The sequence below is a fragment of the Spermophilus citellus genome (genome assembly GCF_964194105.1).
Source record: "Spermophilus citellus genome assembly, chromosome: 12".
NCBI lineage: Eukaryota > Metazoa > Chordata > Mammalia > Rodentia > Sciuridae > Spermophilus > Spermophilus citellus.
The window spans coordinates 75,433,845-75,722,202 of NC_138198.1; the positions used below are offsets into that span (position 1 = coordinate 75,433,845).

Genomic DNA, 288,358 nt, shown 5'->3' on the forward strand with positions numbered 1-288,358 from the left:
CCATATGCTAGCCCAATCTCTCTGGCTCCTAAATCCACCAGCTTTCCTGTGAATTTTGCTATAGTTGTTACTGTTAGTCCTTTCTGTTTCCCTGTGGCTTCTCTGTGAAATCTCCAGCAGCAAGCATCTCTTATGTCATTTTCCTGAAATGCCATCAATGTCCCCTCTCCCCATGTCCCCTGCAGAATTAATGTCCATGGGAGAAATGCCTTCCTCCTTATTTAGATTGCATGTCAAATATTGGACTCAAATATCCACAAAGTCCATTAACTAAACTTCAACACAATGACAGAAAAAAAGAAATTGAGCTTTACCTACACTTTCATCTGCTATTTCTATACCAGAGTTCTTTAACTGCAACTGAAGACTCCAGTTTTGACAAAGTACTAACTTTGTGAGATGTGGGAGGTGGGAAAAAATAGACAACTGTAAGTCTGAGAAAAGTATCTTAAGGAGGGGAAAAAACTTCCTTTTCTAAGCACCTTTCCCACCTACACTTCAAGTCAAGTAGAATGTTACCAAATATCTTTTCCTAAAAATGTGTCCTTTGAATTCTGTGAAATAGTAATGTTTTAAGAATAATTAAGAACTAAAAATAAATGAGGATTTATTCTGGGAGAGTGGTTCTCAAAACACGGTCCTAGGAATGCTTATCGGTAGCTGAGACCCTTTCAGATTGCCAGCAAAGTGAAAACTATTTCCCAGTAGAATTAGGACATGATTATCTTTATTATTCTTATTCTTTTATGAGCACACAGTGAAATTTCCAGAGGTTATATGGCATGTAAAGATGTCATTGCTCTGACACCTTACATTCTGATATTTTAAAATTTCTTACTTTTACTCTCAAAGATAATAAATTTTGATATAATCCACATATTCAGAAGCTCTTTAGGGTCCCCAATAATATTTAAGAGTTTGTCTTTATAACAAAACACAACAAACTGGGCAGTTTATAAGGAAAGAAAAAGAACTGTTTTTTATAGTTTGGGAGGCTGGGAAGTCCAAGATCAAAACCCCAGCAAACTTGGTGTCTGTTGAGGACATTTTTCATCGATGGCATCCTCTGTGTGTCCTTGCACGGCAGATGGGGTGAAGAAGCTCCCCTAGGTCTTTTTTCTAAGGACACTAAGCCCAGTCAAGAGGGTTCAGTTTTCATGACCTAATCATTTCCCAAGGGCCCCACCTCCTAGTACTTCTACCTTGATCTCAGCATGTGAGTGAGGGGGGATAGATGTTCAGATCATAGCAGAGGAGACAAAGATCATAAGAACAAAAAGAGGGAGCTGGTGTTCCAAGACACATTTGCTCATTTGGAATTGCTACTTCTATCCAGAAAGAAGGCACCTCATTAGCAGGGTAGGGATGGTACAAAATGTAATGGGAAGATACCTGTTCTGAGCTCCAGTGTTCGCGTAGACTACTCTGAGCACATCAGTGGGGGATGCACATCTGGGAAACTCTCTGCACACACACATAAGCAAGAAGAAGAGATAGAAGCAAAAGAGCAATGGTCTATTCATGATATGAACACTCATTCAGAGCTAACAGTCAGCAAAAATGACTAGATCTACATGAGGAATTCAAATGCAAAATCCAAAAGAAAATCGGTCTCCGTATTGCTGAGTTTCCCACCTGGTTCTTTTGGTCATGCACAAGTACCTAGAGAGACACCTGAGGCATGCTGGGCAAATCCAAAGTGCCTGCTTATGTTCTTTGAAGAGTACAGAAAAGAAATCAGAAATAAAAGACATGCCTGCCTGGCACTGGTTCTTCTTTGCATCAAAGTGACAGATGTGGAGGCATGATAGCTTTAAGAGAGCCCACCTGTTCAATCTTGTCAGGGATGGCTCTCCTACAAGTGATTGAGTTCAAACTAAGTTACCTCATTGTATGTCTTGCGAAAGCAGTCTGCTTTGTTATTCTGAGTATAAACATAAAAATACTGCATTTGGTGGCTATATTTGTCCCCACAGTTTCAATTATCTCATAAAATAAGAAGTAGCACAAATGTCCACTGCTTTGGGACTTTGGGACATTAAAAGAGGAATGAAGTGTCCATTTCTAAAGGTCAAGTTCTGCAAAATGTATTGCCTGGTATTGATCTATGTACGTAATACTAGCAGCTTTCTACAAAGTCCTATACTTCTAAGGAAACTCTGACAAACTCACAATTGCTCCAAACAATCATCAGACAATATTAGGAAACGTTTTATATGGAATTAAATTTCAAGTACCAAAACTTCCAAGTGTTTCTGGTTTAGCTGTGTGTTCTCATCAAATCACTGATGGAGAAAGAAGGGCACCCAAAGAAGGCCTATATCTTTCTGTGGGTTTACTGATGGCTCAAAATGTCTCAAGCAATCATTATGCAACTATGTGAATGTACAGCAACTGAGCTACATGTATACGTATAATGGTTAAGAAGGTAAATTTTATGTTATGTGTGTTACACTACAATAAAAGTGTGTATATTATGCCATATAGGAAAATATGTATTATACCATAATTAAAAGGCTTAAGCTGCAGCAAATGAAAGCACTCTAAACCTGAACTGAGCTGCCTAAATCACAATTCCTAGGATTAAGCAGGGAGCATGTGCCCAAATACATTTGATATGACGTCATCTCAGCAAGCAGGAATCCGTACTTGGGCAATAAAATGGATAGACATCTGTACTTTGAACATGAAGATTAGATTAATTGCTGTATCTGTAATTGTTGTAAAAATGATCAAATAATGAATGGTAGACTTTTGCACCCTGGACTACCCTTCATTTATAGAGGAGCTATTTGCAAAACCTCACATTTTGTAAGACTAGTACTTAGCTTTGATATTTGATAGCAACACTAGAGTAGTGGCTGTTTAAATCGCTTCGACTCATATCTAAATATTAGCTTGCAGAGAACATATTTCAGCACTTGAGGCTGAAAAATGAACCTTACCTATGAAACATAGAATGTAACCTCCATTTTTTGTAAGTAAAAATTTTACATTTTGAATAGTAAGATTTCTACAATACTTATTAGTGAAAATAATAAGGTTACCAAGCAATATATACAATGAAATGCTTTTTTGTACCTTAAAAAATATACATAAGATTGTCAAAATTTTTAAATAGCAGATTTTTAAAGTGGGATAATCTGGAGATTGGGAAGTCGGAAGCCATGGAAAGATACAGGCCTTGTTTTAAACGAGAAATGAAACTTAGCAAATAAAATGGCCTTTAATATAAAATGGTTCTATACATCTAAATTTAGTCTGCCAAGGATAAACCAGCCAACTGCTTAGTACATTAATTATGTTCCAATTTTCTTACTAAAATAGGTATGGGTTTGATTCACTAAATTAAGGTGTAATTTTATGTACAAAAGCCTTTTCAAAACCCAGTAAAGCAGGCAACTAACTCATGCCCCAAGAAAAATTGGAAAGTTGGCATTATAAAGCATAGATTTTTTTTAATGATCAGAGTGAAGTCTAAACCTGCATATGTATACTTTAATAAAAAACAAACAAAGCAGACATCCCTCCAGAATATGGTACAATGCTATCACAAAAATTCTCAGTTACTTTGCCCAATTCTAAGGTAAATAATTAGGCCAGGACTATGATAGAAAAACAAAGAAGAGAGTTGGTGCAATTGCAGATCTGGTATGTTTTGAGGTTGTCTTATCTTTCTTGATGAAAGAAAAATTTTAATTCTTGGTTGATGGTTTCAAGCAGAATTTTATTTTCTCTATATCCTATCATGTAAATTAAGAAAGAATTACCCAAAATGAGGAGGAAATCTGTGAACAAAGTAATAAGATTTCACACTTATTTTAAAAATTCTTATTGATTGAAAGATTGCCTACAAAAATAGTAGCTAGCATTTGTGTATCACATGCCTAGAACTTTCCTGAGCACCTGACATATTAACTCAGGGAAGCCTCACAATTTCCCAGTGTGGAGACCTGCCATTTTCCCCATTTGACAGAAAAGGAAATCCAATGGCTTAGGGACTTGAGTGGTGCTCTTTGCTGATAAGGCAGAGTTGTTAAATTACTTATCCCTGCTCAGAAAGATCTAGAATTTAACCCAGGTGGTCCACTTCTAGAGCTGTGGTGATCAACAATGACAGGATACGTTGTCTCTAGGTACAGGATGGTCTACCTGTTGTAGATGAAGAGGAGAACAAACTCTCACAGTCCCTGTCTTCAAGGAACTTGCTGTGTTGGCAGGAAATATCCTAAATCAGCCAATACTGAACAATCCCAGCTGGGTGGGGGGAATATAGAGAATGTCATGTGGCATCTAATTTACATTGAGAAGTGAAAGGAGAAAGCAAGCAAGATCTCTTTGAGAAAGGGAATCTTCATTTGAGCCTTCAGGGATGAAACAAGCCCTAGCAGAATGGAGACATGGGAAAAGGGTCCCAGGCAGGTTTAAAAAAAAAAAAAAAAAAAAAGCCTGAGAGAATCCCTTGGGGGTAGGAAAGAGCTCTTTGTAATCATTGAACACAAAATGAGGCCTTTCTGGGGGTCATGCCAGGTGGGAGAAAATAGAGCTGCCTGGTTGCTAGGAGGCTATTCAGCATTTAAAAATTTTTATCTCTGACAGAATGGACAGTCATTGAAAAGTATTAAGCAAAGGAGGGACCTGTATGGCTGGAATGTGGAGAATGAGCCAGAGGGCAACCAGGCTGGGAGAAAAGTTGGGAGGCTACTGATAGCTCAGGCCAGATACACAGAGATTTGGAAATTACAGTGCAGGAAGAAGTGGCCCCGTTCAAGGTATAATCTGAAGGAAGATCTGATAAAATCTGACAAGCCTCCGGGGACTCGAAATCCTGCAGGAATCTTTGCTATCTGCACAGAAACACAGGTTTAAAAGTTGAAACTCTGGCAGAAGCATCCTTTTCTTAGCAATTTTAAAGACTGCCTTCTCTTTGGAAAACAAGCATCATCCAATTTATTGATCAATGATATGGGAAATAGGAGAACGTTAACAAATTTGCTTAAAATCTGATGATTGAACTGTTAGTTCTCTAGGCAAATCTTGCCCCATAGAACATCACTTTTACAGTATCTACTTAGGAAGCTATTCATAACGTGGTTTCTCTGAATTCTAAAGAAATCCTTCATACATAGTTAGACATCTGTGTACAGGCCTCTGACAATCCATCCTCATAATGCCCTGAGTCTGGCAAAAAAATTGCACATCAACCTCTGACTCTTAGGGACAGGACAATCTCATCACCTAAAACAACTGACTGCATCAAGCCGAGTAAGATTGTAAACATGAGGTTTAGGTAGGCCAAACCTAACTAAACAGACTGACTAGGTGCCCTGTAGTCACAATTATAGAATTCTGTCACTGATGACATTGGCTAGTCATTTGCTTTGGCCTGAAGTACCTCCCCCTAACAATTTCATGAGAGCCTTATAAAGATGCATCCACTAGAATGTCCATTTTATGTATTGTTTTATCTTTTAGTATCAGGGATTGAACCCAGGGGTGATTAGCCATTGAGCCACAACCCTCTACCACGCGGCCTGCACAGTGGTTTCATTAATGAGGTTCTAGGCATAAAGTTAGTTAGAAGCGATCGAAATAAAACACACAGACCAGTTACCTTATTTATATTGCTAGGTCCGAGATGGCTCCCCTCTCTGGTTCCCACCTCTAGCCGCCCAGCAGGGCAGCGAGGATTACTCAGGGCTAGCAGGAGAGAGAGAGAGAGCGAACATGCCTGGGAGTAGCCCTTTATTGGGGAACAAGAGATTCAGGGGAGAACTCCATCCAATGAAGGCTGAGGGGGGGCTGCACTCCAAGGTCAGGGTCAGTGATTGGGTCCCCGGGGTCAGTGGTCAGGCACACCCCCACACGGATGGGCTCTCTCATCAGGAAAGGGTCAGGGAAAGCTTCGACAGAGCCAAAGCGCCTCAGGCCCTTAACGGGAGTCACCCAATCACATGTTAGAATGGCTTCCCACACAACCCCATCCCTTTTTAAAAATATTTTTTTTTTGTTTTGAGACAGGGTCTCACTAAATCACTTAGGGCCTTGCTAAGTTGCTCAGGCTGGCCTTGAATTTGAAATCCTCTTGCCTCAGCTTCCCAAATTGACGGGTTTACAGGTATGCACCACCGTGCCTGGCTAGAAAATCTATTTTAGATCTTCAAAATGTCAATTCAACAACAACAACAACAAAAAATCTCCTTTTCTAGCTCTGTTTTGATGAATTTTTCCTCTTCTCCTCTTTTCTAAACATAATAGCAGTTAAAGGAAATTTAAGACCCTGCCACCATATATAAACTCAGGGGTCACCAAATAGAAAGAGATTTCTGGAAACACTCAAGGTTGAGATCTGACCACATATAAGCAGGTACCGTTGGATTTTGGTGGGTCCCTATTAATACAAGACATTAAAGCCTGAAGCAATACTAAGACCAGTGAATACTGGGAACCAAACAGTTATTTGCTCTAGTATAGAATAGTTGTGTGCCTGCAGGGACATCATTTACTGGAAGAGAAACCTCTTGCTATTTTTCAGCAAAGACAGTTCTTTGAGTTACTGGTGACCCTGAACTTAAACCCTGAGTACAATAAAGACCACGACAATTATCCGTTGTTTTTAGAAAAAACAGAGGAGGTTTATGCCCAAATAGCCCAAATTCATTGAAGAAAGTGTTTGGCTCCTTTACAAACTGGGCTTCTGGACCTAGTTTTCAGCTGACAGAAAGATAATTTGTGATCTCATAGAATAAAAATTAACTAAATCTTAGTTAAAGAAAATAAATATCACTAATCGGTCACAATACTTGGATTTGGAAGGCCAAAGAGTGTGGCTGTGATTTTTTTTTAAAGGAAGTAAAATTCAGATTAAACCTCAGCACTGCTTAAGATGATACAGATGTCGACAGTTGCCATCTTTAAACCAGTCTTATCTTGTATCTTGAAAACTATTTGCTTTGCAAAAGTTGGCAAAGAATTCACTTTTCAGATAATTAACTTCAACTTATTGCTGAGTTTGCATGTGTTGCTTGGGATCAGAAAAGAACCTCACAGGTTTCCATCTCCTGGAGTGCCCTTTCTTTCACAGGCTGGGATGCAAAGAAGGAGAAACGTCAAGCACTGAATCTTTACAGCAACTTTACGATCTGCAATTATGTGAAAGGCTTATTGATCAGTCACTGCTGTTTGATATTTTGCTGCAAAGGGCAGGGCTTACTCTGGAACTTTCTGTCATTGGCAACTTGGTTAAATTTTTAAATTTTAATTTACATATTTTTTTTTTAAAAATTACTCGAATGCTAGTTTATGCATACCAGGCTGAAACTAATGAATTCTGGAGGTCAGAGGAATCACTGAGCATTCATTAGTCTTAAGAATGAAAGTAAGACTTCACCTTGCAGGAAGTGGTATAGAATCATCTGAGAGAGAGAGAGAGAGAGAGAGAGAGAGAGAGAGAGAGAGAGAGAGAAGCAGAGGTGGGCTATTAGAGACAGAGGTGAGAAAGAATGATAAAGTTTCACACACAACCATTAGAGACAGGTTTACCATTTATGGTATTTCAAAACTTCTGCCATTATTCAATATAATTAGCTTGAGAAGGAGGAAGACGATGAAATGAATAGTTTTCAAAGTCCTTTCACCTAATTATTTGATTTACTCCTATCTATTCTATGAGGTACAAAATGCCATTCTCAAATTATTTAAGAGCACTGGGATTCAGAGAGGGTAAGCTGAGACCACACAGTTAACAAAGGAGCAGCAAAGAGAAGAACTTTGGGGATATTTTGCAAGTCATAACTTTATGCGACTTTTGCTTAACATTTTGAAGTTTTCAGCAGCAGAACCACGGCATCAGAGGGAAGAGATTTATGCTGTGAAGGCAAGTCTCCAGGTTGCGCATGGGTAGGCACAGGATGCCAGCGATGAGTTTTGCCAGCCATTGAGTTAGCAATGATGGCTCCTTTGAGGAAACATGGAAAGGTCTTCCTTTCAAAAGATGCTTAATGCATAAACCAGATAGCTATTTTTGCAGAGTCCAAAATTCATTTTGAAGGCTGCATGCTAATTTAAGAGAAATAATCCTCTTTCCAACCATCTGATCATCCCATTAAGGATGTGCTGGAAACCTTTATGTTAGAATACCTAAAATTTCTATCAGAGTTATATCTTTTGTTTGACTCACCATGCTTGGTTGAAATATATATATATATATATCTGTATACTTGGGGTGAGGGAACTTCGGGAAAGTGAAAATAATGAACTTTGCAATTTTAATTGTAAATTGCTCTACCTCGTGTGCTGTCACCAAGCACAGTCATTAAATAATTGTAGTACTGGCCTCAGTGAAACTTGCTTCCTAAACAGTTCTCAGATGTGCACTCAGAGTCTTCTAAAGTATGCAGAATAACGTACATTAAGAATCTGATGACTAATCAATCCTAAAATTCGTGTACAAGTTTCCAATTCATTTTGTGGAAATGTTTTCTCAGGGATTTTGGCTGATAAAAGACTAAACTGGACATTAATAATACAAAAAGGGACTTTATTTCCCTCGTGGACTGAGTGGTTACATAAAAAAGGCAGGGTAGGGGTACTAGATTTGGCCTCTCCTAAGATCTCTTATTAAGTAACTTCTGCTCTAAGAGGCTTCTGTTTTCACATGACAAAAATATATCTAAAGCCTTTTAACAGAAGACATAATCCCAGAGACTCTCTTTGAAAATATTTTAAGGACTTTTAATTTTAATGCCTGGTAGTATATAATTTAATCCTTTGATCTGATACATAGTTAGTTAATATCATCTACTGCCAGGTTACCTACTTTGGTTCATATTCATCAACATGTAATCTTTTTCTTTTCTTTTTTCTGTCTTTACATTTTTACAGCCTTTTACTACACTGGCTTAGTGTATATAGGCTTCCTCCCTGTGAAACCTCTTACATGAACACCATTTGGTTTCAATTCCTCAAGTCACATTGGCAGCCACTTAGCATATGGGTATATCTATAGACACTCTTAAATATATTGATGTGTTTCTGTAATTTCAGCCATTCATTTAACAGTATTTATTGAGGATCCCTTGTCTATCAGGGACTGCTATAAACACTGGGGGTTAGCAATAAACAACACAGGTAAGATCTGCCTTTTCATGGAGTTTAAATATACAGGCAGGGGAGGAGAAGCTGCAAGTGTAACTAGGTAAACACAATGTGTAATATGTTAGATTGTAATAAAACCTATAGAGAAGAGTCAAGCAGGTGAAGGAGAGAAGGTGGGTTCAAAAGAGGGAGTGCAACTTTAAATATGGTGTCCAGAGATTTTCACTGAGGCAGGCACATGTGAGAACAGACCTGGAAATGGTATGGAAGGGAGCTATGTGATGACCTGGGGAAGTGGTCCAGGGAGAAGTCAGGGCTTGGAAACCAATGTGCCTGGAGAGGCACAAGGAGGAGGGAAGGAAGGGACAAAGGAAGCACTGGGGAAAATGGAGCAGATCTGATGGGATTGAGTCTTTTTATGTGAAGAAGGTAGAAGCCATGGAGCGAGGAAGTAGAATGATAATTTATATTTTAGAAGTGTTATTTGAGCTTATGGGTCTGACAACAGTTTCCTGAAGAGGAAGGGCTGATGCAGGGGAATAGTAGTCAAGACAAGAGGTATTGTTGATCAGGGTGGGGGAGGGGGGTAGTAAAATGGAGGTGAATTTTGGACCTATCTGAAGGTAGAGAAACAGAATCTGCTACAGATTTGGTCTGGGATGTGATCAAAGACGACTTGAGGATTTTGATCTGAACAACTACAAGAACAGGAGAGTCATTTTACTGACGAGGTATGGTCGGGAGCTGAGGAGGTAGCAGCAAGACCAGGAACCAAGGGTACTGGTTGAAGAGACTGTGGGGGAGCCAGGGGCCCAGGAAATGAGAGCCCTAAGGAGGTAGCAGCTTGTAAAAGAGCAAGGAGGGGGCTGACATGGTTGGAAGAGCCATAAGGCCAGATGGAACAAATAAGTGGATATACTGAGAACAATGGGAGTCAGGTTTCTCTCTGTAGAGAAGAGATTTACAAATACAGGAAGGAGGGATGCTAGAAAGAAGCCCAGTTTGTCAGCTTAGAATTTGCAGAATTGGTGTAAATTCACGATAGAAAGACACATATTTACAAATGAATATGTAGAGATAAAGATACCTAGGTATAGGTACACATTCAGAAATAAATATACATGTGTATGTGTGGTTGTGTGTGAAACTCTATCATTCTTTCTCACCTCTGTCTACTGAGAAGCCCTACAGTTCATCACATGCCAGAGCTCATTTATAAATGCCGTCATCCACTAGAAGAACCACGTCTCCTTGGAGAGTGGGCTGATTCCAGGTTTGGGGCAGGGAAAGGACAAGATGAGCCTAGAGTATCTTGGGTGCAAGAAAGTAAAAGGGTATTCAAAGAACAATGGGGACATGTCAGAGATCCAGCTTAACGAGACACCCATTGGCAAAATCTGGAGGGCAATTGGGATATCAAAATAAATAATAAAATTAGTGGAATACAACCCATGGAATGGATTGGGATTCATGAGCCTATATTGGAATAAGTAAATAAATGTGGGGAAGGGAAAAATCTTTATAGAACCCTCCCAACTAATACACACAAAACTTTTAAAAGGGGTGCAAATGAAAGATTGCCATTTGGTAGCCATCGCAGTGGTGGTTGATTAAAGTGGAGTCATTAATACCCACTAAGGCTGGCTGAGGGAAGAGAATATGTGTGTACTCTCAGAGTATATCCTTCAAAATACTTACTGGTTCCAAAATGGTGGAACCAAAATGGTGGGATGGAAAATGGTGACATTATAATGGAGAATCCCCAGATCCAGCAATCCAGATAATGAAGGTTAGCATCCTAATGGTGGGACAGTTAAATACCTCTTAATATACCATCAAAAGCATAGTATCATTTCTTTCATATTTCTAAGCATATATGTGTATATATAGAATATATATGTATGCATATATATGTATGTATATATAGTTATAAAAAGCACATATCCTCAACTTAGATCCACTTGATTTTTTAAAAATTTCTTTATGTTTGAGCCAGGGTATTAAAGAACTATCAAGTGGATCTAAGTTGAGGACATGTGCTTTTTCAAATCATGTGAGATAGAGAAAGACTGAACAACAGAAGAAAATTAGAGGAGAATAAGGAGGCATGCCAAGTAAATACAATACGTGATCCTGTGTTAGATTTTGGACCATAAAGGAATAAAAATACATTTGGGGGAAAGCTAGAAATTTTTCAATCAATTTAAAGGATTATTTAATGGTGTGGTCTCAATGTCATATTGGACTTATGTAGGAGGGCACTCTGGTTTGGGGAAAATGTATATATTGGAACACTTCAGGGTAATGGAACATCATGTTTGCATTTGCCCTTAAATGGTTTAGGAAAATAATATCAATCATGAGTATCTATAAATTAATGTTTCTATCCAGAGATATAGCAAATGAAAAATAATAACAATTGATAAAACCAGGGGAGTAGGACATAATAGCATTTATTTGTACTATTTCCCCTCCACTTTGGTAAATTTGAAGTTATTTGAAAATAAATTATTAAAAAGGGGCTTCATTGGTCATTTAGTCTAATTCTGTCTTTTTACAGGAAAAAAAGCATGGAAAGACAAAACAAGGACCCCCAAAGTTATGAGCAAATAGTATAACTATGTGACTATAATACTAAATAATATGATAGATAGTATACATAATGTCAAATGTGCAAAAGATCTGTGAGTTGTAGTCAGCAGGCAATCCAAGGTGTATCCAGATGTAGGGCCCATGAAAAATGTGTACAAAAGTGCAGGCTGTACGAACAACAGTACGTTGAACAAAGGTGTTTTGCTAAGAGGTCAGAGGCAGTCTCAAGAGTAAGAGATGGTGAAAGATTGTGAAAGTCCATTATCTGAGGCCAAAGGGACAGGTGCTGTTTAGCTCCAACAAAAGAATTCACCCACGGCATATATTATTTGTCTTAAACAATTTGGAACGCTTTCCCATGAAGTGTTGTTTCATATTTGGATGACCACTTTGGATAGAAACCATTAAAAAAAAAACAGAAAAAAAAGAAGGAAGGAAAATGGGAAAAATAGGGAGTTTTGCTTTTAGCTTGGGAAGATGAAATGGACCATTTAAGATAGTGAGGTTTTCATCATAGGGAATGCACAGGCAGGATGGGTGCTGGGTAAAAGTTGTTGATTGGTAACAAATAGCAGAAGCTATGAGTGACCTTTGGCCCCCTTTAAAAACACTGTTCATAAGAAAGCTACTATTTATTGAATGCTTACTAAGAGTATCACAGATGTATTATCTCAGTTGATCCTTACCACAGCTTTATACTGTAGGCATCCTTATCCCCTTTTCATAAATAAAAAAATGAAGCTTAATAATGTGTATTAGGTGCAAATCTAGCAGAATACATACAGAGGTGTGGGAGACCAGAGTCAGTACCATGTCTGCTGGCTCCAGAAGTGCTACTTCAAGTCCCATCTTCTATACGTAGTCCATCTAAATTCCAGCAATTTCCTATGGTCTCCCTCAGTATCTGGAGCCACACAGGGTTCAACATCTGCTAATTGCTCCCACCATCAATAGACTCGCTGATTTTCTATTCTAATTTCTTCTTCTTCTCCTCCTCTTGCCTACATCACGCTTTCTCATTCACATGTGTCTTGAAGCTCTTTCTCTAAGGTCAAGGAAAGATATTTTCCTGTTGAAGGGCTTCCCATCACTTCTATAGTGGAATTAGTACTCCCAGAAAGAAACACATTATGTGCACTTATGCCTCACCTGCCTGTCAACACATGAGATGCATCTCTGATTTCACAATCACTACTCTTTTAGCGCCCTCCTTCCACCATCATTTTATCAACTATTCCTCCGGGGATTACATCAACCTGAACTCGGACTCCAGCAAGCCACACCTTCATTCTACTCATGATTTCACCCAATTCAGGTCAAAGTGCAATTCACTAAGGAAACACTCAATCTCTCCTTGTGACTGTTTTGCCACTGGACTGTGCTACCCAAGTTTTCAGGATCTAGAAGAAGGGTGAGGACTGGCTTGCCTCTGCCGAGAGGCGACACTAAGCACTTGGCTATGGAAGGAGAAGGGTGTTTGCTTACAATTCCCAAAGTGGACCCAAGATAATAGGATCTTATTGGACAAAACTTTACCTTAAAATGCAGGTAACTGGTGCTATAAGGCTACACTCCAAGTTACTTAGCAATAGTTGACAGGGAGTGGCTTTTTGACTGGTAACAGCTTTGTAAAAAGCCACCTTTGATTTCCTTTAGCAAGGAACTTTCCCTCACCTCTCACCTCACACCTCACTGAGTATTCTACAAAACACAGCTAGCCATCAGTTTGCACCATGTACATTCTGGTTACATTTAACAGTACCACACCTCTATCTCAAAACAGACATTTCCCTAATGGGCTATAAAAGGTGCTATTTGGGCAGTTAATTTTGAAATGTTACTAAACTAATAGGTAGTTAGCAATGTACCACTTTCACATAGATACTCCCCAGAGTCAGATGTTTCTGGTTGGTTGGATGGCTCTTCACACAGGTGCTTGTCATAGCTTTCTTTTCTTTTTCTTTCTTTTTTATTTATTTTTTTGTTGTTGTTGTTTTGTTTTGTTTTTTAAAATAGTTTTTCTCCTCCAGAAGGCTTTACAGAATCTGTTTTCCAGAAAGCACAGCTTCAGGATCCAGGAAGAGCAGAGGGCCTAAAGAATGCACCTGAATGCCCTAGGCAGATTAAGCAGTGAACTCCTCCTGCTGGGGTCTTTGGGGTAGAGGTGGAAGGGAAAAGGTTTACTTAAAAGGTCCAAGAGTAGCACTTAAAAGCCCAGGTCTTTTACATGCATGGGCAGGAGTTTTCTTGGCCTGGACTCTGGAGGCCACAGAATCAAGCAAGCACTTGGAGGATGAGCTTTTGGTCTTCAGGCCTAGAAATCCGGAAAGCAAAAGTGGGGATGGCTTTGTGAGTGCTAGAACCTAAGGATACCCCACTACTGTGGTGTAGGTGGAAGAGTGTAGGTAGGAGAGGGAAGAGTGGTGACTCCATGCTGCTTATCATATTTAGCGTTTCTTGTGGAGTGGGTGAAACTTAAAGGAACCAAACCACTTTCTAGCCCATATCCCCAATACCAGCAAAAGAAACCAAGTTGCCCAGTCCCCTTAGAGTACACGAAGAGGCATTTGTTAAAACTTACTCTTTTTCCTCCAGCCCCTAGCTACACAAAAGTGTGTGTGTGTGTGTGTGTGTGTGTGTGTGTGTGTGTGTGTGCGTGTCCCTGTCTGATTCTCCCCAGATGGCATTGCCTGCTGGCTGTAAAGCCCAGGGAGGCCAGGAAGGAGACTCACTCTAGGGAACACTCCACTCCGGGGCGGGCGCGGGGCGGGGCCGAGTGCAGGGACCGCCCGATCTCCCGGCGCAGCCAACAAGCGGACCCGGAGGGCGGGCCCGCGCGGGCTGAACGGCGCGGGCTGTCACAGGCGCCCGACGCGCGCTGCAGGTGGCAACTTGGAGGTGCCGCGGCCACCGCTGCGGGAGGAGCCAGGATCTGGCGGCCCCTTCTAGCCTCCGGGAGCCCTTTCCCGCCGCCAAGACCAAGACTGGGCCCAGGAGAATCCGAAGGAAAAAGCCGCTGCGCAGGGACTTGTAAGCAGCGCTACCTCTCTCTGCCCGTGCGCTACTTTTTTTTCCCCCTCCAAGGAAGGTTGTGTCTGGGGGCTGGGAATAGGCTCCAAGAAGAGAGGGAGAGGAAGGCTTCTGAGACCCAGGTGAGCGCCTTTCCTTTACAATGTCCCATCTTTCTTGGTAGCAGGGCGCAGGCCGGGAGCGCCGGCTCACCTCGTGGGTAGGGGCTGGGGAGCGGGCGCCTGCCCTTGGCTTGAGGTCGACGGGGAAGACAGCGAGGAAGGGGCGAGGCCAGACCGGCTGGGGGCTGCCTGCCTAGGCCTGCCCGGGATAGGCAAGGTCTTGTGGGTGGGCACCCCGTGGCGAGGGGCTGACGGAGCGGTGGTTTCGGGGGGACAGGAGGGCTTGCGCCCTGGCTTGAGCTAGCCGGGATCGTACCCGTGTGCGCCGTGCTGGAGCCGCAGCCGCAGCCGGGCGCCGCGCCTGGGAGAACCCCCGAGCCAGCGCGCGGGGCCAGGCTAGCACACGAATCTTCTGTCCCTTCGAGCCTGAGGCTCTGGAGGACGTCATCCCTCTCAGCTCTGGCAACTCCTCCTCCGCCCCTCTTGCCTCCACCCCTCCGCGCCCGCGGTTTAGCCTATTCGGAGATTCCGTGCCTTTGCCAACGCGCGCAGTGGTTGCTGCTGTCACTCCCCTCTCCGCCCTTACCAGAGTTGGAATGTCCTGAGGGTCCCGTTCCCCGGCCCTGGCAGCCTAGTAGGACGCTGGAGGAGAGTGGGGCTGGCCAGTTCTCTGCGCGTAGGGCGGGAGGTGAGCAAGGACTTGCTGTTTAGAGCTCTCTCCGTATCCATCCCCGCCCCCTTGCAGCTCGAACTGCCTGCCCAAAAAGCGGAATCTTGGAAGCCAGAGCTAGCTTGCTCTGGGGGATCAGGGGGTCTCCTGGGAAGGTGCTAGCCTTGGAGGTGAGGACAGAACATCCGCCACCATCTCGGCATTTCAGCTACTGCCTTCAAGAGGAGTGACTCTGACCTCCGCGTTCCGGCTTGCAGCGTGGGGGAGCTGAAGACTGCTTGTCTCTCTCTCTCTCTCTCTCTCTCTCTCTCTCTCTCTCTCTCTGTGTGTGTGTGTGTGTGTGTGTGTGTGTGTGTGTGTGTGTATCTTTCTCCGGGAGGCAGAGGCGCAGGAGCCGGTTCCCCCTGCCCCACCGAGCCGCAGAGACTCACCGCCCCTTGCCTCCAGCGGCGCGCAGCTGCACCCCAGCAACTCAGCGCTGTTGGCTTCTCAGGATCCAGCGCCCGGTCTCCTCCTCCAAGGCGCGTCCCAGGCTGAAAATCATTTGGCCAGAGGGTGCGGGTTGGAGGATTCAGGCGCTCCCGAGGCAACTGAGGGTATTTTTTCCAAATCCAGGGCAGCACCTCTCGCTAGGCATTTCATCTTCCTGCTGCTTGCCTGTAAGGACCGCCGCTGGAGGCCGGCCGAGGTGGGCCTGTGTTCCAGGGTGGGCGTCGTGTCAACCCGGAAGCCCAAGTTGGGGGCTCTGAACTCCCTTTCGCGCGCGCGTCCTGATCGGAAGCCAGGGAGCTAAAGGACCGCGGGCCAACCCGTGGCGGCGCGCTGAGCTGCAGGTGGGGTGGTCTGGCAGAGCTGAGGGTGGGCATCCCGGGTGCTAGAGCCCAGGACTGGGGACCTGCGCCGAAGAGCGTGTCGCGGCTGTGTCTGGGTGGGGGCAGCGGAGTTGCTCTGGAAGTTGAGATCCGGATCTGCACCGCTCGGTGACAGGCGCTGCGGCTGGTGAAGCAGCAGCCCTGTGGCGAGTTCTGCCGCCCTCTCTCCCAGCCGGCAGCCGCTTTCACTTTTCCTTCCATACAAGAGAAGCCGCCGCCACCGCACCGGCTCTCGCAGGCCGGAGGAAGCCTCGGAGCCCAGAAAGCCTGGGGTGCTGGCGGCAAAGTCCTCCTGGGAGCAAGGTCCAGTGTGGAAAGATAGGAGAAAAGAAAACGCCAGGATCCGCTTCGCAGTCGCGAGAGGGCTGCGGTGAGCGCCAAGGATCCCTGAAGCGAGGAGAGGCGAGGCAAGGGAGGCAGGCGAGGCTAACACAACCCAGCCTGGATGTCCTGCTCCTGCCCTGGGCGCTCTCCCAGGGGGGCCTGATGTTGGAACACACTCAGCCTCCCCCATCTCAGGCTGGCTGACTCCTGTAATTCCCTCTGAAGTGCATTGGATTGAGCTGGGAGAGGGCTGTCATCCACGAAATGAATGAAAGTAGAAGGACTGTAAATCCCAAATCTAATTGCAGTTTAAATCTAAATTCCATTTGAATAGAAACAGACTCTAATCTAGCAAAGCGGGGTCTGCGTAGGGACCCCCGTATGCATTTCTTGTGACAGTTACTGAAGGACTAAACAAGATTGGCTCACCCCAAACCTGAATTATACTTCCAAAACGGGTGGGGTCGGAGTGGGAGGAGGTGAGTGTGCATATCTTTACATATACTTCAGAACATGGAAAGTTCAGATTGATTCTGAAATGACCTTGTGGGCCTCTGTCTTCTTCCTCTTTTATTAAACCATAGACATTTATTTCCCAGTGGGATCAATCACAGTTTGCATTTAAGTGATACCAAAGGGTTAAAGAGCCTTTCTTGTAATATTAGTTTATGAAGAGGGCTTTTTCAATTAGGTTCTTAGAACAGGTTGCAACCTTAAGAAATCCTCTGTGCAGGAGCAGAGATGTGAAACTGAAACTGTGTACCCATACCTGGAGCTCTGAACCCCAATGATGGGGATAACCTCCTCACTGAAATGGAGGCTACTGAAGGCAGGGCTCTCTCTTTCATCCTTTGGTTCCCAGAGTAGGTGTTTCACAAACATTAGTAGACTGCTGCTTGTCATTATGTAACGTTTGTCCTGGAAAGACATTTAATCATTTATAGGATTAATCATTATTCAAATTATTATATAAATGGTTCTAGTCATTTTGAAGTCACTGTTTAGTTGTAAACATTTTTAAACTCTTTGGGACTGGTAAACCACATTGAACAGAGCATGTAAACTATTAGGCAAGTTTGAAATAACAGGATGACAGAGTCACATGGGTAAAGAACCCCAATAACAGGTTCTGGTTAAATGCCTATAGAAATGGAGGCCTCACTACCTTCAGAAATATTCTGTTCAATTTTAGATAAACTCTTTTAAATGCTTGGAACATTAGGATGAACACAGCACAGTGTCTGCCCATGTGAAGCTTATATTCTAGTTGGTGGGCCCAAACGGAAGGAACATTATGATTTTGGTGCTATTGTATAAATAGGTGAGACAGTTAAATGGTAGAGACAATGTGATCCCACCCTTTGAGTGACAACAGCAAGGGAAACTTCAAGAAGGATGGGTCTTACCTTATGGTTTGGACCTGAGGAGGAGGAGAAGTCCTTACAGAGGATCATATAAAAGCAACAAGAAGGTCCCCAAAGTTGGCCTGCATGCCAACACCTTCCCTGAAAGTCCATCTCCTGAGCTTGAATGTTCTCCTACTCACCCACCAACAATTTCCACAGCTCTCTGTTTCTTCTGTTCTCCAAAAACTAAGAGCCATAGGTTTTTCATCATAAACCACAACCCCAAATTGCTCACTTTCCTCACAACATGCTGAATGTTGGCATGCTTCCTCGGGGGTGGAAGGTTGGGGAACAAAAACTAAACCAGGTCATGATTTTTGTAGGATTTGAAGCGAGGGCAGGTTGACTGTGAATGATTCATTAAAAAGATCCAAGGAGTAGGGTGAGTCACAGTCTACTCTGGGCAGCTTCTTCCTTGTGTGTAAGGGGAATAATAATTCTCACCTACCTCATCCTGATAATTAATTTATGACTTTGGAGTTATCTGAGATACCTGGAAGGGAAGTGTGAGCGCTTGGGGACATGCAATTTACCTATTCAGAGCCGATTAACCAAGGAAAGCAAGAAACACAATTGGAAAGAAGACAGGACTTCCACAAATACCATGTGTCTTCACTCATATATGGAATCTGAAAAAGTTGATCCTATAGAAGTAGAGAGTAAAAGAGTGGATACCAGAGCCTGGGGAGGGTGGGGGGAAGGAAGATGCAGAAAGGTTAGTTAGTGGGAATCAAAATTCAGTTAGAGGGGCTGGGGTTGTGGCACTGTGGTAGAGTGCTTGCCTACCACTTGTGAAGCACTGAGTTTGATCCTCAGCTCTGCATGAAAATAAATAAATAAAATAAAGGTATTGTGTCCATCTACAACTAAAAAATACAGTTAGGGGCTGGATCTGGAGCTCAGTGGTAGAGCACTCGCCTCGCACGTGTGGGGCACTGGGTTCAATTCTTAGCACCACATAAAAATAAATAAAGATATTGTGTCCATCTACCACTAAAAAATTATTTTGAAAAACACAGTTAGATAAGAGGATTAAGCTCTAGTAGTCTAGTGCCACAAAAATAAAACAAAATAAAGTCCTCGTATTCTATAGCACAGTAGGATGAATATAGTCAACAATAACCTAGTTGTATATTTAAAGTAGCTAGAGGAGAGGATTTTGAATGTTTCCAGCACAGAGAAATGATTGTTTGAGGTGATGGATATGCAATAACCCTGATTTGAGCATTGCCTATTGTAAGCATGTGTCAAAATATCACACTAAGGCCTATGAATATGTATAATTATCATGTGCCAATTTAAAAATACATAAGTAAACAAAGATACCAATGAAAATATGACTTTCAGTGGAAAGCTGCTGGAGCAACTAGAGATTTTAAAAGGTATTGAACCTGATCTTCACAATTAAGATGGAGAAATATAGGTAGCAATTAGAAATAGTTCATAATTTGTTGTTGTGATAGGGGAGTAGAGAAAACGAATACAGAAATCAAAGTAGTCACCTCACTCCTGGCAGAGATGAAAATAATGGGTTTTGTTTTAATGCTAGTTGAGTAGCATCTGAGAGTTTCATTCAGGTAGATGTAATGTTACGATGGTGTTATGTGGAAAAGCAGGGCTGATGCATGTCCACTGTGCGTTTTGACAAGCTAAGGGTCTCTTAACCCAATATTAATGAAAGGGACCATATTCAGTGGGAGGAATTCAAGACCTAGGAGGTAAGGGGACATTATTTTGGAATCCCATGTAATGAGGAAAGTGAGCAGTTAAGTAGGTTAAGATCAGTGATTAGACCCGGAAAGGCCCTGAATATAATTGGGGACTATTAGGAGAGATCTCCATTAAGGAGAATGAATGAAGATCAGAACAGGAGAAAATAAACTAATGGGCAAAGGAATGCATGACAATGCTCACACTGGGAACTTGGCTGGGAGGGGGTGGGGGGACTTTGCTCAGTGTGGCAGGAAAACAAGGGTGAACCAGAACTTGCACACCTCCTGACATTAGCTCACTAGATAATATCAAAGTCCTCAGGAAGATTCTTCATCAGGAAAGTAGGCATAAGATGGTTTTATGGTGAGAAGTCAACAGCACATGTAAAACACAGGCCCTGGCACCTGGCCTGGCTCTGAGGTTAGTTGCCCCAACAACAAGCCACTGGTTTCTGGAACCAGGAGTGTAGGTTAGCTGGATGAATGATTACCAGATTCAGATCTTTACTCTTCAGCTTCTATTAGAAATCTAGTCTCACATTTCCAATGCCAAGAGGATATTTCACCCAGCCCTCACACAGCAACCTCAAACGAGACATGGACAGAAACTTCACTCAATTTCAGACTTTCTCCTTCACCCAGAACCACCATGTCCTGAGTCACCCAGGTGAGAGACCTGATCTTCATTTCTCACACCTTCCTCTCCTCCCCATGGCTCCTCCACAGACACATTCCCCAGAAAAGTCAGTGGCCATCTTGTGGGCCTCCCATGGACACTTTCTTTTTTATCATATTGTCACCAGTCCCACCCCAAGCCTTTGACACTTCCTGCTGGGACCTTCACAATAATATCCTAGTTCACACTCTCTGCTAACTCTCTTCTCCCTAATATCTGCTTCCAGTGTAATCCTTTTACAGTGCTGCTTTGAAAATATCAGCTCCCCGTTCCAAGCCTCATGCCAACCCAAATTCCTAAGGAGTGAGATCTACCTCCTTTCAATTTGTATGCAAAGCCCCATGTTTGTTCCTCTGTACATTAGTGTTATCTTCCATGGCCACTGCAGGAGACCTATTGCAATTCCAGCCAATGCCTAGGACACCTTTAGGTTTTGTTTCTTCATCCTTTTCTCATCCCAGTCCTTCCACTGAGATGTGCCCCTCACCCTGTCTCTGTTTTGAACCAGTTGTTTAAGGCCCAACTCAAATACTCCACCCCTCATGAAGTTTTCCAAGATCATATTCAGAAGGTTTCTCTCCCATCCTTCCTTCTGCAACTTTTTCCTCTGTCAGGGAACATGCCATGTTTTTATTCTTTCAAATGTTTTGTTGATTGAGAGCTAGGATTCCATCTTATTCATCTTTGACTGCAAAGTGGTGTCCAGAGTGGGGATTCCATAACTTTTCACTGAGTGAATGATCATCCAGAGATTTCTGAGAAGAGGGAGAAGGATGTTCTAAACCTGTGTCAAGATGATAATGAGGAAGAAGTGCCCAGCCCTTGAACAGATCCTTCTAGGCAAAGTGGAAATACAGGCAATTTATCTGGAAACTTCAAAAATCAACCTCTACCACCTTTATCTAATTGCATGGGTAATTTAAGCTTTGGAAACTAAAGGATCTGTAAAGTTATTGACATTCTTCATTGTAAAGATGAGGATATGGTTACAATGAGCTCAGTCAGAGCTTTCAAAAGCAGAGTCAAATGTGGAAAGCCAAGCTGATAGTGATTAGGTTGAAAGGAAAATGAGACATGCTGGGCAAGATGCCCATCAAGAACTGAATGCACCCAGAAATATGTGAGAGAATTCTTAGTCTGGGGCTTATGGATTTGACTGATCTAAAATCCCTTTTAGGAAGTTTTGCATCTGATTTCTATTACATATCTTTGACATATAAAGTAGAATCATGCATGTGTTCTTTGGCATATGCAGTTATTAAAATGTTTCTGATCTAGATAAAAATTTTTAAATATGTATACTTTTTAGTTGTAGTTGGATCCAATACCTTTATTTTGTTCATTTATTTTTATGTGGTGCTGAGGATCGAACCCAGTGTCTTGCACATGCTAGGCGAGCGCTCCACCACTGAGCCACAACTCCAGCCTTCAATAAATTTTTTATTCATATTCTTATAAAGTGAGTATTCGTGTGATTCTGTATTTTTTTTAAAGAATGAAAGTATGAAGCCATATCTTACCTGCATACTAAATGTCTGAGATCAGGTGAAGAAAAATTTATTATAAAAATATCACCAGCTTCCACATTTCAGGAACAAAATATTTCCCAAACAGTCTTAAGTACACAGGCCTTCAAACTTGAGAGGATAAATTCACCCTCATCAAATAGTAATAAATAATCCATTGCTCACAAGGAGTGAGCAAATAGAAACAAGACAAAACAAGCATGATCAAATACTGAGGTTTTGAATAGTAGGGGAGCAGGCCTTACTATAATATTGGCATTATATACTCAAACCCCTTCAGGAACATGAGAGATCACCTATAAGAAATCAAAGCTGGTGTATCTATGTGCATTAAATTTGACTCTTAGTTATTTATGAAGTTTACATAATTGTAGCAAAATGGGAAAGGTGTTGGCTGTTCACAGTGTAAATATGTAGCCACAGGTACTCAGCAGATCTGCAGACTTATTCAACCTCTCCTAGGTTCAGCTTTCTCATTGTTAACTGGAAGTAACAGGAGTCACTACTCCACCCAGAGGATGACAAGAAAGGTATGGCATCACGTTTGAGATTGCACTTTACAAATGACAAACTATGATTTACTAGTCTAACAGTTTTTAACCATGCCATACAAATCTCTCTGTCCCTGCAACAATTTTGTGAAAGTACATTATGGAACATTCACAAAAATAATTTAAACAAGAAAATGTTTAATCAGTGACTTGCATTTACCTTTCAATGTTTTTAAAAGAACTTATTTTTACCCTCTGATAGTCATAAAATTTCACAGAGCTAAATAATGAGATCAGAAGTCTGTAGGCAGAGATCATTTGGATAAGCTAGAAGTCTGATTTTAAAACAATTGCTAACACAGATTAAGATGCATTTGAATTCCACCTAAAATAGTTGTTTCCTTGAATTGTGGGTGCCCTTTTTTTTCAGGTCGATTTTGGGTAAGATGATGTTTGAAAATGCAGGTGTTCCTTGACTTACCATGTGGTTACATTCTGGTAAACCCATTGCAAATTGAAAATCCAAGTTGCCATTGAATATACCTAACCTCTGGAGCATCAGAATTTATCAACACAGTACACTGGGTGGTTGACTGGGAGGTGGTCGCTATCCCTGCCCAGCATCTTGAGAGAAGATCATACTTCTTATCACTGACCTGGAAAACCATCCAAATCCAAATCCAAAGTATGGTTCCTGATGAATGCTTATCATTCTTGCACCATTATAAAGTTAAAAAAAAATCCTAAGTCAGTACCACCTGTATCCAGCCTGCAAATCTTAAAGAGCAGAATAAATATGGTGATGCAGCAAAAAATGAAAAAGCTGATTTTACTATCATGTAAAGTACTTTGGGATGCATACTGACTATTAGACTCACCCCAGTGCATTTACAGTATTAGTAGATACTAGCTAGATATCTAGCTAAATCACCTAAGTTTTTTTAGCCTTAGTTTTTCTGCAAAACTAGTTTAGTAACATTGACTTTGCAGAGTTGTTGTAAGAAATATAAATAATACCATAAAATGACTAGCATATTAAGTGCTCAAACAATATATCCATTCCTTGGTATCATGTGATATATTTTATTCAGCATGAAAATCTACATTTACCAAATCAACTTTTACTTTCAATATTTGTGTTTTGAGCTTTTAGTCCTGATTATATTTATTTACTTTTTAATCTTTTTTTAAAATAAACTTTAACCCTGAGTGTATTTACTATAATTTTCCCTTTGCCCCTTTCCAGTTATTTTTAAGGATATAATAATAGCCAAAGCAAAATGCAATTAGGAGGATAAACCTGATAATCTTACTGCAAAACATTTGTGATTTCAAAAACCAAATATTATTTTGTTGATCCACCCGCGCTGTATCTGCATTATTCAAATGGGAGAAGTAATGGGCCTCGTAGGTATTTAGCTCTGTTGGTGCTAAAGTAACCTGTGACAAATTAATTTATACTCCTTGATCTTAAAATGAGCTACACCAATCATTTAATTATGAAAATAATTAGGTAAAACTGCTGCCCTTTCATGTTTTCAAATGGACGGAGCGGGCCTGTTTTTTTAAAGAGCACTTTTATTTTATAGTGGATACAAATGGAGCCCATGTTTCCCAAGCCATAACGGTTTAATAACTGTAATGCAACTGTATTTCTTTGACTCGGTCACTGCTTACAATGATGGTAATTTTAACCATAGTCAGATTACCCCAGCTGTGTTTAGGAATCCCTGAGGCTCTCTCCCCTGGTTGTGAAACTGAACCCTCTCTGTGACAGAGAGATCCTGCCATTTTTTGCTCTAGGTCCTATTCTGGCCAATGAAGTGACAACCGACATCAAAGAGTCCAAAGGAATCAATGGATGCCACTAAATTCATTGTGGCTGCACCCAGCAGTCACCAGACTTGGCATGAGATGGTGTGTTCCCTGCTTCTCTGAGGTCCAGATGTCGTAGAGTTTCTGGATCACTGGTCCCTGGGACCTCATGAGTTCCAGCTGGCACATGTAAATGCTTAAACTAATGTACCCCACTTGTAAGTGTGAGGAATTTTGGAATTAACCAAACCAGCCATGGAGTATCATGCAAGGATTCTATGTGGAAGAGTAATCTGGGGAAGTCAGGCATTGACAGGTTACTCTGATTGTGGGTGGGGAACGTGTGAAAGGTTAGAGGACAGTAACAGAGAGCCTCCAGGGCACTGAGCATTGCATCCCACACCCACCGGCAGCCCAAGTTTGTGCCTGGACTCTTCTCTTGACCTGGGTTCTTTTCAGGGAGATTCCTAACCTTTTCTCTAGTGGTTAGACATTGGAATAACCAGATCTAAAAATAGATTTTTTTTTTCATACCAGGGATTGAACCCAGGACACTTAACCACTGAGTCACATCCCCAGCCCTTTTCATTTTTTATTTTGAGACAGAGTTTCGCTGAGTTGCTTAAGGCCTTGCTAAGATGCTGAGTCTGGCTTTGAACTTTAGATCCTCCTGCCTCAGCCTCCAGAGTCACTAGGATTATAGGTGTGCACTACAATGCCTGGATCATATCATAATAATCTCTTAACCTTTAAGAGGTTATTATCTCAGATGGCTAAGATAATTTTCTCTCACAAAATGTCTGAATCCTGGGGAATACTATCATGTTACAACATCATCTGCATTGTATTTATAAAGGATGAATAATTTGTGCTATTCTTAGCTATTTGCTTCCTTTGAAAAACAGTGTAGATTAAGAGGAAGCTGGTAATTCAACAGTGAGTTTGCTTAAGTGTGTGCGTGTGTGACCTGGTTGCCAACCTTTGCACTTCATGAAACTGGATCATGATGCTTTGTTTTATGCTTTTAATATGTGAGTGTATGTTTTCCTTTCAGCTTGTTCTACCTTGAATTTGAGGCGTAGGTTTGGTCTCTGTAGGATCCAGTTAGAAGATAACCAAGCGTGTTTCAGGAAAAATAAGCGGTGATGTTGTTTTCCAGATTGTGAGTTCATTATCACTTAATTTCCCTGGATGATAGTTTATTCATCTTTATGATGGCGTTACAGCTGCTTCAGCTTCCAAATCTATAATCCTGAAACATCATCACAGATTCAAAACCTTTTGTTTCTTAAACCTGATAACAGCTTCAACTTCCCCAATGCTTTTATTGCACAGTGTTGTTGAAACATAGTTTTGACATGGGGAAATGAAAGTATCACTTGGCATAGGTGCCGCTATATAAAAAATTCTAAGTCCTTCTTAATAATAGCAACCATAATATTATTTTTCTAATAATCACAAGAAATATCATTTTTGTTCTCTGGATATTGATCCCATTGACCTGACTGTTGATCATTAATCTATTGTTTTTCTAAACTGACTCAGAGTCTGCACTGTTTGACATATGATCTGGGACCTCCTTTTGTGACTTTTCCACTCCTTTTTTTCTCATCCTATGGATTTGGAGGAATTCAAAGAGATTCAGTGTAATTTTTTCAAAGCATGGCAAGAGGATTTATCTAGGTGACTCCCATTAAAATAAATTAGAATGATGAATACGTGGCTGATATATAGCGTGGGACCCTCAACATACTCTCTCCTGGCCCCCATTTGGCATAAGGAAAGGGAGTGCTTGTTACATCTGACTAGCTGTTAGTCTAGAGAAAGATAAAAGTCCTGGAAGCCCCTCTGGAAGGTAGCAAGTGGCGCATTCCTGCCTGGCTCTCACTGTGAGCTGCTTATGTAATGCTTCAAGGAGCAGCTAGGCTAACCCTTCAGTGGCTTTGCATTGAACTCACTGCCTGGAAATGAGTTGATATAGGAAAAAGTATCTGACCCCAAAACTTATGACTCTGACTGGAAGTATAATTTTAGCAAGACAAAGGAGAAGACTTGAGGATTAAAACAACAACATAAAAAGAAGAAGTAGTTCCTTAACATCAGACTTCACAGGTCAGTGGTTGACTGAATGAGAGTGTACAATAAATCTGGGATCCATAGAGAAACTTGCATGGTGTTCACAGAAAATTAATGAGTCAAATAAATATGTCTTTCTCTTTTTTCTGCCCATGGCTTCTCAACATCAACCTAGCCTCTACCCCCTCTTCCAAAACCCTTAATAACCGATAGCTTGGCTTTTCATGGAGCTGTCCTTTTACATTTAGCACATCATAAATGCTCACTAAATGCAAATCATACCAACTTAATTTAGCATGGTGTTGCAGGATGAAAGTCAGAGCACACAATAATTCTTACATTTTCAAAAGAGTTTTAATGGCTGAGTAGTACTTTAAACTTCTCTGTCTTTATTGAACTCTCTCTGTAGTAAGCAAGCAGTTTGATTACACTTTCAACACCAAACAGGCTGTCTGTAAGCATGAATGTTCTAGTAGTGCTAAAAACACTGAGCTCTGTTTTAAACATGTTATTTTCTCCATAGTTGAATGGGCTTTTGTTGTTGTTGTTGTTGTTTTTACAGAGACAACTAAGTTTATCTGTGTGGGATTACTTGCTTGAGATTTATGGTATAGCTCTTCACCACATTTTGTTAGTGTTCTCTGTTCACAGAGATACACACTAAATTTAGGAATTTGGTTTATTGGCATTGACCTACTAAAGTATCCATTTGCACATGATATGAGAGAGCCGGCATCAAAGACTTGTGGGGAATACAAGGTCAATGACCTTCAAATGTTTAGAAGCCTTTTATTTTCCCACTTCATTCACACGGGGGAGAAATGGATTCTGTTGTGCATACCTTTTAGTCATAGGTTGGGTGTTGCTGCTGACACAGTCTCCCCATTCTTTAGCCCGTGGTCTTTTTGAAACTTTTTGCATTTTCTCCATAAGGAGTACATGCATTTCCTCCATATTTTGGGAGGTCTTGGCACTCCTTTTCTGAGTATTTTTCAAAGCAGAAGACAAGCCATGATCAAAGAGTAGTTTAATGGATGGTGTGCATTTTGTTTTTTAAGAGCTTAGAAATGCTTCTTTTCTTCAGCCTCTGGCTTTTTTAGCCTTTGGGGTGAAAAGCCTAGAGTGATAAAAGGCAGAGACCTACTTTCTGAATATAGGCATTCCCTATTTTATAGATGAGTCATTTTTCCAAAAGTGCATTTATAAGTAGTTGTTCAGCATTTTGAATTCTTTGCCCTAAGAGAAGATGTTAAAAATTATAGTTGGATTTCCAGGCTAGCCCAGACAATGATTCAATCTGTTATGAGCAAGTTTTGTAACTATGAGTATCAGTTGTGGGACCTTAGGACAGGAAGTTAGATGGTGCTTTCCCAAATGGATTGCCTACGGTGGGAGTCTGTGGATGAGTATACCTTGCTTTGTAGCTTCCTTTCTGAATCCCTCATCTGTCCTCAGTGCTGATTTCTGCAGGCTGTCATTTCTACATACTACCCCAAGTCACACTTTTGTGCTCACAGTGAGGTTTTTTTTTTACTTCCCCCCAAATATTCCTTGCTTTACATTTATTACTGTCTCTCTTTCTCAAATAAAACTATTCTTTTTCTTAGTTCTGATTGCTCTAAGCAATAGGTCAAAAGCAATCTGATGGAATCAATTTTATTTGCAGAAAGGATTGCTAACCCCTAATCCTTCTGTGCTATTTGCATGAAAACACCAGAATGCCTTATAACCCCAATTAAGTACAGGTTGTAGTCTTCCTTTCAATTTGATATTCATTTACCATCTTTCACAAGCAAGGTGCCAATGTAGGCCTTGGGAATGAACATGTGAAGAAAATGTGGTGCTTCTCATTGTACAGGGAGACCCAGTACATAAACACCAATTACCACAACATAAACTGTGATAATGAGGGGTTTCAAAAGAGAATTTTAGGAAAAGTATCAAATCTTACGCAGCTCTAAATGGTTAGCAAGTAAATTGATAGTATAATATTGAAAACCAACTGGGCATTATCTCGTAAAGATATGTCTATTGCCCAACATAGGAATTCTGCACAGATCCATCAAGAAATGTCTTTTAAACAGCCATAAGTCAGCTTTCCAATATTATAACAAAATATCTGAGACACTTAATTTTTAAGGGAAAAAGGTTTATTCTGGCTGATAGTTTTGTGGGTTTCAGTCCATGATCAGTTGACCCCATTGCTTTTAGGACCCTGGTGAAGCAGCACACCATGACAGGGGTGTGCGCCTCCAGGCCAAGAAGCAAGAGAGAAAGGAGAGAGTGGGGGCGGGGAAGGTGGGGTACCATAATGCTCTTCAAGGGTCAGCACCCAGTGACTAAATGAATGTTCCATCAGCTCTCAATAGCGCCACCCTGTGGTCAAAGCCTTTACTAGATGAACCCGTGGGAGACATTCAACATTTAAAGGATAATACCATTTCAGTCTGCTTATGACACCTTCTCAATTGTTTTAAGGTATAACTGTTCCTTCAGTTAGTTATGTGCTGATGGGAATGTCTGAAGAATGTACTTTGATAAAAAGTTTTTAGCCTGATCCCTGGCTACACATATCCTGGTCCTGACATGGCTATGGATTTCTCTCTCTTCACTGGCTTTACTAATATGCAACTCTTGTTATTTAAATCAGAATCACACTTTCAGGTGTTATATATTCCTGGAAACTGCCTATTAAGATAATTTATTCTGGGCTGGGGTTGTAGCTCAGTGTAGAGCGCTTGCCCGGCACATGGAAGGCACTGGGTTCGAACCTCAACACTGCCTAAAAAAATAAAGCAGGGCGTGGTGGCACACGCCTGTAATTCCAGCGGCTTGGGAGGCTGAGGCAGGAGGATCAAGAGTTCAAAGCCAACCTCAGTGAAAGCAAGGTGCTAAGCAACTCAGTGAGACCCTGTCTCTAAATAAAATACAAAATAGGGCTGGGGATGTGGCTCAGTGGTCAAGTGCCCCTGAGTTCAATCCCCAATACCAAAAATAAATAAATTCATTCATTAATTAAAATAAAATAAAGGTATTCTGTCCATCTACAATCAAAAAATATTTTTTTAAAAAAAAGATAATCTATTTTTATCTTGCCAACACTAAAGTTACAAGTCAGATATTTTGTAATCATTGTGCATTAATATTAACTCCAGAATTTCTTGCTGTTGGCTTCCTAATGAAGCCAGAAGTGAGAGTTTTTTTTTTTTTCTTTTTTCTTCCTCAGAATGAGGGGAGTAGACAAAGGACTTGAGAATGGATAGAGCCTGCAACAACTTCTGAGGGGACAGGTACAAGAGAGCCCAAGAGGGAAACAGTGGGCACCCTTACGCAGCAGAGAGGGGCTTTCTGAGGGAGAAAAAGCCACCTTTTGTAAAGTACCCATTAGCCTGGCTGCACTTCCTCCTGTTCCATGGAGAATCCCCAGGACAGGCGCCATGACCTTAGTCCTGGCCCCATTTGAATGTGGAGATATCAAGAAACAGAAGTGAACTCCTCTATAGACTTTCCACAAGTTAATTGAAAAGTTGAGTTCTAAAGGTCAGCACAATTCAAATATGCATGTGACCATGAAGGGGAAGTTATTCTTTTTGAAAGCCACCTTCATTACAGGGTGATGGAGATTTATGAATCAAAATGGTGGAACAGTGAGTTGAAGGAGGGATGATCATATACAACTCTTACACACAGAGAAAAGGACTGTAACTAGAGCCTAACTGTTCTGACTTGCTCTTCACATGGCCATTGAGGTCTTCATGATCTGAGCCTCTGCTCCCGACTACCTCTGCAGCCTCTTGTGTTTATTTTATTTTGTTTATTTGTAGTACTGGGGATAGAACTCAGGGGCGCCCACCACTGAGCTACCTCTCCAGCCCTTTTTATTTTTTGAGCCAACTCCCACTAAATTGCTCAGGCCGGCCTCTGTCTTGAAATCCTCCTGCCTCAGCCTCTGGAATAGCTGGGATCAGTGGTGTGTGCCACCGTGACTGACCCTCTGCAGCTTCTTCTTGTGTCATTTGCCCTTCTGTTATTCATTCCAGACCAGCAGTACTCAACCTTCCCCCCCCCCCTCAGGAACTCTTTATATTCTGAAAGATTATTGAAGACTGAAAACAACTCTTCTTTGTGCAGATTATATCTACTGATGTTAACTGAATTAGGAATCACAATGGAGAACTTTTAAAAATATTCATTTTTCATTTACTTAAGACTAGCAATAACAAATCCATTCCATGTTAACACAAATATTTCAATGAAAGTTAACTATGTTTTCCAAAGCAGAAATAACTTAGGGTAAAGAATGGCTCTGCAAATCTGGTTCGTAGGCAGCTTAACAGAAGAGAGTCTCTAATGGCTGTTTCAGCCTTAGAAATGGAAAGTGAAATGTCGCACGCTATTGTAGCTTCTAGAACTTTCCACAGTACACTCATGAGAGAATGAAAGTGAAAAGCAATTAATGTCTAAGAATGACCAAGGAAAGAGTTTTGATTTAATGCGCTCCCTAAAAGCATCTTAGGGACTTCCCGGGCCCTGCACCCTGCTTGAAGAAATACTACCATAGACACATGGGCCTTTATTTGGATGGAAACTGGTCAATAGGGTGACAGGAAAAATAGGAAATAAGGTCTTTCATTAGTTGGCTTTTCATTACTATAATAAAATGCCAGAAGCTGGGTAACTTTGTTTTAAAAAGAGAAGTTTTAGCTCACAGTTCAGTTTCTAAGTAATAGCTTCTTGCTGAGGAATGTCCATATCAGACAGAGTTCCCAGGCAAAGTCCCAAGGTGAAGGGCATCACATGACAAGAGATAGAGAGCACATGTATGTGTCTTCTGGTCTTTCTCTCTCTTCTTACAGAGCCACCAGCATTCAATCGTGGGGACTGCAAACCAATGACCTTATCTAATTCTAATTACTTCCCAAAAAACCCGCCTCTAAAAACCAGAGTCAGATTGTTTCTACCTTAAGACCATGTAATAGGGATTGAACCCACGAAACTCTTGGGGACACATTTAAACCACAAAACCAGAGCAAGGATGCCAAGTTGAAGCTACAGCACTTGCTGGCTGAATTGGATGTTCCTCATTTCCTGGGAAAGAACTGAACGTTTCTGCTAAGTGGCAGACCACAAGGAGGACATTTCGCTGTCCCCCGGCATTGATGGTGCACTGTTTCTCAGAGGATTTCTACAGGCGCCATTTCATCTGCCCTCTACCATGAGTCTGTGCCAAATCCATCTGACCTATCATTCTCCTTTCTCATCCAAGGAAAAAGAGATGTGTAGTGGCCTCCTCAAAGTCACCCCAGTTCCTTAAAGGACACCTGAGCCCACACTTCATGCTCCCTCAGCAGTTCCTAGGCAAGCTGACTCCTCTCTCCGAGAGATCAGCTCACTGTGAAAGGAGCCCAGAAAGTGTTTGAAGCAGATAATGAAGCTTATTTGATGATAGTTTCTCATGCATGCACCAGTATATTCCCTTTTCTGATTTTTTTTCTTTTTTTAGCAAATAAAGTTAATGCATAAGAGACGATCAACTGTTTTCTGTGTGAAGTTTACTTAGGTACAGGTAGAGGAAATCCCACCATTTATTTCCAGGATGGAGGAGGGTGGATTAAGAAAGAAACTGCAATGAAAACCCAAAGTATTAAACTTTAAAAATATCTAAAGGTCATTAGGAAGCCCTTGCATCAGTACTTTTGAAGGTGCCCCTGGATAGGACATGGATGCCCGAGCAGAGGTTGGCTCCTGTGTTCTGTAAGGGCCAAGGAAGGGGTGCTGACAGCCTGCTCGGGCTCTGGTCTTTGTGGGCAGGTTTGTCATGATTTCTCCTAGTGCATGTTAAGTGACTGTTCTCATTCCACCATCTGCTGAGAGTAAAGCCACATTTTTTGAATTAGTGCTAGGCTCCTTTTTGGTTCTATTACAAATTGCCGTCTTTTAACACTTTACAATAAGTGTTGACATAGACTCTTATTAATTCTTTCCTTTGAAGATCAAGTCTACACAGGGTAGCCAAAGAATTCCAAGAACCATTTTGACAGTAGCTGTTTTTCATTTTAATTGGGGTAAAATACACATGACACAAAACCATCTTCACCATCTCTGTGCGTACAGTTCAGTAGTGTTCACTAGTGTTCTATGCATTTTCATTGTTGTGTAGCTGACCTCTAGAACTCTTTTTATCCTGCAAAAATGAAACTCTGTACCCATTAAACAACTCCCAGTCCCTCCCCCACCCACATCTTCTGGCAACCACCAATCTACTTTCTCTGTGAATCTGACTACTTTACAAATCTCATAGAAGTGGTGTTGTATAGTAGTTATCAGTTTGTATCTGGTGTATTTCACTCAGCATAATGTCTTCAAGGTCCATCCATGTTTTGGAATGTGTCATCTTTTCCTTTTTAAGGCTGCATAGTATTCCATTGTGTGTACACTTCCTATTTTGTTTCTGCCTTTTGACAGTTGTGAATGATGCTTCTATGAACATGCTTATACCCATGTCTCTTTGAGACTCTGCTTTTGTTTCCTTTCAGTTGACAGCAGCTTTGGATAGAACTGATTAATAGTTTATGTCTGTAAGACCAAGGTCCAGGAGGCTGAGGATCACAGAATTCCTCTACTATGAACTTAGCAAAGTCTGGCTTTCCAAGGTGATGTCTCATGTGGAAAGCTTGTGACAGATGAGCTGTTTTACATGAAGCCTCAGTTTGGGGAGTTCCATCTACTTGAAAATATGTTTTTAGGCTGTGAAATTTCTTCCCTAGTAGAGCAATTATCGTGGCTTGTGGGATTGAAAAACAATGTATCTTAGAAAATTGAATGTCATGTTAATTTATTTCCTTTGTCTCCTTAAAAAAAAGAGTGGTAATAACTTGTTTCTTTGAAAAATTCAGATTCTATTCTGTGGCTCGGACTTGTAGCACATATGAACTGGGCTATAATTTATATTCTTTGAGAGTCTGTAATTGGAATCATTTTAGTCCAATGCTTGTTGAAAGGTGTAAGTCATTGTACTGAGTTTTCTAATTATGATATGAGCTCAGTCTAACTCTTTACCTTGCAGCAGATTCCCCCCAATCTAGTCTAGACTTGCTTTAATTATTTTTATGTCCCTATATGTTCATACATCTCTTCCCTCTTATCTTTCTGGAAACATCTATTGCACGTTCAGTCATTTGGGCATGTATTGTATTTGCAGCTGTTGAATGAAAAATGCTAATGAGTGATCCCTTTGGACCTTGTTTTTTGACAGTAACTTTCTCCTTAACCCACAATGTCTTGGCAGTAGGATGATTTCCAGAAACGAGGGAACTGTAATGATTGTGCTCACTGTGATGTGCATTGCTACCACTTGTTGAACTATTACTAAACCATTTTTTTCTTCTCTCTTTTTTTTTTGCACACACTCCTGTCTCACTGCTTCTTGCAACATGGACCATGGATCTGCCCATCTTCTGGGAAAATTGTTATCTTTGGGCGTTGGGACGTGGATAATGTGGGTGAGTCCTGAAATGAATGTTTAAGTTTTGATTTCTCTCTTTGTGAAAGAAGAAAATTGCTAAGTGAAATTATTTGGTTGGAAAATATCTTTAGTATCTGTTGCCTGTTTGTATGGGCCCTGTGCACGTTTGCTTTGAGTTAAACCTGCTCAGTGTGTGTGTGTGTGTGGGGGGGGTAGTTCTGGTTCTAGATGCAAATGAGTGATCCCTTTGGTCACTGATCAAGGTGTCATTTAGACCTTTCCCGTGGAATTTCTTCAGGTATATACCATTTTTCAGTGTCTCATGCTTTCCCAACTGAGCTAGCCCAGCAGTCTGTTTATATCATTTTTAATAATAGTTCTTTATGACAAAGCAGTTTGAAAATAGCCCATGAGCTTGACACTGAATTTTCTAAGGCTCTTGTTCTGTCGTTTGTATAAGCCACACGTTTCAACTTTTTATGTATTTACCATTTATGGCTAAATGTGTTAATTTTGTGGTGATTTTGCAATACATCGCTTCCAATATAACCCCACTGCCAAGGGTATATTGCTGATGTGTTTATATTAAATAAATGCGTACCTGTCAGACTTCCCACTCAATTAGTTCTTGGTAGATGGTGTCAAAACTCATGATAGCAAAACTGTTAAAATCCATCACTAACTTTGTTCTTTTTAAACTAAGCAATGATGATGGACCAAACCTCTGCTGATCTGCAAGTAGGACGAGCATTGGAAAAGAGGTTGTGGTCTGCTGGTGGATTTCTTGCTCTAGAATGCAGACTAGACTACAGGCAGGTTTTGGATATAAAGAGATATATTTTTAAATACATTTTTCCCTTCTTCTCAAATATGAGAGAAGCAAGGATCCGAGGAAAACCTTTGACTGGTATGATATTATGGAAGAAGCTGACCCCATATCTTCTCTATTTTTCTTAAAGGATTTAGCATGGCTGATTAAAAAAAAAAAAAGAAATTGGGGCTGGAGCTGGGGCTCAGCAGTAGAGCACTTGCCTGGCATGTGTGAGGCACTGGGTTCCATTCTCAGCACCACATATAAATAAATAAAATAAAGGCCTATCCACAACTGAAAAATATTTTAAAAAAGAGAAAGAAATTGGCAGAGACATACCTCAGCAGGAAAGTCATTGTCTTGATTATCAATTTCCCTCTCATCCTGAGTGTACCTCTCAAGAAATTTCAAAGTGCCGTGTCACTGTCTCAGCCAGCTGAGGTAGCAGGACTTCACTTGCCAGGAGCAGACACTTTTGTTGCGATCCGCTATTTCTGAAATTTCTAAAATTATGTTGAAGGTTGGCATGAAATTTGGCCTTGATGTTTGTAAGAGTTTCTATTCTGGTGTAAGTAATTTGGGAATCTTTATCTTAGATGATTTAAGTTACCCATAAATATCCTTAGGAATATGTGTCGTTAAGAGTTTAATCTGCTGAGCTTGAGAAGTTGATTTGACACAATTACCACCTAATCAGCTGTTTTGCCTATTGGTTTATGTGATGAACCTTCAGTTCCACATCTAAAAATCTTTTTTGGGGGGAATCCACAGTATGTGTCCCTTCAGGATTGTTCATCTCCCTTTTCCTTATAGGAAATAATAACCAACTGGACAGTCATCCTCCAACTCTCATTTTCTCTTTGAGAAACCTACTTCCTTTGAATGGATCATGAGTCAGGTCTATTTGAATTCCCTATCTGTTTTGGACCTGGAGAGCTTTCTGAAGATATCCCTTGATTGGTGAGATATTCAGGAAACACTCAGAAATCTCTGATTCTAAAAATAGCAAAGGTAACTCAGGAGGCTGAGGCAGGAGGATCACCAGTTGGAGGCCAGTCTCAGCAAGCTGGTGAGACCTTGATCAATGTAGCAAGATCCTGTCTTAAAAACAAAACAAACAAACAAACAAAGGACTGGGGATATAGCTCAGTGGTAATGTGCCCCTGGATTCAACCCCCAGTACTAATAAAATCCATCAAGAATAGCCCAGCACAAAGCAATGGTGCTTTCCTATATGTTCCCTGCCAGACTCTGTTGCAGTGTGTCTGGGTCCTCATCAGCCTCCTGAGTCTCTCTACAGCCTCCCCCTATTGTGGAGTCTTTGGATTTGAAGGTTATTTGGGTTTCTTATTTTTGTTCCAGGAGGAGAGAAGGGAAAGACTGGCTGTGCAGCCTAAAGAGTTACTGATTAGGCAAGAAGGGATCCTTTTCTTAAAAAAAAAAAAAAAAAAAATGCAGTTGATAAATTCATCACACTGCCATGGCTCAGTTTCTGTCAAGGTCATCATCACCTTCCCTTTCAGTGACATTGCTCTCTAATGGGCACTGGGATGTGGACTGCATGTGAGTCTCATTGAAGCTGGTGATGGGGGTCCTTTTCACAGTCTTATTTTATGGATGAACAGACAAGCACAAGTACTGTTTAACGTGCCAAAGGCACCCAGGAGAGAGTGGAGAGGTCTGGTGTTAATAGAGCAGTCAAATTCGTATTCATAAAATTCACACTTCCTTCTAACCATGGAATGCATGTTTGGACCCACCCATGCCTCCAAAGATAGGCTTTGGGTGCGTCCTGATGACACCTTGTCAGGCATCTGCCGTTGTCTTTGTGTGGCAGTTATGTAGTAAGACTCACAAAGCAAAAGTGGCAGTCCTATGGTGGCAGGTGGCACTGGGGAGCAATGATAGTAAAAGACCTATCAGGAGAGTGATCTGCCCTAAAAGCTGCTTTCTGCTTCTAGATAAATGGACCTCTTTTCATCTGACAGTGCAACCGTCGTATTCTAATTTTCTAATAGTAGTTTAGGAGGAAAAATCAAACAGAATCTAACTTCTTTCTAAATCAGAGAAACCCCTTGTACCTATGAATTCCATTTGGCGTTTTGACTCTTGTTATTGAGTATCCGGACTCCTACATCTAATCAGGAGTCTTTCTCTAATAACTAATTTTCTGCTTTATTAGTCAGGGCAATGAGGCCCTTCTCAAAATCAGGGTGACATTAAAAGGCAGAAAGTTGTCTTGGTCAACCGCCTGGCTTGCTTCTTTTAAAGAACTCCATCCACAAACATAGAAATAAACAAAGCTAAGCGTTGGAAGTGCCCGGCCACACTGTTTTTCAGTTACCAACTCTGGGCACCTTGCTAAAGTCTTCTTCCCATCTTTATTCCATCTTCTCCCTGGCTTCAGAGGGACATGACTAAACTATAAATCTCACCATGCCCACCTCTTGCTTCCGATACCTAAGTGGCTGCATCTAGCTTCTGATAGGATTTTTTCTCCCTACCACACTATTGCAACAGCCTGCTGAGGATTGATCATGCATGTAGGTGTCACAGGTAATGTGTTACTAATAATAACCTGAGTACTAAAAAATTTTTTTTTCTTAAAAAATAAAACAGACTGGATTCAAGCTGACCACCATAGCAACCTTGTCCGCATTCATTTTTTATCGCTGCATTATTTCTTGCATGGAAGAGAGAAAGAGAGAGAGAACATGTCACTAGAGCCAGCAAGGTGGTACCAGGGGTTATGTGATATTATCACCTTTGTTTTCTGTCCCATCACCTAATGGTTCCTGGTATGCCGATTATAATGCAGATCACCAAGAGTTTCTATAATGTTTGTGTGTGGGGACTTTATAGCTATTCACTTTGCCTAGGAAATTCTTACCATGGACAATTTCTAGGTAAAAATCAAATCCAAGATAGGTGGAGGAAGGTCAAGCATTATGTTGTAGGAGTGATGCTACCAGCATTCTTACCGACCGTCATAAACAGCAAAGTGATGACTAAAGCAAGACATAGACAAAGATTCCTCATATAAATAAAAGGTCAAAATCTGTATAAATCTTTTATTTGCATAGCAATAAATTCCAAATTTGTTCAAGTTTGTTCAGTAGTACAAGTTCATTTAGTTTTTACATGACATAGAATGGAGGTCTAGAAAAGAAGATAGGATCCTTTTCTTTTCCCAAAATTATACAAGACGATTTTGGAAATCGTAGTCACTGAGAACTTTTCTTCCAAAATGAATAAATTCGTGCCTCACAGAAGATGCCGCTACTTACATGTTCACATGAAGGTGTTGACAATACCCCACCCAGCTTTCAGAAAAACATCTGGACGGCTGCTCTTCGCTCCGTTTCCTCAAAAAAGTTTTGATGGAAGTGAGGAGATGGAAAGGTCTAGAAATATACACCACATGGAAAAGTTATCTACATGTCAGTCTAAAAGCAAACACAGCATCAAGAGCCAAGCCCCTTGGGAGGATCCTCACGTTTTCCTCTGATCCTGTCACTGCCTGCTACATCCATGTGCCGTTTTCACCTTTGGTCCTTCTTCTCTGTCACTTGTCACTCCTGCACGTCCACTGGTGTGTCCTGCCTGGAGCACCCCAGGAAGCCTCCAGTATCTGTGATTGTTCTCATCTTCTGCCTTTGGCCTCCAGCCCTTACCTTGTCTCTACCTGGTAACCTGTCTTTGGCATGTAGCTCCTGCTTGAGGTCTGTCCCGACAACTCTCCTCGCCCGCCTCACCTGGGTTTATACTCTTACAACACCTGATGTGTCCTCACACAACTTTGCATATTGTGCCAGGGTGATGGATTTGCTGGTATATCCCCTTATTGTTTTCAAAGATCAGAAAGAACAAGACTACCTCTTTCAGTGACTTCTGTATGTCTAACACCTGAAATTGGCCATGTGGTCACAGGTTGTGTTTCTTGAGAGGAACACTATGAAATGGACATTGGCAGCTAAATAAGTTGTCTATAGCAGTGTATCTGGCCAACAGCAAGGAAGAAAGAAAGCAGAACTGGGCACTGGGAGAGGCTGGGCCTGGTATCTGGATGAGATCCCAGGTTATTTCTAATGGACTGAGGGGCCCTGAGTATTTCTACTCCCACATGGACTGGTCATTTTGAATAACAGCTGCCCACAGAAGGAGGTGTTATCTAGAGTTGTCATCAGTGGAGGCAGATCTCCAAAGAGGGCTGACAACTGAGGGTTGCCTCCTGGCAGCACTTCTAGCAGCTAGAGAATTATAAGTCCTCTTCATTCCTGTCAGGAGATCTGGGCTGGTTATATTATAGTATCCATCATCAAGGCAAAACTTTTTGTGAAATTAACTAAAGAAAGACAAAATGCCTGTGGATTGGGGACATTGGAGGATCAGAAGAAATGAAACATTTTGGCAATTTCATTTTTAATTCAAGTGGTTTTGTTAAAATGGATTTATCTCAGAATAAGAAGATATGAAGAAATGATTCTTGGCGTGGGGTGGGGGGGGGCACTGAGATTTAACCCAGGAGTGTTTTACCACTAAATTCCTTCCAGGGCCTCACTAAGTTGGTGAGGCTGCCCTTGAACTTGTGATCCTCTTGCCTCAGACTCCTGAGTTGCTGGGATTACATGCATGTGCCACCATGCATGGCTAAATAAAAATTTTAGAGACCCCTTAAGATTTAAATCTTCTAACATGAAAAGCAGTAAATTCATAGTTTTCAACTATTCCAAATACAAAAACTTCTGCTGCTCATTCTGTAAATATTTATTGACTATTCACAATGTCATGGTCCATTATAAAAAAAAAAAAAAGAGTAAATTAGATACAAAGAAATTAGGAGAGTTAAACCACTGGTACATAAGGACATGATCTAACAAATGATCATAGTACAAAACAAAATGAAACAATGATGCTAACACTAGTGCAAGCAGAGCACACTAGAAAAAGCATGAGTTAAATCAGATGGCAGAGGGGAGGGTATGTGTGCATGTGTGGGTATGTGCCCATACATGTGTGTTTCATGTACTCATAGGTGTTTCTGTGTGTGTGTGTGTGTGTGTGTGTGTGTGTGTGTGTGTGTAAATCTCTCTGGAATAAGATGTCATAAGAGCTAGGCTCCAAACCTCCGGAGACTTGAGTTTTACCCTTCCAAGAATTGTCAGCTTTTACCTTTTTCTGCCTGCAATAATATCTCATTCAACTTTTATAACTTCTGCAGTGGCTAAGCTCTGTATATTGGAAGGAAGGACACAGGATCCTGGCAAATCCTATTCGCTAATGAAATCAGAATCATCACTCTTCCTCTTTATTCCACCCCCAGATTCAAATTTACAGTGACTGACATGACTCCTTAAGATTTGATCCCTATAGGGGAACAAGGGCCTCAAACATGGGAATACATTTCAGTCCCAGGCCTGGGCCTGTGGTCTCTCCTGTGTGAGTCTTGCCTCTTGGCATTGTTCTCTAGTCACCTCTCCGGGCCATGGTGGCCCTGGGCCCATCTATGACTCCAGGCTGCTGTGAGGGTGGAGGTGTCTCAGCTCATTTCTGCCCTGCTGGGAAGAAGGTGTCTTTGTTCACTTTCTTTGCAGTCAGAGACCTTTTTCCCCTTAGTGATTACTGTGTACATGTAGTTCCTTTGTTTTTCCTACCTTATCTTTAATTAGTGCTCAGATAATGACAGTGCTGACCAATAAGACATTCTTGCCTCTCTCTCTCTCTCTCTCTCTCTCAAAGGTTTGGTGAAAAGGGGGGAAAAAGGTGAAGCATCCTGAATTCCAAAAGCAAAGTTCTAAATTATGCTTATGAGGCAGAGTTGATGATAAAGAAGTAGTTAAACATTTCTTTGCTTAGAAGGAAATTGTTCTCAGAACCAATACTGAGAGTCAGCAAAATGAAAAAAAAAAACAATTGATTCATCAAGTTCTTTCTTCCCTGGCATATAGAGAAGGAGCTTATTAGATGGAGAAATGTATTCTAAAGTCTATTTTAGTCTGTAGTTTGATCAGCTATTTTCTTGTCGGTCCTAAAGTCCCCTATATTTTAAAATTGTAAAACATCAGCTACCTAGTCTCCTTTTCGGAAGGGATAAAGGAAGGAGGACAGAAGCACAAAGGACTATAAGTATGTTGAGTCTGTATTGATCTGAGTGGCTTTAGCTTCACCTACCTTGTACCATGCTGCAGACACCAGGTACCCGATTCACCTTTGTCTTTTGGAGAAACAATTTGACTATAACTTTCCTTGTAATATTTTTATTAATACAAGAGGAGATGGTGCAATGTTTAGGGGAGAATGTGAGTGCGAATTTTCTACTCTATAGCACATGTTGCAGTCTCCCGCTCCCTCCTCTGAAGAGCTAATGGGAAGACTCCATTATATTGTAGGTCAAATTTCTTTCCCATCCCTATGAGAACTTGGAATGAAAATATGCATATCCTAATGACCAGTTTTGCATAAAAGCTTTCTGTCAGTTTTAAAGATATTGAAAAACAAAGCTCTCAATTTTAATAATTTGTCCAATTCATTCCAAGACAATAAATGGCTTGAGAGCTCGATGCTACAGATCCTATATAGGAATTTCTTTTCTTTTTAAAAACTCACTTCTGTCATTAAAGAAAATTAACCACTCCAAAATTCTGTTCTTTTAAAAAATTATTTTTTGTAGTTGTAGATGGACAGCATGCATTTATTTTATTTTCTTATTTTTTTACATGGTGCTAAGGATCAGACCCAGTGCCTCACACATGCTAGGCAAGTGCTCTGCCACTGAGCCCCAGCCCCAACCCCCTGTTCTTTATTCCTGCTAGTTTGGCTTCCATAAATGACTTATGGTATGAGAGTTATAATTTGATTTAGTAATTAGTTTGCAGAGGAAACACCTCCCACTTTCCCTGGCAAAGTATGAGGCAGACATCTCAGAGAAATGGTTTTTTTGTAATTGTTTTGGGTTAAGAGTTACAAATACCTACTTACACACAGAACTGGATTTGGGGCACAGTTCTCACTGCCTTCATGCCTATATGACCCCTGATCCAACTGATTAGTTTGGACTTTCTGGAGGAATTTATGTGAGGTCAATGATTTATACTTGTTCAAAGGTCACTCTGCCACATATTTCAGCTGTCAGCAGAACCACGTCTTGCCTGGCCCAAGATTTTGTAGAAATCAGAAGGGGGGGAAAAATGACTCTACAACATTTTATTGCCTAGTAAACTGACAGACCCATGTCAGCTATGTCAGCAGAAGCAGGAGGGATTGGGCAACAGTTCTTGCTGCTGGTCTGAACTTTGCATTTAGACCACGAAGGTTGGGTTGGAAGGCAGCCCTGAGATAGCATAAGGGAGCCAATCTTAGCAACATCTGAGGGAGGCACAGTGGTTTTATCCTGGAGCAAATGAGCAGCTATCTGGGTCCTGAGGTGTTATCTCAGAAGTCTTATCTCCTGCTCTAGCCAGAGCCTATGGTGAGGCTTAACAGTGCAGTTAAAGCCTATTTTTAACTGCAAGTCCTAGTTAGGCATAAATGAACCTGTGCTGTGCTCAGATCAGGAGCCCCTCCCTCCTCAGACACCCTGAAATGTCCAATGAAGGGCTTCCTGTATTTCCACGTCTCAGAAAGCATAGAAATTTGAGTGCATTTTGGATGTTTTGCCTTTTGTTAGTGCTCTAGTGTTTTGAAGTCTTTTGTTTCAACAACAATGTATCCTTAACTAGGACGTCAGCAATTATCGGAGTACTCCATCTCCTTTAAATATAAGACAGCATTACACTGTTCAAATATTTTACAAGTGTCCAGAAGGATTGTATCCCCACTGCCCTCTAAAACCTCTTCCCCAACTGAAACTTAACATTTGCATCAGAATCCAGAGTCCAGACTCTGTAGGAGCAACTTCTCTGAGTGTTTCTCTGTTGTAAATGTTAATGGTACTATTCATTTTAATGGGTTCAATGATAAGAAAGAAAAAAAATTCTGCTGGTACTATAGATTTTATGGATGCATTTTAAAAATGAAGAATGAGTTCACTGTTGCTTTTTTTCTTAATCGTTCATTATTATCTCCTCTCAGCTTTTTTTTTTTTTTTTTAATCACTCCAAATCTTGGACAAGGGGCTCCACCTAGTGTAAGTTTTAGGTTAAAAAAATAATATGGATTTTTTTTAAAGGGCAAAAAATTAGCACTTCTTTATAAGATTGCAAAACAAATGGCATTGACATTCCATAAAGTGTTTTTATGGTTCAGCTCATCAATATAATTGGTGACATTGAAATATTAATCATTCCCTCATTTTTCCACAAGTGTGTGTGTGTGTGTGTGTGAGAGAGAGAGAGAGAGAGAGAGAAATCACACCACTTATGTGTCTAGATTCAATTTTAGGTTGGAATTGTTACCTTTGCCTGTGGTAAATGGATTTAGATACAATTTTCTGATGGTATAACATGAGTCTTAAATGAAACAGTTTGAATTGCTTCAACAGTTGATAAACTTAGAGTTACTGCCTTAAATTGTATTTCTTATTTTTTTTAAACATGAAATTGAATTTTAGCTTGGCAATTTCACATTCTTAATAACAACATCTAATTACATTTTGAAAACTTTTACATTGTATTTGGCTTCAAGAGTCAGACTTGTTTACTTAGCACCCACTAAGTGGAGTTGTACAACTGTTGAGAATATAACTTTTTCCAACTTTGAAAATATCACTGTGGTGTGGTATTCAATTTCTTCATATTTTTTTTCTCATAGAGGGAAATTTCTAGTGCTCATAGCTGCTGTCAGTGAGTTCTGAGAAGAGAATGTAAATACGGTTGTGTGTTGCTTAAGAGCAGAGACACATTCTGAAAACTGCATCGTGAGATGATTTCACCCTTGTGTGAACATGACAGAGTATACTTACACAAACTAGGGTGGCTATGATGTCACTAGGTGGTATAATCTTTTGGGACCACCATCGTACATGTGTCCCATTGTTGACTTAAACGTTATGGTGCACAGCTGTATGTCTATAAATGACAAAATGCTACACTGTGGTGACAAAATGCCCTTTCTTGATGATGACATCAGTAGTCAGTGGATATAGAGTTGAGAAGTTCCCTTGAGAAATGGATCCCTTCAAGGATTTACATTTCCTAATGTTTAGAGGTTGCCTTTAACCTGGTCAATTGTTTTGTCTAAAGAGAGTGATATTTCTTGTAAACGGACTGCCAGACAGGTGCTGAACATATATGATACACTTAATTCTCCTAGCACTGTGAAATAGGGAATCATGGGATCCATTTTACAGACTGGGAAACTGAGGCTCATAGAAATCAATTTTCCTACATTATGTCAGGAAATTAAACCCAAATCTGTGTTTTTCCATAGTACATGCTTGTTCTCCACTTCATTTTCCTAACCTGTGTATAACCTGTGAAGTCCTTCATTGTTACATCTCTTCTTTCCTTCTCCAGGTAATCACCGTTTTTGTTATTGTTGTTTCGTTTGGTACCATGGATTGATCCCAGGGGCGCTTTACCAACTGAGCCACATCCCCAGCCCTTTTTAGTATTTTACTTAGAGCCAGGGTCTCACTGAATTGCTTAGGGCCTTACTAAATTGCTGAGATTGGCTTTGAATTTATAATCCTCCTGCCTCAGCCTCCCAAGCCACTGGATTACATGTGTATGCCACCCCACCTGGCTGATCACTGTTTTTATTCAGGACTTAGCATGTGCTACATTCCAAGGGAGTTGATGCTGAGTCCTCAAAAAGCTTTCAGTGTCACTGAAGAGACTGAGCACAGTATATTCTTTTTTTTTTTAATGCAAAAAGTAAACTTTAATTTCGCTCAAAAGTAAATTTCTTTTTTTTTTTTATTGGTTGTTCACAACATTAAGATTTTAAATTCCCTTGTGCATTTACATCATTGACAAGCGTAGGGTTTAGAAAATAGGTGCAATAGTATTTCAAGGTTTTTTCGGTCTTGTGTGTGTGTGTGTGTGTGTGTGTGTGTTGTTGTTGTTGTTGTTTGTTTGTTTTTAGTATTTCAGGTTTCTAAAGGCAAGGAGTCTTCTTTTTTTACCTTTTTCTGCAGCAATGAGAACCATCCTTTTGGAATGGAGGAGATATGATAAATCAAAACAATATTACCTAGTACTAAATAGAAATACTGTATTATTTAACATAGCAGTTCTCAAACTTTCAGAGGATGATACCCCTTTTCACTCCTACAGATTATTGAGAATCTACAAAAAGCTTTTGTTTAGATAGATTATACCCACTGCCAACCTAAGGAATGAAAACTTGTGATATTTTAAAATGATTATTAAGTCATTTAAAAATCACAATAGTAAACCCATTACCTTAACACACATAAAAAATATGTCTATTTTTCAAAACAATTTTACAAGACCATTTAATAGTAAAGTAGCATTATTTTATATATTCTGAATTTACATTTATTTCAAGTCCCTTTACTATCTGACTTAATAGAAGACAATTGGATTCTTATCTGCTTCTGATTTCAATCTGTTATTACACGTCGTTTTTAAGTGTAGTAAGAAAATCCACCTGCACGTAGAAATGTAGTCGGATGAGGGATGAGCATCTTAATTAGTCTTTCTAGATAATTCCTTGACCTTACAGATTCATCAAAGGGTTTTGTAGTATTCCCAAGAGTTCTTGCGCCTCATTTTGAGAACTGCTGGTCTAAGTAAGATGAGGCCTAGTCCCAAATCTCAGGGACTACGCATTTCTTCACAGCTTACTAGCTGTGAAGCCAGAGGAAGTTGCTTTACTTTTGGTTGAGCTGTGACAAGGACTTTGAAGCAACGTATGTGCAGGTCCTGGTACATAAAAGACACTTGAATAAGTGATCATGATGCCAAGGTGATGTTTGATGACAGTGCTGCTTCAGCTTCCTGAGCTGGGGTGGTGTGAACCCCCACTTCCAGACTCAGAGAATGAAATCATGTACAGCCTGGTGCCTGGGAGACAAGGATAGCACTGCCAAGCAGAGTTCACTGTGTCCCTCGGGGTCTTGGCTCATTCCATCACTCTTCTGTCTTTCCCTCCAAAATGAGCTTGATCTGTAGGGTTGGCACAACTTTCCTGAATTCTGAATGCTCTACACTTAGGGAACAGGTTTTGGTGGCTATTGATAGAACACAATATAGCCGCGATGGATTTGAAATGATATATTCACATTTAACATGAATTCACTGTTGAACAAGTAATAAATAATTGTATTTTTTTTCCTAAAAATTATAGAAAACAGATATGATGGGAATGGGAAAAAACATTTAAAAAGTCAAAATTCTGGGAAATCTTTGCAAATACTTTTGAATGGCTTAATACATGGGCTCATTGAGTAAAGTACTCTTCATCTGCACATGCTCTGCTCTTCTTCTACAACACTTGGGAAACAACACTGTGAACATGACATGTGACATTGAAGGGTTGTCATGGAGATAAAGCAGGGCACTGGAAGGCACCCTAAAGGAGGTCACTGAAGCCACATCCAGTTACAGGAATGATTATGTGTTCTGAGTTGGAGAGTTTTGAGACTATGGGACAGGTGGGGGTAGAAAAAGAAATCAAGAACTCTAGCAAACCCTTTGTTGGGGGTGAGCAGGGGCGTGAGGTTTCTCTCTCCATATGCCCTCACTGGTGTCAGGGGAAACCAGTATTGATCCAGTCTGTGATCTGAGAAGTAGAAAGAACACGGTGCAAAACCCAAAGGGGACATGGGAGGCTCTGAGGGCATCGGGGAGGAAGTCAGGAACAACCTAACTAGCCCCTGAGTAGCCTGGGATAAGTCAGGCAAGAGTGTGAAGGAATTCAGTCTAAGTCAGTTCTTGTTATTTGTGTCTCTCTTTATGTTCTTGCTCAGAGGTGGAATTGTCTGGAAGAGGAGACTTCAGAATGCTGGGAAACAGACTCCTTAAAGATAATTTAAAAAAAAATGTATTCCAGAGGTTGATGGAAACATACCTTATTATTAAAACACTGTAATCCCATTAAAACAATTTTCTTATTGCATTGTCAGAAGGATGACATCATGTTTTTATTTTAAAAGAACATTTTGGCCACAGTCATAAAACTGCCACAAAAGATTCATCATTGAGTGAGGGTTGAAAAAGAAATCAAGAACTTGATAAACTTCATTTGGGATGAGCAGGGATATGAGATTCCTTTCTCCATATGCCCTCAGTGGTATTTGGGGGGAAACTGGTATTGATGACAAGTTTGAATGAGACATATTTGTGTGTTGGTATTCATCATTTACAAAATTACAAATCTGGCATTTACAAATACATAGGTCACCTACTAATCAAGTATGGTTAGACTCCTATTTAGCTGTGTTTTGGGGTTAGGTCACACCCAACTACTGAAAGTCTGTCTACTTGTTTATAATATTGAAATAAGATTAGATCAGTGTGTTCTTACAGTGTGGTCCATGAGCCAGCCCATCAGTTTCACCTGGAACCTGTTAGAAACACATTCCTGGGACCATCCCAGACCAACTGAACCATCAACTATAGGGACAGGACCTAGTGTTCTGCCATGCCCTCCAGGTGATTGTGTGCATGCTACAGTTTGAGGGCTACTAGATTTCAGTGATGTCTATGGTTCCTCCTAGCTTCAGTGATCTAAGATTCTAAGATGTCACATGGTTCATTCTGGCCTTCAGGTTCTCTGGACCAATCAGAGCAGATAATTGTTCTTTCAAAATATCCTGAGGATGGAGACTGCCTTGTTCATCTCATTCCATTGCTTAACCACCTCATGAAGCTTTTATACTTTATTGTTTATACAAATGTATATTTATAGCAGTGATTTAGTTTATTCTGGATTATAGTCAGTTATCTTAAAGATTTCAAAAGAGATGTCAAGATTCTCTAGGAGGCTGGGGATGTAGCACAGTGGTAGAGTGCTTGACTAGTGAGTGTGAGGCCTTGGGTTAGATCCCCAGTACAGAAAGAAAGAAAGAAAGAAAGAAAGAAAGAAAGAAAGAAAGAAAGAAAGAAAGAAAGAAAGGAAAAAAACTCAGGAGCAGAAGAAAGGGTGGGGAGGGGAGCTACATTCTAGAGCATACATTAAATTTATAGAGTTGACCCTCTGTATCCAATGTTGGTTCCAGGACCCTCTCAGATACCAAAATCCATGGATGTTCAAGCTTTTATTATAACAAGGCATAGTACTTGCATGTAACCTACTCACATCCTCCCACACACTTTAAGTCATTTCTGCACTACTTATACTACATAACATAATGTAAATTCTATGTAAATAGTTGTTACACTATGTTGTTTAGGGAATAACAAGAAAAAATTACATGTTCAGTAATGGTTTTCTTTTTCTGAATATTTGCAATTCATGGTTGGTTGAGTTCAGATGTGGAATTCAAGGATACAGAAGGCTGATTATATACAATTCTGGAGGTTTACAGACTTCCATTCATAGTCCCCATGGACCTGGGTAAGGAGCACAAAGAAAAATTTTTGGTGAAAGATTAAGCAAATTAAGCACATATTCAGGGATTCTGAAGCAAAAATCTCATTTTATAAATTTCCCCTAGTTTCCTTTTTCTAAAAAAATCAAATATGTACCAAATGCTGATAAGGAAGGTACGTTTTTTAGGTCTTGGGATGGGATATATCCTGCTCTTCGTGAGCTTTCACACAATTATTGCAAAAGTGGACAGAACAGACACCAAATGGGCAACAGATTCCTTCTACTAGGAGATATTGGGGTGAAATTCTCAAAATGTATGGCACATGAATTGGCCTTCAGAATCGCTCAGAAGGAGGAGAGGAGATGGAGGAATCTCTGCATGCTGAAAGGATGGCACGAGCAAGGGATGGCAAAAGATGGTTTCTGAAGAGAGCGTGTTTGGCCCAGCCCGATGGCAGACTTTTCAGTGGTGGTCTGGGAGCCACCACTGAAGAGCTATGCATAAATCTCTAGGAGGAGATGACTGGAACCTTCCTTCTCATACTTATGTTACCACACAGAGTTGTCCAATTCCCTGCTTATTATTCTCCAAGGATTCTCTTGGAAAAAAAAAAGAATTTCTTCCAACTGCAGGTATTGGATCTTAACCAATTTGGCTGGCTCTCTTTACAGAGCAAGTTAAAACCATTTGCTCCGAAGACATCACCCAGAATTTGGAGCTATCTTCCTACTTCAATTTTAAAGCCAAAAAAAAGGGGGGTCATTTTAGAGAGCTTAGTAACTAGTAAGCTGCCTAATGTGAATTCATTAATTCTACGTCCTTAATAGGTGCTTGAACGGCCTTGCTTTATGGTCTTTTAACAAGATTTTAATTAATTCTTGCAAGAAAGATAATTTTCTCCTTATTTCCTAGACTTTTCCAATTATAATTAGGATAGTTTTGTCTTGATGACCTCGTGTAACCCAACATCATTTCTTGGTTGTTTAATTTCAGCAGAAACAGGGCTGTGGGAAAGTGCTTTACCCGATTTGATTGAATCTCCATCCTTGGTATTCATGGCTAGACTATATTAGGGCTTCAGTTCTGACAGAGCTTGCTTAAATGCACAGGGAGGGGAACAAAGAATTTAAAGATCTGGTTCCTGAGGCTTCCTTCTGAAACTCTTGGGGAAGGAAAATGAGGACCTAGTCTGAAGATGGAAGATGTATAATCTATTGTCGGAATTCAGGATGATGTAATTGAAAGTTAAATTACCTGGGTTAAAATGACCACAGAAATGGATTTTATGAAAAAATACAAGTTATAGCTTTTTGTATATTTTGTCACAGTGCAAGACCTTAGAAGAAAAAGTGTTTTCCCCAATCTATCTGTTAATACTGAATCACAGAGAATAAAAGTCTTAACAACCTAAATTTGTCCATGAAGTATAATTGAGAAGTCTTATGTAATAAATCACTGCCAGTGTAGATAGAAGACATATAGAATTAGTGGGATAGATTCTATATTGGAACCATGTGTACAAAACGCTAAAAACAAATAGTCAGAACAGTAGGTTTTGTCAGTGGTTCTGATCATTTCAGTCAACTGGGCCATATTGATTAAATTGGAATCTCTGGAGATTGGAGATTGGGCCCTGGCATTAGTTTCTAAAGGCCCTAAGGTGATTCCCCAGTGCAGCAGCATGCTCTGTGTGATACATGCATGGCTGTTATGTTTGGTAGTGATGTAGTTGATGGAAAGGTGCCAATAGATACAGCCAAGAGATGAATCAGTTTAATGGCAACTAATTTGAAAATGTCCAAAGACTATTACATAAAGCAGGTGATAACACAGCATGTCCCAGAGGTCTGGCTTTTCAGGCATCCACAGTTTCTCTATAGTGATGCACAACCATGCTTGCTAATGCACACTTGGACTGAGGACCTCCCAGGAGTAGGTAGATTTGCTGGCCCCTCTGACCTGAGCTGTCTATGCTCCTGTCTCACCACTCTGTACCCTACCTGCTCTCCCTCTAATTCTGGAAAGGCAGGCTGCAGGATGGCTGCCCATGTGGTGCAAGTAGCTGATGCAAACCTTCTCTCCTCCAGTGCATCTAGTGTGTGCTGCCAGACAAGGGGAGGGACTCCTGGGAGCATCCCTCAGCCAGCCCAGCCGGATTGGATTCCCAGCTGTCTAAGGTCCATTCCTGCCATGGTCAATTAGCAGTTCCCCTAACTTCTATTTTAAAGACTTGGATGATTTTTCTTTCTCTTTTTCTTAGGCTACAATTGCATTTATTTCCCAGTCCTGTGATATTAACAACTGTACACCAGAGTTTGTACACTTTACATAATTGGTATCTCACTGCTTTTTGTACTTCAAATACACTGTGCACAAATTTTTCATGTCATTGTTGTAACAAAATCTAATTGTTTGTTAAATACAATGTGACTTTTCTTTTTGGCAATACGGAAGACTGGTCTCTAGATTGATATTTCCACCAAATTAATGAAAATTGAATCATTTTTCAGGTAAGAGTCTGTTTGTAGGGGCTGGGGTTGTGGCTCAGAGGTAGAGCACTCTCCTACCATGCATGAGGCACTAAGTTTGATCCTCAGCACCACATAAAAATAAAATAAAGATATCGTGTCCACCTATAACTAAAATATATATAAAAGAGTCTATTTGTAGCTTAACTTTTTAGACAAATTATGGACCATGATAGTTGATTAGCTCATTGTTTCCTCTGTTTTAAAAAGGTAAAACATTGAGGGAATTTATTGTTGTCTGAAGCATTTTCGGATGAGCCCAAGCCATGCTTAGCTTAGTATTCATGGGAAATAAATCTAGACTATTCCTCAGACAATAGCTCCCCTGGCAGTTGTTTGACAATTACTCTATTTTTCTGGGAAGAGGAGTGGCCAAAACAGATTACATCACACATCAATTTTGGAGGTGTTCTCCCTTTTCTAACAAGGATAGATAAAAATATTTTGAGTGTGTTTGGTTTGATTTCAGTTTTCCCTTTTCTCTTGACATTTCTTTTTTACCCTTTACTTAGGAGTCAAAACAAAGTGAGCTTCTTATACAAATTTAACAAAAGAAAAATGACACATCCAAAACTTCAGCAATGATTGCTGTGCCATTTGAAACATAGTTTCTCTAACATTTCCATCATGTCCCCCCCCCCCCCGCCCAAGTAAATATCATCCCTTGTTATGATCTGAATGTTTCTGTCCACTCCCTCCTGCCTCCAGTTCATCTTTTTAAATCCTAACATCCAAGGAGATGGTATCAGGGGACATTTTAGAGATGACTAAGAAATGAGGGTAGAGACCTCATGAGTGAGATTAAGTGCCCCCGAAAAAATACCCATAGGAGATCCCTGGCCCCTTCTACCCTGTGTGGATACTCCAACATCTGTCAACAGTCCCCATCCGGCACCAAATCTGCCAGCATTCTTACCTTGGTCCTTCTTAGTTTGCAGAACCATGAGAAACAAATTTCTATTGTTTATAAGTTATCCAGTGTTTGGCATTTTGTTTTAGTCGTCAAAACAAACTGAGACATTCATTCTGAGCATGAAAGTAAGGCTTTAGATTGTGCAAATTCCATGAATATTTATGAATGAAAAAGAATAGAGAGAATGTGATGTATGGATAGGTTCCAAGCTAGTACCCCGAACCAACAACCTTTATATATTATATTGTTGTAGATGAACACAATACCTTTATTTTATTTATTTTTATGTAGTGCTGAGAATCAAACCCTGTGTCTCACACATACGAAGCAAGCACTCTGCCACTGAGCTATAGCACCAGCCTCCAATATCCTTTCTTATATAATTTTTTAAATGATCATTATATATATATAAATATATATTTATATATATAAAACATATAGATTCATGTAACTACCACTACACTCAAGATTCAAAACAAGTCCATCACCACCAAATAATTCCCTTGTGCTTCCTCTTTATAGTCACACCCAGCTCCCACCCCTAGCAACCACTGATCTCTTCTCTGTTACTATGATTCTTTGTTTTCTAGAGTATCATAGGAATGAAATCATTTATATGGCATTGTATGGAACTTTATGATGCCTTTGGATTCATCCAAGTTGTTAAGCGTATCAACTACTTGTTCCCTTTAATTGCTGAGTTTTTACTTCATTGTTTGCATAGACCACAGTGTATTACCTGCTCCCCTGCTGAGGGACATTTTAATTGTTTCCAGTTTTTGGTGATTATCTGCCATAAAAATTCAGGTAGTTTTGGGCATGTGTGAACATGTGTCCACTTCTTCAGTGTCAATGACAGGAGTATAGGATTTCTGGGTCATACTGTGAGGACATTATAAGAATCTGTCAAACTCACAGAGGGGATCTACCATTTGCATTTCACCAGCAATTCTTGAGAGTTCCAGTTGCTCCTCATCCTTGTCAGTACTAGGTATTATCAGCACTTTTTACTGTAGCCATTTCTGATACAAGAATTGTGGTCCAGGTTTGGTTCCAAGGAGGGAAGAAAAAGGTCCTTGGTACTATCTTAGCTCATTACTCTGCGAGTCAGTGGTGCATGGGAACCTCAAAGAGCTATCCTTGGGTATCCTTGGGAACCACTCTTCCACCACACTCCCATCTGGGAAGCCGAGGGGTCCCTGTGGCCATGGTCCACTCCTAGCCAAGCTTTGTAAGTCTAAGGGGAAGGCAATTTGGAAGGAAATAGAATCAGAAGCAGCTGCAGAAAGAACGAAGCCCTTGGCATTCTCCCTCTTATTCTCCCATTTTCTCCTTCTTCTTTTCTCTTCAGTGAAAAACCAAATGGGATGTTGCTCTTTTAAATTCAAATTCACATTTAAAAGTTGTTCCTTTTAATTCAAAATACTTTCTACCCCGAGGAGGACAACGAAACTCATTTTACTCCACTGAACAGTGAGGGAAGAAAAAAGTTCCAGCAAAAAGAAGTTGGAAAAAAAAAATCAGTGTTTTTGTCTAGATCACTGTGCCACCAGCTGAGCATCTGATTAATGTCCTTGAAACATCACAGTTACTCTCCTGGCAGGAGTTCTCATTAGCACAGCAGCAGCCCACCCCCGACCCCCCAGGGGAAAAAAAAGTGTGCGAAATTCTGAAGAGTGATATACCTTTTTATTTTAAAAATTGTGGGATAAAGTATTGGTGAGATTTAGAGTTTGGGAAATTGATCAGTAAAGCACAGGTATGAGAAGACAGGGCCATATTCAAACTGTAGAAAAGTTTCTGTTGTTTTCATATTTTGGATTTTTTTTAAAAATCATTTTAGATGTTTTGGATGAGACTTCACAGAGCTAAAGAATCATCTAAACATAATTAAATGTGCCTAATGGAGCTTGATATCTTTGCATGTTTTATAGCCACGTGAAGAAAAAAAAGATTTATTAAACTTTGTTTCTATATTTTTGTATTGTTAAGTCATGACCACCTGGAATTCAGAGATAAATAACTATGTATTATTATAAAAACACCATACTTGCTAGCCTTTTACAAGATACTCAAGTAAATGTAATAATTTTAGTAATTTTTTTTTTTTTTTTTTTTTTTGGCTGGAGGTGGTTGCCTGGATGAGGGCCCAGGGATGACAGGGAAAGAAATCTGATATGGTTTGCTGAATATTTTTATGGTTTCCTATAATCATTAGAATTTATAAGAATATATGGGTTTTTTTTTTTTTTTAGTTAACACCATAAAATTAACTTTGAATTCTCCTGAATAGAAAGAGGAAATCATGATCAACTTTTAAAATATAGTTAGCTATAATAAATCCTTGGTAAATTATTTGCCTACTTATTTAATGATTTATGGGAACACAGTGTGCCTACATCCTGCTAAGTACAGTGTAGCACAGATATGGAAATATCTCCAGTGAAACACATTATCCCATGTGTGAAGTAATCATTTTTTTTTAATGAAGAAGTCATAAATACTTAGCTACCTGGAAATACATGTTACAATAATTGGCCCTATACTTTGTTTTCTTCCAAAAATAAAATCATCTTATAGATTAATGAATTCCACTTTGCAAGTCTCAAGATTTTACGTAGATATATTGTTTTTATCAGGTTGTCATGAAACCCTAGAGAGACAGGAACCTATTACTTAATTATAGTGGAACGACAATCTTTAGCTCTGGGAATCACAGACTCCCTGATGTTTACTCAGCACTAAAATATTGTGTCTTTGGTCCAAGTAATTAATCTCTCTATGTCTTATTTTTCCTATTTGAATTATGAACACAGGACTAATACTCAAACCTCAGGGATGCAAGAAAGTCAAAGTATTCAACCTGTTATTTATTGAATAAAGGAATGGATCTATTATTTTATTTCTATTTTTTGTCTCATGGATACTTTTCTAAGATGTAATATAGTTTATATATTTCACATCTAGTCTTTTAAAAATGCCATCAAAATAAACTATCTTTAGCTCACTCATTGGTAACTGGGGAAAAGCCATTTGCACATTATCCAAAGCATATTCAAGAAACGTATTCATTCATAAAACTTCATTTCCTGTGGAGTTGTATCTTGAGGATACTGATTCTGAAATTGGAATTACAAGGTCCTGGGCTGTGGTTGACCTTCCGACTCTATGGACGAGTGCATGGTTGTTCTTTAAATTTATTGCATTCATTTACAAGAATTTATATGACTTCTTGTAACACCTGCCAGCATCAGATTTAGTATTTTAATTTGTGTTTCCTCATTCAGGAGGTGTGAGATGGCACCTTCTATTTGTTTCAATTTGTGTTGCCTTCATTGTCTATATGATGCTGAATATTGTTTTAAAGGGTGCTATTTTAGTATTCTTTTGTGTGAACTAAATTTCACTCTTGTCAAGTTGAGTTTAGATTTTATCTGAAGGGATTTAAGCAGTTATTTCTATTAGGCGCACATTCATAATATGAGAAATATCACATTGAGAGGTGTATATCCTTTTATTTTCATCTCAGTTCTTATTTTCATGTCATCATAATCATTTTATTTCATTAAAGACATGGAATAACTTGAGTTAAATAAAGAGTAGTTTTTCTCAAGAATTCTGTCTCTATCTATCTCTTTTAAGCCTTTGTTGTTTGCTTTTATATCATTTAGAAACTATTGTGAATGCTACCTGGGTTGCAGCAGGGAAGACAAGAAGGGATCTCATGACTACTGGTGGTCCATGCTACCAGTATTCCTTCCCTGGGAATGATCTTTTTCCAGGTGTAAGTCATCTGATGATTCCTATTTCCATAAAGCCATATAAGATTATTTTCCTTACTAATTGATATTTCACGAAGATAATGACTCATATGAGTTAATTTTCATGTCCAAGATACTTCTTAAAATTGATTTTTTGTGAATTTTATAAGTATTATAAACCAAAATACCTAATTTATTTGTAAGTACTCAGGGTATTTTAATCCATTAAGGTCTTGCTGCTTAGTCTTGCATAGGTAGAGGAGGGCTTGTGAACTGTGGGGCTTCTGAGCAGATTGACAACTGATAACTCTAATTACCTAGGACACTAAGCATTCAACTACTGAGACTGTTTTCCAACACCTGTCTGTAAATGTGTCATGTTGTCAGGCTTCTTGGAACAGACAGAATAACCAATCTGCTGAATAATTATCTTTAGAAATAACTTAAATTACCATACATGAACCTCTATTTTTTTAGGATAATGCCACACACAATCATATTATAATAAAATCCATTCATTTATTTTTTAAAAATTATTTAGGCTATTTATTCCTATGATCCATGAATCTTTCAACCTCTCTGTCTAGCTTGGTCAAATAAATGCCTTTTTAAAAGAAATCTGACATATTTGAAAATGTAGAATTTTTCTCTAACTTAATTATTGAAGTAAGGAACTATTTTTTCTACTAATTATCTTGATTTCTGGGTGTATCATTGAGGGACATCATCAGAAGTAGGGGGTTCATTCAGCTGTGCATTGTGGAGAATACAAAGCAAGGAATTGAATTGAAGGGTATATAAAAAAGGAAACCAAACCAAAAGGGGGGTTGAAGCCCTCAAGTAATAGTAATAGGGGAAGCTGTTAACACCCTCCACGACCAAAATGGTAAGCAGAGAAAATATATGGTGCTCACAGGGCCCTTAAGAGTTGGAGAAGTAGATGAGACCATTGAACAAGGGCTGTCCTTGTAGAGGGGTATGGCACCAGAGCATGAATACTCCAGTTTTTCTCTCCTTATTCTCCCTAGAGGACAGAGAAAGGGGTTCTTTGCCCTCTCTTCCTTCTTATGTGGGTTCTCTGGCTGGATCTAGGAATCAAGTTAATTCAAGTGCTGATGAACTAAAGAAAAACATAGAAGTTTTATGAATTTTACACATACCTAGGGATCTTCATAAGAGTAAAGTCTGAAGAAATGACCAAAGCTTGGTACTTTAAGTCAGCCTAGGTCAGAGTGTCAGCAAGACTGAGTGTTCAGTTCAGGGGCTTGACTCTCCCCCAAAGTCCCCAAAACAGAGCAGAGCAGAGAAGGGTGGAAAATGGAACTGAGAACCTACTAGAAAAAGAAGCATGACAGAATTGCAGATTTCCCTTGAGGAAATATGTGGTCGAACACTTCCAGAAAAGCAGCATATGAGAGAATCACATATCTTTTGGATAGTTCAGCCCTTGCATGACTTGTTTCAAAGATAAATATTTAAGGTCTTTATTATGTGATTTATAGATGTCGTATCAAATAGAGAGACAAACATATTAATTAGCAAGAGTTTTATCACAGTTAAAACTTAATACCCACTTCTTAGAACTTACAACCACAGACTCCAGTCTGGCAAAATTGGAAAAACCCCAAAAGAACAAAAACTAAAATGTATCCTGCAGCTAGGCATGTTTGTTTATTTTTCTTTTAAATTTCAGTTTCTGAGTCTTCTTTCTTGAAAAGTGTCAGATCATTCCTGAAGGGATAAAAATCTCATTATGTTAATTGGGGAGAAATTGCACCCTCCTCTAAACAAGGCAACCATTGACTGATCCAGTAAGAGTTCCACAGCCCTGCAATCCAACTTTCTGAGTCATCCTTTCATGCTGTACTTATTACTGTATTCATTTTTTCATAGTCAGTCTTCTTTTTGAAGTTTTGTGCCTTTGGTTTTAATTTGCTACAGATTCTCACTTTGAGGCAGATAAAATAATTTGATATGTTGAGATGTCTCACCATGGATATTTTCATGTATTCATTGATTAAAGCGACCAGACTCTTCCATTTGCAATAGGAAGATGCATAAAATATTGATTATACCAGGCAACTAACATTTACTAAACACCTACCATATGCCATAATATTTTTATCTCTCTGTTCTTTTCCTCTTCCTTATTTTATTCCAGAAAGAATTCTGTAATGACTTTTGTTGTGTTCCTTACAACACTGTGAGAGTTATTAATTTCTTTTTGCAGATAAGGGAGAGAAGGCTCCGAGAATTAAATAACTTGGTAAAATGCTAAAATGACCCGAGTATTTAAGTTAAATCTTGTTGTCTCCCCAGTAAAAATTAGATGATCTGCTAACCATAAACTCAATGTCATGAAAACAACGAAATATGCTTTGTATCACAAATTGAATACTATACCTTTATACTTGTTTCATAAAAATACATCCCATGGCTGGGTGCACTGGCACACAGCTGTAATCCCAGCAGCTTCGGAGGCTGAGGCAGGAAGATTGAGAGTTCAAAGCCAGCCTCAGCAAACGTGAGGCATTAAGCAACTCAGGGAGACCCTGTCTCTAAATAAAATGCAAAATAGGGCTGAGGATATGGCTCAGTGATCCAGTGCCGCTGAGTTCAATCCCCAGTACCCAACCCCCGCCCAAAAGAAACACATTCTATGGCAGCAAATCCTTGCAAGGAATTTTGGATCTGCAGCAAACAGGCCCTTAAAAGTGATCCATAGAGATTGAATCTAGGAAATAAAGGTCTGTTTTTTGGCCAGTTTCTTCTGTGCCCTCATTTTTAAGCGCATTTTGGTAGAAACCAGCACATAATGGCATGGTCCAGGTCAGAAGCATGCTGGGTGAGCATGTGTGGATTATTTTTTAGCACAGTGTATCTGAAAGTGGTTCATATGAAAGTTTCAAAGGCATTTTATCATCTGGAAAAAAAATGACACAGCTCCTCAATTCTAAGATCCTGAGTGAAGCTGTATCAAATTTAATAATTCATTTTTAGGGGGAAATCATTATCACATTAAATCCGGGAATCAGTTCCACATCCTAATTTCAGACATGTTGACGTATTTGGAGAAGAGTACATGTTGGAAGTGAGGAAATAGAGAGTTGTTCCTGGCATGTTTTCTGCAAGAAAACTTTTCCCCTTGTGGCCAACAGACTCTAAAAACAGGAATGTGAAGCAAACAATCAAAGACTATTCATTTTGAAATGTGTTATTCTCATGGGATTTACCCATGGCTTGGGTAAATGGGCCATGGCTGGGGCAGTGGGCCCCTGAATTAAGTAGACAGGTATAAAAATGATACTTCTACCACTAAGTCACTCAATTTTTCCAGGATTCCTTTTCCTGTGGATAGATGATCGCATATTTCATAAGTTTCTCCCCATCCCCCTAAAAAAGTTATTCAATGATGGGGTTATTAATTAATAGAGTAAACACACAGCATCTTGGAATCGAGGAGCTATGATATTTTTTTGGTTTAGGAGAGCTGACATGTTAAGAATCTAGCTTAGGGGGCTGGGGATGTGGCTCAAGCGGTAGTGCACTCGCCTGGCATGCGTGCGGCCCGGGTTCGATCCTCAGCACCACATACCAACAAAGATGTTGTGTCCGCCGAGAACTAAAAAATAAATATTAAAAATTCTCTCTCTCTCTCTCTCTCTCTCTCTCTCTCTCTCTCTCTCTCTCTCTCCTCCTCTCTCACTCTCTCTTTAAAAAAAAAAAAAAAAAAAAAAAAAAAGAATCTAGCTTAGTATCTGGCTCTGCCATAGGGACTGTCATTGTGTTCTGCAATGTGTATATTACCCGTCGGTTTCAGCCACCTTGGCCAGGAGTTAAACTAGTATGTTAAAAAGTAGGCATTTCACTGTCTTGTCTCTGTACCTGCATCTCAGACATTCCAAGTCTCTTCAAGTTTCTCCCCTCGCTATCTGCCAGCCTTTTCCCATATAGCACATAAGGGCTGTCACATTCCCTACCAAGTGTCTGCAGTGACTCCTGGGAGTGATTAGAGACTTCTCCCGAGGACCCTTACTGTCCCTGAACAAATCTAGCATCATGCTGCCGTGCTGCCTACTCTGTGTCCCTTAGGAATCTCTGGGAAATGTTCTTATTTTGATTTGTCCTTTAAAATTCATGGGACATTTAAAATTTTATAAGAAGTAAAATATTTAAAGTGAAAACCACCACTTGGGTTGACTTCGGGACTTGGTCACAGACTATTTGTGGAGAATCAATAAACACACTTAGCCCCATAGGGCTCAGTTTCTTCCTTTCTAAAAGGGGGCTAGAATACCTCATTTCTTTTTTTTTTTCCTTTCTGGGACTGATATTCTCTGTGTTAAAATCATTTGGACTCTTGTAAAGAATACCAAGTTTCATTTGTAGTATTTAGAAAACATGAGTTTTAGAATATCCTTAAACATATACTGTTTAGCATTTTAAAAGTAGACATCTGTTTAATGTTGGCAGAAATGAAATTGTAGGCTCCAGATGTGGTTCAATTCTCTGTAGAAATATGCATTTAAGTCACAGATCTCTAACCAGCCTTGAGCCAGCTGCCAAGTTTTGGGTCCAGCCCTGTGATCCACGGGATCCATTCCTTTACCTTCATCTCCATTTGAGATGAAGATTTTGTGAAGTGGTTCTGGATCTGTTCCCTTCTGCCTCTCTCCTGTGTTTGGCAGATGTTCTAGCCCAAAATCCCTCCGTATCCTATTACTGCCTCTCTATGCATTTCCTTTATGAGTCAGGAACAGAACTCAGTGATCCTGAGGCCCCATGGCCTTGAGATTCAATTTGAAGGAAAACTCTGCTCTTTGAATTTGAAATCTCTAGGGGCTTTCTACAGCGACACCCAGGGAACACATTTTTCTAGTTTGATATAAAACTCAATGTTTTCACTGCTGTGACTAAAGGACCAAACCAGAACAGCTATAGAGAAGAGGTTTATTTGAGGGGTCACAGTTTCAGAGGTCTTAGTCCACAGAAGGCCAGTTCCATTCCTCGGGGCTCAAGGTGAGGCTGAACATCATGGCTGGCGGGACAGGGTGGCAGAGAGGAGTAGCTCACATGGTGATCAGGAAACAGAGAAAGAAACTCCACTTGCCATATACAAATATATACCCCAAAGCCATGCCCCCAATTCCCACCTCCTCCAGACACACCCCACCAATTCAGTTACCACTCAGTTAAATCCCTATCGGGAGATTAATTCACTGATTGGGTTAAGATTCTCACAACCCAATCATTTCTCCTCTGAACCTTCTTGTATTGTCTCACATGGGAGCTTTCGGGGGACACCTCACACCTAAACCGTAACACTCAACATTCTAAATTTTTGTCTTTTCCTTTTCTGAAAGGTATGGGAGGAAACCACATAATCCTAATCCTTGGAAATTTTAATTTCTATGTTTTGAAGACCTGAATGGATGAGGGATGCAGCAGAAATTCACCATGGAATATGGGTGGGGGGTCAGGGAGGGGACCATTCACTTTTTTCCCTAGTGCTAACAATATTTGGTTCTTCCAAGTTTACATATTCAGGGTTTGCAGAGGATTGGGGTTCTTCATTTGTTTCTTTGTATTTTTATATCCCATTTCCAACTCTTAACCATCTCACTTATTTAAGTCAGCAGAAATGGTAACCTATTTACCTTTCTTTATTCTCTAGAGTCCTTAGCCTCTTAAACCTCAATTTGAGAAAATGTTACTATAACTTATTTTGTGTGTGTGTGTGTGTGGTGCTGGGGATTGAACCCAGGGCCTTGTGCATGTGAGGTAAGCACTCTACCAACTGAGCTATATCCCCAGCCCCTACTATAACTGATTTTAAACCTGCTGGGAGTTTGTGTTGTTTTATCAATGGTTCATGTTAATTGTACAGAATGGCAGGGTTCATTGTGTCATATTCAGATACACATAAAAACAGAATTATTGGATCAGTTTCACTCCCCAACCCCCCTCACCCTTTCCATCTCCCTCTCCTAATGGTCTTGTTTAGAGTTTCATTGGGTCCCCCCCTTATTTCCCTCTAGCTTCCACATATGAGAGAAAACATATTTTCTAGCTTCCACATATGAGAGAAAACATATTTCTATGTATGACTTGTTGTGTAAAACCTTATGATCTGTAGTTCCATCCATTTTCCTATAAATGACATAATTTTTGTTCTTCTTTACGGCTGAATAAAACTCCATTGTGTGTTTAGACCACATTTTATTTTATCCCTTCATCTGTTGATGGGTACCTAGACTGGTTCCATAACTTGGCTATTGTGAATTGGGCTGTAATAAAGATGAATGTTCATGGATCTCTGAAGTATGCTGATTGTAATTATTTTGGATGAGTACCAAGGAGGGGAAGGGCTGGATCATATGGTAGTCCTATTTTTAGTTTTTTGAGGAACAATTTACATTCACACCAACAGTGTCTAGGAGTTTCTTTCCCCCACATGCTCACCAGTTTTGTTGTGTATTCTTGATGACTGTCGTTCTAACTCCAGGGATGGAAGCTCAATATAGTTTTGATTTGCATTTCCCTGATAACAAAAGATATGGAACAATTTTTATATAATTGTTGATTATATTTTCTCTTTTAAGAAGTGGCTGTTTAGTTTATTTGCCCATTTATTTGGGGAGTTATTTGGGTTTTTTTTTAGTACTGAGATTTTAGTTCTTTATATATTCTGGATATAAGTCCTCTGTTGGAATAGTAGCTTGCAAAGATTTTTTTTCCCTCCCATTCTGTAGACTCTCTTCATTCTATTGTTTTCTTTGCTGTGCAGAAGTGTTGTGTATGTGGGTATGTGTATGTGTGTGTGTGTATGTGTGTGTGTGTTTAATTTGATGTCATCCTACTTATTTCCTGAGCTATATGGTTCCTGTATAGGAAGGCTTTTCTTTTCTTTTTTTTTTTTTTAGTTGTTTCAGATTTACACTTTTTTTTTACATTTTTATTGTTGGTTGTTCAAAACATTACATAGTTCTTGACATATCATTTTTCACACATTTGATTCAAGTGGGTTATGAACTCCCATTTTTACCCCGTATACAGATTGCAGAATCACATCGGTTACACATCCACTGTTTTACATATTGCCACACTAGTGTCTGTTGTATTCTGCTGCCTTTCCTATCCTCTACTATCCCCCTCCCCTCCCCTCTCCTCCCCTCCCCTCTTCTCTCTCTACCCCCTCTACTGTAATTCATTTCTCCCCCTTGTATTATTTTTCCCTTTCCCCTCACTTCCTCTTGTATGTAATTTTGTATAACTCTGAGGGTCTCCTTCCATTTCCATTCAATTTCCCTTCTCTCTCCCTTTCCCTCCCACCTCTCGTCCCTGTTTAATGTTAATCTTCTTCTCATGCTCTTCCTCCCTACTCTGTTCTTAGTTGCTCTCCTTATATCGAAGAAGACATTTGGCATTTGTTTTTTAGGGATTGGCTAGCTTCACTTAGCATAATCTGCTCTAATGCCATCCATTTCCCTGCAAATTCCATGATTTTGTCATTTTTTAATGCAGAGTAATACTCCATTGTGTATAAATGCCACATTTTTTTATCCATTCATCTATTGAAGGGCATCTAGGTTGATTCCACAGTCTAGCTATTGTGAATTGTGCTGCTATGAACATCGATGTAGCAGTGACCTTGTAGTATGCTCTTTTTAGGTCTTTAGGGAATAGACCGAGAAGGGGAATAGCTGGGTCAAATGGTGGTTCCATTCCCAGCTTTCCAAGAAATCTCCATACTGCTTTCCAAATTGGCCGCACCAATTTGCAGTCCCACCAGCAATGTACAAGTGTACCTTTTTCCCCACATCCTCACCAGCACTTGTTGTTGTTTGACTTAATAATGGCTGTCAATCTTACTGGAGTGAGATGGAATCTTAGGGTGGTTTTGATTTGCATTTCTCTGACTGCTAGAGATGGTGAGCATTTTTTCATGTACCTGTTGATTGATTGTATGTCCTCCTCTGAGAAGTGTCTGTTCAGGTCCTTGGCCCATTTGTTGATTGGGTTATTTGTTTTCTTATTGTTTATTTTTTTTTTAGTTCTTTGTATACTCTGGATATTAGGGCTCTATCTGAAGTGTGAGGAGTAAAGATTTGTTCCCAGGATGTAGGCTCCCTATTTACCTCTCTTATTGTTTCTCTTGCTGAGAACAAACTTTTTAGTTTGAGTAAGTCCCATTTGTTGATTCTAGTTATTAACTCTTCTGCTATGGGTGTCCTATTGAGGAATTTGGAGCCCGACCCCACAATATGTAGATCGGAGCCAACTTTTTCTTCTATCAGACTATGTTGATGCCTCTCAACTTTTGTCAAGTTTCTCATCTTAGACTTAGGTCTTTGACCCATTTTTAGTTGACTTTTGTATAGGGTGAGACATAGGGATCTCATTTCATTTTTTGACCTTTGGATAACCAGTTTTTCCAGCACTATTTGTTAAAGAGGCTATCTTTTCCTTCAATGTATATTTTTGGCACCTTTGTCAAGAATCAGATGACAATAGCTGTGTGTGTTTTCCTCTGTGTCTTCTATTCTATTGCATTGCTCTACATGTCTGTTATTGTGTCAGTGCATGCTCTTTTTGTTACTAAGACTCTGTAGTGTAATTTGAAATCAGGTATTTTGATGCCTCCAGCAATGCCCTTTTTTTCAGGAACACTTTGACTATTCTTTAGTTTTTTGTAGAGCTTCATATTGGACATATTTACTCCGAAGGTACACCAACAAAGTTAAAAATCTCAAAACAGCAGCAACAACAAAAAAAGATAACAAAAGTCTCATTTAGCAATACTGGACTCTGTGTAAATAATGATGACCATCTTATTTTTATGATGGTAATAGCTACCATTCACTAAACAGCTGTTATATTACAGACTCCGGCCACCATATATTAATAAATATAAAGAGGCTTGGTGTTTTTACAAAAGTAGAAAGATCTAATTTCAAATATTGGCTATTTGACTTTCTCCAAATTTATTTTTTATGGCCACTTCCAGATATGACACTTACCCTCTAGTGAAGAGGAAACAGGTATGTCCCTGATATACACTGAAGCATGTGCTGCTAATGCACATAGAGGTTATGAGTCCCTGAATGAATTTACACTTTTTAAAAAAATATTTATTTTTAGGTGTAGATGGACACAACACAATGCCTTTATTTTTATGTGGTGCTGAGGATCGAACCCGGGTCCTACACTTGCTAGGGGAGCATTCTACCGCTGAGCCACAATCCCAGCCCAAATTTACACATTCAAGGAGAATTGCTTCTCACATGGACAATGCCATGTAATATGTGCTGAAGGAAGTTGAAGTAGGAAATTTTCATAACAGTTAATATATCTCTTGAGCAACAGAAAAGCTAGGCTTTTGTGTGTGTGCATGAGCAGATCTATACATATGTATGTGTCTATTTATACATACATATGTGTCAGTACATGTCTATATGAATGTGTCTATATATATGTGTGTGTGTGTGTGTGTGTGTGTGTGTGTATGAAGGGGTGTCTACACATGCACATAGTTGTTTAAATATGTGTGTCTACACATGCACATATTTGTTTAAATATGTGTGCATGAGTGTGTATCTATATAGGTGTAAAGGTGTGGATCTATGTAATATGTGCCATATATATGTGTATGTGCCTACAGCTATACCTGTGTTTTTACACTTTATGGATGTTTGTATACATAGGAGTGTATAAATGTGTATAAGTTTGTATGAGTGTACACCTATGCATACGTGTACATATACATGCATGTGCATCTATACATATGAACATGGGTATGTCTGCTTGTGTGGGTATTTGCGTCTACATATTTTCATGTATCTATACATATGCGTGTATATGTGTATATCTATACACTTGTATGTATCCATGTAAGGACTGTGTGTATATATATATATATATATATATATATATATATATATATATATATATATATTTTAGATGTTGAAAGCATGGGCAATGGAGCAGGAGAGAGTGAGCTAAAGAGTCTCCCATCTTTCATCATAATTTATGACCTGAGGGAAATGTCTTAACCCCCTTTTCTTTCTATCACCTTATCTTTAAATTGGGAATAATAATAGTCCACGCCTCATAGGTTGCAGTGAAGGTCATGTTTTACAGTGTTGGTAAATCTTTGGCTTATAATCAAGCAAATAAAAATATCAGTCATTATGATCATGGCATTTTCAACATCATCTCCAATCCTCACATCCTGAGGAAGCTGGGGCTGAGAGACTGAATGGCATTGGTCACGTGGGGTCAGGATTCTAGCCTAGACCGGTCTTTCGATTGTCCCAAAAATCTGCTAGTCTAGTCATATCTTTCCTGTCTTTGGACACTATTTGGGAAAAATAATTTTTTAGTTCTGGCTGTGACCCACAGACAGGGTCCCTCTCATCCTGAGAGAGTGGGACTAGTGTGTGCTGTCCTGTGTCTCTAGTTGAGAAAGGAAGAGTGGCCCTGCCTGGAGGCAGCCTGGGGTTTGGAGTCTGCAGACCTGAACTTGAGTCCTGAAAGCATCATTCCATGAGCTGTGTTGTATTTTTGCTTGTTTGTTGTTTTTGACTTACTTCTTTGGGTGCTTTTAGGACTTCAGATAAAACAAAATTGGATTGCTAGTCATCTTTGTTTAATGACACACTTCATCAATGTTACCTCTTTATTTTTTATTTCATAATTATTTAAACGTTTTACATAATGCAGTAAGTACCTACAAACCCAGATCCAAACAAAAGCCAGGGTTTTGACAATAAATAACTTTCACCTGTACTCTTCATCTGAGCTTCTAGCTATTTACTCATCTCTTCCAATCTCTAGTGGACATACATAAACATCCTGAGTACCATGTTTGTTATTCTTTTACTTTCCATTTAATGCAATCTTATGCATTTATAAACATTCTGAAAAGAAAATTTTAAATCTTTACCGTTTTTAACTTTAAAAAAAGATGTTGAACATAATCCTTTGAAACTAACTTTTTATTGCAAAGTTTTGTCTACACTGTGGTATTGCTGTAGTATTTTTTTTTTATTCTATTGTTTATTTCCAACCTCCCTTCTTGATGAGCATTTGGGTGCAGAGAAATCTATTTTAGCATTGTTAAACATGACTAAAACTCCTTATGAACATGTGCAAGAACTTCTCTTTGATCAAGTAGAGTTTCTGGGGGTCACACAGCGTGTGAATGTTCAGCTTTAAGATATAGGACCAAACTGTTAGGTTGCCTCTGTTTTTCATTATCATTAGAATATGGACCTACTTTCCATCCAACACTTGAAATTGTTACAAATTTTTTTCCCTTAATTGAATGGGTATAAAATTGGGTCTTTAATTTACACTACAAGATCACATTTACTGCCAAGGGATTTGAATTTACATTTCCTGACTGCAAACTATGTTGACTGCCTTTCTCATGCTTTGGGCATTATATAATTTCTCTGCCATGAAATATCTTTTGATTATTTGTTGAGTCATGATTCTCTTATTGGTTTGTTGGAGATGTTTTTTAAAAAAATTTTTATTTAGTTGTAGATGGACACAATATCTTTATTTTATTTATTTATTTTTATGTGGCGCTGAGGATCGAACCCAGGGCCTCATGGGTGCGGGGCAAGCGCTCTACCACTGAGCTATAACCCCAGCCCCTCATTCATTTTGAGATCATTTCTGCATCTGTTAAAAATGGTGATGATATGGGCTGGGGTTGTGGCTCAGCAGTAGAGCACTCGCCTAGCACGCACGAGGCCCTGGGTTCGATCCTCAGCACCACATTAAAAAATAAATAAAATAAAGGTACTGTGTCTGACTACAAGTAAAAAATAAATATTTTTTTTAAATGGTGATGATAATATAGCGGTCATAATCTTGATTTAAGATTTAGGATTAAATTAGCATTTTCATATGATACTGTAAATACTAATATACAGCAAAATGGACAATCAGTAAAGATTTCTTCTCATTCCCTGAGGGCCTGGCCCACTCTGGAGCCTCCTATCAGTGAACTGGTTCTGTTGGACAATTGCCCCATTTGCTTAAGGGAGATTCTCAGCTTATCGGTGTGACCAGAGTTGTCCTCCAAGTATTGTTGTACTTTAGGAAATAAAGCAAGTTAAATGAACTCTGATTCCCTTGGAGGAAATATGAGGAAAGAAAGTAGAGGGGAAAAAGGTTCATCAGAGTTCTTGGCAGAATAAAGAGGGAAAAAATCAGTATAATTATTCTGTTGATCTTAATAACCCCGTCTCTAGATGTTTGATGGTGTATTAATATGACGATTGGGAAAATAAATGATCAGAAAAAATATATATATATATCAACTGAAAACTTGATATCATGCAAAAGATTCTGTGCTATTTCTGGAAGCCAAGGATTGTAGGTAGTGCTGTGACATTGTAGATTTTCTGTTTCTCTGCTGCTGGAATCTCCTTCCACAGCACTCTGGAGAAAGCTGCATAGTCATGCGGAGAAGCTACCCTGGGAACCAGGAAAGATCTTAGAGGAACCTGAAGGGCACCATAAAATGCTGTGCAGTTACCACTGCCTGCTCCTGGCTTGATTTTTGAGTGTTGAATTCAAGGGGAAAAAAGTCTAGATGTCATAGTAAAACAATTGCTTTTTTCCACCCTGGATCTTTCTGTGCTTCACTGAGAATATTCCTGGAGGAGTAGGAGCTGGAGCGTCAATGCTACAGTAACTTGGAAAGTGCTGCACTGCAGCATGCCTTCTCTCATCTGTCTTTATCTGTGTTCAAAGTCCCTCTTAGGATTTGGAGGTAACATTTTTCTATCACTAACATTAATGCATACTATGAGCAATGAAAATCATTTGTGATTTTAACTCTGCATTTGGTAAACATTTAAACGGATCAGCATGTAAATTTAACTAGGGAAATATGGAAATAATTCTTTAGTGCATGGTGCTTCTTATAATGTGTGTTCATTCATGACTGTGCTATGCTAATTGTTCTCTGGTTTGAAAGCTGTGCTTTTCAATTTTTAGTAGGAAAATCTGGAAATGGAAACAGATGGGGTTTAACTACACTGTCATTTCACCTTTCCTTTTGTCCTTCTTAGTACAAGCCAGTCTGACCCATCTGTCAGAAAGTCTTTGCTTGTAGGGACACATGCTTGAAGAGTTTGGAAACAGCTTTTAGTTGTGATGGCAACTTCAATTTAGGAAGTAGTTAAAAGAAAAGTTTGAATGCTCTCCAAAGACAAAATGCTATGGACTTAGGCTTTGCAATTCACAAGTTATAATTCATTTTCCGTTGTGCCAAGAATGATACAGAAGTAATTATTATGAATTCATAGTGAAATAGAATTTAGGATTATTTTGTAGATAAGGATAAAAACAACTGGTAATTTAACTTCATTGAAACATGGATGTTACTTGAACGTCAAAGGAATGGGCCTACCCAGAAACCCAGCTCACCTATTTTGGGCTAGAGGATATTAAGTCTGGGTTCCCCAGTGGATTTGTAGATCTTCTATTGATCCTTGCAAAAATGAATTTTAATAATGCTTGGTATCAGAGGTGACTAATGGACAAAGTCATGTATAGAAGCAGCAAAACTTCAGAGAGGCACCTCAGTAAGTCCTTCCTTTGGTGATTATGTTTGGACATGTTTAACAAAGTGGGTTCTGAACTCATGTCTCAGAAGAGGCCACTTTCTATCTGCACCACCTGCCTCATCCTAAGGGACATGGGGCAGTAGCTGTCCAGGAACCCAACCCCTTTCGAGCCACCTACCAGTTGCTGATATCTCTTAATTCCTTTCTGACTATAACTTTCCAAAACAATATTATCATCTGGGAGAAGTATCTTAGGATAGGATAATGTATTATTCCTATTTTTGCAGCATATTCTATTTTCCCTTAAATAGCTAGTTCTGGATTATTTACTACATTTTCAATGAATCCAGAAATGTTTTCAGAATTATATAAGAATGAATTTCCATACTGGAAGTTACCCAGAAATGGGCTCTCCTTTAAGAGATGGGTAGCTTTGGTATCATCTCTAATAGAATGTTTCTTTCAGAAACAAATCAGTAAGAAATGACCCAAAAATCCCCAAAATCAAAATCTGGTTCTTGGATGTTAATTGTTCCCGTAGTTTTAGTCATGTTTTATATTGTAAGGATAGGAAGACCTAACAAGGTCATGAATTGTTCAGAATTAAACAGCAAATGGTAAGACAAACAGAAGAACAAAGGACAGAAACCAGCCTTCTTGTCTCAGAACTTCTACTCACAAACTTCTATTTCCTGCTGCACCAACAGTGATATAAATTAAGTAGTGAGCACACATTGGTGTCTAGTGGACACAGCGTGGGGAACTAATGGTCAGAGGAAGTTATGAAGCGCTTTATGAGTTAGAGACACTAGAAATGATGCAACAAGCCATAGACCTGTGGCAGAGGGTCCCAAGTGCATGGTATGCTAGGAGGACTCAGCATATAGTCATACCCACAGCTAGGACGTATCACACCCCAGTCTACAAAGCAAAGGGAAAGGCCCATGGTGCGAGGTCTCCGGGAAACCAGGTGCCAGAGTCCAAGGGCCCCTCCTGGCTCAGTCAGACAGAGCGGGCTTCATTTTCTAGTAGAAACTCTGACAATCTGTGTGCAATGTTGGGAAGTTCATTAGAGACTTGGGGCCCAGGATTGTTACAGGGATCTGGTGTATTGAAATTTTAGACTCAGAAGGAACTCAGCATAGGCACTGTTTAGGATGAGAAGGGAAAGCACTCTGAGTTCTAGAAATACTGACTCTGAGATCACAGGGGAAGGAAAGTTATTATATATATATGCATATATTAAAGATATTATATTTTTCTAATACATATGATTTTCTATATATAAGAAATAATTTTATATCTTTGATATATAGATAATATATATTTATAATGAATATATTAGAAATAACTTTGACTCTTACTGTCATATTTATGAAGATATATAAAACATATAAAAATATATGTCTCCCCATATAAACCTGATTCTAATATGAAGTTAACATCCATGGTACCTCTCTTGTGTTGTGATTAAAGAATGAGAGTAAATCACATAATTAGAAAAGTAGTACTAAGAGGGAAGTTTGACCTTGAATTATCTATTAAGGACAGTGTTAACAGAGATGATTTTAACATGAAAATATTAGAACATTAAAATGTCCATTTATTAGGTAATTCTTTTCCAAAGGATCTGAATTAGCTTTGTAATCCACTCACCACTAACTGAAATTAGGTAACTCTTCACCTAATTTTTATAATATAGTACTGACTTTAAAAAAAATAGCACAAGTAGCTATTTTTTTCTTATTTGTAAGCATAATGAGAATATTATTATTATTATTTATAATAAAGATTCTCTAGAACTTTGCTTCTCACGTGAAGTGAGGGTCCTGATGGGCATAAATTTAGGAAATAATACATAGGAAATAGTGTATGTAGGGGGAATGGGAAGTTTCGAGGTGCCTGCAAGGCTTTGAACCAAATCATGAAAAGAATTTGTGTACACAGCCTTCTAAATACCCTAACATAAAACTCCTTCCCTCTGATGAGCTATACCATATGGGGAAATTTCAGCTCCTTATCCATACCATATCTTTAGCCATAGCAGCTTCTAAGAATCCATATTTCTAGTTACATTTCCTCCTTATGGTAATTAAACTAAATACCAAGTCCTGTTTATTGGAGTTATATGACTGCCTTCAGTTGGAGATATCACCATTTTACTTAGCTAAAGAAATTTTTCAGTATTGCTCCTGCATTTTGTTTTTTTAATGAAGCTGTTCTATTTTGCAGGTGGAAAGTAAAGTAACAGGTTTGGGAAAATTTTTAGAATTGCAAACATGCATGGGCCAAATGGCGACATAGTTGTTTTGAAATACTATTAGCAAAACTGCTTCATCAATATGTACTGCAGAGATGATATTCTCCTGTTATACAAATCGGATATGTGGGGATCTTAAATGTCACCTTTGGATTTAATAGAAGTTTCCAAGTGTCATTTTCTTGACTTTCCTTAAAAATGATACTGTAGCCCAAGAAATGTACTTTCTTTTTTGTTCTCAAAGAGCAAAATTTCCTCTCTTTCCCTTTCCCTCCTGGCCCCCTCCCATTCCTCTTCTCTTACCATTTCTTCTGATGCTTGAACTCACAGAGGTAGATTGCAAATTTGGCTGTGTGGGTTCCTTGCCATGAAAGTGAAGGAAAAAAAGCTAAGGATTTGAAATATCTGTAACATAAAAAAAAAACAAGTTTTCCTGCTGGGTGTTATGGCCCATGCCTGTATCCCAGCAGCTTGGGAGGCTGAGGCAGGAGGATATCAGTTCAAAGCCAGCCTCAGCAAAAGCAATGTGCTAAGCAACTCAGTAAGACCCTGTCTCTAAATAAAATACAAAATAGGGCTGGGGATGTGGCTCAGTAGCCGAGCGCCCCTGAGTTCAATCCCCAGTACTAAAAAAAAAAAAAAAAATCCTAATACTTAAAACTTAAAAGGACTTTCATCTGTGGCTATTCTTATAGGGTAATTTATAGGGTAATGTAAGAGACCATAACTGTAACAGCATCCTTTTATAGACATGGCCTGGCAAGGCTCATGTTATTGGTTGTGACATCATAGTATACACTATTTACATAGAGCACACACTTCAGTACACGCAGTTCTCAAAGAGTTGATGACTCCAAGTACCAGATCTATGCAAGATTTAAATGTAGAAAATTGAAAATAATAGGTGGATCCCCACATCTTTCAGGCAATTTCATTCATGGATATGTTTTTTTCAACTGTTTGTTTGTTTGTCTTACTAAGAATTGAACCCAGGGGCACTTAACCACTGAGCCACATTTCCAGCCCTTTTTATTTTTTATTTTGAGACAGGGTCTGTTTTAGTCATCTTTTTTCACTGTTGTGACTGTAAGGCCTGAGAAGAACAATTTTAAGAGGAGGAAAAGTTTATTGAGTGGCTCACAGTTTTAAAGATCTCAGTCCATAGATAGCTGGCTCCATTCCTCAGGGCTTGAGGTAAAGCATCATGACAGAAGAGTGTGGTGGAGGGAAGTGGCTCACATGATAATCAGGAAGCAGAGAGAGACAGACTCCACTTGCCAGATACAAAATATATACTCCAAAGACACACCCCCAAAGACCTACCTTCTCCAGCCACAACCTATCCACCTTCACTTAATCCCATCAGGCGATTAATGCACTGATTGGGTTAAGTCCCTCGTAACCCAATCCTTTCTCCTCTAAACCTTCTTGGCATTGTCTCACACATGAGCTTTTGGGGAATACCTTATATACAAACCATAACAGTCTTGCTCAATTGCATAGGACCTTGCTAAGTTGCTGAGGCTGGCCTTGAACTTGTGATCCTCCTGCCTCAGCCACCCGAGTTGCTGGGATTACAGGCATGCTTTGCTGTGCCCATCCCAACTGTTGTTGTTGTTGTTTTAATTTTGTGAAAGATTTCCATTTTATTTATTTATTTTCAACATCTTAATTTTATTTTTAAAACTCAACTGTGGTTTTGATAAGAACTACTCATCATCGGGTCTCATTGATACTCTCAGGCTAAAACATGGAATGCAATGTTGCCAAAGCATTTGGGAATGGGAAAAGGGCAGAGCTATTTTCTTTGATGAAGTTCAGAAACACATCTCTGAATGGCTGGCAGCTGTTGCTTCACTCAAAGATGAAATGAAGGACGACCAACTAGCATTGATTAAAAAAAACAAAACAAAACAACAACTCCCTCCAGAAATAATTGTGGATCCATTTTAAGCCAACATAGAAAGTGATTCTAACTCAGGTTGCCATAATCTTATAGCAGTAATTTGGAAACGTTAAACATTTGGGCCAAGACTCGTAGAGATGAAATGTCATTAAACCCTATTGTGTTATACCACTGGAAAAGAAGTCTTAAGATGTATCATGCTGAAATGCAATTAACTCCCCATGAGCAATGCATCCTTAGGAGCCTGGCATTTGGTACCGAACAGACTAAAAACAACACAACAAAACAGAAGTCTCTAGAGAGAATGTTAAATTTTGATCACATCCCTTCCTATTTCAAAATAAAGACAAGCAGACCTGTGGAATTGTTTGCTTTCCTTTTTTCCAAAGGATAATGTTCTAATACACAGACAAATATATTTGAAAATGGAATTTAATTCACCATTAAGTAATGGTTCAATGTGAGGATGTATAGTGCCAGTATTTGTTCTGATACTTCTTGGAGGGCTTTCAAATGTGTTCACAACTACTTTACACACAGTACATTACTACAGAATGCCAGAAGTTTTTCACTTTAACCTTCAAAGTATGCCAGTGTAATAGAGAAGTCCATTTCAAAGCAATGCACATAATTACAATTCCCCATGTGTAGTGGACTCGTATTCAGACAGGAAAAAGAAATGTCTCTAAAATCTTGGCATTTGATAAGAAAAAAATACAGGGATTTAATACAATGAAACCTATTTTATTTTGAAGATTACAAAGTTAGATGGAAAATGTTGATTAGGGCTTGCTTTCCATAATGACTTTAGTCTGCTCCTTGACCTCTGACATCTTTTGCCACATCTCTGTTGCCAGGCAACAGCAGAGAAATAAAACCTGTGTAACAGAAGTTTCCAACCTAAGAATGGGCTGTATTCTAGAAGCTTAGTAAGACAGTTTTTTAGAATTTTAAATACATTTTTTCTCATGTTAGAAAAAAAATATTAGAAATGGTATTTCAAGCCAGCCATTATAAGCCTATTTAAGTCATCATTCTTTGGAAGTGTTGGAAGGCAGCACCTTTCCTATCTGGAATAACTTGATGATTGTCTTATCTAAAATGCCAAATTCTAGAGAATGAGAAATGCCACTGAACAACAAGCTAAAGAGATGTTACAAATTCCTTGTATTAAAGCATGTCCTTCCCGGTCACAGGAAAACTTAAATGATCGTCAGCCCATATATTCTTATTCTCAATGTAATTTTAGCAAGTTTCACTATTGGATTGGAAGGGTGAGAAATAGTGATAAAAGGAGCACACTGATCACTAACAGTCTGAAGGCTGGAGAGGACACAGAAAACCTTGGACAATTCAATGTATCTCTATTGCCTTTTGGAGAAAGTTCCTCTCACCTGCAGCCATCCTGAGATTATCATCATATGGCACCTCCTCGTAAAAATTATAATCATCCCATCACCAACAAAATGATGCTTCTCTTAAAGGCTCACAAGCATGCATCCCAGGAAGCTTGTGCCAAAGATAGTTAACATTTAGCAAACAGCATTGATTGCAAGTTTGAAAGGGGCTTGAATTCAGCTCTAAGCAAAGTTCAGTTAGCCAGAGTTAACAAAGAACCTGAGAGTTCTAGAAAACTGAAGTTTACTACAAAGGTTCAATTTAACGATTCTTGTATTAAATGAGATGTTGCTATACAGAAATATATTATGAATTTCAACGAGGGATCCCAGATAAACATCCCCCTCTGAGAGGCATTGAAAGCTGCGGAAAACTGCCTGCTTTTAGGAAATGCAGAGAAAAGATGTTTTCACCCCTGTAGAAGAGAAATACATGTCTCTACGTCACTCAGCAGGGTGCTATGACTGCCCTTAAAGAGAGAAGAAGGTTCACATCCTTTACCCACCTCCTTTCATCCCTCGGGTGCCTATGCATGTAGGCTGCTTATTCACAATGGGGGATGTCTTTAATTAGGGGAACTATTTTATATATTATGCCTCAGCAACATTTTAATCTAATTGTTCATGAACCCTGCTGACTCTTAATTACTGTTTTGGTCATGCACACAGTAATGACAGTAATTCTAAATTAAAAGGTGAGTGATTGGTAGAAAGTATTAAATTAACTCCATAAGTCCAAATACTTGCTAAAAGGTAGATGAGGCAGCTGAACATCTCTTTAAGATGGAAACATCTTCCTTAAAATGTTTTGTTTACCAAGAGGAAGGCTGCTGTCCTTGTTTTGTTTCATTATTTCTCCTTTTATATTGCCTCCATAACTGAAGGACAAATTTTGAGTGTATCTATTCCAGATTACTGAAAATTGTTCTCAAATGCCGTGGAGTCCTGCTAAGGAAACATTGTCCAATCAAACCTACAGATTGTAATCAAGATGCATTTTGTAAAATTATATTTATGGAAATGTGCCTTAGGAGATTGCATAACCAGCAGCAAACTCAATCTTCAAGTAGTTCTTTAAGATTTAATAACTGAAAATTTTAGGTTTCCTTACCTAATTTTTCAGATTGAGTTTCTTACAGGATTTCCTAAATTCAAAGCATATGAGGGCCATGTCAGAGCTGCCTGCAGATTCTGGTGTGAAGCAGACAACAGCATATGACGTATGTCATTACAACTTCTTATTTTGGAAAATCAGGGGTCCAAAACTATGAACCCTAAGAGCAAAATATTTAACATGTTTCCTCCATTAGAGAGCCTGCAAATGTTTTGAATATATATTGCTAAGAAGATGCCTTGGGAAAAGTTACCGCAACTTTGTTAAGTCTCTCCTTATGTTGACAAATAATCACTATCACACACAGATGTTTTGCATCTAATCAGGGCTTGAATATACCCTGTGGGGCCCCCTAGCAAATGTGGGTATACCGCTGGGAAATCTAGATCTGAATTTCACATTTAGTGTTTCAAAAACATTCTCTGATATATCAACAAAGTCTTTGCTTTCTCTCCTACCTGCTTTTTTTCTTTTTTAATAAACCATCCAGAAGGATTGGTGGAAACCAGAGTGGAGGGAGAAGGGAAGTTTTTGAGTATGGAGTAAGGTGGTACTCTCTTGAGGACCCTTGGCCTTCACTTTTTCCTGTGTAGCACCTGAAAAACACTTTGGAAAAAACTATGTCCTCCTTGAAAATCCACATCTAATTTTTTTTTTAATCTTATAAATAGTTACACAGAAAGCAATTTCAGATATCATGTATATACTTTAATTTTTGTAATCAAACACAGACATCGCTTTTTTAGGTGTGTTTTTTAAATACCATAGCAACTTGCCATCAATCATCGTATAGTTCACAAGCACAGGAGCAAATTTTTCTTTCATGGACATTTTGCACCTTTTTTTTTTTCCTCCATAAACTTCTATTTCCATTCTACTAGTTACACAGAATATTCCCCTAATGTAGTATTTTTAGAATTGAAATTATTTTATTAATCTCTTTATCATAATTCTCTGCAACAAAATGGGTATATACATTGAAACTTAAACTTTATTTTTATCTTAGGTGACTATAACTTTATGGGTTTTTTTTTGGGGGGGGGGTTAGTGGGGGATGAACTCAGGGGCACTCAACCACTGAGCCATATCCCCAGCCTTATTTTGCATTTTATTTAGAGACAGGGTCTCACTGATTTGCTTAGCACCTCGATTTTGCTGAGGCTGGTTTTGAACTTGTGAATTTCCTATCTTACTCTCACAAGCCACTGGGATTATAGATGTGTGCCGCCACACTCAGCAACAGTATGTTTTTAAAAAAAGGTTTTCTGGATTAAGTGATTATTATACTTATTAGTATTGTATACTTAGATCTAAACAAGACAAATTCACTACAAACTGAAATCTATTACTGCTACTGAGAAATAATCCCTTTATACAAGCAGAGTGGTTCATGCATTTGTGAATAAACATTACATATTGCTAAAATGAGAGAGGGCTCATCAATTTTCCTCCCTTCCTCCCTTCTTTGTTTCCTTCTTTCACATTTTCTTAGACAAGCACAAAATATATTGAGGTACAAAGGTGGCTGTAATTGATGGAGAACCATATTATATATCCTGTAAATTCTCCAAGTCTTTGAACTACTGTTAGCTACTTCATTTCTCCTTCTCCCTTATCACTGAGAGGGGAAAAACAGAATTTACCTAAATTACAAAGGAATTTTTAAATCAGTGACCAAATTAATTCTAATCAGGAAGCAGTTACATTTTCTCAAAGCTAGCATCAATGTTTTAGATCGTCCCTTTTTTGTCCACTAGGGGTTTCCATCCTGGGCAGAGCATTGCAAGACCTGGGATGGGGCTGGTTTGCTCTTGTATTGTCCAGTGGGAGAAGGAGGTTGTAGGTGGCATAAGAAAGAAGGTCAGGCAGACAGACAGGTGTCACCTCCTCAGGTGGACAAGACTGATCATCTACAAGTCTCTGAAAACCAGACAGGTGCCTGCACCTTCTCTTGAGAGATTTGAGACTTCAGTTTGAGGACTCTTGTAGATAAAACTATGTGTCCTGGGGCTGTTTGTTTGGAGGGGAAAGGTTTGATTATGAACTCAGTTGCCTTCTTGATTCCCCGTATCTGTGTCCCACCTCACTTGTCTAAGGCCTCGCCCCAAACCCCTTGATCCACAAGACTCAACTGAGATTGTGGGAGGCTGCAGAGAACCCAGTGAAGGAGGACTGTTGGGAAAATAGGTGAGGATTTTTACTTCCCTGGGAACTGAGATCCAAAGCTGAGGTGATGACATTGAGTGGTTTGGACGATGACCCCTTAATTACCCTCCACAGTCAAGCTCATCTCCTTCCCTTTCCATCTCACTTATGAGGATGAGTTGTCTTTCTTGTTTCAAGTGCATCACCTCCCCTTGTGCTCTTGACCCCTTCTCCTCCAGGACTCTGCCCAGCCACTGACCATCTGCCCCTTAATTCCAATCTTTCATTCTGTGTGATTCTTTTTCCTTTCTGTATGAGGGTATCCAAGTCTACCTCATCCTTCACAAACAGAAACACACACACACACACACACACACACAAACAAAACAAAACAAAAACTCTTTCCTTGATCCATTCTTGCTGGCATCTCATTCCTCTCCTTCATTGTTCTATTTTCTCATCTCTAAAATGGCAGAGATAATACAGCACCATTACTGAGTTATAGAGAATTAAATGAAATAATATATGCAAAACAGAGAGAGCCCTAATTTCACCTGTGAGTCTTCAATAAAACTGAGCAATTATTATTTTTATTCGCCAAACTTTTAAATATTTAAATATCTCCTCATCTTTAATTCTCATTCACTCCTCAATCCATTGAATTATTTATCCCCAAACTCGACTGAAATTGCTCAGGTGAGGACGCTTGTCACTTTTGTATTCTAAATCCCATGGCTTCCTCACCATCCCTATTTTTCCAGTTGACTTGGCTAACTATGCTCCCTTTTTCTCTGAATTTCCTTCTTCATCTCCCTCATGGTAACTCTACCTCATGCCCATCTTTGCACTGTTCCTGTTCTCAAGGGCTCCATCTTTGGCCCAGATTATTTTCTCCATGCTCCTAGATGATTTTTCCCATGTTCATGGTTTTGACTTCTCCCTAATCCCATCTCCCCTGAGCTGCAAGCAAATACTGTACTGATTGTCAGAAGTATGAATTAAGTTCCTCATGGACAGCTCAGACTCAGCATGTACCCAACAGAATTTACCATTTATTCAACACTCTTTCCAGTCTCTCCCAACACACATTTCTTCACCCCCGATTTCCCTTATTGATCAATGGCACCCCTACCCATGCAGCTTTCTAAGCTGAAAACCTGAGCCAGTGCAGACCTCCTCCTTTTGGAGTTAGGCAATTAATGCAATCAATATTTGTGGGCAAGCGAGACATCGAAGGGGATGGAAGATGGAGGACGGAGAACAGGTACCAAAATATAGTTAGGTAGGAGGCGTAACTTCTAATGCTCTAAAGAACAGTTAGAGTGACTATAGTTGACAGCACTTTATTAAACTGTTTACAAAGAAGAGTTTGAAGGCTCCCGATACAAAGAAATGATAAATGTACAAGGAGATGGAAAAACTGATTACCCAGATTTGATGATTACATGTTGTATATATGTATCTAATTATCACACTCTACCACATAAATATGGACAATTATTAATGTGTCGGTAAAAAAAATTCTAAAAGTTGAGTAAAAATGAAGAAGAGGAAAAAAATTGGGACATCAGCTCGTGACAGTCTTTTTTCCTCTGGTATATTTTTGAACCCATCTTGCTTTTTACCTTCCCTACTATTAGTGCCCTAATAATAACTTAATAATAAATTTATTATTATTATTATTATTATTATTATTACTTGCTTAAATCTTAGCAAAGCTGTCCTCTTTGGCCTCTCTGACATTAATCCACCTTATGTTTCTCCAGTCTTTTCTCTTGAATGCCATCAGAATGGTAACTAAAATACAAATCCACTGTGGAGCTCTCCTGACTGTAACTTATCAGTCCAAATCAAGGACTTACCCTGATGTACATCCTTGTTAATCATCTGGGCCCTGTTGGCTTCTGTTCAAGGTTTTCTCACCCTTTTTTCTCACAGGGTTCGCCATTCATAGGACTGGCTGTTTCAAGGCTTTGGTGCCTTTTCTACTTCAGTTCCTTTTATCTGGAATCCCTTCCCTCCCTCCTGCCCTATTGTTCTTCTAAATTCCTCTTCTGCACTAAGACCTACCTCAGCTGGGTTAGATGCTATCACAGGATGTTGGGTGTATCTCTAGCAGAGCATTCCTAGTGTTAAAGAAAATGGTCTGTTCACCTATCTGTCTGTTCCCCTCTTAGACAAGCATGTGCATTCTTCCCTCCAAAACAGAGACCCCTATAATCCCAGCAGCTTGGGAGGCTGAGACAGGAGGATCCTAAGTTCAAAGCCAGCCTCAGCAATTTAGTGAGGTGCTAAGCAGCTCAGTGAGACCCTGTCTCTAAATATAATACAAAATAGGGCTGGGGATGTGGTTCAGTGTCAAGTGTCCCTGAGTTCAATCCCTGGTGAGAGAGAGAGAGAGAGAGAGAGACCCCTCGCTGTGCTTTGGATGTGATCTATCCCTATATTGAAACTTGACTCTCATTTTAGTTGAGGTGATTGGTTCTTTAAGAGGTGAGTAGTTTCATAAGAGGGATTAATGCCTTTCTCACATGAACAAATTCTCATTCTCACAGAACTAGATTGGTTACCACAAGAGGGATTTTGTTATTAAAAAAAAAAAAAGGGGGGGGGAGGGATATCCTCTGTTTTTTCTCTTCCATTTAAGCCTGTGTACCCTTCTGCTTCCTGCCATGGGTTGGAGCAGCACAAGATTCCTGCCAGCACCATGATTTTGTACTTCTCAAATCTCCAGAACTATGAGCCAAAATACCACTTTCCTTTATAAATTATCCAGTCTCAAATATTTTATTGTAGAACAGAAAACAGATTCAGATATCCATGCTCTTATCTCTGTGTTCCTTCTACCTAAGCAAAATACTGAATCACACAGTAAGTGCCCAATAAGTGTCTGAACAAAGCTGGATAGGAAGGGCTCAGGGATGGTATCAGGGGGGCTTTAGTCAGATATGTGGTGGCATAGGAATGGGATATCCTCAGGGGCTTCATGGAAGGAAACCTTTTGTGCCAATAAACACAGGCTATTCGTTGTCATCATTTTCCACATTTCTGCATCACCACCATTACCATGGCTAACACTGATTGGCAGTGTGCTGGGCCCTGCACCTGTGTGTGTATTTTATTCAGTCATCCTTTCTGGCTCTATGAGGCAAGTACCCTGCCCCCTCCCCCTCTTGATGCATGAAGAAGTTGAGCCTTAAAGAGATAGTCACACAACTCATAGTTGGTCCAGTGAGGAATAAAACCAGGTTATATGGCCAATTTTCATTTATTTAAGCTAGTTGTAATCCCTTCTTTTATTATTTATCTCCAGGTCCATCTTTTAAGCTACAACACAGTCTGGATACACAGTAGCAAAGCAAGTCTTCTTTTTTCTTAATCTTTTGTTTTTCATCTTACTTTTTATTTTGAAATAGACTTAAAGAGGAGTAGTAAAAGAAATACAGGGTTCTCCTATATCCCACACCCATCTACCCTAATGTTAATAACTTACATAAATATAGAAGAATAATTAAAACTAAGATCTTGACATTGGTACAATACTATTACCTAAACACAAATTTTGTTCATACTTCATGGTTTTTCCACTAGGTTTTCCTTTTTCTGTTCCAATCTGGGGTCCAACTTTGCATGTTTAGTTGAGTTACTAGGAATCTTGTTAGTCTCTTACAATCAATGGCAATTCTATCTTTCCTCATCTTTTCAGACCTGTGTTTTGTAGGATGCCCCTCAAATTGGATTTGTCTCATGTTTTTTCTACAATGAGATTCAGGTTTTGCATTTCTGGGAAGAGTCTACAGAGGTGATGTTTTCCACCCCCTCGAACCTGTGCCATATCCAGACCACATGAACTCCCCGCATCTTATTACTGATGACATTAACTTTGATCACTTGGTTAAGATGGTGGCCATTGGCTTTCTCTACTGCATTTGTAACATGTTTCCCTTTGCAATTAAGAAATATTTGAGGGGAGATGCTTTGAAACAATGCAATTTAAATTTATACCCACTAATTGTAGCATTCATCCCTCCTTGGATCTTCCCTGTAATAATTACTCCAGTGGTTTTCTAGTGGTGATTTTTCTAGTTGCTTCGTTCCTCCTACAGTTGTTAAATGGAATTCTTCTGTAAAGAAGTCTTCCTTTTCCTCTTTTTATTTATTTACTTCATCATCTATTTACAGAGTATGAACACATGAGTATTTACCTTATTCTTTGGGTTTTAATCCAATAGAATGCTTAATTTATATTTTCATTCCAATTGTTTGGCTCTTCCCATAAGAAGCTCTTCAGGTTGCCTCCATTGCTGTCCTTTCTATATGCCCCTTCTCTTTTTTTGTTAAGTACTTTCTTACTTTCCAGTACCTCAGGTTGCTCAGCAAATAAAGCAAATTTTAAAAATTAATTACAACTATGTATAATATCAGAAGAAGCCTATAACTAACCTTTTAGAAGTTTGGGACTTCTCATGGAAGATTTGCCTTATGTGGTCAAAAGACAACCACAGAAGAGAGTGTGTTCCTCCCTCCCCCACACAACAAAGTGTTGGAAATTACCCTGTAAAGTATGGAATGCAACATTCCAGTCACATAACAACACACCATTTAATTTCCTTTCAATAAACGTGCAAATGTTCCCCTTCCTGATCAATGTACCTGAACAAATGTAGATTTTCAGAATGGTGCTGCAAATGGTATGGTGGGGCATCCTGCAGTTTTCTCTAGAACTTTTAGTATCTGTATGCTTAATTCCCCTATTTAGATGAACTGGTACTTTACCTGGGGCTTTGACTGAGCTCGGTAACCAGTTGTCTCTTCCTACAGAGTGAATTCAGCTTGAAAAAGTTAAAATTAAAAAAAGTTGCTCTTATCAAGTTGATAGGGCTGCCAAAATTGTCTTCAAGAGAGCTTCTTCTTAAAAATGAACTTTAAGGTGAGGATAAGAGTTTTTCTACTCTCAAAGTTAGTGCATCTAGATTAGTGTCGATGTGGCGGCTCTTCATCCATCACTCATCAGACTGTTGCTATGCCATTAATCAAGGGAACCCATCTAATTTTAGGTTTAGCTTTAATCAGCTCTTGTGCTATTTCCATTTTTATATCATCCTTTTACACAAACACCTTAAATTACTCTCTGCATTTTTCTAAGTCAGAGTTATGGAAGAACCTAAGCCAGCAAACGAATTCTGACAGAACTTGTAGGGAAAGGAAATTCTGTGGGGAAAGGTCATATTGGGCAAGGTCAAGAGAGGGCCAAGTATTATCACATCTGGATGGTGCCAGTTACTTCAGCTAAAGATCAAAATAAGATGAAAAGAGAAATCACATAATGCTAAGCTAAATAACATGGTCTTGCTAGAGAGTGCAAAAAATGAAAATTTTGAATGTGACAACTGAAGTCATTGTATAGGTGAACACGGAATACATTTTCTCTGGTCTTACTAGAAAAACTATCCATTATGTGGGAAATGAGAACTATTTTATTTGGATCCTATAAATAAAATCTGGGACAGTTATTAAACCCTCAATAATCTTGTTGATCATTGATAGGTTTTTCTAGGGAGGTAACCAAGTACATGTTATGTGATTGATGTGATCTGCAAGATGATTTTGAATTATACCAAATGGTCATGAATTTATACACATATACATGTATACGTTCATTCATCCATTGATTATTTAGAACTCAGAAGACATTTTTGTTTAGAAAGAATGTTTTAGTGATTGGCATCCCAGGGATCTGGACAAAAGCCTATTTAATCCATGACATGCTTGAAGTCTGGATAAATTATGGGATTCAATTTTAAAAAACTGCCATTTGGGGAATTTTTACTAGGAAGCATTGTCTTGAGTTATCTGGGTGTTCATGACCCCAATACAAGGTTTCTCTGGCATTGTAAGGTTGGATAAGAAGCAAGAGCTTCCTATACTGTAGAGTAGATCCTCTAGGATATACCCCTGCCGTGTATGTGAGTGTGTGTGTGTGTGTGTGTGTGTGTGTGTGTGTGTTTCTCCTTCTCTGACTCTCTCCTTAAATCAATGCTCCAAAATAGGAAAGCAAGGAAGATTTCTTTCTCCATTCATTTGTAAATAACGTTTTTACTGAGACCCAACTAAATGATATGGGATAGTTCAGCAGATAAAATACTAGATCTATTTTTCTTGGTCAGTAACTTTGAAGTAACTGTGGCTGCAAAACTGTGGCCAAATATTTTGAAGATCACAAAGTCCTCTATTGGAGGAAAAAAAGAAGATGTCTATTCATCTTCATAAGAAATGCATGCCAAGTTATTCTTTTTTCCAGGGCTTATACAGAAATAGTTTTGAAAACTCTTCACTTTAGTAACTATTATTTAATTAATTGTAGACACTGCGTGATCTTGGCAAGGAGAGTACTCCTGATGTTCAAACACTTGATGTAGTCTAATTGAATTACACACTGACAAAGATCAAGTTCATCTGTAGAATATGAATGTGGTCCTATTATGACCTCTTCCAGATAATGACTCTTCAAAAAAATTAATGTATTTTTATATAAATGTTAATAACAGTAACTAACTTACTTTTGCTTACTGCATGTTGGGCACAGTTGGAATAGCCTTGTGTATTTGATTCTCAAGTATTCCATGAAGAGGGGACCTGATCATCCTCATTTTGCAATGAAGACATTGAGGCCTTGAGGATTAATCAACTTCCAGAGCCTCACGTAAACTTGCTCTCAATGCCCAGTCTCTGCTCTTAGCACATAGACTTTGCAGCTTTATATAGTTAAATAAATATAGAACATATATAATATTTCTGTATAATATAGGCTTACATGCTCCACAAAAGCATAATTATGCCTGAATACAAATGTCATTATCTGTCACCCACCCCTTTTCAGGTTTTTATTAGGCTTATTTCTGCTTCCCTCTTGGAAGGATGTTATTCTTGTTCCTCTCAGCCTTGGAAATTTCTGTACATTTGCAAAGCTCTGTTCTTAGTGGTTTGAGCCCAGACTCAACTAATCCTGAAAATTTGAGGTGATTTTTCTTCATATAGATATGATGAAGCTTAACCATTTTTAAAAATAAATATATTGAGTATATACATTCAAAGAAATGCCATCTTCTTGGACAGGAAGGTACTACTCAAGTATAGTCATTCCTAGGTATGTGGGGGACTAGTTCCAGAACCCCCCAGACGCTCAAGTCCCTTACATAAAATCCCACATAGTATTTGCATATAACCTCCACACATCCTCCTATATACTTTAAATCATCTCCAGATTACTGATAATATCTAATACAATGCAAATGCTATGTAAGTAGTTGTTACACTGTATTGTTTATGGAATAAGGTCAAGGAAAAAATTTGTATACATTCAGTACAGACATATTTTTTTCCGGAATATATTTTTTTTTATTCTGTGTTTGATCGAACCTGGGAATAGGAAACCTGAAGATATGGAGTTTCAATGTTAAAACTATCCATGCAGTTAAGTGCAGTTTGTCCTTTTACCTAGTTGTGCTTTCAAGCAAATTGTCCAACCCCCTGTAAGATGGATATAACACAGGCATTTTTTGAATCTGAAGTGATAGAATATATGTAAAGATCTTACAGAGTGCTTAGTACATAGTAAGTGCTCAGTAAATGATAGTAGTAATTGTGAGTAAAGATGGTTCTGTTGTTCAATATCTTTTTGGAAGTAATTTTTCCCCCCTTGGGTACCAGGGATTGAACTTAGGGGCACTCAACACTGAGCCACATCCCCAGCCATATTTTATATTTTATTTAGAGATAGAGTCTCACTGAGTTGCTTAGCACCTCACCACTGCTGAGGCTGGCTTTGAATTTGGAATCCTCCTATCTCAGTCTCCCTCACTGCTGGGATTACAGGCAAGCGCCACCATGCCAGGCACAACTACTTCTTTTGGACTCTCGAACTAGCACTTTAACCATTCAAAAAGTTTGAGAAGTAAACCTCCTCTTTCACTTTGCTGAATGGGCTGGTTCTCCAAGGGCTTCTCTGCTCAGAGTCTGCTTCTCTGTGTTGACAGAGGTGAAACAAGAGAGGGAGAACTCAGGGACCCTCTGGCTGTGCTGGTGGAGATAGAGTGGCCAAGGGCTTTGATTGTGAGTCAGTCAATGTACGACAATGGTGCGATACCCCATTAGAGGGCATTATGTGGCATTTAGAGCTTCCTAAGTGCTTTTTACATGAATTATTTCATTTAATTCTCTCAATGATCCTTGAAGCATGTTTAGTCACTCAGTTTAGAGATGAGAAAGCAGATAAAAGGAGATGAAGCAAGGCAGCCTACACGAGGTCATGCACTGGCAAAAGGAGGATCAGGCGCAGGGCTAAGTCTATGGATTTCTGCTCTGTCCTCCACCCAGGTCCATGGCAGACAGAGAAACTCTTGTCTGTCCTGGGTTCCCTCAGCCCATCACAGATCACTGTATAGATGTCTCTCGTTTTTCTGCACTTTCTTTCTTTTTAAAAAAATATTTTTCTTAGTTGTAGATGGACACAATACCTTTTATTTTTATTTCTCTTTTTATGGGGTGCTGAGGATTGAACCCAGGTCCTCACACATGCTAGGCAAGCTCTACCACTGAGCCACAACCCCAGCCCTACTCTCTGGCTTTCTTAACAGTATTAAATGCTGGTAATCCAGGAAACAAATGCAAGTCAGTCAAATGCAATTCAGAGGTTGAGCCACTGCACCAAAGAGTTGGGTCACTTCATTCTCTCTCTCTGGGGGCAGCATTTCAACACCAAATATTCCTACTCCAGCTCTGCCACTAGGGGATGTGGCCTGGTTGGGGCTCTTGAAAGATAAAATACCATTAATGGCCTGACTTGTCCCCCACCTTGAGTTGGTGCTCAGTCCATATTTGCAAATGCTGTAGATAAATATTTGGATATTTGAGTGTCTATTATAAGTCTCACTTAAGTGTCCAAGATCTGAAAAAACCTTGTTGACTTTTTTTTTCGTCTAATTGTTTGCTTGTTCTTTTACATTTTGCAGAAATAGGGAGTCCTTGGCTACCTGCTGAACAGGCTAAAACTGAACATTTAGGTGCTGTACTATTTCCAATAATGGAAGCCCATCAATATTTGTTTATCAAAATGATTCACTGTCTCCCACATGCCAGGTGGTTGCAGGCTGGGGACACAGTGGTGGGCTGAAGTGGCCCAGGTTCCTCGTTGGGACTTGATTCTAGTGAAAGGAGACAGTGGTTGATTGAGTGGTCACACAGACAGTGCTTGGGCGCAGTGGAGACCACGGGAAAGCAAAGGGACTGGTTCTACCAGACCCCTCTCATGAGGATGCATGATCTAATTAGGGACATTGAAAATGAAGAATGGAAAGGTGGCCCAGCTGCCTGGAGCACAGGAAGGGAGCACTCTGGGCACTGAAGAGTGTTGCCCTTTCCCTGGGAACCCGTGATAGGAATGTGATGGCAGGTGTGACAGAGAGCACCCTGGAAGGGTCAGGGAGAACTTACTCATGTGGGTAGGAAGTGGATTAGAGGCCCAAGGAGACACTATTACAGGACATAGAAGGGATGTGCACAGATCCAGGGAGATGCACAGGACTTGGTAATAGATCCACAAGGAGATCAGGGAGAGTCAGGAAGACGCCTTGCCTGGGTTTCCATTTTGCCTGATGAGTGGCATTGTTCTCCAAGCTCAGTAGCTCCTAGTGCTGAGCTTCCTTCAGTTTCTATTAGGATTAATACGCTTGTTCCTGACATGGGAAAACACAAACCTGAGTAGGAGAGAGCCACCGCCCTCACAGAGCTTGCCATCTAGTGGTGGGGTTGGAGGAGGGGTTAGGATATCCCTATACTCACCCCTAATTCCTAACGTATGTTTGAAGGATGGCCGTAGCAATAAAGTCGTCAATGGCTATTACATAGAGACAATCCCTCCCGGAGGGTGGGAGGCCCTAGAACTTGGGTGTCCTGGTGGAAGAAACGTCTGGGGATCAGTAGGCAAGATGAAGGGTGATGTTTGAAAGAAGACCATGAATCACCAAATAAAACGTTAATGTAGACCATATGGAAAGACAGCCCAGGCTTCGAGCCCGAAATGATACACTCTAAAATTCATCTTCCGTGGGCATGCCAAGTACAATCAAAAGAAGTGAGCCATTTCATGGGAGTAAGTGGGGTGAGAGGGATGTGTGAGGACGGAGGGTGGATTGCGACTTCTATTCCTTCACCAGCCTCTCTGAAAAGGATCCACTACCTGATTATTGCCAAATCTTCATAGATATCACCAAGGCAACCATTGATATGAGAACTAATATTAGCCTGGACACTTCTGCTTCAGATGATCTGACATTTTCCACTGCGGTGGTCATTGCCATTGGGCACAGGAGCAAAGACAGCCCTGCTCAGATCCCTGCACATTTTCTTTTGTCCTGAGAAGATAAATGCTCATTGTCCCCCTGCTGTTAGGGAAGGTCCCAGTGGCCCATGCAGAGGGGTGTCTCCACCACTCCGTGCTCTTATCTCTGGGTGGATGATGGAAGGGGGGCCCTGCTGGTGTCACCTGAGTTGGTTCAGGAGTGAGGATTGGGAGGTTTTTAGGGTGGTTTTGCCCAAATCAGTTCCATCATTGGATGGAAGCAATATGCAGGAGTCCCTCCAGGTCCCTGGTTTTGCTTTCCATACTTACCTGCTATCAGAAAGAAGGGTGAGTACAGTATAATTATAAGATATTTTGACAGAGACCATATGTATCTTTCTGTATATTGTTGTAGTTATCCTATTTTAGTGTTATTGTTGTCAATCTCTTACTGTGCCTAATTTACAAATTAAACTTTATCAAAGGTCTGCAGGGAAACTGTAGTCTATATAGGGTTTAGTACTATCTGAAGATTTAGGCATCCACTGAGGTCTTGGTGTGTGTCCCCCACAAATAAGGGAGGATTAATATGTGTCAAATATCTAAACCATACACATTTTTATCATATATCCATCCCTCCCTCTTAGGTTTAGTTTTCCTCTCCCAGTCCCCTCCTTGTGTCTAATCTCAATCCCGGGCAGTCTAACTTTCAATTCTGAACCTGGCCCTCTAATCACCTTCTCACAGAGTCCCATATTTTGCACTCCCTGCTGCTCTTTTCATTTTTCCATTCAACATACATGGACCGAATGCCTCTGTGTTAGTCATTTTTTTTTCATCACTGTGACAAAACACCTGAGAAAAATAACTTAAAGGAGGAAAGAGTTATTTTGGTTCATGGTTTCAGGGGTTTCAGTACATGATCGGCTGGCTCTGCTGCTTTGGGACCTGTGGTGAGGTAGAACATCATGGTGGGAACACTTGGTGAGGCATAGCTTCTCCCCTCTTGGTGGCTGGGAAGCAAAGAGAGAGAGAAGAAGGGGCCAAAGTCCTCATATTCCCTTTTGGGCACACACCCAAAGACCTAACTTCCTCCCATTAGGCCCCATCTCTTAAAGAACCACCACTCCTAATAGTGCCATTAGATGGGGAGGACCAAGCCTTTAATGCATAAGCCTTTAGTGGACACTTAGAGTCTGAATCATAACACTTCTCCTTTGGCAGGGACTGTTCTAGGTGACTGGGACACCTGGAGAATAGGAGGCCCCTACTTTTGTGAGATCAACATCATTAAACATAATAACAGACATTAAACATAATAAATAAGGAAATGAAATGGTTTGTCAGGCAACAAGAAAAAATGCAAATAAAGTAAGGGGGCAGGAGTGGGGAGGGGAAACCTGTTGTATGAGTCAGCTTTCTGTCACTATAACAATCACCTGAGATAATCAGCTTACAAAGAAAAAAGCTTACTTTGGCTCACCAGTTTTGGAGGTTTCAGTTCACAGTCAGTTCCCCCCTGACTATGGACCTGTGGTTAGTCACTGGAAGGAGCAGGTGGCAGAGCAAAATCACGCACCTCATATCCAGGAAGTGAAAAAGAGGAAGAAAGGGGGTTTACAATCCTTTTAAAAGTTATGACCCCGGTGACCTGAAGATCTCCCATTCTGTTCCACCTCTTAGAGGTTCTACCTCCTAACAGCACCAAGTTTGAGACCAAGCCTTGATCACACAGAAGCCTGGTCATGATTATCTTAAGGAAATGGGGGTAGGCCTCTTTGAATATTGACTCGTGAGCAAACACTGGAAGCAGGTGAGGGTCTTAGCATATTAGAGAGAAGAGCTGGTACAAAAGCCGAAGGTGGAGACATGCCTGGTTAACCACGGAAAGGCAAAGAGACCAGGGCCTCCGCAGAGACAGGGGAATGTGGTTGGTAGATGCCGTCAGGATGGAGTGATTGAGAAAGGTGACTGGCAGATAACGCAGGTCCTGAGGCCTGAGGGGACTTTGAACAAATAAGTGCCATGGTCTGGTTTATGTTTTACGAGACTCACAATATCCTTTGTTTGGAGGACAACTACAAAGGTCCCAGGATAACAGCAGAGATGAATGTGTGAAGGTACCATGATATAGTTATCCCGGCACCTGAACACCCTGGGGGAACCTCGCTAGAGCCAATTCATAAAATGTTCATGTTCTGTTTAGACACAATTTCCCTCAGACTCCTCCAATTTTTCAACCATTCTTATTTATTTCATCGCAAAGTACATGCCAGAACCTTCTATCACTTATCACCTAAAATAATGAGTGCTCATGAGTATCTTCTCCACATCACACAGGAACTTGGAATTAAACCATGGATGATATTTCATTTTTCATTGGGGTGTTTGAAGAGTTGTTGAAATTCTAGTCATGATATTTTGTGTGCTATGTGAGTTCTTTATGCCAATTGTGAAATATGTCAGCATTTTATTGACACATTACTCGGAAGGGGGCAGCCAGGAACAGTAATAGGTTTTCCCTAGTGTGAGCACCAACAAATCTGATGGCAGACACTGCCAAAGCATGCCCCATGTGTGCTCCAAAATGGCTCGCTTTGTAGAGGTGGGGCACAGATATGTTTAATCTAGTACCTTTTACCAAGTACTATGAGTAATCTCTTAAAAATATAAATAAGTACCTCCTATTAGTGTTTATTTTTAGGACATCCTTCTTCTGAGAAATTCTTTTTTTTCAGAATTTTAAAAATTGACACACAATATCTATACATGTTTACGGAGTCTAATGTGATAACTTGATATATGTATGTGATGTTTAATGATCAAATTGGAGTAACCAGCATTTCCCTCTCCTCCAACTTTTATCATCTCTAAGTGTTAGGTACCTTTGGATTACTCCAGTTGTTTTGAAACTCTCAAAAATTTCCTGTAGACCAGAGTCACCCTGCTGTGCTAAAGAGCACTAGAGCCAATTCCTCAAATCTAATTCTATTTAGGTCCTCATGATCCCACCTGCTTCCCATCCTTTCCAGCCTCTAGTGACCTCTCTTCTACTCTTTTCTTCTATCAGTTCAACCTCTTTTTAGCTTCACATATGAGAATATGTGGTGTTGTCTTCTGTACCCAGCGGATGTCACTTAACATGATGGTCCTACAGTGCCATGTGTTTTGCCACAATGGCTGAACAGAATTCCACAGTGTGTGTGTGTATATCATATATATATATATATATTTTAATGTTTTATAACTCTTCATCAACTAGTGGAAGCCTTGGCTGATTCCATATCTTGGCTTTTGCGAACAGTGCTGCAATAAACATGGGTGTGCAGGTATCTCTTTGACATGAATGATTTTTGAGGAGTTCTTAAATATTGTACTTCAGTCCTCTATCACTCCTGTTTCTCAACTCTGCCTACACATACAAATCACTTGGGAAGATGTTAGAGTACACTGTTGCTTGGGCCCCACTACCCAGAGGTTTTGAGCTAATATCAAGTACAGAATGATAATGCAGTATATGTATATACTGTGTTATAATCAAATCAGGGTAAACATCAAGTATCAGTATTTAAAAGTTTTTTTTTCTAATTTAAACTTTTAATTATGTGTTTTAGTTAGCATTTGCATTGCTGTGACCAAAATACCTGTCAAGAAGAATTTGGAGGAGGGAAAGTTTTTGGGAGACTCATGGTTTTGGAAGTCTCAGTTCATATAGGCTGATTCTATTGTTCTGGGGCCAAGTAAAACAGCAAGCTTTGGGAAGGCCCAGGGGAGGCCTTAGTGGAGTTGGAAACAGAGAGTGGGGGGAGGGGCTGCAGGAAAAACAACCCTTGGGGGGGTTGCTTCCAGTGACCCACCTCTTCCAGCCACACTCCACCTGCTTACACTTACCACCCAGTCAGTCCATTCAAATAGGATATAATGATTAAGTTATATTCTCACAATCCAATCATTTTATATTTGAATATTCCTGCATTAATGGGAGCTTTTGGGGGACATTTCACATCCAAATCATAACATTATGAAATATTTCAAATATGTCTAATGTATAAAGAATTATATCATATAGGGCTGTGGCTGTGGCTCAGAGTTAGAGCGCTTGCCTCGCATGCATGAGGCATTGGGTTTGGTCCTCAGCACCACATAAAAATAAAATAAAGGTATTGTGTCCACCCACAGCTAAAATATATATATAATTATATCACAAATCCATATGTACCTATATCTCCCTGCCATGATAATTAACTTTAGCTAGTGTTTTTTTTTAAAATTTTAAATTATTATTTATTTCTTGGGAAAATACTGTATTAAAAATTCTAAATTAAAACAGAAAATACTTTTTATTTTAATGCTATCTTTTTCTTTTTTCTTTCTTTCTTTATTTTTATTAGAGCTTTATAGTTATACATAGTAGTTAGGTTCATCCCAACAAAATCATACATGCATGGTATTCAATTTCAGTTCATGATCTCCACCTTTTTGTTCCTGACCTCCCTGTTCTCCTTCCTCTACTCTTCTAGATTTCCTTTCACTCATCCATTTATTTGTATTTGATTGGTTCTTTTTCCTTAAAGGTGAAATTCCCTGTGTATATAACATTCCATATGCATATAACATGATTTTTAAAAATCTACTGTTTTTAAAAACCCAAGTGATTCTTCTAATGCTCAGCCATGATTAAGAATAGAAAGAATATTTCAGATGATACTGATATTGACAAAAGTGGAAATTTGAAGGCCCTGTGATTCTAAAACATTACCTAATAGGGTATCCATTAAGCCATAATGGCACTCATTAGAATGTAATGTGGCACATGTATTACTTGTTGGCTTTAATTTGGAAATAGGCATTGTGATACCCGGGAAAAATTTAGAGAGAAGCCTAGTGGTTTTCTGTTCTGGATATTTATAATTTGACTCAAAAACAGTATCATGCCCAGCCACCTAAGTTAACTCAATAAAGCCTGGCTCAGAGGTTAAAAAAAAAAAAAAGTCAGATGAGAGACATTAGGACACAAAATAGATTACAGTTGATAAATGAGAGAAGAAATCTTTCTAAAGAGTTGGTATATACTATCATGAGATTTATGAAGAAAATGCAGTGAACTAGTGCCAAATTTTATCTCAATCCATAATAGAGAAGTTTCGTAGGATATTCAAAAGACACATAAATGCACACATATCTTCTTAAAGTCAACATTGGAGTTGCTACCTCAAATAGTGTAGAATCAATAATGCCCTGGTTCCCGAGTGACAGACTCTTGGAAAACAATTTCATCTAGAGTTGGACATGGATGATCTTGCCCAAATGCCTTCTTGATAAAGGAATCTCTTCTAGAGCACAGATGTCATCTGGTATTCTCTTTGAACATTATAGCTGCAGAGTCTACTGCTCAAACACAGCGTGGCCCATATTAGAATGGTGGTCCTCTTTTAATGAGCTGAAATCTCTCTCTTTCTCTCTTTCTTTGTGGTACTGGGGATTGAACCCAGGGCCTTGTGCACGTGAGGCAAGCACTCTACCAACTAAGCTATATATCCTCGCCCTGAAATCTCATTCTTTAACACCACTTTAATAAAAGAAGATATTTATGATGCCCCTCATTCCTCATGTTGCTTCAGATATATATAAATATAAAACCAGACTCAAATTTCTTGTGCTTTTAGGTCTCATCAATCATAAAAATCAAAATAATCTTACAAATTGATGTGAAAAACACAATATCTATTCAATAACATCACCAACTTGTTGATTTAACTTACTGATTAATGATGTATATATTTTTTGAAACAAAATTCCTTACATTGTGCTTAAGGATGGAAAGATGTACCCCCTGGTCAATTTATTTAATTTGGTTCACTAATTAGTACAGAAATGCCTTTTTACATTAATTATGTTATATCAAAAGGTATTAATTATGTTAAAGTGTCTATTTCATGGGTTTAGGACAGTCAGATTTCATATTTAACCTAAAATGCCAGCAATTAGTCCCCAATTTCCCATTTTAATGAGACATCTCTTGGCATCTTTGTAAAGATGTTTTGTGTGCTTAGGAATTAAGGTCAGAGCTATACTGTTACTGCAATCTTCAATAAATGGGCATCTAATGCAATTATTGCTGGAACAGGGAACAGAACAATCTTTCATTGTTATTTATTACCATACTTACTGCTAATGAACTGCTGTTGCATCCTGATGCATACAATGACAGGATCCAAGCAATCGCTCTTCTGCAAAATGTGAACTGACTGTTGGGGTGTAGACTGTCTTCAATTCAGGCACCTGGATGTAACAGTGAGGCTTTTTCGATACCATTTTTTTTTCTGTTCTAGCTTCTATGAACCTCTGTATACCCTTTGTCACCTGTGGGATTGCTGACGTCAGCTGGCCACCTAGATCAGTGGCTCTCAAAAGTCAATGGGAATTATAATCATCTGGAGAGCTTGTTCATAATGGCCTGCTTTTTGGACCCCATCCTAGACCTTCTAATTTGCTTAGTCTGGGGCTGAATTCATAAATTTGCATTATTAATGAGCACTCTGATATAAATGGTGTGAATATGTTTATCACCTTCTAAATTTATTATTGACATATGTAACTTAGTAAACTGTAGGCAACCTAGTTTGAGAAACTCCAGTATTCTTTTCCAATCTATTACCTTTAAATGAGTCATCTTTGGATATTCAGGAAAATCCCTAATAACATCTTGAACCACTATGGCTGGTTCTCAAATGGCTTTGACCTATTAAACAAATTTATTTCAAGGGACAAAGACATTGAAGATGATGTTTCATTGATTTCCAGAGCATTCTGGAAGCTGTGGATTCCAGTGCAATCCCATTTTCAGGTGGTATCCACGCTGGCAAATACACATCATGTGGCCACTGGAAAGGAGAAAAGTGTTGGAAAAGAGAAATCAAATTAAGAGGCAACACTGACATTGTTTTTTTCCCTCAGAGTAGTTATTACTGTAGACTTCTTAATCTAAAAGTTAACCATCTTGCGTTTGCCTAAAGAGGGCAATGTAAACCTGAAGATAGCACTAGAAAGTTAATAAGCCAGAATGCTTCTTCCTACTTACTCATTCTTTTTTTCTTCTGTTAATTCTTATTGATAGCTGTTGGAATGAAATACAATGGCTGATTAGGATTATTTACAACATGGAGGGGCTCGCTGGCATTTATTTTATGTTGTTTTTGGGAGAAGTGATTAAAATGTTAAGTATCTTGGCAAAACCCAGCAGCAATCATCTGTTTGGAACTTGAATTTAATATTACAGATTACCAACTCCAATTCTTTTATATTTTACCATGCATATAAAATTTCCCAGTATAAAACATTCTTAATTTATGTTATTGGGGAGTTGAATTGAATAAAACTACAAATGACCAACCCCCATTATTCATACTTACTATTCTGTGTGTGTGTGTGTATATGTATGTATGTATGTATGTATATATATATATATATATATATATATATATATATATATATATATATATCCATCCCTAAATGGAAAACATTCTTAATGTACTAGGTTTGGTGGCACATGCCTGTAATCCCAGCAACTCGGGAGGCTGAGGCAGCAGGATTGCAGGTTCAAGGTTAGCCTCAGCAACTTAGTGAGACCCTAAGCAACTCAGTGAGACTCTGTCTCAAAATAAAAAGTTAAAAGGTCTGGGAATATAACTCAGTGATAAAGCACTCTTTGATTTAATTCCCAGCACCCCCACCCCAATGGTCTTATGGATTCTCATTTTTATATAAGAGAAGAATAGAATTATTGAGCCTTTCAACATTATAAAGAACTGAGCATTGCAATAACCCCCATGATTTTATTGTTAGAAATTATTCGATTTAAAAGTGCTCAGGCCCATTTCTAAAATATACTAGAAGTGGAGGATGTAAAAATAATTAATAAGGATATTTTAATATAATGAAACTCGCATAATAATTATTGGCCTCACCTTTATGGCTATTATTATAAGAGTATAAAAAGAAAGGAGGGAAATACAAATTTCTGATGAATGGGAATGACTTTTCTCGATGGGGTTAGCATGTCCAATCTTGCTCTTGCTAATATACATGTCTTTGTACAGACAGTGTGTGTTGCATTCATACTGATCAGTGGCTTTTTATTTCATTTTGCATCTGTGGTTTGCATGTATGCAGACCCCTAAAGTAGTGTATACACAACCAGAATGAAGACAGCGTCTGGAAGTCTTAATGAGCTATAAACTTAACACTATTCTTAGAACCTAGAAACTCATAAATGAATTTTTATTTCAGAAGGATAAGCTTGTTGCTTTTGAATCATGCATTCATCCCTGAATTTCTCTTATTTATGGTCTCCAATAATGCTGTGGCTGAAGTCCTGCTCTGATTTCAAATGCAATTCTCGTGCCTGACATGATTCTGAGCATAATATCAGCCTTAACCAGTTACTGCAAGTGTTGTTAACATTTTACTAAGGCAGCAGCTGAGATTAAATAAATGAGGACAAATGAGTGTACATGCTTACATTTGGAGGATTTGGTCAAGCTTCACTATTCCTTCAGTCCTCGTATTTAGGGGAAATTTTGGATGGTTTCTCAGGTCATGAGGCTGACAACATGGCTGTCAATACAACCTGCAAATTCTGTCCTTCCTTCCCTTGGCTATCACGTTGATGTTATCCTTGCTATTGAGGAGGCAGAGTACCAATGAGTCAGTATTCTGTTGATGCTTGTGGTTGGATGGAGGTTCACAGGGGATCCTGATTCTTCAGTGTGGGTATAGGTGTACACCATCTTACCTGAAGAAAGCTGCACCCATTGGCTGCACTGTGGCTAGAAGTTAGAATGACTTATAGGCTTCCAGTAGAGCAATTATAGGAAGGCCATAAATAAAATTAGTGTGCTGTAGAGCAAGCCTGAGTATAGCGGAGGAGACAAGAATGGACATCTTAAGACCTAAACTGGAGTGAAATAATTCTCACAAATTATTTCAACATTTGCATAACATTCCAGTAGTGTTGTCTGGATGTAGTTAACTAGGAGTCTAAAGTACTGAACTCTGGTACCAAATCAGCACTAACTTTGGGACTGTGTGAAAGGTATTCCCCCGGGTGGCGGGGAGCCCAAGAACTATTTTGTCTTTAACTGCTTGAAAAAGCACAATGAGTTTTGCATTGACAAGAATAAAGACTTATCTGGGGGTCTAAATGGGTCTCTTTGTGATAGAGGGACATAGGGAAAAATCAGACCTCCAGAAAAGAAAGCACATCTAACTAATTTTGTCACCACCATGCTTCTACTTTGTCACTTTCCTTCTCTTTTCAAATGGAAGATCTCGTTATTTTTTTATGCTGATGAGAATTTGGGTTTTCATTATTGCTTCTACTCAGCAGACATTATATGTCTTATAGTTTTACGGATCCCTAATTTATTGAAGCACATGGAACTCTGGAATTAGTCCTTTATTTTCTTCCTATCTGAAAAAAACTGAACCCTAAAGAAAAGTGTCAGTGTAGTTCTTTCATTATTGAATGTCCATTCATTGATTTAGCAAAAATAAGTGCTTGGCTTGCAATGTACCCAGTAAGGCACTGTGGGGAGACAGAGATGACTAAGATGGGATCCTGCATGATGTTAACAAGGTAGAAGGAAGACAGCATTGTTTCAGAGATGCAAGCCAGGTGCTGAGGGAGGTATGCCCTGTTCATGTGTCGTTCATGTGTTTGGTATTTATTTTTCTCCATACCTGTGCTAGAAAAAACAAATACAAAAGAATAGTGGAGAACCTTGGTCAAGCCCAAAGAGTTTCATAATAATTATTTCCTAGATTTACTATTAAACTCTGCAGCAGCTCTGTTTTTTACTCCAATTTTTGAACTCATGAACTATTATGATAACTAGCTATGTATTTCTCACTTTTGAAATAGAATACCTAGTAGTCTAACTTTTTTACCCCTTAGGAAAAAGTCATTCATATACTATCATTGATTTTTATCACCACAAAGATTAAGATTCATGAGTCATGGAGAGAACATTTGCTTGCAATTAAAAAAAATTAACAAAAATGCTGCAATAAAATGAATGGAAGTAATGAACCCATCTGTGTCTCTAATGATAATGACAAGTTTGTGTTTATTGTAAACAACGTGGTTTGTTCAAGTCCACTTTCAAAGGAGAGCTTCTTCATTCATAGATATTTATGTAACACACACACATCCTGCCACACATGTGCATGTGATATGTATGTCTTTAACATTCATGTAGATTTCTTGAAAAGAGGCCAATATAGGTGACCCTCCAATGTATCCAATATTTGGAATGTCACTTTATCTATCACTTGAAAGAGTTTAGGTCTTCATTACCTTTGGCACTTGGATCAGTGCCACAGTCTCCTCCCAACCTGGTATTTGCCCATCAATTCTAATCTTTGAAGTGCCCTCTGGTTATTTTTTTTTAAATGACTTAATTCATACTTTCTCACTCAATATTTCCTGAAGTAACATGTCTTCTACAAAATGTAGTTTGCTAAACTCTATAGCAATACAGTAAGGATAATTTTCCAATCTTGTCCCTCACAGAAGTTGATGATCCTTCCAAGGCAAGGTAATCAAATGCCACCTCCCTTTTCTATTGAAGCTTCCTTATCTTAGAACCCTAGGTCAAGTCTCCCCACTTCCTGAGGCCTGGCTGAAAGATCAACCTACTCATCTCCACCACAGGCATTTATTCTGCATCACATCTTTGGCATGCATTGGTAAATACAATATTTTGTGAATCCTTCTGTCATCACTTATTATCTTTGAGCTTGTGAAGGGGTGACTGGGTGGTTTGTAAAGGGCTTAAAAATTCTTATATAAATACGCCTTGGTTAGGTGATTAGAGCTTCAAGACTGTGAGGTGACCATCTTCTTTCACCTACAAGTCAGTGTGTGATTCCCCTTCTTTCCATTTCCGCAGAAAGCTGAGTAGCTGAGTTGGACGGAGTAGCTGAATTGCTAACAGACTAGAAAACCTCTTTTTATCAAGCTTTAATTTAAGTCTTATCTGTTAACATTTCTGGAGCCCACATCCTGTGCAAGGCACATCCAGTTTGAATTTTAAAAGGGGGGGGGGGACTATGCAGTCCCTAAGCCAATAAATAACTCACCTGAAGGTCACCGGAATACCCCTCCCTCCTTTCCCACAGGGGGGTCTGGGAGGTGGAGAGAAGGGATTGTAGAGGCCCAGCAGTTACCTAAGTGGAAATGCAAAAGCTAAGGCTATTGGCAACTGTCTCCAGGCGTTGTCCCCTGAGCCTGATGCTGCGCCAGGACGGAGAAGGCTGTTCCAATATAACTGTCCTAAAGTACTGCGGTGGCCCCCTCCCCCGCGCCTGAGAGGGAAGTGGGGACGAGGTTGGCTTTCTTTGCACCCTGTCTGGGCGTGGGCCCCGCCGCAGCTCCGCGGAGCCTCGGTGTCTCTTGCAAGGGGGGCGGGGGGAGCCGCGGCGAGCAGCCCTGGGCTGCAGCTTCCTCCCCACGCCGTCTCCTGCGCACCGCCGACCAGGACGTGAGCCCGAGCCTGGTCCCCACACCGCGGCTTGCCCGGCCTCCCGGCCAACCCCAGGTAACTTTTCTGCCTCACGCAGAGGGAGGATTCCAAGGGGGTCTCTGGTTTCCGAGGTGCGAAGGACGACCCCGAGGTTGGGGGCGAGGCGCGCTGGGCTGTGCGGCTGACGCGTGGCTCCGAAGCCGCGCTGCCGCCTGAATTGCGGGAGCCCAGCGCGCAGCGCGGCCCGCGTTCCCCACTGCCGCCCGCCCCGGGACCCCCGCCGAGCTGGGCCATCGGTGCGCTGCGCTCTGCTCAGGGGGACTTGCTCGCTCCACCCGGCGCTCCGAAGCATCGCCAGGGCCGGCGCGCGTAGCCTGAGCCCGGCCTTCGGCCTGGGGGCCTCCCTCGGAGCCCTGGCCGAAAGGGGCGACTCTGTCCCCGCGTCCTTTCTCTGCCAATTTGCGCAAATTCCCGTTTCGGGGCGCCATGTTTTAAGTTACTCCAGGGGTTGGGGGCAAGCGCTAGGGAGCGAGCTTTCCGTTCTGGGAGGTGCGGAGGGCGGGGGGCGACACTGCGGCGCCGCCCTGGGCGTGTGGCCCGCTGCGGGAGGGGCCCTGCGCCCAGCGACTGCGGGCTCATCCCGGGTGCAGTCGCTGGCGGGTGCGGCGTGGGACCGGTAAGGTGCGCGGGGCACAAAGCATCCTTGCTCCACAGCGGAGCTGACCGCTTTTATGTAACTTGCTTCTTCCCCAAACTGGGGCAGCGTCCCTAGTCGGCAGCGGGAGCACTGCCCGGCAATGGGGGGAGGGGGAAGGAGAGAGAAACGTCAGAACGAGGTTTCTTCGGGTCTGGGCACCTGCGGGTCTCCTAACCCCTGCCTCCTCCCCGCGGGCAGGCCCAGCCCAGGGCGCGGCGGGGTGCTGCTCACCTGGCGCCTGCTGCCTGCCGCGCTGCAAGCTGCCTTGGGAGGTGTCTGCGAAGGCGGCTCTGCGGCGGTGGGGGTGGGGAGGCCGGGACTTGGGACCGCTGGAGTCGGGGGTCTCAGCCAGTTCGGACTAGTGTTTCCTGGCTTTTGCCGCAGGGCCTCGCTTTCTCCGGTTTCCTGTCTTAATCGCGCCCTACTTCTTCCTTACCCCCTTCCCTCTCCCCACTTCTCACCCCCGCGCCAAGTTCATGGCTTCTGCAATGCGGTGGGTGTGGTTACCTAGTAAATTGTAACTGTGGTCCTTTGCGGTGGGGAGCATTCTTTCCCTTTCTCTTCTTAGATGTAGGGATCTGAAGTTTACTAGGGGTTTTTCCTGCCTTTGCAGGCCAGGGTTAAAGTTGGGAAGAGATTGTTGCGGAACAAATAGAATGATAAAGAAAACATGTGGTATTAATTACGTGTGCAGGCTGGGCTGGGAAATCCTGAGAGGGCCAGGCAGCCCTGCTAATGCAGTGCTTCCATTACGTGTTTAAGTTGGTGTTTCAGCTTTTTTACATTAGTCTTGCGGAATTGCTTTTGCAGATATTCTTCCTGTCCTTCTTTTGGGCCCATTTTAGGGTCTCTGAGGCATCCAGGTGTGCTGGAGTTTGTCTAAGTAGCATTAACTTTCCAAATAGAGGAGTAGTCAAGCCAAATGCTAAAAACATTCTTTTTGAAATTTGCACTGAGTTTTAAAGGCTCAAGGAAACAAAATGGTAAACTCCACGTATATCTGGGAGCCATGAACCTAGCACCAATTACAACAAAGGAACACATCAAAGCCTAGTGAATGTTGGGTCCTGGGAGGTGATTTATACCTTGGCTCAGAGAGGGTATTTATTTTTTTAAAAAAAGTATGTTAATTTTGGCATCAAACTTTTAAAACCTTATTTGGAGTAACAAAATTATTATGAGAGGAAAACAATTCTAGACTAGAGAAGTGTGACTTTAATGTGTTAATTTGCAAGGCACTAATAAAAGCTGAATGCTAAACACTGTCTCTTTGCATTATGATTTTCTGATGATTTAGGAAAGAAAAATAATTAGATGCACAAATTATTGCGTAAAGTTTAGCTAGAACACTTAAGCAAGTCACTTTTGTGAAAAAAACCCAAACCCATGTTTTGTAAATGATTTATCAGTGTCAAGAGTAGCCACTTTAATTCATAAACCCTTTTTAAGTGAAGAACTGAGGAGCTGTAGGTCAAAGGTCAGCATCTCAGTGAAATATTTACAGTTAATTTTTAAGTCATTCCTTTTGCATGAATGTGATTTAGGTTAAAAGCAGTTTTTGTCACCAGTTTTGCCTGGTGCTTGGACTTGGGCCAACTTTGATTTGTGTCAGAATATTAGATCAATGATTTTTTAAAAACTTGATCAGATGCAAACATTTACATATATATTGCCCTTTAAAAACTGATACATCAGATGCATCAAGGAACCACCTAAGTAGAAGAGGGGCAACAATCCAAGTCTTAAAAGAGATGATGTTATCATCATTTTGTGGCTTTTTTTTTCTGAATTTACCATATATTGGATTAAGTGTGGCAGGAACTTTCTGTACAAGTGTGTTCTTCCTTGTTGTAGAATGTGCATTTATCTTTTAAGTTAATGCTTTTAAAAAGTTTCAGAATTGACAAATTAGAATTCATGTCCCTCACCAGTAATATAGAACTTCGAGGGTAGAGTGAAACATAATGTGTTTTCTTTCTTTGAGAATTTGACTAAAATGAGAGAGGTTTCTTAAGTAGTACCCCCTGATCATCTTTACTTCTCACAGTCTTTTCCAAGTACCCCATCAGTTTTCCCTTTTGGATGTCAACTTTATTATGGAGCATGGATGCACCATTGAAAACCATGAATCAAATTTATCTTTAGCACCACTTCATTTAGAGGGATCCTTAATGGTGCAATTGCAGCATCTATTTCTTTCTGAAGGCTTGCTAGCTGCTAATTTGTTGGGAATTCATCAGACACGCTGGGCTCCTGGAGGTTTTTACTGTCATTTGATTTGCCCTGGCTGTATAGAATTATGTGCTCAGAAGCAAGGACTGGAGCAGTGAAGTCATTGCCCCGGTTGGTGTTGTGACATCACTGTGGCTCAGAGGAAACAAGGGTGGGGCAGGCAAAACCAGACTGTCTGAAGCATCTTCCTGGCTTTAACTTTGCCTGATGAATGAATGAGACTCTTTTCTCACATTGAACTGCGCCACAAGGTATTGTTTGGAGAATTGGACCAAAAGAGTGAATATAAGACTGCATGGGAGAATATGTCTCAAAGATCAAGGAAGAAGAGGTTTTTGGTTAAACAGTAGCAATTATTGAATATTCCTTTTGTGAAGGAAAATACTATAATTTAAAAAAATTATCTAAAGAATCAGAATAATGAGTCAGTATTTTAATAATGCATTGAGTCAATCTGTTTTTCTACTCTTTTTTGCACCAAAATAGGATTCTTGGTTTAGATTCTTGGGGTTTTCTTTTAAAAGTACATGGTCTGTTTAAAGGTACAGTTCATTTTCTGGGTAAGCAGTGTTCTTTCTCATTTGTTTTTAAGTGATGTGCTTACAGTTGGTAATGGAAAAAAATTTAAAGCTTGGGGTTTCACAAGTGTAGTGATACCTGCAGTAATTTGAGGTAATTGATTTCCATTTAAATTTTTGTTTTATTTGCTAATTATTTTATAATTTAGCATTTTAATCCTCATTTAGAATTCTAGTGCAGAGATCTGAGACATGTTTCTCTCAAATTAGTGTTGCATAAATTATAAAAGGAAGAACTGAGATTCTGAAACTATTAAGTACATCTGATGTTTTGATTTCTGAATTTAACATATGTAAGCATAAAAATATGAAGATCTACAGAGCAGCTGTAGATGTTCATTGTCTTTTCTATATCTCATTGCTAAGATGACTGTCAGTTTTTCATGTGGAGGATATTACATATATGAGAGCTCAGGGCAGATTTCACTAAATTGTGTAGCTTTTCCAAATCAAAAGAAAAAGAGAAAAAAAATGGGAAGGATGGTGGAAGTAGAGAAGTTGAAATTAGGTACCAGAACTGCAGATCTCTTGGTAGAAATGTCTTGGGTACTACATTTTTACACCTCCAGATGATTGGTTAAATTGCACACTTTAGGATTGTAAGCTTCTATTAGCACCAAACCTCTAATTCTTTTGTAATTTGCAGTATAGAGAAAAAGCTGACAATTTAATTTTAAGATTGCTGACATTTTGAGGCATTGTTCTTATAGCTCTTCCTTACAGATTCAAAAGGGTTGGGGGAAAGGGGAGAGAGAGAAAGGTCTATATTAGACATAGAAAACAAGTGCAATATTTAACCTGCCTCTTGTGTATTTTTTCTTCCAATTACACTGAGTGAGTGCCTGATGTGGGTGGGAACTTCTCTTCAGCTTTTGTCCCCAAACCAAGCAGACATTGAAACCCCTAAAGTATTGAGTAAATATTTATGGAACTGAATAAAAAATGAGGCCATTTGTGACTTATGGTGCACTTTAGGGGAAAAAAGATGGGATGGCTTAAGAAGCGCTGTGGTGTATGTAAAAATGCGAATTACCATGCTCACGCATGCAGTCATTATTTTTAATAGCAGGATCCTCTTCATAAGAAACTCTGGTCCTCTGTCTGTAGCTCCAATTGTGTAACTTCTAGAGGTTTTTCCATATCAGAGAAGAGAATACTGCAGGTATTAAGATGAAAAACACTTTTAAAAAAGAATGGTTTCTTTGAGGGGAGTACTGCAGGGGGTTCTGTGTCCTCCCCTGCCAGCTCTAATTGGTGTCAGGGAGGACGTCAGTGTAGGGGGAATACTCAGAGAGGAGGGGAGGAAGCAGATGGGAGGGCGACAAAAGCTGAAATGGATTAGTGCTGGAAGATGGTATTGATCCTAGTGTTGAACTAAAAAAAGGAAAAAAAACTCTTTTCTGTTGTAGATCTCTCTTTTGGGGCTTTGGTACCTATGGTTTTACATTGTCATATAGTTTCCATGTATTTTATTCAGGCCTTAAATTTCATCATTTCTAAAAACAAACTTATTTCTCCCACATTTAACATCTCTGAAGATGGGATATGTTTTACAAGACCATCATGGCGGAGAAGAAGCTGATAGTCCAATTCATTTGATTGTGAATGTGTATCAAAAATTGGACATTGGAGATCAGCTGATTGGAAGAAAATCCTGAAGACAGTAATGGAGCACTCTTTTTAGAAGTAATATGGTTCCTGTGCTCTTGGGGACACAGAAGATGGTAACATGCAAAATCATAAAGAGCAGTAATTCTGAGTGGGCATGCAAGTTGGGGGAGTTGGATTCTGTATGTGTGAAAAATTTTAGGAGCCCCTAGAACATTTCATTTGCTTATATTTTCCTTATGCATGCATTGAATACCTAGATAAGTCTAAAAGTTTTTTAAGCGGAAAATTCAAATTGCAGTCTTTAAAAATGTGTGAGTCATTGCTTAATTGGCAGAGTGCTGCATCACATGATGTTATCTCTTACAACCAATGATGTCATGCCTTTCATGAAATATGGTTTGTCACTTTTATGAAGTAGGGCAGTTTTCTATCACTGTAACATAGCTGAGATAATCAACTTAAAAAGTAGAAAAGTTTATCTGTGCTCACAGTTTTGGAGGTTTCCATCCATGGTCATTGGCCTGTTGCTTTTGGGCTTGTGATGAGGCAGTGGTGGAGCAAAGCTGCTCACCTCCTGACTACTAGGAGCCTAAAGGGCAGGGAGGGGCAGGGTCCCAAATTGGGCTTCAAAGACAGAACCCCCAGTGACCTGACTTCCTGCAACTAGACCCCACCTCTAAAAGGTTCCATCACCTTCCAGTAGTACCACAGGCTGAGGGAGACTCATGGCCCTGTGGGAGACATTTCATATCCATACTGCAGCACTTACCTGTGCCAGCTTTTAAAAAATGATTTATAATATTAAGTGCTTATTTACAGGGTCATTTGTATGTGTTAGTAATTATGTTTCCTAAGTGCCTCATTTTATAGGAGAGATATGTTGAATGATGTTCATTTGCTATTTTGATCTTTGGTAGATAGTTAGATTTTGATAGAAATTAGTCCTTGAGAAGACATTCTGGATGGGGCATGCTGGAACTAGCTGGAGTGTAGCCTCTATGCTGGGGAGTAGTGGGAGATGATCTAAGGAGGGAGGCTGTGGCCTGATTGTAGAAGGTTTTGGGATATATTGCACTTCACTAGATAATGGGGAGCCATTGAAAGTGGTTAACTAGGGAAGAAAAATGTGTATCTAATCATAAGTGTAGCACAAATTGCAAAGTTTGGAATATAGAGACAGATGGTCTTTTGTTGAAGGACTAATCCAAAATTTTTGAGAAATGAATGTAACAGTTTTTCCTCTCAGTGATTGATATTTTGGCAATTCACCCTATATATTTTTTGTGGTTGTGTTTAGCTGAAGATTTAAGTATGAATTTTTGGACTGTGAGAGGTACAAAATGAGATGTAATAGAGGATAACATTTTCCTTTTTATTTGTCCTTCCAGTTAAAATGCCTTTATTATTTCAGTTGTTAAAAATAATGCACACTCATTTTACAGTATATTCCGACAGTATTGAACAAATAAAAAAAAGAAGAAATCCCATTTGGAAATATATACTGTTAATATTCTTGAAAAATATCTTTCCAAAGCTATGTATCTGAAAGTGAAATCTGTAGTGGGTCTTAACATCAAATTGATCTGGGCTGGGCTCCTGGATTCCTTGTGCAATAAGTATGTGATGTGAGTCAAGTCTTTTCACTTCTTAGAGTGAGTGGGTTCATTTATAAAAGCCCATAATGCATGAGGATTAAATATGCAACAAAACAAACACTATCCACAACTCCTGGTGTATCATGTCTGGTAAGTAGCCATAACATTATTTTATATATATATATATTTTTTTTTTTCACGGATGGATGCATAATGTTTTACTGGTTTGACTTCTGTCTTAAATACTACTGTGCATCATTTTCTTTTTTATGTAACTATGTTCAGGAAAGCTTTTTCACATATGTGAATCTGTACCCACATCATTATGCTTAATGGCAAATAAACATTTCATTTAGTCCTGTACAGTTCAGGTAAAGGATCATTACCTTCATCTAAGGATCATTTGATCAGATTGTCATCTAGCCCTGCCTCCTCCTGCTCCTCACTGCTGCCCTTTTCATCATCCTCTTCTAGCACATGCATCAGAAGGCTGTGATAAACAGGACAGTGAGCACAATTAAAATCTCTGAGGATCATTATGTACATCTCTGTCCTGTGGGACCTTTTGCTTTTTGTCATTCTAAATAATCAGACTTTTACCATTTCCAATATCTTCCTTCCAATTTTAATGTTGTCTCTTCCTAGTAGGTTGGCTTCACCCAGCCCAGTCTACCCTGAATTCCCGTGTGACTCCAGATAGGCCCTAAGGGGCAGTGCCGGGAAACAGCCTGAACTTGAACTAGACCCTTCAGAGGCAAGATATGCTGAGTGGTGTCAGCTCTCAGCCTCAGGGCACAGATTTCATGCAAAGTCTCCAGGGATGTGGGCCACTGTGTTGTTATTTACAAGTACAAGGTGCTGACTGGCCTTGGGTTTGCTTGGATCTCCATACTGTGTTCCCCATGTTTATTCAGCTAAAGATCAGGTTCTGATCCTGAAGGTATGCTGCCTGGCATGTCTCCCAGACTTCTGTTAACTTTTTCTTTTCTTTTTTTTTTTTTTTTTTTTTTTTTAAGAGAGAGAGAGAAAGAGAGAGAGAGAGAGAGAATTTTCAATATTTATTTTTCAGTTTTCTGCGGACACAACATCTTTGTTTGTATGTGGTGCTGAGGATCGAACCCGGGCCACACGCATGCCAGGCGAGCATGCTACCGCTTGAGCCGCATCCCCAGCCCCTTCTGTTAACTTCTTTGAACTTCTGTGAAGGAGTCTGTAAGCTCAAGGCCAGGCCTAAGAGTTGTCTGCTGGATGTCATTTTATACCTAACATTACTGATATCACAAAGATGTAGAAAGTCTTTGGCAATTTCATCATAGAGAATTATTCTTAATAGAATTTTCGGTGCTTTTTGTGATAGTCATTTTCCTGCCTCTATGACAGTGTGCCTAAGATAATTGGCTGGTAAGAAGGAAGGATTTATTTGGACTCATGGTTTCAGAGCTTTCACTCTGTGACTGCGTGGCCCAGGTGCTTTGGGCCTGGAGCAAGGCGGCACATCATGCCAGTTGTGTGTAGTGGAAGAAAACCTTATGGCAGCTGGAAGGGAAAGCATAGAGAGGAAGAGCTCCACATCCCAATAGCTCCACATCCCATTAGCCCCACCTCCTAAAGGTTCTTCCTCCCCATAGCACCATAGGCCGGAGACCAAAGCCTTGAGCATGTGGAGCTTTTGGGGACATTGAAGACTCAAACCATACAACTTTATACAACTATTTTGGAGTAAGTATAGGCCTGGGGAAATAGGGTTGACTTATTTCTCTGGCTCAAGACCTTTGGAATTCTTGAAATGTTGATAGCAGTAATTCACGGGGAGCAGCCATGTCGTAGAATAAAAAGAATATGTTAAGTTACACAAGACACAGATTGAAACACCTGCTGATCTTGAACTAGTTAGCTCTGGGTGGCTCACTCCCTTTCTCTGGGCAAGGGTCCCCAGCTGTGATATGGTAGTGGTGCTGCGTGAAATGAGATCTGTATTATAAACATCTAGGTCAGCAAGTAATGAGAGTAGGCACATAGTTCATGTTTTTCCATTTCAGCTAGTGAATATTGTTTGCTTTCTTTTGCTTGTTACTAGGGACTACTGTTAGAAATTTTGAGAATCCAAAGGTGACCCTTAAAGAGAGTCTAGAATATTTGTGGCTTTCCACCACAAACCCCATAATCCAGAACATGATTCTTGATGGTAATGTAGCTTTTGGTTAAGTATGAAACTCCAAACAACAATTTTAGAGGTTTGCAAAGAATGAGACACAAGGGTCTTCAAGTTTTCATGGGCAACAGAATAACCTGGGGAGTTTGTTAAGGAGGAATTTGTTATGGAGTATGTTAAGGGGATCCATCCACAGATTCTCACTTAATAGGTCTGTCTGGAGCTGCATCCAGGCAACCTCTATCCAACAGGTAGCTCAGTGGCATCTGATGCAAGTGGGCCCTGGACCACATTTTGAACTAAAAGACTAAAGACTCTTGTCTTAACGATTCTTCAGCTTATTGGCTATTTTCAGCTAAGCATTAAATCTGGAAAGGTAATGCACCATAAATAAATTAAACTAATATTTAAGAAAATGCTTAGCATAGAGCAAAAAGCTCCGGCCCTGGGCTCAGAATGCCTGGGTTTCCATTTTGACTGGTCCAGCACTGGCAATTTTTGTTGCCCTAGGAAATTATGTCAAATTTTAAAAGGTTAAGGAAACAGGGTAAAGGGCTAGTTTTCTTATCTATTAAATAGGGATGATAGTAATTATGGAGCTGAATGGTCAGGAGGAGTAACATAATCAAAGTGAAAATACATGGCTCTTCATGTGTCTAGCAGTTGGGGTTAATTTTCGGTCATTGTGATTGATAAAGGAATTAAATGACAGTGAAGAAGGGATGTTTCCCTGAGTAAATAATTCTCTTGATCAAAATCATACTGAACTATTTGGGTCCCACTGATATTCTCAAAAGTATTATGAAGTTCTTATATATGTGAAACTTAAACTTTGTTTTCTCTATAGGTATTACTGTGTTAGTGATACTAACAAGTGGTGAGTGATCAGATTGTAATGAAGTGTATGTTAATTAGCATTTTATGTACTGTATTCATATTCAAGGAGGACACACATACTCACATAAGCCATATATAGGGACAGCAAAATAAAAGTCACTGTATGGTACATATAGATTGCATTGGTTTCTTAGAATCCAAAAGTGAATTCAAGAGGCTGTAGTTGTCAATCATCCTTTAGGAACTTAAAATATTTTTTTCAGCATTTCCCCTGCTTGGTACAGGGCCAGCAAGCCCGTGAGTTATCACCCATCTTCAGACCATAATGATGACTCCCCCCTATTGAACTGTCTCCAGGTATCATCAAACATGCAAAATTGAAGCTAAGTGTGCTAAGAGTCTTTAGCACTAAGACCAAGACATGTGTGAAGATCTTTTATAAAAGATGAGACACACACACACGCACACACGTAAATTAAACTTAATGATTTTTTTCCATTCAATTTCTAGTTACGTAGTCTGCCTGCAATATTTACTAGTTGTTTATGTTTACCTTCAGACCTGTTATTTTTATATGTTCTTGTTAAAGAGTTGGATTTCAACTTGATGATTTCCTTGCCTGAGGCTTCTTCTGGCTGGCATATTAAAATATCTTATTTGATCATATTAGTGTATTCAAGAGCCTGTGTTGCTGGTGGCTCCTTATCTCAGTGGATGCTTTACTGTACCCACAAATTGAATGCAGGCCAGCCTCAGAATTATCTCCAAATGACTCTTGTTCAAGTGTCTCTCAACCTAAAGAAAACAAACCAACCCATTTTTTGAATCAGCTTCCACTTCAAGGTTATTGCCAATACTGCTTCTCAGCTCTTGGCCTTGAGCCACCTTTTTGAAATTATAATTTGTCCAGGCAGGATACTCTTTGACCACAGTGACAGAATTAAAAGATTCACCAAAGTGTACTTAAATATATATTCACATTGAAAAGACTGATGACACATACCAGGACACTTTGAGCTTTTTAAAAATTGTGTTTCTTTCTTTGTTCCTTTATCTGCTAATTTGTTGTTCCACAAATACTTAGGGAATGCTTATTACTGGTTCCTTGCTCAGTCCTGGGATTGCAATAATAAACAGGACAAATCAAGCTCTATTCTTCTACGACCTGTATTTTAAACAGGGGGGACAAGCAAATACGATTTCAAATAGCCATGAGTGATCTGAGTAGGATTGGATCCCAGTGGCTTTGGGTGTAGAAGACTTCTTTGGATGCTGTTACTTGGGGGATGTTTAACATTTCATCACATCCTGTATTCCTCTTTGCCCCTCTTCTCTGCAAGTGTGATGTCAGTTCTAGATTTTAAGAGGTATCTGGCAGGGACCGTGTTTGAGCCTGGTACAGTACCTGTTACAGAGCGGTCTCCTGTTAGCTGCTGAATAAATAGCTCTGACTCACTACTTTTCTTTCTTGGCTTGGCTCTCTTAGCTTGGCTTTCCTTGTGATAGTATTTTGACTTAAAATGTGTACTCTCTATCATGTAAGTTTAATTGCTTCTGCGGTTCAATTCAGACGTGGACTTTCGAAGCTTCAGGAGATATTCCTGGCAGAATGGTTTTCCATGGTTTGCACCTAAATTTGAATTCATAGTTTTATAATCTTTTTCCTTAAGAAAGTACTCCACATTTGTAGAATCTTCATTGCTTATGAAATCTTCATCTGTCCCTGATCCTAAAACACATTAACCTGCCTGTTTGTGCATTCTAGTAAAATCAGGATCCAGAATTTGACATTATACCAACTCATATTCTTTTGAAGTATCTGGTGGGCACATGATGGGTTCATAGGCTTGAACTTATTTGTGGCCTGGCTAATGAACACACATTCATCTGTAAATGTGCAGAGCAGCCGCTTTCTTCTTCCTGCAGGATTCTTGTGGAGATCCAGTGACATTCAGGAAAGCCCCTTTTGAACTGTAAAGGTGTGAAATAATAATTGTCCGGTTGTTGGGGACCACGGAAAGCCCTCAGATGCAGAAATGTCTTTGCTTGCTTTCCTGCTCTGCTCCTGCAGTCTATATTTTTGTTCCTTCTCCTAACCATGGGGCAGATCCTGAAGTGCCAGCCCTGTGCAGTCACTGAGCTGGATGGGACAGCAATGCCCATCCTCATGGGTTTCCTGCCATCCTGGCTTGGAGATAAGAACTTGCCTCCTGAGCTATTGCAGTTCACTGGGACAAGGGCTGTAATAAGGAAATCAGGGCACTTCAGCTCAATGATGGAGAATCAGAATCATCCAAATAGGAAGGTAATTATAACTATGGAAGATGAGGCCACCAAAGAGGATAAGAGTGAAAAGAGTCTGCAAGGAGGAAAGAAATCATGGGGGGAAATGTAATCATGGACCAAGCAGTGCCTAGGTCCTCCAGCATCCAGTTGATCTTGACCTCTGGCCTCTTCCCTTTGAGCTTGGCTGTGCTCTTGGAGGCCATGAGGAGCTTAGAGCAGCAGCACTGGTTTTCCCAGTAAGTGCACCGATTCTTCCACTTCTTGGCTTTTCCTTCCTCTTCAACCCCCCTTTTCTAAGGGCAGCCACCTGGAGTGGGTTTCCTAGGGAGAAGAAGTCAGGACGCGGAGCTCTAGCACACCAGCAGGGATACTTGGAAGCTGGAGGAGAAACCAACCGCTGCTCTTTCTACCCTGCTGGAAGGGAGGCAAGAAATAGAAAAGAAATCTGTCTTTTTAGAAACAGAATGCCAGTTTTTCCCACCATGTTCTATTTTTGTAGAGGATTTGGTTGAGAAGCAGAGGTGACATCAACTGAAAATGCTGACCTCCTAGGTAGATGAGGGGCTGTATTTAAAATGGTGACAGGCGGCTGGGCTGAAAGCACCAAATATAAATCTGCCATGTTTTCTTTCAAGCGGCGCTTTTCTGTAGATCACAGGGTCTCTAATGTGCAGTTGCAGAGTTACCAGAGAAGTCACGGCAGCTCTTTAATTCCCTTAATATACTCTTATTCTCCTCTTGAAAATGGAATTGATTCTATCAGTGGCAGCATATTCTTGATCCTGGCTGAACAGAAATATTGGTATTGACCTGCCCATGACTCAGAGATCAGCCTCGGTTGGACCCAAGGGTGAATAGCTAAGCAGCCAGGGAATGCTGGGATAAGATGGAGGGTTCTTTTTAAAAAACAGTGTGAAAAGGTTCTGATAGCATGAGAAGGTTGAAGGAGAGTCTAATAACCACCTCCCTACTTCAGCATCCACCTCAAGGAAACATTACCCCCGCATTTCCCTCCAAACCTGTGCCTGAGCTGCTACTCTTCTGAAACTGTTCAATGTAACCATAGATATCCTTCCCCATCACTATAGGTAGCATCATTAAATTATTTGTGATATTGTTTTTAATGCTTCAGAATCTTTAATAACACTGCGTATATCCTTCTGTAGCTTGCTCTGTTGTTTATCAGTGTGTCTGAGAGTCACGTAGATTCCTGTGTGTTGATAATGTGTAGTATTCATTCATGGTATATTTCTTAGTGATGAAGGCTGGGCAGTTTTAGCACAGTCGAAGATAAACAGACTTTTTTTTTTCTCACCAATGAATATTCCATTGTCTTAATCAAGGTCATGGCTTCCTCACTGACCCTTAACCTGGATCATGCAGAGGACTTGGACTTGTGGCCCTCAGCCTGGAACATTCTCCCCCAGCTTATTTACACAGCTGCTCACTCCCTTAGCTCCCATAATCCTTTGCTTGTTAGTGAAGCCCGCACCTACCCCCTTCTCACTTTCTCCCACTCCTCTCCAGCACAGCCTAGGTACCTTCCTTGAATACTTCTCACCTATGACAATATATTTTACTCATTCATTCGTGTCTCCTTCAACCAGATTATCAGATACACAGATACAGGATTTATACCTATGTATTCACTGCTATAGATGTCCCGCTTTTAGAACAGTGCTTGGCACTTAATAGTTGCTTACTAAATATTCACTTATTTGTATTTACTTATAAATGAGGTGTTGTTGTTTTGCTTGGGCTCTACCACTGAGCTATATCCCCACCCTTCAGTAATATTTAAATGCGGCAGAAGTTTAAAAATATCATGTGAAACAGTCCCATAAACTTATGAAGGAAAATTCTACATCAATCTTTAATATTTTACATGGTAGATAATGATTTTGTTAAAAACGATTTGACTTAACATCATATAACCTTAAAACATGAGACACCCTAATGAGAGGAGCTTGGCTGTCCACCTAGAGGACCCTCTGAGATGTGAGCTAATTGTTGTAGATCAGACCAAGTCCTTACTCCAATGAGCAGGGAGTGTGGCCATGCTTCCCTGGATGACAGTTGTGTTCCAGTGGTTTTCAATTAACTTGGATGTGGGATTTTTTATGCTTGTTAGAGTAGAGTAATTTCCCCCTCCCTAAGAATTAGCATGTTCATTTTGTTAATACTTTATCTGATACACCATCTGGCTTCCCCCTTTTGATCTCTTCCAATTTTAGCACAGTCGAAGGTAAACAGACTTTTTTTTTCCTTAACCAATGAATATTCCATTGTCTTATCATATGGAAACTAATTTGTACACTTCTAATTTTCACTCTCTGTATTCAGCACTGGGAAAATCAAAGTGCAGTTGGTGTTAATTCTGAGTTCTTCAGTTAAGCACCAAGTAGATAAGGGAGAGTTTGATTAGGTGTGCATTCTAATCAAAGAAAAAAGAATGGTAATTTTTTTGTCTGGACTCCTATAGATTTTTCTGAAGTATAAAGATTGACAATTACATTTTCCTGTCTGTAAAGTGATTTGTAACTTAGTTTTGAAGAATTTCGTATCCTCAAGGAAGTTCTTGGTACTGTCTTATTTTTATTTCTTTCTAGGCAATTAAAGTTTTCTCTAAATCTAAGTTGCACATGTAGATTTTGGGAGAGCAGAAATCTGAAATTTCTCTTCTAGATCTAGTTTCTTGGTGCATGTTGGTGAAATTGAATGTTCTCTATTTATTGTTAAATTTGTATTTAATTGCATTTCTGCTTGATGCCAATAATGTTCTTGAGTGAAGTTCTAGGATTGACAGGATGATTTGATGATGTCTGGTTGATAAAGAGAAGTCAATTGATTGGTAAATATGTCCTCTTAGATATTCTGTATAAACTGAAGGTGTGGGAGGCATGGTTTCTCCTTAATCATTCCTTGTAAACTGATTCTGTGATGATCTCCAGGAATAGGTCTGACTTAAAAACACAGGTGCCCCATCTCTGGCCCTATCTGTATTTGGCCCCCCTGATTTTTAGATGTCTGATGATGACTGTTATTCAACTGGTTTTTCAGCCAGGATTCTGTCTAGGCCTGGACCATCAAGTATGATGCCCTTTTTTGAAGCCCCCTTTTTTTTTTTAAAGAGTCTCCCATGACATAGGTAATTGTTTTTATGGCCTTCTGTAAAATGGAATTGCTTGATAGAGCTGTCTTGTTTCCTAGGGGCCTTTTATCTGATATTGAAAAGAGGGTGAGGCTGAAAATGTTTCAACAGAATTGCCAGCATCAGCATCATCCTCATAAATATTAAATATGCATCCATGATTCCTTCTATAAAAGACACCTTCTCAGATGGAGGTGCGGTCTTACAGTACCTGCAGTAATGTTAATGCAGAAAAGGGAAGTTTTTTGATTGTAGAAAAGATATCAACGTAGATATTCTCTAATAACTTAGGATTCAGGAGGCCTGCACCCCCGAAAATCATTCTCAGATTTCTAAATTCTGAGAAGATATATGTAAAGTGTTATTTTGTGTTTTGTATTGTTGCATATAATATACATAATAATCATACATATATGTTATAATTATATGTATATGATAATGTGTTCATCAGATTTCTGTTTCTAAATTATATAATGTTCACATTGAATCCCAATTCAGCCATTTTTTACTAACAGTGTCAGCTATAGGCAAGTTCTTCAGTGCCCCTTAATTTTAGTGTTGTCTTCTCTAAGGTGTGGATAGCAATATTAGCCTTGTTTTGTTTATGGGAAGTTTATGTGCATGTTCAAAATGGAAATTGAGGTAAGGTTGACCACAGTGTGTTCTGAGTTAGTATTACTAATGCTTACAGAATTAGTTTTAAAATGCCAGGCCATGGAGCCTTGTTGGGCCATGTGAACATTTTCCCGGAACTGTGGTCTTTCTCTTGGATAATTTCTCATTGCTTTGGTTTTCTGATCCCACATTGACCTGCTCAGAGGATGTGAGATTGTATTTTAGCAATGTGGAATTCCTGAGGTTGCAGAGCTACCTTGTTTCCTGCAGATAATCAATAGAGATAGCCAAAAAATTGTTTTTCTCTTATGGTAGGAAAGCAGATGTTAACAGTATAGGGTAGTAATTAAGAGCCCAGCCAATTGCTAACTTTATGACCCAAGGAAAGTTTAATAACATTTCTGTGCATCAATTTCTTCAGTTGGTAATAATAATAGTACCTATTTCATAAATTGTGAGAGTTGAAAGTTAAATGAATTCATATTTGTAGGGATAAACATACACATACAGATATTCACATAGATTCATTTATATAGAATATGCATTTAAACATTTGTGAGTTATTATAAAGCTATATCTGTATGCACCCACACATGTACTTTTTTTAAAAGAAAAAATTTTAAACCAAAAATAGTAGGAAGGACATGATATTGTATGCCTTTTCTCAAAAAGGTTAATTAACATAAAAAAAGTTACTAAAATTTTTAAATATTAGATGAATTTGAATAAAGAATAATTGCATTGTATTTTGTAAAAAAGATTGTAACTTATTTGTTTATGTCAGATTATTAGTATTAGCCTACTTCTGATTTGTGGTGTTGGTTTATAGTTTCATTTGCAAAAGCCCCATTTTGTTTGAGGAAGAAAAACCAAGATTTACAATAAGGTGACTAGTGACTAAGAATCAAAGGAAGACTTGGTGAGACAAAAAAACCTTGAAGAAATTCACACTTACAAAGCATCTATTCAGAAATCAGTATGGATAATTTTTGCCTCAGTACCCATGTCTCACATCACTGATGTTCAATAATGCCACTTTCCCAGTCTATGAAATATGCAAGTATGGAAACCACTGTTTCAGGGCATTTGTGGCCCTTGTAGGATGAGTGCAGCAGATGTTTGTCCTTATGGAATATTATCACAGGAATTACTCATTTTGTATATCCCTGTTTGCTAAAGCTATGATGGTTCTGATATTTTCATATCTTGTTATTCTCTTTCAATATCAAAATATAGTTTATAATTTGATTTTTGGTAATCATAGTAAAACTGAAAACTTTGTGTATTGTTTTGAATCTGTTGCTTTACTTTGCTTTTTTTATTGTTTAAGATCTCCCCTCCCCCCAATTAGGATGGCTTTTAAGAAGAATTATATTTCTTTTTTGGCTCAAAAAATGTAGACATTGATCAAAATCTAGAAATACATATGTGTGTGCTCTGAAGACTCTCAACTCCCATGATATTTTAGAGCATGGACTGTTGGTTTTACCTGTGTGCTTCAGAATCTGAGTAGAATAGGAAAGGTTGAAATGTATAGGCTCTAAAAGATAGTGTATTGTGCATAACTTGAATGACCAATACCTTCTTTCATCTAGAGCATGAATTATATCTACATACATACATTGATTATATTATTATAATGCAACTAAAAATGTTTGGCATTGAACAGAGTAAATATTTCTGTTCTACCAAGATAATCCTTTTACTTGGAACCAACTTTGCCAGGGGTATTTTTGTTAATATTATATATTATGATTAAGGTTTTTTATGGCTAAGGTTGAGATTAGTGGTCAGAGTGGTCAGTATTTCAACATTTTATGACTATGTTAATTTCAGTGATCTTTGGAGTACCAATTGAGGTAGTCATTTTACACGCATTCCCTTCTGCATCGAATATTTCTTAAATACCTATTATGTGCTGTGAACTTTTCTACATAGCAGCAAGGTAAAACCAAAAAAATTCCTGCCCAGGTAGAGCTTATGTTCTAGTGGGATCTGCCATTATTTGTAAGCCCACAGCATGTCAGATAGGTATTTACTTCTTGGTTTTTAGAGAGGAAACTAAAGCTTAAGGAGTTACATGATTTGTTACAACATGTGGAGGAGTAAATGCAGATTTAGAACTTCAACTTGGGACTGTCTCATCCCAAAGCCATTTTGCCATTACATGCTGTGCTCTTCTTTAAACTTTAAATAGTTCCTTTCCTGATATTCTTATTCCTTACCAGACTATACTCTTTCTTCTGTGTGAAATGACTGAAAATTAGAAACATGTATGGATGTGATAAATTCCTTGTATATGGTGCTAAACTAGATAGAATTTGGGATTAACTGGATGAGCTGGCTGTTACCCCAGTCTAGACCTCAGCTGTGATCTTCCAAGTGGGCACAGGAGATGTGTACCACTCACCCAAGAAAAACCTACAATGAAATTCTAGATAGGATGTTGGTTTTGTGTACTCAGATAAATACTTTAATGAGGTACATTCAACATCAGCCAACACTTCAATCCAGAGCTTTAAAAGCAAATCATTTCCTGGTCAGTTATTGAAAATACTTATGTTGGAATGATAAAATGGAAATACACTTTACAGACGGGACATCTGTATTGTTAAAATCTTGATGCATTCTGGAATCATATCATTCATTGTTTTGACCAAGGACAAAGACTTAAGTTAATATTGATAATTACTCATGATATTGTTTTCCCAGTATTTGAGTGGTGTGTGAGCATGTAGTGCATCTCTTTCTGCATTTGTTTTTTTAAGCCACCCATTACTGAGTTCATGTTTTGATAAATATTCACTCAGGAGATATATTGTGCATTCCTGAAAGTGTCTTATGTTAAAGCTGAAGGTTCATTTTGGAGTTTGTCTTATTCAAAGCTTCCATTTACAAGTAAGTAATAAAGTGGAAGTTCAGGGTGACCAGATCCCTGCCCAAGGCTACTGGCCTCCCAGGTTGGAGTTGAGGCCTCCCTTACCTGATCTCAGTTTTGGTGATTTAATGGTCCAGTTGTGGCAACAGTTCATTATTCAACTTGTGTGTGTGTGTGTGTGTGTGTGTGTGTGTGTGTGTGTGTGTTTCTTTTTCTATTGTGTTTTCATTGTCTGTCTGCAATTCCTGAATAGAAGCTCTTGCTTTTATATTCCTTTGCCCTAGAAGTTGGGGGAGAAGAGCAGAGGTGATATTGCTCAGAAGGAGAAAGACCAAAGTTAATTGGTGCAGCATTTTCTAATTATGTTTAACCAAATAATAGATGTCATAAGAGCATTGTCCTTCTTGGAATTAATGTTCCAGTTTGTGAAATGCTGGGTAAGGGTTTTTACCTGTTTTATCTTTAACTCTGTTTCACATACCAGTTCAACAAAATAATATTCACATGGAAAATCTCTTATCATACTGGGGCATTTTCTAACCAGAACATTGTAACTCACAGGGGAGGTACTTAATCACCCTGGCCCTGGTCCTTCCTCTCCAGAATGAGGCAGGCAGCTTGATTGCTCTTCTAGATTAATACTCTGTGGCTCAGAAACATGTCCAACTTATTCACTCAGAAATAAATCTAGTGACCTAGTTTATTTGGCCTTGATTATTTTCTCCTTGATTTGCAGCATCTTTCTTTTGAGGGCATCTCTTCTGTGACATCTTGGAAAATGGAAATTGTTGACGAATGCTGTGTATTGTTATTAGTTTGGGTATCCCGAAGCCTAACGGTGGAGTGAGAAATTAAGCAAAGCACCACGGACAAGATGCTTGCCTCACCTCAGAAGGCAAAACAGGTCCATGGCTGAGAATCATTTGCTGCTCTCAACCAGGGAGACATTTTAGGTGATTGCATTAACCAACATTTGTGCACCACTCTCCAGGAAACGGTCGTCTTCATGCTTGTGATTTCTTTGAAAACTGAACACTGTCAGTCTGTGGGATGATGAACAGTTATCAGTAATTACTCAGCTGAATCTACTGCAGATGCAGGGAAGGTTTTTTTCCCCCCTCCCTTCTGGGAATTGAACCCAGGTGCACTCTACCACTGAGCCACATCCCCAGCACTTAAAAAAAAAAAAAAAAAAGTTTAGTTTTTAGTTATAGTTGGACCCAATGCCTTTTTCTTTCTTTTTTTTTCTTTTTTTTTTTTTTTTATGTGGTGCTAAGGATCAAACCCAGGGCCTTGCATGTGCTAGGCGAGCACTTAACCGCTGAGCCACAACCCCAGCCCCCACCCCCAGCATTTTTTATGTATTTATTTTTGAGACAGGATCTTGCACAGTTGTTGAGGCTGGCCTCAAAGTTTTGATCTTCCTGCCTCAGTCTCCCAAGTGTCTGGGATTACAGGCATGCACTACTATGCCCTATGGGGTCAATCCTTTTTTAAGAAAAGGATGTATACTGTCCTGCACATGAGATGGACCAGTGATTGCCTAGAGGTTGAAAGTAGGACACGTCCCCATCCTCTCTGGTGGAGGTTCTGTAGCAATTCAGTGAGGAAGTAGTAGCAGATGTTGCTCTGGCAGAGCTCCTTAGGGACTCTGAGGTAGGGGCACAGTTAATGGCTTTAGCATTTTTATTTGGAAAAGGAGGTTGGAAAAGCTTACCAAGAGCTAACTTCTACTCTGAAAAAACATAGTTGGTATTTGATTTGTTGAGGTCCATTGATTCTTGGAGGTAGGTGATAACTAAGTGACTATTTCCCTTGAGGAGTTTTGAAAAAAAAAATAGGATGTGATGTGAACGTGTCAGGGGAGTAGCTGAGAAGGCAGGACAGGAGGATAGCATTAGCACTGAAGAGAGAGGAATTTGGTCCTAATTTACTGTAAGATCTGAGCATTTCATAGTCTCCTGAGCACATCCGTGTACCTTTCTGCCAGAGTACCCATGAACAGGGACAAATGCACTACCGAGTGACAGGGACGACCCCCTCCCCCACTTTACCACTGAGCTACATCCTCAGCTCTTTGTACTTTTTGTATTTTGAGGCAGGGTCTCCCTTAATTGCCCAGGGTGGCCCTGAACTTGTGATTCTCTTGCCTCCCAAGTCACCGGAATTACAGGCCCCACCACACCTGGCTAAGGGCAGTTTTTATGAGGGAGGTGCCTTCACCAGAGGCAACTGTTGGGGATTTGTTGTTGTTGTTGCAGCTGTTGTTTTCCTCTCTTCAAAGCTCAGCATGAGTTATTTTCCCTGTAATTTTTCTCTCTTATCAACCCTATAATTTTATTGTAATAATTCACTGCAGGATGTCACTTGACACAATCTGAGCCTACATCTTTGCGGAGCAAAAAGATTGTCTGCTAATTTGCCAAACAAATAGTTCAGACACGTTTTAGTGAGGTTTTTTTTGCTTATTCTTATTAAACTTTAAAGTATTTGTATTTTCTCATTTTAATATTCGTTTTTGTTGGCAAATATATGCCCATGAGAAAGGCTGTGTGTTCCAGTTCTGTTTCTAAGCAGAGACACAAGTGGGAACCCCAACTGCCCATCAGGAGAGGACCCATTGCATGAATGTTCAAATCATGCATGAGATCACCAGTCCTGTGTTAAATACGAAGATGGCATTTTGGTCCTCTGATAAAAGAAAGTGTTAGGAAATGGTATTTAAAATATGTTACTTGTTCATTTGCTTATTCAAAAAGTACAGGTTGAGTATCCTTTTATTTAAAATGCCTGGGACCTGAAGTGTTTTAGGTCTTTGAGTTTTTTGACATTTTGGAATATCTGCATATAAATAATGAGATATCTTGGGGATAAGACACAGATATAAATGAATTTCTTAACTTACAGGAAGAAAAAAAATATTGTATCCTGAATTGTTAAGATGTATGGTAAGAAGAAATCTTCTATCCATGAAATTATGTAAAGGAAAAAAATTATGATTGTATTGCTGTCACACCTCAAACTGCCAAAGATATGGCCACATTGCATGATAAATGCTTAAACGGAATAGCCATTAATGTGTGTGTGTGTGTGTGTGTGTGTGTGTGTGTGTGTGTGTATAGGAAAAAACAAAACAGTGTATAGAGATTCATCTGAGGTTTCAGGCACCCACTGAGAGTCTTGGAGCATATCCCCAAGATAAAGGAGGGTGGGGTCTAATGAACTGTTTTTTGTGGAAAATGGAACTTTTAGCTCTTGACAATTTCCCATACTCCCGTTTTTAACTGTTCTGATCAGCAGATTTTGAACTATCACCTGTTAGGTATCTCAGCTAATAGAAATCTGTAGTCAGATAAATGCATTTATTTTAACTGCTGAGTTTAAAAAAATCAAATTTGTCTCTTTAATTGTTTTGCTTAAGTCAATCCTAAAATGTGTTTGGATTCCTGAATTGATACCAGCTGATATCCAGGACAGAGGTCTAGCTGCTGCTGTGGAGAAAGAGATGCTGGAAATTCACTGTTGTCCATTTTTGGTTTAAGGGGACATGGGAGGGTAAGGAATATTTTCCATCTTCCCATCAAAGATGATTTGAAAGCTCTTTTGGGTACTGGAAGAAATGAACTTCAGGTTTTTCAGAAAATTGCATGAGGGACGGCTGGGACTGTCAGGAATCAGCATGGATAGACTATTCTCTCTTTAACCATGTGATTTTGGGCTTGAAAAATCCTCACACTGCTAACTAGAAAGCAAGGAGAACACATATTCCAAAGTGCTTCCTTCCTGGAACAGATATTAACGGTGAACACCTTCACCACTGGGTGAGATAGCTGAGCTTGTTAATTTTCTTTTAAGTATTATTATAGTTTGGATCTTAAGTTTACTCCAGAGGTCCGTGTGCTGAAGAGCATGCTGGGCATGGCTTCATTGGAAGATAATGGAATCTTTAAGACATGGGGCCTAGTTGGAGGTCTTCAGTTCATTGTTCGGTATCTTCTAAAGGAGAGTGAGACCACAGCCTCATTCTCTTTCTTTTTTTCACTTCTTAGCCATGAGATGAGTGATTTTACTCCTCCACCATGATGTGCTATCCTCCACAGGGGCCTAAAAGCAGTTGATCCACCCCATCCTAGACTGAACCTCCAAAACTATGAACTAAAGTATAATTTTTGTCTTCATAAGTTGACTATCTCCAGCTATTTGTTATAGAAACAGAAAGCTGACTAAGAGCAGTGTCCTCTCACTTTGGAATTTCAAAAACCCACAAAACAGATACACCAGGGATCTTAGTTGTCTTGTTCTTTTGGGCTCAGAGCGTTCCCGGTCATGGTCAATGTCAACTACCTAGGAGGAGCACAGCCATGGTAGAAGTGAGGACTTTGGGAATATCAGTCCTTGGATTTGGTACTCAGACCAAGGACATCTGAGGCACTTGAGAGATTTGTTAGTAAAAATATCTTACTGCCTGTTAATGGTTTGAATCTTTAATGCCCCCTAAAAGCTCATGTTTTGAAGGCTTGTCCCCCAGCTGATGGCACTGTTGGGAGGTGCTGGAAACTTTAGGAGTTGGGATATAATTGAAGGACGTTGGTCATTGGGGACATGCCCTTGAAGGTGATACAGGACTTCTTTCCCCTATTTTTCATCTCCTGGCTGCCATGAGGTGGGCAGTTTCCTCTACCATGCACTCCCGCCATGATGTTCTCCCTTGCCATAGGCCCAAAGCAAGGGGTTAAGCAACTGTGGACTGAAATCTCTGAAACTGTGAGACAAAACAAATCTTTTCTCCTTATAAGTAGCTTATCTCAGGTATCTTGTTACAGTGATGGAAAGCTGACTAGCAACTACTATAAAAACTCTATCACTTATCGGCTGTTAAGGTATTTGGCTTTATATTGGTGCTCGCCTTTCAGGTCAATAGGACTGTGGCAGTTTTGTAGTCAGAGAAACCACGGCATCTTGGGTTGAGGATGGTACTGGTGGACAGGCTTCCCTCTGGAATTGTAGTGGGTCTTCTGCTGAGAAAAATCAGCCCTTGAGCGTTTGTTTCCTAGGAATACTAGGGCTGGACCGAGAGAGGTGGTGGGTGGCAGCACTGTGTATGTTGAAAATGTTTCCATTTAAAAAAAAAATCAGGCTTTCGTTTTCTTTGAAAGACTTACTCCAGGTTAAAGCCTGCTTCTTCCTCTTTTGTTTTGGACTTAGAACTTGGACTCACGTAACTCTCTTTTCTGGCATTGTTGACCTAAGGATTTCAAAACAGAGTGAGACTTGAGCCTGTTCTCTCCTAGTTCCTTCTTGCTGGGCCATTTCAGTTAATCATGGGGATGATCCCTGGGAAGGCGAATTACGTAAAAATCCAAGAGAGCCTGTTGTCACTGGTTCAATACTGATGTTCTCTGCAACTTAAAATTAGGAAGTTCCGAGTATTGCTTTCTACTTCCTCTTTTCTATGCTTAGTCTCAATTCCTTGCCCATGTGGCTGATGCAGAGTTGATTTCCAAGCAGACCTGGCTGGTTAAACAGACTTGTTCATAGCAACTGGTTGAGAATTCCTCTTTGCTGTTTGAGCTGAATTCCAAACAGTGTTATTCCAGCAATACCATCTCGAAGAGCGTTTTATAGGGAATGCTGTAAAGCAGAAACACTCAGTACCGCCCCACAGTGTACATGGTGGCAGCTGGAAGGCCTAATTATAGGCTGGGAAGCCCCTTAGGAATTACAGAAAGTGTTAGCAAAAGGCCTGATGTAAATGACAGCTGTTTGCCTTGGACACCAGGGAACCAAAGTGCATGTAGAATAAAAATAAAGTGTCCTGTCCAGCATATGCTGGCTTTAGACACTTGTGAAAATGACTCTACTTTAGTAATAATAGATGGATGGTCAATTACTGAAATAGTGTGGGCTCCGAAGCTCTGGGACAAAGAGAAAAAACACATGCATTTCTTTTATAGTTCAGAATTGTGTGTTTGAAACATTTGACTGCTTCCTACATGTTGACTTAAAGAGAGCATAGCAAATAAACATTATATACATGTAATTGGGAATATCAGAATATTATGGGTTCGGCTGTACCCTGCTTGTACTAATGGATTCTAGGACCAAGGAAATCTCACCTTCTCTTCAGAAACATATGGAGTGAGAAATATTCTGTCTGTTAAAAAAAAAACACCACACACACACACACACACACACACAAACACAAACCTTGAGCTCCAAATTAATACGAAGAAAGTAGTAATTATTCCTGTGATTGGATACATTTATGAGACTCAGCATTTTTCATAAGAGGTTCATTTTATGAGGTGTTTTATTTGTGACTTTCCTTCACTATTGGGTTTTCTAAAAAAAAAAATAAAATAGTACATATGTTAATGGTATCCAATGCAAATAAAGTTGTCCTTTAAAGAGGAGAAAACCACTTGGGAAATAAAATAATTATTTGCAGGTGGACTATAATGCTGTGTACATAAATGGAGAAGGAAAGTATATTTCCAGAGCAATCCTGCCATATGACCTACATTTTTGCCATTTATGTAATGTAATGTGACATCTTATTTTGGTTATTGTTTCAAATTACTCCTAAGAAGTGCAAGAACATTTTATACCATTTGTGATTGGCAAAATCACGTACAAAAATGTGTATCAACTTAATGTTTTGTGTTTTTGGTTTTTTTTTCCTGTAAAGAGAAGATGAACCTCATAACATAAGCGAGTGTTACCAGCTGTGCTGGTGTTCTGTTTCAATTAAGTTGGGGCAGGAAGGAAGAAGGAGCATTTCTTACTGAAATAATCACCACGTAAGGGTTGATGTCATCTCTGTTGCTGTCAAGGGTTGTAATTTAATACACGAGACACACTGTGAGAAATGCTCATTTTCTTCCATGTTTGCAACCTAATAATTAGGTTTTTTTTGGCCTGTGTGTGAACATGACCAAAGTCATTATTACTTTTTTAATTGATGAAACTTTATGTTTTAAAATGTAACTAGCTTTGCTCTATCATATTTTTATTCATCAGATTTCTGCTAGGACATCTATTTAAAATTATCTTGATTTTTAGTTCATTATGCATGAGCCATAATAACTATAAGATACTATATTCTATATGTACTGGGTTTAGCAAGGTGAAATATAAATAATAATGGCTAATACCTGAGTACTTAATATGTGCCAGACACTGTATAATTAACATGAATTCTCTCAATAAATCCTCCTAAGCAAATGAGAAGGAAATGATTATTATCCCTTTTGTGGATATGATTGTTATTCCCACTTACCCAATGACTTACCCAAAGTTACACAGCTAATTAATTGTGGAGCTGGTAAACCCAAGCAGTCTGGCTTCAGAGTCTGGGCTTTTACCCTCTGACTCTCTAAAACAGATGGAGACCAATGAGCAGTGTGAGCAATCGCTGACCCAGTCACAGAGAAGATGCTCCATAAATATTTAAATGAGAAAAATCCTTCCATTTTCTGGGCTGCTACCTCCTCTTGAATCTTGCCATTGTATTCTCTCCTGTTTCTGGATGCTCCAGATTCAGCACAGACATAACTGTATTTCAGTTCTCCTTTTAACTAGACATGTGACATCTCCAGCTCACTTAGGGAAGGCCAGGTTATCTGCCATATCAACCCTTTCATCTCTGAGGCTTAAAACAGCAAAGACTGACATTTAGTTTGAGCTGTATATGCTTTGTAATTTACAAGAGGGTCTTGACTCCTGTTAATAACTGAGGGACTCCAGCTGACAAGGAGGTGTGGTCCTACTATGTGCCTGGAGAGAGGAAAACCAGAAATACTTAGGAACAGCACTGGGGACAACAGCTACATTTCCCAACCAAGGGGTCGGAGCACCCCATCCACTGGGTGCCCAAGTGCCTGGCTGATTCTGTTTCCCTCATCTGACAAATTCTGTGTATTATATTTTTGTAAATCTCTTTACTAGTGACTCTTAGTGGTGGTCTAACATATTTATATTGGTGGAGCTTAGCCAGGTGAACTATTTGGAAGTGGAGAACTAAGGATTTATCTTACCCCTGCATTTGCATAGCCAGCCATTTTTAACTTTGGAGTTGGTAATAATGGTCTAGGAATGGCATATGGTGGGAGCTGGAACTAATGGAGATAATGAGGGACTCCAAATTCCCTAGTCTCCCTTTCTCCCAAATCCCTTCTTCATTTCTGCAGTATTATACAGCATTATTCAGGCTCTGATCTTCTTTCTCCCGGATCATTGTAACATGTTCCTCACTGGTCTTCCTCTCTGCTTTTAGACTGCAGATCTGTTCTCCAACCCATTTACTCTCTAGCCAGTGTGATGTGTCTAAAACCCCAAACCAAATCCAACCTCACTGTTCCACAGTTTAGAACCTTGCACTCCCTGTCCCCGTTGCTCTTAATTCACGTGGGAGGGCTCTTTGTGATTGGATTCCTGATCACCTCTTTAGCTTCCTTTCTGTTCTGTCCCCATCTGAGCTAAGGCACTCTCTTCACTGGACCATCTTTTTGGGTATCAGATTTCACTTTTGTTTTGAAAGGAACTCCCCTTTCCCCATTAGAGGGTAAGTGGTCCTTCTCTGTGATTTGTACCAGCCAGGGTTTCCCCATCTCATGGCATTTCCCACTCTGATTAGAGCAATTGGCTTGGGTGTGCTTTTCTCTAAGTTATGAGGTCTTTGAGGGTGGGAGTGTACATCCATGTCTCTTTGCTCATCACTGGTTCTCTAGCATAAACAGGATTCTGTGAACTCTATGCTCAGAGAACACACAATAAACAACCAAGCAGTGTGAGTTGGTCTAACTGCCCTCTCATTCCTCTTAAAAATCTATACCTGTTTTCTTGCAGTATTGAATTTTACCAGAAAGAAAATTCTAACTCCACCTGATTTCCTTGTCTTATGAACTAGCTATTCTCAACATAGCTGTTCTCAAATATCATTTTATTTGGGAAATTTTTTGCAACTACCTGGGCACAGATTGATTTTCCTGCATTCTTAAGGTCTAGTAAGGTGATTCTATGAAACATTCTGGCCAGGGGTATTCAGTGCACATATGAAAAGTTGGGATGTTAATGGTCCTTGTAAAGTAAGCAGTGGGAGTCATCTCTTTGAAAATTACTCTTAATGTTTTATATGATAAATGGGGGAAAAGAAAAGATATCAGTTCAGAATTGTGAAATTTGGATCTAATATTTGACCAGCATTATCTTGATTTTTGTTAGTCTCATTATGAAAAATCTGGCCCAAAGCCAAATTCCTTCCCTTCGAAGAACAGTGAATCCAAGTTCTCATCATTTGATTCTTTGCAAATAAAAGTTGGGTGTACATACCGCAGCTATTAAAAGAAAGGGTGAGACTCAATACGTTCAGCCATCTCTGCTTGCTTCTTTGATTCAGTCTTTCCAAGGAGATATTGGAGAGAAGTTGAATGAATTCATTTGAATTCTGCATGCTCTCTGTTTTTTCCTCCTTCCCTTGGGATGAAATCCTAATGCTGGGATCAGGCTTATCAAAAGGTGCCCTCCAGACAGGAAGAAGCAAGAGGCCCAGGGATGATAGTCTATTGTCTGCCTGTGGTTAATGGGGAATAAGGTCTTTGGTCAAACAGATTTCTCCCTCCTTTTGCTTTTACCATTTTACACATATCCCAGGGCCTCTGGAATATCCATTGGTTGTGGAGCCAAATCATTTCCCCTCACTTTAGTAAAAGAATAGCACACAAGTAGAGTGACTTCAAATGTTCTTTTTTTTTTTTTTAAAGCAGATTGATGTCTACAGTGAACTCCTCATTTATTCTTTTAAATAGTAGGCAAATGAGCTAGCATTTAAGATAAAAACATTATACATTTAATAATTTAATAATTTTGTCAGATAAAAAAATTGAAAGTAATGAAATATTCTTTTGAAAAAGTACTAGATTAATTTACTCACTCTATGCACTCTATAACATGTTCATTGATAAAAATTAAAAGTAGGCCACATTGAGAATGAGATACACAAGTCTCATATCCTCAGGACCAAGCTCATAATATATAATCATTCTTTAGCATCCACGGGGACTGGTTCTGGGACCAGTTCTGGGACCCTGGAAGGATATGGAAATCCACAGATGCTCAAGGCCCAAGTAGCATAGTATTTCTGTATAACCTGTGCACATCCTCCTATATATTTTAAACCATCTCCAGATTACTGTAATATCTAGTACAATCTAAACAGTTGTTGAACTTGTGTTGTTTAGGGAATATGACAAAAATAGTTCATTTTTTCCCCAAATATTTTTGATTTATGGTAGGTCGACTGTGCAGATACAAACTCTGTGACTATGGAAGACTGACTGTCCGTATTATTGAATAATTAAATAAGTGAATGGCTATAACTTGAGCATGATTAAAGTAACTATTTTACCCAAACAAAGCAGGAAAATAACAAAAACAACCTAAACCCTTTTAGGAGAAATTTACTTGAAGTGCTTTGTAGACCAATTTCACTCTGATGTCACTCTGCTTGGTGTGGGGGCAGCACCTCTGCTTTGAGAATATGCAGTTGGGGGTCAGTAGACTTCCTTACCTTTCTGATCTCCATTGATTCCTTTTAGATTAGTGTGATTCTAAAGCACCAAACCGTGAAATAGGAAGATTAATGTCTTCAATTCCATTTAAATTTCTAACCATTTCTTTGTTCCTACTACATTCCACTCCATTTCCTTAGAACTTTGCTGTCCGTTGGCGGCTGCAACACCTCTGCTGAACTCATCCCCGTTCATGTGTCACCAGCAAAGGTGGTGGCCACTTAAGACATAATCCTTCAACTCAAAGGAAGAAATATTCACCTTGGAGGTGGTGGAGCTGCTGGTTTGGGGCAGCTGAGGACCTCAGCCCTCCTTTGCCACTGGGCTAGTGGCCTCCTTAAGTGTTCTTCAGTTTATTTATTTATTTATTTTGGAAATCTTAAAAGGAATTTATTTCTGTTAAAACATCCTCTCCAAAAAAAAAAAAAAAATGCAAAAACCTGTTTTATTTCATGAGGAAGTTCTTAACACTTTACCAAGGTCTGATTATGAAAACTGGCATTTTTATGTTTCTTGTAATGCTGGGGATAGAATCCATGGCCTCACACATGCTAAACTCATCCTTTAACACTGAGCTACACCCCCAGTCCTAGAATCCTTGCCTTTTCTTATCTTCCAGGGTATTTTCCTAACTAGACTCTGAAGCCAGCCTCTGCTAAGTTGGTCTTATAACATCCCTTGAGAAGCTGCTCAGCACCTCCAGGCAGAGGCATTGAGAGAAATCCCTGGGGATCATCTTTGTTCTCATGGTTATGCCTAGTATGCTGGCTTGTCACGTTAATACTCTTTGCCTAACTGGTCTGGGGTTGTTATCGGATTTGCTTATTGGAGACACCAAAAAGGTGTGATTCCTACTAGATTCTGTTATATATAAGAAGTAGGTACATGATGGTGAGGAATGAGAGGATACATTCAGAAAATAGGGAGAAAGAAGAGGAACACTCTGAACAAGCCTAAAACAAAGGATATTTCAGTTGGAGGTGTATTTTCAGTGGGGTTTGGACACTAGCAATGTAAAAATGATGCTTCAGTAAATTATTCCCACTTTCTCCCATCACCTGGGAGAAAGCATATGCTTTATCATGTCTTTTAGAAGCTAAATGAAGAAGACAAACTATTTATAGTATCAGATAAGAACTAGTCTCTGGTAATTGTGATTTTCATAGTTTTCCAGTCCCTAGAAAATCTATTTTCATTGTCTTCCTGGCTCACCCAGGGCATCTTTGTCCCATGTATCCTTTGTCTGAACTCTTTTCCCTTATCTTCCTTCTGAGACAGTCCTGGTGAGAGGTAATTTTCTCCTAAGCCCTGATTTTCAGCAGTGTTCACAGAAGCATGTTGCTGGAAATGGTAAATGCATAAAAGCTGTAGAAGCTGCTGTTGTTTCTTCTGACAGTGGTATGGAGAGAGTTCAACTCAACTCTAAATTTGGTTTAATAATTATGATTATATGAGCACTAGTGATCCTTAAGGCCTGGAAAGCTAGGGGCAGATGATATTTCATAAGTTTTAAGGAACTTGGCCCAACTCACCATCAATTTTAACATGATCCCCACCCCACCCCGTGCTGGGGGTTGAAGGAGTGTTCACTTCTCACTGCATCAAGGGCTGGGGATGCAGCCCTATGGTAGAGCTCTCACCTGGTGTGTGCTGGGCCCTAGGTTCCATCTCCAGCCCCGCAAGAAGCAGAACAAAACAGACACACCAACAAAAACAAAACACCAACCAAACTAAAGAAACCCCCAGAAATGCCAGCCAGGAGTTGGGAACAGGAGGAATTGCTCTATAGGCTTAAAAATGATGACGGCCCATTTACTAAGTGCCTCCTGTGAGTGTTCTGCTCTGTCAAATGCTATGCCATTATGCATGATTTTACTTCCTTCTCAACAATTGTAAGAGCTATTTTGTTGTTGTTGTTGTTGTTGTTGTTGTTTTGGGGGCATTTTCCAATTGATACTTCTATCAGTTGATCTTTACAGAGTTTTAATAGTTTGAAGCTGCATGGCTAGAAAGGGATAGAGTTAAACTTTGAACATTGTCTGTCAGGTGCCATCAGTTTGTAGGAGGTCAACAACTGACACCAACTGGCAAAAGTGATTAATGGCTTTATTAATGTCTCTCATAAGAGCCTTTTGACTTCTGTCATTAATCCTCCTTGAAAAAGGCAAGACTCATCCCAAATTGTTTAACCAAACATCAGCCACGCAGGTCATATCTTGTTTCTTGGATGTAGCATTCAGGTTTAAATATCCTTTGATTGCTCTATGCTTCTATGTGTTCTCTTTGGTGCTCAGACAATACTGTGTGTATGTGTATATACATATATGTATACACACACACATATATACACACATATTTATATATACACACACATATACACATGTGTGTGTATTACTTCTGGTCATTACAATTACAATGACCTTTTAAGGTACATGTTAAAGATGAAAAACATGTGATCTGTGAGGTCACACGGCCCAAGCATGCATAATTAACAGGCAGTAGAGCTAGGATTCCAGCTATGATTACCTGACTAACATCAGGATCCAAGCTCTTTTCACTGGTGTGAACCATCCTAAAGAAAAATGATCCTAAGAACACTGATGCACATGTTATTGGTAGTACTGTTTTACCTAGAACTGAAATAGCTTTATAAGAATTGAACAGATTGGTGTCATAATTCAGCAGATACAATGTAGAGAATGCCTCAAGTGCCTGACACTCACTGTTCAAGGACTTGGAAACCCAAAGCTGAGTTTATGCATACAATAAATAGTTACTGAGTACCTACCCTGTGCCACATACTGTTTTAGACAAAGCATATACAACAGTGAATGCAATAGATAAAAACCCTCCATCAATACCCACCACACTTCCTAAGGCTTAGAGCCTCCAGTTGGATAAGACAGATAAAAAAAAAAAATCAAAGTAAATAACAGAAATATTTAAAATATTTAGTTAGTGATAAATTTTAAGGAGAAAACAGAACATAAAATGGAGCATAGAGAGTAAGAGGGGCAGATGGTCAAGGCCTTCTGAGAAGGTAAATTAGAACAAAGATGCAAACAAGGTGGGGGAATGAGCCAGGGGAGAGAAGCACATTCCAGGTAAGAATGGTGAGTGCAAAGGCTGGGGGTGAGAGTGTCCTTCTGATGTCAGGGGAGTGGTGGGGAGGTCCCTGAGGCCGGCCACAGTGGTAAGTGGAATGGAAGTTGAACAGGAAGCATCAAAGTAGTGTTCTAGACTCGGGATTTTACTTTAGTGAAATGGAGTCATTGGAGGATTTTGAGCAAAGAATTGATGTGATTTGTATTCATAAAAGGACTGACTTTGTTGATTTATGGAAAATATACTATAGAGTATGCAGAAACAAAAAGAGACACCAGTTGGGGGTTATTGGAGTAACTGATCAAGCAATGATGTTGGGCTGGATGGGGAGGTAGTGGTAGAGGTGAAGTTGTGGTAATATTGGTGGAAAAAAAGTTGGAATGGGGTGTTGGTAGACTTGAAAGTATGTTGGGTATTGGGAATGGTGAAGGTGCAGTGGGTATTGATAGAGGTAAAGATGTAGTGGTCGAGTTGAAGATATGTTGGGTATTGGTAGTGGTAAAAACATGGCATAGTGGTAGAGGTGAAGGTGTAGTGGATATCAGTGGAGGTGAAGGTGTGGTGGGTATAGGTGGGGAGATGGTCACACTTTGGATACAATTTGAAGGTAGAGTGACAGGATTTGCTGATGAACCACACAGAATGTGAGGGAAAGTTGTTTTTGTTGTTGTTGTTGATTTCTATTTTCTTTGGCTTAAGACCCTAGAAGGATGGTTGATTGTTGGAGAAGGTTGCAGGTGGTTGGGGGAAAAAAATGTTCTGGAGTTCATTACTGAACACCTTAGGTTTAAGGTAAACTTCTAGGAGAGAGTGTGTAGAAAACCTTCACTTGCCTGGAGAAACTCACAGCTGGTAACAGAGACTCTCTGAAGCTAAGATTAATACAACTTTAGTAAGAAATACTTAGTGGTCAGAATATGCACGAGTCTAGTGGATGCCCAGATGAATCTGTTCCTGGGGAGGAGGGAACTCAAGAGGTTGCACAGTAGAGATGGTGTTAAAGCTGCATTTGGAAGCATAAGGGTTCAATAGTTCTGTGGAAAATGGGTGAGTTGGAGGCTTCTAGACACAAGGCAGCATATTCAAGGGCATTGGAAGACTCAAACTCTTGGAGCATTTGGAGAACTCCATGCAGGTCATCCAGTAGGATCTTTATTGCTGAAGTTGGTGTGGTGAGGATCAAAATGAGACTTGAGAATCAACAAGTAATGTGGATGTGGCTGCCCTTTGTGTTGAAGAAATAAGGGACAGGGAACTAGTTTTAGTATGTGGGAGGAAATAGTCTCTCAATTCCAGGCCTACAAAGATCCAGCTGAGGATGGACACAAGCAGAAAATCATTATAGTAGGTTGTAATCTATGTGCTTATTTTATTACTATTTCATGTTTTTCTCTGGACCAGTGTTTCTCAAACTGTAAAAACAGTGTGTTCCTAGTTGTAACACAGACTCTATCATGGACTGGATTTGGTGAATGGTGTTCAAAATCCAACGGGGATGCCAGGGGGGAAAGCAAGTGAAGATGTTATTAGAAAGGATTCAACAGGGTTTCTGATATTCAGAATTAGTTAAATGAAGGGTTGGGGCTTTACAAAAAATAATACTCTTTTAGGTGACCAAGATGCCAAATCAGGATTAGGTACTGAGCAAGTTTAGGTACTCAGTTAGGTACTGGTAAGGGCTAGATGGGTGTCTAGATTGGAGTGGTCATTGAGATAGAAACTTAAAGTAGCCCAGGAATTGTAATGAGCAGAGTTGCATTTTGCCCACTTTCTTGTGCACTCCTCTTTCTCCTCCTCCTTCTTGTGCACTCCTCTTTCTCCTCCTCTTCAGTTTGTCCTCAGCTGCAACCCCATTCTAATTTAAGGGAGGTGCTCCTTTGGAAAGAAGAGTAAATAAGATGCTTTCAACTTTGGTTCAGTAAGAATTACTAATAGAGGTGATAACATGTTTAGTATTGTTTGGGGGAGAAGATGGAGCGTAACTGAGTTGGAGAAATACATCCACTACAAAATCAGAATATCAGAATGTGAGTACTACATTATTATTAGAGCCAAGATCCTCAAATTCTAGAGCAATCTGCAAATGGCGTGTATATATATGAAATGCAAAAAAGCATTAAGATTGCCAAGCTCGTTTTGTGGCAGTGTTCAAAATATGCACACGCTGATGGCCCTGTCTAGCGCCAGTGATCTTTCGTTATCTACTTGTCATTTCTGCCTCAAATGCTCTGGGGTGGTGGAGAGGCTGTTAATTTCACTATACGCCAGTCATTGCAAACTTTTTTGTGTGTAAGAGTCTCCTAGGTGCTCATTAAGAATGTGGATATATAATCTGACCATTCTCAGTCCAGGCTGCATTTTAGAATCCTGTAGTCACTTTTTCAAATTACCTAACCACACAGCCTCCCGTGAGAGATTCTGTTTGAATTGGGAAATGGAACCTAGGCATTTGCATGCTGATTATTCCTGCACTTAGGCCTGAGGAATCTGAATTTTTAAGAGCGTTCTGTATGCCTCTGTTCCAAGTGTCCTGCATATCATCATCCTGCACAAACTTCAGGCCTTCACTGGTGTGGTCCATCTGCAGCATAGAGGTGCCAAGCTATGTTAGTGCAGGATGAAATGTTAAAACAAATTACAATTATTATTTCTATTATAAAGCTGAGTTAAAAACCATAGATAATCTCCTGGATGAAAGAGTATTTGATGGGTATTTGTCTCTAAGAGGAAATGTTTTGTTGATTTGTTTTCTTCTAATTATAAAAATAATTCTTTTGTGGAAACTCTCCAAAAGACAGAGTCAGCCATCCAGAGATGATCACTCTCAGCATTTTGCCTGGTCACTAAAAAAGCTCTTTTCATGATGAATCTGGATATTGAAAAGCCTAGTGTATTAGTCCATTTTTGTTGTGGTGGTTGTTGTTGCTATTGTACTGAAATACCTGAGACAGGCCAACTCTGTCAAGAAAAGAAGTTTATTTAGCTCATAGTTCTATAGGTTTGAAGGCCTTGTGCTGGCAGCAGTACACCACAGGGGAATGATGTCACATCATGGTGGAAACTAGTTTGATAGGAAGAGATCACATCAAGAAACAAGAAGCCAGAGAACAATTCAGGGGTGGTTTCACTCATCCAACAACTTGCTCTCTTGAGAACTAGGATTAGGAATCTCTTCTGAGATCAGTGCCCTCAGTGACCTAAGCACTTCTCACTAAGCCGCCTCTTACAGGTCCCACCACTTTCCAGTACCACCATGGTAAGGATCAAGCTTCCCACCCACAAACTCTTTGGGGACAAATTTCAACTGTACAAAGCCCTTGCACCCAGGCTGAATCCACAACCTCTGTAGCATTAGGTTAGGGTGACTTCTTCAAGGGTCTGGCCCCTGGTGATAGCCTAGAATGAATGACCTCCCTGTTCCCAGCAAATGGTTTAATCTGTTTTCCTCTTCCTACTGCAGGACAGAAGCACAGTGGAGCCCAGGAAACTCTTATTCTGCCCAAACCTGTGACCCTTTCTAGGACAGTTTTTCCTGGGTAAACACATTGGGATCAGTGTGGTCCTCATGTCAGTCCCAGTTTTGCTTTGAATTATCACCCTTCCTTTGCAACTTCTTACATTTCTCACCTGTCTGTCAAAATCTGGCTCAAGGGAGCAAGTGCCCCTTTCTCTGCATGTTTGAGGACCCCTATGAACACAAGAGTTCAAAGTAAGGAATTAGTGTAACTTCTCATTTGCTGCATAGAAAGCATTTACCTCGACAGATTTACTTTACATTCATTTTTAAATAGACAAGTTGAAGGATTTAAACTAATTCCATTGTGAAAACCACAGTAATTAAAAAAATTATCAACACATGAAGTGAAGCAGGTTCACTGTGATTAAACCTTAAAAAAAAAAAACACCATAAAGAACCTATTTAAAAAGAAAATTCTTAAGATGAATTGCATTTCAGGATTTTAGTTTTTCTTCAAATTTATTTTTGGCTCTAGGGTTTTGAGTTAATCCCCACTGAACTGGAAATATGTGGATTTAAAAATTGAAAGAGCTATTTATTGGCTTAGGTTGCCCATTGGAGAAAAAGAATATAAATGGCACATCATACCTGTGGCTGCTCAATCATTTTTTAGTACATTGTATGGGACATTCAACTCCCATAATCAGAATATCAGCATAAAGCTCCTGCCATAGGGCCATTTGTTTAGTCTTCTAAGTCACCTCTAGGGCAGGAAGGAAGATGGCGGCCCAGCTCATTCTTAACAGTGTATTTGAAGCATACATGGGGAGCCCTTTAGCAGCTCTTTAGGCTTGGAATAAATAACCCTGGAGCAAGGAATCCTCTTATCAGCGCCTTCAGAGATTTCGATGAGAGAATATTTTCAAGCAAATCATTTGTATGCCAGTGAGATCGTTTAACACCATTCTTCATTGTCTCCATCCATTTCTAATGCATCAAGATAAAAGCTGATGCATTACAGTAAAAACAGAATAATTAATTATTTGGCCTCTCGTTTATATTAAAGGATGAAAATTCAACTCTCTGATCAACCCTTATAGTACAGGAGGGTCTTAAGTTTCAGAAGAGTTCCCCATTTTTTTTCTGTTTAAGAATCATAATAAATCGTATTGTTAACACTTATTAATTGCTGGGTGTCAGAGACACCATAATATAGAATTTTGGAGAAGACCAAATTCTATTAATTTGGCTCTGGAATTCGGTACATTACCTAGAAAGTGTCAGGACTGGAAAGGTAACTGGTCAAATTGAGCATATTCTATATAGGAAGTAGTCGAGAGATACTGACTTGTGTGTGTTTCTATTCAATGCAGTCTGCCACAGAACAGCCAGAGGGATCTGATTTCCAAGACATCATTTGTAGACATGTTACTTAGGGCACATTTAGGTTACAGGAAGCTGCTATATTCATTCATTCATTTAAAAATAGATTTGATTTGATTATCTATCTATTTATTTATTTTTGCAGTGTTGGGGCTGGAACCCAGGGCCTTGTGCACGCTAGGCAAGTGCTCTGCCACTGATCTATATATATCTCCCCAGCCCCGTCTTATGATTTTATAAGAATTAAATAGAAACAAAAATTAGAATGTCTGGAATTCTCTCATACATTTGCTTTTGTATTTTCATAGCAATAGAAGTTGTCTTTTTCATCTTTCTTTATTGGTTTGATCAAAGGTTATTCATGCTGTGTGAGTCTCCAAGGCTCACTGCCTAGAACTGCTTTAAAAGGCAAGATACAAATATTTACAGGCAGCTTGCCTTCCTAGGTCCCCATAAGGTCTTCTTTTCCCCTTTGTTTTCTTTCTGTTCACACCACATATCCTTATGGTAAGTAGTTGGGGGGGGGAGGGGCTTGCATGAAGCTTGCACTAACCACAGAGATAAAAACATTGAGACACACAAGCAGTTACAGAAAATGTCTGTGCCAGCTCCTTGTTCTGTAGTTCGTCTGAATCTACAGGGCTCCTAAGCGAGACCTACTGTACTGCTGTATTCCATGAGATGCAGAAAACAAGCTGTTCATTCATTTTCTCTTTTTCAGGGTCCACGTATGCCAAATTCTCCTGGACAGACAGGGAATTGGAAGCACAGGATGTTTGTGCTTAGGTCATTTTGAGACAGCCAGTTTTGTTGTTCTGTCTTTGCTCAACCCCATGGTACGGACACCCATCACAAAAGACCTGAACCATGGATTCTCTACCAGATATTCCCAGATAGTAGAGGGTATACACTGTCTCTCCCCCTAAGATGCAAAGCTGGGATTTTTTTTTTTTTTCTCAGAACCCTTGCCCTGGTTTTTTTACAGTGAGTGTGAGAGAAACCCATTTCAAGAGTCAGAGAGCTCCTATTTGGTATAGTGGTTGATGACTGCATAGAGTCTGTTTTAATTTATTCATTCTCTGCAGTTCACACCACATTCCTCACAGATGCACAGTCAGATGTTGAGTAATAGAAAAATATGCTCCTGAATTTAGGTGCCAAAGTTATCTTTTTGCTAATAAGTTCTTCCCTAAATAGAATTGGCCAAGAACGCAGGGGAAATACACTGTTTCCTTTTTCCTCCTCCTTGGAATTTTAGTAGAAGGAAGGCGTGGAGATTTTCAGCAGTGAAGCTGGACATTGATAAAGTGGAAGTTGTGACCCTGGCTCTCATCACCTTGAGGCCCTCCATGAACAATCTCAGAGTTTGTCACTGATGGAGGCTCGGGCTTGCCCATTAGAGCCACCACAGTGGGAAGGCATGAATTGCTGGGGATCTGGGAACCATCAGAACCATTCATGTTTTCCTTAGAAGCAACAATGATCATTTATTGTTTGTTTTCCATGAATAAAATGGCAATCTGTGTCAGATTCCTGAAGGTTCACAGTAGATTGAAGCTTCTTTTTACAAAGGATTAAGTTATTTTGTGATGCTTTATGTACTTATTAAAGATAAATAGTAGAGAAAATAGTTTTTAAGAACACAATTTTATAAATGTTTGAATTTACTAATGCCTGACATACATTAAGTAAAATAATAAGGAGGTAGCACATTGGCAACATGGACGTATGAATGGTCATATCATTCAATGACTTGGACAAGAGAAGGTTATATGGTGTGCCTTTGTGCACATCTTGGGTAGGAGAAAGAGCTATGTGATGGCAGTGGAAAGTCAGATTTCATTTTTGGCTCTGCGCTCATTATCTTGTGACCTACCTGAGTTGGATACTAACCCCGCTGTCCTGAGGGTCCCACATCCACTCCACAGGTTGAGTTGGAGCTGACCTTGTCTGAGGGAGGTGCTTAGCACCCAGCCCTGTGCTTCTCTGTGAACAGTTTCTTTTATGTTGTCCATCACTAACCCCTGCCCCGTTAATGAAAAAGTCATATCATCCCAAAGGACTTATAAGAAATCATTTCAGCTGCCAAATTCCATGAAAATCCAATGATTTTATACACTCAGCTTTCTACATAGGGAACTATAAGGCAATGTTTGATAAGATTTGTTTAGAGTTCTTAAGCAATTCCACAGTATTTAAATTATGCACTATGCATTGAACACATAATGAGAGTTCCTTTCTTACCGAAAGTGACTTACAGTTAACAGAAAATGGAGAGAGCAGTTGCCACACTTATTTACTCACTCTTTCCAGCTTCACATAAAGACTGAATATTTTGCTGTTAGGTATGTTATTGGTGTTCTGAAATTTCCATTTTGATTTAATTTTTCTGCTTAAAAGCTGAAGAATACTGTTAAGGGGTTGCCTCCAGCAAAGAGAAATGAGTCGTTGTCAATTCTGAGCTCTATTTCAATGATAGGGAATGCTAATGATTTGCTATAAATATAGCTATCATGAAACTGAATTCAAGTATTTGTGTTAACTCTTGAAAAAAATATTTTTTGACAGTTTTCAATCCTGAGGTCAACTATTTAAGTATTTCTACTGTATATTGAATAATACGTTTAAAATGCTTATCAAAGTGAAAAAGACGTACATGAATTTTAGAGAAACCCTGCCTTTTGCTGGGTGAGGGTGGTTCTTTCTAAGTCAAACCCAGTACAAGACAGAATTCACATGTGGACCGCTTGTGAGCCTAAAACCTTTAATAGCATCAACTTGATTCTTGTATATACCATGTCAAAACTTGAGTAGGTTCCCAATAATGACAGTATCAGAGATAGGTTAAAATTTTATGGAGACTCTGATTTTCTGCTGAATTGCATACCAAACAAGTATGTAGGTACAGGTGCCATTTGTCCTTTGGTTAGATTCTCAGATGATGTGTAGAAGCACATTTTGTACTCCAAAGGCCATAGCTCTTCACCTGAACCTGTTTTAGGTTTGCTTTCTTTGGAAGACTGAAAGTGCCACTGAAACCACGGGAACACATCATTTATAAATGAAGGCAGGCATTGCTTTTCACCTGGTCTTTTTTTTTTTTTCTTTTTTCTTTTTTTTTTTTTTCACCTGGTCTTGATGATTTTAAGAAGTATTGCTGGTGAGGTATGGTGGGCTAATGATTTCCCGTGATGGAAGAACCATTATCGAAGAATAATGGCTAAACTGTTGACATTTGTTTGTTGGTGGGCTCCCTGTCTAAGGGCCTGTTGGAGAGTGTATTATTTGCAATCTTTTCCCCTCCAGGGACCCTGATGTAAACAAGAGACCTAACACATTTAAGAGATTGATTTTGCCCATCAGCTCAGTTCATTTTCTCTCTCTTACCAAAGCTGCAGTCAAAGCTTCGGATGGGGGGTGGGGGCTGGGATTGTGGCTCAGTGGTAGAGCGCTCCCCTAACCTGGGTGGGACCCAGGTTCGATTCTCAGCACCACATAAAAATGAAGGCATTATATTGTGTCCATCTACACCTAAAAAATAAATATATATAAAAAAAAGCTTTGGATGTGCACTAGATGGATACCGCTTCCCTTCATTTTCTCTCTTGCTACCTGGCCCTGGGATTTTCTGTCACCTAGAAATTCTGTGGCTATTGCTTGGTAACTGATCTCCCTGTGCCCACCTTTGCCCCTTCATTCAGAAACCAGGGTAACCTTTCAAAGCAGCCACAAAACCATTCCTCACTTTAAAATGCTCCATTGCATTTACAGTAAAATCCAACTTCATCCACTGGCTTTCAAAGACCGTGGGGTCGCTTCCATCTTCTTCGTCTGTTTCTGTTCTTCCCCATGCCTCCCCCATTCCAGGTACTTGGGCCTTGGTTTTCTTCGTTGATCACACCAAGCTCAGTTCATCCTTAAGGTCTGATCCCAAGTCTTCCTTAAAGGCTTTATCCCTACCTCCATATCTCTACGTGGCCGTTCTGCTGGATATCTGAATATGTCTTAAATGTCTTCTTCTAGAGTGGTCATTCCTAACCACCCAGCCCAAAGCAGCACTCCTCTACTATACCTGGACTGTTTAATAACATCCATCTCGAGCTGGCTTTTAAAATTTATTTTGCTCTTCCAAATACAGTCTTCACCAAAGCAGAGACCTTGTTCATCTTTATAAGATGTATCACCTGGCCTCAGAACATCTGTTCTGCAAGTGTTTGTTGAAGGGATGTATTAATGAACGAAGCAGTGTTGCAGCCGTAGTTTGTAACCTTAACTAATAAATTCCCAACCCAAAGCAAAGAAGCCAGGTTGGTGTGTGCAGCCAGTGTCATTGCTAGATGTGCACTTTGCTTTGAAATTGCAAGACACACTTTGAGGACCTTAGGTGCCCCTTCCTGAACCTTTGTTATCCAGGAATCCAAGTTTGGTAACCTTGTTCTTGACAGAGTGCACATAATACAAAGATCCTGGAATTTGAATGGGTTCATCTGCCACTCACACAATAGTCTTAATTTGCAAGTAGTTCTGCCAGCCCCTAGCCCTGTCTTCCGTATTAAAAGGGTTCCTGAACTCTATTAAAACCTAACACTAGCTCAAATCCGCCTTCCTCCAAAGGAGAGCCAGCTGCCTACTTTATTAAAATTTATCAGGGGAACTTGTAGGAACAGCCAAAGAAAGATTCTTGATGTTTTTTCCTGAAGTATAGGAAGTTTTATACTCTGGTATTTGGCACCAAGTGGATTTGGAAATATGAAACAATGTATATTGATAAGGTAGATGCTTACATAGTCACCATATCTAGGCCTACATATATTCTAAACTGCATTTGTTAATTTTTCTGCGTACTCATAGACCTAAACATTTTAAAAATAAAAGCCACCAGCTTACTATAAATAGATTTTTCTAGTCTATTAGGTAAGAGTGTTTTTTCTAACTTTTTCATATTATCTGGGTATCTGAATAATGTATTGTTTCAGTGAACAAAATGAAATATTAGCCAGGCACGGTGGTGCATACCTGTAATTCCAGGGGCTTGGGAGGCTGAGGCAGGAGGATCACGAGTTCAAAGTCTGCGTCAGTCAGCAAAAGTGAGGTGCTAAGCAACTCAGTGAGACCCTGTCTCTAAATAAAATACAGTGTAGGTCTGGGAATGTGGCTCAGTGGTTGAGTTCCCCTGAGTTCAATCCCCAGTACCTTACTTAAAAAAAGAAAAAAAAAAGAGAAGAAATGTAATAGATTCAAATAGTTAATGAGGCCTTCTGCCTGCACCTTCTGTGCAGTGGTAAATGCCTCTGTCTCTTACTAGAGTGCTGATGATTGCCTGCCCTAGAAGAATTGTGGACCAGGAGGGACACTAGTGAACACAGCTGGCATCTGTCTTCACTAATCTTACAGGGCAGATTTTCCTTAGATTTCACGCTGGTAGTTACAGCAGGTTTTTTTTTTGGTTCCCAGGAACCCTAGAATTTTGGAATTTTAGAACAGAAAGGGAAACCAAATTCTATTGAGGTCACAGAGTGTGTGGCAGATTTGGGCCCGGCACCAGAGGCCCCCTGGCTGGTCCATACCCTCTTGCCCCATCATGTGACTCCCTACCAGGCTGTGTCCTTGCACTTTTATGTATCTCTGATTTCCCTTTTATCTTTCTGACATAGTCTGTGACTTTTAATTACATCTGCAGTTTAAAACTGGTCTCTTAACTTGGGACTGAAGGTTAGTGATTATTTCTTATGGAAACCCATCTTGCCCCACAGACTTGCTGACAGCCTCCTTCTCTGGACTGAGGTGCTAAGTCCCCTTACTTCCTGGGGACTGGGATGTTTTTGCTTCTCAGGGTAACTTGTCAAATGCAAACTGCTTGAAATAGAGGACTATGGCCTTTAAAAAAAAATCTTGATTAGGTGTTTTAAATTTATAACACTGAATAGTAGGTGCCCAGTGCTATTTTGAAATCTTCATCTCCATATTGATAGACCTTGGGAAATCTTTTGCAGGTTTACAGTGGTCATTATGGAAGTAATTTTTGATTCTTATATTTCCTTCATAAAAATTCCAAATTGCTGCTTTTGGCATAATCTTAAAAAAATCAGTGACCTCTATCAGAGTTGACATATTGGCTTAGAGCATTTAATTTTTTTTTTTTTCAGTTGTTGGCAGACCTTTATTTATTTGCTTGTGGTGCTGAGAGTCAAACCCAGTGCCTCACACATGCTAGGCCAGTCACTGAGCTACAGCCCCGGCCCAGGCTTAGAGGATTGTCACTTACATTTTTGTGTATGTGGCTAAAAAGCATATTTGGGGGGGGGGGACCCAAAACAAACAAACAAAAAACTGTTCAGAATTTTCCCCACTATTGATCAACTCTTTATTGTCACCTTTTTGGAAGGTATTTTTAATGTCTAATCCTAAAGCTGACTGCTTTGTACTATGAGGAGTAAATGACCCTCTGTTGCCTGTTTGGCCTAATTTTGAGCTGAAACAATGGGGAAATCCAGCTGTCCTTCCCATGTCAGCTGTCCTCATGGCTGCCCAACTGACCTCTGTGTAAGGAGGCCAGGTCCCCCTGGTGAGACCAGACAGCTTGCTGGGCTCGCCCTCTGCTTGTCTGGCTCTCGTGGCCCCTCGTCGTCCACTCCCACACCCCTCTGTTCCAGCCACAGAAGACGGTATCCTCTCACCTAAGTTAGAGCAAGTGATCTTTCATGCTGTTCTGATTTTGCTTGTTGACAACCTCTGCCTAGATCTTCCTTGCGTCTTCCTCTTATTCTTTCTTTAAACACAAGAGGTAACCTTGATATGCATGAGGCAGATTGGAGTTGGGAGTCTGAGAAGTGGTCTGTACCCAGCAGGATGCAGCTGGACAGATGGAGGCCCACCTGTTGAAATGCAGAAGGCTGAAGTGGGGTGGTGAGGAAGCTGGCGGGAGTGGGGAACCACTACACTTAACAAGTGGTCTGTACCTTTAGGTGTAGCTGCCTTTGAGACAAGCAAGGAGGAGGGTGAATTTGGGTCTGAAGTCCACAAGGGACAAATTGAGAGACTTATATTTTGGAATTGTCCTTGTATTTAAAAAGAAGTAGATGAGTTCTCCAAGACGGAGAATTTGAAGGGTGACACCGATTCCCAAAGAGCTGTCAAGCTTAAAAACTGGGATATGAAGGGGCAAATGAAAATGAGGAAAAAGTAGTCAGGAAAGGTAGAAGGAAGATTGCAAGTGTCCCCCCCTCTCATGGAGAATTGAAAGACAGGAGAGATGTCACTTGGGATTCATTGGCTCGAGGGGATGCCACTGATATCCTTGGTGAGATTGACTAAGATAATAGGGAATATACTGAAGAATGAATAAGTAAGAGAGAGAGAATGTGGAGGTAGCATAAGAAGATTTTTTCCAGAAGGCTGGCTCTAAAGAAAAGCAGAGATGTAGGGCTATCTGGGAAGGCTGGAGTATGAGACCCACAGCAGATCATTTTGGTTTCTTGTGATGGTTAGTTCTAGGGTATATGAAATGAGGGCATTTTTAAAAAATGCAAATAAAGACACTCTAATCGAAGGGCTAAGAGATATTACCATCTTCTCAAGTGTTAAGTACTGAGGGCTTTAGCAGGCTGGTAAATAGCATTTGGTACTCACAAATATTTCTGCTAAGTTCTACTAGCCTACTTGCTTTTCCTCGCCTATAAATTTATAATTGAAATATATAAGGGAAAAAGCTGATTTTTAAAAAATTTGTCCATTGTTGGCTCAGTATCCTTGTAAGCGGGTAAATGAATGAAATACTTTGCTATTCCATAGGAAGCCTGTCTCAAACATCTATATTAAGCATTTTCTTTCATTAAGTCTTACATTTGTATCTTTTAATAAAATGTCACTGAATTTTCATTTCAGCGAGAGAGGTAAATTTGAATACAAAATCTAATTTAACAGTCATTTAGTTAGGAGATGGAGACTTTAAAGATGCTACTTTTAGTGGTGGAAAAGATGAGGACCTACTGACAATTTTTTTTTTCCTTTGGAGTAAAAAATTAGAGCTGAAAAGAAAGAAAACTTGAAATGCATGACAATGACCACATCCTTTTGTAGGTGATTGGATTGGGAATTGTACATATGATTTCATTAACACTTGCAGGATACATCCTTTGAAGCTCATTACCATTTCTCTTGGTAATCCCTTAATAAATATATCCCTGAGAGGCATGTGGAAATGCAATTTATGTTTCTTTTAAAAAATAAAAGACTCTTCTTTCCACCAGCCTAGCATGCTTAGGAATGTCCTTACCTCAACTTTTAGGACTTGAAGTTTTTAGAAATTTAAAGCTTTTCAAAGTCTAAACAAAACACGAAAGAGCCAAGCACCATGGCACATGCCAGTAATCCCAGTGACTCTGGAGGTTGAGGCAGGAGAATAGCAAGTTTGAAGCCAGCCTCAGTGACTTAGCAAGGCCCCTAAGCAATTCGGTGAGACCCTGTCTCTAAGGGCTGGGGATGCAGCTCAGTGGTAAAGAGCCCCTGGGTTCAATCCCCTGTACCAAAAAGAAAAAAAAAATCCCACAAAGAGTAAGGTACATTTAGTATTAAAAGGGCACAGTTTTAATTCAAAGTTAAGCCTTTTTTATCACTCTCTATTTGGGATTGCAAATGAGAATGTTTACTTTCAGTAAAGTAATCCAAGTAATCAACAGTTAATTTAATGCAAAGTGAGTATATTAGGAGAGGAGGGAACCTTGGAAAATTGTCTTTACTGATTTGGAAAGGGAAAGGTGCAATTTTAAGTAGCAAGAGTCATCCCAGAAAACAAGAAATAGTGTAAGAAGAAGAACAACAACATTAACCATGGGCCAGTGATGTAGCTCATGCAAGGGGCCTTGGGTTCTGTCCTCAGCACTGAAAAAACCAACCCCCCCAAAAAAAATAAAAATAAAAAAAGAAGAAGAAACAAATCAATGTAAATATCATAAAAATCTAGTTTGAAATAATGGTTTGGCATTTATGTACGCAAGTGAAGTAGTGTACTATAAACCTATTAAAATTATAATATTGGATGTTAATTGTTTGCCATTTAAAAAATCAGTTTATTAATTGCTTATGTTGTCATATACATAGAGAAGAGGAATATTAGAAAAAGTTTGGAAATGGAATTTGCTTATCTAGGCCATCATTACTGGTTTTTTGTTTTGTTTTGTTTTGTTTTTTGGAACCATATGAACTTAGGCCCCTTCAGATGTGGAACTGGATATTGATTCTAGTGAGATTTCAGAATTAAAAAGCCTTACATTTTAAGGCTTATTACTTAACTCTCTCTTGATAGAAAAGTTTTATTTTATTAACATTAATAAAAAAGCAGCAATGCTTTTCATTCATTATATTATTCATATAGTACTAGAAAAAGTAATATGCCAGTGAAATGTTTGAGAGGGGCACAGGAGTTTGAGATTGGAGTTTCTGGGGTGTATGACAGGTAAGATATGCTGTGGAATAGTCATACATAGAAAATAATGGTGGGGGAGCTGTGGCTGTGGCTCAGTGGCAGCACACGTGCCTGATATGTGTGAGGCACTGGGTTCGATTCTCAGCACCGTGTATTAAAAAAATAAAAATCTATCAGCAACTAAAAAAAAAAAATAATGGTGGGTTATTATTTAACTAGTTGATAGGCAGTTGTTGAACCCCATCTATTTTGCATATTAATTCAGCTTGTGTAGAGCTGGCTTTCTGCCTTGGAGACAAGTCTTGGAATTAAAGATAAAAGCAGGTACAAAATGATTTCATGACTGGAGTGATAACACTGGCATCAGTGGGGATATTGCTATATTAATTTTTCCTTCCATTGTTCATATTTAGTGAGTCCAGGGACTAATGTGTTTAGAGAGATTTTTTTTAAAAAAAACCTATTTAGCAAGGAACATGTTGGTATTAAAAGTATATATAAACTGCATTTTAAAAGCTGTGTTTAAGAAGTTGCAGGAAGATAGTGCAAGAGATGACAGATTTGTTGGCTCCGATGGGGGGATCTGCAGTTTCTGCCTCCTCCTTCCCTGTCCTTCCCATCTCTCCAGCCCACTCATTTCACTCCTCAGAGAGGAATCCTATGCATTCTAATTCCTAGTCTGAGCTTCTCATTTTATGGAAAAGGAAGCAGAAATTTATTCACCCAGCATCATACATGAAACTTATTTGCTGTTGGTATTATGTCTCTAAAGATTATGTATAGATTTTTAAGAAATGAAGAGAAACATTTTTAGTTTGGAATAAGATTTTTAGCTTTTTCTTTCTTTAACAGTTTTGACATTCGATGTTATGGCTATGACTTATGAGCCACTCTTCGTAACAGTAAATATGATACTCATAAAACATAGTAAGAAAAACTTGATTATATCCAAAATCCTTTAATAATAAGAAAGTGATCTGTATGCAGGAACTTTATTGCCATAGGAAAAATTGAGCATCTTTATTTTAATGCTTTTTCTATTAGCTGTTCATGTTTTCCATTTTTTACTCACGATTTAGTGACTGTGTTTTTATTTTTTTTTAAATAGGGATTCTGTGAAATACCTACCCAAACTTTTTTTTTTTTTTTTTTTTTTTTTTTTTGGTACCAGGGAAACTTAACTACTGAGCCACATCCACACAGCCTTTTAAAATTTTAGTTTGAGAAAAGACTTTGCTAAGTTTCTCCGCCTGGCCTCAGAGTTGCCATCCTGCCTCAGCCTTCTAAGTCACTGGGATTACAGGAGTGTGCTGCTGCTGTTGCTGCTGCTGCTTTTTTGGTACCAGGGATTGAACACAGGGGTGCTTAACCACTGAGCCACATTCCCAGCACTTTTTATTTTTTATTTTGAGACAAGTTCTCACTAAGTTGCTTAGGGCCTTGCTAATGTTGAAGCTAGCTTCCAATTTGCGATCCTCCTGCCTCAGCCTCCCAAGCCACCTGGATTTCAGATCTGTGCCACCACGCCCAGCTCTAAACCTTTTCTTTTCTTTTTTTTTGGGGGGGGGGGAAGACTTTCATTTGACTGACAGAAACATTAGATTGAAAAAAAACAGTAGTGTTTCCTGCATTGATGTTAACTGTGTTACAATTTTTCAAACTTGGCAGGTGGAAACACACACACACACACACACACACACACACACTATACTTATTCCTTGCTTTCTGGGTTGATTCTTGCTATTTAAAATTGTACCTTTTCCTTTCCAACACAGTGAAAACTGTTTTCCAAGTTTCCCTTCTGATATTTTCACTTTGGACTAAATTAACTGTTATTTGGGTTAGTTCACTGAAAGTAAATATTCTCATGTTTACTTCTCTTTAAATACTTTTTTAAGTGTTAATAGACCTTTATTTATATGTGGTGCTGAGAATCAAACCCAGGGCTTCACACATGCTAGGCAAGCACTCTACCATTGAGCCACAACCCCAGCCCCTCATATTTACTTGTAATAACTAAATTTACCATTTGTGTGTAATTTAGACTGAATCCATATACATAGATATAAGTAACAAATATACATGTCTACATATACATATATGAGATTTATATTTGTAAAATTTTTTCCTTGTAGGATCTTTCAGAAATTTTTTGTTTAGTATTTATTTTTTAGTTGTGGTTGGACACAATAACTTTAATTAATTATTTTTATGTGGTGCTGAGGATCGAACCCAGGGCCTCACGTGTGCTAGGCGAGCGCTCTACCGCTGAGCCACAATCCCAGCCCCTTTCAAAAATTTTTGTTCAAGTTTTATTTTCTTAGCTATGTAAGACATAGAAATATCTACCCTTTCCATAAGAGACATTACACTTTAAAATACATAGATTTGATAATAAATGAGGTTGGTTTTGCAGCGTCATTCTTTATCAAGTAATTGATATTGGGTATATTGGATATAAATACCTGGTTCCCACCTGGAATAGCTAGGTTGGAGGTAAGGGAGAAGAGAATGATTATAGTTTAACTATTGCAGGAAGAAAACTCAGGCACAGCTAGAATGTTGGTGAATGAGGAAGGCCTTTCTCAGCCAACATTTGAGGAATGGGGAGTGGGCTGCCTAAGAACAGAAGAATGAGGTGACTTTGATGTGGAGTAGAAACTAAAGGGCCGCCATTGTGGCTGGGTCATAGTGGGCTGGAGGGCCAGGCACCTCTAGGGTGTCAGGGCCTGGTCATATCCCTGAAGACCATGGTAATTATGAGTTTAGATTTTATTTTACTTCAAGTGCCTTGAGAAGCTGTTAAAAGCATTTTCAGCAGTGAGTATGGATGGGACTGGATGAATGTTTTATGGAGATTAGACACAGAGGCAGGCAGGAGCAGGACAGAGAACTAGTCAGAGGTGACTGAAGGAATTCAGGAGAGAAATGAATAGTGGCTCATGGAGGGACAGGGGACAACTAAAGATTTATTTTAGAAATAGAACCAGAAGAACTTTCCCTTGTGTATGAGATAAGAAGGTGTAGGGGAAGGAAAATATCAGGGGTGATGGGCTTGACCCCTTGTTGAGGTGAGGAAGATGAGGGAGGGAGGGGATGGGTGAAGGGAGAAATCAGGAGATACCTACATGGCCTCGGCGGGGAGTGGTAAGTGGGCGAAGGGATGCTAACTGGGAAGCTCAGAACAGAGATTTAAACTAGAGGTGTGAGTGTGGGAACCACTGACATATAGGAAGGATCTAAAACCCTGGGAAAGTGTGTGGCATGCTGGGAAGAAGGTGTGATAAGGTGTGATGAGAGAGCAGAGGGCTCAGAATGGAATACTCTGGGATTTGGCCACACAGAGGCCAGGCAGAAGGAGACTCCAGGGAGAATGGTGCTATCTGAATCCCCAAGACAGGGAAGTGTGTTGACAAGGAGAGTTCATTGCCTGGGTCAGAGCTGCCCAGAGGTCAGATGGTAGAACAGGGAAGAGCGCATGGTCTGCTGCCTTGACCACAAAGAGCCACCTCAATCAAGTGGGTGGGGTAGGAGCCAGAAGAGAGGAAGTGAGGAAGACAAGTAGGGTCAGCAACTTTTTTTTTTTTTTTTCCTTTTAGGTTGAGTCAGGAGTGAGAAGAAGAGGAACTTGGTAGCAGCTGAGGGGGGTGTGAGATCAAGGGAGGGTGAGAACCACAGGGGCATTAATGCCGTCCATAGAATGCATCACATACTGGGGTGTGGGCCAGTACACTAAGGTTCACACAAGGCAAAAGCAGACTTCTGCTTCATGTGACTACTCAGAACAAGTGGCGTGACTCTGACATTCTCCTCAACATGGCACATCCATGGCTGTGTCTAAGGAGACCATGACATTTGTCATCATTTTCTAGTCAATGACGATCGGAGTCCCCTGGAGCAAGTGACTTTGTCGCTATGAAGACGATCTGAATGCTGAATAAGTTTTTTTTTTTTTTTCCTGTTGTTTCATTGTCCAGACTTAATCACATGATCACTGCTCATCACCGTCTCAAGGCAGGCGGAGGAATTCTAGCTAAAAGAAAATGCTTACTTACTAAAGGAAGTTACTAAAGGACACTCCGTTTCTGCCTCAGGCGATGAAGTCCTTGGGGTAGAGAGGGGATGGGTTATAACATTTTAATCTCCTCTTCTAAATCACAGGCAACACTTGGCTTATATTTGGTACTCAGTAAATGTTGGGTGAGTTCAGTCTGATCCTCCCCCTTCCCAAGATGGGAATTCAGTTGTAGGCTTTGAATTCCTCCAGATGAACACCTTGACTCCCTCAGCTGTTATCTCTCTGTACTCATCCCACTTTCCAGGATAAGAGGACCAAAAAAATATATATATATACAAATGTTTACCTTCAAGATTTGCTCTAAAATCTAAAATGTGATATAGGAAGAAAAAGAAGAGACTATGTTAGTTTTGCTTGGATCATTTTCTTGCTGTGCGTGTGGACTTGGTATTTACATATGCTTTGGGCAGCTCAGCACATGCCAAGTTGACATGTCTTTTATTCAACAGAAGGTGTAGCTGGGAATTGGGAAAAGGAATAATAATAATAAAAAAAAAAGTGCAGATGTAGCATTGAGTGTTTTTTTTGCAATGTTCTTCAAATTTTTAAACATATTCCAATGTGTGTTGTGAAGATAGGGATTAAACAGTGGCTTTACTACAGTTACTAGTTTATTTTCAATTATTCTGTATTATGCCAGTGAATATATCATTTACTGAAGGTATTACACTAGCCCTTTGCTCAGGATATTTTTACCATAAAATTAGAACTAGGAAGGGAAATTATTACACAACCTGAGATATGTATGTTTGAGATATTTACCTCACATTGGTAGGTTAAGAAACAAAATGTATCTACTTGGCATAGCAGCTTTCTTACTGCTTAGAGTAAAAATCTTCCTTAAACACAGTAGTATTTTTTTCTATTAGGAGAAAAAATAACAATAGAAAAATCACTTCTTCAGGTGTAAATGAGTTCCTTTGTCTCATTTGGCAGCTGTGGAAACTGAAGCACAAAATACTAAACTTGAACAGCAAACTATTAGAAGATGGTGGTTATATGTCAGAAGGTCATATTACGTATTATTAGGATCTTGGTTTGAGGCCACACTCCTGAAGAAATCTCTATGGTAGTTGCAGTTTCCACTTCCAAAGAAGGTAGCCGAATTAAGAGAAGTCACATGGGAAAGGCATTTGTTCCTAGAAAAATCTACAGATTCATTGGTGGGCATGATCCCTGTGTAGAGAAAAGAGGGAAGAAACATGAGAAAGAGAGGGAATGTCTACCATTGCTAGATCATCCTTCCCTCATTTCAGCTAATTCACTTTTCTGAAATTGTTATTCAATTATTAGCCATTTTTGAAATGTCTGTTTGTGATCATCTGTGGCAGAAGCCTTATTAGGCTACTGGAGGAAAACCTGTAATCATTACAAATCAACTTCCACTCCTGGTTCTCTGTTCCTTTTGAGCTGCTCTTGGGTGCTCATCTTTTTCTCTTTTGTTAAATTATTTATTTATCCTAATTTGTTATATATGATGGCAGGATGCAATTCAATTCATATTACACACACAGAGCACAATTTTTCAAGTCACTGGCTGTACACAGAGTATTTTCACACCATTTGTGTCTTCATGCATGTACTTAGGGTATTGAGGTCTAACTCATTCCAGTCTTTCCTACCCCATGCCGCCTCCCATCCCCTACCTCCCCTTTGCCCTATCTAAAGTTCCTCCATTCCTCCCCTGCCCCCCACCCCATCAGCGTTATGAGTCGGCATCCTCATATCAAAGAAAACATTCGCCATTTAGTTTTTTGGGGATTGGCTTACTTCACTTAGCATTATGTCCTCTTACTCTGTCCATTTACCTGCAAGGGCCATGATTTTATTCTCTTTTAATGCTGAGTAATATTCCATTGTGCATATATACCAAAGTTTCCCTATCCATGCATCTAAAACTGAAGGGCATCTGGGTTGGTTCCACAATGTAGCTATTGGGAGTTCTTTGTAGTACCTCTGAGAAGTCTTCTCTTGGGCCTGCGGAATAGAATTGCTCCTGGTTAAGCAATCTCTCTTCCTTCCCTGTGTATGGGTGTCTCTGCCTTTCATGGTTAGCACCCTGCTTTGCTTGCACCCAGTCACCGAACCTTCCCTTTTTTTTTTGTCTCTGCAGAACAATCCACCATGACGACCGAATCCGGATCAGACTCTGAATCCAAGGCCGACCAGGAGACCGAGCCCCAGGAGGCAGCGGGTGCGCAGGGGCAAGCCGGGGCTCAGCCTGGGCCTCCGGAGCCCCCCAGCGGGAGCGGCAGCGGTGAGGAGCCTCCGGCGCTGGAGCAGTTTGAGGCTGCGGCGGCGCACAGCACCCCGGTGCGGAGGGAGGTGAGCCGCGCCCCCGCCGGCAAAGGCCAGAAAAGCAATTAAGGGCTGTTTGCTGAGCTTCTCCAAGCTCTACTTTCACCTTGGTTTCTTAGCACCAGAGGCAGCTATGAGGGGTCATCTGCTTTGGCCCCGGGGTTCCAGGCAGAGGAAAACGTATGCTATTTTAAGGCTGTCAGTCAATGCCATTCCCCAAGCCTGCTTGGTGACTTCTTGCTTAAATTAAAACACTTAAACTCACACTGAAATCTGGATTTGGAGAAATTATTGTTCAATTGTTCATATCTGGATTTATAAGAAGGGTGGACAGAAAACTGGCAGCTTTAATTATGCTGGTGGTGTTTTTTAATTTCAAGTCTAAGGGTTAGAACTGTTATGTTTTTTTCCCCCTATTTTTAGCTGATGTTCACATAGGTCTCTTTTCCTCCCTGTATACATCTATATTATCAACTCTGTGCCTACACGTGTTTTGAGTTCTCATGAATAATGTATTTTTTTAAAACAAGATTTTATTCGAGAGGCTGGGGCTATGACTCAGTGGTAAAGCACATGCTTAGAATGCAAGAGGCCCTGGAAGCCCCGACTTCTATCTCCCCAGCATTACCAAAGACAAATTATGGTTTATATCCAGGCTTCCAATGAATCTGCCTTTCTTTTGTCTTAAAACTTTGGAATTGGAATCAAAATGTTTTAGAGTACTAATTTGCATGTAGTACAAAATCTGGAGTCCTTAAAATGATTGGCTTCTTCTAGTTTGAAAGTAATTGTGTTGAGCTAGAAATTTTAGAAAATGATGAGGGAAATCAGTTTAATCAGTGAAAATCTCTGGAAATGACAGCATTACTATTATAATTTTAAGCTCTATGTTTACAACCAGATTATTTTCTTTTTTTGTCCTACCTTTGCAAGTTCTTCTTTTAAATAGAATTAATAATAACATGTACTTTCACTTTATGAGTAGTTCTATTTGGTCCAGGAGATTTTGTGCTGAGTGCTGGGGATGCCATCCCAGCCCTGCATATAAAATCTAAGGAAATGCTGTTGTTGGCATCATGGTTTTCTTTATGTTTTCGTTTTCTTTTTTTTAAATATTTGTTTGGTTTCTTTTAATCTTCAAAAATTTTAAATTATTAGGCTATTTGGCTTTTTTTTTTCATTTTTTCCTTTAGTTCTGAAATGAAACATGAAAATGGGAGATAATTCTAGAAGAGGATGAGTCTCTGTGCCTAGACATGACTTAATATACACAGTCATGTGTTCCTCATGGACAGGACACATATTGAAAAATGCGTCATTAGGTCATTTCATCATCATGTCAACATCATAGAGTGCACTTACACAACCTAGGTGGTAGCAGGCTGTACCATTCAGGTTGTGTAAGTGCAGGGTTTTATGTATGTATATGTATATATATCTACTGTATGTGTAAATATAGCCATACATATGGCTATATATACATGTACGTGTGTGTGTATACACACACACACACACACACACATACTTGTGTGTGTGGCCTATGGCACCTCGGGCCATCATGAACAGAACTATATGAGATGAAATGAAGCACAAGAGAAAATGATAATAAAAAAGCATGGCAAACATGAGCTCAACGAGACCGCTACTGTCCTAACACAGCATTCTGTTTTTATAACAAATTTGATTTTTGTTCTGTTTTATTTGCAATCCTGGGGATAGAACTCAGGGGTGCTGTTCTACTGAGCTACATCCCACCCCTTTTTATTTTATTTTGAAACAGGGTCTTTCTAAATTGCCACAGCTAGCCTTGAACTTGCAATTCTCTTATCTCAGTCTCCCATATTTCTTGGATTGTAGATATGTATCACCAAGCTGGGAACAGACTTGTTATTTAGAACTAGAAGGAGTACAGTCTAAAGTAACCTTAAAACATACAATACGGGGAACACATAAACCCATAACATAGTCATTTGTTATCATTGTTGAGTATTATGCATATGCTATACTTTTATATGACTACCAGCGCAGGAAGGTTGTTTGCATCAGCACACCACAGACATGTGAGCAATGCATTTCACTATGACATTACAATGGCTATGATGTCACCAGGCAATAGGAATTTTTCAGTTTTATTGTAATCTTAACAGGACCACCATCATGTACAGTCAGTCCATTGTTGGCCAGAATGTTGTTATGTGGTACGAGACTGTACTTCTACATTCTGTAGTCATATGCTTGAAGCTAAGCAAGAGAAGTGATATAAAATCACCAGAGGGGGCAATACCTGGCTGCACAGGGCAAGACCTTAGTCTTATCTCCTGATTATTACTAGCCTCAAAGGACTCTTCAGGCCCTCAGGCTTTATAATGTTCGTCTACAAAATGAAACTCTCAGAAGTGGTCTTGTCTAAGACTCTTCCATGAAGTTCTTTGCTTCATAATAGAGGAAGCCAGTTATGCCGCAGGTAATTGGAGAAAGGCATATTTTGGTGTGTAGTGATGATTAAACATGGGTTTGGCAGAATTTTAATTCCAGTTTTCTAATTTTTCTAACCTTGAGAAGTTTCCCTGGTTCTGTCTTTCCTCCTCTGCAAATGAGGGTGATAATAGCTCCATTTCAGAGCTGCTATTGAGGACTGAATAAAATACAGGATTTACTAAAGTGGTTGATACTGATATTTTAAAATTCCAATGCATTCTGTGACGGCAATTGACATTTCATTTGAGGTACTTGGTCTGCTCTTCTAGAGCTGTTAAAGTTATTTGTAAAATGTGTTATAAGAGCCTCAGATGTAGATTCATCTTTCAAGTATTCCCAGAAATGAGGCCTGCCCTGTGAGTGATGGTTTCAGATGCTCTGGAGTTGACAATTCAATACCCCAGGAACTTTATTCTCAGACACAGACATTTTTATTTTTGTAGAGGAAAAATGAAATTTTGTCATACCCAATACATAGAAAAAGTTGATTCCAGATAAAATTAAATAAAAACATAGCTTCAATTGACCTCATCTATGATGAGATGAAATGTAAGTTAAGTGTGCAAAAAGCCTTGTATAAATTATAGAGCATCTCACAAAATGAAGTGTGGTTGTTGATAAACAATTCCAGGGTTATCAAACTTCTCCTTAAACTACCTCAAAGCCAATATTAATGATGTTTTATGGATTTCTTATACTTTTTAAAATTTTAATGCAATGATAGGAAAAGGATAATGGTCAAAAAAGTTGGAGCAGATGGCCAGAGAAAGTTTTCTTTAGTTTACTAACCTATTTGAGCTGGAGCTTGCCTTCTCAACAGTTTTTTTTTTTTTAAGGTACCAGGGATTGAACTCAGGGGCACTTGACCACTGAGCCACATCCCCAGCCCTATTTTATTTAGAGAGACAGGGTCTCACTGAGTTGCTTAGCGCCTTGCTTTTGCTGAGGCTGGCTTTGAACTCATGATCCTCCTGTCTCAGCCTTCTCAACTATTCTAACTTGTGGTAATGGTTGCTCAGTTTGTTTTTCTTGGCTTATTTTTATAAGCTCAACAGACTGTTCTCTTTCTATTCTTAATGACTTCACAAGACTTAGAGTTCCTAGGCATGGTGTTAGAAGAAAGGACTGTATTAGCAGTCTTCTAGATCGAAAACAAGGTAGAAAATGCAGAAATCCATACCTAAAATCCAAAATAAATATACCTAGAATGACATTGTGGTTATAAAATTGTAGAAGCCAATGGGAAAAAAAAAAAGCTGAAATGATAAACTGTCAATACTGTCTTTACTCAAGAGCCCATGTACTTTTAGCACCAAGCTAATAGTATACTCCTGTGAGAGAAAATTTCACACTTATTTCAAGGAGCCTGAACAGAATATTAGTGTGTATCTTTGTGAGGCCTGCTGGTGCATATTTTTAGGCTGGTGGAAATGATAGTCTGGCTATAGACTGAATTTGTCCTACCACCACTGGTGGTCACTTAACCAAAGAGAGTTGTAAGAGAGCCGTGCACAGACATGTCAAGGGAATCGACTCAGGGAGAATTTCTGTGCCTCGTGGGGTGTCCACTGAAGAGTCTGGCCTGGACTAGCCTGTTGTCATTCAGAAGCAGATTAAAGCTTTTGGACAGTTTTGATCTGTTCTCATACAGACTAATTACAATGAAAAGAAGCAGACTTAAGGGATTACTTTGTGATGAATTTCAGTGCTGCTGACTTCATCGAATTGATTTAGAGCTAAATCAAATATTTTAACAGTTATAAAATTACTGAAAAGATTAATACTCGAAGCTCTCTTAAGCCTTGTCGTTTATAAGATTCCTTGTAAGTCTATGGATGGAACAGATAGAAAAAGGTCAAGGAATATACAAGTATCGAGTGAATTTTGAAAAATGGAGTAGACAAGATAAAATCTAGATGATTAGAGATTTGTCTGATTTGATGCCTTTTTTTGAAAAGTCAGGAATGAATTTCTCCTTTTTTGCTTAGTGAAATCTTGATGGCATTTCTAACTCAGTGCTTCTAAATTAAATCCTGGAGTCAAACTGATATAAGGACTCATTGGTGCATTTAAATGGCAAAAATTGTTTAGGTGAAACTGAGCATTATAAATACCTGTGTGTGTATATATATCCACTCCTGATACTTTATTTCAGATCCTTCTCCTCCTCTAGAAAAGGGGAAAGCAGCCTCTTTCCCAAAAGAGTTGTGCCATTGCCCGAGCGATGCAATATTTATTTCCTGCCTTGCAATGAAAACTCTTCATTGTTTGCTCTTCACAGGTCACTGACAAGGAACAGGAGTTTGCTGCCGCAGCTGCAAAGCAGCTTGAGTATCAGCAACTTGAAGAAGATAAACTTTCTCAGAAATCATATAGCAGTAAACTCTCTCGGTCTCCATTAAAGATTGTCAAAAAACCTAAAAGCATGCAGTGCAAAGTGATACTTCTAGATGGATCAGAATATTCCTGTGATGTGGAGGTAAGTACGTATTTTAAAACTCTGGTGTCCTAGATGGCGAAAGCTGGGGAATATTGGTATAAAACACACAAGTCACCTCTTTATTTTTCTAGAACTCTGGAAAATTACAACTGATCTATAAATACAAAATTCTTTCTTTTTTTTTTAGATTATTACTTTTTTATTGGTTTTTCAAAACATTACAAAGCTCTTGACATATCATATTTTTACATTAGATTCAAGTGGGTTATGAACTCCCATTTTTACCCCAAATACAGATTGCAGAATCACATCGGTTACACATCCACAAAATTATTTCTGACTCTAACAGGGAACCAAATTATTGAAAATATGTATGGTGTCCCAAAATCTTAAAATTAAAAGTAAAACATGATCTTATACATATTTTTTTTTAAAAAAATTAAAAATATGGATTCTCCCAACACTTTCCAAGATAGGAAACAAAAAAATTAGAAGCTTAAAAATTAAATTTTTAAATTATATCCTGTTATGTAAGTGAAGTTTACCTTTTTATTTGCATAATTTATGGCCAAGTCACTTATTACTTAGCAGAAACTTAAAATTCTGTACATAGCAATAGAGAGAGAATTTAAAATATTCATGTCCTTTTTTTGCTCAGGGAATAGTAATTTTTAATATGCTTATGGTGGGGAACATTGATCTTGGAGAGTATACTCCTCTTCATTCTTTTCTGTAAAGAAAAGTAGAATTCCTTTTGGAGAAGGGGCAGTTAAATGACTTGGTTAGAGATATTTTGTAAGACCAAGTTAGCGGATGAGAACAACACAGCCTGTCAGTAGCTATGGAGATGGATGAGTGTTTACTTCTCTGAGTATCACAGTGTGATACTCAGGGCATGAACTCAAGCTATCAGAGTAGGTCCCTGCATACACCAACCAGTGGCTTGCTCTTATGCAAGGTGATTCAATTTCAGGTTCAGTATCTTCATTTAAAGAGCTTATTCTTCCTGCCCCCAGCCTCTGCCCTTTTCATCCAGGAAGGGGGCATTCTGTGTTCCTCCAAGCTAGTCCCTCCCCTGAAGCTTTCACAGTCTACCCATCTCAGTCCCCACAGGCACTGCCCATGTGTATGGTCACAGGTTTCTATTTCTCTTTCTTCCTCTGATGGCCAGTATAAAACTAATTCCTCATGTTCCCCAGTCATTATCTCTACTTCCTCCATATCACAACCCCCTTATCATTCTCTCTCTCTCTCTCTCTCTCTCTCTCTCTATATATATATATATATATATATATATATATATATATATATATATATATATATATATTATATGGGACCCACAGAGCCAGTGCTTTTCTTGCAAGACAAAATTCATTTTATACCAATAGTATCATTTAGGGTGGGGGTGAGGGTGGATTACTAAATGAATATAGATTGGAGGAACACAGAAAAAAATTTTAAGAAAAACTGTAGGAATGTAGAAGAAAATTTAAGAAAAATAATTCTTACATTAAAATTATTTAGTCATATACTTGTTTGTAAAAAAAAATTCAATCATCCTTTAGCTTTACAAACATTAGTGGGCTACTTCAGGAGGTTCCAAGGATGCAATAAGGTTTGTCATGCACAGACCCATTGCTTATATTTTATTGCCTCTGCTTTTGGTTAATTTCTTAGACCAAAGGGTCCAATTATTGATTCAGATATAATTGTAAAAATGGGGAGACACCAATAATGTACTTGTAGTTGGGCTTTACTGTGAAGGTTAAAGGACTTGGTAACCTTGAGAAAGGTTGTCAAATTTAATTTATGTATGCCTTCCAATTCATTATAGCTAATCACTGTGGTTTTGGGCACAGGATTTTTCTTTTGTAATTAATTTGGATAGAATTCATTGTTACTTTTAATGTCACTGTGTGAGCATTTTGAGTAGCATAGCAATGTTGGGTCAATTCTTTCCCTTTATCATAAAATATTTTATGCATTTGACAAATTTGTAAGGGTAACTTTTTCTGGGATATAAAAATTTGCAAGCAGAATATTTTATTTTTTGTTGTCTGAAAATCTCTTTATTTCTCTATTTCTTCTTATTTTTATGTGTTTTAATTAGTTATACATGAAAGTACAATGATCTTGACATATCAAACATTTGAATCAGATGGGATATAATGTCTCATTTTTCTGAGTGTACAGGTTGCAGAATTACATTGGTCATGTAGTCACGTATATACCCACAGCAATAATAATGTCTATTTTGTTTTGCTGTCCTTCCTATCCCCTCTTCCCCTCCCCTCCCCTCCCATCACTTCTCTACCCAATCTAATGTGACCCACTTCTTTTTTTTTTTTCATTTTTTAAAATTTATTTATTTATTTATTTATCCCTCACATCATCATACCAAGCAGAATATTTTCTACCACCAACAGACATTGGTGGTAGAAAAAAAATATGTTTACTGCTAACATCATTGTGGCGAAGATGGAGGGACATGAATATGGTAAGGTTCAGTACATTTATTTGTTTCGGATTAATTGAATAAGAAAAGCGAATTGTGGATCATCAGTGTGTATTTCTCAAGGTGGCAGTGAGATGCCAGTTGAAAAGGCATATTGAAAACACCTCTTGTTTGACATAAACTATGGAAAGTAAAGCTTAGATGGCGAGATACACACAGGACATCATAGGTAAACGGAGAATGAAAAGCATTGTCCCGGGGGATGTCCTTTGGCCTTTGCTCTTCTCTGAGTGGAGTTTTTCTCAAAGACTTGGAAGAAGGTACAGAAACACAGAACAGAGTTTTTGTTTCTGATTTTTTTTTTTTAAGTGATGAAGAGCTTGAAGAGGCTAATGAATGCCCCCAAGTGTCAGAATCCAGTTTTCTTGTAAGGCAAAGATGGATTGGAGGTAAAACTTCCTCTATTAGAAGGGATCAAGTGCAAATCCCTTGATCTTTTGTTTGGTGGAAATGGCCATCAGTTTTAGTAAGAGTTTGGTTAAAAGTCTTCTTTGGGCTTAAGTTAATTAGCAAACTCAGTGTGAACTCAACAGTGTGGTGTAGCTGTGAAGACTGCTTCTGTTATCAAAGGCCGCTTCCATGGAAATATAATATTTATTTTGTAGAAGGTGGTGAGCTGTTGGTTCCTTCAGCCTCTAGATCATTGCCCTCTCTAGGACTGTGTTTTGTAGGCATGTGAGAAATGCTCCAAAGCCTTCAGACTAGGGTGAGCTAACAGCCTTGCCTCTTTTAACTCATGCAATTTTGAGAAACTTTCTAAATTTTTCAAACTTTGATTTCTGCCATGGCTTAAATGTCTCCCCCAGAAGTTCCCCACATTCATATATTGATGGCATTTGGAGTTGACACCTTTGGAAAATAACTGGGATTAGATGAGATCATGGTGTTGGAGGTGGCCCATGATGGCATTATTGGTTGTAGAAGAAGAAAGTGACCCCAGCTAGTACATTTGTTCTGCCTTACCATATAATGCCCTCTGCCATGTTACAATGGAGTTAGATGGCCCTCACCAGATGCTGGTGCCATGTTTATGGATGTCATCACCTCCAAAACTGTGAGCTCAAAAAACATATTCTTTTAAATTACCCAGTCTCTGCTGTTTTGTTATAGCAACAGAAAATGGACAAAGAGTTCACTCAATAAGCAAAAACACTTGCCTCAAAAAGATACTATTGAGAAGATTATTAAAGCAAGTAATTTGTTTTACACTTTCTGTGTTGTAGTATGTTCCTAGTAGATAAGAGCTGTTTTATAATGATGATAAGAACCTTGAACTCTGACTGTGGTTTGTTCAGGAGAGAATTACAGGATTGTGAATGATCTGAAAACATTCTCATGACAAATGAGAGAGGATTTGGAAGGGGACAGGGTAGCTATTTTCAGGTACTTGAAAAGATTATCATTGTAGGGTTTTCATAACCTTTTTTAATGCACACAAAACAAAACTAAGATAGTCGTCAGAGGATGTCAGATTTTAAGTAAATAAAAATAGATGTTTTAGATTATTGTTGTCAACCTTGTGATGATGCTTATTCTGCCATTAGGAGAATTTCAGGAGAAACTGTAAGTGCATTTAGGGAAGCCAGCTATTCCTTAGACATTATTTAAGACCAGACAACTTCCAGTGCCCCTTCCTACTCAGACCCAAGGAGAAAAGAGACAAACACTCAAAAACCTCCAAGGAAGAAGCCAAATTGCTTCCCTAATCCCTGTCCCCATACATGTAATTATAGGTGAATCATGAACAGAATACAGAAGATAGTAGCAGGTAAAACTTTTTTATGCATTTTTTTAAGGCTTCAAAAAAGGCCTTTTATTTTAATGAAGCAGTGATGCGTTCTTCGTGGCTTGCTTAATATCTCCACCACTTCACCATCAGAATGACCAGGCTCAATTCTGCCATGACTTATTGATGAGAATTTATAGTCATCTATGAAGGGCCCCCTGCACACACATGCACAAACACACAGCCCTTGGAATAACTTGGTTCTCTTTTCTTTTGAAGCTGTAAAGTGGCATTTTTCCTTGCCAAACAGTGCTACAGCAGGAGACCCAGAGAGCCATTCAAGCAGCCTGCAAAGACCTAGGTCCTGGAGACCAGTGACTGAACACTTACTGCCACTTCATTTTCTGCCGCTCCCCCACAACTGCATTTTGATTTAAACTTTGTAGAATGTGCTGGGTTTTTCTAACTTTCTCCTAGCAATCGGTGTGTACTCATTGTAGAATACAGTGTTTTTCCATTTGAGAGACTTTACCTCCATTTTTGTTCAAACTCTTAGTCTTAATTTTCTACATTAGAAGAAATGATCTTATATAATAATAAGCCAAAGATCTTATTATAGGCATCTTGATATATATGCTTGGGGAATGTTTAAACTCTACCAGATTTTCACATATGCTAACAAAAGCACTAAGATTGTGGTTTCCTACTTAGTATGTTCAATTTGACTATTAGAGAACCCAAGCAACTTTCTGTAGCCAGTTTATTGTCGTTGTTGGTGTTTGCTTTTCAAACATAAATTTTAAGAGAGAAAATAAAAATACCCCAGTCCCAAATATGTATTTATTACATTTATTTTGTTTGATTCCATGTTTGACAGACTGATTTGTGTCTGTTTGATCTGCCTACAATAGAGTTCCTAATGATCATCCAGTTAGACATTTGCTTTCTCCTCAGGGGCCCTTCTAATCAAGTTTGATTTGGTTTTGGAAAATCTGTCGGACTGGGTCTCAATTTTGAGTCCATATTTCTAACATAGGTCCTCTGCTGCATGAATACAATGTTTCAAAAGACACTTCGTAGTGCAATATGGCTTGTTTTCCACTGGAAACCTTATGGGTGGGTTTTCTAAAGCATTACTGGGGGAGTAGTGGAGGGTTTACTAAGTGGGGTTCACTCATAAGTGTCCTGCCATGTTTCTCTCATCATGGGAAGCATCACTCTCCTTAGTTCCTAAATATTTTCAGTTCTGTAAACTAGGGAGACTTAGTGCTTGTGGGGCCCAGGTACATCCACAGTAGACTCACACTCCAGAGAAAATTCTAGTGCTTCAGACATACTAGAGTGAGATTTGTATCAAGATCCAGGCAAATCATACAGAACTATATAAGCACAGCAGTAAAACCTTAAAAGCCTGGGTCCTAGGTTAGTTAGGCCCCCTCCAGAGATCCTGTGATTGGATGGATTCCATGACTGAAGGATATTCACGTCCCCAAATCTGTAGTCATCACCCAACACAGTCAAGTTGGCCCCAACAGCTTTCCTGAGACCATCCAGAGATGCTCCTCAGGAACCATAGTGGCTGAGGAAGCTCATGGATCTCTGCCATAGATGTGCTCTTGGCATCTTCCAGCTATTGGTCAGGAAAAGAATGTTCACAAAATCGCCACATGCTCTGTCCTGCTGGTAATTTGATTAAGTGGCCAAATCATGCTCCCATGTTATATTCTCTGATTACTGGGGTTTGGTTGGAAAAACAAATTCAGTGTCTGAATTTTCCAGCTTCTATAGGTTATGTGATTAAAATGCTTTCCAATCCCTTTGGAAAGGGAACAGAATTGTCTCCACTGTTAATTAGAACAGTTATTGCCTTTCTCGGATTAAAAGAAACCATAAATAATCAATGGAAGAAAGTGACTTTTTCAATGCTTGCATAAATATTATTCATTCAAAGAACACATAAATCACAGAGATTTTCATTGTGTAACTGTGAACTTCAGCTTAACCTATAACATGCCACTCTTCTTAGTGGTCTTTTGCTCTGCTGAATGACTTGCCATCCTAAACATCTGTCATGTGCTGCAACCCACTGGCCCCATCTAGCAGCAGCAGTAATTCCCTGCCTGAAGAATGATGGCCCTGGGGACTGGGAAGGATGGAAGGGTGTAAATTAACTTTGTTTCCTTGTGTGATAGCTCTTTGGTGCAACCATAGGAACAGTTACATACAGGGACTGTTGGCACTTGGCACAAAATGTCTCATTTGCCTGACAAAATTACCATTAAATTTTCTTCCCAAGGTATCAAAATTGTCCCCATTCAGGTTCAATGAAAAGAGACTCTTATAAAACTGTTAAATCTGTTCTTCTTGGTCTTCATTTTTAAAAAGTAATAAATTTTAATGGCCCATTATGATTTAGACACGGTCTGTTAAACACTCCAAAGAATATTAAGGTTGAAAATGTGAGCATATATGTCAAGAAATACAAACAATAAAAACCTCTGGTATGTCACTGTGGTGTAGGTTTTTTTGGAAGCAGGGACTTTGGAAGCTTGAGTGCTTGTGGGCGTTGGGTGATGGGGAGGCTATTGTGAAAGGAAAACCTCACCAAGGAATTCTGTCTGCATTTACCCTGGTTCTCACCTTGTGCCAAGACCTGATGAGAACTCAGGTTGCAAATGTTAATTTTCTAACCCTGTCATACTGACACAGTAGGCTTGTTCTTTCCTGGCTACTGTGCCCTGACTTCATGTTCCCACTGTGTTTTGTGACCACTTGGTATTGCTGATTGTAGGAAATGAGCTGTCTTGCCCTACTTCCAAGCAGGTAGAGTCATAGATAAAAACACGGTTGCCTTTTCTGTTCCAGAGGACCCCTCTTGTTTATCTTTGTGCTTTGTACCACACCATGGCTGATTTCTCATAGAAGCTGTGCACTGACTTATTCGTTGAATGGAGAAAACAATCTTGCAGGTTTATTAATGATCCAAATTTCCTAGTTTTTACCATTCTGTCACTAAAAGTCCAGGTTATACTTTGTATTTTTATATCTAACCTACTTGCACGGAATTACCTCTTTGGGAATCTTTCCTGGTTTTATTGCTGAGCGTTGTCACATGTGCTCTGGAAGAAGTCCTTTGATTTCACCTACTCTCTTGGTGGCTTTGTTGCCACAGCCCCTATGTGATGATGACTTAGCTGTCAAAGGTACCCCAGGTATACCTATTGTGCTGGGTGCCTTTGGGGGTGCTGCTCCCCCTTGGCTACTTCAGAAATAGAGCAGGTGCTCCCTGATTCTCCCCAGGGCACTTTTTGGGGAAAGACTAGATCACAGAACAAACATCTGCTACACCATACACTATCTTGAGGAGTCATAGACCGTCATTGATATCTTCCACCCAGTGCCCACTCTGCTCCCACATCGAAGATGCCAGTCATACCCACTATAGGTAGAACCCCTTCCCCTGCTGATTCCAGTCCCCACTCAGCCCTAACCCCAGGCAGAAAAAGAAGTTCCCTACTGTAATACAGGGCATTTCCTTCCTCGGGAAAAAGCTTTTTCTAGCATGGCATAGTTTAGCCAGCCACTCATATTGGCACCACAGCCTTCCATAGCACAGATGTACCTGGCCCATGACCCCAGTACAGGAGCTCTGTTACCTAGTATAAGCATAGTAGACCTATGCTTATAGCTTGAAAAAGTCCCCTAAGGTGTGATTCCTACCAGGCACCTCATTAAAATCTTTGTGTGTTCAATTTGCACATAGTAGATATTGATATTCTTTTTAATGAGAGTGAATCATTTGAGTTTTAATTATTATATGTTTCTTATAATTTATGCCAATATTAATCTGTAAAACTAGCACAACAACTTGTTGACATGTGCAAAAGTTGCCAAACAGCTTTATTAATTTTATGAGAATTTTAATGTAATATATTTCTTTGGGGCCTGTTAGGTTCCAGGCATTGTAAAACCAACGAATCAAAGACTTTAAACCTAGATGTGAGGTGGTTTTTGCCATAGAATCAGCCTTATATTGGCATTAGCAATGATTGGAATCCTTATATTGGATATGTCTTGCCACTCATGTGAAAATGAGCTCCGAGAAGTTAATGGTGAGCCTGGGAGCACACAGCCTGTCAGAAAGGTAATAATCCAGAGCTCTCGCCTTCTGATCCAGAGGTGTCTGTACTCCTGTGTCAAAACTTCCAAAGTCAGAATGAAGTGAAAGCTGCAGAAAGAAGGAACTGTAGTATTTGCCCCCAACACAGACTTGAGAAGTAGAAAGAAAAAAGAAAAGGAGGAAAAACATCTGCTTTACAAAATGTTTATCAAGCTGAAGAAAATAGATTCTTGATTTTCTACTGTATTTATAATTCTGTAATCATTTGACTTCAACATTGATCCTTTTTCTAAAAATTTTTTTGGCGAGTTGTGTATGTACAGTTTGGGAGAAGATAGAAAGAGAGAGGCCACTGAAATCTCTCCCTCCTTTTCACTTTATTCCCTTTCCTTTTCTTCCCCTCCTCTTGTGGCTTTCAAACCTTGAATCATATCTACCCTTGACAGTGAAGTAGTAGGTGTCTCTTTGCAATAAACTTGAGGTCTGCAGCAGGTTGATTTGACCTCTGTTGGAGCAAAAGAGCTCAGAGGTTTAAGCAGATCCCATTCGAGAGAGACATGTGAAGTCAGTGGGCAGAATGTCATTCTCCCAGTATTTCCTAAGTCTTATTCCTAAAAACGACTACTAAAGCTCTGGTGTTGGATATGCTCAGATGAAATAAACTTATATGAAGAGTAGAGCTTGGAAGCCATGAATGCTTCCCATTTTGAGTGAGAGGAGAATAATGGAGAGTGGAGTGGAGAGAAATAATGTGGAAACTCTTCAAGTGGTACATGGAGCAAGGAGCAAGGTTGAAGGCTCAACTCGGCCCTTAGCCTTTATGAAGAATGATTTTAGGCAAGTTCTAAATGATCACTTAGAAAGGCTGGGTGCATGCCTGTAATCGCAGTGACTCCGGAGACTGAGGCAGGAGGGTCACAAGATTGAGGCCAGCCTCAGCAATTTAGTGAGACCCTAAGCAACTGACCCTGTCTCAAAAAAATAAAAATGAACTGGCAATGTGGCTCAGTAGTAAAGTGCTCCTGTGTTTAATCCCAAGTACCAAAAAAGAAAAGAAAAGCTGGGGACTCTAGTCACCCCTTCCCAAGGGAACAAATTTCACTATCTAGTGATTCATTTTCCATTGTCCTGATCAATTGCCAGTTCATTTCGTAATTATAGCATTTCCCTATGAAGGACAGGTTATAATTTTCAAGATTATAGCTCATCATCTCTTAGCATTTAAATTGATGATTTTTTTTCATGGAAGTTCTGGACACTTGAGGAAGTTTAGGAAGTGGGTTACTGGTATCAGCCATAAAATTGGAGAGTCTTTTTGTAGATGGATAATAGGCTGGCAACTCCTCTGCACAGTCCTGAATTTCATATGCCTTTATTTTTGTTAGTCCGTTTCTGAGAGATCTGTCTTTTGACCTTGTCCCCCAAGACATCAGTAAGGGTCAGTCCCTGTTGAGGCTTATAAACAGCACCTGTGATCTCTTTTGACTATAAAGGTGAGTTTGGGAGAATCACTGTATCCTAGAGTTGGAGGAGAACATAGTCTCTAGTTCAGCACCCACAAATTATATGTATATTTCTAACAAAATATAGAAGGAGATTCAGGGAAGACTGTGGTCGAGTCTTAAACTATACTGTTGAAGGCCCTGTTCTAGGGACAGGTGAAATATTTACAGAGAACTAGCATTCACACAACTCCAGGCATGTTAGACACCTGCTTATTTGATCTCAACAGGAAGCACACCCTGGCAGTAATTAGTTTCAGGATTTGGCTGACACAAGTGCCTTACAGTCCAGTGTGTGATAGGTGTGTGGAGAGAGGTAACCATTTTTTTTAGACTTTTTTTTTTTCCACAAAAAGAGTGTGTTACTACTATTGATTTGAAAGACGTTTTTAAATTACAAGCAGATATTAAAATGCACTGGTGAGTACCCTGTGGTTTTACTATTCCTGTGATCTTGCTAATGTTTACAGCAAAGGAAGAAGGGAAAATCCGTCATGTTAATAGTTCAGTCCAGTGGTGTTTGCAGTTTGGATATGGCAATTAAATAATTCAGTGGGAGATGGAAAAAATGATAATGAAATAGAAGGAAAAGCTCTGCTGAAATGTTATATAGTGAAATTTAATAGTTTTTCCCCCTATTTTTTAATTTGGTAATGGATATGCATAGCTAATATTTACTAATAATAAATTATAGAAGCGAGTTTGGGCATTTATTTCAAGGTGAACGGTATATTTAGCTTTGAAGGCAGCCTTTGTTTGGGGCTATAAGTATATTAAACAAAATGCTAATCATTCTCACCAAGGTTTTGTATGTTTCTTATGCCTACTCATTCTCTCAAGGCTTTTCCATTTAAGACAAACAGACTGACAATACCAGTGAAAGTCAGACCAATAAACTGGGGGGCATTTTAAAATGCTAAATTAATTTAAACATTAAAGTCATATTGGACACGTTTATGCTTTCTAAAAGAGCTGGAGACTTCTGCAAAGAAACTCGTCTTGTCAGTTTTATACTACCTGCTCAAAATATCGAGGATTCGTTTGAAGACAGAGTAGAAATGTTGAGCTTTAATTTTTACTTTTAATCTACTCAGCACCCATGGGTTCTACATTTAGTATTTCATTTAGAAGAATAACTCTCCCACTCAGGCTTTTAAAATATGTTTATGAAGCTCCTAATGTGTAAACACCCTAACCATTGAATATTTGCATTCCTGTGGAAAGAATTATGAATAAACTCAGACTGGAGGATTGTCATATCGTGTCAAGTTTTCCCAATGCACTCTATTAAGGAATTGCATTTCAGCTTAAGGATATCAAACGTGGGAAGGCATAAGTATGTTATAACAGGAGCCTCTGTGGCATCCTGGCTTTGCCATTTCATTGCAAGCTCTTCATCCCCCAAAGTCCTCAGTTTTCTCATCTGTGAAATAGAGCTCACAGGCCTAGGAGGAGCAGTAGAGAGAGTGAATGGGAAGTATCTACAGATGCCAGAGACCCAACCCTTCAGAGTCTGAAATGGCTGGCAAATTTGAAAGCTTCCCTAACTTCATAGAATTCTATACCATAAAAAATAAAGCATATCCTTCCAGAAATTCATCTGTGAAGAACATATTGTAAAGATAAAATATTCTATAGAGTGTTTTTTTTTGGGGGGGGGGACCAGGAATTGAACCCAGGGGCACTCAACCACTAAGCCACATCCCCAGCCCTATTTTTTATTTTATTTAGAGATAGGGCCTCACTGAGTTGCTTAGTGCCTCGCTGTTGCTGAGGCTGGCTTTGAACTCACCATCCTCCTGCCTCAGCCTCCCAAGCCACTGGTATTATAGGCATACGCCACTGCCCCTGGTTAGAGTAGTGTTTTTTTTTCAACACAAACACTGGACTGTAGCTGGGAATAGTGGTGTATGCCTGTAATCCCAGTGCCTCAGGAGGCTGAGGCAGGAGGATCATAAGTTCAAAGCCATCCTCAGCAACTTAGTGAGGCTCTAAGCAACTTAGTGAGGCCCTGTCCCAAAATAAAAAATAAAAAGGATGTGGCTCAGTGGTTAAGTATCCCTGGGATCAATCCCCAATACTAAACAAACAAACAAACAAACAAAAATCAGATTATAGCCTCTAAATTGTCTGTAGATTTGTTTTTATCACCCAACAATGTATTTAGACACTGCACTGTGAAAAATAAAGCATTTGACTCTCCATTTCCAGATTTTTTTTTAACCTGGAAAGAATAGTATCAGTATTTTCCAATCATCCAGTCATTAATTTGACAACTTTAGCAATGCCAAACTAAATGTTATCACGGAAGGAACAGGAAGGAACTGTACTTGTGCTTAAGTTTTTAAAAACCCACCCACCCACAAGCCTGTAGAATTGGGAAGCTCATATGGAAAGTGTAGCAAAGGTGCTTTTTCTCACCCTGCCCCAGTTGAACCTGCTGCGTGATTAGACAGTAGATGCAGCCCGGATTCAGCTGCGTCTTTGCCGTTTGTCAGAAATCAGTAGGTGTCTAACAAGCCTGAATATGTTCTGAGAATAATTACATACACTCCATTTCTGCTTTCAGTGCTCATATCTGACTCTGAATTGACTCACATTTTATGTTGAGCAAGGAAGAGCAGTGGTCCTTGGCTTCACTAATGAATTCCCTGACATGACACAGGGGAGTCTGTTGGAGAAGGGACCCGATGAAGTCACCACGCTTCTTATTTATTTGATCCCTTTGGAAGTTGGCACAGAACATTTTTTATTTTCTGTGGAGCCTCGACTCGCTTTATTTTTTTGATTTCTTGCCTAGTAAATTTGAGGGGTGCGTTTGAAGAGACGTCTTCCACTGTTTGGTGTGATTTAAGTATCTTCAAAATGACAGGTCGTCTTGTATTTAACCTTCTGTGGCATGTGTAGGCTGGGACCCTTTTTGGCTAATTGTCCCATGAGGAGTTCTGTGTTATGCTGGGTTTTACATAAAATAACTAGGGACACAGGAGAAGCTGTAGGGGATGGGGGAAGAGATGGAGACCAACCCAGCTCTCTCCTTCTTCATGTTGGGACAGATCCTTCACTATCGGAGAGAACTTGCTTTCCCCTGAAGAAATTGAGTGTGCCTGTTTGAGGAACATTTCCTGGATTTTTCTTTCTTTCTTTTTCTTTTCTTTTCTTTTTTTTTTTTTTTTTTTTTTTTTTTTTTTTTTTTTTTTTTTTTTTAGGGTTTAGGTTTTGAAGCAGAGCTGACATATTAAACCCCAACTGCAGATTTTTAGGTGGCTGTAAGTACCTCCTTGGGAGTAAACATTCCTCTGTTTACTCATGTTTCTTTCAGACTGTTAAGAATGATAAAAGGGTCTCCAATCACTCTTGGCAGGCAGGTGTCAATTATTAGAAAATGCTGGCTGACAATCCCTGCAGTGGTATTTAAGGCCACATTAAGTCAAGAAGCACTCACATATTTCATTATAATTTTTGAACTTCTAGAATAAGCGGAATTATAGACACAGTATTTATATAATGCTGCGTAGAACCTCCACCCTTTAGGCAGATGAGGAGATGTGAAAAGGAAGCACCAAGTGCGATTTAAACATCAGGTACAGACGGACAGAGGATAGCTGAGAGGGAAGATCAGGGACTTGTCAGGAAGGATGGGTTTGAAGAGCTAATAAGGTTCCGTATTGTTCTGTCAATGTATTGGTTTTCTTTGGCTGCATAACAAATACCCATGAATAAAGCAGCTTAAAACAGAACGTATTTATCATCTCACATTTTTCAGGAGTCTGATATGTTTAGTGGGTCCTGGGCTTGGGGGGTCTCATATAACAGCAATCAAGTTTTTCACTGATTGCATCTTTTTATCTAGAGGCCACACTAAGAAAAAAATTCAGCTTCCTGCTCCTTAGGGTTGTTGGTGGAATTCATTACTTGTGGTAGTAGGAGTGGGATCCCCACTGTCTTACTGGCTGTTGTCTGAGAAGTTCCCTCTAGCTGCAGAGTTTGCTCTCAGATCCTTGCCCTGAGCCCCCCTCTAGAGCAGTGATAGCTCCCTCAGCTTGATCTGTCTCTCTTGGGAATCTCTAATTCCCCTTTTAGAATAAGCTGGAGAAAACTCTACTCTTAACTGCGCCTGTGATTAGTAGGTCAGGGCCACCTGGATCATGTCTGTATTAAGACCAACCTTGTCCTCTTACTCTAAAGTGAATAGGGCCACTTTATTCATAGCCCCAGGCATTATGCAGTCCAGTACACTAGGGAGGCAGGAAAGCCTTGGGCTATCTAGAATTCTGGCTATTACAGGTAGGGGTGGGTGCTTCTGAGGGGCTTTACATGGCAGAACTGTTTGGCTCTTTTATGTTTTTAAAATATTTTTTTATTAAATACTAATTGTAGGGGTTAGAGAGTAGAAACAGAAATAGGAGTTGGCTGTGTTACTATGCATGAGTTTCGGAGGACCGGAACCAAGACAGTAGCAGTAAAGAGGAGAGAAACGTTATCTGTAGAAAGGAAAGAATGGATTTTTAATGAACTGTCCTGAAAATAAGCAGATTTCATTAATTGACTCTGGGGGTGATGGCGATAAGAGACATTAACTTAATGACCCCTATCTTAGTCTGTTTTCTGCTACTCTAATAAAATATGTAAGACTGGGTAATTTATAAAAAACAAAAGGTTGGCTCATGGTTCTAGAGGCTGAGAAGTCCAAGTACATAGCACCCACCGTGAGTTCCTCCTTACTGCATTTAACACTGAAGGCATCACATGGTAATGAGAGCAAGCATCCCAGTTCAGGTCTCTCTCCTTATGAATCCTCTCATATCATCATGGGAGCCCTGCCCTCATGACCTCATCTAGTCCTAATTATCTCCCAAAGGCCCCACCTCCAAATACCATTAAGGTTTGAATTTGAGAGTTGGGCTTCTAATACAGGCACTTTTAGAGAAGGGAACAAATTTAAACCATAGCAACTTCAGAATTTCTCAGTTGAATGACTCATAGACAGTGGTACTACTAATGCATGTAAAACACAGGAAAAAAAGTTTAGCCGGGGAAATAACCAATTTACTTTAGACCGGTTAATTTAAATAGCTTGGAATATGGAAGTAGCAATCTACTGTTACAAATGGATACATGGCTTGGTGTTTTGAAGATAAGGTAAGAGGATGAGTTTTATGGGAGCCATTATCTTTTATACTCATTCGAACCTAGGGGTGAATGAGATTGTGAATGAGAAAGAAAAAAAAAAAAACATTACTAGCAGAGCTCTGGTGAATACTGATGGGTGTGGCAAGAGCAGTGTTAAATCCCCCTGCCCTACCCATGTCCCCCCACTTGTCTGATTGATCTAGTTTACTCCTTTTCAGGTTTTTTCCATATGCATAGCCCATTACCCCTTTTAGGCATACTCTGGCTTAAGAACTGGGTGTGCCTGAGCCCTCGGGAAACTGCAAGAGTGGTTATGGCTGAGTTAGGCTCTTTTCAAACAGTTCTTAAGAAGTCTGCATAGGAAAGCATTCCTCATATCATTTTCTAAATACCACTTAGGCCTTGCACTATGAGACAGAAAACAGAAAGCAGGAGCTTTTAGCTTGTATAAGGCACCGTTCACGGAGAAACAAGTATTGTCGTGCTTTGTGATTAATTCCTGTGCCTCCCTGCAGTTCCTTGCCAGTTCTTCTATTTCTTTAATTGGGCTTTGTGCTCATTTTTGTACTTTAGAGTTTCACTTATACACATGGATAAAAACTGTGACATGACGTTGCTCGTAAAGAATGCCTGATGCAGTCAGTTCTCCTACAGTGTTTACTTCAAATGAGAAAAAAAATAAACCCTTGTACATGTAGCCTCCAGCATTTTCCCACTTTGGGACTGTGGCAACACCCTGCTCTTTGTTCAAGCACCACCCTACTCCTTCTTCTCCCTTCTGAGATCCCCTCTATTCTGTGGAAGCCAAAGGCCTCTAGTCTCACTCTTTCTCCTCAGTGGAGAAGCAAGGGATTATTTCCCTTTTCCACTTTGTGGATTACATTAAAAACCACCATGAGCTTTTTATATGTTGTTCCAAGAGAGGCCATAGAGTAAGAGGAAACAATGAGGGAACATGTAATGGTTTCAGTAAAGTGACTCAGCTTTCCTTTGCTGGGAATTCCTGAGAAAGTCAGTTTAAGGAGAGAAGAGATTTGTTTTCACTCATGGTTTCAGTCCATGGGCACTGGGTTCCATTGCTGTGGGCTTGTTGTGAAGCAGAGCATAATGACCTAAAGGCTGTAGTGCTGCAGAGCTGCTCACCTCATGGCAGCTGGGAAACAAAGAAAGAGAGCACACACTAGAAGCTGGAGACAAGAGATGCCTTTTGTGTTGGTCAGCTTTTTGCCACTGTGACCAAAATTCTTGACAGAAACAACCTAGAGGAGGAAAAGAAGCATATTTTGTCTCATGGTTTTAGGGGTTCAGTTCGTGGTTGGCCAGCTCCATTGCTGTGGGTCAGAGATGGTGCAGAACATCATGGTGGAAGAAAGCTACTCAGTTCATGGTGATTGGAAAACAGAGAGAGAGAAGGAGTAGCCAGGGGACAATATATAATCCCCCTAGGCATGCCCCCAGTGACCACCTCCTTTCAGCTACACCATACCTGCCTACAGTTGCTACCCAGTACAGTGGTCCTTTTAAATTACTGATGTATCAAATGGATTAATCCACTGATTAGGTTACAGCTCTGATAATCTGATCGCTCTGCCTGCTGCATTAACACAAGGAACTTTTGGAAGATTCCTCACATTCAAACCATAACACCTTTCAATGGCATGCCCAGGTGACCCACCTTTTAAAGTTTCTATCACCTTCCAGTAGTCCATTCAATGATGAACCCATCAGTGGATTGCTCTTTCACGATCCAATCACTTTCCCCAAAGCCCCACCCATTGCTTGCACTGGGGACCAAATCTTCAACATATGAGCCTTTGTGGGACATTCCCTATCTAAACCATTAACAGTTAGCTTCCTAACTCATTGGTGTGATTTCCCTTGTTCAGTAACTATTAAGGGTATTCTTTTTTAGATACATGGGCTTTGGGATCTTCTTATTGCTTCTCTTACAAGACTGGCCAATTTTGTTAGCCTTGCCTAGTGATTTTTTTCCTGCAATTAGGACAAGGATAACTGTACAAACAAAGATGACCAGATTAGATATTAATTCATGATATGCTCTCATCCTTGGGGGTTTCTTCTTGTCAATAAACAAGATACCTTTGTTGAATGGGAATGTGTTTGTTCAATGTGACAGACAGCTGTGTCTAACTGGTATGTACATTTGGAGTCATTTTCTAATACGGGTGAAAGGAAATCCTTTCTCTAAGTCACATTTACCCTTAGGAATGCACCTCATTTTCCCCGCTGCTGCTTATGGGAATGAGTGATGATGTGCAGATGCACAGCAGTACAAGGAATTGGTTCTTGTTATGGTGTTTGGAAAACTGGAAGGAATACAGAGACTTGTTATTTCTTATGGAATGCCATGGTGACAGCAAATAAAGTCACTAAAGAGGCACCACATTCTTTAGGGAAATGCCATTAGACTGAGCTTGTAAAGCACATGAATGGTTCTAAATGATTACCCCAAGTGAAATGCTTTAGTTAATTTCTTCAGTTATTCCTTTTAGAAAAAATACTGCCAAGAATGTCATGACTTGCAGAGCTTTCTGTAATAGTTACAACAATCAAGAACCTGTTGTCACAGGGGAAAAAAAAACTCACCACCACAAGCAAAATAGGACACGTAATCTGTTTCAAAAGTACATTTTATTTTACCTTGAAGCTTTATTATTTATACCCCATTGTGCTCCAACAAGGACATAGGGTATTTTATTTTTCATAAATACATAATATAATAAGAAAATAAAGAAGTAGAAAGCATGACCAAGAGAAAATGAATGTAAGAGACTAGAACAAAGTTAGCTCACAGAATGTGTGTTCTGAGCTTTTAAAAGGCACAAAGGAGGAACTGTGTGACTCAGTTTCCATACCATAAAAACTCCCCAGTTGTTTGAAAGAAGCACATTTATTCCAGTTCCTGTTGCGGAAAAACTCTGTGCTGAAGCTCTCTGAGAGCTTATTCTGGGAGTAGATTATTAATTGCCATCAGCAAAATTCAATGATTGCCATTTTTTCCCAATCAAGCTGTTACTAAGAGTTAAGCAGTGACTCATCAGTTTGAGATTACGGTCCCTATTAAGTACCCAAGATATATATGGCTTCTTAGGATATTTAGGCAGAAATACATAAAAAGTATACACACACACACACACACACACACACACACACACACAGACACACACACAAATTTTACTATGGATAAAACTAGGGAATGTCTCAAAGACAAGGGTCCAAAATAGGCTTCCTGTTTTCATCCCCAAGATTAGATGGTGGGACCGTGGCAGGAGATGGTTTGGGCCCATAGAGTGATCTCTCTCTCTGGCAATCTTCCTGAAGGACATGGCCCAGAGAATCCAAGTGAGAGGCCACTCATGTATAGGGGCCATGAACCTACTGATTCACTCAACAGAGAGAAGTGGACCAATGGATATTAGGCTCTGAGCAGAGCACTAAGTATTCCTTCTACTAAGATGCAGGCAATATTTCAGAACTCTGTTTTTCAGCAGGAGAACTAGAGATGATTTGGGCATTTTCTCCTGGGCGGTGAGAACTTGACAACCTATTCACAAAGAGAACAACATTCTCCGTATGCACACATGTATGACATGGGCCGTGGCAGTAGTGCCTGGAGGTGTGAGGTTCAGTTACACCTCAAAAATTTGGACCTAAGCCACTGCAGAGACAAAAAGAAACTTGAGGTCTCCCAACTGTACTTTATAGAGCATGACTTCAGTAATGTCATCCCATTAAAACTTTAAAGCACTCATAGGGCATTTAAACTCAAGTAATATAATTTCTTCTATACTCTTCAAGATAACCTCAAAGCAAAATGTATGCCCAGATATGCAAATGAGTTGATTTTCCTTATAGGACTAATAGCTCTAAGCCCATTAAATATTGTTAACGGCTAGAAAAATATTGACCTCGATGTTACAGCAGTTTTTAGGTAGTGAGACCAGTGATATACTTAATGTTCCAAACTGTGGTCCACATGTTTCTGTTTCTGTTTTGTATCATTAAATGGGGAGAGAGAATATTCTTCCTAGTTACCCAGGAGTTTTAAAAAGAGAACCCAGGACATATCCCTGTATTATACATGGAAATGCTGTCTGCATCCATCAAAAGAAAAAAAAAAGTAAAGAAAAGCCACAAAGATGCAGATCTGTTGGAACCAATGGGGCTAGAATAAGGCAGTACAACCAAGGTGCATTGTTACAAACCATGATCCACTTTGTGGTTTTCTGCTTTGTGTGTATCAGAGAAAGTAATGGAGTGAGACCAGTGATTCCAAGAGAATTTTAGAAATTTCTCAAGAAGTTGACCTTTTGGCATAAGGGATGAAATCCTAAAACAACCTATCAGTCTTTCATCTGTGAAAATAAAGTTTTCTCTTATAAAAATGGAGCTATGGGACCCAACATTGTAGATCTAACTAGAGAGTGTTATGCACACATGGGAGTGAAATATAAACACACTGGTCAAGAACAAATTTGAAGAATCAGAGCAGGTTTTGAAGAGTTTCAGAGCAGGAAATCAACCCCAGGTGCATTTATTTAACTTGATTTTCTTTCCTATTTTTTTTTAAATGATTCTACTCAATTCCAGGTGTTGTGGTATGCATGCTCTGTTTCCAGTCACGAGTGAGCACGGCTTACCTGGGAAGCTACCATAACCCTTACTCAAGTCATAACACTAACAAAGTGTAAATTTGCCCCCTTGACAGATGCAGTGTGAGACCTCTGAAAATATGTTCTCTGCTGCTTGACCCAATCCCAGAGTTCAGGAGGGAGTCCTGAGGAAGGGTGCTGAGTAGAGAGGTCAGAAGGATGAGCAGGTAGAACATTCCAGAATGTGGAGGTAGATTCCCTTTGACAGAAGAAAATCTGGGCAGAAGCAAGGGGTTGTCCAGTGTTCTCTGATGGAGTCCGGAGGGCAAGGGGAGCATTTTTGGGTGGGGAAGCTCAAGAGGAAGGCAGGGCCTAGAGCCTGTGGCAGGTCTTTCCATGTCACATTCAGGCTCTCTGTGCCCCAGATGAGTCTCTCACCACCGAACCTGATAGCTCAGTTCTGGTCTTCCCATACAGATTTATTCTCTCCAAGATCATTTAAAAACAGTTTAATTGTAGAAACAACATAAATTTGATAAAGACCTCCCTGGATTTCCACCTCCTGGCTTATTATATTACCCAGATCGCTTGTTAAGCTAGGTGAGAGCAGGCAGTTGTGGCTTAATGAATCCACACTTTTTTAAAAGAAAGAACACAGAACTGCCTACAACCTGCATCCTGAATCTCACTTCCTGCTGCAGTTTGCATGTGGTTTGAGCATGTCCCCCAAAGCCTCATGAGCTAAAAGCCTGGTCCCCAATGTGGCAGTGTTGAGGGGGTAGAACCTTTAAGAGTTGGGGCTAATGGGACATGATGAGGTCCCCTGAGGTAAGTTAGCTCTCCTGAGAGCCAGTGTGAGGGCCCCTTCACAGGACCCCTTCTACTTGTTATCCATCCCCCTGCCCCTTTTCTTTTTTATATTATCATATAGCCTGGGGCCCCTTGCCAAAATGCAGGCAGCATGCTGTTTGGACCCTTCAACCATCAGAATCACGGACCAAATAACTCTTTATAATTTATTATTCAGTGTCTTCTATTCTGATACAGCAATAGAAAATGAATTAAGATAAACCCTGGGTATACATAATCCCCAGGAAAGATAGTTGCAGTAGCATGAGCAAAAGAAAAAGCCACATAATCTATTGTGTAATATTTAATTTGTTGTTTACATAGAATGTCATTTTCCCATAAATAAAAGAACATTGATAAGCCAATGTGGAGTCACATGCCTGTGATTTTACCAACTTGGGAGTCTGAAGGAGGAAGAAAGATCACAAAGTGTGAGGCCAGCCTGGGTAACGCAGTGAGACACTGTCTCCAAGTAAAATAAAAAGGGATGGGGCTGCAGCTCAGTGGTATAGATCTTGCTTAGCATGCACTAGGCACAGGGTTCAAACTTCAATACTGGAAAAAAAAAAAGTATAATTTAGATCTGTTATACTTGTTTGATAGGGAGAAAGGCTGTATCTGTTTATAAAGCAATTTGTTTTCTTGATTCAATTTGCCTTCTCATTTTCCACTTCGCTAATGCTGCAGGTACATTTTAGCTCCAGCAGTTAAAGAAATGACCACCTTAGATTTGGATCAGAGTAGTGGCTGCCGCTCTCCAGGTTACAAGCTGTTGGAACCGCAGGAGTGAGTCTGTGTTGATGGGGCTCCCATTTCTAACTCTGCTGACCCAGTAAGGTGGAGCTCTCTGATCTGGGTCTAGAATTAGGACCGGGAAACTCATCTTCTTAGCAAGGTTCTGCAGCCTCCTCCCCATGGACGGGCAAAGAGGATTAGTACTGGCTTTTCAGGATTGTGAGCTCCAACAGTATTAAGGCTGGCTACTCTGATAGAGTGGTGTTAGCAGATGATACTGTCTTTGACATGTAGGGGTCCATGTGGGGTGTTATGTGTATCAGAAAACAGCTGAAGAAGAACAGAAAGTATCATTTACAATGTGATAATCATTGTTTGTTTACATTTTATTATAGGCCACACATAGATTATAAGATGCCTTTGGTTTAAAATTTTACATTTAACTGGTAAAATGATATATAATAATATTTTTAAATTATGTAGGTAGCTTATATAATGATCTTGAAGTCATTTAGTAGATACATATATTTAAAGCAGTGACTGTTATTATGTTGTTTTGAACATCAATGCTGTAGGATTTGAAAGGTGACAGTGCTACAAATCCAAATCCATCCCCATGATCTCCACACTACTAAAAGTCATGTTTTCATTCTCAGTATTTACATTTCCCCAACTCTTTCTTTGGCCAAATGAATTTACATCTCAGTTTGGGCTTTGTTGATTTTCTTTTTTTTTTTTTCTTTTCTTTTTTTTCTTTTTCTCAAGACGTGTCATAGAAAGGAGATTGTGTATTTCCTCTTACAGGAAAAATTCTCCAAGTTTCATATCATTCAGGATTAGCCAATATGGGCATTTGACATGATTCAAGTTCAAGTTTATGTCCCTTTCAAGCATTCCTCTTGCTCAGGCTTCCTCTTCTGCATTCATTTTGCACACATTGGCTTAGTGACCTGAATCCTTAGCAGATTAACAGCAGGAAATGTTGTCTGACACTCCGCTGCCAACATCTCGTATGTACGCTGTGAAACTCTTTGTGAAAAATCAAGCCCAGTGTTTTGGCTGGCCAAGAGGAAGCGTGCTTTGATGGAAAGCTATTATCTACTACAGTGCACACTCAGAGCCCAGAAGTCTGATTTCAAACACAGGCTGAAATTTCTATGACAAATGCAGGCAGAACCCATGATGGCTGAAAGAACAAGGGGTTCTTAAAAAATAAAAGAAGGTGGAGGGGCTTAATGTGCAGGAAGGGACTTTTGTCACGTCAGAGCTTGGAAGTATTTTGTACACTGAATCTCAGTCAAAAAGTAGAGTCGACTCTGTGGCCTTCCAACAGTTCATTCCTGCTTTGGCAGTGCTGTGTGCCATATGTATGATGATATATGCCTGTCTTATGTTTTGGCCTAAGATGTGCCAAATGTGCCACTGTACGCAATGCATATTCAAAACCATTTGTGTGTGTGTGTTTGTGTGTGTGTGTGTGTGGCGCAATTGAGTGTACACTCAGTTCTGATAATACCAGTTTCCAGATAATACTATTTTGTAGTTTTACCTATACAACAAGTAGGGATTTGTTTTTCATGGGAGTAACAGGGGTGATGTGTGTTCTGTGATTTCATTACAGAAGATGTAGCCTTTTTTTTCTTAAGCATTGAACCCAGGGGCACTTTTCCACTGATCGACACCCCAGCCCTTTTTATTTTTATTTTGAAACAAGATATCAGTAAGTTGCCAAGGCTGGCATCAATCTTGTGATCTTCCTGCCTCAGCCTTCTGAGTCGCTGGGATTATACAGGTTTGTGCCCCTGAGCCCAGCTTAGACTTTCAATACTAAGTCAGTCTCTATATTAAATTTTAGCATTGGAAATTTGATCAGTCTCCTTATCAAAAGCACCTTAATTACCAACATTGTTGTTTATAGCTTTCTGAGAGCTAGACAATGTGAGGTGTTTTTACCTTATTTCATGCAGTAACTCTGTACATGTGATACTATCTCCAGTTTATAATGAGAGTCGTGAAGTACAAACAGGTTGGATGACTTCTCTAACAACACATTGCTAGTTAGTTGTAGCGTTGGGAATATTGGAAAAGCAAACTTGTACGGGCTAAGAATGTCCCTTTTATAAATGTATGTAAGTACTGTGAGATAAATTATAATTTCTAGATAATTTAGACCTGCAAATAAATCACATGTTCACTATTTTGTTGAAGAACTTAGAGACCAGGAAAAAGTTCCCCACTCCTAGTTTAACAGAACACTCCAGATGGTCATTGCTAACTTGATTGAGTAAGAATGTAGTAGAATAATTATTGATTGAGCTCCATGGTTTTCTGAAAAGCAGATTGCTCATGGAATTAAAGAAAGAGCTAGCAATATATGTGTCATCTAGATATGTGATCTCTGCCCCTCATGTCAGCCCTCTGTGAATATGCTGCCTGGGTCACACTTGGGATTAGCGCTTAGCCTGAAAGATCCCATTAAGCCCTGCCCCTATGGGAATGAACGGATTCTTGCAGAAGTGATGCGGATAATGGACTTTCCACTATGCTTATTAAACTTGGCATTGAATGTACACTGGAGACAAAGTGTAAAGTGGCAGTAGATATCCACAGGGCAGCTGGTGCCATGTCTTGCTTCTGGGGCCTTTGGCTCTAGCTCTGTTTTAAAGGCCTTGTGGACTCCTTTGTCACAGATCAGATGCCATCACCTTTTGTTCCTGGGTTTGACCACAGCATCTTGGTAGTTTCCAAGGGTAAATTTAAAAACACACAAACAAACCCACTGTCCACTTAAACATCAGGGCAATGTTCAAAAAAAATTTTTTTTTCTTTAAATCAAGAATTTGATAGAGAAAAAGAAAAGCCCAGAGCAAGATGATTTACACCGAGTCCAAGTGTCTGATTGGGCTCACACTCTGGTCAGAGAAGTGTGGTGAGCTCTTCAGGGGTCCTGTACTTGAGGTAGGCAGCGGTGTGATCATTTAGAAATAAAATTCTGACTGACCTTTAGCAATGAGGAAAATAGAAAAGCATTCAGTGAGGAAAATCGGTTCCGGTAGGAAGTAATGGGTGTGGGGGAGGGAGGAAGGAGAGCATTTGCTTCAAGATTAATCCAAGATAACTTACATAAGGAGAAATCCTTTCCTGGAATTGGTGCCAGTAGGTTGAATTCCTGCTGTTTCAGGGCCCTTCGTCAGGGCAGTAAAAAGGGTGAACTGTTTCCTGTCCTCAGTGAGCAGAAATAAAAGTCAACCATTTAAGAACACCAGTTCCAAAGGAAAATCAGTCGTGTGTTTGAGGAAGAGATGCTATGGAAAGCATGAACTCCTTGTAGTATTTTGTCCCCTGAATTAAGGCACAGAAGTATCAGTTTTCCTGAAAGTTCTCAGTATCATTCTGAGTATTTTCTCATATTAACAGGGGTGGTCTAAGGCAAAGCCAGTAGAGAAGGGGGCTTTGTTGTTCATTAGTTTTTCTGTTTTCACAATGAATGTGTACAGAAATGTATGCATAAATTCTAAGGGAGCCCTAAGGATATCCACACCCTCTGATGTAGGCTGTCCCTCCTCTTCCTGAGAAGTAGGCACTGCTGATTAACTCCAGCTCTCAGGCAGAACATCTTGCTCTTCCTCCTTCATGCTGTGCGGCTTCAGATGGGTAATGGTAACCCATCTTCCAAGGTTAGAATATTGCTTTTAATCTGTGCCTTTTGAGAGCTGATTCATAGCTTTGTGAGACTGAAGAAATAAAACAAGTTCTGTTATGTAGTCTTGTGCAAGATACAGTACAATCTGTGTTCCTGCTTTTGCACTCATTAACTTAAGCACAGATTAAGAAACGATTTGCTGGCACTCAAACATGGAGAAAACACTCATTTCAGAAAAGGCACTGCCAAGTGTAGCTGTCTCCATGTTGGGTCCTCTCCTGGGTTTAGTTCTGCGTATTTATGCCTGTCAATCACAGGAAAGGTGTTAATGCTCTTGCTCTTTAGAAAAGAGGAGATCTAGACATTTATTTATATCCCTGTGTTGATTCTTTAGTCTTGTAGCAGGATCTTGAGAAAAAGCCATGTGTCCCAGCTCTACAAAGGGGAAGTTTTTCTTCTTAAATAAACAAAAGTCAACAAACTTTCAATATTTCTGTTTTTCACAAGCGTGCATATTTCATTCATAGCTTTAAATGTAAGTTAGTATTTTGTGGGTTTTTTTTTTTCCTCCAGAGTTTGATGACTTGCTGTTTCTCATTTGAATCTTTTTATTGTAGCATTTGACTGGTTTACCATTTCTTGAGGCCTTACATTTCTCAAGAAAATCTCTTAGAAAGGATGTTTTAGAGTTTTAAGCATGTGGACATAGGTAAACCAATTGTATCTTAATGTAACTATGAGAGTTTATACCAAAGGCCTAAAAAATACTGAGTTGGACCTAGGCAAAATCTGAAGAAGGTACATGTATTGTCACAAAAAAAAAAAAAAAAATGTCAAATTCCTTTAGAGTTCTCACATTTCAATTTTTTTTTAAACTTTTAAGCATAGTTTAACTTAAGATGTAACTTTCAACTGTTCTTGAATGAGTGACCTGGGGAATCTTACAAAATGCAGATACCTGGGGCTCAACTTCAGAAATGTGATTGAATTGACCTGACACACAAGACCTGGTGCATGTTCTAAATGCTCCCAGGATCCGCTGTTGAAAACCACTAGTTTAAAATGCTGCCTGCATGTCATTGGTTATGACATGCTAGTGGAAAACAATTTACATAAAGTTTCATCAAATAACTGTTGGAATCTCTTCATGGCATTTGACCAAAAATAAAACTCAGTGAAAGATAAAGCACAGGCAGTCACAGTGCCACTGAAAAGTCCTTACAGTCAGGGATCAGAGGCAAGTGTGGAGAGTCCACTGTGATACAGACAGATATGGAAACTGCTGTTGTGGTGCTATAGATTCAAAGTGCTGTCAGGTATAAAGGCGCTCTCTCATGGGTCTGGGAGGACAGGACATGCATTGAAGAAGTAACTCTGGAGAAGCCTCTGGAAGGATGAGGGGGACTTGGCAGGCAAAAGCCCGGCAGAGCATCTTGGTGCTTTCAGGGCACTAGTACAGATGACATCTGAGATGGGATTAAACACATCCAACCTGTTTAAATCCATGAGTTCATAGTGATGTTTTAGAATAAAAATACTCAACTGGAGACTTGGAAGGGTGCTAGAGCCCCAACTTGTTACCATGAAAATGGAGACAAGAGACAGAAGCAAGCATTTATCTGGACTGTGGGTAGATGAATAGATCTGACAAAGTATCTCTTTATAACTATACTCTAGCTAATAAAGAGGAAGGTGTGGTTAGTATCAGGATATCACCATGTTGCCCTGGAGCCACTGGATCTGGGGCAGTGATCATCAGCGACAGCTATTATCGCAACAAAGGCAATCTCTCACTTTGTGCCTCCTGGTGAAATGACACAAAAACAGGCCCCAGTCTCATCAAGCCTCTAGATTTAACTAGCAATGTACAGAAAATGTGGGAGACTGGGAACAAATTAAATTGTACCATGCAGATGCAAATAGCCAAGTCTAGAATGAAGGAGCTCTGCCTGCAGTGACCTCATTTCTTAGATAAGTTAATTTCGAGGGGAAAATCAAGGTAAATGGAGAAGCTGCATACCACAGTTTGGTTTTTCTGAAAAATAATGTTTTAAGTTTTTGTTTATGCATGATAAAAGTAAAATCACTTGGAGTTTAATTTATATTTTTATCTATTTGATAAATTATTGACAACTTAAGAAATTATTGCTTTTATTGCATTCTTTCTTTATCTCTTTTTTTTTTAATTTAGTAGACTTTACTTTTTTGAGTAGTTTTAGGTTTACAGAAAAATTATGCTGAAGGTACAGAGTTCCCATGTACCGTTCCTTCCAGTGTTCTTTATTTTTAGCATTTTATATTAGTGGGGTATATTTCTTATACTTGATGAGCCAACATTGATATATTATCATTAACTAAAGCTCATAGTTTACATTACAGTTTATTCCTGGTGTTGTTGTGTTCTGTCGGTTTTGAAAAATACATAATGACATGTAGCCAACATTACAGTATCATACAAAGTAGTTCAGCTGCCCTAAAAATGCCCACTGCACCTCTTATTCATCCCATCCTACCCTCTAATCTCTGGCAACCATTGATCTTTTTTATTATCACCATACTTTGCCCTTTCCAAAATGTCATATAGTTAGAATCATGCAATATGTGAGCTTTTCCGATTCTTTTTTCACTTAGCAATATGCATTTAAGTTTCTTTTGTGTCTTTTCATGGCTTGACAGCTCATTTCTTTTTATGCACTGCTAGATGTACCAGGTTGTGTTTCCATTTACCTTTCAAAGAATATCTTAGTTGTTTCCAGGTTTTGTCAATTATGAATAAAGCCGCTATAAACATTTGTATGCAGGTTTTTGTTTGGACATACATTTCAACTCATTTCCGTAAATACCAGGGAATATGATTGCTGAATCATATGGTAAAAGTAGGCTTAAACTAGCAAGAAACTACCAAACTGTCTTCCAAAGTAGTTGTACCATTTTGTATTCCTACTAGAAACGAAAGTTCCTATTGTTCCACATCCACATTGGCCTTTGGTGGTATTTTCTTTGGAGTTTAGCCCTTCTGATAGGTGTAGAATGGTATGATTGTTTTACTATGTAGTTTCCTAATGACATAGGATGTTGGGCAGCTTTTTATTTTCGCTTATTTGCTATATATATATATATTTTTTTCATTCATTCTTTGGTTAAATGTCATTTCAAATTATTTTACCCATTTTTTTTAAAGTAAATGGTCATTTTCTTATTGTTGAATTTTGGTCATCAGTTCTTGGTCAGATTTGTTTGACAAATATTTTCTCTCAGTATGTGACTTTTCATTCTCTTCATTTTCAATATTCATTCATTCTCCAAACACCAAATTGCATGTCAATTTGGAAAATTTAAATTAAAGAAAAATTCTTTTTAAAAAACTTTTTAAATTGTAAATGGACACAATAACATTATTTATTTATGTTTTTATGTGGTGCTGAGGATCAAACCCAGTGCCTCACACATGCTAGGCAAATGCTCTACCACTGAACTACAACCTCAGCCCCTAAAGAAAAATGCTAATAGTCAAGAATGAAGCTTATTTACATTGCTTGGGAGTGTGCTGTTTTTAAGATAAAGCCCTCCAGATTGTTAGGTTGTAATATCCTCATTTACTATACAAGAAAGAGAAATACAGGTGGTCGGGGGAAATTCCAGGAAGCGAGCAGGCCACCTTTGGCTTGTCACTCCAGGAAAGTAAAACTGTCTTTTCTGGATGATTGCCTAGTAAAAGTATATGTGAACTGGGGATGCCCTTGAGCCAAAGATGACTTAACTCACCAGAAACCACAAGACTGAAAACTCTTAGTTTTATCTGGTTAGGTAAATTATCCATTCAGATTACTTCTGTCGTTTTTTGACTCATGGGTATATATAGCCATTATATCTAATTAGTAGTAAGATAGATACTTAGATTTGATCACTTATCAAGTGATATCTTTGAGAACTGTAATATTTAATGTAATTTCTCCAAATTTTCCAATCTGGATATTGAGCTTTAGTCATAAGGTTATTATCTGTAGGTACCTGCAGATGTCAACAACTAGAAATACTTGACTTCCAAAGCTAGGAGAAAACCATCTGAGTTAGAAGAGTAGAGAAATGTTTAGAGTTGGGAGAGATTGCAGAGGGGATCCATTCCAGGGCTAGAAAGTGGGTTTCAAGAGATGCTCTATCTCCATCCATTGGCAGAATTTTTGTCATTGCTATGTGCAGAAGGGTACCAAAGCCCCATCTGGACTCCTGGGAAAAGAGTACTCTTATCCACTAATAGTTTGCCATCAGCAAGACCCAGTTATAGTCTTGAACCCATACTCTGCTTGCTCTACAGAGTCTTACATCCTTGTTCAAAGAAGAGAAAATGGAGACTCAAATGACTTAACAGCCTTTTTCCGAAGTCACCCACCTAGTTGGTAGCTATGCTAATGTTTAATAGGAATATCATTGTTTCCAGTCCATAATAGGCTTCTACAGTAGATTCTAGACAACTTATCTGGGTTCTGTGGGCCAGAAAAAAAGTATCTCCAGTATAAGGAATGGACCACTCTGTCATTTTCTTAAGGACTATAGGATTCAAATGTTTAAAATACTCAGTAAGAAAGGATATGGTCTATTTCAGAGAGCACTGAGTCTTTAACAGAAATCAAATTCTGGGAAACAGGAAAAATAGGAGTCATCCTACTAGTCTCTGCTTGAGCTAATCCATGTTACCTGTTAGGCAAAAGGAAGAATAGACCAGAAGACAGCTAATTGAAATTGATGACCAGGTTTGCCTGTGACACATTCAGAAAAAATTCTTGTTTTGAAGGCTGGCTCTGATCCGGAGGTTCAGAGGAGGTGTAGAATCAAGCAAAGCCTTGTGAAATTGTTGTATTTGCATTTGGTTTTGGTTTACTCACTGAGAAAGTACGTGGGCAGTTGTGTGTGTGTGTGTGTGTATGCGCACGGGCACCCGTGTGCATGCATAAGTAATGGTGTTCTAGCTGAAGCAATTAGATAGTAAGCAGGTGACATTTGAAGAAAGAGCATGTTCAACATTCTTAGCAATCAGGGAAATGCAAATCAAAATTATACTGAGATTTCATTTTATTCCAGTTAGAATGGCAATCATTGAGAATACAGATAACAATAATTGCTGGTGTGAATGAAGGGTAAAAGTACACTTATCCATTGCTGGTGGAATTGCAAATTGGGACAACCATTTTGGAAAGCAGTATGGAGATTCCACAGAAGACTAGGAATGGAAACTACATAGACCCACTATCCCACTCCTTGGTATGTATCCAAAATAACTAAAATCATCATGCTTTTGTAATTCATGCATACCAATGTTTATAGCAGCAAAATTCACAATAGCCAAGTTATGCAACCAGCTTAAGTGCCCATTGACAGATGAATGGATAAAGAAATTGTGGTATATATACACAGTGGAGTTTTATTCAGCCATAAAGAAGAATGAAATTATGTCATTTGCTGATAAATGGATGGAACTAGAGAACATCCGGATAACCCACTTGAATCTAATGTATGAAATATGATATGTCAAGAGCTTTGTAATGTTTTAAACAACCAATAAAAAAATAAAAATAAAAGAAAGTCAAAGATTGAATATTTTTTTCTCATTAGTAGAAGCTGGGGGTAGGTATAAAAAAGAGGATCTCATAAAAATAGAAGGGGTGCCAATAGAGTAAAGGAAAGGAATCAAGAGGGAGGGAGAAGAGGATGACATGAGGAAGAATTGGAGAATGAATGAAATCTATAAAATTATGCTGTGTCCACATATGAATATACTACAGTGAATCCTGTTTATTTTTAATATTTATTTTTTAGGTGTAGATGGACACAACACAATGCCTTTATTTTTTTATGTGGTGCTGAGGATCCAACCTGAGTCCTGTCCGAGCTAGGCAAGCGCTCTATCTCTGAGCCACGATCCCAGCCCCGTGAATCCTGTTTTTACACACACACACACACACACACACACACACACACACAGTGCACTAAGATGATAATAATAATGATAGAAGAGAGATCAGTAGAGTAGAGCAAGTGAATGGGGGCCTTCCCATGCACTTTTGAATTCAATTGGTATGCATGTATCACAAAAGCATGATGATTTTAGTTATTTTGGATGAATACCAAGGAGTGGGATAGTTGGGTCATATGTAATTTCCATTCCTAGTCTTCTGTGGAATCTCCATACTGCTTTCCAAAATGGTTGTCCCAATTTGCAATTCCACCAGCAATGGATAAGTGTACCTTTCCCCCTCCATTCACACCAGCAATTATTGTTATCTGTATTCTTAATGATTGCCATCTCATCAGTAGAGTAGAGCAGGTGAAGGCGGGGAAGGGAAGGTGCTAGGGAATGAGATGGATAAAGTTGTTATATGCATGTACAAATATAAGAATCCCACTATAATGTATGATTATGAGGTACCAATAAATAATAATAATAATAATAATAGAGATATGGAAGTAAAGGAGAAGAAGAAGTCAGAGTAGAATGTGTTAATACTAAATCAGTTCATTGGTATCTCCAGGACTTGTATTCATGGCTCCTACAGAAAACGTGCATTATAACACGCTCTGCATTTAACAGTCTGCCATTTATCAGTCACTGGGCCATAATAATGACTGACATTCATGGAAGGCATGATATATGCCAATAGTGGACTTTGAATACATTATTTTAATGTCAGCCATTCCGAAGAAGTATGTGATGTCCTTGCCTGCTTTATAGTGGGGAAACAGAGGTTCACATTAACTGCAAGGGAATACTGAAGATTCAAATCCAGGTTTGATCTGATTCTAAAGCTACCACCCATAGCCATTAGCATAATACTGCCTTCTCATCCAGCTTCTCTGAACCTCTGTTCTTATCTATGAACTGTAGATAATACCTAGAAAAGCACTGGAAGAACCAGATTTTGTGAAAACTTTATAAAAATTTGTCAAGTACTACTCTGAAATAACTTGTTGGCCTGGGGTTGTGGCTCAGTGATAGAGTGCTCACCTAGCATGTGTGAGGCACTGCGTTCAATTCTCAGCACCACATATAAATAAATAAAATAAAGGTGCATTGAACAACTAAAAAAGATTTTTTTAAAAGAAAGAAAATAACTTGGTATTGTTTATAAATAAGGATTTAAACCATGAAGGAGCATTTCATTGTTATATCATTTATTCATAGCCAATGAGCAATGTTATGTAGTTTTGCTAACAAGTTATTTATTTTCATCCTTTATGGGAGTTTTTTTTTTCAAATGCATCATTGATTATTTAGCTAGCTACAATTTAGGCTTTGCTCTCCTATCATAAATGTATCCTTTTCCCTAAACAGTCATGCTTGAGGGGACTGAGTAATTAACTTTCAAAATAATTACAGTCGCACAGTAATAGATACCACCTACAGGTCTTTTGAATGCTCATTATTTTGGCATGAACATAGTTTATCAATTTTCATATGTCTCATTGTTAACATATTAAATCTTAAGGACAAATTTGCTGAGCATATTAGATGTAAAATATTAGTACCACACAACCAAAAAGGAAACTTAGCTTAATTGTTGCCAGTTAATCCAACGCAGACTTCAAAGCCACGTTTAAAGACCTTTGAAGCAGTAGATCAATTAAGGGGATGGATTTTCCCACTATGAGTACATTTCCCCTTCTCCATTCATAGGACTATTTGATGGTCCAAAATATAGCAGAGATATCTAGATCTTCTGTTTATATAGGATAATTAAAATCTTGAAACCTAATGAATGTTTTATGATGTTTAATAAGAAGTATTTGTTCTCACAGAAATTAAGAGAAATTTGAACACCCTACTGAAATTCATGGCACAAAACCAGAAATTAACTAATTAACTTAGTCTAATGGACTTTAGAAAATGACCCTTCGACTTTCTGAGTAAGGATTGGAATAGAAAGTTCTAAACGAGGTTCTGCCTAAAACAGGAAGCAGGGCTGATGTTTCTGGGCTTGGAATCTTACAGCCTGGGGGGAGCGCAGGTGGGGCATCCAAAACATGGCCATTGTGGATCGTCTTTCACCATCAGGATTTTTATATTTCACAGAATATTTGAGGCTTCCGAGCATCATATCATCTCTGTTTAGGAATCACTTCCCATCCTAGTTTTTCTGTTTTTCATCCTTGAGTTATTTATGGCTCCTGTACTCAGTAACACCATTGACGTTTGGTTTTACTCTTTTGTCTGTTGGGGTCAGCTTTTATAAGTCGAGGCCCCCCCTTTGTAGGTAGCCTTTTTATTCAACAGGAGATGATGGTGTAAACACACGTGAACAGTATCAGCACACAGCGTCTGAAGTTTTACCAAGTTTTATTGGTTCCAATTGGGAGAACTTCCTTGTGGATGTTGACTTGTTTTTCTGTTGTTTCCATAGAAACGCTCCAGAGGGCAAGTGCTGTTTGACAAAGTGTGTGAACACCTGAACCTGCTAGAAAAGGACTACTTTGGCCTCACATATCGAGATGCTGAAAATCAGAAGGTGAGAGAGAAGAGCAGTGCGAACTGTTGTGGCTTGAATTGCTCCCCCAGGAAAATCCAGAAGGGTGGATCACTTTCGCCACCCTCCCTCACACGCCTACTTTTATGACTTAGCATCCCCCAAATACTGTTCCTCACCCCTTTTCTTCATGAAAGAAATCCTGGCCAGCTTCCTTTGTTCTTGAATATCTTGAAAACAGTAAGTCAGCTCTTCTGTTTTTCATCCTTGAGTTATTTATGGCTCCAGCAAAGTATTTTATTTGGTGCTTTTTTAGATAATATATATTTCAGTGGAATATTTGAGCCCAAGAAATACAAACACCTTGATTCTTATGAAGAAAACGTGTTCTTGCCCCCAAATTCTATAAAGATATTACAGTTGTGGCATAAACTGTTGGAGCAGTTTACTATTGGGGCTCCTGTCTTCCTCTTGATTCATCTTCTTATATTTTCATTTTCTTACCAAATCCAAATAGGAGGTGGTGCATTTGCTAACCTGACACCTGTAGTTTCATAAGTTCTTAATATTTAAGGCAATACCTCTGTAGGTGCTTACACCTGAGGAAAGTCATCTATTTAAAACTTTTCCCCACAACTACCTGAAAAATAAGGAGAAGATTGTTTCCATTGTACTAGTGCTAAAAACTAAGTCACATAAGTTTTGCTCATAGATGTTGCTTACCATTGTGGTGTATCTTGAGTCAGACTCATTCTTACAGAATTTATTAGACAGTGTCTGACTTCATTATTAAACATCTGACTTCTCTGATGAGGAAGACAGACCACTGATCTCAAACAAGTGTTCATTTGTTAGAAAAGGTTTAAGAAGATGCCTAAGCATCTGTGATGATATAAGTCACTAACGTAGAAGTGAATGTCTAGAGCCAGTGGGTGTCAGGATATGTAAATCTTTTAATTTATTTTGGAAACTTGTTTGAATTCTGATCTTCTCCCATTTTTTGCCCTTCTGTGTCTGTGCTAGCAGAGATCCCTGAAGGTAATGGTTGTAAAAGAAAAATGTCAAGCATGAAGGGCACATGTGTGTATTTTCTCCTTAGACCAGTGTCCAGACCCTCACAGGGCAGGGCCAGGTGGAGGCCGCCAGAATTTAGGGAAGGGTAGGGAAAGCATTGTGGGAATGTCTGTATCAAAGCAACATTAAATCACCTTTATTCTTCTCTGATTCCAATTCATAATGTCATTTCCTTTGCAGAATTGGTTGGACCCTGCTAAGGAAATTAAAAAACAGATTCGAAGTAAGTTCTTTTGTATTATTTTACGTGGCAAGGTAAAGATATTTAAAAGAGCTGGTTAATCTGAATTGGTAGCTCATACCCAAGTGGCCAATGTGAATAGAGGTTTTTGAAAGACAGATTACAAGTTCACATTTGATCTGGCACATTGATCCAGCTCAGACAGAACCCATTTTTTTGTCATTATAACTCAAATTAAAATAACTTTGACACTTGATCTATTCCTCTGCCTGTACACCCGTGTGAAATGTATGATTTAATCATGTCATGCTCCATTGGCAGTTAATCATTAAAAGTTCCAAATTTAATTATTAATGTTGTATTAAGCCTAATTGTCACAAACACTTAAAAACCAGGCTAAAAGCAGTAGTCACTTGATACATTAAAGATGGAATAAGAATTCAGAATGAAGTTTATTGTCTGGTGACAACCTCTTTTCTTAGTCCCTGAAAATGAATTAATAAATATATATTTCCCAAAAAAAGAGAAATATATATTTTAATGAATATATAAAAAAATTCCCTGAGCACATCTCAAAATTGAAACATAAGTGGCCAATAAGCCAAATGCTAAATCTAATGACCAAATGCATTTTAACCTGAGAAATCATTTTCCATCTGTTTGGATTAACAAAGATTTTAAAAGTTTAATATGTTTAATAATAACTGCACTGACTACTAAGAACCCAACGGGTAGAAGTATAAACTGGTGCAACCTCCCAAGGGAGCAGTTTGTCAGTATTTATTAAAATTTAAAATGTACCTACTCCTTGACCTTCCATTTTACTTGAAGAAATCAATTCAGCATATGTGTTAGAGAAAAAACTGCAAGTGTGTACACAAGTGAAAGTTCATTATAGTGCTGTTTGCAGTAGCAGGAAACTTAAGGCAAGTTAAATACCCATTTATAAAGATGATTAAATCAATCAGGGAATAATCATAGACAGATGTCTTTGGTCTTATTAGTGAAAATCAGGTTGAAAATCGTATCTGTAATATAATCACATTTGCTTTTTAAAAGTTATGCATATATAGAGCCGGGTGCAGTAGCACACACCTGCTGTTTGGGAGGCAGAGGCAGGAAGATCACAAGTTTAAGGCCAGCCTCAGCAACTTAGTGAGGCCCTAAGTAACCTAATGAGATGCTGTCTGATTAAAAATCAAAAGGACTGGGCAATGAAATGAATCAGATAAACTTTCCTATGTTCATATATGAATATACCACAGTGAAGCTTCACATCATGTACAACCGTAGGAGTAGGGTCCTAATTAGAATAAAATATATTCCATGTATGTATAATATGTCCAAATATACTCTACTGTCATATATAGACGATATATGTATATAACAAATTAATAAAAAAACATAATGCACATAGGAAAAATGGGGTACTGATAATAAAGCTCTCCTGAGTTTAGTCCTCAATACCAAAAATCAAAAATAAAATGTTATGCTTATATAGAAGCATGGGATATTTGTAGAAAGCATGACAGATTAACAGTAATTATCTCCAGGAATGGCCTGCACTATAGAGACTTGAGAAAAAGGAGGTTTGCTAGTTTTATTTTTTAACATTCTCTATAGCTATTACTTTTGCCATAAGCATGGAAAATCTTTATTGTAAATAGCTACTTATTTTTTTAAAAAATGGTTCATATTTTTATCAATAAAACTAAGTATAATTAGCTTAATTATCCTGAATAACTAATTCAAGTTGAAGAATAAAGAATAAATTTAAGATCAAATAATTAATGGGAATATCCTTCCATTTTAAGTTTTCAAAGAGTTTACTGTTAAAAGAGAGGAAAATACTTCTTAATGCCTTTGAAAGTCCTGAGATATAAAAATAACCCAAGTACTAATAAAAAAATTGGTAATGAGCAGTTAGAAATGGTTTGATTTTAGATAACATCCCTCCAAAAGTCACTGTCTTCTAGATGTTAGAGAATCTGTTGATTATTTATACAATTCAACATCATTTACCGTATTCTGAAGAGAGATTCAATGTATCCACTGATCAATTAGTTGGATGGAAATAGTTTGAGATGGAAGACAGGAATATCTACTGTTGATAAATAGATCAAAACACTTTTTTCTTGTTCCAAGGAATCCTAATAAAAATTTTATGATGACAGATTGTTCTAAAGGTTTTATATGGCATTATTAAAAGCAGATGTGAAGAACATATATCATAGTGTTTTGCATATTGTTATCTTGTATACATCTAACTAATAAAATGTCGAGCTGATTAGTAATTGCAAAGTGCTTTGAAAATATGTAAAATGCTCAAGAATAAGTTGTAATACTGTTACAAGAAAGGTGGTATAAACTTTTTTGCATATTGTTAGTAGAATTTCTTTTTCCCCCTTACTTTTCCATTTATGCTGTCTCCTGTCTTCTTGAGACACAAAATTTAAAAAGATAATCTAAGTATGAAATGTAAAGGATATTTTTTTCATCATGCAGGTTAGGAAGTCATGTGAATCATAAATTTAAAAAAAATATGTTGCAAGAGAGGAGCAAAGGAAATTGGAAGTTATTAAGAGTATAATTTAGTATTTTTTTTCTATCTTCTTGTTTCCTATCTACTAAAATGTTCTCTTTCCACAAAATTTCTTCCCACCAGAGCAGAGAGGTGTTATAATCATTTGCCATCACATGTTTCTTCCCAGAGATGACAAAGGATCCTTTTTTATGCTGTAGGTCCATAGTAGACTCTACATGGAGATCAGTTAGAGAATGGAGATCAATCTGATATACATTTTAAGTTACAAATTTATGATACATGGTAAATTTTAAAACCAAAAAGTTTGTTCTTAATAAAAAAACAAAAAACTCTAACTCTAGTCATGTTTAATGCATGCCAGATCTTAAAACCTCTAAAAATACTATATTTTTTTATCATAAGTAAAGCATATTTAAAATATGGTAATTTTATGATATAGAATATATGGTCTATAGTAATTTCATGATATAAATGAAATTTTAAGATTTGGCCTGCTTTAGGAGAGTACAATTAGAAATTTTTTGTAAGAATGAACTCCCTTCAATGCATTTTCTGTTTATCATAAATTTGCAATTTAAAAATCCTACATCAGCATTATAGAAATATTCATTTTAATGTGTTCCAGCTGTTTCATTTCCTGTTTCTCACCAGGGCCCTCATCTGAGCAGATGTGGGTCTGCAAGTCACTCATCGCATAAGTGCACCCTCCCGAGTTATTTGTTTCTGCCACTTTCTTTTTAAGGATGTGTATTTGAGCTTTATCTTCTTTGCTCATTAATCCCAGGTTTTATGCCTTATTTCACTGACTTTTTTCTTGATTGGAATGTAGATTGTAGTTTCCATAAACTTTCCCATCATTTCAAAATAATGCCCTGAAAGAAAAGACCTTGTAGTTGCTTGGATTATAACCTTACATTTGGATTTCTTAGTAGTAGTGATTTGCACTGTGGTTCCAAAGTCTACCTCCGTCAAAAGCACAAAAGATATTAATAAAATTATGAGTTCTAGACCATATTCCAAGTCTCAGGAATAAAAATCTCTGTGATAGAGCCTAGAAATAGGCATTTTTAACATGTTATTTCAGTTTCTTTTTAGGCCCACTGTTATTTGCATTGAAAAGGGTTGCTTATGCTTTTATTACTTACTGTTTTCCAACTTAGAATTTTTACCCTGAGTTTATTATAAGATTGTTTTAATTACATTGCCAGACTATTCATTGGAGTCGAGGCATACTTTGAAGTCGATGAAAATTACAAAAGAGCAATAAATCCGTTTCCCATAACTAATCCATTACTTTTAATTTCACTTGAGGGAAAGCCAGCTCTCGTTATGAGTCTTCCTACTGGCAAGCGTTAAAGGGATCTATTTTAGTAGGAAGTGAGCAGGAATCAATAGGAAAGTAAAACCAAATCAGACTAATTTTAGAATAAGAAAAGGATTTTTTTTTTAAGAACAGTGGAAGAAACAACCATTAGAAATATATTTGATTAACAGATATTTTATGGCTTATAATTCTTATAGCCCACATTTGAGTAATATTTTGACTGGTTTACACTATGATATTAACTACCCAATAATATCTGATCCTATGCTAAGTCCTTTATAGTAGAGTTCTTGGCATGTGGAATCTCAAATGTGGTATAAATAGTAGCATCAAGAATAAACTAGAAAGAATAAATGGGTCTGTGTATTTTATGACAGAAACATAGGGTCCTGAAGAAGCTAAGTGTTGCCACGCATACAAGAAACAGTACAAAGAAAGCAGCTAAGAAATATTTAACTTTACTGTACCTTTTTTTTAGAGTGTTGGGAGGTGCTTCTAGGGAAAAAAAATGAAGTTTCCAAAGTCATTTAATTGGGGTGGGGAGAGCATTTGGAAGTCTTGAGAGAGTACCTGAAGCATAAGTGCTGTTCTGTAAGGTCACAGAAGCATGGCTTCAGAGCACACCCATGGATAGAAGCCAGTGAGCCTGGGAAGAGTTTTCTGGTAGTCCATTCGGAACATAAGCAGGGCCGGAGGAACTTCTAATGTGTTTATGGGGTGGAGGGTAAAAATTATTTATAAATAGTGTCACAGAGAAGAAATATTCAAACTTTGGTAAATTAATACATTGAGAAGCCAAAATAACAATATGAATAAGTTAAAGGAGTTTTCACACAGATAAAATAAGAGAAGGAGAAAAGGATGTTTATTCTTATTTATTTTGATAAACCATTCACAATTAAAGATAGTATTGTTGAGATATGGAGCTTAGTTAAGGCTAAATAATGTTTCAAGGATAATGGTAGCCAACACAGACAGTTAGGTACCTGTGAAGGAACATCTCATAGACCCTTTCAGCTGCTGGAGTAGATACTGCAGGATAAAGAGTGGTATTGTAAAGATCTGCCCAAGTCATGGATTAAAGGGGTGTAAAATTGGGTAATGCACGGCCAGGGATGTATTGCATCAAAAATTTTCTTAAATAAAAAAGAACATTTCACAGCCAGCAGAGCAGCCCACTTATGAAAGCAGTATTCACCACAGCAAATCTTTCCATAAAATAAATTGTGTTGACTAGTCCCTTGACATTTATTATAATAGGATCTGACCTGTAACAACACAATGAAGCACAAAGAAAATTGGAATTGGGTCCATAGCCTTGGTATGTGAGCTCTTCAGAAATTCAGAGCAGTAAATCTCGTCATTTCCAGACTTATCTGATAGAGGATTATCCATATCATTCACTTTCCCTCCCCCAACTTCTTCCTGAGGCTTATCTTTGATCCTGGGAAAGAGAGGAAGTTCCGTCAATTTCCTTTCTAGTTAGAAGGACCAGTAAAGGATTTGATAATAGAGAAGATTAGAAATTAGATGAGGTTTCAGTCTTATCCTGTGGATTTCATTTAACAGAGATGTCCTTGTTTTCTATTAGTGATCAAAGCTGCCTGGCTGTTAATGCTGAGTTGAGATGGTTCTAGCTATCAATTAGAATCCTAAGTCTAGGGGAGTTTTCTGAGGTTTTAATCTGATTCCCCCACCTTCTATCCTTACAGGTGGTGCTTGGCAGTTTTCATTTAATGTGAAATTTTACCCACCAGATCCTGCTCAGCTATCTGAAGATATCACCAGGTATTTGACGATTGGTGATGAATAGGAAGCCATACTGGGAATGTGGTGCGACTCCCAACATCTCCAGAGAAGAGCACACTTACATCTGATGGCCTTATAGTCATCCATGCTTGTTTTAGTCGGCTTTTTTGCTGCCGTGACTAAAAGACCCAACCAGCACAATTGCAGATTTATTTGGGGGCTCACAGTTTCAGAGGTCTCAGTCCATGGACAATGGCAGACAGAACATCATGGTGGAAGAGTGTGGTAGAGACACAAGCTCACATGATGATCAGGAAGAAGAGAGAGCGACTCCACTTGCCAGATACAAATATATACCCCAAAGTCATGCCCCCAGTGCCCACCTCCTGCAGCCACACCCCACCATTTCAGTTACCACTCAGTTAATCCCTATCAGGGGATTAATTCACTGATTGGGTTAAGGCACTCACAACCCAATCATTTCTCCTCTGAGCCTTCTTGCAATGTCTCACATGGGAGCTTTTGGGGGACACCTCACCACCATAACAATGCTCAAATGGCAAATAAAAGGCAACTGAATGAAGCACACATCTGATGAGAAGATTTGCCAAATCTAGCTCACAGTTGAATCTTTGGTGCTAGGCTGATATTTCCGGCTGCCTGACCCTGGTGGGAAAACATGCAAAATTGAGATGCTGTCACCCACCCACCACAGTCAAATTGGATGAGATTCAGTCTTCAATGATAAAGCAATTCTTAAGTGTGCCTGCTTTAAAACTTAAGAGGCAAAAAGTCTTTAGATGTTTATACTCTGCATATAATCAACCTGTCTAAAAATAAAAATAACATTCATATCAATTTAAGGTTAACTTTTCATGCCCAGTGTATAAGAGGAATATGATTAATTTGTTTTCTGAAATAAAGATGTTAAGAAAAGAATCTGACATAAAAATATCCCAGCTTGGTGGCTGAATTTAGAGTGTGAAAAGGGATTTCCTTTATAAAGCAGTGCTGGGTAGCTTAGTCTCTTCAGGCTGCAATCATGAAATCCCAGAGACTGGGCAGTTTAAAAACAATAGGAATTTACTGCTCACAGTTCTGGAAGCTGAAAGTTTGAGATCAGAGTGCAAGCATGGTTATATTCTGGTGAGGGTTTGCTTCCATGTTGTAGACCCCTGGCTTCTTACTGCGTTCTTGCATGGTGGAGGTGGGAAGGGTGAGGGGGTCCTCCTCTGGCCTCTTTTATAAGGGTACCAGTTCCATTCTTAAAGGCTCTACCTAATCATTTCTGGGGAAAACAAAACAAATCAACAAAACACCTCTAATCCATTATCTTGGGGACAGGATTTCAACATAAGAATTTGGGGGATGGGAATGGGGCCACAAACATTCAGTTTGTCATTCTTGGTTTACTGAATGTCCTCCTAGATGGCCCTACATTCTGCTTTGGAGACTCTGACTCTTGCTCTGTTTGGTAGTAAGTTTATGATCATGCAAAACAATTTTGTTCTGTGTGTGAATATTTTTCTATGTAAGGCTCATATTTTTCTTAGCTGTTCATAAAAGAGAAATGACCCAAAACAGCTTTAGTAAGTTGCTACAGTAAAAATAATTTCATTTGATATGTTAGAAGGGTAGCAATTAGTTCCAGATGATTTTTTTTTCTATTGGCAATAAGTCAGAGAAAATTTATAATTTCTTATAAGCAGACACTTTTTTGTCAATATTGAAGAACTATTTCATCGTTCTTGGTCGTGGAACACAAATATACTTGTATTTGAAAATTTAGTGCGTGGTTCCCTTCTATCTACTTTTGTAATGTTTGTAGTGTCTGTTAAATATTTCAGAATTTTTATATCTGGGTTACATGGATTTTACTTACATCAGCACCAAATCACCTGACAGGGGACCTTAAGACTTTGCAATAATAGTCTGTTCCAACAGACTAACTGTTCTTTTCTTATATGGAAGGTGCATGATAAGGTGTTATTAATACTCATCAAGGTTAATACTTAACCTTGAGATCTTTTGCAGTTGGCCTTACACCTGTAATGCTTAAGAATAAAATAACAGAGAAGATAAATCCGCTATTGATAGAAATAGTTTTATCATATGACAAAATTATATGGAAAATATTTTCTATTTCTTTAGTTTAAAGCTATTTGTTTACAGGGACAAGATTCTCAGATTATAAGTTAATAGTTCCTTGAAATTAATATTCAGGTCAAGTAGATTCTAGGGAGATATCTAAATAAAAAGAAATAACTTAAAGCAGGAGAAAGCATTATTATAAAGAGATGATGTCATCCAAAATACAGGCAGTTGAGAACAGAGTTTATGAAGGTAGGACTCTTACCTAAAGTCTGTCTTAGTCATGTGGTAAGATCTGTCATCCAGTTATCAAAATCATCCCTTTGTAAGGCTAGTTGGAGCCTAATAATTATATGCAAGAGCATCAATTTTTGAATTATAATTCCACCAACCAAGGGTTTCTGGGAGTGTGTTGAAGACTGTCTTTAAGACTTTAAAAGTTATTTTTATTGATGTGTTATAATTATACATAATAGTGGGATTCATCATTACATACTCAAGCATGCATACAACATAGAGGATACGTTTAGATTTCTTCTACTGTGGTTTATTATGACCATTGCCTTCTTCTTTAAATATTATATTTTATAGCCTAGTATTTTCCCCTGATATCTAGATCAAATATAGATGAAACAAATATATCAGCATCTGTGAATGGTAGGAAATGTGTCCTGGACAGGTTATTGCACGGGGAGAAATTGTCTACCTACAGTTTTTACTGAGTGATCTCCTTTTCATGTGTCCTAATGCTGGCCTTTTATTTTGACCTTTCGGCTCCTGGAAGGTACTACCTCTGCCTACAGTTGCGCGATGACATCGTATCAGGAAGGCTGCCCTGCTCCTTTGTGACCCTCGCCCTGCTGGGCTCCTACACAGTCCAATCAGAACTTGGAGACTATGACCCCGATGAATGTGGGAATGATTACATTAGTGAGTTCCGCTTTGCACCAAACCACACTAAAGAACTCGAAGATAAAGTGATCGAGCTGCACAAGAGCCACAGGTCAGTGAACAGGAGCATACATTTAACTTTTGCTTTATGGGTGAGCATCAGTTCTACAGCCTATCTCTTCCCAGTGTTGATTTCAGTACATTAAGGATGGGATTTTTAGCACAGTGGGTCTTTATATGGGAAAGTTCTGGAGTAGGTAAGCTTTCACTCAGAATATCTAGGCATCTATTTGTAATGTTGTCCTTCAAAGCCATTTTTCTTGTTATTCTTTTCTCAGATGCTGAGTATCCCTTACCCAAAATGCTTGGGCCCAGAAGTGTTTCAAATTTCAGATTTTTTTCAGACTTTGGAGTATTTACATATATATAATGAGATGCGTTGGGGACGGGACCCTAGTTTCAACACAAAATTCATTTTATGTTTCTTATTGATCTTACACATGAAGTTAATTTATAGTACACCTGGGTTTGGACTAACTCGTCTCATGAGATCAGGTGTGGAGTTTTCTATTTGTGACATCATGCTGGCATTCAAAACTATTCAGACTTAAGATTTTTAAATTAGGAATGGTCAACCTGTATCTGCCAGTGCCTCAATAGATGCTTTCTTATAAATTAACAGGGAGCTAAGTGGGAAATTTTGCAACCCAGCCAGATAAAGGATAAGCAATTAACTGAAAAAGGAAGGAAAATCAGCTAACTGCTTTTTCATTCTAATGAATAAAAGGGAAAGGCAACCTTGTAACACTTTTTTTTCCCTAATCAGAGGAATGATGCCAGCAGAAGCCGAGATGCATTTCTTGGAAAATGCCAAAAAACTATCTATGTATGGAGTAGATTTGCATCATGCCAAGGTATGCATTTTTAAACCCCCCACTATTTTATTTAATTCAACTCTGTTACCGTAATTCTTATTTAGTGAATGTAATAGAAATATTGGGGGTGCAAATTTCTGTTTGCCTTGCAAGCCCTATTTCATGTTAAAAGAAACTTAGCTCTTTGGTATTTACTGGAGGGATTGCTTTTCATGGCTCAGACTCACTCTCCCCATGGGCTAAGCCTCCTGAAAGCCCACAGTAGACAAACCCTCTGATTGCCTGTTGATTCAGTTGGAAGCTTATCTTGACCAAACAAGCTCTTGGACCCTGCTGCCTTCTCTGTTTTCTCCCACTCTGCACCAACATGCACCTTTTGCTGCCTCTGCACCCTGACTCTGCCTCTTCCCTGAATATGTCCATCTGACGTGTGACTTTTCTGCTCTTTCATGTCTGTCTGTCTCAACTTGGTCTGTGTATGTCCCTCATTCTAGAACCCCACCAGGTACTTCGTAAATTCATGTTATATTTTAAGAATTCTGTCTCTTGTGTTTAAGCACTCGTACATGTAACCAGTACTTTGAAGTAAGATTATTTTTAAAGTGCAACCAGAACTAGTCATCCTGGCTAAGAATTGCCTTGTTGACTGATAATGGGGGCAGTGTTAGAGATGTATCTTAGCAGGAAAGAAATTGGAATTAACCTGTAGGGCTTCAGTGTTTAAGACACATAAAGCAGCTTTGACCCTGTCATGCTTTTTCTAGAATCTCTGTGCATTTCAGAAGCGAGAGAATGAGCATGTGGACTACTAGTAGTCTAATATTTAAAAAGCCATGGAAAAACTACCATGAAAATATGGGGAAGATTTTATGAGAACTTTTATCAGCAAAACATATGCAATTTTCTAGGTTTCTAGAGATGGATTCTGATAGTTTTGGTGTGTTTAAAAGGTCAATATTTAAAGTTCAGGGTTATTTAGGATTGACAAGATAATATCGCTCCTGCATAGGGATGTGGACTTGACCTCTGATAGACAGTCACCAATTTCACGGTCTGGGTCTCACAAGAATGTGCAATTACAGCCTTCCAGGCAGGCAAGTGTCTCCCACAGTCAGTTTTAAGGCTAGAAATGAAGAGCAATTTCAGCTGTCTGTGTTTAAGTAAACATCTCAACAACCTTGATCACCAAACAGAAGAAAATATGTGATTTGCAAGTTTTGTTGCTGCTCTTTGGTAGATGTTCAGGGAGCAAACCAATCCTCCGTGACTTTGGACAGACAGATAGTAGCCATTGAATGAATGTGGGTTGATTGGTGATGTCTGTGGGTGAACTCCTACATCACAGAGAGGAGGACTTCCAATGCCTGAATACCAGCAAGATCACTGGGGTTTTAATGGGGACAAGTGTTGGTACACTAAACGGAAAGCTCTTTGACATTTATGTGTCATTACAACAGCAGGTGTAGCTGTTTACTTGCCAATTTTTTATTGCATGTTTTCACGTATTTTGCCCTTGGATAATGAAGATGTTTTTCTCTCTTATGTCAGATATAAGTAGGGTAGAATTTCAACATAAAGATAAGAACCAGATAATTAAGTTTTTTTTTTTTTAATTTCTTTTAGAGTTTTTCCCTAGGTGGCTAAAAGTTAACCAAAAAGGAAATAAAAGTAGCATGAAAATTTGAGTGAACCTAAAGCTATTTTTGAGTTATACCTTGCACTTTGATGCATTAACTACCCTCCCCCAAATAAATAGATAAATAAATAAATGATTAGGGAAATGATTGAGGGAAGTGCAACTCAGGTTGTATCAGTGTTCCCATCAGTAAAAATAAAATCACTTCACATTGCTGTACTTACTGAATTAAAATGGATGGCTGCTTTGTCATTCAATAATATGATTTGAATTATGCCAATTAAGAAGAAAGAATTAAGGAAGTGCAAATGTAGCCCATTATAGGATTTTATCTGAATATTAAGTATAACAAACGATTCATAGACTCCATTTTCTCATGCAGTCACACACCATCATTTCAAGGAGGAAATTTATTGAATTAAATTAGAGACAATTTCCGGTCATGAGCTAGGTGCTTCTCCTTCTATTGATGGTATGAAAGTCCCAAAGCTTTATGATCCATTTAAGCATTCTGAATTGTGATCATGGACTCCACAGCTCCATATGAAGAATAAATACCCATATTAGATGAAGGTCCTATGTTTTGGATAATCTATCCCAAAAGCTTTTTTTAATTTTTATTATTTTTAATGTTAGGAAGTCTATCTCTGCTTATTTGTTGTTTAATGTTAGTTGTTTTTTGTTTGTTTGTTTGTTTGGTGGGGGAGAAGGGTGGAGGACCAGAGATTGAACTCCAGGGCACTCAACCACTGAGCCCCAGTCTCAGCCCTCTTTTGTATTTTATTTAGAGACAGGTTCTCACTGAGTTGCTTAGCACCTCACTGCCATTGCTGAGGCTGGTTTTGAACTTGTAATCCTCCTCTCTCAGCCCCCGAGCTGCTGGGATTACAGGTGTGCACCCCGGCGCTCAGCGCTTAATGTTAGTTTTAATAGACTTTTTCAGAGTCATTTATTTCATGTAAGATACAAAACATAGATATAAATCCCTGTCAGATACCCCATGGGCCAAGTGATACTGAAGGATAGCAGTGTGTGAGCCATGATTCTAAACGAAGGGAGTGTCATGGCCACTTATTTTCATTGTGACAGACTGAGACTTTCCAGGTCTACCTCAGTGTCCTGTTAATGGGAGTATAAGTGTGTCTGTTGAGAGTGAAATGGACCTGTCCCCAAGAAAGGCTGGCATAGCTTTTTAATACCAAAGATTTATCCAACTAAGTACTCTGATCAATGTCAGAAAATTTGGTATGTACATATTTTTTGTCCCTATGCAATTAAAGAAATAGACCCTTTAGCCAGTGTAATACCCCACTTTTCCTGCCATTTTTATTCCTCATTCATTTTTACTTTCAGCAGGCACACATTAGTTTGATACATGCTGGGCAGGCCTGTGCTGGCCATGAGATTACAAATAGAAAACAGAACTGCTGCTCCTAATCAGCATACAGTCTCCAGGGAAGGAAGACAGGGAGGGAATCTTATTTTAGGACCATTTAGTAAGGTTGTGCTTGTGATAAGAGACTGATTTGGGACCAGAGCAGAATGTTGGAGGACCCAAGAAAAGGAGGTTTTATTCCTTCCTCCTCTTTCCCAGGAGGGGATATTGTTTCCTTGTGATCCAAGGACACTAATGGTGATTTAAAAATAGATAAAACCTAAAAAGGTTTTAAATGGCCTTTCCCTCTGTGGACCAAAGGCTATTTCCTAAACTTACATTCTATATTGAAAAGAAAGTGAACCAAAGAATAGTTATTCAAGCGTTCCTTCCTCATGCCTGCCTTTCTGCCTCCTGGCAGGAGGTGGTCACCTCTGAGGGGTTGTGCAGATGGGCTGGTTCTCAAGAATCAGTAATACCAATAACTTGGGAGCATCGGGTTATAATTCTTTAACTTGCATGGTCACTATAGCCTCTGATAAATAGTGGGCAGTTTCTGATCTTTGGATTCTCTAATTGTATTATATTCTAATATCCTGCCATCCAATAGTTCCATTCCTGTAGAGTAATTCAATATCTAATAGAGTGATATGTTTCCAAGGTAAGATATTTAATTCTAAACCAATTATATTCTGTTAGTAAACTTCCTGTTTCCCAGAGATGGACCAATATATTAATTTTTTATTCTTGTAGTGTTCATCTTATACCTTGCATCCATAGGATGTAGGAAGTATCTTCCCACTGTAAGCATGAGTGAAAATCTCTTCTCTGAATTCTTAATTTTTTTCTTCTCTGCTTTGCTGTTATTGCAGAGTAATTCAAAGTCAGGGACAGCCCTGTCAATGATAAGAAGGCCTGAGCATAAGGTGTGATCAGCCTGTGACCCTTTCTGTCCAGATTCCAACAAACAGGTGTAACAAGGCATTAATGCTACAGCTCACATTTAGTCCTGCCTCAGTATTTTTCACCCAATTCAAGGCCATGTTCATTTTCATTTTACCCTGATTTCAGTGGAATGCAGTATTTAACAGGGACACCCTATGTACAATATCCCTCTTAAGCTTAATGTAATAGCTAATGACCTCTGGGCATCACACATTTCTTAGGAAATTACGTAAAAGATGAAATGTCCAAGTAACAAAAGCAAGTTGAAATTATAATAGCATCCCATTTTTGATTAAAAAAACCCTGTACTTATATTTAAAGTGTATGTGCATTTATCTATAGGTGTCATATTATTTAGTGTGATTACCACTGGGCAGTGTTTCCATGGATGGAGGTATATTGGGAGCCGTAGGTTTATATTTTTTAAAAAACTTTCATTTAAAAAAATTTCCCTGACAATAATAGCAAATAAAGGTTGAGACTCTTTTCAAAGTAACAAGACTCAAAATGCTCAAAGGAAAAGACAGGTCCCCTCTTGTTAGTGTCCAAATCAGCTAAAAGCACTGCCAGACAGCGTGTGTGCAGCTGAGTCCCCATTTACAGTTTCCTCATCTGTAAAATGGGAAGAATAATAGCAACCATCTCAACACAGCATAGTGAAGATTGAAAAAGTTAAAATACATAGGATAGAGCAGTGTCTCGACACCTCATAGGTAAGAGCTACATGTTATGGTTATTAATACACAGCCCTGCTTGACCTTTGCTCTGTGCAGCATTTATGCCATAAACCTGAGGTACCTGGGTGAACAAATGTTACTCCAACAAATGTCCACAGTGAAAAATATTATTGTTAAAAACTTACTTAACTGGGTGTGGTGGTGCATACCAGTAATCCCAGTGCTTTGGGTAGCGGAGGCAGGAGGATTGCAAGTTCAAAGCCAGTCTCAGCAATTTAGTGAGGCCCTAACGAATTTAGTGATACCCTGTCTCAAAATAAAAAAAAATAAATAAATGGATAAAAAATGGTTGAGGACGTGGCTCAGTGGCTAAAGGCCCCTGGGTTCAATCCTTGGTACCAAAACAAACAAAGCTTACTTAAGGGATGTTTTTAAAAATAGTCATTCAGTATTTTTCATATTTAAATTTTTCAATTGTAGATTCTGTCATGACTTAAAATGTTGTACCCAATGAAAAGTAGAAAGAAGAGACATACTGATATATTGTTTTTGTAATTCTCTAGGATTCAGAAGGAGTAGAAATTATGTTAGGAGTTTGTGCGAGTGGTCTGTTGATATATCGTGACCGGTTGCGAATAAACAGATTTGCCTGGCCCAAGGTTCTAAAAATTTCATACAAACGAAACAACTTTTACATTAAGATTCGGCCAGGAGAGGTAAGTATGCCTTCATTTGCATTTGCATTGGGGGGGAAAAAAGATCCATAATAGCAAACAATAATATAAATTTTTTTGCTCACAGATACTAAGCACCATGCAACATGGTGAATTATGTCTGAATCCTGAGAGAATTTGTTGTAGTTTTATCCAAAGCAGTAATAAATAAAATGTTCTCTTCTTTATTATGTTGTTCTAGTTGAGCTGCATACGCTAATTGAGAGGGTTTTTAAAAATATATTTTGGTATAAAATCAGGATTCATGAATAATTCTTTGTATGTTTCAAGCCATGATGAATAGATCTCTTCTCTTGTGTCCTGCTGTTATCACTCCTTTTCCTTTTTATTTTTTTCTGCCAGTCTGACTGTACCCTAAAGTAAATAGCTAGAGATGATGTGCTTCAAGATACAGAAAAGTTTAGAACAAAGGATGAGGAGGTGAATTATGTAAATATTCCACAGCCTAGTGCATTTCCAGTGTATTTCTGATTTCTTTTTAATCAGAGAAACTAATAAAAGAATCAGAATTATTCTTACTCCTTGGGCAGCAGCCTCCATGATCAAGTTATATTTATATATTCTTAGTGATTTATACATAATAAGTGTTGAATTCTATTTGTATTTGTTTATGAGATAATTAATGAATATCTCCAATTTCTAATTGGTGCCTTAATCTAGAAACAAAACTCAAAGATTCCAACACCTATATATCTCTAAACATTTACTTGTTCAATCTAGTTTTATCCTGCCTTCAAAATATACCTCTGCCATGTAATATCTTCCTGGAAAATGCAGTTATGAAAAATCAGAAGATAAAGCTAGCAATCATGTTTAACATAAATATGACTTATTAAATATTTTACATTATAAATATATTAAATACTTATATTAAATATTCAGTTGTCTGTGACAACTGAAATAATCTGTAAGCTTTTTTTTTCATTTAAATACTTGAAACTGTAGTGTTTTAGAAATACTTGCAAAAATTGTTGGTGAAACTTATAACTGATATGTGTTCGTTTTAATTCATTGAACAACTATTTATTAAACGAGCACCTATTTATTATCAGGCTCCATTGTGGGAATTGGATAGAGAGAAATATGACCTTGTTCTTTTTCTTAAAAGATTTTTCTATCAGAGAAACAGACTCAACCCTTGAATAATAACACCATGATACAAGAGAGGAGATGATCTATAGAAAAAGAGTGAGGGGCTGGCGTTGTGGCTCAATGGTAGAGCACTTGCCTAGCATGTGTGAAGCACTGGGTTTGATCCTCAGCATCACATAAAGATAAATAATACAATAGAAAAGGAGTGAGTTCACTGTGAGGCCACAGGGGGAAATGACCTAGTAGATAGTAGTGAGCAGTGGAAGGCCTTAAGTTGACATACTGGATGAACATTCTGGAATGATGGGTTTCTCAATGAAATGCAGCTACTGAGTGATCATGTGATAAGACCCAAATCATTGCATGGAAGGAGCAATTGGAGATGGGTTTCAGGAGCAGAACCAGTAGTAGGTCTCTGAGACAAGATGAAGGAAGGGATTCAAAAAGGGAAGAATCCACATAACCAGAGGGGTTCCATTTGCATGACTAAAGTTGATGGAGATGATTTCCAACAAGAAAGAGAAAGGGTCAGAATTTGAAGGGGGGAAAAAAAGAGATTAAAATTCCTTCAGGACTAATTTTCAAGGGTAATTCTTGCCTAGTAAGAAATTGAATGGAGTCATCACCAACCGGATATATTTTACCCAAGTCTTAGATATATGGGATAAATTGCCCAAAGAGCAAGGGAAGTTAAGAAGAGGCCCTAAAACAAACACTCTGGGTGACACCACCATTTGAGGGGCCAGTAGAAGAAAAACAGGAAGACAGCCAGAAATAAAAGAAAGGACAGAGGCTGTCAGATGACAGATGAGTTTCAGGGCCTAGTGGCTCACCAGCAGTGCCATATGTTACAGAGAGGGCACACGGGGTGCAGACTAAGTAAAGCGTGTTGAACTTGATAGTCAGGTCCCTTTGTGGCATGGAAGAGTTCAGGAACGTGTTAGGAGCCACCTGCCAAGGGTGCATTGAGGCGAGGAGTGAAGTAGCAGAGGTAGCTTAGCAGTAAGGAGTGAGGCAGGGTTTGGCTGAAGCAGGCCCCAAATTGGCTTCCCACCCCATCCTGTTTTACAGACATATTTATAGGCAGGGAAGAATGAGAAGAAATTATTGATAGCATATAGTCTGCAAAGAGGTTGAAGAAAGCAGACACAAAGCACAGAGAAGTAAGCATTCAGAAAGCCTAGGGGCCCAACTCATCCTTGTGTAAAGGAGGATGACAGTAAGACACTCTGCCCCACTAAAAATGTTGATCTCACATGAGTAGAGAGTAGTACTCTAAGTAGTTATCAGGGGCTGCAGAGCGGGTGGTGGAAATGGTGAGAAAATGATCAACCTTTGGGTACAGTTGGATAGAAGAATGTTCTTTAGCTCAGTAGTGTAACTACATGGTCGACAACAATTAAACATGTATTTCAGAATACCCAGTATAGAACATGTGGAATATGTCCAGCACAAAGAAATGATATATGATTGAGGTGGTAGATAAACCAGTTACCCTGATCTGATCAGTACACATTGCCTATATGTGTTTAAATAGCACATGGTACCCCAGAAATATGTACAATTATTGTATGTCAGTAAAAATTTTTGAAAACTTTTGAAAAGCAACATACTTCTAGGCAACTTGCCCCAGAGAGCAAGGTGACTCTCTTTTGTAAGTCTTGGCTTTAGCATAGTGCAGGGGCATATTAGATGCTGGACGGGTAAATGCATAATGCTTTAGTTAAGAGCCACAGTACTTTTGCCTTGGCCAGGTCCCTAGGACAGCAGCAATTTTTACAACCACCCCTGCCCATGAGCATACAGAATGAATAAGAAATTGGGAAGAGCACTTGTGTTGGAGCAACTTGTGATATATTTCCCAATTTCCCCAGTCATCTTCAGCAAGCAAGAAATAAAGGTCAAGGATGATCATGTCTCACATGCCATGCACATGACCCCTGACCTGTGGTTTCTTGCCCCAGAGATTACTTTTGCTAATGATTGTATCAGTAGTCCAGTTGTTTTGTCATCCTTAATATAAACCTTTACTGTTTAAGATGATTGCCCTCTGGTGGCCTGATGTATACTGTCCTCAGAAACTGAAAATTATTGTACATCTGCAATAATTGTATTAAAATATATTGTGCAGAAAATCTAATCAGATAATCCATCTTGAAAAACCAAATGGCTGATAGAATATCATATGAAAATGTACATGCTGGAAAGTATGAAAATGTGTTCTCCCAATCTCTGCTTATGGATCATATAGACAGATGTTGACATTTAACATTATAATCTATAGTGGAGCACACAGATGAAATCAGAAATATCTGACACCAAGTCATTGAATATTTAAGAAATATGCATATTTCCTGGCAAGATCCTGGGAGGAAATGTCATTTCTAAGCATGCTGTAGACTATATCTATACCTATATTTTGTTCATTTCTGTGCATTCCAGTTCAAGTCGTGTCATTAAGAAACCATGAAAATAAGAAAAATGGGATCAGGAAAAAATTTGATCGTTAGGGGAGGAATCTAGTTATCTTGATTTTTTTGTATTTAGTTTTTATAGGATCCACACTGATGCAGAAGGCATTTACTGCATGCATGACACGATTATCTACCTTTGCCACATTTTAAAGAGGTTGATGCGGTGATTTTTTACATGAATGTGTATTACATGAATTCTGCATATAGCAATTGCTTTAATGAGCAAAGAAAAAACTTATGGGAGTATGGTTTTGTAAATTATTTGCAAAGCATCTATTATTCATAATTCCAAACTTGACTGTGTCCATACATATATGCTTTTTTAAATTTAGTTTGAACAATTCGAAAGCACCATTGGGTTTAAGCTGCCAAACCATCGGGCTGCCAAGCGTTTGTGGAAAGTATGTGTTGAACACCATACATTTTTCAGGTAGGTAGAGATCATTTGGGAGTTTGTTTTTGTTTTTTTCCCTAAGGAAGAATTGAAATGACTCAATCGCTTATATTGAAAAGGTTTGGGGCAAGAAGAACAATCTAGAAACATCCTTTCTATTCCTTCAAGTTCATTTTCACCAGATATCTTGATAAGAAATCCTAAAAACACTTCTGAATAAATTTAAAGGATTTACTTCAATTTGTCTTGTACTTATCTGTTTTACTTTTTTTTTTTTTTTTGGTCTTTTCAATATTTTTATAAAAGAGTGTCCTCTTCAAGTATCCAGTTCATTCCTATTTCAAAAATTTCTTGATACCCCCCTGGACTCCTTTATGCAAACATATACTCAGCCCGTCAGATTCGTGCCTATAAAATAACAAATTATCATTCTTCTTCACTAAATCATCTATTTAATTGATCCTTGGGTTTATGGAGCCATGGCTTCTCTAGATGTTCTAGACTCTCTAGTGTATGAGATAAAGATTAATGTTCCTATAGTCCAGCCCAGCCCCGGTTTTACTTATGTCTTGTCTCCTGCATCCCTCATTAAAATATATTGTATGACTTGATAGCTTTTCTAATAAAAATCAGATTCATTACCTACAAGCTTCTTGGTAAACCTTTCATATACTGTGAAAAGTTAAAAAAAAAGGCATTCTGAATATTTGACTTAAAGGTCTTTTCTGGTGGTTTTCTTTAATATCTTTAGACTGTTGTTACCAGAAGCACCTCCAAAGAAATTCCTAACCTTGGGTTCCAAGTTCCGGTACAGTGGCAGGACGCAAGCCCAGACGAGAAGAGCCAGTGCATTGATAGATCGCCCCGCGCCTTACTTTGAACGTTCATCCAGCAAACGTTACACCATGTCTCGCAGCTTGGATGGAGGTAGGTATTGCTTACTGGCTCTTAATAATTTCTAGTAACTCACCAGGAAAAGGAGTGTCATGAATGTGTAAATGTAGATCCTTTTGGATACTGTGAAACGGAAAGCAGTGGTGGATCTGAACTAAGTGGGAGATTTTGAACATCCCCACCTCCAAAAATAATGCCTTTGTCAGTCTGTTTGTAAATGTGTATAAACTGAGATAAATTAGGCACTTTGAGAATGAGGAGCATAGCTTTCAAAAGCCAGTACCCCAAATTTGGAGAAAGATGGTCACGTTCTAAATATAGGAGTCAAGGACTCCAAGTAATTCTGTTCTCTTGCCAGCTGACCTGAAATGATTAGCAATTTTGTCTCAAGAATATTTGTTTCAGAAGGAAAACTGTAGGTTTAATTTATCTCTCTTACTTAAAAGGTTTATTTTTATTTTTATTTCATTTTAGGAAAAATGTGGCCTTTGTTAGTCATTGATGATAGTGAGGAGAAAGGATGCTATGTAGGTGCTCTCTGCTATTAAGTCAGATAAGTGAGTCAGATAATTAAGACAGGGACAGAGCCCAGTACCATCGCACATGCCTATAATCCCAGCAACTCAGGAGGCTGAGGCAGGAGAATTTCAGGTTTGAAGCCAGCCTCAGAAACTTAGAAATACCCTAAGCAAAAGAAAAATTAAGAAAGGGTGGCTCAGAGGTTAAACACCCCTGGGTTCAATCCCCAGCATGCCACTCCACCAAAAAGAAAATCAGGGACAGCGTCACTTAGATGACCTTCCTAAGGAATAACAAACAGGAATTATTAGTCTGTTTTTGTCTTGTCTATCAGTTGTGTATTGTTTCTGTAGTATGATGGCGGGGGATTCTGCCACAAGGCATGCCAGCTACAGTGACACTTAGGACCTAAGTCATGCCCAAGCTTCCATCTTGTAGTTCAGAGAACCTGGAGATTAGTTGTTCTGTTGAAGACCCATTTTGTGCAAATGAAAAGCTTTAGGTTTCTGGCATGCACATATGATTTTAGTAAGTAACAAAAACATAAATAAAATAAATAAAAGTTACAGGAACCCAGAATCATCTCTGTTTTTGCATCTGCATCCCAAGGAATCTCATTTCTCCTGCCCCTGCCATCCCTAGTATAGTTGATGGGGACGACATATTATTTCCTGAATCCCCTGATTAAAAAGACGGTATTTTCCTGATTGCATAATTTAGAAAACTGTTTGTAGAAGAAATCACACTTGTATTGTTAGTGCTATATTTTGTATGTTACTGCTAAAATGAGAACAGCACTCATCTGGCAAGAAAAACTCAGAGTGAATCCAGACTCGGCTGTCCTCTGTCTGGGTAATGGCTGGCAAATGATTTCAGCTCTCCAGGTCTGAAGTAGTTTCCCAGAAAATGGGAATTAGGCCATCTTCACAGGGTTGTTGTGAAGATACATGGAGAACACAGTCTTTGTATAGAGATAAATTATTTCAATAATTATATTGATGACGATTCTTACATTTGTGAGCTGGCCCAAAAGTTAATTCCAATTGTCTCTTTGTATTTGTGGGTTCCAAATTCTGCAAATTTCTTTTTAGAAAAATCACAGCTACACTAAATATATACCGACTTGGTTTTTGTCAGAATTCCCTGGATAACACAATGTGACAACTATTTCCATAGCATTTACAGTGTGTTACTTTATTATCTAGAGATGTAAAGGAGAATGTACAATTATATGCAAATACAGCACCGCTTTATATAAGAGACTTGAACATCTTCGGATTTGATATCCACGGGGCTCCTGGAAGCAATCCCCCAGGGATACCAAAGGACAACTGTACCATTCTGTATCTTCTAAGATTTGCAGAATACTAAACCTAGAGCCAATCCTTTAGAATAAAACATGTACCAGAACTGTTTTAAGATATTGAATACCTGTGATGTAACACTGAAGTTTTTCTTTTTCGTTTTGTCCCATTTACTCCTCTTTAGAGAATCTCTCTTCACTCTTTGTACATTCTCTGTATCAGTACTGAGGAACTTTTGTAGAATCACACCTTTTTTTTTCCCCACCATCTACTTTGTTCAGTGAAGTGCGCCCACGGGAGCACATTTCTCGTGAATGTTGTTTTCCTCTTGACCTTTTGTGTGTGCTAATGACTTCAGAGAAGACAGAAGACAGTTGCGAAGTCAATGTACTAATATCATGCTGTCTCTTCCTCCCTGCCCAAAAGTGATGTTAGTATGTGTTGTCTCCCTCTTGGTGGTCCTGCCAGTTCTCGTATGTTTTCTACGCTGCTGAGCTGGGGGCCAAGGCTGCATGTTGGAACATAAATTGCTTTTTTGCAAGGCGGCAGCATCTTGTAGAAAACAGTCTAACTGGTCTATTAAGAAACCGTGTCTCATACAAGCTTTCTCATCGATAGAAAGACAGATAAAATATCTTGGTGAAGATATTTTAGTAGTTTAGCTATCAAAAGGATCTCAGAAAGGATTTCATTTCATAATCCTTTCTCTATGTTTTAAAGCTCCTAAAAGACGAAGGCAGATTATATTTTGTCTGTGATCAACTGCTGTGTATTTGAAAAGCAGCGTTTATTTTTCATGATATCAAATTTTTATAATCTAAAATAATGAATACCAAATAATTTGGACATCGAACTGAATTTTAGCATCTCTTTCACTGAGACATTTTAGCTGGTATGAAGGGCTGTGTCTTATATCTCTTATGTTTGCATGCTTTGCATTTGCATGAATTTCATTTAGCAGCATTTGTCTTGTTTTCTCAAAATATTAGAGATGGGAATGAGTGTATATGCATCTCATCATGGCAGACTGTTTAAAATGCAGTGGATATTAAAGCATTTCTCTACTTCACTTGAATGGAATTACCATCAGAATTTTATAATCTGTGCCACAACATGGTTAATTTTCATTATTACCCTTGGGACTTTAATATTGTAGGAGTGTTTGGGGGTTTCTTTAGCATTCCATAATAATAATAGAACCAATTCAGTGCTCTTCGGTAAATGTTACTTCCAAAAATGTGTTCAAAGTCAAGTGTATTAGAGTATTATCCACTGCTTTGAGTTCTCGAACTTGCCACTCAGTGCCTGGTGCTGGTGCCCAGCCAGCTGGTGCTCAGGCAGCAGGGGGTTCAGGGGAAGCCCAGTTTCACCTCCTTCCACTCTCCTCCACCCTCACACACACCCTCACCAGAGAGCATGAGAATGGGTGGGCATTATTCTGGACTTCAAGACGTGAGCATTTAAGTAATTTTAAACTACACGGTCTAGGTGGAACAGAAAGTCTATGATACCTTAGATTCTTTTCATGTCAAAGCTGGTATTTTGTAGTGGTATTTTCTTTCCCAGTAACGGGACAGCGGTGTTGCTGATTTCTCTTCTACTTAACAATTTCAGATCTTATTTCTCCAATTGTATTTGCTTTTAGCGTCAGTGAATGAAAACCATGAAATATACATGAAGGATTCTATGTCTGCTGCAGAGGTTGGTACTGGCCAGTACACCACAACAAAGGGCATCTCCCAGACCAACTTGATCACCACTGTGACTCCGGAGAAAAAGGCCGAGGAGGAGCGCGACGAGGAAGAGGAGAGACGGAAAAAGGCTGAGGAAGCCACGCCGGTCTCAGCCATCCGGCATGAGGGAAAGGTACAGCTCCCAGGCTGCCTCATATTGAGCTTGCTCCAGCTTAACAAAGGCTCAGTAATGCTGAGGATGGAACCAGAAATATGCAGAGCATAGGATAGTTCATAACTCAATATTAGTTACAGTCGTATGTCAGTTTTAAAATTACTATTCCTATTTTGACATTTTTTTTTTACTCTGAAAGTTGCTTCCTTAATTTTTTGAAATTTTTTACTTTAGTGAGGAATGTGCTACATAAGACTTTCAACAGCTGTCCTGTCTGTGTCTCTTAAAAATTCTCTGGGTGGTAGAAGACGCCTTTCTGTTCTGGCTCTCATTTCAGAACTGTCACTAAAGCTATTTTCTTTGTTTCTGGCCCCATTCTCCTACCCAAGCATGATATATTTTTCTAGATACACGATAATCATATCGCCATTCTTCTATCCACAAGTATCACAGGCCTGTGTGTTTATGATTCATCTTTCTTAGTCTTATAATTGTGATCTAATCAGGAAAGGAGTTAGTTAGTAGCTATATTTTTAAATGGGATGTGGAGGTACAAGTTTGCACCAGAAGTTGAGAAGTGGACTTATTGGTGTTTTCTCTAGGTGATTTCATGAAATCATGTCCCCACCCCCACCACCAAATTAAATTTCTTCTTAAACATGGTTTTTAAATATCAGGCTTATTTCTGGTGACCCAGCACTGTAAAGCAACTTTTTAAGAAAACAGTTTTGTCGTCAACACATTGGAAAGTTTATACATAATAATCATGGAAAAGCAGAGCAGCTATTAGAACATATAAGGTAAATAGAGGAAATAGGGGAAGAAAAATGCTCATGTCATCTATGGGTTATCCTGAAATATGAGTTTGCTCTACTTACAAGTGCTCCCTTAAGTGGGCTTTTCAAATACAGATGGATGTGATAGAAAAATCACCACTTTCGACTCCTTGGAAAAATATTTTTTTCCATAATGATTTTAACAACAGCATCTTAAGGGAGGGGGTAGGTCAACAAATAATTTTTATAGTCAGAATATTCCAAGTGACCCAGTCCATCATTTTTAAATTTTGCTCTTTTAGGATAAGTTTCCCTAATTTGCCAAACCAAAAAAAAAAAAAAAAAAAAGTGCAGGGATATTTGGATCACTTTTGTTGTTTTGTTCTAAATTTCATTTTCACACCCTTTCTGTCAGTTGAGTCAAGGGCTGGTTTTAACTAGGACATGAAATGAAGATAATATACCTGAAAGGCGAAGGTGTCCTTCTTACCTTAGTTATTACAAAATTTCTTAAGATTGCTCATGCCAACAAATGATCCCCATGGATGTGTAAGTGGAATTAAGTGGCACACAGAGGTAAATTATTTTTAGTTTACTCCCCAAATAGGTGCAGCCAGTCTCACTTTATTCAATTTTAAAAGATTACCAATTCATTTATGTAACATGTAGCACTGACCTATCCTCACTTTGTGCCATTTATGCCATGGGAAAATAAAAAGAAAGAAAATGACTCCCCTCGTTGTCTGATCTCAGCAGAGCCAGTGCTTTGAGCAGGGCGCCTTCAGGAGGCTGCATAGTTGCCAGCTGTCTTTAATTCCCCCAAATCTTTAAAAAGACAAAGCTGTCTTAAAAACCGCATTCATAAGCAGAATGGAAGATTAACCCTTAATTTTATTATTTTCTTCCTCCAGACAGTAACATAGAGGTACTTCTTTTTTAAACCAAAATGAAAACATATTATTGCAAATAATTCTTAAAAGACCAGTCCCCCAGAATTGGCCTGGGAAGGAAGCTGGGGCCAGTCTCACCACCAGAGGACAGTTGTCTTCAAGGTGACTTTGTCTACAATAGTCTTAGAGATTTTCACAGGTTCCTATTTAAAATGCAGTGTTAAATGTCAAATGGGAGTGTGTGGGAAGACACACTCCTGTCATGGTCCAACTGAGACACTTCTTCTGCAGATATATTCAAGAGATACTTTTTTCTTTGTGCATTTTCTTTCCCTCATGCCTCAGATGTAATTTTACTTGTACATTTTCTTTCCCTCTGTTGCTGTGTTTACCACTTCTCTGTAAGTGGGGATTGGATAGCCATCACCAGGCAGTCAAGGCTGGTTAATTTCCATGCTTTCAGGTCACTAGGCAGAATACACACACACACACACACACACACACACACACACACACAGCAACAGAAGTCTAATTATCTTCAGGCTCCATGTGCCCTGGCCTTGAACTTACCAGGCTATAGCAGCTCCTATGCTCTGCTCAGAGTCTCTGCTTGCTTCCTTTCTTCCCTTTCTTGCCCAACAGCCCCTCCACCACCTGCATAAGAAACTAGCTTTGGGCATTGAAACCGCCAGGGCCCCAGAGAATGGAACTAGGTTCACTTGTCCCATGAAAGCCAGAGCGCATCAGGGGGCCACTTTTGTGCAGATGCCTGCTTTAGCATTGTATTAAGGACTCAAACCAAAGGTATAAACATGCCCTTTATCTATTAAAAGAAATCAGGAGGCTGGGAAATTGTATCTTTCTATTATTTATGGCCCACAAATAATAGAAACTAACACATAGAAAGTGTATTACAAGGAAACACATTATTTTAGCTGGTTAGCTTATTGAAACGACTTTGAGTGTGAGTTCCACTTACACCCTGCATAAAGGAGCCAAAATAGAAGACTTTTCAGAGCAACCTCAGAGTTTCTGAAATGCTAGTTGTTGAATCCTCCCCCCATTATCAGATAGGAGTGGGGCCAGAAACTTCTAGATTTGCAAACCCACCTATTTGGGATATAGTTGACTAACCAAGGAAAGGAATAATGCTAGAAGAAAATTTTTTAAAATAATTGCAATTGGAATTGAATTTTGTTTTCATTTTTTAATCCAGCTAAACCATTGTAACAAATCTATTACCTGGAGATCAGGAGAAGGTTATTGAAAGTCTTGATTTTGATTTATTGGAGAGTTATATTTGCTCTCAGAACCCTCAACCTTCCTAGAGTTGTCAGTGTACTATGAAATTTTTTGATCATGGGAAACATGTAGACATTGGGATTCCACCCTGTTATATGATGGTCTGATGGGAGAACTGTAGCCGTCTGCAGCAATGGTTGGCATGCAGCTTAACGACTTAAAAATTCCCAAGCAACCCTACTGCTAAAATTCTTGTTTTACGATTTTATATTGATGCCCATAAGAAAATTAACTAATTGCAGTTTTCTTTTTGTCCTTTTGCACCTCTGTTTGCTGCTTCCTGTCTCTCTCTGTCTCTTTCACATCAGTCACCTGAGCTTGGCACTGACTCATGTCCCTTGTCACCCCCATCAGCCCATTCTGACCCCACATCCCCCACTGAGCTCCGTAGGAGGTGTAAGGAGAACGAATGCAGAGCTCCAGGTTCCACCCCGCCCAGAGCCCAGCATCTGCAGGGAGAGCTGGCCCTGGACTCTGACAGCCAAGGGAAAGCTTACGTAGGGGATCAGGACGTGGCATTTAGCTACAGACAGCAAACTAGCAAAGGAGCCACTTTGTTTTCCTTCTCCTTACAGCTCCCTGAGTCCTTCCCCTCCCTCCTAGATGATGATGGGTACCTCTCTTTCCCCAACCTATCTGAAACCAACTTCCTGCCCCAGAGCCTGCAGCATTATCTCCCGATCCGCTCACCCTCCCTCGTGCCCTGTTTCCTCTTCATCTTTTTCTTTCTGCTCTCCGCCTCTTTCTCAGTGCCATATGCCCTCACTCTCTCTTTCCCTCTGGCTCTGTGCCTCTGCTACCTGGAGCCCAAGGCAGCCTCCTTGAGCGCCTCCCTAGACAATGACCCGAGTGACAGTTCAGAGGAAGAGGTGTGTACCTCGGCATAGAACACACTTCCCCTGCGTGTTCCGTGCTTCGGTCCGAAACAAGTGTTAGCCGGCTGCTGCGATAGTGGTCCTACTTTCAGAGCCTCATTTATTGTCTGTGCCAATTATGTTGAGGTTTTGTGTGTTGGGGAGTCCAACCCAGGCCCCAGGGTTAGGCACAACACCATGTGGATGCAGCAGTCTGAGTGCAATCCTGAATTCTCTGCTACCCACTGAGTCCTAGGTGGGGTAAAGGACTCAGCCAGAAGTCAATTTCAAATAGCCCATTAGTTATGTAAAAGATCAGGGCTAAGTTAAAGTTTCTGATCGGTTATCATCTTACAAAACAAATCACATATAAGACAGATAAGTAGCTTCCTGCTTAAAATGAGATTCAAGGAGAGATAGAGAGAGCACTGCCAGAGGGGCCATGTCACAATCTCCTGGGTAGCTTTCCAAATATGCAAACTAGTCTCCTGGAGATTCTGAAATGCCCCCCCCCCACTACTCTCCTTGATTACAGTTATCTTTATTACTTGAGTAGATCAGGTCCCATCATGCATTGGGTCAGAAAGGATGTCAACAACAGTTTGAAACAGCCACCTGTCATTTGTCATTGAAAGGACCAGAAACAGGACCAGGAAGACCTGCATGCAGTACAGCAGTGTCCAAATACAGTCAGGGAAGGATTTATTTAAGTTTTCTTTACATTATAAAACCAGGCTGAAATTTTGTCTGTGTTAGCAATGCCGGTGCATAAATCAGACAGCAGTGATTCTTCCAATTCCACGAGACAAAATCTCCCCATAAGTTGACAAGAGGGTCAAATCAAGAAAGCTGGTGAGGTGTCTCTGGCCCTAAACCAGGTATTGCATAGTGGAGGAAAGAATCTGTCAGCATTTGGGTCTCCCTTCCTCATCTCAGCAACTGGGCGAGTTGAGGGTACAGCCCTCAGCAGCTTTTGCTCCTAATTTCTCCCGTTTCCCACCTCTCCACAGCCCTGTGAACAGCACAGCAGCTTCCCTTTCTCCACACTTCAAACAGAGCGTAGGGAAAAGAATAGAAGCAGCCGCCAGAGGAACTGGCTGTCACATCCTCTCCCGCCTGAGCCTCTCCCAGGCTGCCTCCAGTTCTCCTGTTTCCACAAAACAAGGGCTTCTGAGACAGGAGACACATGTGCTCCTAGCATTTAAAAAAATATACATCACAAAGTCAAGGCAACACACACACACAAAAAGAAACTATTCAGATTCATGCTCAGCTAAAAAGCCATAATTTGAGGTGCACCTGTGAGTATTTAGTATTGTGAAGGGGTGTGAGTACCTGTATTTAGTGATATTATAGCCATTTCTGTACAGCAAATGGAAAAAAAATATGAATGATCTTACAGGTGCTGTAAATGGAAGTCTAGTTTGTGGTTTTTTTTTTTAATTTGATATTGCATGAGAGTCTTTTTCAAAATTCTTGGGCTATGAGACTATTATCTCCAGCTGTCTCTCCCCTATCCCTTTCACCCTCTCTTTCACACACATACATGCACACACACACACACACACATATGTATCTTTTTGTACTTGAAAAATAGAACTGTTTTAAGTCCAAGGCTTTATTATTACTATTTCTCACAGTAGCAATATTATCAAATAGCATAGAACACTTTACAATTAAGAAGACAATATTATCTGTAAAGTTTGTGTATAATATTAGCATATTTCCAACCTTCAGATATTTTTTCCTTTAGCAGTGAGTTAGTCCTGAGTCTAAAATAAAGCCAAAAAAAAAAAAAAAAAAAAGAAAGAAAGAAAAGATTTCTATTTTATGCTTTTCTAAATTCTAAAGAACTGAACATTTCCATAGCCAGCCACACAGATCTTGTGCCTAATCCAGGGTATACATCTTGTTGTAATCGGTGCATGAGAGTTAATGTAAACTTGGGCATGTCTGCATTACATCAGCAAAACAAATCACAGCAGTTCATTGTTGCAAGCCAGTGAACGCAGGATGGGAGCTTCCCAGGCCTGGCTGTCCTTGTTATTGCAAACCTCTGAAACCGTAAAATAGCGCTGACCACTGCAGTCCTTGCCACCCCCTTCCCCACACTTAGCCTACTACAGCTCTTCTGCCACCAGACTTAGTATTTCACCATCTGTTCAGTGTCGACTCTTAACCCCAGGTGCAAAGAGTTGTGCATACTAGTTCCACTTGAGCAAAAGAAGTCATATTTAGGTCATTCGGTTTAAAAAAAAATGCAGTTTGCTTACATGGCCCATTTTATTCCCTGGGCCTCAAGCTCTTTGGCAGCTTAAACTGGGTGACTTCCCATATAATTCATCTGTCACGTTCCTTTTACAAAATCACTAATGACAGTAGTTCTTTTTACATCTCTCATATGTTACAGTGGCTAAATCATAGTGCCAGCCTTTCTCAAAAGTGAACCCCAGTATAGAAAGGATTAATCACTTCAAACAAAAAAAGTGGTTGGCCAATCATTTCTTTTCTTCTGTACTTTCAGAATGATCAAATAAGAAGGACAGAATATCAAATCATCTGTCAAGAATCATAAGATAAATTTAGCTCATCATAACATGTAATTGTGAATTTCTGAGTAATTTTTTTGATAATACAAAACAAAGAGGTTCAAATTTGGAGAAAAAGATTAATCCCCTCATTTATGCATTCTAGTTTGTGGGAAACAGTATTATTGTATGGTAACTGATGGCATGCTGCACCTTTTCTGGTTTTGTGTATTCATAATATATTATATGAACAGCAGTTGCTTAAAAAACTGCTATATTCAGTTTTTCTTACTTCATTGACTGTTGATCAGGTACTATGTTAGTTTACTAACTAGAAACTAAGTAGGAATTTGAGGGAGTTTATAGCTTTGGGATTTTGTTTTGTTTTATTTTGTTTGAGATGGGGGTCTTGCTATGTTGCCCAGGCTGGCCTCAAACTTGTGATCCTACCTGCCTCAGTTCTTTCCAAGTATCTGGGATTATAGGCAGGTGCCACTACACCCCTTTTAAGGCAGTTTAGATATGGCTAAAGATATTTGATTATGTTTGCCAAGGAAACTTAATAATTACATAATAGGTTAATATCCATATATCATTATAGGCAATTTTTAGCTCTATCCATGTTAGGCATCTTATAAAGCACTTAGTATCCACTATCCAATATAATTTGTCATGTTATTTCCCCTGTTTTCCAAGAAGGAAACTGGGATAAAATATGAAATACACCCAGTGTGTTGCTGGTTTGAACAGCAAGGATTTGAGCAAATTGTTCTGACATCTGACCCCTCACTTGAATCTACAACTGAACTCTAGTGCCAAGATGTTGGAAAGTTACTGAATTAAATTTTAAAACCACATGGGAAATGATCTATGTAGGAATACAAATATCTCAAAGAACTTGAGAAGTGTTGACACAACTAATTAGGACATTAAGCATAATTATTTCATGAAAGCCTAAGATCTTTGAGTTATTCTGTCCATTTCAACAGTAGCCTGTCTTTTTCATTCAAATTGATCTTTCCTTGGGCTGTCAGTTTGTAAAGCCATAGTAATACCATAACAATCACCCTATAAAAAAATTCACAGCCCCTCTGCCCCAATTGTTAACCAAGGTGGTCAGATCATGAAAATATATCAGCCAGGCTTTCTTCTCTGAAAGAAATCTACTGAAAATTATTTTCTACTTGGGTTTAGTCAGATGACAGCCTCAGGTCCATACGGCAACATTGCATTCTGACTCCTTCTCTTTAGAAATTCACAAAAATGAAAGTTTAGGGACAGTGCCAAAAAGTCAGACTGGCCATAAATCCATAGAGATAACAATGTCCCAGTTATCACTTCCTGTTTTTTTTGTTTGTTTGTTTTTCAAAGGAAGGGATATTTTAAGAGAGATTCAAAACTATAGAGCCCCCAGTTCCAATTTTTATTTTCAAAACACCAGTCCAAAAATTTGATCAAGGGAATGTTATGAATAATTAGTTGACATTGAAGAGGGTAAGTCCATTAATAGGGTGTTTAGATTATGTCTTCATTTCAATGCTCATTGCTCTACTTTACTCCAGAGAAAATACTGTTTTCAGTTATAACCCCCTATGAAACACATTGAAAACCTGTCCTGAAATTATTATTTTAATTGTCCCCTAAAATCCTAGGCTCTGTCAAATGCTGTGCTTTGTTTTATTTGTTTCCAAGTAGATGTCTCTCTCTCTCTCTCTCTCTTTCCTTATTTTTAAATGATTTTTACTATTATTTGCATCATTTGAATGGTATTTTTTGCAATGAGATATTTAAATACGTATTTTGATATACCTCTATATTAGAGGGTGGGATAAAATAAACAACATGTAGTCTTAAAAAGTACCTATTAACAATGCTACTTGAAAATATAGTTACATTTTTCATCTATAAAACATATGCCTGTGAGTCACTGGCATGTGCTTTTTATAAATTCATAAGTAATGCAGACAGCCTGATGTTGGTAAATGGGCATAAATTATCCAAACCGTATAAATGAGGGGCTGAAAGTCCAGTGACTGTTAACAGTAGCTTTTTATGTAAATTTGTACTTTCACTTACCTTTCAAATGTGATATTGCTAGAATGAATGAATAAATAAATAGGTAGAAAATACATAAACCTCTTTTATTTGCCTTAAGCATTTTTAGGAGGGCTTTTTCGGGATGTTAGCGGAAAGGGTGGGAGGAAAGTGACAAATTGGTTTTCGTGACTCGTAGCACCAGACAGGTCAGTGTGGCCCACGCAGTCGCTGCAGTTCCTGCGGGCTGTGCGTGCCTCGGGTCTTCCTCGAAGGGGGCTCTGTTGACAACACCTAGCTCTGGCTCTTCTTTTGCTTTGGCTTGAAGCTGCATTCTTGTGGGAAGGTAGTATGCCACAGATCCCAGAGAAAGGAAATGAGCGGTTCAACCTATAGGTAACCCCACTTGACCAGATGGGTTTGTTTTCTATCCCTGCCTCCTTCCTGGAACCTGATCACCTCTGCGCTCAATAGACTGACAGTGAGCGAACCGACACCGCTGCGGATGGAGAAACCACCGCCACCGAGGTTGGTGTTCCACTGAGTCTGGCTGGGAGCTGCCTCAGGAAAATGGCCCAGGGGGTGGGGGGAGCCCTCTGCAAGTAAGAATGCTGCGTATTAGATTTGGAGTAGGGATCAATTTATAAATTCTAACTTCCATAGTAGGAGTTAGATCCATTTTTAATTGCACAGGTCAGTGGATCTCAAACTGGCTTGTGCCGGAATTACTCCAAGGGCCACAACCTCACGTTTTTCCCTTCGGAAGGACTGAGATGGGACTAAAGAATTTATGTTTCTAACAAGTTCCCAGAGGAGGTTGACTATTAATTCTAGGATCATATTTGGAGAACTACTTTCCTCAACTGATAACACCTTGAAAAAGAAGGGTGGGGAATGCAGCTAGGCATGGTGGTGCTTGCCTGTAATCCCAGCTGCTTCTGAGGCTGAGATAAGAAGAGAGTTCAAAGCCAGCCTTAGCTTAATTAAGCAAGGCCCTAAGCAACTCAGTGAGACCCTGTCTTAAAAAAGTGTGTGTGTGTGTGTGTGTGTGTGTGTGTGTGTGTGTATGTATGTACATGCACACATGCATGCCCCCAAAAGAGCTGGGGAGATGTGGCTCAGTGAAGCATTTAGCTCTTGGGTTCTATTCCCTGTACCAAAAAAAAAAAAAGGAGAATTTTTTTTCTCCTATGTCAAATGAGAGGCTCTTTTTGTATGATACCCTTGATTTGTGAGATAAATCACAATTAATTTAATTAGCTTGCTGGCTGGATAGATATATAGTTTAAAATCCCAAATAGTAAAATAATATTTGTTAAAAAATGTACTTAATTTGTTTTTTGTAGCCTTTGGCTATACTACAGGTGAGTCATAAGGAATGAATTCTCGAAAGAAGAGAAGATTGTCGATAGACATACTTTATTGAAAAAAAATGTAATCACATTTAACAGGAGAGAAACAGTGCTATTGATTCTCTTTTGTTAATTCTTTAGAGTACATTATATTGTGTGTATGGATTTTTGTCATTTTTAAAACATGCACTATCAGCAACTGATTCAAATTTCTGTAAAAAACAGTATTTATCTTTAGTAATGGAAGTTAAGATGTTTATTTTCCAGAGTGCTAGAGAATTCAGTTTTTACTTTGCAATAAATTTTACTTGGCGTCTTATTTTATTTTTTACATCATCCAATCATAAACATATTTTCTAGTTGGCTATTTAGGAAGAAATGAAAGTACTGTTATGTTGTATCTGTACATCACTTAATCTCAGAAAAAAAATATTTCATAATGGTATATTATTAAGTTTCTTCTTTTGGAAATGCCATATTTTAAAGAATTACTATTTTTTAAAGTAAAAGGTAATAGTGTGAAGCTATTATCCAGTTTCTTTTAAGCAATTATAAATACACTTATTAAAAGCTAATAATTTTCTATGCCAAATATAAAAAAACTACACCTTGATTTTGTAAGAGTTAGTGACATAGGCTCATAAATTTAATGAATGTCTCCATCCTCCTGTATGCTGTAAATGAAAACATTTAATAATAATACTTTAAATTTCTATAGCAGTTTTAAAACTCATTACAGAACACTTAAAGCACGGAAGCAAATACATTGAACAGTAGATTGTGAAGAGCTGTGAACACACCACACCCTTGAGCATCAGGACGTCACCAGCACTGTCAGTTTCTAGTAGCTCCTTTCCATCTTTCCCTTCCCTTTATATGGCCAATGCATGGGGTCTACAGAGTAGGTCCTCGACCCCACTGGCAGATAAGGAAACTGAGACCCTTGTAATTGAAATTATATGCTTAAGGCCACTTGCTTGAGAGTGACCCTTGTTTTACCTGTCATTTCACTCTGCATGTCTACTTGGAGCACAGTGGCCTAAAGCCCAGGCTCTGGGTCAGAAAGCCCTGTGAGAAGCACAGCTTTACCATGCAACCTGTGGCTTGGCACACTTACCTAATTACTGGTACTCACATGTCCAAGTTGTAGGCAGGTTGTTGAAATTAGACAAAGAAGGATAATATAGTAGCTTGGGGTATTTTCTAAAAATATTTTAGTACTTTTTTAACTCAAAAGTTGTCCTTATCTTAAAGAAATGATGCTGCTATTGATGACAGTCATTCCTTTTTCTTTTTTAAATTTTTTTCTTTCTTAGAAAATCAAGGTTCTTAGGGCTGGGGTTGTGGCTTAGCAGTCGAGCACTCATTTAGCACATGCAAGGCCCTGGGTTTGATCCTTAGCACCACATAAAAATAAATCAATAAAGATATTGAGTCCAACTACAACTAAAAATATGAAAAAGAAAATCAAGGTTCTTATAAGTTTTAAAATATAAGAATCTCTGTTTAATTCTTCCATCCTCAGTTCTTTGATCCACAAATTGGGGGTTGTGTAGCTAACCTCATAGGACTCTTGTGAAGACTCATCCATTGTAAGGTAGCTATCAATACCATGTAGCCATATCCCTTCTTAGGAATTGTAATCTGGCTCCCCAGACCTCCTGAACCATTGGTGATGGTCATTAAGAACAGCCTACCAAGCCCTTGCTGCCACCTTCCCAACCATGTACATCTGCTCATCAAAGCACCAAAGACCCAATGGGCAAGAAATCTTTTCCTTCTCAGTGCTTGTTAAGCTTCATAATTTGTGAGAGTGTTGTGGATTGTGTATAAGAAAGAACTGCATCATTACACAAGTGCAAACCAGTGTCCACACTTAGCAAGTTTATATAGGCTTTTGAGTTCTCTAATCTCAGAGTAAATTGCATGGTAAGACTTTATTTCCCACTCTTTCTTGATGCTGGCAGTCGGACCAGGAGGAAGATGCAGAGCTCAAGGCACAGGTAGAAAATTAAAAGTAAAACACATACCAGTGTGTGATAAGTCATGGTCTGTGTACGGTGTTCAGATCTCAGCATGCTCTGTAGCTGTTACCATGTCGATGGTGCAGTGCGCAGGATGGAGTTTTTTCCCTTGACTACGGTGTCCCTTACCTTTCCCTTTCTTCTCCACTTTTTTCAGAATAGTCTGATTAAGCGAATAAAGGGTGAAAATGTGTATGTCAAACATAGTAATCTTATGTTAGAGGTTGGTATTGGTATATACCAGTGCATGTTTGTGCGTGTTGTTCCCCCCCCCATAGTGGCTTACCTGTGGGCTCGTACCATGATGCATGAACTGTGTGCTCACCTGTTAATAAGTGGGGATGACTTCTCAGCCTACTCTGATTCCTTATCCTCTCCTAGATGTAGATCCCTTTTTCTTCTATGTGTACTTAATTTAGTTCTCTTTGGTCACCTGTGCATTCCTTACAGTTTTTACCTTTCAAATTCTTTTGGTTTTTTATGCTTGTGTGAATTTGATTTCTTTTCTTTCTCTTTTCTCTAGAAAATATCACATTTTCACCAGAGCGTGTGTGTGTGTGGTAGTGTCATGAACCCTCTTCAAAATTGTTTTCTTTTGACTACTAATGAGATTGACTTGACTTTTTTTTTTTTAAGTTGAAAGCCAACATGAAAGGCTGACTATTGGATTCTTTATGTTCCGAATGTAGGAGCTAGATAAAACTCAAGATGAACTGATGAAACATCAGACCAACATTAGTGAGCTGAAAAGAACCTTCTTAGAAACCTCAACAGACACTGCCGTAACGAATGAGTGGGAAAAGAGGCTTTCTACCTCCCCGGTGCGACTTGCTGCCAGGCAGGAGGATGCACCCATGATCGAGCCACTGGTACCCGAAGAGGTCAGTATTCAAGCTTTGGGTTGGAATTGTCTTCTGTTCACTGGTTTCACTTCTCTACAGGGTCTGAAACTAGGAAAAGGATTTGGCAAACTTCTGAGTAGAGAACCTTCCCTCTTTTTTATATATATATATATATGTGTGTGTGTGTGTGTGTGTGTATATATATATATATCCTGAATTGAGATGCTGTGTGCTCCAGAGGAAAGCTGAAAAGAAAATGAATAGGTGGCCAAAAAGCATGGTTTCAGGTGGTGCTGGCAATGAGCAGAAAGCCACAGGGAGACTGTAGTGCCAACTGGCTAATTCTGACCAAAAACCCTGTATTTTACAGCAGAAAAATTAAGATACTATCGTAGTGAACAGGTACTTGTAAATGTGCTTCCTTCGTCTCCACTGATGAATGACCTGAAAACCCATGTATTTTTCTCATCAGTTGCAAGGTGGGACCTACTGAGATTGTCTGCTGTTTGAGTGATCAGAAGTTGTTAGCATTTCAGTACACATTATTTTACTTTTCTGATAACTGATTATTTTAACTGATTTATAATTGGTTTTTATTTGACTTTTTTTAATGGAGAAATTACAGGACAAATTTCCTTTTTTCTTTTTTTTTTTTTTTCTTTTTGGTACTGGGGATTGAACTGGGCACTCAGTCAACCCCTGGGGCACATCCCCAGCACTTTTTTTAAAATTTTATTTAGAGACAGGGTCTCATTGAGTTGCGTAGTGCCTCAACTTTACCGAGGCTGGCTTTGAACTTGTGATCCTCCTGCCTCAGCCTCCCAAGCCACTGGGATTACAGGCGTGTGCTACCACACCCAGCTGACAAATTTATTTTTAAGTAAGGTTTAACACAACCCTATCTAGTGAAAATGGAATCTTTTTAGGGAAAAAGAGAAAGGAAAAAAAATATCCAGTTCATACAAGCATAAAATTCCAAAGAATATTATAAAGGTAAACTGTAAGGAATAATCTTCATGTGACCAAAGACAGTTAAAATGAATACATAGGAAAAAGGCTCTCCATCTAGGAGAGGGTAAGGAATCAGAGTAGACAGAGAAGTCAATCCCCCCTTACTAGCATACAGTGCTCACATTTTGGTGGTATTTAAAAGCTTTTCCATATAGGAAAGCTCTCTTTCAATATACAGCCAGAGTTAGGGTACAGCTGGTGTTATTCCAGGGCTCCCATTGTCTGGGACCCACGGATTACTATCTACTGTTAGATATCATTTTGCTTTATCTCTCTTCTAAAACAAGCAGGTTTAGAAAACTGCATATTTTGGGCATTGTTTTGGTTAATCTCCTTCTTAACCAAGACTCCTTTATTGTGAACTGTGTGTCCAGGAAGCTGACACAGAACAGAAAATTAGAACTTATGCCTTTATGTGTGAAAAAGCCTTTAAACAGTGATCTGTAGGCAACATTCAGGTCCTTGCAGTGAAATTAAGAATCGAATTACGCTCATTGTTGATCGTTTTCTAAACCGCCTTTGAAAACTTTTTATCAAAGTGACCAAGATCTCACTATTGCTGTATTCATGACAATTTCAATACCAGCTAAAAAGTGCCCATGGGAATTACTTTGTAAAGGGCCTTTTATGCAGAATAAATGAAAAGTACCTTTACCCAAGGTATGCCTTGGGTACCACAGAACACCACTGCCATTCAGAGGACTTGAGGTTCAAGAGACAAAATTTTCTCATTCCATGTTTGATTTAAATATTATAGTTCTTGCCTTATTAAGAAGACCACTTGTCAGTTATGCTGTCATAAATTTTATTTTAATTGTTCAAGTTTAGCCTCACCCTATTTTTTGCTATTTCTTTTAGAATAATGTGCTAGCCCTAAAGATGTCAGACAACTGGACTAAGTTACAAACATACATAATAAGTAGCTACCCAGAGCATAATAGACAAGAAGAGCCAAATGTCTCTTCCCATTGCTAATACTTAAGAAAATGTCAGGTGGTAGCCACTTTGAATGTTTTAGGTTTTAGCTTATTAGAGAAGTTAAAGGGTGGTGATAAAAACAAGGGGGGACTTTTAAAAAATCAAAGCCATTAGAATGGTAAAATATCTATTTTTTACTTCTGATTTAATCCTGATTCTTAGAAAATTATATTGGATGAACTCCAAAATATTATAATTTAAGGAGGTGATATTTTGACTATAATGAACTTTCCATGGATGTTGGTACCTTGTCTGTGCTTCTCTGTCCACACATGTTTGCACAATGGCCTTTTATAATGCACATAGGCCTAGCCCATGTTAGGGATATATACCTTAGTGGTTACTTGAATACCCAAAGTTTTCAAATCCCAGCCCCAAATCAGTATCCATCAGTACCTATGCAGCACCAGTATTGTCCCCTGTTTCATGGGAGTGGTAGATTAACAGGTGTGTTCACTATGTAACTCCTTGAGCTTGATGCTTAGCACAGTTGATTCTCATTATCCACAGATCCTGAATTTGCAAATTCACTTGCTCCCTAAATATATATATATATATATATATTTGGTAACAGGGATTGAACCCAGAGCTATTCAAACACTGAGCCACATCCCCAGCCCATTTTTTTCTTTTGAGACAAGATCTTGCTAAGCTACTTCAAGCCTCTCTAAGTAGCTGAGGCTGGCTTTGAACTCATGATCCTCCTCCCTCAGCCTCCTGAGCTGCTGGGATTACAGGCATGCACTACTGTGCCCAGCTCCCTAAAATTTATTTGTAGAGACCCTTAATCACCCAAGAGTGAATGACAGTTTTATAAAGGTGTACCAGAAATAGGACCTTGTTTCCCAAGTATAATACAGAGATGAATGTTTAAGAAACTAATGTTATAACAGTTGGAATATACTATCTGATTATTTTCTGAACTCTAATGTTAAGTCCTCTTTTAGATTAGCAGCTTCTCTTTATCAGCACTTCAATTAGTAGTAACTACTTCTCTAGTAGCTGAAGTAGTTGGGTTGGAAAGTTGGCCATGTTTAAAAGTTAAATCTCAGATCTATATCCCTTTTTGTGGCATACTGTTTCTGTTATGGACATACACAGTTCTGCACGTAGCCCATGCTGACATTTCCAATGATAAGACACACATTTTAAAAATTAGTTTGTTTCAGACAACAGAGTATACTGAAAACCACTTTATTTTTTTTCTTTTTATTTTTTTTTCTGAAAACCACTTTAGCCACTGGGCATTTAAAAAAAAAAAAAAAAGCTTTTTTATCTTGGGAATAATATGAGGAATAATATGTAGTTCAGTTATTATAATTAGAAGCCCAGAAATGTTATTCTAAAAAGTACCAGTAATTTTGACCTTTCCTTCATGTTTCTCATTTCTATTTGAAAAAGAGGCTATGATTGAAAGTTTTAAAAGGAAGGAAGAAAGCATCATATGATCTACATGTCATGATGCCATATAGCACATTTTATGTTTTCCAATGCCTTCCTTCAAAATTGCAGCAGGACAGGATTCGTTTTTCTCCTTCGAATAATGTTTTTAATCTCTCATTAGGAAGGTCACATGAGTTAGCTTACATCAGTAGCTCCTGTAGGAAGTAAGTGCCAGATGTTCCACTACAACCTCTTGCAGGCAAACCATTCGATGTAGTACTTATCAATACATTAGTAGGTAAACAGAAACTTTAAGCAGTTTCCTAAAATTATATCATTTATAATGATAAGATTCATTGAAAGCGTTCCATTGTTCTAGAAACTTTGAACGTCCTATGATTTGTTTTTAGACTAATTTTCCAAAATATCCTTCAGTTCCTACTCTGTAGAGCTGTACTGTGTGCAAAGATAGGCTTGGTAGCTACTGTATTGCCACTTGAATTAATGAAAAAAATAAAATAGTTTAAGAAGTAAAAAGCTAGTGCCTGACATGAAGTATTTACTTTAATGTTTCTTAATTCTATAAAGAAAAGTGTGGTTTAGTCTGCTTAATTTAAGATATTCTTAAATTAACTTCAAAATTTATTCACCATATTATAAAAGTTCAAAAAAACCTTGAATTTTTGTTTATTTGTTGAACAACAAAGAAATCAGTCTGATACCATCTCAAAATTTAAAAATTATTTACAAATAGCAGTAGATTATTTTATGAAAATTGGATGTTTATATGACTCAAACATTTTTCCATTTCTATGATGACAGAATATGCTAGAGAGAAATAAAGGGTTTCTTCACATTTGAACAGTGTTTGTGTTAGTTACTTGCAAAATCATGAGTGAGTACTTAAAGTAAAAAGGAAGAAATTTTAAAAATTTAAGTAGGAAACAAATTCTTACTCAGGTGCTGCCTGCTGCAGAGCAAGGAAATACACACAAGGTTGGCTCATTAGCTGCCAATTTGAATAAGCTCAGGTGGACTTAGACTATTTCTTACATTAATAACAATGATTTACTTCTTCAGGAAAAACAAATTTATATATATATATATATACACACACACACACACACACATTTATATATATGGATATAGATATACATTTATATGTATATATGGATATATACGTATATATCCATATATATGGATATACAGTTAAAGGACTCTCTTCCTAACTTGCCTTTTTGGAAACTGTCTACTTCCTCTTCTCCAACCCAACCCCCTTTATTCAAACAGACCAAAGAAGAAAGAGAGATTTCTGAAAAAGTTATATTTTTGCAGCAAGGAAGTGCTCCATTCCTTGAGTCTCAGGTAAAAAAAAAAAAAAAAACGATTTTCTAAAGGAACTATTCTTCAGACTTCAGTGTCATTAAAGTATCTTTAGTTTTTATTTTCCTTTTAAAATTATCTTGTTTCCAACTAAGGTAAGTATATTATTTTTGCTTAGGCTCTGGGGAAGGGGAAAATAATTTTAATATGTTGGTTATCATTTATGCATCATTTCTTTATGGCTTCTAATCCTAGGTGATTATATATTACCATTGAAGCATTATGATTGTACTTTCTAGTAATAATCTTACTGAAGTTTGTACTGCCTGTTTTTACCCGTAGAGTGGCGCTAATTTAGATGACTTGATTGACTTTGAAAGTTCTGAACTTGTATTGGTTTTTCCCACTAGCCAAGTGTGATTAAGAAAATACAGGAAGGAGACTCTGCTGATTCTGTGGCTACTTCTCATCAAATAATTTTCCAGAAAACTGTCCCATCGGCCCTAGAAGTTATTTTTTTTCAATTCATTTCATTTAGTATAGCACCAACATGTAGATCAAACTGTGATCATTCTTCTTAAGGCATACTTATTTCTAGATTCAAGTTTCCAGGCTACAATAAGTACAAAAATAAAATACTTTCTAGTAAATCAAGCTGTTCACCTCCTTCTGGTTTAATTGCTCTTCCTTTGTCACCTGTTAAACTGGTCAGCTGTTAACCTGTCACTTCCTAGTAGGTCTACCTGAATGCAAAGTTTTCTTAGCTTTAATCTGCTTTATTGGAGCTAACATTAAGCAAAGAGGAAGTCAAACTACTGAGACAGTGAACTTCAGCTGTAATTAAGATCGGGACCCTGTACAGACTTCTCAGGCTTATTTTAAAAAGATCCCAAAGTGTCTGATCAGTGGGGAATGTTTCGTAAGGATGCTGTGAACACAGGTGCACTCAATATTATTTGAATGATAAGTGCGGTCATGGATTCCCTTCCCCATATAAGGAAGCACAATCTACAAACGTGGAAAGTGATGTTTACAGAAATTTGTAGACTGTTGGAAAGTTCTTTGTGGAAATTAATGGCATATGAACTTTATTATTATATTTATTATGAAAAACTTGCACAATAACTTCAATAATGTTATCTAATCTTGAAATACAAAATAATCAAATGTGCATCTTGCAGATAGATTCCTTGCAAAATTTACCAAGAATGTCTGTTCCTGTTAAAGAAATATGAAATTGTAACCCTACCCTGCAGGATACATTTCAGGATGAAGGTTATAGTTAGTTAATTTCAGAGGAAAAGAGATAATACCCATAATTTTTAGATTAATAACACCGTCCTGGGCAGTCCCATCGCAGACCTATGTGTAGCCCCGGGCCTGATTTTCTTAAAGGGTTCTTATTTTAGAAATGGGATGTCATCAGAATTTCTAATTTAGCTTTTATATTTTAAATATAGGGCACAGAGGATTGGGTTATTGTAGACAAAATACCCACCGAGGTAGTTGGTGGTGATTCGAAAAAGATTGTGACTTACAAGGTGGTGACGGTGAGCAGTAGAACTGGTGACATCCCAGCGGACATTCTGGAATCTAGCACTGTTGAAATGCGGAGCTTCGATGATTTGGCCCGAGAATTGCAACTGAAAGAAGAAAACAAACAGAAAATATACCCTCTAGGAAAATCCTACGACACGGTCTCTGGAAGAATCGTTACTATGACTGGGAAAACCAAAGACGGGGAGAGAGGAGCGCAGCCCTCCCCGCTAGAGGCCCTTCAGAAAATGGAGAGAGGCGTGTCAGAGTCAGGGAAGGCTGTTTCCATCCTGACAGAATACGAGGTCCTGGAGTCCCTGGCCGATGACAAGTCCAGGAGAGGACCCGAGGTCCAGACGACAAAGCGGAAATTGTCAGAATCCCTGGCTCCCATCAAGGAAGCTGAGTCTCGCCGGCAGAGTCCTGAAGAGCATGACCTCCAGAAGGCTGCAAAGCCAGGGGAGGGTGTGGCCGTCCACCCTCGCCCAGAAAGTGCCCGGTTCAGCATAACAGAGCAAGTACCAGATAGTGAGGTCTTAAAAGTGGGACTCTTTGGTCCCCGAAGGAAGAGCCTGTCCGAGTGGAGATATTCCCAGGAACCAGCCTTTACTGTTGCTACTGCTCATTATGTCACCGAGTCGTCCGCGTCCCGAGTGGTGGTAACCAGCAGCTCTCATTCGGTTGCAGTTTAAGATTCCAGCATGATGTTATTTGAAGCAGTACCCTTCCACCCCAAACCTTTCTGTTTCTCTTGCTGCTTGGCTTTATGTTGAGAGCAGCCAACCCAGCTTTATGATTTTTTTTTTTTCATGGTTCAGTCAATACCGCAGTCCAAAGTCGGCATTAAAACACTTTTCTGTTTTATTTCCAGCTGCCCGTTCCCAAGATTTGATAGCGCTGCTGTGGCTTGCAATGAAGGAGAAAAAAAAAAAAAAAGATCTGCTTAAATCAGCACTACCCAGTTCCTAATAACTCTCTGCTTTACCAAACAACAGCTCATGGTCACCCCACTTTGCTATTTTATTTCCCATTCTTTTCTGTTTCCACAGTCCGTATCTTGGATTCCTTCATTTCTCCTTTCTTTTTTTTTCCTCTGCCTACAATTTTGTCTAACAAGCTGTGAATGTGTATGTGGCTAAGTATGTGTCTGTCTCTTGTGCTTGACTCTGTCCATTTCTTTGTCCTCTCAGACTAAGCAGACTTCTGGTGAAAAGCTCATGGATGGCTCTGAAATCTTCAGTTTATTAGAGTCTGCGCGAAAACCAACAGAATTCATAGGAGGGGTTACTTCTGCTTCTCAAAGCTGGGTGCAGGTGGCCATTTGCTTCCATCCTGGGGTTTCTGAATGTTCTCATCTGCCTTGCTCTGTGCCTTTGGGGGCGGGTTGTGTGTTCGTGTTTTGCATTCAACATTCCAAGGTGTCTTCCGTAATTGTCCTTTGTGCCTGCTTGGTCATATGCCTTTAGTTCCATTTCAAGAATACACCTCATATATTCCAGAGGCAATCACATTGAGAAATTGTAATAGCATTTAATTTTTAGAAGCATTTTATCTCATCTATTGGGTCTGAGAAAAACAACCAGAACCAATGCAAATGTGCTATGATGCTTCCGTTCATTGTTTTTCACTTGCATATTTTATTCTGTTTTCTTTTGTGGATGCCGTGAAGTAGCAGCATAGGCTCCAGTGTGTATGTTTAGCAGGAGGCATGCAGCAAAGCTTCTGGTGGGAGGAATGGAAGCTAATATATAATTTCTATCAATGTTTCTGATTATAAGCACCTGATGCTGGCTTTAATCATTGTAGTGAGTGGCGGCTTTCATTTTTCTTTTTTTTTTAATTTTTATTTTTGTTTCTTTGACCTTTGGACTTACGGAAAATCACTCTGATGCCACACTGTTTTCCCATACAGAAAGTGGAAACCAAGATCGAGTCCAGTGAAACAGAGACAGAAACCACCCCACACCCCCAGCCACTCAGCACTGAGAAGGTGGTGCAGGAAACTGTGTTGGTGGAGGAGAGGCGTGTGATGAACGTGCACGCGAGTGGGGATGCTTCTTACACAGCTGGGGAAGATGCAGATGCTGCAGCACAGTCCATACCTACTGAAGCAGTCAGTGTGAAAGAGAAGGAAGGCTCTGCTGTGACGGAGGGGTCCAAAGAGGAAAGACAGGAAGAGTCTGCTAAGGCTGGATCTGAGCAAGAAGAAGCAGCCCCTGCTTCCCAGGAGCGAGAGGAGGAGCAGGGTACAGCCACCCAGGTTTCTGAAACTTCAGAACAAAAACCTCATTTTGAGGTAACTAGTAGCTAACGTTACTCTGAACACTAAACTGATAATGTGGTGCCCTGAAATTTTGATCAGCAAACAGCTAAGTTCAATCTCCTGCCTTTCCCATGTGGTTTGTTTATCCTGTTTCCTTTGCATCTGGCAGTTAGGGGCCTTCATGCTGGTTTTCAGCTTTGGGGTCATTTACAGACATATCTGTTGGTTGTTAATAATGCATAGCTCCAGGAAGTGGTTTCTGTCATTAAAAGTCTAATTGGCAGCCAATCTGGAGAAAGCATCGTGAGCCAGGATATTAGAAATTCTGATAGTCTTATTCCTGAGTAGTGTACTTATCCAGAAGGACCAAAGCCTATGCCTTTCCAGCCTCCAAGTGTCAAGACTTAGTTCTTTTTTTTTTTTTTTGTATTTTTCTTTTTATACATGACAGTAGAATGTATTTTCTACATCATGTGTACATGGAATATAACTTCCCATTATTTTGGTTGTATATGATGTAGAGTTACACTGGTCACGTATTCATATATGAATATAGTAGTTATGTCCAATTCATTCTACTGTCTTCCCATTCCCATCCCTTCTCCCTTCCCCCGCCCCTACCCCACCCCCCCGCTGTCCAATCCAGCAAATCTTCCCTCCTCCCCACAGACCTATTGTGAGTCAGCATCTGCACATCAGAAAGAAAATTTAGCCTTTGGTTTTTTGAGATTAGCTTATTTCACTTAGCATGATAGTCTCCAGTTCCTCCCATTTACCAACAAAGGTCATAAAGTCATTCTTATGACTGAATAATATTCCATTGTGTATATATATTGGTTGTTAATAATGCATAGCATTATTTTATTTATTTATTTATATATATATATATATATATATATATATATATATATATATATATATATATATATATTGGATATTTTCTTTATCCATCTGATGAAGGGCACCTAGCTTGGTTCCATAGCTTAGCTATTATGAATTGAGCTGCTATAAACATTGATGTGGCTGCGTCACTGTAATATGTTGATTTTAAGTCCTTTGGGTATATACCAAGGAGTGGGATGACTCTGTCAAATGGTGGTTCCATTCCAAGTTTTCTGAGGAATTTCCATCTATTTGCAGTCCCACCAGTAATGTATGAGTATAACTTTTCCCCCACATCCTCGCTAACATTTATTGTTACTTATATTCTTGATTATTGCCATTCTGAGGAATAAAATGAAATATCAGTGTAGTTTATTCTTTATCCACTTTTAGGAAGATTCCCAAAGTATTTGGAGAGTTGACATCTTAATGCTTTGTTCCTTCTTTTAACAGTGATTAATATAAAGGCATATTTACTTTTACTCTATTAAGATGAGTTTAAAAGATTGAAGAGAGAAAACATGAAAACTTTCTTAAAATTTCTTCAAAATCTTTGCTTTACCTCAAACATTCCTTATGAAAAATGCTATGGAGTTTTGGGAGATGATTTGACATTTGTCTGTTGTGTGCCTTATTCTTCAGTTTATCCCCATGTAATGTGTGAACATTGATTTCATGTTAACCTGTGCTTTTATCAAGTACTAAAGTACCAAAGAGGAGAGAAAAAAAATAAAGGTGTGTTGGTACAAACTGTAATAGCCATCTCTTCACTTCCTGTTGGCACAGTCATCAGCTGTGAAGATGGAAACCATCAGTTATGGCAGTGTTCCCACAGGAGGAGTAAAGCTAGAAGTTTCTACCAAGGAAGTGCCAGTAGTTCACACAGAAACAAAAACCATCACATATGAATCATCACAGGTAAGACAGTCTCTGAAGGCCAGATCCCTGGCACTTTACATTTTCCTCCTCTGAGGGCTGAGTGCACTTAAGTATAGCTACATAATATTTAATTCATGAGACCTAGAGGATCCTGCAGCCAGACCATCTCTACAGAGAGAAATGCAATAATTGTCATTTTATTACTGATCATAAAGTAGCAAGTGATTCCACCAGGTCTTCATAGATCTTGAAATGGAGAAGGAGGCTCAGAAACCCAGTTTTGTCACTACAGATGAGGGAAAATAATCACTTAATCATCCACTGCATACATTTCAAAGTCCCGGGGTTTTGTTTGTTTGTTTGTTTGTTTTTAATGCCTGTTAGCTCTAGCTGTGTTCATCTCCCAGGTTCTGCACAGTGATTGTGAGAGAAGGTCATCCCTCTCCATCTGGTGGGGGGGACCCTCATGGACACTAAAATCTGCAGATGCTCAAGTTGCTTATATAAAATGCCATAACATTTATTCATAAAACATATTCACATACCTCATGTAAACTTTAACTCATTTCTAGTGCTATAAAATACCTAGTATGGTATAAATGCCCTGTAAAGAGTTGTGCTGTGTTATTTAGGGAATACTGACAAGGAAGAAAAGTCAGTATGTGTTCAGTACAGCTGCAGTGTTTTACTGAATACTTGCCGTCCTTGGTTGAATCCTCAGATGTAAAACACATAGACACAGAGGACTGACTATACTTCAGTCATTTTAATGCTTTAAATAACATAGCTAACTCCCAGAGAGGAAATGTAAACACCTGAGGGTGGTGTCTGTTCCTGCCCTTGCTTCAGGTGGATCCTGGGGCTGATCTGGAGCCAGGTGTGCTGATGAGCGCACAGACAATCACATCGGAAACCACCAGTACCACCACCACCACGCACATCACCAAAGTAAGTGAGAGCGCAGACCTTGAGAGCTGGGGGGGGGGGGTGGTGCTCATGCAGAACTTCTGACCAATTAGTTGATAGTTAATTGACTGTCAGGATGCCCAGGATAGCTGCAGAGGAAGAGTCTCCAACTTTTAGGTTTGTGATGCACTTGGCTTCATATGATGGAATATTCTTTCCTTTTTTTGTGGGGGAGGCGGAGGTGCGGGTACTAGGGCTTGAACTCAGGGGCACTCAACCACTGAGCCACATCCCCAGCCCTATTTTGAATTTTATTTAGAGACAGGGAGGGTCTCGCTGAGTCACTTAGTGCCTCACCATTGCTGAGGCTGGCTTTGAACCCACCATCCTCCTGTCTCAGCTCCCCGAGCCACTGGGATTACAGGCATGTACCCCCCGCACCCAGCAGGAATATTCTTTCTGGTGTCCTATGCCTAACATTCTTCAATGGGTGGGTCTTCAAGAAAAACTAGCTGGCCAAACCCAAAGGACTGCACTGGATCCTCACTTCTGAAATTAAACATGTTAAATAACTGCTGGAAAATTCTATCTTAGTTGGTGATATAATCTAAAACTCTCACCATCCTGCCAGTAAGCTGATTCATGAAGCTTCTCTTTGTTTCGTTCAGACTGTGAAAGGAGGCATTTCAGAGACGAGAATTGAGAAGCGAATAGTCATCACAGGAGATGCAGACATTGACCATGACCAGGTAGTGTTATGTGAGATGGTAAATCCCGTAGCAGAGACACAGAGACAAACATATTTGCCCTTCAGTTTCCAATGTTATTCTTCTAGTTCAGCATGGACTCTAAAAATCTTTCTGAATTAGCTTTCCTGTATATGATTTTTGATTCCTTTTGTAATCATTGTACCTCATTTGTAAATTGTGGATGTAGAATTAGCTCGTAAGTCTACACCTTGCTAGTGATCATGCATGTCCGACTCCTTTCTGTTTTTGCCCTTCTGTGATTTCCTGGGGATAGGCTCTGGCTCAGGCAATTAAAGAGGCCAAAGAGCAGCACCCTGACATGTCAGTGACCAAAGTAGTGGTCCATAAAGAGACAGAGATCACACCAGAAGATGGAGAGGATTGACCAGAGGTAAGAGGTGATGCTCATTCTCTAGGCTTGCCTAGGCTGGCATGTGGCATGGGGCACTTCCCCCTCCTCCTTTGCCTGATCCTCCTCTTCCTATTTTCTCCTCTCACTGGTATTTCGGGGGCTGGTTACCAAGAGGGTGAAGAATTGGTCTGTAGGTGCCAGTTTGTCTTGAGATTTGGAAGTTCCATACTTGGGTATGTTTTGCAGCTACTGCAAGTTAGAAGAGAAAGGAAGAGCAGAGTCTGCTTGAGTGGTCTCACCACTATTCCCTTTAAATCCAGGCCCTGCACTCTTTATAATATCCAAATTTGAAATGTCAAATTCGATTTCACTTCCTGTGTACTCAGAACTAAAGCAGTTTTTATTCAGAGAGATGCCATTCGTATGTTCCAGCTACCAGGGAAATTAAATACACCCCTTTCTCCTTTTGATGACCTTGTTTCTTGGTAGCTTGCTCTTTGACTATGCCTACTCATGCTTTGGGGTTTTTTTTTTGTTTGTTTGTTTGTTTGGTTGGTTGGTTCGTTGTTTGATTTCGATTTGTTAATTCAGAACCTGGACACTTTCTTTTTGGGTGTCAGTACATTTCCTGCTTATGTGGGATGACTTTCCCCCTAGTGTACTCTTGTCTCAGGAGAAAGCAAAAATGCAGCCTGGTGATCCTGTTTTCCTTCCGAAAGTGCATGCCTTGCTAGCTGCTGTATGGCCAGCATCATGAGTAGACCAACAGTCTCCTGTGTGTGTGCACAGACTTGCCATGCATACTGACCTGCTGTGCAAGAACTCGTGGGCCCGTGAGCATCCCTTAGAGGGCTCTGAATGCTGAATGCAACAATGAGCTATTTGCACCTGTGCTTAATGGGATAAAACATTGAAGAGACTTCATAAGCTTTGTAACCTCAATTTAAGAAACATTTAGATGGACAAGCAGCATCTCTTAACACAGAAATATCAAAAATCACTTATTACATTCAAACTAATCATATATTGGGAAGATAGAATGTAAAGGAAAAAAAAAAGATTTCCTTCAGTAAGCTTTAGCCACTTGGGTATGTTGTTATTATTGAAGAGAAAGCATAGTGGCTTGGGATGGAGTGTTATAGTATCTTGTCAAAAAAAAAAAAAAAGAATGATTTTAACATCCAAGGTACTTTCTGTGACCTTGATCTGAGCAAACTTCTCAGGTGTTTTCTGATGGATAACTAATTGAATCTCTTTTCTGCAGGAATAATTTAGCTTGCACATGAATCCAGTCATGCAACCCATTAGGAAAACCAGAGCCTATATGGAGTTCCCTCTTCTAACCCAACTGACTTGTATCTGTCCGTGGAAAATTCCAATCCAGAAGAATTGACCTTGACTATTAATAAAGACACTGGCAGAGAGATCTTCCCATAATAAAGCAATCCGAATCAGCATCACTAAACTGATATTGCATGAAGCAACGATAAAATTACAAAAGAGCAGCATTTTTAATTTTCACAAAAACGTCTCAGTTTCCAGCTCTACCTGCACGTTCCATAACCAACAATATAAACCGTGATCTCATGTAACACACAAAAAAAACAATCCATACCTTTCATAGTTTATTATTATTAAAGTCTTAACAAAACTGCAATTTCCTAGGTGACAAATCTTTTGTTTACAGATAAATGAAGATTACCCTAAAATGCTAGAAGCTGTCTAGGTCCAGTGTGTCGGACTGATCTCAGATTAGATGTGCCAATAACCGAGTTTATTCAGTAAACAACTTGAATCTTGTACTTGTTTCCTCTGTTTTTATTATTATCATCCATACACAGTAATGACTCTCTGACCCTCTGGAAATATTTAATGCTTACAGTCTTGCTTTGTGTATCTCACTTAATTTGTTAAAAGGTAGTACTGATTTTAGCATATCATTCATGTGATTTCTTTCTTGTTGTTAATATTGTTCACTTCAGTCTGCGTTTGATCTGGAAAGCTCCCCAGAGTTCTCCAGCAAGACCCAAATATGTAAATTGTCATTGTTTGGGGGAAGAAAACCTGTGTTTTTGTTAGTTTACAATATTATGAAATTTCACTCCAGGAAAACCTGTTGGACTTCTATTGCTTTGTGTTCTTTCTTTGTTTCTTTTTTCCTTGTATTTTTCCATTGATTTTTTTTTTTCTTTGACGTGAAGTGTTTTGTTTCCAAATCTGGTCCATATTTACAATCTAGTTCAGAGCCAAGCCTTAAACTGTACAGAATTTCCACTGTAATTAAGATTATTGAGTGTTTAGTTATAAATAGCCTTCAAAAAGATATATTCTCCACCACACTGTCCACACATCACAGTCCATGGTGAATGGTGTTTCTGCATAGTGAAATAAAAATGGCAAACGCATCGAAAGCTCTAATTTTTCCATGTTTAATAATTTCAGTATTATGTGTGTTTAGCCCAGAGCTACCATTTGCATGACATCAAAGGCCTCATTCATCCACACTGTAGAGACATCCTGTCTGTACAGGATTAAAAAAAAAAAAAAACAAGTGTACATGGTCTACAGTGTGTGGACCCTTGGAAATGGAAATAAAATATGTCTATATAAATACCTGGGTGCTGCAACAACTTCAAAAAGAACATCATAGAATCTCATGTTCAAAGTTTTAATTTTTTTTTTCATAAGGAAAGAGGCTGTATGTTTCTGGGTGCTTTTAATCTACCAAAGGGACATCTCTTTCAGACATCAGCTCCACAGCTGAATAAATCAAACTGCATGCAGTGCAAAAGCCTGGACAGCCTGTTCCCGCAGCTCAATCGCGTCAGACTCCTCTTGGGGTGAGGACTAGGGTGAAGATGTTTTTTCCCTGACAGTGCCTGTCTGTATTACTGACGTTTCCTACCATCTTATGCATTTTCCTTTCTGATTTTAAACAAATAACAAAAAGAAAAACATACTATTAGGTTTGACCTGGCCTTATTTAGAGTCAATTTCCTAGTTGGTCCTTATGTTTCACTTCAATTGTGTTTGTAATGGATCAAAAATATGTTTTAAAAAAACTAACACTTCATTTATATGAAAATAGTGTCATCTAAAGGATGCCTACTCTGGGTCTGCTTTGTTTGTACCCTTCAAGTTGTACCCATGTCAGCTATTTTAAACCAGACCCAATGTTACCAAGGTGCCCCCATCCTTAGCAATAAGTACTCTTTTTTTTTTTTTTTTTTTTTTTATAAAATTACACATTGCAAAGAAAGTTAGCAGCTTTCTTCTCCTTCTGTATGTCACTTTTCAAAATTCTCCAACCTCCACCCATGGCTCAGTACCAAAGCCTTTCCCACATATTTAGGTACTTGTGACAGAAGTACCTCCCTTCTAGTATCAACATCTGAATTTTATTGTTGTATCCCAAATTGCCACAAAATTTGTAGCTGAAAACAAACTACGAACTAACAAACTACTAAGTCCTAGTTTCTATGGATCAGGGGTCTGGGTATGGGTTCTCAGGTTTCTCTAAGACTGATCAAGTATCAGCTAGGGCTATGTCTCATCCGAAGCCTCAACTGGGGGAAGGACACACTCCTGAGCTCCTCACGTCCTTGGCAGAATTCACTTGTGGTTGTAGGATTTGGGAAGCTTCCTGCTTGAAAGCTAGCAATAAGATAAAACACTCTTAGCTTGTGTCTGCTAGCAAGACATCATCTAGTATAACTTAACCAAAGGAGTGGCTTCTCATCTCCTTTGCCATAGTCTATTGATTATAAACAAAAGTCATACTTCTTCCCACAGTATCCACAAATTTAGTGTGTAAGATTGGATGACACTTACTGAATACTTAAGTAATCTCAGTATATTTTGTTTAGCCATAACTACCAATGGTATGGAAAAGACCTCAGATATTACACTTTGAAAGACATTGAAGAATTCTACTTAAGATAACTGTTTGCCTCATTGAAAAGAAAAGCATGCTTTTCGATTTGCTCTAAGATTCAGATCCAGGAAATAAGAACGTATGGTTCTCTAAAGGCCACCATGGTCCAGCCCCCTGATAACCTGTACTTTCATGCTAATGCCACAAGGATCTATAGAAGCATTAGTTATAGTGGTACCCAGCCTTTAATAAAAACTACATGTTATTTTCTTTGGACTTTCATAAAGTGGATTGCTATGTCAAATGACTAACCTTCCTTCAGGTGAAATGCTCCCTGCTCTCCACCCAGCAGAACTCAGCCTGGGTGTGTGACCTCAGTTTGTATGGGAGCATCCTACTCCTCGGGGTTGGGATTAATGGACAGAGCCTCAGTAATGCCAGGACACACTGCCACAGCAAGAGAAATGAGGGCAGTGCTAATAATGTGGGGATTTCGTGTCCTTTCACTTTTTCTTGGAAGAATTTCTCATCCCCTCCTAGTCTGTTTCTTTCAAGTTTCATAGGACTGCCAGAGCTCACAAGCTTAGGGCTCAGTGAGTTAGATCCTGTACTTTGTAGGTTGCTCAATTTTGAAAAACAATTACTATAATCCATTTCATTTAGTATATTAACTTCTTCCTAGAAGAAGTTGCTCCATTATTTAAATCAGCACCCATCCTAGCTATTTTTTTTAAGAAATCAGCAGAATCTTGAATCCAAAAGTGTTTCTAACTTACAAAGCAGAGCTATTATATATTACCTTACATCAAATGCTTTCCCATCTTCCTCACTCCGTTAACCAGTGTAGGAAGTATCTGCCTTGGATTGCCAAAGAGGTGGCCTTGTATTTTAACAGTCATTTTATCCTTGAAGTAAAATCAGATTGTTCCATTTTTATAAAAAAATACATTTTTGTGGCAGGCCATGGGTGCATGTAAAATTGTGTTCTCAGAAACAACGTTTTGTTTTGACAGTTTCTTATCGTGGCTACTTAACTCTGAGGAAGGGTGATAAAGGGGCTGGAGCTCCCCCATGAGTGTGATTATTAAATGTGTGTGTGCACCCACACCACCTACCCGTGTTTAATGACATGGAATTTCAGGGACACTAAAGAACGTCTAACCCGATAAGAAGAGGTCAAGTCTACAAACAAATAGAAGTAACTGTATGAAACAATGTATTCAAATGGGTGTCCTTTGCATCTTGTTATACAAGCTAGAGACCTGGGAGGTTTTCACGCCACTGTCTCCCTTGCTCATTTCCCCAGCTTGTCAATTATTTTTCTTTACTGACTCTTAAACCTAACAATGGCACTACCAACAGCCTACCCACCAGTGCCTTGCACATTCCCACCCTGACAGTGCTTTAGATCATAGTTTCAGTCTCTTACAATCTAAAATTTGATCCTATCACTCCTGTATTTAAAATGTGTTGGCTTTCCATTGCTCTTAGCATAAAGAAAGGCCTGCATGCTTCAAACATGGTCTGAAGACATGCATGAGTCAACTCTTACCCACTGGCTTTCTAGTTACATATGCAGCAATGTATCCACTCACCCCGGCTCCTCTCACCTGCCTCAGTCCTGTTTAACTGCAGGAACCATCCCCGGCACTACTCTACTCTGTCCCCAATTTAACTTCAGACCTGAGTTTAATAAAGTTCCCTTTCCTGGTTTTACCGTTTGACTCTTACATGCTCTCAACGCTATCTAATAGAATATGTCACTGTTGTATTTTATACTTATCTTCCCAATTATTTCAATGGATCTCTTCTGTATGTCAAGAGTCTTACAGATGGTGGCTCACCTTCAAGCCCAGTTCCTGGATTTTACAGTGGTGCTCAATATTTGCATGCACAAATGAACATACTGATAAAGTTTTCTTTGCTCTGATAAATTTGAAACATTTTTTTTTTCTGAATTTTCTCTGAAGCCCAGAAATGGTTATGGAGCTGATGGGAGATCTGAAATAGGAAGTCTTTCCATTGAAGGAGTGATTCCCAACGGAGCACTTCCTATTTCAATCCTCCAATGGAACCATTTTCCATTTCACATCCTCATCAACTCCATGACCATTATCATTGAGACCAACAAGTGATGGTCTCTCCCTAAAGATCTGTCCTTAGAAGAGATGGATTGGTTTTAGCTCCCTGATTAGCGATGGTATCATTACCCATGTGATGGTCAGACTCAGATCAGTTGACTTCAGGTTTTGATCTGGTTGTCATATCAGAAACCTCATATTTGAAAGGGGTCTTAGAAGCTGGCATTTCCCTATGAAATCAGAATTGTAAACTTCACTAGATATACCATTTGCAGACAGTGAAGTCTTACTCATAACATCTCAGAGACATTAGTCCTTCAGACTGGATATAGTGGAGGTGAAAGAGTTAGTACACAGGCTTAAAACCTTGCAGTTATTTTTGACTGCTTTATTTGCTTCACAGTGTGAAAGAGCCTTCACATCTGACTTTCTTTTCATTCTACTGTAATCCCTCATCATCTGTTTTAGTCGGCTTTTTGTTGTTGGGACCAAAATACCCAACAGTAATTACTGAGAGAAGGAAAAGCTTGGCTCACAGTTTTAGAAGTTCAGATCATGGTTAGCCAACTCCATAGCTCAGGGTCTGAGTGAGGCCGACCATGGGGCAGATGGGCAACTAGGAAGCAGAGAGCAAGCTGCACTCACTGAGAACAAACCCAGAGTCTCACCCCCAGTGATGTACTTCTGCCAGCCATACCCGACCTGCCTGTAGTTACCACTCAGTTAATCCATATCAGTGGATTAATCCACCGGTGAGGTTACAACTCTCATAATTGATCATTTCACCCTTGACCCTTCTTGCATTGCCTCATACATGAGCTTTTGGGTGAAACCTCATAACTAAACTATAACTTCATCTCTCATCTGGGCTGTTGCATTATCTCACTGGTCTCTAAATTCTACTCATTCATCAACACACCACCTCTCAATCTTTAGGCTGTTCACTTTCCTAATCAATCAAAAAAGCACCTTCATAGCACAACCAAAAATCCTTCAGTATTACCTCCTCAGTCATTCCCTAAAATTCAATTCTAAATTCTTAAACATGACACTGTGTGTTCCAGCTTTCTATTTTTTTTTTCCTCCAACATTCCCCAATGTCAACTCTATCCTTCCACCAGCTTGACTGGTAGAAGAGTGTCCACAGCAGCATTGTTTTAATCAGCTTTTTCGCTGCTGTGACTAAAGAATCTGACCAGAACAACTATAAAGAAGGAAAAGTTTATTTGAAGTCTTAGTCCATAGAAGGCTGGTTTCATTTCTCAGGGCTCCGGATAAGGCTAAACATCATGGTGGAGTGTGTGGCAGAGGGAAGCAGCTCATATCATGGAGATCAAGAAGCAGAGATAATGACTCCACTCATCAGATACAAATATACACCCAAAGCCACACCCCAATTCCCACCTCCTCCGGCCACACCCTACCACTTCAGTTACCACTCAGTTAATCCCTAACATAGGATTAAATCACTGATTGGGTTAAGACCCTCACAACCTAATCATTTCTCCTCTGAACCTTCTTGCATTGTCTCATGCTTGAGTTCTGGGGGGACACCTCACATCCAAACCATAACAGGCATCTGCACATAACCAAGTGATGGAAACAACCCAAGTGTCCATCAACAGAGGAGTAGATAAATCATAGCAGGTATAAATGATGGAATATTATTCAGCCATGAAAATAATGAAGTTATGATAAATGTTATGGCATGGATTACCCTTGAAAATATTATGCTAAGTGAAATAAGCTTGGCATCAAAGGGGAAAAGTATGATATACTTCCACTTATCTGAGGTATCTAATGTAGACGAATTCATAGAGATGGAAGGTAGAATAGTGGTTGTCAGGGGTGGAGGAGGAGGGAATGGAGAGTTATTGCTTATTGGCTATTGAGTCTCTTCTGGATTTTATTAAAAGGGTTTGGAAATAGATTATGGTACTGGTGAATGTATTTGATGTCACTGAAGTGTACACTTAAAAATGGTTAAAAATGGCAAATTTCATTTATAGTATTTTTATTAGAGCATGACAGTTATACATAATAGGTGGACTCATTTTAACAAAATCATACATGTCTGGAATTTTATTTACTCCATTTTAATCACCAGTATCCCCTCATTTCCTCCCTTGTCTCCTTTCTCCCTATTCTCCTTTGTGTACTAATCATTCATTATTTATTTATTTATTTATTTATTTATTTGTTGGTACTGGGGATTGAACCCAGGGGTGAATAACCACTGAGCCACATCCCCACCCCTTTTTTATATTTTATTTAAAGATGGGGTCTCACTGAGTTGCTTGGAGCCTTTGTAAGTTGCTGGGACTGGCTTTGAACTCACCATCCTCTGGCCTCAGCCTCCAAAGTCTCTGGGATTACAGGCATGTGTCACTGCACCCAGTTATGTATTTATTTTTTTACTGGTGTATCATACATAGACATGAAGGTGGAATTCACTGTTATTTTGTTAATTTCACTCCAGATTTCCTCCCCTTTCTCATCCCTCCTCCTCCCTCTTGATCTCCTTCTTCTACTCCATTATATCTTCCCTTTATCATTCTAATATCTAATCCCCTCCTATTCCTCCCCCCATATTTTTCTCTAGTATTTACATATGAGAGAAATTATTAAACCCTTGATTTTCTGGGTGTGGCTGATTTCACTTAGCATGTTCTAAGTTCTGGATATTCATTTACCAACAAATGCCATAATTGCATTCTCTTTATGGCTGACATGTTATAGTATATTTTACTACAGTGAAAAAAAAATACACTGGGCTTCCCAATACACTTTCCCAAAGTCTCCATTATGGAGATCAGAGTTGACCAGCCCTGTCACATACTCATTAGTTCCAACTGGCTTTTTAGTCTGCTCTTCATCATGAGCATATATCTTAAGAAAAGCCTCTACCATGGAAGACAACTCCGAGGAGAAAACAGACGGTGCCCGGAATTGAAAAAGAAATAAAACTCTCAATCAGAGCCTCAGATAAGATCAGAAATCTACAAAGAAACATTCAGAGAACAAAGAGGAGCTTTTGAAAACTGAAACATAATAGCAGGAATGAAAAATTCAGTAGAATGGGAACTTGAGAAAATCTCCTAAAAAGTAGAGCATAAAATGAAAGAGGGGGGAAAAGATAAAAGTGGATCTTCAAGATGGAGCATCATCCAAATAGCTGGAGTTGCAGAAAGCAGAATAATCCATCACCGTAGTTATGAAACTTTCCTAACTTTGAAGTCCTTTCCAGGTGGCCACAGTCAGTTCCCTATCCTAGCAGTCCCCAACTGCTAGGTTGGTGCTACCTGCCCAAATGATATTTGATTAGAGAAAGATATGTGCATAGTTAAAAAAAAAAATAAAAGCAAAAAGTAACTGACCCAAAATCAGGATTGTGGTTACTTCTAAGACTGGAAGGGAGGGCTGTGACCAAGGAGGGCTATCTGAGAGTGGTAGGCAAAGGAATGTTCAGTATGTTACTATTCTTTAATCTCTGTGCACTCATTTTCCACTGCCCTGCGTGTGATTTCAAAAATGCTTATTTTAAAAGCTCTTGTCTTTTTCTTTGATGAGGAAAAATACATAATTGATTAAAGAGACTTGAACTAGAAAACAAGTTCTGGTACTAGAAGCAGCACTGACTAGATTTGTGATCTTGAACAAAGAGCTTCTCTAAATCTTAGTTTGCTAATTTATAAAATGAAGAAATTGGACTAGTGGATCCTCAAATATTCTTTGAGTTCTGGGTTCTACAATACTAGTTAAACTATAACATTGAGAACAATCATCTAGGAAGGAGATCCTTTCTCTCCCCTGACCCTTCATTATAAGGCTATTAGCAATGCTCAAAACTTGAGACTCAAAAGGATCCTTTAGGTTTATGGAATTCAAGATGCTCACAGAATGGTCCTTTGAAATTGCCTTTATCCCATGGAAATATTGTTTGGATCTGAAAATAGAATATAGAGAGGCTTCTGAATACACACACACACACACATGACATGTAGACATGTGCACACAACACACAAGAACCTCTCCAGTTTCTTTGAGATGTGATCTGTAAGAGATAGGCCAGGTTCATGCACATTTAAGGACTAGCTAATCTACCAAGGGAGTGTGGATTTCTAGAGCACCCCATAAAATGAGGAGAAGCCAGAATACTTTTCAGCTGAATTTCAGGCTCATTTATTGCCCTGAATAATGCTGAAATTAAATGATCCCTGAAGACAAGAAATGTATGCCTTAATGCTGTATAATTTTCTAACAATCAAATTAATCAAGACTTTTTCTTTTCAGTTGTAGGGTCTCGCCTGCATCCCGCGTGGGTGGTGGGAATGGGGTTCCCCTTGGTGGAATGGGATGGCTGAGAAATAAAAGCTAAAAAAAGCAGAATGACCAAAAAAAAAAAAAAAAAAAAAGAACCACAAGACACAGAAAATAATCTCAAAAAGCTGGTTCAGGATAGCCAATCATACAGGTAGAGCTTCTATACTATGGCAAAATGGAGCCCGAGCCTGCTTTAATTATATCAGAGGACATCAAAGGCCTTCCATAGAATGTTCTCTAAAAAAGGTCAAAGGTGAGCTGTCCAGTTCCCAATAGGTTACGCCCAATTCCAGATGAATCATGAGAGATCTTCCTCTCTTAGTGAAGATAATGGTCATGTGCCTTGGACAATCTATTGCATAGGAGAGCCACAGATAGTTCCCAAGGTTAAACCTTAAATCTCCCTGGCTTCATGCCAAGAGAAGATCCTCATGTGTTTTTCATGGATGGCTCCCTACAGTAGGAATTGCAGTCCCCTGGGTCTGCATGCTACACTAGCACTGTGCCACTGAGCTATATCCCTGGCCCTATTTTTTTTATTTTGAGACAGGGTCTTGCTCAGTTGCCCAGCCTGACCTCTGACTTGTGATCTCCTGCCTCAGCCTCCCAAGTAATTGGGATTAAAGGTGTGCACCACCATACCTGTCTGATCAAGATAATTTTAATTATAAGCTTTGGTGGGTATTAAAGGTATGCACCATCATACCTCGATGACCAAGATAATTTTAATTATAAGCTTCGGTGACAATTCAAAGCAGAGGCCACTTAAACCACATTGCTGGGAAGAATATAAGTCGGTAGTTTGTCTGGGGTAGGATAGATACAGAGATACAGATTTAAATGTACACAAAGTTCTTGACTCAGCCAATACACCTGGGGAATTTTCCCTAAAGAAAGCACAGACAGGAATTAATGTACACAGGAATTAATGTATGGGATGACCGGCCTCAGCAATGCTCATAAAAACCAGAAAGAGTAAACAGTTTAAATATTCAACAAAGTGAGAATTCTATAAATTATGATAATTTTATATAAGATAGAATACTGTGTACAGCCACCAAAAATGACAGAATACCGACCTGATAAATGAAATAATCCTAACACGTTATTTAACATGTTCTGTTTGAAAAAAAAATAATGTGTTAACAGATGAAATAATCCTAATATGTTTGTACACCTTGTTTCTAATAAGGTAAAAATATTTACCTGTGTGCAGAGAATGCCTAGGAAAATGCCAGAATGATAGCACTGATTTTTCTCTGGTTAACGAGAGAACATAGTTTCTCTTTTCTTCTTTTTCCAAAGTTCCGATTACTATTATTTTTTTGTTTTTTTAAAAATCAGTTTAAGAAATAATACCAGTAATTTTGTCTAGAAACTCAGAATATTGGAGAGTCAGAAACATGTATATGAGAAGAAATTTGGAAAACTGACTTTTCCCTGCAACTTCAAAGCCATTATTATAGTCACCAAATGTTACAGATGCCTTTGTTAAATACTGACTTCCTTAGTCACCTTCTAATTAGAATGGTGATAGATGAGTTTCTATTATAGATAACAAAGTTATTTATAGTAATACTTGGTGCTAGATTTTTACAGATGAATAAGCGTCTCCCTAGAGGCACATTAGTGGTTTAGGCAATGCATTTGCTTTTTAAGGGTGTTATTTAGTGTACTGTGAAAGTAATTTTAAGTGTCACTGAAGTATAAATGAAAGATGTGCTTGTCTAAGTTTGCTTAACTTTCACTTCCCTGTATGTAAAGCTGTCAATCACTAGGGCTATCTCTGTTTAAACAAGACTGACCTCAAAAAACAAAAAGCCTTCAAAGTCAGCAATCCTGTGCCTGCCAATTACTAGCACTGTCACCTTAAGCCACGTACCTGGACACTCTGAGCCTAATTACTTGAAATGAAAAAGAGAACCGAAAACAGGGGGACCATAACCACACCACAGGGGAAAAAAAATACCTTTGGCTGTATAAGAAAGTATGTGATGAAATTGGAACAAATTGAGAAGTTCTTTGTAAAATGTAAATTATTAGTCTGATGTAATAACATTTTTTTTTTCTTTCTCAACACTATGCATCACTTATTTGTATATAAGAATTCATACTGTGTTACCTCAGGAACAGCTAGATGCCTCTGTTTGAGAAAAGAAATAATCCTGAACTTGCAAAAATTCCATTTACAAACTGCAAAATCTTTATCTTGTGGTGTAATTCAAGTGACCCAAGTGACTATATCTAGGATCTTTCCCTGCAGCTATGTCAATTTTTACTTTTTAGAGGGACAAAATAGAAATGTATGGTTACATGCACACCTACCTTAGATAGGGGGTTCATGCTTTTCTATGGTGAGAATTTAGTTTCACCAATAAAATAATGAATCTAAAGTGTGACTAGCACAGTCCTGACAACATTGAGCATGCAATAAATGTACACTGAATTCAAAACCTGAATATGCAGGTTCCCATGTTTATTGCATCACTTGCTGAAAGAGGTGTCTATCTAAATAGACATACACATATTTGCGGATTAGTTATGATTTTCTGTACAGGGATTTATATTTGTATGACACATTTTATATGACTTATTCCAAAATCTGTGTGCTTGTCTACATTCCTGTTGGATACCTTTTCCAGAGATGCTCATCAGGGACTCAAACAGAAGGAATTCACAGACTGCATCATCCAGAGCAGCAGATCTTCAGCCTAGCTACAAGTTAGAATCACCTGAGGATTTTTAAAGTAATTCTACGACCTAATCATCACTCCAAAGATTCAGAACTAATTGGTTTGGGGGGCTGGGCTGGCAGGCATTACTATTTTTAATAACTCCACAAATCAGACTCAATGCAGACAGTGTAGAGAATCATAAGTCTAGTGAAGTGGTTCTTGAAACCCAAGAGGGCATCAGAAGTACCTGGAGAGCTTGTTAAAATTCTGGGCCCCATTTCTAAGATTGCTGATTCAGTAAGCCTTGTGCAAGGCCTGAGAGTGGGCATTTCTGGCAAGCTCTTAAGTGCTGCTGGTCTAAAGATACACTTTGAGAACCACTGGCCTAAAGGAAAGAGGCTTGATTCAGGACTAAGAAGAGTTTGGTGACAAGTCGCTTGACCTACTGTGATTCAGTTTTCTCTTCTACAAAAGGAAATCAACGCATCCACTTACACGTTGCTGTGGAGATGTATTGAGACAGCATTCTGAAGGTCACCACAAGGAGCAGTTAAATTGCTGTGCCAGCCAACGACAATACTGTTATCTCCCCACATGTTGGGACTCTGCAAGATCAAATGAGTTGATTCCCAGGAACACTAAGAGAACAAGGATGATGGAGGATAAGAGCAGCAACTGTAATAACAGTAGTTATTGGAATCACTATGGAAGTTACAATTCTAGTAAAAGAATGTGTATCTTGTGGGGACAGCAGCCATTGCCTCATAGACATTTCTAACCTAAGTGACAGAAAGTGGAAAGTTTCCAAGGAGGCACCAATTGTCATATAAAATACTATAATGATGCTCCCCCCAAAAGTGCTTCAAAATATTCATTCATTGTAATCACCCAAAATAGACCTGTCAACATAGGCTCTTCAAAAAGCCTTGAAATAAACTATACAGCAAGAAAATCAATCATGGTCACTGATTCAGATGCTTATAAAGAGATATATGTTGACACCAAATTCAAATCTTCAGAGATATGATAAATTGTGGTACATATGTGTATTAAGAATTGTAATGCAAAAAAAAAGAGAGTACATGTATAATGGCATAATTTGGCGTGAACATACTTTATATACAGAGCTATGAAAAATTGTGCAATAAATGGGTAATAATGAGTGTAATGCATTCCACTATTGTCATGTATGTAAATAAATAAATAAGTAAGTAAAAATAAAGAGATATATGGTAGACATGAACATGGCGGCGGGCGCAGAGAGATCAAGTCTCTGACCTCTTCAGTTGTGCGGGCATAGGGAGTCGTAAACAACCTAAATCTGTTTGCTCAGGATCACTAGGCAATGCTGAGCTGATGTGGATCTGGGGCGAACAGTCTGGGCCTCTCAGAACACACACTGAGCCCAGATCGGCTGAATTCAATCTCCCGTTCGCCTGCTTCCTGCAGACAAACAGCTGTGACTCAGCACTAATCCATCCAGCTGAAACAACTGGTCAGCCCTTCTCATCCTACGGAGGTAAATGCCTACCGAGCCTTCATAAGTAGTGGCCACAGGTTTGAAACGGGGCTTGGGAGAGACAGTAAGGACCCACCCGTTGCATTGGTCGCCCGGCAAAGGGAAACGAACTGTCGCCACTTGCAAGAGACACCACTATGGCAGAGAACTGACGTCATCAGACTGTGGCGGAGGAGATAACTTCATTGAAACCTGCAGCTACAGGTGTGTAATCCCCTAGCCTTCCCTCTCCACACATCGGGGAAACCTTAAGGGCCCCTCCCAGCTCTCCCGGAAGGGCCCCTCCCAGCTCTCCTGTGAGTGTGACAGCCAGCCCGAGGGAATCAGAGGTGGCGCGGGACCCGCGGCGCGGAACTACCGCTCCCACCAGGGCTGACTGCTGAGGTCTCTTGCACCAGCTACTGGGGGAGTGGCTACCGGAGGGCAAGTAAAATTCGCTGAGGATTCTCAGCCCCAAGCTCTACAAACTTAGGGTCTGAGGGAATGGCAAACTGGAAGAGTGTGCCCAGTCGTTCATGAAAACAGGGCTCCCGGGAGCAGCAGACCTGGCGTGTAGCCAGTATTGTGATGAGCGGCACCGTGAGAGGGGCCTGGCTAGAGGAAAAGTGGGAAGTGACTAGACACAAGAGGAGGCCCTAGACACTCAGGATTGGAGACTCGCCCAGTCTGGGAGGAGCTGCTGCACAGTGATTGGTTCCCGCGTATTGACAGGAGAAACTTGACCTGGTGGGCACAGCGCCACCTACTAGAAGAGAAGTTAATCACACTCTAAGACTGCATTTATTAGTTTTTTTTTTTCTTTTTTTCTTTTCTCTTTTGTTTTTTGATTTGGGTTTTTCTTTCATTTTCATTTTTCTTTCTTGTTGTTTTTTTTAATTCTTTTTTACAATTTTTAAAATTTTTTTCTTCTAATTTTAATTTTAATTTTTTATTATTATTTTTTTTAAAATTTTTTTTCTTTTTTTATTTCCTATCTTTTTCTTCTTTTGTCTTTTCATTTTTCTTATCCCCCCTTCCTTGAATTCTACCTGCTCACTCTCATTCTCTTTAGTGACTTCTTCCCTTCCCTTCTAATACCTTTCCTCCCAAGCATCAAATAAATCTATAGGAGTAAACAGTAACTCAGCAGTCAAACAGAACAAGAAGTAACATGAGCAGCTTCAAAAGCCTAAATATTCAGGAGGACCTAGAGTCATCAGAAAAATGGTCATATAAAGAACTCAAGGAACACCTTAGACAGATGGAATGGAACCTTAAAGAGGATACAAGACAGCAAATTCAAGCAGCAAAAGAACACATTGAGAATGAATTACATAAACAGATAAAAGAAGAAGTTAAGCATCTTTATCAGGAGATAGAGATTATAAAAAATAATCAAACAATAATTCTAGAAATGAAGGAAACAATAAACCAAATTAAAAACTCAATTGAGAGTATCACTAACAGAGTGGAGCAAGTAGAAGCCAGAACGTCAGATAATGAAGACAAAATATATCATCTTGAAAAGAGTCTAGCCAACTCAGAAAGGCTGGTAAAAAATCACGAGAAAAACATCCAAGAGTTATGGGATAACATAAAAAAAACAAACTTACGAGTCATCGGGATAGAAGAAGGTACAGAGATTCAAAACAAGGGAATGAGTAAACTGCTGAATGAAATAATTACAGAAAACTTTCCAGAAATAAAAAAGGAAACAGATATACAAATTGAAGACGCATACAGGACACCGAGCACACAAAATCACAGTAGACCAACGCAAAGACACATTGTTATGAAGATATCCAATATACAGAACAAAGAGAAAATATTAAAAGCTACAAGAGAAAGGAGACAGATTACATTCAGGGGTAAACCAATAAGGTTAACAACGGATTTTTCATCACAGACACTGAAAGCAAGAAGGTCATGGAACAATGTATTTCAAACACTGAAAGACAATGGATGCCAACCAAGAATTCTGTATCCAGCAAAATTAAGCTTCAGGTATGACAACGAAATAAAAATCTTTCATGATAAACAAAAGTTAAAAGAATTTGCAGCCAGAAAACCAGCATTGCAAAGCATTTTGAGCAAAACACTACACGAGGAAGAAATGAAAAACAATAACCAAAACCATCAGTGGGAAGTGCCTCAGTAAAGACAGAGGGTGAGGGGAAAGATAATCATGGAGAAACAAACTAAATTTTTTTAAAAAAAGGATAAACAATCAAACATGGATGGAAGTACAAACCATATATCAATAGTAACTCTGAATGTTAATGGCTTAAACTCTCCAATAAAGCAACATAGGCTGGTATCATGGATTAAAAAAACAAATCCAACAATATGCTGCCTCCAGGAGACACATCTGATTGGAAAAGACATACACAGGCTGAAGGTGAAAGGATGGGAAAAAATATACCACGCACACGGTCCTCGTAAGCAAGAAGGGGTGGCCACGCTCATATCGAATAAAATCGACTTCAAGACTAAATTAATCAAAAGGGATAAAGAAGGTCATTATATACTGTTAAAAGGAACCATTCACCAACAAGACATAACAATTATCAATATTTATGCACCAAATAATGGTGCTGCGACATTCATAAAACAAATTCTCCTCAAGTTCAAGAATCAAATAGACCACAACACAATAATTATGGGTGACTTCAACACACCTCTCTCACCATTGGACAGATCCTCCAAACAAAAGTTGAATAAAGAAACTATAGAACTCAATATCACAATCAATAACCTAGACTTAACTGACATATATAGAATATATCAACCATCATCAAATGGATATACTTTTTTCTCAGCAGCACATGGATCCTTCTCAAAAATAGACCATATATTATGCCATAGGGCAACCCTCAGTAAATATAAAGGGGTGGAGATAATACCATGCATTTTATCTGATCATAACGGAATGAAACTGGAAATCAATGATAAAAGAAGTAAGGAAAAATCCTACATCACATGGAAAATGAACAATATGTTACTGAATGATCAATGGGTTACAGAAGACATAAAGGAGGAAATCAAAAAATTCTTAGAGATAAATGAAAATACAGACACAACATATCGGAATCTATGGGACACAATGAAAGCAGTTTTAAGAGGAAAATTCATCGCCTGGTGGTCATTCCTCAAAAAAAGAAAAAACCAACAAATAAATGAGCTCACACTTCATCTCAAAGCCCTAGAAAAGGAAGAGCAAAACAACAGCAAATGTAGCAGAAGGCAAGAAATAATTAAAATCAGAGCAGAAATCAATGAAATTGAAACAAAAGAAACTATTGAAAAAATTAACAAAACTAAAAGTTGGTTTTTCGAAAAAATAAATAAGATTGACAGACCTTTAGCCATGCTAACGAAGAGAAGAAGAGAGAGAACTCAGATTACTAACATACGGAATGAAAAAGGCAATATCACAACAGATGCTACAGAAATACAGAAGACAATTAGAAATTATTTTGAAAACCTATATTCCAATAAAATAGAAGATAGTGAAGACATCGATAAATTTCTTAAGTCATATGATTTGCCCAGACTGAGTCAGGAGGATACACACAATTTGAACAGACCAATATCAATGGATAAAATTGAAGAAGCCATCAAAAGACTACCAACCAAGAAAAGCCCAGGACCGGATGGGTATACAGCGGAGTTTTACAAAACCTTTAAAGAAGAATTAATACCAATACTTTTCAAGTTATTTCAGGAAAAAGAAAAAGAGGGAGCTCTTCCAAATTCATTCTATGAGGCCAACATCACCCTGATTCCGAAACCAGACAAAGACACCTCAAAGAAAGTAAACTACAGACCAATATCTCTAATGAACCTAGATGCAAAAATCCTCAATAAAATTCTGGCGAATCGAATACAAAAACACATCAAAAAAATTGTGCACCATGATCAAGTAGGATTCATCCCTGGGATGCAAGGATGGTTCAATATACGGAAATCAATAACTGTTATTCACCACATCAATATACTTAAAGATAAGAACCATATGATCATCTCGATAGATGCAGAGAAAGCATTCGACAAAGTACAGCATCCCTTTATGTTCAAAACATTAGAAAAACTAGGGATAAAAGGAACTTACCTTGACATTGTAAAAGCTATCTATGCTAAGCCTCAGGCTAGCATCATTCTGAATGGACAAAAGTTGAAGGCATTCCCTCTAAAATCCGGAACAAGACAGGGATGCCCTCTATCACCACTTCTATTCAATATAGTTCTCGAAACACTGGCCAGAGCAATTAGAAAGACGAAAGAAATTAAAGGCATAAAAATTGGAAAAGAAGAACTTAAATTATCACTATTTGCAGATGACATGATTCTATACCTAGAAGACCCAAAAGGGTCTACAAAAAAACTACTAGAACTAATAAATTAATTCAGCAAAGTGGCAGGATATAAAATCAACACGCATAAATCAAAGGCATTTCTGTATATCAGCGACAAAACTTCTGAAACAGAAATGAGGAAAAACACTCCATTCACAATATCCTCAAAAAAAATAAAATACTTGGGAATCAACCTAACAAAAGAGGTGAAAGATTGATACAATGAAAACTACAGAACCCTAAAGAGAGAAGTAGAAGAAGATCTTCGAAGATGGAAAAATATACCCTGTTCATGGATAGGCGGAACTAACATCATCAAAATGGCGATATTACCAAAAGTTCTCTATAGGTTTAATGCAATGCCAATCAAAATCCCAACGGCATTTCTTGTAGAAATAGATAAAGCAATCATGAAATTCATATGGAAAAATAAAAGACCCAGAATAGCAAAAGCAATTCTAAGCAGGAAGTGTGAATCAGGCGGTATAGCGATACCAGATTTCAAACTATATTACAGAGCAATAGTGACAAAAACAGCATGGTACTGGTACCAAAACAGGCGGGTGGACCAATGGTATAGAATAGAGGACACAGAGACTAATCCACAAAGTTACAACTATCTTATATTTGATAAAGGGGCTAAAAGCATGCAATGGAGTAAGGATAGCATCTTCAACAAATGGTGCTGGGAAAACTGGAAATCCATATGCAACAAAATGAAACTGAATCCCTTTCTCTCACCATGCACAAAAGTTAACTCAAAATGGATCAAGGAGCTTGATATCAAATCAGAGACTCTGCGTCTGATAGAAGAAAAAGTTGGCTCTGATCTACATATTGTGGGGTTGGGCTCCAAATTCCTTAATAGGACACCCATAGCACAAGAGTTAATAACAAGAATCAACAAATGGGACTTAATTAAACTTAAAAGTTTTTTCTCAGCAAGAGAAACAATAAGAGAGGTAAATAGGGAGCCTACATCCTGGGAACAAATTTTTACTCCTCACACTTCAGATAGAGCCCTAATATCCAGAGTATACAAAGAACTCAAAAAATTAGACAATAAGATAACAAATAACCCAATCAACAAATGGGCCAAGGACCTGAACAGACACTTCTCAGAGGAGGACATACAATCAATCAACAAGTACATGAAAAAATGCTCACCATCTCTAGCAGTCAGAGAAATGCAAATCAAAACCACCCTAAGATACCATCTCACTCCAGTAAGATTGGCAGTCACTATGAAGTCAAACAACAACAAGTGCTGGCGAGGATGTGGAGAAAAGGGTACACTTGTACATTGCTGGTGGGACTGCAAATTGGTGCGGCCAATTTGGAAAGCAGTTTGGAGATTCCTGGGAAAGCTGGGAATGGAACCACCATTTGACCCTGCTATTGCCCTTCTCGGACTATTCCCTGAAGACCTTAAAAGAGCATGCTACAGGGATACTGCCACATCGATGTTCATAGCAGCACAATTCACAATAGCTAGACTGTGGAACCAACCCAGATGCCCTTCAATAGATGAATGGATAAAAAAAAATGTGGCATCTATACACAATGGAGTACTATGCAGCAATAAGAAATGACAAAATCATAGAATTTGCAGGGAAATGGATGGCACTAGAGCAGATTATGCTTAGTGAAGCTAGCCAATCCCTAAAAAACAAATACCAAATGTCTTCTTGGATATAATGAGAGCAACTATGAACAGAGCAGGGAGGAAGAGTAGGAAGAAAAGAGTAACATTAAACAGAGACATGAGATGGGAGGGAAAGGGAGAGAAAAGGGAAATTGCATGGAAATGAAGGGAGACCCTCATTGCTATACAAAATTACATATAAGAGGTTGTGAGGGGAATGGGAAAATAAACAAGGAGAGAAATGAATTACAGTAGATGGGGTAGAGAGAGAAGATGGGAGGGGAGGGGAGGGGGGATAGTAGGGGATAGGAAAGGTAGCAGAATACAACAATTACTAATAGGGCATTATGTAAAATTGTGGATGTGTAACCGACGTGATTCTGCAATCTGCATTTGGGGTAAAATTGGGGGTTCATAACCCACTTCAATCTAATGTATGAAATATGATATGTCAAGAGCTTTGTAATGTTGTGAACAACCAATAAAAAATAAAAATAAAATAAAATAAAATAATATATCAAAATGCAAAAAAAAAAAAAAAGGAAATCTAGACATAAGGTCAGGGGCTCCCTTTTGAAAAAGAAAAGCAAAAAAATGTTCATGCTGAAATCCCTATACAATGTCTATACATGGAGACAGTCAATACCTCTTGAATGAATGAGCCAATTGCACCAGTCATCCTGAGCCAAGAATCCGAAATTCCCACCAATGAAGCAATTTTATTTTGCTTTGATTTAGAAATGATATCCAAAGTAGAACCTATTAAGTAAAAATATGAATGTGTTTTTTTTTAAAAAAGAGATATATGGTTAGACAAAGAAGCTAATGTACAATATAGTATCATAAAAGATAAAATGGTAGTGTAAGAATTGGGAGCCCCAAGGAGTAAAAGCTTCTTTTTACCCACTTTGTGTTACTATATCAGAATACCTGAGAATGAGTAATTCATAACCCACTTCATTGAACCCCAACAAGATGGTGAGGTGGGAATAGAACTCTCAGAAAACAGCATCTCCCTGGGAGTAGTTCACAGGTCTGATACTTTGTGCTTTCCAACACCTACCTATTACAGATCTGTTCTTGCTCCAGTAATTGGGCATATTAACCCAAATGGACATTGGGTGGAAACAGCAGAGCTATAAGGGAAATGTCCTGAGGGTTAAGAAAGCCAGTGCAGATGACTGAGCGCCACCAAGGAGTGCTGGCTTCAGCTTCTAATCACAACTCACGGAGTCTTCCGGTCTGAAGACAGGACTGAAAAGAGAAGGTTGCACTGAAGGCAAAGCAAGGGCATCTGTGACTTGAGGAAAGTCTTGAAGATAGGGGGAACCTCCTCTCTCACCATCTTAAGGCAGAAACAAAACAAAACGAAAGTCAGCTTGGGGCATGGCTTAGGATATCCTGCAGAAAGATTCCACACCAAGTAAGTCTTTCTCCCATGCTTGTCATTCTAGATTTATATTGTACCAATGGCAATGTTTTCACATAAGACAATTTACAAATAAAACAGCACAGCAGCTTTTTCAAGCACCAGAATAAATAGAACTCTTTGAAAAGATAGGATTAAATTGAAATTCTTTGTATTAAAAACTCTCCATCACCAAAAAGGCTTGGAATAGTCTGATTAGTTTACATCAGATTATTCACACTTGAGTTACCAATGTTTAAAAACCGACAGTACTATGTGATAGGCTGAATGCCAATACCAGGCATAATTTCTACTTTGATGATTCAGAACACCCTTTCAGAATCTCTCCACATTTCAAGATCTCTTCTCATTAAAGTGTTTTGGACACAGAAGGTGCAGAAAGAGGATGTGGATGAGAACTGACCTCAGCACAGAGCTTGGAAATTGCTTTTTGGAATAAAGTACAGGTAACAGCCTGTGAGCCAAGTGACTTCCATGAAGGTGGAGTATGAAATGTGGTTCACGTGCAAAAGTTAGGTATTTGAACTTTCACTTATTTTCAAGTTTTTAAATTGAAACAAAAGAACTTGGAGTAAGGCGGGATGCGGGAGGGAGTTTCCTGCAAAAAGAGATGGACATAACCAGGCCTGGAGCATGATGGTGCCCCTCTTGTCTCCCCAGATTTCAGCAGCATCTTTGGAAGCCAGCTGGCCTTGGCCGTCACTGGTGTTGTGCTGGTGGGGATGCTCTTGCTCAGTTTTCAAACAATTGAAAAGAAAGACAAGTTCAACTGGAAAAATCCAGGGACTCATAGGAACTTGCAGCTCTGAGTATAGGTAATTTTTTTTTAAAAAATCTGATATTAGCTTGTTTCTTTGTCATTCTCCTTCTTCCTGAGGATATCCTAGTGGAGAGTGGAAGGTGAAAAGGAAACAGAAATCTAGTTGAGCAGGCTGGCCAGCTGGGTACTTCTTAAAGGTTGACCATCAATGGACGTTGTTTAAGGACTCAGAACTAATGCCTCACTGCAATTCCATTGCAACAGTCCTTGGAATGTCCGCTGAGCCCAGAATGGCTCCTACAGAATTTTTGACAGTTGCAATATGTTAAAAAGAATGAACACCTGACTTCAATATGATAAAAGAAAAATGCAAGTTCCTTTTCTAATGCCATGTGCCAGTAGTGGTTACTTGTAACTACTCCCTGGCCCTGCTCCTTTTCCTTTTGCTCAACTTATCCCTCAACCCACAGCTTCTACTGTCCTCAGTTGCCACCACTGTCCCAAGATGCCACCACCAGTCTCTAGGATGGCTTTCTTGGGAGCTTCCCCTTTCTTGTTGATTTCCTTTAGCCCTATTTGAAAACAGCCTTTCACCCAGTGTCCTCAGTCACCCCCTTGCAGCCACTCATTAGCTTTGTGATGTTGGACAAAGTTGCTTAATGTCTTTCATCTCTGTAAGGGAAGGAAATTCATAAAGTGGTAGTTCAAACCATGTCAATATAACAACCAGCTCTGACCTACACATATGGCAATTTCGTATGCTGTGAGAACTAATTAAATGTGATTAGTGATTTGAATAGTGTCAGGAACTTGGTAAGCTAGTATTCCTTCAGTCAGGACACTCACTCCCTAAAGTATGTCTTTGTTATGGATAAGCTGCTTCCTCCGCCTCCATTCCCAAGTATACACTATTCAATTTTTTCAGGGCTCTTTCTCACCAAGCCCAGAGGCTAAACAAACCCTTGAAGGGACACTACATACATACCACCCCATTCTGGTTTTGCCCTACAATGGATTTCCATGACTCCTGCTCAGCAGATCCACCAAAACAGCTCTCCCCTCCCTTTTGATGGGCACACCGTGCTCCTGGTATTTCTCAACAGAATTTTTTCATAGAAATACTGTTCTACATGGTAGTAAGGTCTTACATCATCTGTAATATTTGGTTGCACGGCAGTTATGCTATGAGTTAAGCAGGGTTTCGTGGGCTTACCTAATGACTCAAGAACCTTTGTGTAATTTTGGTTTTGGGAACATATATTCTGTATTTCAACATTTCTACAAATCAACATAGTTTGCAGGGCATATAAGGAGAGGTGTGAGCTACCTGGTTGACTAAATAAATATGACCCATCCAGGGGTAAAGAATAAATTAAGTTGCCCATGGGAGGTAAAGGCAGTAATTTTCTACGGATGAGTGTACTCTAAATAAGTTACAACATGTGTGACTGTCCTCATGCCATTGTCTTTGCGGCTCAGTTGTTCTGACTCTGCACTTACCATGTTAACTCTCACTTTTAAAATTGCATCCAAATTTTTCTCAGTTATAAATCCCCTGGACTTGCCCTTCTTCAATACTAGATTCTAGCTAGGTTCCAGGTCCTGGCTCAGTTGAAATAAATTTAGGACATGTTCATGAAAATGAAATTTGCAAAACTGAAGCATACTTCAAAGAATTACAAAAAGAAAGGTAAAACATCCTTACTCCTGAAATTATGTGCAGAAGTACAGAGTACATTTTGCCTTGTTTTCCAAAAGCAAATGTACTAATGAGGCTCAACTTTCCCTACTTTAGTTAGGTCTCTTTGTCAATGAAAACAGTTTGCAGTCTTGCAAGGATGCAGGCTTTTGTTTGTACGCAGTATGTATCTTTCAGAGACCCTGCTCTTGTGGTAAAATTGGTGGTTTCCAATTACAGCAGCCAAAAACACTGGAAATTAACTCACAAGAAGAGAAGCAGTGGATTTGTGCAGCAAATTAAATTAAAATGGAAGCACTTGTTCTGCACTGTTACTAAAAGGTGTAAAACCCATCTACCCGACTGCAACTGGGTAAAAAGAAGAGAGTAACAGCAAATATGATTTGGACCGAGAAAAAGGATTATCCAGTCTGTTCTAGAAATGAGTAGGGGCTGATGACTCTCACACACTCAATAGACTTTTGTTGTTATTGTTGTTGTTTCTTAAAATTAATTTAAGTGTCCCCCACCAACTTCATTTTGCATGCACAATTTGCAAAATTGTGTATCGATCATTTCAATTCCTTTTTATACTGAGGAAATTTGTATGCCTTTTCCAAATTATATCCTAAATGTAAACTTAGCATACTATGCTGTTTTAAGGATATATAATTTTACATACGTTAGGAAGTTCAAATAGTAGTGAAATCCTTTTCCTGATTCAGAGAAGATACTAGTACTGGATTTTAGAGCCTCTCCAGGCTCCTTCCCTAGCTATCCCACACAAATACCACATTTGTTCTAAATATAAAGCCTTCCAGATCCGTCTAACTCTTTATTGTATTTACAGCACTGTTACAAGACATTGCTATATTTGGGGGATCATTTTGCTCTGCTTTCAACAGTTTTGTCAGAAGGTTTGAATTTATTTGGGGGTGTGTTGCCTAGTTGGATTTCAGAAGCATTGCCCTTGAGTATTGTGCAGCTAATGATCCAAGCATTTGGGGATCAAAGCGCAGTGAGCCAGTTGCGTCCTGACTAAATGTAAGGGTGCTGCCTCACTTCCCACCCATGTCTGGACTTTTGTAAAGCTCAGACTTCCAGAATGCCACCCTGATCACTTCAAGGTGGCTTTTTGCAGGAGCCTCAGCTGTGAGGCTAGTATTTAAAAGGTAGCTCTGGACCACTGCTAAAGGTGTGTCACTCAGCTCTGATGATACCTTGAAGGGCACAGGCAGGCAGCAGCTGATCATCAGTAAACCTCAAGGGTCTAATCACCAGGGTGGAAGTTAGCCTGGGCTGCTTCAGTCTCTTAGCTCCAGGGCTGAACTACGAAACCACATGGCTGCTTTTTTGCAGAGAAGCCTCAAATCCACCTTTTGGCCTGTCTCTATCAATTTGCTTTCTTGTCCTAGGTGGTGCAGTATGGAATAGGGCAGGAAGAGGCTCTGGGCTTGAATCTGAAAGCATAAAGAAAAGAAAACCATATTCTACCCCCAAAAAAATCGCCTCTGAAAGATGTTGATTATCATTTGAGCTTGAAAACAGTCCACTTTTTCACTGCGGTGACTAAAAGATCTGACCAGAACAATTGTAGAGGAGGGAAAGTTTATTTGAAGGCTCAAGATTTCAGAGCTCTTAGTCCATAGAAGGCCAGCTCCATTCCTCAGGACTTGAGGGGAGGCTGAACATCATGGAGAAAGAGTGTGGCAGAGCGAAGCAGCTCACATGATGATCAGAAAGCAGAGCGAGATCTCCACTTGTCAGATACAAATATATACCCTAAAGCCACACTCCCAATATCCACTTCCTCCAGCCACACCCCACCACCTCAGTCACCACTCAGTTAATTCCTATCAAGGAAATAATTCAATGATTGGGCCAAGAGTCCTACAACCCAATCATTTCTCCTCTGGACCTTCCTGCAGTGTCTGACATGTGAGCTTCTGGGGGACATCATATCCAAACCATAGCAAGTGTCCTTAATGTGGTCTCTTATTTTAGAAAAAGCATTTGCCACAACTTGTTATACCTTCATAAAGTCCCAATTCTTCATTTTGTCATTCCAAACCACTCACAGAACTTGCTTACCTTTTCAGCTTCAAAACTGGAGACTCGGCCTGGGGTTATGGCTCAGCGGGTGAGGCCCTGGGTTCAAACTTCAGAATAACATACAAATAAATAAATAAAGATATTGTGTCCAACTACAACTAAAAATAAAAAAAAAAAAACCTGTATACTCCCCAACTCACTCCACCCACTAGAGTGTAGACTCATGGTCTCCTGCCACTCCAAACGACATCCATACTCACACTTTGGGACATTTGCTTATGGTGATCCCTTTGATACACTGCTTTCTGACCTTTTTTGCTTAGTAGCACACCCATTTATCATTATTTTGCATGACAAAAGGGGGTGGAATTGGGTCATTTTAGGATATCTGTTTTGTGAAAAATCTTTTCCTTTATATAATTATGATAAAATGTAAAGACAATAAATTAGGGGAATTATTCTGATTTTTAAATAAGATCTTTTCAAATGTTGCTGGTAACCTTGACATGTTCTTTATATATATATATACATATATATATACATATATATGTATATATATATTTTAAATATCTGTAGTTAGTGCTTGTAATGGTTCCACATTACTCCCGAATGAAAAATTTTAATGACCATTTCTTTGTTCTGATCATCTTCACTGGTGAGAACCTTTCCTTCAAGCAACCAGGTAATAAAATTTACAAAGCAGCTGATATTTTAAATCCTTCAATAGCTCTCACATTGACAAATGTATTTTTTAATTCTAGAGGTAATGTTAATATATTTTAAATCCAATTGAACTTTTTTACATGAATTGTTTCAAAATTTATTTATTCAATCAAAACTGTCAGTGATTTCTGTTATTTTTATAATTAGTTATTTTATTGTCAAATTCTATTCCAAAGACTAATAATACACGCATTAATAAGGGAAATAGTTAAAAAAAAATTCCCTAACTCCACGGAGCTCACATTCTAGTCAGGGAAGAGAAACAATATACAATATAAATAAGTAAAATATTTAGTATGGCACAGGGCACTAAAGGGAAATATGAGTTATACAGAGGTAAGTTATACAGAGAAATATAAAAAATAAACAGGAGATACAAGATGGCTGGCAGAGGGAGGCAGCATTCTGTGTGGCTCCGTGACCTGGGTCTTAACTAGTGGATACATTGCTTCTCTGAGGGTGATAGAGGACCCCCCACACACACACACAGCTGCTCCCTTGCAGGAATCACAGCCACCACACCTGCACAGGGCCCCAGGCCTCCATGTTAGAGTAGGACTCCCAACTCCCAACTGCTGGTCCACGCAGGTCTCATGAGTGCCTTAGTAGGACCCAGACGCTGCTCCCACGCAGGATACTCAGCCGCTACCCTTGTGCAGAAACTCTGGCTGCCACTCTCCCGTGTGGACCCCCATCTACCAATGTGGGATCCCCCGGTTACCTCCATCTTGGGACTCAGCAGCTACTGCCATAGACTCCCACGCTCGCAGTGGCCTGCTTGTATCTGGGGACATTGCACAGACTCTGAAGACAGCTGACAGATGAAACACTACATGCCACAGAGCTCATCCCTGAACACATAGCACAACGCCATCGCCTGGCTCCCCCAACCCGAACTGACACCCCATGGCTAAAAGAAGCTGCCTCCATCTTGAGTCACCTCCATCACCATCTTTAGTGGAGCAACTATCAGTTTGGAACACCAGTTAGCCAGGTACCCATAGTTTGTAATTCTGCCCCACCCAATCCCCAGCAGCTGCTAACACAGCACAGTGACTGCCCAATACAAAACAGCTCTCCATGACAGTGTGCAGCTACCAGAGTACAACACACAAGACCCCCAGAGAGAGAGGATTCTGATTAGGAAGTAGAGAGAGGGTGAGGGAGATACACTTTAGAGACTCATTTAGAGAGCAGAACTGTGAGATCTACAGGAAAGATTAGGACATAAGACCAGTCACCACATCACATGAGCAGGCCCCAAAGGAGATCCTTGAGATGCAGTCTCCCACTGGGACTGGTGGGTGCCATACCCCACCTCCAGGTGCCACGCACCCAAGACCACCCCTCACATCCTGGTAACCCCCTGAGGATGGAGATACTAGCTAAGAACCGACAACCCCACCTATTGGATGAGAAGGGAGGCAGGAAAGATGCTGATCTCCAACCAAAACAATCTCTGTTTCTTCCTTCAAAAATTTTTTTTCTTTCCTCTCCCTATCCTCCTGCCCTCACATATCCAACATATGTTAAAACAAGTACTTTACATGAATTAGGATCCTGAGGACTGGGTTGTCTGAATAGTATATTACAGTTGTGCTGTATATTCATTTTTTTCTTTTTCTCCTATTTTTACAGTTTTAATTTTTCTTAATATTTAAATGTTTGTTTATGTACTCTACTGTCTCCCCACTTACTTGTCTACCCCAAATTACTTCCTCTCTTTTCTCCTGCTTCCAACCTTCTTCTTAAGATTTCTCTTTTACACATTCTAAGATATAATAACTCAATATCCTTACCTCCTACCTCCTTAGCATATCCTCCTACACCTCACCCCTGGTTCTTTGTCCACCATCAGAAACTGTAAACCCATTTGCTAACCTACTGTTTATGTTGCAGATAATGATATATACAATTTGGGTATATTGTGACCAAACTGTAAACGTCTTAATAGCAACTATTAGGTTGAAGGTTGTATATTGTAGGTATTGGGATCTGTTAACATTGTCCTGACCCTCAAAGGAGAGGTATTGGAACCCTGCAGGGGCCCTATAAGCTTATAGGGTAAAATGGTAACGCCTAGGATCCACAGTGCTAGAAAGGAAGACACATGAACAATAAGAAAAGACAAAGAAAAAAGTGTCCCAAACAAATCAAGATACCACATTATTAGAATCCAGGGCCAGCACAGCAGCAGAAATTACAGAGAAGGAGTTCAGGATATACATAATTAACATGTTCTGTGAGGGGCTAAGGTTGTGGCTCTGTGGTAGAGTGTTCACCTAGCATGTGTGAGGCACCAAGTTCAATCCTCAGCACCACATAAAAATAAATAAATAAAATAAAGGTATTGTGTCCACAAAAGAAATATTCTGTGAACTAAGGATGATATAAGAGAGCAAATGCAGGCAGCAAAAGATCATTTCGATACAGAACTACATAAACAAATACAGGAAGCAAAAGATTACTTCAATAGGGATATAGAAGGTCTAAAAAAAATGAAAGACACAATAAACCAAATTAAAAGTTCAATTTAAAGCATCATTAACATATTAAACCACTTGGAAGACAGGACTCCAGACAATGCAGACAAAATATATAATCTTGAAAAGAATGTAGACCACACACTGAAGATGGTAAACCATGAGCAGAACATGTAAGAAATATGGGATAGCATAAAATGATCAAATTTAAGGGTTATTGGGATAGAGGAAGGCACAGAGTTCCTAACCAAAAGAATGATCAATCTATTCAATGAAATAATATCAGAAAATTTTCCAAACATGAAGAATGAATTGGAAAACCAAATTCAAGAGACTTATAGGGTGCCAAATGTACAAAATCACAACAGATCCACACCAAGTCACATTATAATGAAAATGCCTAACATACAGAACAAAGAGAGAATTTTAAAAGCCACAAGAGAAAGGAATCAGATTATATATGGGGGAAACCCATTAGGTTATATGCAGATTTTTCTACTCAGACCGTGAAAGTTAGAAGATCCTGAAACAATATATATCAAGCTCTGAAAGAAAATAGATGCCAACCAAGATATCACAGAAATCAATGATAAAATAAAAAATTAAGCTTTAGATTCAATGATAAAATAAAAACCTTCCATGATAAATAAAAGGTAAAAGAATTTACAGCTAGAAAACCTGCATTACAGAACATCCTTGGCAAAATATTCCATAAAGAGGAAATGAAAAACAGTGATGAAAATCAGCAGAGGGAGGGATTACACTAAAGGAAAAACTAATAAAAGGAGAAATCAAGTCAACTTAAATACCAAAAATAAACAAAAATGTCTGGGAATACAAATCATGTCTCAATAATAACCCTGAATGTTAATGGCCTAAACTCACCAATCAAAAGAAATGGACTAGCAGATTGGATCAAAAAAAAAAAAAGACCCAACAATATGCTGTCTCCAAGAGGCTCATCTCATAGGAAAAGACAGCCACAAACTGAAGGTGAAAGTTTGGGAAAAATCATATCACTCACATGGACTGCGGAAGCAAGCAGGGGTTTCCATCCTCATATCAAATAAGGTAGATTTCAAGCTAAAATTAATCAAAAGGGATAAAGAAGGTCATTTCATACTGTTCAAGAGAACCATACATCAACAACCACATAATAATTGTAAATATATATGCCCCAAACAATGGAGAACCTACATTCATGAAGCAAATTCTTCTCAAGTTCAATAGTCAAATAGACCACAGGAAAATAATTCTGGGTGATTTTAACATACCTCTTTCACCACTGGATACATCTTCCAAACAAAAGCTGAACAAAGAAACTATAGAACTCAATAATACATTCAGTAACTTACATTTAACTGACATATATAAAATATTTTATCCTTCAATGAGAGAATATACTTTCTGCTCAACAGCACATAGATCCTTCTCTAAAATGACCCTATATTATGCCACAAAGCACCTCTTAGCAAATTCAAAAAAAGCAGAGACACTACCCTGCATTCTATCAGACCATAATGAAATGAAATTAGAAATCAATGATAAAATAAAAAATAAAAGCTACTCTAAAACCTGAAGACTAAATAATATGTTATTGAATAAACAATGGGTTGCAAAAGACATGAAGGAGGAGATTAAAAAATTCTTAGAGGTAAATGAGAACACTGATACAACATATGGAAATCTCTGGGACACTATGAAGGCAGTACTAAGAGAAAGTTCATTACATGGAGTTCATTCCTTAAAAGAAGAAAAAGTTAACAAATAAATGACCTAATATTACATCTCAAAGCCCTAGAAAAGAAAAGCAAACCAACACCAAAAGCAGTAGAAGAGAGGAAATAATTAAAATCAGAGCTGAAACCAGTGAAACTGAGACAAAAGAAACCATTGAAAAAAATGACAAAACAAAAGGTTGGTTCTTTGAAAAATAAATAAAACCGACAAAATCTTAGCCATGCTAACGAAGAGAAGGAGAGAGAAAACTCAAGTTACTATTGAAAAAGGAAATAAATACATGATGTAAAAGGCAATATCACAACAGACACCACATAAATACAGAAGATAATTCGAAATTATTTTGAAAACTTATACTCTAATAAAATAGAAAATAACAAGGGCATTGACAAATTTCTAGGAGTCTCATGATTTGTCCAAATTGAATCAATTTCAAGCAAGGAAATAGAGGATGCCATCAGAAGCCTACCAACCAAGAAAAGCCCAGGACTGGATGGATACACAACCAAATTCTACAAGACCTTCAAAGAAGAACTAATACCAATACTCTTCAATTTTTTTCAGGAAATAGAAAAAGAGGGAGCACTTCTGAATTCATTGTGTGAGGCCAATATCACCCTGATTCCAAAACCAGGCAAAGACACATCAAAGAAAGAAAACTTCAGACCAATATCTCTAATGAACATAGATCAAATATTCTCAATAAAATAAAATATTCTCAATAAAAAAATCGGATACAAAAACATATCAAAAAGATAGTGCACCACCATCAAGTGGGATTCATCCCAGAGATTCAAGGTTGGTTCAACATATGGAAATCAATAAATGTAATTCATCAATAGATTTAAAGGTAAGAATCATATGGTCATCTCAATAGATGCAGAAAAAGAATTTGACAAAATACAGTACCCCTTCATTTTCAAAACACTAGAAATACTAGGGATAACAGGAATACATCTCAACATTGTAAAAGCTGCTATGCTAAGCCCCAGGCCAACACCATCCTAAATGAAGAAAAATTGAAAGTATTCCCTCTAAAAACTGGAGTAAGACAGGGATGCCCTCTTACACCACTAATATTTAACATAGTTCTTGAAATTCTAGCCAGATCAATTAGACAAATGAAAGAAATTAAAGGGATACGGATAGGAAAAGAAGAATTCAAATTAGCACTATTTGTTGATGATATGATTCTATAACTAGAATGCCCAAAATATTCCATCAGAAAATTTCTAGAACTAGTAAATGAATTCTGCGAAGTAGCAGGATATAAAATCAACACCCACAATCAAATGCATTTCTGTATATCCATGACAAATCCTCTGAAAGGAAAACTATCCCATTTATGGTAGCCTAAAAAAATACTTCTGAATCAACCTAACAAAAGAGGTAAAAGATCTCTACAAAGAAAACTACAGAACACTAAAGAAAGAAATCAAAGAAGATGGAAAGATTTACCTTGCTCTTGGATAGGCAGAATTAATATTGTCAAAATGACCATACTACCAAAATCACTATACAAATTTAATGCAAGTCTGATCAAAATCCCAATGGCATTTTTCATAGAAATAGAAAAAGAAGTCATGACATTCATCTGGAAAAATAAGAGACCCAGAATAGCTAACAAATCCTTAGCAAGAAGAGTGAAGCAGGTGCCATCAATATACCAGAACTTAAACTATACTACAGAGTAATAGTAACAAAAACAGCACATTACTGGCACCAAAATAGACTTGTAGACCAATGGTACAGAATAGAGACACAGAGACTAACCCACATAATTCTTAATTATCTTTTATTAGACAAAGATGCCAAAAACATACATTGGAGAAAAAATAGACTCTTCAACAAGTGATGCGGGGAAAATTGGAAATCCATATGCAACAAAATGAAATTAAATCCCTATCTCTCACCATGCACAAAACTCAACTCAAAGTGGATCAGGGACCTAGGAATTAAACCAGAGGCCCTGTGCCTAATAGAAGAAAAAGTAGACCCAAATCTTCATCATATTGGATTAGGGCCCGACTTCCTTAAAAAGACCATATAGCGCAAGAATTAAAATCAAGAATCAATAAATGGGATGGATTCAAAATAAAAAGCTTCTTCTCAGCAAAAGAAACAGTGAAGTGAATAGAGAGCCTATATTTTGTGAGAAAATTTTTACCATATGCACATCAGATAGAGCACTAATCTCTAGAGTATATAAAGAACTCAAATATCTTAACACCAAAAAAACAAATAAACCAATCAATAAATGGGCCAAGGACCTGAACAGTCCCTTCTCATAAGATGATATACAATCAATCAACAAATATATTAAAAAAATTCAACATCTCTAGCAATTATACAAATGTAAATTGAAACCACTCTTAGATATCATCTCACTCCAGTTAGAATGGGAGCTATTAAGAATACAAACAGCAATAAGTGTTGGCAAGGATGTGAGGAAAAAGGCACACTCATACATTGCTGATGGGACTGTAAATTGGTGCAGTCAATATGGAAATCAGTATGGAGAGTCCTTGGATAGCAGGGAATGGAACCACCATTTGACCCAGCTACTCCACTCCTTTATACCCAAAGGACTTAAAATCAGCATACTACAGTAATGCAGCCACATTAATGTTTACAGCAGCTCAATTCACAATAGTTAAACTATGGAACCAATCTAGATGCCCTTCAATATATGAATGTATAACAAACATGTGGCATATATACACAATGGAATTTTACTCAGCAATAAAAGTGAATAAAATCATGGCATTTGCAGGTAAATGGATGGAGCTGAAGAATATAATGCTAAGTGAAGTTAGCCAATCCCCAAAAAAACAAAGCTGAAAGTTTTCTCTAATATAAGTATGTTGATTCATGATGGGGTTGGAGTGGGGAGCATTGGAGGATTACTTGAACACTAGATAAGGCAAAGGGGTGGGAGAGGAAAGGAGAGGGCATGGGGGGCAGAAAAGATGGTGGAATGAGATGGACATCATTACCCTAAGTACATGTATGAAGACACAAATGGTGAACTCTACTTAACCAGAAATATGAAAAATTGTGCTCTAAATGTATAATATGAATTGTAATGCATTCTGTTGTCATATATAACAAATTAGAATAAATTTTAAAAATTAAAAATAAATAAATAAACAGAATCCAGGTGCAGTGATACACACCTGTAATCCCAGAGGCTCAGGAGACTGAGGCAGGAGATTGTGAGTTCAAAGCCAACCTCAGCAAAAGTGAGGCACTCAGCAACTCAGTGAAACCCTGTCTCTAAATAAAATACAAAATAGGGCCGGGATGTGGCTCAGTGGTTGAGTGTCCCTGAGTTCAATTTCAGGTACCCCATCCCCAAAATAAGAATACACAGGAGATATTGAGTATAGACCAATTTTGAATAGTGTGGTCAGGGAAGACTTTGTCTAGAAAAAGTCTAGAAAAAAAGAGGAGGGCATGATGTGGTGGCTCCATAAGAGAAGAACATCCCAGACAGAAGAAGCCTGTGCAAAGCCCAAGGCAGTAATATTTCCAGCTTGGATAACATGGTGGCCACTGTACATGATATCGAATATCCAGGGTGGACAGCAGTATGAGATCAGATGATAAGAGAGGTCACTATGAGGACTTTCTGAGTGAAAAGGGAAATCAGTGCAGGGTTGACAGCAAAGTAATGGCAAATTACTGTCTTTATGTTTTAAAGGATGACCTTCTCTGTCATAGTCAACATAATAAAGGTGTCAGCACTGCAACAGAGAGAACAGTTATGTAACAGTTAAGTTACCTTTGCAATAATTTAGGCCAGAGATGAATCGATATTTCACTACACACCCTTTGGTGCATGTGGAGCGTACCAGTTGGGGAGTTCTTCTCTGCAGCATCCAGAGACACAAAAATACATAGAGACCTATAAATGTTTTACTTACAGCTTTTAATTTGCATGTACCCCTGAGATCCTGGATCAAAGTACCCATGTTCCAATACCCAAATCAGATTTTTCAAGCTGTAATGTTATTAGATGATTTTCTTGAGTCACAACCTGAGATCAGTTTTCATTCAAGTATACATAATTCTGACATATACTCAACTTTGTCCTTATCCCTGCAAAACACATACTCAGGAAGTTCTACCTGCCTTCCCTCATGTGCACTAGTCCCATGTAGAGAAAATCCTTTCCAGATCCTTCTCTTTGTGGTCTCTGTTATTCACACCAGTAAGATCTATAGTCTAGGATTTTAGTCAGAGACTGAGATAAATAGAATAATATACAGATGTGAGTGCCATATATGTAACTCTGTCAAGGAGGAGGTGTTATGGTGATATGAGGTGTCCCCCCAAATCTCCTATGTTAATGCAGGAATATTCAGAGGTACAATTTCTGGTGGTATCTCCAACTGCAAGCACAAAATAGACTTTTTCCTCCTCTAAGTTGTTCTTGTAAGTTCTCTTGGTTAAAGCAATGAAAAGCTGATTAATATGGGGGATTAGGACACCAGGAGTACATTATCATCTTCCAAAGCCTTGGTCCACCAGATCAAAGCCAGGATGCATCTCCGCCTTAACCCCAGTTGCTATTGACCCATTGCCCATGGTCATATATCTGCACAGCAAGATTTGAACTTGGTCCAATTCTTTGCCTGAATTTATTCTGCAATAAGTAATTTATTGTTCTCCATGTACTGGAGGTCATGCAACACCTCCATGACATTATTCATGCCACTCCCTCTGCAGAGAGTCTCTGTCCCATTTTCTTCAACAGGTTAATTTTTATTTAATCTTCAGGGCTCAGCTCAAAGCATCATGCCCAAGTGTCCACAGCTAACCACCCAAACAAAATACTCTCTACTGTTATCCATGCAGCATATGTTAAAAAAAATTACTGTCTTCCTCCCTGCCCAGCTGGAGGGTTTTAGTGGTCAGAGACGATATCATATCTATTTCTAAATTCCTAAGTCCTATCACACTTTAATTCAATAAATATTTGCAGAACTTAGACTCCTCTGCTCTGTAAAGTTTACTCAACAACTTCAAACAGTCCAAATTGATTTCTTCCTGGTAAGAATTCCAACCACAATCAAATGACTTAAAATGTTAAGTCTTTTCTAATTCTTTAGTTCTTCTATGGGTTTTTCATCTGCTGCTCAATAGACCAAAGTTTCACACACATAGAGATGATGTCATGTGATTCAATATATATCTAGGATAGCAATATGTACAAACTATAAGTGAAAAATACAGATCGTCTTATTAACTCTAGTTTTCACTCTACAATGAGGAAAGTTGACTAATGTTGCCACTTCAGGGAGTGATTGGGAACATCGTTTAGTAAATATTCAAGACCACATTTGAATTCAATGGATGAAATATGTGCATTGAATTGTGACAGCTTCAATTCTGTATCATATCCATGTTATTTCCAGTGACTAAAGGGAGTTCTGCAAAAGTAACACAGTAAGTAAAAGGAAATAAGATCATATGTTTGGTAATACTTTTCCAAAGACTGCATATCTTTGAAACTTTATTGTTGGAATTGGTAAAAAGCCAATATTTAGGTATTTACATAATCCAGGCTAATATCATTCTGTTGGCTACATAAATAAATGTGATTTGACAAATATTACCATTCTCCAAAATTAATAATGATATCAGTATATGAAAACATCATAGATAATAAATACTATCATAATTTAGGGGGTTTTCCCCCTTGTTTTAGACACAAAGGTCAGCTTACTTAGTAATTTAAAGAAAAATTCATGTAATAATCACTGTATTAATCCATTTGAGCTGCTATAACAAAATGTCACAGATTGGGTGGCTTGAAAACAATTGAAATTTGAATCTTATGAGTTTTAAACCTAAGAAGTCTAAGATACAGATACCAGCAGATTCAGAGTCTACTGAGGCCCCTTTTCCTCCTTCATAGATAACCATCTTTTTTTCTGTAACCTCACATGGTGGAAAGGATGTGGGACATCTCTTGAGCCTCCTTTTCGGGCACTCTCATCCATGATGTAATCCTCCCAAAGGATACACCTCTTTATGTGATTACTTTGGGTGTTAAGATCTCCACATATGAATTTGGGGGAACACAAATAGCATATATCCAACAATAGTATGGTGAAAATGCTTAAAGTGTTATTAGTACATTCTGTTGTTATGAAATAGTGTTGCTTTTTAAAAATAATTCAGAATGATTGCAAAACATTTTCTAATCTAGAGATAACTTCAAATGCTTAGCAGCCTACAGTGTTAAGAACAAGGTTCAGTCAGGTACTATTTTTAGATGCTTTTGTTATTTTGTCTGACTTTAACAACTGTCCTGTCAAATCACTGTACATATTTCTTCTCAAATTCCTAAAAATAAATGACAGGAACTTAAAAAATTTAAATAACAATTAGTAGAATAGAGGAATTTTTATAACAAGAAAACTTCCCTTGGCAACATTTTTATGGCATCTAAAGAGCAATTAATCCATTTATTCACATAATTCTGGTATGTTTTTATAAAACTGTTTCTAAGTGACTATATTTTAACAAGATGTTTTTATGTTTTATTCATACTTCTGAACAATATAACATGTTAGCACATAATCCCAGTAATTTATTTAGATCTCTTTAATGAGGTATTTTGAATAATGACTTCTTTAAATATACTCTTAATGAACAGATCAATAGCAGTAAATATTCCCTACATTCAATTCTGAAATATTTTTCTCTAATACTAAAATATTTCTTCATTGCCTGCAACAAGTTAAGGTCTGAAGAGTGACCTGAACTTGGAATTCTATAATTCTACATTTGCACTAGATCCTAGGGCTATTGTTTGGATCTTGAATATCCCCCGAAGGTCCATGTGTTAAAGGCTTGGTTCTCAGCTTGGTGTTATTGGGGGATATTTGAACCTTGAAGAGATGGTGCTTAGAGGGAGGTTTAAGTTCACGGGATGTGGGCCTTTGAAGGGGACTGTGAGTAATTGGCTACATGTTCCCACCATGATGTTCTGGGCTGCCATAGGCCCAAAGCAATTAGACCAATCACTCATGACTGAAACTCTGAAACTGAGTAAAAATGAATTTTCTCCATTTAGGTTGATTATCTCAGTTATCGCTAAAATTGAGGAAAGCTGACGAATACACTAAGGTAATTCTAGTCCTATTGAATCAGCTGATGGAGCTGTCCATGGTGTTCTGTTGTACAGTTCAGAGTATGTTCTAAACCAAACACTTCACTATTAGGACCTCTTCATGCTATTAAAATAATAAAGAGGTGTCTTATGTCATTTGTATCTACCAATATTTGTGTTATTAGAAGTTAAAATGGAGAAATGCTAAAATATTTATTTAAAAAATAATAAGTCTATTACCAATTATCATAAGTAATCTTTTTATTAAAATAGCTGTATTTTTTTTAAAAAAGTGGAAAAACTCAGGATTGTTTTTACATTTTGAAAGCCTCTTTAATGTCTGACCGAATAGAAAAATGGCTAGATTTTTATATCTGCTGCCATATGCTATTTTTGAAGTATATGAAGGAAATCATGTCTCACACAATGTCTTAGTCCATTTTGTGATGCTATATAGAATACCTAAGACTGGATAATTTATATAAAAAAAACAGTATGGAGGCTGGAAAATTCAAGATCAAGGGGTTTCACATCTGGCCAGAGCCTTCTTGCTGCATCATCCCTTGGTAGAAGGTGGAAGAGCAAGAGAAATGTGCACTTGCTTTCTAACACACCTCCTTGTAATAAGAAAACCACTCCCATGATAATACTATTAATCCATTTATGAAGGCCCACTAAGCCATATCTCCAGCCCTTTTTATCTTTTTATTTTGAGACAGGGTCTTGCTAAGTTGCTACAACTGGCCTTGAACTTACAATCCTCCCGCCTCAGCCTCCCAAGTCACAGGATGACAGGCCTGTGCCACCCCAGCTCCTTATCACCTCTTAAAGGCCCCACTTCTCAACACTGTTGCTTTGGGGATTAAGTTTTTAACACATGAACAGGGTCATGCTCAAACCATAGCACATGCATATGTAGTGGAGAAGGGACTAGAATTTCGATGGATTCATCACAAAACTTTGGATATTCTTTGATAGTACACTGAAACTCCATAAGTGGAATTCAAAACCATATTGACAACCTTTTTATACTTTTTTACATTATAACAGATTGGCATATCTTACACTTGTGATTTGTAATATTCTGCATTGGTCATTTGGTTCTTTAGAATCTGTAGATCTTTAAAGCACTGCATGTTTCATTATATAACACAAGAAAATTCATTCATTTGAATAACCACTCATATCACCATAGCCTAAAATCTTTAAATATTAGAAAGCTGAACAATAGAAAAAATGTTTCCTGTCACTCTAATTTTCACATGAAAGCTTGAATTTTAATGTTATCAAAAGTAATTTTGGGGGCTGGGGATGTGGCTCAAGCGGTAGCGTGCCCGTCTGGCATGCGTGCGGCCCGGGTTCGATCCTCAGCACCACATACAAACAATGATGTTGTGTCTGCCGATAACTAAAAAATAAATATTAAAAAAAAAAAATTCTCTCTCTCTCTCTCTCTCTCTCTCCATCACTCTCTCTTTAAAAAAAAAAAAAGTAATTTTGATTGAAATATTTTTCCTTGAGGAGACAAACTCTTCTCATTTAATTTTGAAAAAATGTCTTCCAGTGGGGGCTGGGGATGTGGCTCAAGCGGTAGCGTGCTCGCCTGGCATGCGTGCGGCCCAGGTTCGATCCTCAGCACCACATACAAACAAAGATGTTGTGTCTGCTGAAAACTAAAAAATAAATATTAAAAATAAATTCTTAAAAAATGTCTTCCAGAAACCCAAATCCAAAAACTATTGTTTGTCTCTCAATTAATCACATTCCAAAAATTAGACCAGGCAGGTCAGCTTGCAAGTTCAATAGCCACACTTTTGCTTTCCCATGCAGCAGTAGTGGATTTTTTTTTTTGCATTCTTCCAATTTCACCTTCAGAATAGTTTTTGAAAAGTCAAAGGTCAATATTGAATAAAATTATAGTCATATGCCACACAGTAATGTGTCAACTAACGACAGATCACACATATAAAGGTCATCCCATAAGAGTATGATGAAGCTAAAAAATTCCTATTGCCCATAAATGTCACAGCTGCCATAACCTCATAGCATGGCAAATTATTCACATGTTATGGAGATGGTGGTATCAACAGACCTCCTATGCTGCCAGACATATGAACGTATGTACAGTCTATAATACCTGACAATGAGAATGAACAACTATGTCACTAGCTTATGTATTTGCTCTCCATACTTTTTATTGTTAATATGTATTCCTATTTAAAAATGAGTTTACTGTAAGACAGTGTACCTGTTTTGCTGACAGCAACCTCATATATTTTATAGTCACTGTCTCTTGATTTTATTGAAGGGTCATATTGGGTGATTAACCCATACCATGTAGGTATGTGTAAATATATTCTAGGATGATCACACAGTGACAAAATTGCCTAAGGACATGCCTCTCAGAGCATGCCCCCCTTCCTTAAATGATGCCTGATTATAATAATTTTTAGTGTTTCTTTAAGGACATTCCTAGTAAAACTGGCATTTAAAAAAATTACAAGTGCATCACATTGAAGAACACAGAACAATTTTGTCCCACTACTTTGATTTGTTTAAAAGATTCAGCCCTAGACCCACTATCGCTTTCCTGGGATCAATAGAGATGTCAACCCAGTGAAAAGGATAAAGAACGTCTCGATGTTACTAGGAAGATAGCTGGACCTGGAAATACCTGAGGACAACCTAGAGTTTGTGGACCACAACGTGAGAATGACTGTCCTAATCAACTAGAGGATCGTAGGTCACTGGGTGTGTCAGGACCCCTCCCCTCCAAAATCACCACAGCATTGGTGAAGATATTGAAAAACCCATCTGTAAATATTGACACCACCTTTCCAAATGGTATTCTCCATACTACAAAATAACAAAACTGCTTCCATTGTACAATACCATAGATGCATATTTGTAATTAGCTATTTTTTACTCTTAATGCATTCTACCCTGTATAAAATTAAATTCTTATCCATAAATTTAAGCCCTTCTTTTATTCTGTTTTCCATGGAGATGGAGTCGAGTTAGTCCACTTATTTATTCTGCTTAAGATTCCTATCTGTAAGAACATGTAAAATCTGTCTTCCCTGCTTTCTCATTTAATCATAACGAGACCCTTATTTTTAATCCCCTCTTGACCCACAAATCTTTCACATCATCCCTGTTTGTGCAGATCTGTCATTCTCTGGTCTATCCCTTTATCGTTAGCTTTGCTAACCTGAAATGTATCATACACTTCTTCCCTACATTCTCTACCCTATGAATGTCCAACATCTGAGTCCAAATGGCCCTCCCTGTGGAAAGCTACAGAGCAATGGCTAGCACTACTGTCAGAGCATTGCTATTGACACAGAGGCTGTGTGTTCTAGTCAGCTTTGTTCTTATTGCTGTGACCAAAATATTTTGCAAGTGCTGAGGGCCATTACCAAGTAGGAATGACGCATTCGAAATTTCCTTGCCAGCGTACCCCATGTTAAATGACTTGCCTTGGAATTTCGCTGTTGACATTGCATGTAAGGTGACCTTGCTCAAGGAAGGCGGATCCGGGTTTAGAGCTGATCAGGTTTGAGGAAGTATCCCGCTCCTTGGGTTAAGGGCGTTCCCAGTTTAAGACCTTGGATTTTAGGGAAGTTTGATGTTGAGGATTATTGCTGCTGGAATTAGGGCGTTCCTGCTGCCTGAGCTCCCGTTGAGTTCTCGTGAGATTCAGAGAGACTTTGGGAAGAAAGCCTCGTGGAGTAGGTGAATTGGGTGGCAGCAGAACTGGGATTGCCCCAGAACGTGTGTGGAGGCCGGTGTGAGTTCGGGAATAAAGAATTGCTGTTTGAATCTACAAAGCTGTGTGGTGGCTCGTGATTCTGTGCCCAGCCAAGACTGCGGCAGCAAGAACAATAGTAAGAAGGAAAAGTTTATTTCGGGGCTCATGGTTTCAGAGCCCAGCTGGCTCCATTACTTGGGGTACAAGGTGAGGCAGGACATCATGGCAGAAGGATGTGGCAGAAGAAAGTAGCTGTAAACACAACACCCATGAAGCAAAGAGAGAGCTCTGCTCAACAAAGACAAAACATATGCCCCAAAGGCACACCCCCTGGGACCCACTTCCTCCAGCCAAACCCTACCTGCCTATAGTTACTACCAAGTTAATCCCTATCAGGGGATTAATGTGCTGATTAGGTTAGAACTCTCATAACCCAATCATTTCACCTCTAAACTTTCTAGCATTGTCTCACACATGAGCTTTTCTGGGACACCTCATATCTAAATCATACCATTGTGTGTGTAGCTATGACACTAGAAATATGGCATAATAGGAGCAAGGAGACTAAGACTGGCTGTACAGAGCAGCCTTGCCCTATCAAACTTTCCACAGCAAGGGAAATCTTTTTATATCCAAGCTGTGCAGTATAGTAGCCATAGCTACATGTAAGTCTTGGGTGAAATGTGACTGCTATCACAGAGGAAATGCACTCTAAATTTAATTTGGTTTTAATTTATTTAAATTAACTAGGCCTATGTGTGTGCAGTGGTTACCATATTAGACGGCAGACTCATAACCTTACTTGTGATATCTCATTTAATTAAAGAATGAAGTGAGGTCTTAACAATGTCCAGATATGACGGCTGCTCACTAGTATAGACTCCTCCTCTATTTCCTGGGCACACACAGGTGTACACTTTCCAGTTTTCCTGCAGGGAACAGGGTCATACGAATAGTTGCAGCCCAAAGACTATGAGAATATGCTCATCTCCAGGGCAAACACTGAGCTGCCTAGCTTCAGTAATAGGAATGGTCCAGGCCTTGAACCCTCTACAACTCTGGATCCTGAATGATTATGGAGCAGAGTCTTCCTTTCCATTACAGCCCACACTGGACACATATGTTACATGAATAAGATGTCAGCTTTAATGGGACAAGCCACAGGAAAATCAGAATTTTTAAAATTACTTATTACCATAGCAAAACCAAGATCTTCCTGACTGATAAGAGTCAGGACATTAGAACACTTCAGCATATTTTTAAATTCACGTAGGTGGGCCCCAATGTTGGCCCTAACTGGGGCACTTCTATTTTGGGGGTAAAAAAAATAAAGCAGAAGATATCTCCAGGAGATTTGGATGAATGTTCATCTGATTAAAAACCAGTGCTGAAAGGCAAGGGCATTGTGACTGTAGATAGTACAGAAATGAGGCTTAGAAAGGTAAAAGTAAATTCTGCAAGGACACTTGGCTACTCAGTAAGGGACATGAAATTTGAACTACTGTCTATGTGATGTTTTTTTTTTTCTCTTGTTATAAGTGGTGGGGATGATGAGAGAAAGAAGGATATGTCCCAGCTTCAAATTGAATTCATTAATGCTTTTATCCTCAGTATAACACTCTTACAAATAGGGATTAGTTCCACAAAAGCCTGTTTAATCCAAAATGTAGTTTTAACAGTTGCATACACTGTGGAATAGGCTAAGCATCTAACTTCTATTTATAAATATTGTTTGAATGGACAAAAGAATTCCAAGTTCAGATAATATGCCTGAAAAGAATTTTTTAAAATAAAATCATTCCTAATTGGTCATGGAAAATAAAATTAGAATTTATGTCACCCTTTTACCAAAGAATCTTATTAGTAACAATTACTCTACTGACCACATAATGTCTACCTTTATTAATCTTTTAAAACAGTGATCCTTCCAAGTTGGTAATTTCTTTCATCCAGAAAACACCTATTGTGCATACACCAGTACATACTAGGTATGACATACATACCAAGCACTGATTATTTCTTCTATTCAGCAAACACTTATAGTTATTTTGTTTTTATCCAGCATACACCTGTAGTGCATAATAGTACATATCAGGTACTGAAATACATATCAGGCACTGGTTATTTCTTTTATCCAGCAAACACCTATAGTACGCACCAGCCACTTGTATACATTGGGCACATACTAGTGAGCAAAATAAACAAATACCTGTTCTCACTTAGCTTACAGTTTAACAGAAGTAAACATTCAACAAACACACAATTAAATCTGATTATAAACTGTGTCCATTTCCCCCAAATGAATACACAAATTTAATGAAACTCAATTTGTGATCCCAACTTTTTTTTTCTTTTTTTATTGTTGGTCGTTCAAAACATCACATAGTTCTTGATATATCATATTTCACACTTTGATTCAAGTGGGTTATGAACTCCCATTTTTACCCCGTATACAGATTGCAGAATCACATCAGTTACACTTCCATTGATTTACACATTGCCATTCTAGTGTCTGTTGTATTCTGCTGCCTTTCCTATCCTCTACTATCCCCCCTCCCCTCCCCTCCCCTCTTCTCTCTCTACCCCCTCTACTGTAATTCATTCCTCCCCCTTGTATTATTTTTCCCTTTCCCCTCACTTCCTCTTGTATGTAATTTTGTATAACCCTGAGGGTCTCCTTCCATTTCCATGAAATTTCCCTTCTCTCTCCCTTTCCCTCCCACCTCTCATCCTTGTTTAATGTTGGTCTTCTTCTCGTGCTCTTCTTCCCTAGTCTGTTCTTAGTTACTCTCCTTATATCAAAGAAGACATTTTGCATTTGTTTTTTAGGGCTTGGCTAGCTTCACTTAGCATAATCTGCTCTAATGCCATCCATTTCCCTCCAAAGTCTATAATTTTGTCATTTTTTAATGCAGAGTAATACTCCATTGTGTATAAATGCCACATTTTAAAAATCCATTCGTCTATTGAAGGGCATCTAGGTTGCTTCCACAGTCTTGCTATTGTGAATTGTGCTGCTATGAACATCGATGTAGCAGTGTCCCTGTAGCATGCTCTTATTAGGTCTTTAGGGAATAGACCGAGAAGGGGAATAGCTGGGTCAAATGGTGGTTCCATTCCCAGCTTTCCAAGAAATCTCCATACTGCTTTCCAAATTGGCTGCACCAATTTGCAGTCCCACCAACAATGTAAAAGTGTACCCTTTTCCCCACATCCTCACCAGCACTTGTTGCTTGACTTCCTAATGGCTGCCAATCTTACTGGAGTGAGATGGTATCTTAGGGTGGTTTTGATTTGCATTTCTCTGACTGCTAGAGATGGTGAGCATTTTTTCATGTACTTGTTGATTGATTGATTGTCCTCCTCTGAGAAGTGTCTGTTTAGGTCCTTGGCCCATTTGTTGATTGGGCTATTTATTATCTTATTGTCTAATATTTTGAGTTCTTTGTATACTCTGGATATTAGGGCTCTATCTGAAGTGTGAGGAGTAAAGATTTGTTCCCAGGATGTAGGCTCCCTGTTTACCTCTCTTGTTGTTTCTTTTGCTGAGAAAAAACTTTTTAGTTTGAGTAAGTCCCATTTGTTGATCCTTGTTATTAACTCTTGTGCTATGGGTGTCCTATTAAGGAATTTGGAGCCCGACCCCACAGTATGTAGATCGTAGCCAACTTTTTCTTCTATCAGACACCGTGTCTCTGATTTGATATCAAGCTCCTTGATCCATTTTGAGTTAACTTTTGTGCATGGCGAGAGAAAGGGATTCAGTTTCATTTTGTTGCATATGGATTTCCAGTTTCCCCAGCACCATTTGTTGAAGATACTATCCTTCCTCCATTGCATTCTTTTAGCCCCTTTATCAAATATAAGATAGTTGTAGTTTTGTGGATTGTTTTCTGTGTCCTCTATTCTGTACCATTGGTCCACCCACCTGTTTTGGTACCAGTACCATGCTGTTTTTGTTACTATTGCTCTGTAGTATAGTTTGAAGTCTGGTATCGCTATACCACCTGATTCATACTTCCTGCTTAGCATTGTTTTTGCTATTCTGGGTCTTTTATTTTTCCATAGGAATTTCATGATTGCATTCTCTATTTCTACAAGAAATGCCATTGGGATTTTGATTGGCATTGCATTAAACCTGTAGAGAACTTTTGGTAATATCGCCATTTTGATGATGTTAGTTCTGCCTATCCATGAACAGGGTATATTTTTCCATCTTCTAAGATCTTCTTCTATTTCTCTCTTTAGGGTTCTGTAGTTTTCATTGTATAAGTCTTTTACCTCTTTTGTTAGGTTGATTCCCAAGTATTTTATTATTTTTGAGGATATTGTGAATGGAGTGGTTGTCCTCATTTCCATTTCAGAGGGTTTGTCGCTGATATACAGGAATGCCTTTGATTTATGCGTGTTGATTTTATATCCTGCCACTTTGCTGAATTCATTTATTAGCTCTAATAGTTTCTTTGTAGACCCTTTTGGGTCTGCTAGGTATAGAATCATGTCATCTGCAAATAGTGATAATTTAAGTTCTTCTTTTCCTATTTTTATGCCTTTAATTTCTTTCGTCTGTCTAATTGCTCTGGCCAGTGTTTCGAGAACTATGTTGAACAGAAGTAGTGAGAGAGGGCATCCCTGTCCTGTTCCAGATTTTAGAGGGAATGCCTTCAATTTTTCTCCATTCAGAATGATGCTAGCCTGAGGATTAGCATAAATTGCTTTTACAATGTTGAGGTATGTTCCTGTTATCCCTAGTTTTTCTAGAGTTTTGAACATAAAGGGATGCTGTACTTTGTCAAATGCTTTTTCCGCATCTATCGAGATGATCATATGGTTCTTATTTTCAAGTCTATTGATGTGGTGAATAACATTTATTGATTTCCATATATTGAACCAGCCTTGCATCCCAGGGATGAATCCTACTTGATCATGGTGCATAATTTTTTTGATATGTTTTTGAATCTGATTCACCAGAATTTTATTGAGGATTTTTGCATCTAGGTTCATTAGAGATATAGGTCTGTAGTTTTCTTTCTTTGAAGTGTCTTTGTCTGGTTTAGGAATCAGGGTGATGTTGGCCTCGTAGAATGAATTTGGAAGTTCTCCCTCTTTTTCTATTTCCTGATATAGCTTGAAAAGTATTAGTATTAGTTCCTCTTTAAAGGTTTTGTAAAACTCTGCTGTATACCCATCCGGTCCTGGGCTTTTCTTAGTTGGTAGTCTTTTGATGGTTTCTTCTATTTCCTCAATTGATATTGGTCTGTTTAGGTTGTCTATATCCTCCTGTCTCAATCTGGGCAGATCATATGACTTAAGAAATTTCTCGATGCCTTCACTATCTTCTATTTTATTGGAGTATAAGGATTCAAAATAATTTCTGATTATCTTCTGTATTTCTGAAGTGTCTGTTGTGATATTGCCTTTTTCATCCTGTATGCTAATAATTTGAGTTCTCTCTCTTCTTCTCTTCTTTAGCATGGCTAAGGGTCTGTCGATTTTATTTATTTTTTCAAAGAACCAACTTTTAGTTTTGTCAATTTTTTCAATTGTTTCTTTCGTTTTGATTTCATTAATTTCAGCTCTGATTTTAATTATTTCTTGCCTTCTACTTCTTTTGCTGTTGTTTTGCTCTTCTTTTTCTAGGATTTTGAGATGAAGTATGAGATCATTTATTTGTTGGTTTTTTCTTTTTTTAAGGAATGAACTCCAAGCAATGAATTTTCCTCTTAGAACTGCTTTCTATGGGTCCCATAGATTCCGATATGTTGTGTCTGTGTTTTCATTTATCTCTAAGAATTTTTTAATTTCCTCCTTGATGTCTCTATAACCCATTGATCATTCAGTAACCTATTGTTCATTCTCCAAGTGATGCATGATTTTTCCAACTTTTTTTGATGATGCAATTCTGTAATATTCTAATAATGTTTACATGGAAGAATAAAAGACCAGGAG

The 288,358-nt window shown here is 38.9% G+C and overlaps 1 protein-coding gene across 12 annotated transcripts; it reads left to right on the plus strand.

Annotated features, from left to right (window-relative positions):
* Positions 1-14,431: 14,431 nt before the first annotated feature.
* EPB41L3 (erythrocyte membrane protein band 4.1 like 3) lies at positions 14,432-242,681 on the plus strand. Of its 12 annotated transcripts, XM_081263733.1 has the most exons (23): positions 99,417-99,653; positions 152,339-152,550; positions 157,283-157,480; positions 190,671-190,775; positions 191,988-192,030; positions 197,570-197,645; positions 200,482-200,700; positions 201,415-201,502; positions 206,660-206,812; positions 210,729-210,826; positions 211,542-211,717; positions 215,153-215,373; positions 224,214-224,267; positions 227,273-227,338; positions 227,805-227,996; positions 232,620-232,694; positions 235,379-235,501; positions 236,101-236,484; positions 238,120-238,251; positions 239,062-239,160; positions 239,787-239,867; positions 240,142-240,258; positions 241,484-242,681. In XM_081263733.1, exons 2-22 carry the CDS (start codon positions 152,350-152,352, stop codon positions 240,250-240,252), a joined length of 2,895 nt encoding a protein of 964 aa, XP_081119859.1. In that variant the 5' UTR covers positions 99,417-99,653; positions 152,339-152,349; the 3' UTR covers positions 240,253-240,258; positions 241,484-242,681. The 12 variants fall into 12 exon arrangements, with proteins under 12 accessions (XP_081119860.1, XP_081119859.1, XP_081119863.1 ...); XM_081263736.1 differs by lacking the exons at positions 232,620-232,694; positions 235,379-235,501 and having other exon boundaries at positions 99,420-99,653; positions 241,484-242,675; XM_081263740.1 differs by lacking the exons at positions 232,620-232,694; positions 235,379-235,501; positions 240,142-240,258 and having other exon boundaries at positions 99,420-99,653; positions 241,484-242,678.
* The last annotated feature ends 45,677 nt before the right edge of the window (positions 242,682-288,358 follow it).

What these genes read in the sequence shown, in the direction of transcription:
- EPB41L3 (XM_081263733.1), top strand. Translation starts at nt 152,350, where the DNA reads ATGACGACCGAATCCGGATCAGACTCTGAATCCAAGGCCGACCAGGAG. An exon ending in GCACCCCGGTGCGGAGGGAG is followed by an intron (nt 152,551 to 157,282) that starts GTGAGCCGCGCC and finishes TGCTCTTCACAG; the next exon opens with GTCACTGACAAGGAACAGGA. An exon ending in TTAAGATTCGGCCAGGAGAG is followed by an intron (nt 206,813 to 210,728) that starts GTAAGTATGCCT and finishes TTTTAAATTTAG; the next exon opens with TTTGAACAATTCGAAAGCAC.